The following is a 288,358-nucleotide window of genomic DNA, read 5'->3' as shown; positions in this document are numbered from 1 at the left end:
TGGGTGTCTGAATTTTGGCAGATTCCGAACTTTGGGTCATAATAGCTGTGGTGGAATTCCGCTTCCGCGGCAGTGTGGTGGCCGTCTTCTGCACGGCGGTAAGCGGCTTTTACCGCCAATGTCATAATGAGGGCCAAAGTGTTCCCAGCAAAATTACAGTATTGTCAGACAGAAGTTAAATACTTGGGACACCTGATTGAGAAGGGAGCTAGAAAAATTTCCTGAGAAAGGGTTACTGCTATATTACAGATGAATCCCCCAGCTACACAAAGAAATGTCAGAATGTTTTTGGGAATGGTGAGCTATTGTCCACAATGGATTCCCAACTTTTCAATCATTTCAAAGCCATTGCAGAAGTTGAAAAAGGTACTGATCCCCTAGAGTTAGACCAAGCTTGTATGAAAGCCTTTGCCGAGCTGACAGAAAGTCTGTGCAAAGCACCGGCTTTGGGAATGCCCAACTAAACAAAACCTTTCATGTTGTTTTGTCATGAGCATGATGCATGTTCCTTGTCTGTTTTGACCCAGCTACATGGTGGTGTAAACAGCCCAGTAGCATATTTTTCAGCTACTTTGGACCCAGTTGCAGCAGCTTTACCTGACTGTGAACTGTAGCAGCAGTTGGATTGAGCCTCACTCAGAGTGAGAGCATTGTGATGGGACATCCTTTAACTGTTTTGGTCCCTCACTCCATTGATGTTTTGCTTACCCAACCCAAGACCCAACATCTGACTAATGCGAGATTGACTAGATAGGAAACCATAATTTTGGGATCTCCGAATGTTGTTCTGAAAAGGTGTACAGTGCTTAACTCAGCAACTTTGCTTCCAAAAGAAAATATTGATATTGACAAATTAAAAGATTTCGAGCATGACTGTCTAGAGGTTACTGATTTGTGCAAAAAACCTAGGCCTGTCATACAAGATATGCGATTGGAAGAAAATGACCGAATTATTTTTGTCGATGGTTCCTGTTTAAGAGATAACATGGGAACATTAAAGGCAGGATATGCTGTGTGCACAATTTCTGGCATACTTGAAGCTTCTTGGCTTCAAGAAGTATTTTCTGCACAAGTGGCTGAATTTGGAGCCCTTACTAGAGCATGCCATGTATCTGCACAGCTTAAAGTTACCATCTATTCAGACAGTCAGTATGGATTTGGAATAGTTCATAACTTTGACCAGTTATGGTCACAGAGAGGTTTCCCGACCTCTTCTGGTTCACCAGTTAGAAATAGTTACAGAATCCATGATGTGCTACAAGCTTTACAAATGCCCGACAAGATTGTTGTGGTGAAATGCAGTGCCCACCATAGATCAGAAATTTTGTTTCAATGGGAAATGGATATGCAGATCAAGTTGCAAGGTTTTGCACATTGAACTATATATCTTTCAAATACCAATGGGAACTGTTACCTGAATAAGAATTATGTACCAGTTATGCATTACATATCATAGAAACCTGGGATGAATTGAAGGTTTTGCAGGAAAATGTTAACAGAGTCGAAGTCTCTGGAAGAAGTGGGCTACATTTGTACAGAGGGAGAATGATGTTTGGGTGTCCGGGGAGGGACAAGTGGTTTCCCAAACTGTCTGTTGACACAAATAGCCAGATACTATCATGGACAAGCACATGTTGCGAGGCATGCCATGATTCATACCTTTAAACAACCGTGGTTTAATCCAAAATCTAGACAGGTTGCCAAAGCAATTTGCCACCATTGTGTCATCTGTCAGCAGATGAACATGGGTAAAAGAACTTTGGTTAATATGAGCCACATTGGAAGAGCAGGAGTTCCATTTAGTATGATGCAGATGGATTTTATTGAGATGTCTGTGTATGGAGGATTGAGATGTGTGCTGGTGATAGTGTTTTTAGTCACTGGATTGAAGCTTCCCCCACACAAAGGAATGACAGATAGAGGAAGCCACTTCAACAATGAAGTGATTAAATTACTATGTTCATCATTAAACATTGAGCAAAAGTTGCACTGTAGTTACAGACCTGAAGCCTCGGGACTTGTGGAGCAAATAAACGGTACCCCGAAATCAACAATTGTAAAGATGCAGTTAGTTCTGATGAGTATGAGAAACACACCAGACAGAAAGACTGGACTGTCGCCGCATGAAATCCTCATGGGCAGAGCAATGAGGTTGCCAGCGGTTCCTGCTGATGCTCTTGTGAACTTACAGATTATATGGTATTGGACTACTGCAAGGGTCTGGCTGATGTGGTTCGCTCTTTCTCTCATCAGGTGGAGGCCACAACTGTGCAGCAATCACAAGACAAGAGTCACAACTTGAGAGCTGGAGACAGGGTTGTGATCAGAAAACATGTGAGGAAGATTTGCCTGGAACCCAGGTGGAAGGGACCTCACTAAGTAGTGCTAGTCAATACCATGGCTGAGAAGTGGGCTGGAGTTCCAAACGGGATTCATGCCAGCCACACTCGGAAAGTACCCTGTCCTTTGAACAATGAAGAAGAGTTGTTGAGACTACCAATAACGTCCCGACACACACCAGAAGCGGAAAGAGAAACTGGAGAGGCAGAAACAGACTCTGACCAGACAGAAGAAAATCCAGAGACACCTGTAAGTGATGAAATGAAGGACACACAGGAGGTTGACATTGGACAAGTCTCAACTGAGACCACAGTAGAGTCTGATCAGAGGAGGCCTCTCCCAGAAGTAGACGATATTGAGCCCCAGACAGAGCAGCCCATAGACCCAGCCTAAGGGGTTGAGTTAGATCAGAATCAAAGCGATCTGACTCTTCCTGAGCCAGTTGCAGGTACATCAAGTCAAAATTCTGCAGAACAAGGAGAAGTATAAGTCCAGCACTGAAAAGAACACTGATTAAAGAAACATGGAAAGAAGATAAGTGGCCAAAATCACAAAAGAAGGGAAAAGATTCAAGTACTCTGACAATAATTGAAGAAGAAGTAGACACTACTAGAAAGGAAGATTTGAGTGATGGAGAATTAAGTAGAGGTCGAAGACCAAAGAGAAAGCGAATAGAAGATAGGCAGGTCCTAAATGGGCGCATGCGAAGACTAGTGATTGGAAAAATGAATTTTTATCATTTTGTTTTGATCGAAAGATTCCAGGTCAATACTTCGGCACATGAAGTGATCAGTGAACTGAACTTTGAGAATGATTATGGGCCACTGAAAGAGAAAAGAGACTTTTGAGATAATCTGATTTTGACAAGCTGCTAAACTGATTTCGACAAATTATCAATTTTGACAAAGCGTGGAAGAAAGACTGAAAGCTGTAAATAACTGCTAAGAAGAGTGAAGATTTTTTTGTTTTGTTTGTTTTGCTGCATAGTTATATTTTTCTCTTCTACTTTCTGATTCTTTACAGATCATGAGTAGCCATAACCAGCAGGTTAGGAAAAATAAGTGCTGTGAATACATAGGTATTGGTGTAGCCATTGTGTGCATGATATTATGCTTGATTTTGATTGTGGGTATCCGCTTTCTTGATAAGGTTGTAGCAAACCATACCTCTGTCTTAGAAACTGCTACTACACTAACAGAATTAGACAAGTTTAGAAAGGATGAGAGATACTTAAACATAGACCGTTTATAAGATCTTTCCTCTAACATTTTCTATCGCTTATTGCATAATATGTGGAGACAATGATTGTGAGAAATTGTTGTTTGCACACACTCTACTGACGAAGGAATTACTTACCATAGTCTGCCCCTTATCTATAGAATCAGTTGTAGACTTTTACTAACAACATTCTATAACCAAGAATACATACAGTATTATTATTCAAACAATGATGTAGTGTTTCCATTTGTTCCTATAATTAAATACATGAGTAGAGTAGCTAAGGAAAACAATATAGAATTAGTGAGAGCTTTCTTTGAACCTACATTGACATTTGGTACTGCTTACGCACATAGGAACAATTTGACATGCTTGCTTCCACCGGTAGAAAACAGCTTCTTAGATCAAACCGATGACAGGAGAAAGGCATTAGAGGAGAAAATAGAGAAAGGCTTAGTGAAAATATCATTTAGAAATGACCATGCTTTTAGTGAAATAAAGACACAAGGAAAGTTAGCTTTAGACGCACAACAAATAGAGAAGCTTTGTATATATAGGCTGCAATCTAGAACAGACACATTGTTTGTGGGAATGAGTGAATGCAGACGCGTTTTTATTCCAGAGTAAATGGACATTCATGTTAAATGGACAAGACCCAGCAATTCCAGGGGTTTATTACATATGTGGACCAATTGCTTACTACTGTCTTTCCAAGAGGATGGCATGGCACATGTTACTCTGGGATAGTTTTCCCAAAGATTTATCAACTTGAAAACTAGAACGAGATACCTAAACTGAATGATTTACATCTTGCTAGACCAAAGAGAGATTCTTACTCTGGTATAATTGGAGATATTTTCAGGGCTATAATTCCCATCAATGCTTTAGCTAAATTGAGATTCTTTAGACGCTTTGGTCAACCCGTGTTGTTTCTATCTGTTTATCACTTGGTTTTGAGATTGATTTACGTGATATTAGCATTTTTTAATATAGGGAAATTAACATTCTAACTTTACTAAAAGGTGTGGTTATTCATTGTCAAATGGGTCATGGTGTGTAAAGATTACTGACTCCTAGATATTGATGGTGTTTATTATTTATGTCTTGTATTTTGCTGATTGAGGTTATGAGCTATGGTGGAACCAATCTTAGGCCCATATTTATACTTTTTTGGCGCTGCATTTGCATCATTTTATTACGCAAAAGTGGCACAAACGTACAAAATACAACTGTATTTTGTAAGTTTTCACCGCTCTTGCCTTAAAAAGCGGCGCAAATGCAGTGCTATAAAAGTATAAATATGGGCCTTAGTGTAGTCCAAAGGTCCACCGAACCTCTAAAGTGTTCCCTTACCAACTAATTATAAAGGACCAAATAAGGTCAGACTCGCTCACACTATTCATTCTATGCGACTGACCTCCCTCCATTGGTTGCCTATTGCAACTATGAAGATACGGATATCCTATCTTTGAAGCTAATCACTTGAGCTACAGAATATAATTGTGGCAGGGGTAGGAAATGAGAAATCTCACATTGGAGCTGCTGATCTCATAATCACAGGGTTGCATGACTTTTTTTCCTTTGTTTCTTTTTTAGTATTCTTTTGTTGCTGACAGAATATTTAGGATATATTCACATTAAACTTTTAGGTGAGGGTATGTTTGCCTTATTGCTTCTTGGTATTTCCACATGGTTTTATATCGGAGTTTATGCACTGATTGTAGTTTGTGGTGCTAGATGTGGGAGGACACTATTATAACCATAGGACGCTCCTCACACACACACCCAGCCCTCAGAGCCCACATTTAGGGTTGAACAAAGTCTTTCACCATCTTGAATATGCCCAATACATGGCCCAGGGAAATTTGACCCCATTGGTTGGGGCTTGACCAGGAGTCATTCCCAATGACCAGCTAATGGCAGATATAAATGGAGGCAACCACTTGAGAACACTCTTGGACCTGAGGAAGAACAGCAGAGAGCTGAATCTGCTGTCTGTGACCTGAAAGCCACCCTGAAGAACTAGGGCTGTTCCCACCTGTTACCAGGACAAAGAAATTGACTCCAGTGTTCAGTTGACTGATCTCCTGTGTGGCTACAGGGAGACACACTCTTCAAGTGGCCTTTCCTGCAACTGCCTGGCTGGCCAGTGACAAAGGAACCTAGACTGGACTCTGCTGTTACCCTTTGCTGTACATCCTGTGAGTCTCTAAGTGTCTCCCCTTAGTTCCTGGAAAGACATTATAAGTGTAAGCCTGCGGTGAATTAAGACTCAAAGAACAAAAGTCAGAAAGTAAAATCTTTGACCAGGATCAACCTGGTTGGTGCATCCAACAATCATGGTCAGCATCAAATTGCAGGTAGGTCCCAGTCTACGAAGCCATTGCCTGCCATTTGAACTTTATGCTTCATGGTGCTAATAGGACTCAAAACTATGAAAAATCACATCTCTGGTTCCTCTTACTGAATTATTGCCATGTTGGTGTCATTTTGTTTATTAAATGTTACTTGATTCTTCTAATTCGGCTTGGGGTGTTAATTGTTCTGCATTTTACTATTTTGGCACTGCAGAAATGCCTCACACATTGCCAATAGGTTAAGCCTGTCTGATCTGTGCCATAGATACCAGGGGGTTATATGTATTCAGTGACAAGGACTGTGGTTATTACTTGAGGTGATTTGTCACCCACCACAATTAATAATCCCATTTCTTACACAGGGATATTACTTTTTACTGAAACAAACTCCTGCATGGGAGTTTTTTTTTAGCAAACCAAAAGAGTGTGCTGTGCAGGGTAAAAATCATGCCTCCCACTTTGCACAAAACTTTGCATACAATGCACCCCCCCCCCCCCACACTGACTGATATATAGTAGGCAGTAAGATCCCTGCTAGGAGGACAAATATTAAATAGTAAATGCACCTAAACCAAGGGACAATTTAGAGCACTTTACTTGGCAAACAGTCAACCAGGAGGGACAACTGCACCATGGGGTCTGCCAAATAGCACTGCTACCTCTGCTAAAGTAGGAGGCAGTTTACCCATCTCATCTCCAGTGGTAGATCCATCACCATGTTGGTGTAGATAATACTGTGAAGGACCGCCATGGGAGGAGTGATGGACAATAACTAAGAGGTGAATATTGTGAGGTGAGAAACCAATCCCAACTTGTTAGAAAAACAAGATATGTAGTTTCACCACTTTGAATGTAGATTTCCAGGGCCAACATTAGGAAGAAGAATTTCAACCATCCATCACTGGCTTTTTTAGAACTTCTGCCATACATTGTTCTCTTACCTACCACCACTCAAGGCAGATACTGGCAATATGAAAGAAAAACACCACTGCTACAACAAATTGTCTACTACTAGTGTGGTGGACAACAAATCTGGCACACTGGTAGACACTACTTCCGCAAGCAGAATTAGCGGGGTTGACTTAACTAAACTTAACGTGTTTGACTTAATTAAGCTCTTGCACTGCATTCACATGGGCATGTACATGTGATCAGGCAAAATGCTGTCAGGGCAGTGAAGGGCTGCCAATGAAGGAAGTAGGCTTCCCCCTTTCCCTACAATGCATGCTGTAGTGAGTGGAAGCAAAATGTAAATAGTGGATGAGAAGGAATGACCAAAAGCCCCTCTGTGTATGTAACCATGCGTGTATCTTTTAATTTTGTTATTATTGTTTGAGGTTGGAGAACTACTAAAACTATCTCTATCTAGACCAAAAACATGAGGCTCTCCTCCATCCCAAGGTAACGGAAGCATAATACATTGCAGAGAACTTACTCTGTGCAAATATAATACTGTAAGAGTAGGTATGGTAATAATGTACATTCCAGCAGGACTGACAAATTATTACTCACACCTTTTTCAAATATGACTTGTAAAGGTGGGAAGGACTGACCTATTTAAATGAAACAAATGAAGGTGGACTGAGATTTCAGCCCTCAGTGGAGATCACAACTGAGGTACAGAACAAAATAAAGTATTTGGACTGGTAGGATGAATGAGAGACATTGGGTTGTTGGTTGAGTGGGGTGTTAACTCTGCTCGGGCAACAGCCACAACCTGACAGGGTGTACCATTAAAGTCACTAAATTAACCTTCATTTGACCTTCTGGGAGCTTTGCACAAAAGTATCTTAACTTGGGGGCAATGTGTGGAGTGTTTATGAGCACACAACCAGTAATAAAGTGAAAACACAGCACAAGAAAAATCTGAAACCAATTTAGAAAAATAGAGTAAATGATAGTAAATAAAATGATACCAGAATGTCAAAAATCCAATCAGTAGAACTGTGGATATTGACTTTTAACATTTTTAGTCAAAATAGCACCAAAAGTACAAAGTGACAACTGTGTTTATTTGCCCTTGCCAGACCAGCACAAAGTCACAATTTCAGGCCAAGTGCAATGGGAGTGTGGTCTAAATTCAGGGACTGGGTTAGTCCTGTTCACAGTTGCACCTCTTGTCCTTGATGAGCAGCTATGCTCGGCTTCGGTTCTGATGAGGGGCTGTTCGGTGCTGCAATGTGAAGTGTGCGCTGAGTTGCATCATACTGCAGCAGTTTTATTGAGGCCACCAATCAAGAACTGCAAGGGACTACCATGGAGTTGCATCATGCTGCTTCAGTTCTGACAAGGCTGCCAATCTGGAGCTGCAAGGAGCTGTGGCGAAAGGTCCTGCATCAAGCAGCATCAGTTCTGATGAGGCTGCCGATCGGAAGCTGCAAGGGGATGTGCTGGAAGGTCCTATTCAGAGCTGCATTGTGCTGATTTGAGGGGGCCCACAGTTAAAAAGGGAGGAGTACACTCTAAAACCAGCCACGGGTCCACGATCTGGGAGCACCTCTTCGAGACCAGCACTCACTCAAAGCAGAGGCCAGCAGCAGGGCTCAGGTAGGTCCAGTGCAGCAAGTCAACTTGGCAGTTGCAGGCCACAAATCGGAGGTCACATAGGAGGTCAGCTATCTGACCCTTGGAGTCACTCTGATTATCTTGGGATGAAGACAAGCAGGTCCAATCTTCCTTCAAAGGTACCAAGGCAGTCCTTGAAGCAGAAGAGAAATCCTGTGGCAGCAAGGCAGTCCTCCTTCTTCTGTAACTGCCACAGGTCCAGGAGTATTCTGAAGAGGCATTCTCAGGGTCCAATATAAATATCTGCTGCCAGCATTCATGTTGTTTGGGACACCTTGTCCTACCCTCACATCTAGTTATGTAACATTTTTCCTTTTCCCTGTCAGAGCTCCTGTTAAACCTGTCAGCCTTAGGGTGGTTTCCCCCGACGTTTTTACCTACCGCCTCTATTTTCGGACCCGTTTTTGCTGGTGTTAAACTTTGTGCACTTTACCAGTGCTAATTAGTGCTAAAGTGCGTGTGCTCTCGCCCCTAAAACATGGTAATATTGGCTTATCCCCAGTTGGTATTTTGTAAGCCCCTACTAAAGTGCACCACACATGCCCAGGGCCTGTAAATTAAATGCTACTTCTGGGACTGCAGCACTGATTGTGCCATTGACTTAATCAGCACTTTAACTATGTCTCTGGCCTGCCATTGCAGAGCCCCTGAGTGCACTTCTACACCATCATGTTGACCTAGAAAATTAACCCTTTGGCCAGGTCCAAACCTTCCCTTTTTCTGACTTTAGCCATTTGGTGCCTGGAAGCCTGTCTCCGATCACTTGTCTGGGGTGGGTGACAGCTGGGCTTTGTGTATTCCCTCTAGATAGCCAAACACAATTGGAGCCTAGATGTGACTTGATGGGCCATCCTGGGAGTGTGGAAGGGTGGAGCTGGACCCTGCCAAACATTCACCTGAATAGGCTGTTTCCTAACCCCATACAAAAGGTGCACACCTCCTGTAGTGTGTCTGTGGTCAGGGCAGGAAGGCCTCTGTACACCTGAAAGGCCTGTCTTTGAAGTGTACGCCAAACTGGGTATAAGTACTGGACCTCTGACACCACCAATGCAGTACACATCTGGACCTGCGAAGACTCTGCCAGGAAGAACTGCTGTGCTGTTGAAGGACTGCCACTCTGCTGGACTGCTGCTTTGCTGGACTCCTGCCTTGCTGTGCTGACCTGCTGCCTGCTGTTCCCTTGCCTCAATGAGAACGACTGCACCAGCATCACTTGAACCCATAGTGGCTACAAGGGCTAATTGGCTAGCCTCCTGACCTGAAGTCTCAGGGACATAAAATACTTCCAACCACCTTATTCTTAACCCTTGACTCTGCCATCTATGTGTCTGCCCGTCCAAGTGGTACCACCCATCTTGGACTCTTGGGCCTAAGGTGCTTGCTCCAGCTGAACTGACACATCCTCTGCTGCGACAGCAGAACTGACTCATCATCGCTGCTCCGTTGATCAGAACCTGTGCATCACTACTGCTGCATGGGTTGGAACTGATGCAACATACCCACATCGCCACATCTTGGGACTGGCATATTGCCTTCAGAACCGCCTCTGCACAATGCTTTCTGTGGCACCATCTCCTTGTATTTGTATCCCTCATCAACAGCAGCCTCAACAACAATGTTACAGCTTTGCATGTCAGCCTCTGCACTCATCAGAATCAACGCATTGCCCAGCTGCTCAACGTATCCCTGACACCGGCCTTCGCATCAGAAGCCCCATCGATGGGGTCCTTGATAACGATGCAACAGGACCTCACACCTTAGCCTGGCCGCATCTTGGAACCAGCGCATCACCCCAGCTGCATGGCACATCTGTGCTTCGCACCCACACAACGCTCCAAAGCCTAGATTTAAGATCCTTTGGTTCAGCAGGCTTAACTGGGACCCATCGCATTCGGCCTGAACTCTCTACTTTTTTCCTGGTTTGGCATGACTACATTTGCCTGATTGGCGCTTATTGCTTATCAGTGTTATTTTACCGTTTTTATCTTTAAAAATTCATAACTCAAGTTCTAATTGGTAGATTTTTGTCATTCCGGACTTGTTTTATTTATGAAATGCAGATCTATTTTCTAACCTCATGTGTAATCTTTTTGTGCTGTGTTTTTCACTCTTACTGTATGAAGTGTTGCACAGAAACTTTACACATTGCCTTTAAGTTATGCCTAACTGGTCTGTGCCAAGCTACCAGAGGGTGAGTAAAGGTTATTTTAGGGTTGTATGACACTTACTCTGACTAGGATTGTGGCTGCTGTTTGATTAAGGTTTACACCCCAGTCAACCAACCACCCAACTTCTAACACTGGTGAGAATAGGACTTGTGTTTCTGCCGTGCAATACAGTAACTTAGGGCCAGATGTAGAAAGCATTTTGCATGGTGCAAACTGCGAAAATCAGAGTTTGCGCCAAGCAAAATGCCGAATGCAATGCACATTCACAATTGGCGAGTCGGTACCGACTCGCACATTGTGAATGCAACTCGCAAATAGGAAGGGGTGTCCCCTTCCTATTTGCGACTCGCATCGCTATGCTAAATTGCTTTGTGACCGCGAATGCGGTCGCAAAACAATTCGCAGTTACCACCAGTGTCACACTGGTGGTAACCCATTCACAAAAGGTAAGGGGTCCCCATGGGACCCCTTCCCCTTTGTGAATGTTGCCAAAAAGGGTTTTTCAGAGCAGGCAGTGGTCTAATGGACCACTTCCTATTCTGAAAAACCGAAACCAAATGGTTTTGTTATTTTTTTTATTTTGCAACTCGTTTTCCTTTAAGGAAAACGGGCTGCAAAATAAAAATAAAAACTGCTTTATTTAAAAAGCAGTCACAGGCATGGAGGTCTGCTGTCTTCAGCAGGCCACCATCCCTGTGAGTGCAAGGACTCGCTTTGCGACCCCATGGAGAACCCGTTCTGCATCAGAATTTGCGATTCGGAAATTGCGAGTCGCACCGACTCATAATTTCCGAATCACAAATTCAGATAATGCTACATCTGGCCCTAAGTGTACACAACCAATCCACATCCAAGACCAATTTGGATTTTAAATTTCCCCTAATTGGCATTTGCTACTTTTTCCTAAATCACATCCCTGTCTTGTGGATCTACATCTGCACCTACAAAAATGGAATATGGGCTGGTCAACGTGGAGGTTTACACTGTAGTGTGGTTAGTTTTACGTATCCTTTGCACGTTAAGCTTCAGGCTTTAGGCCTTTGTGCACTTTGCCCTGGATGTATTTTATTCATTTGCTTTCAGCTTAGAGCCTCTGTGCACTTTGCTCTAAATGCTTTTTATTAGGCTTCGTACTGTTATTTTTCAAATAGCCAGTTCTACGGTTTTGTTTTTTATTCATATCACACTGTTTAGCCTATTTCAGCACTGGAGTTCTCACTCTGTGCTTCAGTCAAGGATACAGTCTGGTACATTGCCGATAGACGTGGTAGGAGTTTAGACTTGGCATTCCTGCGTTGGGACATTTTGTGATCATGCTAACATATTAGTTATAAAATCACTTCCTTGTCCCAATACACGCAAGAGGGAGATTCCGACCAGGGAACCACAACTAGACGCTGACTGCCTCGTTGCAGATGCTGAACCAAGATCACAGGCCTTTGCTCAGGTATGAGGGCTGATGTCTCCCCAGTGATTCAGAACAGCAAGCTAGAAGCTTAACATGCTGTGCCCGAAATAGATCAAGCAGAGGGAGAGTAGAAACTAATAGACACAATGATAGCTTTGTTCTTATGTTTTCCTCTCCTGGTGACTATTTCAATCCTACTGTGTTGTATGGTTCTGGTTATTGCGGCTCACGCCTTATTATCTAAAATACAGTCGTTTTATTAAAACATTATATAAAACTTATACTGCCTTTGTCATTTGTATATGAGATCATACTGTAAATGAGAGAGTTGGTTTGGATCTGAGTGACCGCGACTTCCCTGAGAAGTTCCAAAGATGTCATGCGCTCGGCTGCCCAATCATCTCTTCCCCGTGGGAGAAATGAGGCACTGCTAGTTAGCCGGAGCAAAAACCGGATTTAGGGTGACAGAGTTCCTTACACGTGGGTCAGACTCAGTCCCCCATACTGTTATCGATCCTGCTGCCTATAAATCCAGTAGTCTCATTTAGGATAATGAGAGCCACGCGACATGGCGCCGCCAACGATTGGTCTGGCTCTAATATTTAGGTCCGACTGACTCTCTCGGTCTCATATATATTTTGACTTCTCGGTTCCGTAAGCGGAGACGTCCGTGGGGCTGAGGATTTCCGCCACCACGGGACAGGTACATCCTATTACTTAGTGGTTGGTTGTTCAAGTTTGAACTTTAAAAGGAAAAACCCCGATATTGGTGTGCCTTCTCTGACCTAGTGCTATTTTTTACAAATGGCAAATCCTAATGTAGTGAATATAGCAATCAATATGCGACAACCGCTCACAGGACATCTGTTAGCACATGGCCTGACGGTCCAGGGGGGTCCAGTCACTTTTGTGGTGGACGCCCATGCAGCCTATAGAACAGAACTTTTTTATTCTTGGGTCATATTTCCAGCAGTTGATGGGGGTACAAATACTTTTCACGAGTACACTGTTGCGAATGTCCCTGGACAATACAGGGCTTATGCATATTTAGAGATACCTTTATCTTATCAAGAACACCATAATTGGCTTGATGGCGCCCTCCCACACACAGTAGCACAGGTAAGGTTAGGTCCACTGAGTAATGATGGTCCGACCTGGCCTTTATTGGCTACTTACACACCATATCCTGCGGTTGCTAACTTGGCGGTGGCTGACGTGCGTCGTTTATAATAGACTTAGCAACTACATACAGAAGACTGGTTAAGTTTGTAATGCAGGCATTAAATACTAATGCAGCGCGTGCTGCTCCGGCGCACCCACAAGCAGTGGTTCCGGGTATTAATCCGGCCACTGTACACTCAGTTATGGGTAAAATACGCAGAACTCAACGCCCTCTTAAAGAAACCTACAGCAGACCCCACCGAACTCAAAAACTTCCGGCCTATCTCCCTCCTACCGTTCCCCGCCAAAGTGATTGAGAAAATCGTCAACGCTCAACTCACCGCCGCCCTGGAAACCTCCGACTCCCTCGACTCCACTCAGTTCGGATTCAGGGCCAACCACAGCACCGAAACCGCCCTCATCGCAGCCACGGACGACATCCGAGCCCTGACCGACAAGGGTGAAACCGTGGCCCTCATTCTCCTGGATCTCTCTGCAGCCTTCGACACGGTCTGCCACCGCACCCTGATAGACCGCCTCTGCAGCGCCGGCATCAGAGGCAAGGCCCTGGAATGGGTCATCTCCTTCCTCTCCGGAAGGACCCAGAGAGTCCGCCTCCCCCCCTTCTGATCCGCAGCCACGGAGATCATCTGCGGCGTACCCCAAGGATCCTCCCTCAGCCCCACCCTATTCAACGTCTACATGACCCCCCTGGCAAACATCGCACGCAAACACGGACTCGACATCATATCCTACGCCGACGACACCCAGCTCATCTTATCCCTCACCAACAACCCCACATCAGCAAGGACCAGACTGCACGACGGCATGAAGGAAGTAGCGACCTGGATGACAGACAGCCGACTGAAACTGAACACAGATAAAACGGAGGTCCTCATCCTCGGCCCTACCCCCTCCGCATGGGACGACTCCTGGTGGCCCCCCGCCCTAGGCAGCACTCCCCAACCGACCAACCACGCACGCAACCTCGGCTTCATCCTGGACTCCTCCCTCTCGATGACCAGACAGGTCAACTCGGTGACCTCAGCGTGCTTCAACACCCTCCGCATGCTCCGCAAGATCTTCCGCTGGATCCCCATCGACACCAGGAAGACCGTCACCCACGCCCTCGTCACCAGCCGCCTGGACTACGGGAACACTCTGTACGCCGGCATCACCACCAAGCTGCAGAGGAAACTTCAACGGATCCAGAACGCCGCAGCACGACTCATCCTGGACATACCTCGCCACCACCACATCTCCGGACACCTGAGAAAACTCCACTGGCTCCCGGTCAACAAGAGGATCACCTTCAGACTCCTCACCCACGCACACAAAGCCCTCTACAACCTCGGACCCAAACTCATCAACTCCCGCGTCTCCTTCTACACCCCTCCGCGCACTCTGCGCTCCACCGGTCAGGCCTTGGCAGCCGTTCCCCGCATCCGCAAAACCACCGCCGGAGGAAAATCCTTCTCTTTTCTGGCAGCGAAGACCTGGAACTCCCTGCCCAGTCACCTTCGCGCCATACCCGAACACCTCCCCTTCAGAAGGCAGCTCAAGACCTGGCTCTTCGAGCACTGACCCCCTCCCCCCCAGCGCCTTGAGACCCTTATGGGTGAGTAGCGCGCTTTATAAATGTGATTGATTGATTGATTGATTGATTGTAAAATACCGGCTAAACGTGAGGAAACTCCATTTTGGCTGGCGCAAAAAATTAATACGCTGGAAGCAGTATTTGCCCATACGGGACCTCAGGATAAACATAGAATTTTGACGATGTGTTTGCCGTACGGGATGGTTCCTCCGGGGGACTTTTGTAATACCTGGGGCACGGTGTTTGCCGCGCTCTACACTATGGCACACGGTACACCGACGTTAGCAAATTTACCGGAAGTGCTTAAGCAAATTCAAGATGAATATGGGGCTGCCCCTGCCTTAGATTTGGGGATGCAGTTAATGGGCAATTTTGCCGCAGTTTCTTCTATTATTTTGAGTAATCTCAAGGGAGAGGCAGTAGCACTAGCAGTGCGAATGCGTCTTCGGGAAATTCCGCAGATTAATCAAGAGCGGGAACTCCTCAGAATAATAGCGGAAACATATTCTAGTATTGGTCGCGATAGCCTAGGGGCTAGACCACAAAAACCCCAATTACAGGGTAAAACTAATAAAGATAATGCTAAACAACAGCAACCTGAGGGTACTAAAAAGCACTGGGAAAAGAAACAGCAAACAACTAAGAAAGATGGGGGACAGTCTCCGCAACCGGAGACCCCGCAGACTAGGTATAATCTCAGGAATAGGGATTATTTGAAGACGCCTGAAAGATATCAATATACTGATACACGCCAATCTCGTTCCTTTCAGGACTCCTCAGAGAAGAGAAGTGAGAGAGGTGGGCGGTCAGAGTGGAGAACGGAGTACGTGAAACCAAGACAGGATTCACAATGCTCAACGGAGGTTTCTGTTAAACAGGAAGAGAAACCGCTCCAACAAAAGCAACAATTTAAAAAGAAGAAAGTGGCAGCAGTCTCAGTTAGACATGCCGCTCAAGAAGAGAGTTCTCTTGACGAACAAGACATGGGCGTTGGCACTGTTAGACAGCGCGGCAGAGGTCACAATAGTTCGCCAGAGTCTTCTAGAGCATCTGGAGGTGAAAGCAACTGATGACTTCATACAAGTCGAAACGGCGGATATGCGAGTCTCTGATCCTGATAGAGTATATAACGTGACTCTGCGATTAGAAGGGGACATTGACCGCATCATACACGCCATCTTTTGGGACCATGTGGTAAAATCATATGACGTTCTGCTGGCCGAACAAGATTGCCCGCCTGACTTTGTTTGCGACTGTCCGGTAGGGGAAGAGGTTATTACACCTTCCTTCTCACCACTTGTTCCGAGAGAACTAGTGGAGTCCTATAGTAAAATATGGGCTCTAGCACAGGCCCCCGCTCTATATAGAAATAATGTGGGGTGGGATAGACAATCACCTTATCATGTAATTCCAATAAAGGGCGAACCTCAGCCGCAGCCGCAGTATCTTATCAAATTTGAAGCAAGGGCATCGGTTAGGAAAATTCTTACACAATTGGAGTACCAGGGTGTGATTGAGCCCTGCGTCTCGCCGATGAATAATCCCTTATTTCTGGTTGCTAAACCGGACCATTCCTATAGGATAGTGGTGGATTACAGACATTTAAATAGTCATGCACGCACATATGCAATACAGAATTCACATAGCGCTGTCGCGTGGGCTCTCATTATTCTAAATGAGACTACTGGATTTCTGGGTAGCAGGATCTATAACGGTGTGGGGGACTGAGTCTGACCCACGTGTAAAGAACTCTGTCACCCTAAATCCGGTTTTTGCTCCGGCAAACTAGCAGTGCCTCATTTCTCCCATGTGGAAGGAATGATTTGGCAGCCGAGCGCATGACATCTTTGGAACTTCTCAGGGAAGTCGTGGTTACTCAGATCCAAACCAACTCTCTTATTTCCAATATGATCTCATATACAAATGACAAAGACAGTATAAGTTTTATATAATGTTTTAATAAAACGACTGTATTTTAGATATTAAGGCGTGAGCCGCAATAACCAGAACGATACAACACAGTAGGATTGAAATAGTCACCAGGAGAGTCAAACATAAGAACAAAGCTATCATATTGTCTAACAGTTTCTTCTCTACCTCTGCTTGTTCTATTTAGAGCACAGCATGTTAAGCTTCTAGCTTGCCTATTAGAATCACTGTGGAGACATCAGCCCTCATACCTGAGCAAAGACCTGTGATCTTGGTTCAGCATCTGCAACGAGGCAGTCAGCGTCTAGTTGTGGTTCCCTGGTCGGAATCTCCCTCTTGCGTGTATTGGGACAAGGAAGTGATTTTATAACTAACATGTCATCGTGATCACAAAATGTCCCTACGCAGGAATGCCAAGTCTAAACTCTTACCACGTCTATCGGCAATGTACCAGACTGTATCCTTGACTGAAGCACAGAGTAAATATGTTATGGAGAACTCCAGTGCTGAAGTAGGCAAAACAGTGTGATATGAATAAAAAAACAACACCGTAGAACTGGCTATTTGAAAAATAACAGTACGAAGCCTAATAAAAAGCATGTAGAGCAAAGTGCACAGAGGCTCTAAGCTGTCAGCAAATGAATAAAATATATTCAGGGCAAAGTGCACAAAGGCCTAAAGCCTGAAGCTAAAGCGCAATGAATGCGTAAAACTAACCACACTACACCCTCCCCTTGTCGGTAGCAAGTGGTTCCAAAAATATAAAAGGATGCCCCAAATATAAACAATACCTAAAACCATTATTTCGACAAAGTGAGAAGACAACAAAGTCATAAATTTAGGTAACATGTGACCATAAAGCCAAATTCAATATAGTGTCAATTTCGTAAAACTCCAATCGTCAGATAGAAGCAATAGAACGCAGGAGTTCCTCCACTTCGATATATGTCAATATCGGAAGATCCACGCCACAAAGTACCATGGAGCAGGTGTGATCCAAAGCCCCAAAACCATTCAGGGCGGCACCCCGTGCAGGGCCTATGAAAGAGACAATACCATCTTCCTCCAGGAAGGGAATCTCAGAAACTGCCTCACGAAGCAAGCGCATCCGTAGTGCACAAGTCTGGGAATGAGCCCTAATCGGGAACATCAACAGATCAGTATCGACCATTGGAGGGCGCTGCAATGAGAGACAGAGAGCCAGTGCATGTTCAAACGAGCACCAAAGGCACCGAAATACAGGTTGCACACAATCCAAAACCGGTCTGAATGACAGAGACCAGTCACACTCCAAATGTCCCAGGAGTGTTGCTCCAAAATGCTGCATCATGCGTTCACGACACAGCTGCGCTGACGGGAGCAGCAATACAGGATCTCGTCGTGACGGGACAGCCATTGCGAAAAAATAGCAACAACAGCAAGACTCCAGCCAATAAAGCCAAAGTAATCGGGAAACCCCAAAAAATGCTTCCGAAAATAGAATGTATAGCCGAAGGTATCAAACCGAATATGGAAGAGAAGGTGTGAGCGAAACCAATACCAACAACTTTGAAAAAATGTGCAATACCAGCAGTGCTGGATGCATTAAATATACGTCCCACAAGTTCACCGAAGTGATTCGGAAAGTTAGTATTCAAAAGGGACTGTATCTCCGCCGATGACCTCGCCACCTGAAGTGCGTAGGTCTCGCTAGCAGATGTAAGGGCCACATGCTTTTGAAACAATAAAGCTTTTAGCCGACTCAATTTGTCAAAATCAACCTTGGAAGTAGCAATATGAGGCCAGATGTCCGCTACCTCCCTAATTTGAGTGGGGGGAAACAACACATTCCCGCAGCACGTAACGGCCTTGTTGACAACGACGATGTAAACTATTCCGGCACGCATGCCACAGCAGCGTTCGCTGTTAAGAACAATGTAACTGCCGTTAGAAAGCACCTGGAAAGTGTTTTTAATAACCGGGACTGGAACTGCCTTCAGATAACAAGCTAAGTTAGCAATCGAAGCGTTACACGCCCCGTGCAAGGACAGCTGTTTAGAAACCATTGAATGGCTGACAGAAGCTTCGCATTCGCTGCCGCTAAGAAAAACCTCCTTCAAACCATTAACACATCTCTACTGAAAGGGAAGGTCCCACACCTCGTGTATGTAACTGTCTCCCAATAGTTCATATCTTCCCACCGGAATGTGCTTCAAACACGAAGTAAATTGCAAAGTAGAGATAGGCAAATTAATAACCCCATGAATCAACCATTCAGCTGACGGAATCTCAGCTACCGTGAAAGGCAGTTTCTCTAATTTCTCAATATGTAACATAACATATGTCGCTTCCTTTTTAGCCATCAGTTGTTGTTGACGAGTCAAATTAAAAGAGATAAAGATCTCTCTGGCACGAACGTGCTGCCATCGAACGCGACCCGCCTTCAAGGTCTGAAGAGTCCAACCCAGCTGCATGATGGACCGCGTCTGACTCTGCCCATGATATAAAGAAGACATGTCTGATTTAATAATGTCAATGGCAGAGGAAACAATGCTGTCAATCGTGTAAACACGGTCAGAAAGGGTATGCATGCCATTATCAACAACAGACAAAGTCTGCATCAGATTTTCTTGATCAATCTGCCTCAACCGGGCTGCAGTCTCCTGTTGTGAAAGCTTCCAAATCTCATTATAAACCTTGTATAAGAACCTTTTCTTTCGTGGTACTTTGGGTCCTGACAAAAAATCTTGTAAATCAGTATCATTAGACAGTAACGTGAGATGTGACTTAACTGCATCCAGCGTGGATGACTTCAACCATTGCTGACAAAGCTTCCCCACACTGTATGTAGTTATAATATCAGCATGTTCTGGTGAAACGTAACGAGGGTCTGCCCTACTAGTCCTGAACCCCCCTGAAGAGGTGACAAAACGTTGATGACACATATTAGTGTCCACAGGCCATAATAACCACCCGCCAGGATGTAACGATGAAGTGTTAAGCGTACCATTCTGGACCCAATGTGTAAAGTCACTAAAAGTAGCATTCACATAGTGCTGCCAATTTTTTAATTTAGAAGGGACAGGTATACTAGGCAAAGTAAACTCCCTAATTGTCGCTAAGCCCAAACAGCTAGTCTGTTGTACTGTGTCATTGAGGAAAATCATCTGCACAGGGATAATGCATGCTCTAAATAGCCTGTCCCTGCCTTGCATGTGCCAATTTTTCAAACCCCAAACACTTTTCAAGTCAACAGTTTTAAACCAGTATTCATATCCCTCGACCAAAAGTTTAGATACAAACAAATTGGAATACAGTAATTTAGTATCGGTCAATAACATTTGCTTATTAGAATACGGTGCAACTTTAAAATAGTAGGACTTAGCATTTCGTTGATCATGCCCAGAAAAATATGCAAATTTATCATAATACGTTTTCGAACTCCCTTGTGGAGGAGTCGAGCAATGTTCCCATTGCACATAATTAAACATGGGCTTAGGGCTACTAGTTTTATGTATAAAGTGGTGTCCATAATAGTTATAGCAAAACATGTCACCATGATTATCTCTAAACTGGTAAGCATCTTCATCGTCATAGACAGTATAGTATTGCAAATCCGTTAGCATAGAATCTACTGTCTTCACATCCCAATCATCAGAAACAATGCCAGGTATAACAATATCATTCATTGATAATTTGAGGACATACGGTATTTGAATCAATTCAGTGGGACCATATATATCAAACATTACTTTATCCCACACAATTCCATCCGGAACTGGTATAGCAGAAATGTTTACTGTGGACAAGTCTCTTCGAACCATATGAGACGAAAAATGCGGTTTTAACACAGTCTCCACGTGATCAATGTCTGATCGATCAGGAAGAAAATGACCATGTATGATCAAAAAAAAAGTAACCACAAATCCCAACCATAATAAAATAGTCATCACGGCCAAAAACAGCCAAAAATAGTTCCAAGGAAAAACAAAATTTGTGCGTTTAAGCCAACCTAGCAGCCGTCGTGGACCGTGGACAGAAGACATCGAGGACGAGGAGCAGGACCCATCATTATCAGCGTCGTTGAAGCAGCCAGAAGCAGTTCTAGCAAAAGGTGCAACTGTGAACGAAGAAGCAGATGGAGGCTCTCGCCGTGGCACGCTATAAACCACATGTTCAGAAACGTCAGTAGAACGTACAGCAATTTGATCACAAGATTCCATATTAATCGCCGTCGGTGGAACAATCGCAAGATCATCATCCACCCTCCCCAAGCTCGGAGAGGAAACAGTGTCGGTGGAAATCACCTGCAGCGGGACTTCTTCCCCAGTAGTGAGAGGGATTCCGGAACTACTGGGTGTCCCTCTTGGTCTGCTGTGCAGAATCGGCCACATTTTGTAACTTGACATTATCAATGGAAACAAAGCGATTTCCTTTGGCTCCTCGCAGCGGCGGTAAAATCACAGTTCTCGTGCCGCTCACCCCTAACACAGGGACAGGTTCTCGATAAGAAGGACCAAATTATTTTTTAACTGCGACCTTTTCACGCACTAGATCTCCAATCCTGGGTATCCAACCAGTAGGTGTTACTGGCTCATCCTTAATTCCTGAGGAGGCAGCAATGGCAGAAGAGTTATCTTCACGGAATTGTTGTAAATCCTGCAAAACAGTGACACGATCATTTATGTCAAAGGGCGTATCTGCCGCCTCCACACCAGGACCATCTAGATCAGGAACATACATTCGTGTTCCAAACAGGCACTCATATGAAGTACGACCCCCCAGTGACCTTCTAGGCAAGTTATTAAGTGCTCTCTGTACTCCATATAGGTGGGCTAGCCAACCACGACCCGTACCTATAACTCTGGCCGTTAAGGACTGCTTTAAATCACGATTTAAACGCTCCACGACAGAATTTCCCTCGGGATGAAATGGAGACGAGAATTGGAGTTGGACCCCCAACGAAGCCATGGTGTCCCTGAATGTCTTAGAGGCAAAAGCAGGGCCCTGGTCTGAATGAAAAGCCACAACTGCAAATATATCGACAAAGATGCGCAAATCTTTAATAACAGTTCGAGCGTCAGCCGAGCGTTGTGGCCATACCCATACAAATTTGGAGCACGAAACTACAGCAACCAAAATATATTTGTATGCACTATCTGGTGTCAGCGGACCACAATGATCCAAGTACACACACTGTAATGGTTTATTTGAAATCAGAAGGGGCGTCTGCTGCGGGCGTCTATCCGACGATGCTTTAATTTGTTGACAAACGTCACAACAAAGGACATATTGCTTCGTCTCTTTATAGAGACCAGGCCACCAGTAACGAGCCTGTAAAAGTGAAATCTTGGCAGCCACCCCAGCATGTGCAGAAGCCACCCCCTCATGTGCTGCAGAAATCAATCGAGGTCTCTCAATTTTATTGGGAATTTCACGTACACCAATGCCTGGAATTGTAACAGCAGCATTCAGCGCACCATTCAAGCAGTAACTATATTTTGAAGGAAATCCTTTTGGAAAGGGCGTGCCAGCAGCCGTAGCCTTTATGGCAGCCGAAATTTCTGTGTCTGGTTTGGAACTCGAACGAGTCACTGCGGCCACAGTGGCGACAGCCACTGCCGATTTCGCGGCTTCATCAGCCAAAGTATTCCCAGCAACGTGTATTCCAACGCGCTGGTGTCCAAGTGTATGCACAACATGGACGTTAGGAAGCGTTTCCTTCAGAACCGCAACCTTACCCCACAACATTTTATGTTTAATGGTGTTGCCTTTAGAATCTCTGAACCCATTCATCTTCCAATAGTGTAGATATTCGTTGAAAGACTGCACACAGTAGTAGGAGTCACAGACCAGCAAGGTTAAAAGCGCCGGATCCGCGTGCTCCAACGCTAACAATAGAGCTTTGAGCTCAGCCAGCTGTGCTGTGCAATCTCCCAAGGTTTTAGTATAAGTATGTCGGGGCAGAACACTTCCCCCTCCATAGTGCCGCTCACCACCGCACATGCAGCAGAATACTGTTGTTTAGTTCCAACCGCTGGTTGCGCAGAGCCATCGGTATACATGACCACTTGATATTGGTCAATAGGCAACGTACCAGCAGGAACAGGGTATTCCATTTCATATTGAAGAAATTCTTGAGTCTGCAGTTTAGGGTCAAATATATAATCTACATCAGTGGCTGTCAAAGACGTAGTACATTGTATCCATCGCGGGTGTAAAGCTTTCGAATTAGGAACACTCGCTTTTGTAACAGCCTCTAAGGCTGGAATCGGGGAAACGACAACGATGCGTTGACCCTGGGCCAGTGGTCTTTCTTTAATAACAACCATCTGTACTGCAGTGAGAATTTTCTCAGTTTGTGCAAAACGTTGCTCTGCAGCAGAATACAAGTGAGACTTGTATGCTATCGGGACTGTCTCCCCTTCATTAAAGGGGACATAAGTAAACCCAACAGCCCCAGGTATCACCCTGATGACTAAATGTGTCTTATTGTCCCGTGTGTGTAAGTGTTTAACTGCTAAGAGATCACTCTGTAACTCTCGCAGTATGTGTGTGTATTCAATCGTCCCAAATCTACTTGAAAAATTTGGGCGAATCAACTCGTATAAGGGCTTTATACCCGTCGCATATTCAGGAATGTAAGTTCTGCCAAAATTCAGAAACCCCAACAATGACTGAAGCTTCCGAACCGTATTAGGAGGCTGCAATAAAGCACATTTCTCCAAAAAATGTGGCGCTAAGCTCTTGCCCTCACTCGACAACTCATATCCCAGGAAAATGACGCTGAGGAAGGCAATCTTTGATTTCTTAAAATTAAACTTATAGCCAATATCAGCAAACCCCACAACAATGCGCGATACACGCCTCAGATGTTGCAGAATCTCATCATCTGTCAGATATATGTCATCAACATATGATAATGCTTCAGGGTCGAACTCATGCAGCATTTCAGTTACACAAGCCGAAAACAGTCCTGGGCTATTCTTATACCCCTGAGGCAAACGAAAAAAAAAATTCTGAGAGCCAAACGCACTAAAACAGGTATAGTCCCGACTCTCGGGCGCTATATTCTGGCAGAAAAATCCATTCGAGATATCCAATGTTGTCTTGTATTTTTTACGCACTATATTATTCATAAGCGCTGCGCTGTGTGAATTTTGTATTGCATATGTGCGTGTATGACTATTCAAATGTCGGTAATCCACCACTATCCTATAGGAATGGTCCGGTTTAGCAACCGGAAACAAGGGATTATTCATCGGCGAGACACAGGGCTCAATTACACCCTGGTACTCCAATTGAGTAAGAATTTTCCTAACCGATGCCCTTGCTTCAAATTTGATAGGATACTGCGGTTGTGGCTGAGGTTCGCCCTTTATCGGAATAACATGATAAGGTGATTGTCTGTCCCACCCCACATTATTTCTATACAAGGCGGGAGCCTGTGCTAGAGCCCAATATTTACTATAGGACTCCGCTAGTTCTCTCGGAACAAGTGGTGAGAAGGAAGGTGTAATAACCACCTCCCCAACCGGACAGTCGCGAACAAAGTCAGGTGGCCAATCTTGTTTGGCCAGCAGAACATCATATGATTTTACCACATGGTCCCAAAAAATGGCGTTTATAATACGGTCAATGTCCCCTTCCAATCGCAGAGTCACTTCATATACTCTATCAGGATCAGAGACTCGCATATCCGCCATCTCGACTTGTATGAAGTCATCAGTTGCTTTCACCTCCAGATGCTCTAGAAGACTCCGGCGAACTATTGTGACCTCTGCCGCGCTGTCTAACAGTGCTAACGCCCATGTCTTGTTCATCAAGAGAACTCTCTTCTTGAGCGGCATGTCTGACTGAGACAGCTGCCACTTTCTTCTTTTTAAATTGCTGTTTCTGTTGCAGCGGTTTCTCTTCTTGTTTAATAGAAACCTCCGCTGAGCGTTCTGAATCCTGTCTCGGTTTCACGTACTCCGTCCTCCGCTCTGACCGCCCACCTCTCTCACTTCTCTTTTCCGAGGAGTCCTGAAAGGAACGAGATTGGCGTGTATCAGTATATTGATCTATCAGGCGTCTTCAAAGTATCCCTATTCCTGAGATTATACTTATTCTGTGGGGTCTCCGGTTGCGGAGACTGCCCACCATCTTTCTTAGGTGTTTGCTGTTTCTTTTCCCAGCGCTTTTTCGAACCCTCAGGTTGTTGCTGTTTAGCATTGTCTTTATTATTTTTACCCTGTAACTGGGGTTTTTGTGGTCTAGCCCCTAGGCTATCACGACCAATACTAGAATATGTTTCCGCTATTATTCTCGGAAGCTCCCGCTCCTGATTAAGCAGCGGAACATCCCGAAGACGCATTCGCACTGCTAGTGCTACTGCCTCTCCTTTGAGATTACTCAAAATAATAGAAGAAACTGTGGCAAAATTGCCCAGCAACTGCATGCCCAAATCCAAGGCAGGGGCAGCCCCATATTCATCAGGAATCTGTTTAAGTACGTCCGGTAAATTAGCTAATGTCGGTGTACCATGTACCGTAGTGTAGAGCGCGGCAAATACCGTGCCCCAGGTATTACAAAGGTCCACCGGAGGAACCATCCCGTACGGCAAACACATCGTCAAAATTCTATGTTTATCCTGAGGTCCCGTATGGGGAAATACTGCTTCCAGCGTATTAATTTTTTTGCGCCAGCCAAAATGGAGTCTCCTCTCGTTTAGCCGGTACCTTACCCATAACTGAGTGTACAGTGGCCGGATTAATACCCGTAACCACAGCCTGTGGGTGCGCTGGAGCAGCACGAGCTGCATTCGTATTTAGTGTCTGCATGACAAACTGAACTAATCGTCTATATGTAGCTGTTAATTCCGTATATAAACGACAAACTTCAACCACTGCCAATTGAGCAACCGCAGGATTTGGTGTATATGTAGCCAATAAAGGCCAGGTAGGACCATCATTACTCAGTGGACCTAACCTAACTTGTGCTACTGTGTGTGGGAGGGCGCCATCAAGCCAATTATGGTGTTCTTGATAAGATAGAGGTATTTCTAAATAAGCGTAAGCCCTGTATTGTCCAGGGACATTCGCAACTGTGTATTCGTGAAAAGTACTTGTTCCCCCATCCACTGCTGGAAACCCGACCCAAGAATAAAAAAGTTCCGTTCTATAGGCTGCATGGGCGTCCACCACAAAAGTGACTGGACCCCCCTGGACTGTCAGTCCATGTGTCAACAGATGTCCCGTGAGCGGGTGACGCATATTAATTGCTACATTCACTACATTAGGATTCGCCATTTTTATAAAAAAATAGCTTCAGGTCAGAGAAGGCACACCAATATCGGGGTTTTTCCTTTTCAAAGTTCAAGCTTGAACAACCAACCACTAAGCAACAGGAAGCACCTATGCCGTGGCAGCGGAAACCCTCAGCCCCACGGACGTCTCCGTATACGGAACCGAGGAGTCACAATATATATGAGACCAAGAGAGTCAGTCGTACCTAATCATTAGAGCCAGACCAAACGTTGGCGACGCCATGTCGCGTGGGCTCTCATTATTCTAAATGAGACTACTGGATTTCTGGGTAGCAGGATCTATAACGGTGTGGGGGACTGAGTCTGACCCACGTGTAAAGAACTCTGTCACCCTAAATCCGGTTTTTGCTCCGGCTAACTAGCAGTGCCTCATTTCTCCCATGTGGAAGGAATGATTTGGCAGCCGAGCGCATGACATCTTTGGAACTTCTCAGGGAAGTCGTGGTTACTCAGATCCAAACCAACTCTCTTATTTCCAATATGATCTCATATACAAATGACAAAGACAGTATAAGTTTTATATAATGTTTTAATAAAACAACTGTATTTTAGATATTAAGGCGTGAGCCGCAATAACCAGAACGATACAACACAGTAGGATTGAAATAGTCACCAGGAGAGTAAAACATAAGAACAAAGCTATCATATTGTCTAACAGTTTCTACTCTCCCTCTGCTTGTTCTATTTAGAGCACAGCATGTTAAGCTTCTAGCTTGCCTATTAGAATCACTGTGGAGACATCAGCCCTCATACCTGAGCAAAGACCTGTGATCTTGGTTCAGCATCTGCAACAAGGCAGTCAGCGTCTAGTTGTGGTTCCCTGGTCGGAATCTCCCTCTTGCGTGTATTGGGACAAGGAAGTGATTTTATAACTAACATGTCATCGTGATCACAAAATGTCCCTACGCAGGAATGCCAAGTCTAAACTCTTACCACGTCTATCGGCAATGTACCAGACTGTATCCTTGACTGAAGCACAGAGTAAATATGTTATGGAGAACTCCAGTGCTGAAGTAGGCAAAACAGTGTGATATGAATAAAAAAACAACACAGTAGAACTGGCTATTTGAAAAATAACAGTACGAAGCCTAATAAAAAGCATGTAGAGCAAAGTGCACAGAGGCTCTAAGCTGTCAGCAAATGAATAAAATATATTCAGGGCAAAGTGCACAAAGGCCTAAAGCCTGAAGCTAAAGCGCAATGAATACGTAAAACTAACCACACTACAGCGCAGCGCTTATGAATAATATAGTGCATAAAAAATACAAAACAACGTTGGATATCTCGAATGGATTTTTCTGCCAAAATATAGCGCCCGAAAGTCGGGACTATACCAGTTTAAGTGCTTTTGGCTCTCAGAATTCTTTTTGTTGTTTGCCTCAGGGGTATACGAATAGCCCAGGACTGTTTTCGGCTCGTGTAACTGAAATTCTGCACGAGTTGGACCCTGAAGCGTTATCATATGTTGATGATATATATCTGATTCTGCAATATCTAAGGCATGTATCCCGCATTGTTGTGGGGTTTGCTGAAATTGGCTATAAGTTTAATTTTAAGAAATCGAAGATTGCCTTCCTCAGCGTCATTTTCCTGGGATATGAGTTGTCGAGTGAGGGCAAAAGCTTAGCGCCTAATTTTTGGGAGAAATGTGCTTTATTGCAGCCTCCTAATACGGTTCGGAAGCTCCAGTCATTGTTGGGGTTTCTGAATTTTGGCAGAACCTACATTCCTGATTATGCTACACGTATAAAACCCTCATACGAGTTGATTCGCCCGAATTTTTTGAGTAGATTTTGGACGATTGAGCATACACATATACTGCGAGATTTGCAAACTGATCTCTTAGCAGTTAGACACTTACACACACGGGACAATAAGACACATTTGGTCATCAGGGTGATACCTAGGGCTGTTGGGTTTACATATGTCACCTTTAATGAAGGTGAGACAGTCCTGATTGCATACAAATCTCATTTGTATTCAGCTGCAGAACAACGATTTGCACAAACTGAGAAAATACTCACTGCAGTACAGATGGCTGTGATTAAAGAAAGACCGTTTGCCCAGGGCCAACGCATCTTTGTCGTTTCCCCGATTCCGGCCTTAGAGGCTGTTAGAAAAGCGAGTGTTCCTAATTCAAAAGCTTTACACCCGCGGTGGATACAATGGGCTACGTCTTTGACAGTCACTGATGTAGATTACATATTTGACCCTAAACTGCAGACTCAAGAATTTCTTCAATATGAAATGGAGTACCCAGTTCCTGCTGGTACATTGCCTATTGACCAATATCAGGTGGTCATGTATACCGATGGCTCTGCGCAACCAGCGTTTAGGACTAAACAACAGTATTCTGCTGCATGTGCGGTGGTGAGCGGCACTATGGAGGGGGAAATGTTCTGCCCCGACATACTTATAGTAAAAGCTTGGGAGATTGCACTGCACAGCTGGCTGAGCTCAAAGCTCTATTGTTAGCGTTGGAGCACGCGGATCCGGCGATTTTGACCTTGCTGGTCTGTGACTCCTTCTACTGTGTTCAGTCTTTCAATGAATATCTGCACTATTGGAACTTGAATGGGTTCAGAGATTCTAAAGGCAACACCATTAAACATAAATTGTTGTTGGAAAAGGTTGCGGATCTGAAAGGGACGCTTCCTAAGGTCCATGTTGTGCATACACTTGGACACCAGCGCGTTGGAATACACGTTGCTGGGAATACTTTGGCTGATGAAGCCGCAAAGTCGGCAGTGGCTGTCGCCACTGTGGCCGCAGTGACTCGTTCGAGTTCCAAACCAGACACAGAGATTTCGGCTGCCTTCAAAGCTAAGGCTGATGGCAAGCCATTTCCTAGAGGATTTCCTTCTAAATATAGTTACTGCTTGAGTAGTGCATTAAATGCTGTTGTTAATATTCCAGGCATTGGTGTACGTGAAATACCCAATAAAATTGAGAGACCTCGATTAATTTCTGCAGCACATGAGGGGGCGGCATTTGCACATGCTGGTGTGGCTGCCACTATTTTGCTTTTACAGGCTCGTTATTGGTGGCCTGGTCTCTATAAAGAGATGAAGCAATATGTCCTTTGTTGTAACGTTTGTCAACAAATTAAGGCTTTGTCGGCTAGACGCCCGCAGCAGACGCCCCTTCTGATTTCAAATAAACCTTTACAGTGTGTGTACTTGGATCATTGCGGTCCACTGACCCCAGACAGTGCATACAAATATATTTTGGTTGCTGTAGATTCGTGCTCCAGATTTGTGTGGGTATGGCCACAACGCTCGGCTGACGCTCGAACTGTTATTAAAGATTTGCGCATCTTTGTCGATACATTTGCAGTTGCGGCTTTTCATTCGGACCAGGGCCCTGCTTTCGCCTCTAAGGCATTCAGGCACTCCATGGCTTCGTTGGGGGTCCAACTCCAATTCTCGTCTCCATTTCATCCCGAGGGAAATTCTGTCGTGGAGTGTTTAAATCGTGATTTAAAGCAATCCTTAACGGCCAGAGTTATAGGTACGGGTCGTGGTTGGCTAGCCCACCTGTATGGAGTACAGAGAGCACTTAATAACTTGCCTAGAAGGTCACTGGGGGGTCGTACTTCATATGAGTGCCTGTTTGGAACACAAATGTATGTTCCTGATCTAGATGGTCCTGGTGTGGAGGCGGCATATACGCCCTTTGACATAAATGATCGTGTCACTGTTTTGCAGGATTTACAACAATTCCGTGAAGATAACTCTTCTGCAAGTGCTGCCTCCTCAGGAATTAAGGATGAGCCAGTAACTCCTACTGGTTCGATACCCAGGATTGGGGATCTAGTGCGTGAAAAGGTCGCAGTAAAGAAAGAATTTGGTCCTTCTTATCGAGCACCTGTCCCTGTGTTAGAGGTTAGCGGCACGAGAACTGTGACTTTACCGCCGCTGCAAGGGGCCAAAGGAAATCGCTTTGTTTCCATTGATAATGTCAAGTTACAACATGTGGCCGATTCTGCACAGCAGACCAAGAGGGACACCCAGTAGTTCCGGAATCCCTCTCACTACTGGGGAAGAAGTCCTGCTGCAGGTGATTTACACTGACGCTGTTTCCTCTCCGAGCTTGGGGAGGGTGGAAGATCATCTTGCGATTGTTCCACAAACGACGATTAATTTGGAATCTTTTGATCAAGTTGCTGTACGTTCTACTGATGTTTCTGAACATGTGGTTTACAGTGTGCCAAGGCGAGAGCCTCCATCTGCTTCTTTGTTCACGGTTGCACCTTTTGCAAGAACTGCCTCTGGCTGCTTCAACGACACTGATGATGCAGTGTCCAGCTCCTCGTCCTCGATGTCTTCAATCCGAGGTCCACGTAAGCTGCTGAGATGGTTTAAACGCACATATTTTGTTTTTCCTTTGAACTATTTGTGGCTTTTTATGGCTGTAATGACTGTTTTTTTGTGGTTGGGATTTGTGGTTACTTTTTTTCTAGTAATACATGGTCATTTTCTTCCTGATCGGTCAGACATTGAGCACGTGGAGACTGTGTTAAAACCACATTTTTCGTCTCATATGGTTCGAAGAGACTTGTCCAATGTAAACATTTCTGCAATACCGATTCCGGATGGGATTGTGTGGGATAAAGTAATGTTTGATATATATGGTCCCACTGAATTGATTCAAATACCGTATGTCCTCAAGTTATCAATGAATGATATTGTTATACCAGGCATTGTTTCTGATGATTGGGATGTGAAGACAGTAGATTCTATGCTGACAGATTTGCAATATTATACTGTCTATTACGATGAAGATGCTTACCAATTTAGAGATAATCATGGTGACATGTTTTTCTACAACTATTATGGACACCACTTTATTCATAAAGCTAGTAGCCCTAAGTCCATGTTTAATTATGTGCAATGGGAACATTGCTCAACTCCTCCACAAGGGAGTTCGAAAACGTATTCTGATAAATTTGCATATTTTTCTGGGCATGATCAACGAAATACTAAGTCTTACTATTTTAAAGTTGCTCCGTATTCTAATAAGCAAATGTTATTGACCGATACTAAATTACTGTATTCAAATTTGTTTGTATCTAAACTTTCGGTCGAGGGGTATGATTTCTGGTTTAAGACTGTTGACTTGAAAAGTGTTTGGGGTACGAAAAATTGGCAGATGCAAGGCAGGGACACATTATTTAGAGCATGTATTATCCCTGTGCAGATGATTTTCCTCAATGACACAGTACAACAGACTAGCTGTTTGGGCTTGGCAACAAATAGAGAGTTAAATTTGCCTAGTATACCTGTCCCTTCCAAATTAAACAACTGGCAGCACTATGTGAATGCTACTTTTAGTGAATTTACACATTGGGTCCAGAATGGTACGCTTAAAACTTCATCGATACATCCGGGCGGGTGGTTATTATGGCCTGTAGACACTAATAAGTGTCATCAACGTTTTGTCACCTCTTCAGGGGGGTTCAGGACTAGTAGGGCAGACCCTCGTTATATTTCACCAGAACATGCTGATATTATAACTACATACAGCGTGGGGAAGCTTTGTCAGCAATGGTTGAAGTCATCCACGCTGGATGCAGTTAAGTCACATCTCACGTTACTGTCTAATGATACTGATTTACAAGATTTTTTGTCAGGTCCCAAGGTACCACTGAAGAAAAGATTTTTATACGAAGTTTATAATGAGATTTGGAAGCTTTCACAACAGGAGGCTGCAGCCCGGTTGAGGCAGATTGATCAGGAAAACCTGATGCAGACTTTGTCTGTTGTTGATAATGGCATGCATACCCTTTCTGACCGTGTTTACACGATTGACAGCATTGTTTCCTCTGCTATTGACATTATTAAATCAGACATGTCTTCTTTATATCATGGGCAGAGTCAGACGCGGTCCATCATGCAGCTGGGTTGGACTCTTCAGACCTTGAAGGCAGGTCGCGTTCCATGGCAGCACATTCGTGCCAGAGAGATCTTTGTCTCCTTTAATTTGACTCTTCAACAACAGCTGATGGCTAAAAAGGAAGCGACGTATGTCATGTTGAATAATGAAAAATTGGAGAAACTGCCTTTCACGGTTGCTGAGATTCCCTCAGCTGAGTGGTTGATTCATGGGGTTATTAATCTGCCTATCTCCACTCTGCAATTTACTTCTTGTTTGAAGCACATTCCGGTGGGTAGATATGAACTATTGGGAGACAGTTACATACACGAGGTGTGGGAGCTTCCCTTTCAATACAGATGTATTAATGGTTTGAGGGAGGTTTTTCTTAGCGGTAGTGAATGCGAAACTTCTGTCAGCCATTCTATGGTTTGTAAACAGCTGTCCTTGCACGGAGCGTGTAACGCTTCGATTGCTAACTTAGCTTGTTATCTGAAGGGAGTTCCAGTCCCGGTTATTAAAAACACTTTCCAGGTGCTTTCTAACAGCAGTTACGTTGTTCTTAACAGCGAACGCTGCTGTGGTATGCATGCCGGAATAGTTTACGTTGTCGTTGTCAACAAGGCCGTTACATGCTGCGGGAATGTGTTGTTTCCCCCCACTCAAATTAGGGAGGTAGCGGACATCTGGCCTCATATTGCTACTTCCAAGGTTAATTTCGACAACTTGAGTCGACTAAAGGCTTTATTGTTTCAAAAGCATGTGGCCCTTACATCTGCGAGCGAGCCCTATGCACTTCAGGTGGCAAGGTCATCGGCGGAAATACAGTCCCTTTTGAATACTAACTTTCCGAGTCACTTCAGTGAACTTGTGGGACGTATATTTAATGCATCCAGCACTGCTGGTATTGCTAATTTTTTCAAAGCCGTTTGGTGTTGGTTTTGCTCACACCTTCTCTTCCATATTCGGTTTGATACCTTCGGCTATACACTCTATTTTCGGAAGCATTTTTGGGGGTTTCCCGATTACTTTGGCTTTATTGGCTGGAGTCTTGCTGTTGTTGCAATTTTTTCGCAATGGCTGTCCCGCCACGACGAGATCCTATATTGCTGCTCCCGTCAGCGCAGCTGTGTCGTGAATGCATGATGCAGCATTTTGGAACAACACTCCTGGGCCATTTGGAGTGTGACTGGTCTCTGTCATTCCGACCGGTTTTGGATTGTGTGCAACCCGTGTTTCGGTGCCTTTGGTGCTCGTTTGAACATGCACTGGCTCTCTGTCTCTCACTGCAGCGCCCTCCAGTGGTCGATCCTGATCTGTTGATGTTCCCGATTAGGGCTCATTCCCAGACTTGTGCACTACGGTTGCGTTTGCTTCGTGAGGCAGTTTATGAGATTCCCTTCCTGGAGGAAGATGGTTTTGTCTCATTTATGGGCCCTGCACGGGGTGCCGCCCTGAATGGTTTTGGGGCTTTGGAACACACCTGCTCCATGGTACTTTGTGGCGTGGATCTTCCGATATTGACATATATCGAAGTGGAGGAGCTCCTACTTTCTATTGCTTCTGTTTAACAATTGGATTTTTTCCTCTCTTGCAAAATTGACTTTATATTGAATTTGGCTTTTTCGTCACATGTTTCCTAAATTTATGACTTTGTTGTCTTCTGACCTTGTCGAAATATGTATATAATTTTAGGTATTATTTATATCTGGGGCATCTTTTTATATTATTGGAACCACTTGCTACCGACAAGGGGAGCGTGTAGTGTGGTTAGTTTTACGTATCCTTTGCGCGTTAGCTTCAGGCTTTCGGCCTTTGTGCACTTTGCCCTGAATGTATTTTATTCATTGGCTTGCAGCTTAGAGCCTCTGTGCACTTTGCTCTAAATTCTTTTTATTAGGCTTCGTAGTGTTATTTTTCAAATAGCCAGTTCTACGGTTTTGTTTTTTATTCATATCACACTGTTTAGCCTACTTCAGCACTGGAGTTCTCACACTGTGCTTCAGTCAAGGATACAGTCTGGTACATTGCCGATAGACGTGGTAGGAGTTTAGACTTGGCATTCCTGCGTAGGGACATTTTGTGATCACGCTGACATATTAGTTATAAAATCACTTCCTTGTCCCAATACACGCAAGAGGGAGATTCCGACCAGGGAACCACAACTAGACGCTGACTGCCTCGTTGCAGATGCTGAACCAAGATCACAGGCCTTTGCTCAGGTCTGAGGGCTGATGTCTCCCTAGTGATTCAGAAAAGCTAGCTAGAAGCTTAACATGCTGTGCTCGAAATAGATCAAGCAGAGGGAGATTAGAAACTAATAGACACGATGATAGCTTTTTTCTTATGTTTTACTCTCCTGGTGACTATTTCAATCCTACTGTGTTGTATGGTTCTGGTTATTGCGGCTCACGCCTTATTATCTAAAATACAGTTGTTTTATTAAAACATTATATAAAACTTATACTGCCTTTGTCATTTGTATATGAGATCATACTGTAAATGAGAGAGTTGGTTTGGATCTGAGTGACCACGACTTCCCTGAGAGGTTCCAAAGATGTCATGCGCTCGGCTGCCCAATCATCTCTTCCCCTTGGGAGAAATGAGGCACTGCTAGTTAGCCGGAGCAAAAACCGGATTTAGGGTGACAGAGTTCCTTACACGTGGGTCAGACTCAGTCCCCCACACTGTTATCGATCCTGCTGCCTATAAATCCAGTAGTCTCATTTAGGATAATGAGAGCCACGCGACAACACCATAGCCCAGCTCAAAGATTTCTGCAAAGGATTTGGACTTCTTGCCAAGAGCATTCCAGGAAGGTGGGGTTGCAAAAGGGTCTGAACAGAAGTTCACTAGGCACTGGGTGTAACCACAGGAAAGGATGAGGAGGTGGAGGAGCATGTGGAGGGCCCTTGAGAGGAATCACCTGCAGCAGAGAAGGAAGAAATGAACCCTGAATTGGAGCTTCCTGCCAGGGTGGGGACCAGTGTCTCTTCCCATGGCCTCTCCCCAGAGGAAGGAGGACAGGGAACTCAAGTTACAGATGGCAAAATTTAAAATGAAGGCAGATGAGAAGAAAAGAGTCTTTGAGGAAAGGAACATTTTACTGGCTCATGAACTGAGCATGAAGGAGCTGCAATCAGAGCTATGGAGGTGTATTCCAGCAGTGATGGTGGCAGCATACCTAGAGTACCTGAGGTAGTCAAACAGGGTTGCATACCCAAGGACTTGATGCCCAGCTATGTGGTGGAAGACAACATTGACATATTATTTTCTACTTATGAGGATGCACAGAAGGTTCACAGGGTTCCTGAGGTTCACTGGGAGGGGTAGGTCTTTGGAAACACATGACTGACACTAGAGATTGGGTATCAAACCAAAAACACCCCTATGAAGCCCATTCTGCTTTTTTTTTTGACTGACCTTTGAAAAGTATCACCAAAGGTTCAGGGACAGCCAGAAGCTCCTCAATCTGTCCTGGGTAGATTTTGTGCATTACTACAGTAAGGCACTGAATGGTTGCGTGTGGGAGAGCAAAGTAATGCTTATGTTGGGTTGTACATTTCAGTCATTAGAGACCACATGCTCAGTGTTGCACTGGGTTCTGGCCCAGCATTATGCCTGTATTTTTTGCTTTTTTGATTTGATCACCTGGATTTTTGACTTTTTTACTGTGAGTGACCCACTCTATTGGTGTCTCTCCCACGGTAATCAGACTGTAAACAGACTGCCCTTGTTTACCGTCAGTGGGTGTCTGCCTTTTAAGATAGGGTAGCTGCAACAAGGCAAAGATACAGGGCACTGGATACATGTGTGCACATGTGTGTGCACACATGTGGGCTGCATGTGAGAGACTACTGTTGTGCTCAGCCCGTTAACAGTGCACAGGTAGCTTGGCAATGAAGACTCTGCAGGTATAGGTATTTACATGGGATAGGCTTCATGAGGGTAGAGTACACTATTAGCGAAAGTCAGTGTGGTTTACTGTTTTAACCATAGTGACACTCCATTATACACAAAGGGAGGACACTGCCTTAGAATATAGTTTCCCTTCTCCTTGACTTAGAAATGCCATAGATGCCATGAATTAGAGAGTAACATGTGCAAGAAAAGCAAATTTGCCACTTCCAAAATAATACCTGTGAATCTTGTGGGTCATTCAGAGTTTTCATATTCCTCTGGCTCTGCTCAGGATCAGAGCCCAGGATTATTCTCACCCTGCTGTGCACAGTAATTACATTTTCTTCAGCAGTAAGAACAAAGGCAGCCCGACACAAAAGAAGCAATTAGCACTACTTCTCCGTGCTCCTGAGGAGGAAAGGGCATGGGGTGAAATGCTCTGTATCAATCATCCACCTTACACAGCACCAGGAGTGTGCCTGTCCAAGCCCCCTGAACAAAAGAGAGTGCCCAGACACTGGAGCCAAACCACCAGGCGCCCACCTTTGAAATTCTAGCATGCAAGTCTCAGGCAGTGATGTCAGCGAGGGGTGGAGCTGAGACCCCAGGAGCTGATGTGAACAATGGCTCCTTGATGATGCCATTTTGGATTGTCCCAAGATGCTGTGCAGGAGAGTTTGGACAGGGGTGAAGAAGTGATGTGGCACCCCAGGATTGGTTAGGGGTGCCTGTCTTCTGGAACCTTCCTCTCCCCTTTATAAACTCTTGTACAAAGGGAAGACTCTCTCTTGCCTGTGGATTTTCCACCCACTGTGCTGCTGGATCCTGGGACTGCCATGGAGAACTTGAAGGACGAACCCCTACAATGCTTTTTTAATGTGTTATTGTTACCCTGGAGCCCCCTGGGGCCTGTTCTGACCATTGCAGTCTAATGCCAAGGTGTATGAAAGAATGCACCAACAGAAAGTTTATTTGTGATAAAAGGTTTTATTGGGTTTACATGATGATTGCATTTGTTTTATGGATCCATCATTATTGTAATTTTGACAATGATTCATTCAAAAGTAATACCCTTATTAAACTATGACTGTTTGAACACTCTTGATATGTTTGGGTGACCACTCTAGGGGGTCTCCAGGTGTCGCACAATGTCAGCTATGGTATGTTTCATCGGACAATATATATTTGTAAATTATTGCGTAGTATTTAATAATGTATGTAATAAATGTACTTCCACTTTTCCAAAGAAAATGTACTGACTGTTTAATAATTTATTGAGTGCTGTTATTGTGTGCCAGTGATTGGTGATTCTAGTCCCACACCACCTCCCTTAAGTAGGCCTAAAACTGCTCCACCTCACTACCCTCTGAGAGTCAAGCATTACAATGGGGTGTTTGGTTCCCACTGAGGACAATTGAGAAAGTATTACTTGTGCCAACGCCAATTTCCAACACTCAGGCCCTCATTACAACCATGGCAGTAAATGCCGCTCACCGCCATGCCGACGGCCGCCAAGATACCGTGACCACGGCGGAAATCCGCCACGGGTATTATGACCCACACAGAGAATACCACCACAATACAGACACCCACACAAGTCGCCCACACCAAAGGTCAGCGATAAACTGGCAATAGCAAAAACCCACACCATCACACCAACAGAAATACGTCCACAGTATCATGACCCACAAATCAACGCAACGGTCTTTCAACCGCGGTAAACCATTGGCGGTATACACTGCTGCGCTCAAAATACACACACATACAAAACCATACCACATTGGACAATTCAAACTACACAAACCTGACACCAATACACACACCACACCCTCACACTTATACCACTATGAAACACACCCCCGCATTACCCACAACCCCTTACAACAACAAAAAAGAGACCAAGTACAGAGAGACAAGCAAAGAGTACACACTTGAGGCACAGAACACCATCACCCATACACCATGCACGCACATCACAGTATACACCCCAATACATCACCCCACACATCACCTCACACATCCTCACACATATCACTCACACCACATCCATGGCACCCCAAAGACACCCCAGGTTTTCTAAGGAGGAGCTAAGGGTCATGGTTGAGGAAATCATCCGGGTAGAGCCACAGCTATTCAGATCACAGGTACAGCAGACATCCACTGAAAGGAAGATGGAGCTATGGCAAAGAATCGTGGACAGGGTCAACGCCGTGGGACAGCACCCATGAACAAGGGATGACATCAGGAAGAGGTGGAATGACCAACGGGGAAGGTGCGTTCTATGGTTTCAAGATACCAGATTGCTGTATAGAGGACTGGCGGTGGATCCCCACCTCCTCCCCCACAACTAACAACATGGGAGGAGCAAGTCTTGGCGATCATGCATCCCGAGAGCCTCGCAGGAGGAGGAGGAGGACTGGATTCTGGTAAGTCAAATCTTAACTACTTTATCCTCCCACCCTACCTGCATGCCATCACATACCCCCACCCTTTCCCTCACATCTATCACTCCACCAACTCACATATATTCCATTATCACAACCCACCCATCCCACTACCAAGCACTGCATGCAACACCAATGCATGGACACCCATCACAGACCTGCATGGACACACATCACCACAGAATCCCCAGTAGAGAGGCTCACCAAGCCCACATAACCAGCACTCACACAGGGCCAAGGCGACATGGAAAGCACAATTATACAGGGAAACAAACCCATTGCACAAGATGTGACACACAGATACAATAACAATGCATTTGCATCCCAACAGGACCCCTACCCAACATCATTGGAGAGGAGGTGCCACCAACATCCAGTCCCCCCCCCCCCAGAAGAGGCCCACAGTGATGATAGCAGCTGACCAACCTGGCCCATCAGGGACCTCTGGACAGTCGATTACCCTGCCACAGTCCCAAACCACCACAGAGCCTCCCCCTCAGGAAACACCACCACAGCACCCACCCAGCGGGCCCATACCTCTGCTCCCAGGACATGTCAATCAGCAGTGTGTCCACCACTACAGGGACCCCAGGCAACCCCACGAACACAGGACGATCAGGACCTGGGGTCAGTGGTAGTGGGCACACGGTTCAGGGGACAGAGGCACTGGACAACAGGTAAGCTGGGAGGACTGACCCTCCACAAGGCACCCTCAAACATCATGGGAGCACGCCACCATTCCCAGGAGACCATGAGCACGGTATTGGCCAAGTTACAGGAGACCCAGCGGCTGCAGGAGGGACAGTAGCTGGGGATCAGGGAGGACCTCACAAAAATCTACACCATCCTGGTCACCATAGCAGGGGTGCTGGCTGACATAGGCAAGACCATGAGGGAGGAAGTGGCACAACAAAGGGCCCCTGACACTAGCCAAAATGAGGAACAGCCTTCCACCTCCGCCGGCGCTAGAGGACAGGAGGCCCCGCCACAGGAACAGCAGGCCACCAGCACCCTACCCCCTGCAGAAGGAGAACCACCCCGCAAACGGTCCCTGAGATCCAGGAACAAGACAGAGAACATTGCCAAGACCCCCGCCAGGAAATAAGACTCTCCTGATTGTCACCCTTTTGTCCCACTTTGTCACCCTGACAACTTTGACCTGCCATCACTCCACTTCCTATGCCCCCTTGGACAGTGCACCTGTGAGACCAAGAGACTGAACACTGCCATTGACATTCCTCCACCATCACCCCAGCCCATTGCACCCCCACTCCCCTTATTAGCACAGAAATAAACACCTTTGAATCACAAATCAATCTGGAGTCAGTCTGTACTTTCACAAATGTGTAATTGCAACGTCTCAGAAATATATAAATGCGAATGTTACACAGTTGTTGGGCAGCAGTAAACATAGCAGATGAACAGCCTTCCACGTCTGCCGGCCCTAGTGGACAGGAGGCCCCGCCACAGGAACAACAGGCCACCAGCACCCCACGCCCTGCAGAAGGAGAACTACCCCACAAACGGTCCCTGCGATCCAGGCTGAAGACAGAGAACATTGCCAAGACCCCCGCCAGGAAATAGGACTCTCCTGATTGTCACCCTTCTGTCCCACTCAGTCACCCTGTCCACCTTGAACTGCCATTGCTCCACTTCCTATGCCCCCTTGCACAATGCACCTGTGATCCACATAGACTGGACTCTACCCTGGACCTTCCTCCACCATCACCCCACCCGCTTGCACTTACCCCCATAATATTTAGCACAGAAAATAAACACCTTTGAAATATAAACCATACTGGAGTCAGTGTAATGATTGGAAAGATGTATTCTTACAACATTCTCAAAGCATTGCAATGTCTATGTTCATTGAATTATACCACAGGATGACAGTTGGTGGCGAGCAGTACATACAGCAGGAACCATAATGGGGTACACAGATCCAACAAAAGGGAATCCAAAGGTAACAGTCAGTGTCCATAGACAGAGGGTAAGAGGCTGCCATGTACAATGTCCAAAAGTATACTGAAATGTGAAGTTGAGTTACAGTCTCTTACCTGTGTGTCATGGAAGTACTGCTGGATAATGTTGTTCTGTTGTCCACATCTTCTTCATCAGCCTCCTCTTCCTCACTGTCTACAGGCTTCACTGCTGCCACAAGACCATCACCAGGCTCATCCTCCAGCAGAAAAGGCACCTGGCGTCTCAAGGCCAGGTTTTGCAACATAAAGCATGCCACGATGATCTGGCACACCTTCTTGGGTTAGTAGTACATGGATCCATCTGTCAGATGGAGGCACCGGAACCTGGCCTTCCTGAGGCTGAAGATCCTTTCAATAATTCTCCTTGTACACCCATGTGCTCATTGTAACGTTCCTCTGCCCTTGTCCTGGGATTCCTCATTGGGGTCAGTAGCCATGAGAGGTTGGGATAACCAGAGTCACCTGTAAATATTGAGGGACAACTGTTAGACACACACTAACCCTTAGGGACAACCCCATACTCAGACCCCAACTTATACTGTGTGGGGACCTTGGCCTCACCTAATAGCCACACCCGGTGCCTCTGGAGTTGCCCCATCACATAAGGGATGCTGATATTCCTCAAGACATAGGCGTCATGCACTGAGCCAGGATATTTGGCATTCACATGGGAGATGTACTGGTCTGCCAAGCCCACCATTTGCACATTCATCGAATGATAGCTTTTTCTCTTCCTGCAGACCTGTTCATTTCTGCGGGGGGGGACAAATGCGACAAGTGTACCATCAATGGCACTAATGATGTTGGGGATATGTCTCAGGGCATAGAAGTCAGCTTTCAATGTGGCCAAATCCTCCACATGGGGGAACACGATGTAGCTGCGCATGTGTTTCAGCAGGGCAGACAACACGTTGGAGAACATTGGCTGAGACATCCATGATGTCATGGCCACCGTTGTTCGAAAGGAACCACTTTCCAGGAAATAGAGCACTGACAGGACCTGCACTAAAGGGGGTATTCCTGTGGGCTGGTGGATAGCTGACATCAGGTCTGGCTTCAATTGGGCACACAGTTCTTGGATTGTGGCACGATCAAGTCTGTATGTGATGATAATGTGTCTATCCTCCATTGTCGACAGGTCCACCAGGGGTCTGTACACCGGAGGATGCTGCTATCTCATCATCTGCCTCAGCGGTTGTAGCCTATGGAGGAGAACGGTGAGCAGAAGGTCATTTTCCACATAGATGGCACAACTGTTTTTGAATTAATGTCACAGAAGCAGTGTGTGAATTTGAGAGTCAGTAGATGTGCCAATATGTGCTGTGACGCTGCTAGGTGCCATGCCATGTGCCCCCCTGAAATGGCGGCTGCCTGACCTGTGAGGAGGGACAAGGGGAAATTAGATAACTGTGCTGGTGTTGTACTGCGTCGCAGTAGGTGGTAGATGACAGCCGCGCAACTCCACATTCGTTATCATTGGGCCCTATGGGTCCCAGGAGCCAATGGTGATGTACGCCGGCGGTGATGGTACGCACCTCCGTGGGCATCACCGCTATTTTCTAGCTATTCACTCACTTGCTACCTGACCTTCAACAGGAGAGGACCTACACTACAAGTGCTGCTGTGACCTGAGTCTGGAAGCGACAATGGCTAGAGTGTGTGGGGAAAGGGCCCCTGCCTTCACTGCGGAGGAGTTGGAGAAACTGGTGGATGGGGTCCTCCCCCAGTACAAGTTACTCTACGGTCCTCCAGACAAACAGGTGAGTACACTGTGAGCATGAGGTGTGGACAATGCCTGTTTGGAGTGGTGTGGATGTAAGCCACATTTTGGGGGGTGCTAAGGCATCCTGGCCTGAATGTTGCATGAGAGGTGGTCAGTGTATGTGCATCAGGGCATGGGTGGGAACTGGTGGGCAATGATTATGATGGTCCAGACGGGTGAGTAATTTCCTTTTCTGCTGTCTTTTCCCTCTAGGTCAGCGCCCACCAGAAAAAGGGTATTTGGCGTGCCATCGCCAAGGAGGTGGCAGCCAAAGCTTGGAACAACCTTCTCCTGCACCTCAGGACCACCCCATCACTCTGGCAATTCAGGAAGGGACTTAAGATCTGGCTGTTCAAATGAACAGATCACCACAAAGCGGCTAGCAGCCAGTGCTTTGAGACCCTGACAAGAGATATGCCACACTTTCTAAATCATTAATTGATTGATTGACAAGAACAGGAGGCAAGCCAGCAAGCCCGTGGAGTCACTGTGGATATGGGCTCAAGTGTTGTGGATCCGGTCCTTCTTACCCAGGCAACAAGGGCAGCTGGACAGCACAGCTAAAAAGCAGCTCTTCCAGAGTAACAATCCAAAAAAGTAGCAGTCCTTGCAGCAGCACATCCTGGCAAAATGTTCACAGGTCCAGAAATGTACTCAGTTGGTAGGGTCAGAGGTCCAATGCTTATACCCAGTGTTCTTTGATGTGGGGGAGAATTGAAAGAAGGGCTTTGAAGTGCAGAGAGGTCCTCCCTTTTTGCCGAGGCTCCAGATGCACTACAGGGGTTAAGCAATCCTTTGTGGGGGGCAGGACACAGCCTGTTCAGGTGTAAGTGTGAGGCTGTGCCTAGCTCCTCCCTCCCACCCTGTCTAGGAGGGCCTATCAGTCACACCGAACCTCGATTTGTTTGTGACTGTCTGGAAGAATGCACAATTCCAGCTGTCGCCCCACCCAGACACCTATTGGAGACAGGCTGCAGGCACACGGGGCTAAGAGCAGGAGGATGCCAACTTTCTAAATGTGGGATTTTCTAAATTATAACAATACATCCATATTTACCATTAAAGAGGATTCATCACAACAATCCCATACGCAGTAAACACAACAGGTCTACCCCTTCCCAATCAGGAATCGCAAATTATTAAATGCAATGAGAAATCTCCAATGTGATCCTATGGGAAGGGTAAGCCTCAAAGTAGTGAAAAACGATTTTGAGAGTTTTTCACTACCAGGACATGTAAAACTTAAAAGTATATGTCCTGCCTTTTAAGTACATAGAATCCTGCTCTATGGGCTTCCTATGGCTCAACTTAAGGGTGACGTATTTGTAATAAAAGGGGAGTTTAAGGCGAAGCAAGGGTTATTAAATGCCAAGTCACCATGACAGTGTAACACTGCATTCAGGCTGCAATGGCAGGCCTGGGACATGTTTTAAAGTGCTACTTAAATGGGTGGCAAAAGCAGTGCTGCAAGCCCACTAGCAGCATTTAATTTACAGGCACTGGGCACATGTGCATTTTACTGGAGACGTATACGTAAATTAAATAGGCAAGTTTGGTATATACCAATAAGACCACTTTTAGAGAGAGAGTACATGCGCTTTAGCACTGGTCAGCGTCAGAGTCCTCGGGTCAACAAAAATAAATCAGCAAAAATGCGAGGCAATCAGGCAGAAGGTTTCAGGGAAGACTACCCTACTACTGTCAGGTCTAGCACCCCTCCTCTAAATTTCTTCTTGGAAATCCTTGTACTGGCTCAGAGGTCTACCTCCTCAGCAATCTTCCTGGGGTCAGACAGCTTACTATCAAGTAGGTGCTGGCTCAACTCTGCAAAACAAATGCTGAGGCCCTCATTACAACCCTGGCAGTCGGTGACAAAGCAGTGGTAATACCGCCAACAGGCCGGCGGTAAGAAAATGGGATCATGACCACGGCGGAAACCACCAAACATAGACAGCCACTTTAACACTCCGACCGCCACGGCGGTAGCAACAAACACTGCGGCGGTCACCGCCAACAGACAGGCGGAAGACAATGTACCGCCCACCGTATTACAAGGCACCAATCCGCCAGCTTTTCTGGGGCGGTACCAACAACATCAAAAGCACAGACAAAACAGTACAATGAAGGGGAATCACTCACATTTCGACACTCAACGGAGAACTAGGACGCCATGGAGCCCGAACTGCAGGTCCTCCCCATGCTGGTGTATGTGCTAATACACCAGGAATTTCAAAGAAGGCGGCGGCGACGACCACAGTGAGTGACACACACACACAACGCTCAACACCCCCACCCTCACCAACAACACCATACACACCAACATATCCAACAACATTACAGATACACCCCGTATCCTCCTGGAAGAATGCAAGGACAAAAGGAATTGAGTCAAATCTGTGATATTTAGAAAATGCATATAAAGTTAACGAACGTAAACAACAGTTTATACAAATATTTACAATATGTACAGAGAGCCGTACACTGTCTATTGCAAATATCCATGGCCCACTGGGCCAAAAAATCATGGGCGAAGCCCACACTTGACTCCTGCCTCAAAAAGGAGTGAACACTGCAGGGGCATCAGGTTGAAAAAACACAGGCACCTCTGGGGGAATGGGAAGAGGGGCACCTCAGCCGGAAGATGATACTACGCCACTGCTCCTGGAGGGGGCAACATGCCCATTGCTTGGTCCTGGAGAGTGCAAATCCACAGGCTCTCAAGTCTCTGAAGTGGGTGGTGTGCCCACTGCTTGGTCCTGGGGAGTGCAGAGCCACAGTCTCTCAAGTCTCTGAAGTGGGTGGTGTGCCCACTGCTTGGTCCTGCGGAGTTCAAAGCCACAGTATGTCAAGTGGGTGGTTTGCCCACTGCTTGGTCCTGGGGAGTTCAAAAACACAGTCTTTCAAGTGGGTGGTGTGCCCACTGCTTGGTCCTGGGGAGTGCAAAGCAACAGTCTCTCAAGTGGGTGGTTTGCCCACTGCTTGCTCCTGGGAAGTGCAAAGCCACAGACTCTCAAGGTGGTGGTTTGCCCACTGCTTGCTCCTGGGGAGTGCAAAGCCACAGTCTCTCAAGTGGGTGACATGTTCCACTGGTTCCGGAGGGGTCTTTGTGCCCAGTGATGCTGCTGGCAGTTGACATTCCCTCACCTGGGTGTCTGAGGCACGAGATGTGCAGGGAACAGATAGCATGATACCCAAAGGAGGCAGAGCCAGACTCCATCCTGCGGCGACTTAGACTGCAAACTGCTGGTAGTGCCAGTGGTGGTGGTGCTTCAAGTAGTGGGTGCAGGGTCCAGGAGATCTCCTGCAGTCTCGGACGGCTGCCCACTGGGGATGCTGCTGATGTCCGATGTAGCGGCATTGGCTGGGCATGTGGCGGTGCAGGTGGCGGTGCCTGCGGCGGTGTCTGCGGCGGAGATGCTGCCGGTGCTGCCTGTGGTGCAGGTGCTGGTAGTAGCGAAGGGAGACACCAGGCCATCTCCAGCAGCCTCGGACGGCTGCCCACTGGGGATGATGCTGGTGATTGTCATTGTGGCAGCAGCGGTGCAGGTGGCAGTGCAGATGTCGGTGCAGGTGGTGGTGCAGGTGGCTGTGCAGGTGGCTGTGCAGGTGGCGGTGCTTACCGTGGTCCCCAAGGACGGGGGGAGGCGTAGGGAAGAGGTCAATATTAGCCAGGAAACATTTTTTGACACACTGGGATGGGAAGATGGATGGGGTGTGGGAGTGGAGGAAGAGGTAATGGTTGTAGGAGGTGTACGTCTGCTGAGTTTGGGTGAAGGTGCATGGGCTGGAGACTGTGGTGAGGTGGACGGCTGTTTAGTGGGTGTGTGCCTGTCTTTGTGTACTTTGGGAGGAGGGCTCCCAGACACACTGGGAGAGGACACAGGAGACGTGTGCATGGTTGTGGGGGTGGTGATTGCTCATGAGGGGTGTGTTGTGTTGTGGGCGTGCTTGTGATGGAGGTAGTGGGTGAAGATGTAGTGCATGCAGGAGAGTGAGTGCAGACGCTACTGGGAGGGAAGTGGTCGAGGAGGAGGAGGGGGACACAGTGGAGGAAGTGGATGTTGTTATGTGTGCATGGGTATGGTGCTTGTGTGAGTGCTTGTGTGATGATGTGTGGTGCTTATGTTTTCCTGAGCCACTTTTGTGTGTTGATGTGTGTGCATGCTGGTCTGAAGGTGTGCTGCTTGGGATAGACTGAGGTAGAGGGGATTGGGTCTGGGTAGTGGAAGTTCGAGGGGGGAGGCTGGACTGAGGCACAATGGCTGCCATCAGTGCTGAGGCCAGAGCCTGAAATGCTCTCTGTTGGGCCGCCACACCAGAATGAATGCCCTCCAGGTATGTATTTGTTTGTTGCAAATGCCTCTCGACACCATGGATGGCATTCAGAATGGTTGACTGCCCAACAGTGAGGGATCTCAGGAGATCAATAGCCTCCTCACTGAGGGCAGCAGGGCTGACTGGGGCAGGGCCTGGGGCGAAGGAGATGCCCACCCTCCTGGGTGAGCGAGCACGGGAAACACGCTTAGGGGCTGCTGGGAGGGCGGTGCTGGTAGGGGGTTGGGGGCTGTACCTGTTGTTGGGGTGGGCACAGAGGTGTCCGCCACCGCCAGGGAGTTCCCATCTGAGGAGGAATCGCTGTCCCTGGTATCTCCTCTTGTCCCCATTGTGGAACTCCCCTCTTCATCCGTCCCACTGGTGCCTTCACCCTCAGTGGATTCGCCCTCATGGGTCATGTGGGATGCAGCTCCCTCCGTCGCCGGTGCCTCTGCTCCTCCGCCAGATGATGCTAATGCACACAAGGACAGGGTGACAAAACAAAAAGGGAGGGGAGAGACAGAGGATACACTTGGTCAATGCCAGCAACACCACTATCATTGGCTTACACAACACACACTGAGCTACCCTATGCACTAGGCCATTCCCAACCAGTAACTAAGGTAGTCACCAGCCCATGAGGTACAATGCCTAACACCAGCATCTGCACACCTGACACCCACGACCCAGCTCAGTAGTAGTTGGCCACTTGTACCATTGGAGTAGGAGTGCTTCAGAGCCTGCACACCAGGGACCTACCCTGCCATGATCAGCCTGGCCTACGGGCACCCACAGCCCACATCCCCCACCCAGCTAGTTCCTAAAGCGGCAAAGCCAGCTTTCTGAATCTGTACTCACCCCCTTGTGGCTGCTGTGATGCCCTCAAGCGCCCATCCAACTCCGGATAGGCCACCGCCAGGATGCGGAACATCAGGGGGGTCATGGTGGGACGGGCACCCTTTCCACATTGGGAGGCCAGTCCCAGCTGGGCCTCCGCAGTCTTCTTGGTCCAGAGGTGCAGGTACTCCCATCTCTTGCGGCAGTGGGTGCTCCGCCTGTGAGCGGAGGATGTTCCCAGAAGGAACATCCTCCACTGTTTCCCTGGCAGATCCGGGGGGTATATGCGAGGAAGAGGGAAGCAGATCCTAGGTGTCAGGTCGGTTGGTGGAAGGTCATGCGTTTGTTGATGTATGCTGGTGCTTTGTTGTGCATGGCTTTGTATGCCTGTGTCAGCATCTTGAACTGGCATCACTCCTGGATCAGGAGCCAGTGTAGCTTCTTGAGGTGGGGTGTAATGTGGGTTCATCTGGGGAGGTCAAGGATGAGTCTTGACATTGAGTTTTGTATTGTCTTCAGCCTCTTCAGGAGGCATGGGGTGGCTCCTACACAGAATGTGTTCCCATAGTCCAGTCTGCTGGTGACGAGTCCTGTGTGATGGTCCTTCTAGTGTGGACTGGAAGCCACCTGAATATCTTGCTGAGCATGCATAGGGTGTAGAAGCAGATGGATGAGACTGTGTTTACCTGTTTCTTCATAGATAGCTTACTGTCCAAGATGCTGCTGATGTTGTGAGCATGATCTGTTTGGGCAGGGGATGGGCCAAATTGAGTTGGCCACTGTGCATCATTCCATGGCAAGGTGTTGTTACCAAAGATGCAGACTTTTGTGTTGTCTGTGTTGAGCTTGAGTCAGTTGTTCCTCATCCATTCAGCAATATTCTTCATACATCTGTGGATATTGGCTCTAGTGGTGGAGGGAACTTCTCAAAGCAAGAGGTTGAGCTGGGTGTCGTCGCGGTAGGAGATGATGTTGAGTTTGTGTGATCTGATGGTTTTGGCCAGAGGGTCATGTACATGTTGAAGAGGGTGGGGCTTAGTTATGATCCTAAGGGGTTGCTGCAGATGATCACCTTGGGTTCTGAGGTGAAAGGTGGGAGACGGATTCTCTGGTTTCTTTGTGTGAGGTACGAGTGATGCATTTGAGGTCATCTCCTTGGATTCCTATGTGGTGGAGTCTGTTGATCAAGATGTGATGGTAGACGGTGGTGAAGACGGATGACAGGTCCAGAAGAATGAGGGCTGCTGTTTTGCCACAGGTCCAGGAGGATGAGGGCTGGTGTTTTGCAAGTCCAGGCTGCAATGGTGGCTGAAATCAGGGCTGTCTTGGAGCTGTCGTTGGCTCAGAATCCAGACTGAGAGGGGTCCAAGAGGTTGTTGTGTCCCACATGCTTGGTGAGTTGCTTGTTGATTGCCTTCTTGAGAACTTTCACTAAAAGGGGAGCAGGGAGATGGGCAAGTAGTTCTTCGATTCTGCTGGGTAGGTGGATGGTTTCTTCAGGAGGGGCCTCACTTGGGGGTGTTTCCAGTCTTCCAGGAAGGAGGCAGAGGTGATGGAAGTGTTCAGGACTTGCTTGAGCTTGTCGACAATTGTCTTGCTCCTGCTCCTGTTGAAGATATGGTGGGAACAGGGGTCCGTGGGTGCCATTGAGTACACAGAGTTCATGATTGAGATTGTGGCTTGAGTTGTGAGACGGTCTGAGTGGGTGAGCACGTGTTCAGGGTTTGTGTTCGTGGGTGTGAGCAGGCTGATGCGGTGGGGAGGTTGGGGTTTGAAGTTTTTGTGAATGATTGAGATCTTGTCATAGAAGAAGTCCACCAGGGTGAGAAATAGTTCTTGGGAGAAGGTAATGTCGTTCTCGGCGGCTGCAGGGTTGGAGAACTCCTTCGCAATGGTGAAGAGCTCAATGCTGCGGTTTGTGCTGGCTTCTATGTGGTTTACTAGGGAGTTCTTCTTTGTTTCTTTCAGAAGGCAGTGATACTGGTTGAGTGCTGTCTTGAAGGATTTATAGTTGTCTGACTCTTGCTGGTGTGCCACTTCCTGTCTTGGTGCCGCCAGTTGCATTCAGGAGATTTCAGCTCTGCAGTAAACCAGCTGGCTCTTACAGCAAGTCCTTTGAATTTGTGTTGGTTCATTCTGTGATCCACTTGGAGAATGTTCTTCACAGTCTGATCTGGGTTGGATGCATTGTCTAGAAGGTGGGAGTGGAGAGCATTGTTCCACTGGCCTTCTGATATCTTTTTCCAGGTTCTGCGCGTGGAGCTGGGGGGCAAGGTACCAGTGTGGGTAGGTCCTGAGATTTTGATTTGGACGCTGTAGTGGTCGGCCCAGATGAGCTGTGAGAAGTGGTTGTACTTCACTCTGTTGCTGGACATGTAAATGGGATCATGCATGTGTCCTGCAATGTGGGTAGGGTTGGTGACAACTTGTTTGAGACAGATGTGGCTCATGCTTTCCAAGAGGTTGGTGATGTTGGTATTGCTGGGGTCATCAAGGTGGAAGTTAAGATCTCCTGGGAAGAGGTAGTGCTTGAAGCCGATGGCAATTGGGGCAATGAGGTGAGGGATGGTGTAGCAGAATCTGGGGCATGGTCCTGGTGGTCCATAGGCAAGGGTACCTCTCATGATGCTTTTTCTGTCAGTGTGGAGTTGGAAGTTGAGATGCTCAATTATCGGGGTTGAGTAATTTGAGGAGGTCGTGCAGCGGATGGTGCCCTTGTAGATGATGGAAATTCCACCTCCACATTTTTTGGTTCAGTCCCAGTGTGTTATCTTGTAGCCTTTGGGATGGTAATGGTGATGCCTGGTGCACAGGCGGGGTTCAGACAGGTTTCTGTAAGGAATATGTAATCTTGGGTGAGGGATGAGATCGTTTCCCAGGTCTGCGTGGTGTGTTTGCAAAGCGAGCATGCATTGAGTAGAATGCACTGGAGTTGTGCCTTGGAGGTCTCAATTGGCGCAGTGGACTCAGGTGTGTTTGCGGTGTCTCCGGAGTTGTTGGTTGCTTTAGCATTTCAGGTGAAGAGGGAGCGCTGTCAGGAGAATGGTCTTCTGATGGTGCATGGAGATGTATGGCAACAGTTGTTGATGCACCCGGGATTGGAGGTTTGTGGTGCTGTAGCTGCGTGGGGTAGGAGAACCAGGGTTCCTGCCGCTGAGGGTGGTTCAGTTGTGGACAGGTGCAGAGGGACTTGCCTTCGGGGTGCCTGTTGTGCAGGTCCACTGCACTGCCATGCTGTAGCATCCATTAAGTAGGTCCTCGGAGGAGGGAGGGAAACTGGGAGGCAGAAAGCAGGGGAAAATTATTGCAATTACTGTGAGAAAAACAAGTGAGAGGGAGAAACTAAAAAATACAGCAGAGGACAAAAACAGACAGGTGCTGAGGCAAAAGTTAACAGGTTTTGGCAAAGGGCTAGTGAGGTAACAGTTGTTAAATATATAAATGGCATTACAGTGCAGGCTGGAGACAATGTTAGGTCTGAGGGAATACAATGTAGCAGTAAAGGCTGAACAAGCAATCTTCTGAAATCTCAGGGGTGCAAAAGACTTCCAACTCATCACCTACAGCACCTGGACTCTGCTATCTGTGAGTCTTGCCTGCCAAGTGGTGCCAATCCAGTCATGGACCCTTGAATGTTGGTATAAACTGCTGCTCCAGTCCAAAATCCACGCATCAAAGCTGTTACACTGCTCAAAACCTGCACAACTCTGTTAAAGCTAACACATCTCTGCTGCTGTAAAGATCAAGGACACTGCATCACCGTTGATGTCAGCACATTGCTGCGAGCCAGAAACACTGCATTGCCAACTCCATTATGCATTGCCTCTATTCCCAACGCATCTTCAACTTTGTGCAGCTCAGAGCCGATATATCACCTACATCTTCGAGATCAATCCCAATCCATCTTCTTCTTTGCTCCTCTTAGCTTGTTCTTAACGTCAATGCAACTCTGAACCAAGACACTGTTTCAGCAGGCCAAGGCTGGCCTCTGTGTCCCACCCGCACTCATTCTCGGTCGGCCTGACTTTTCCAATTTGACCCGGTCTAGCGCAACCAGCCCCGGTTGGACCGTTATGCTTTTAAGCACTGCAACTAAGTTTCTTCTTTAAAAGTTCAAACCTCAACTTCAACTTATTGAATGTTTGTCGTTTTGGTCTTGTTTTGTTCAGACAAAAATAAAATCTATATTTCTAACCTGGTGTGGAACTTTTTTGTTGTGTTTTTACTGTGTTGTTGTTTGAAGTGTTACACAAATACTTTACACATTGCCTCTAAAGTTTAGTATGCTTGTTTGTGCCAATCTACCAGAGGGTAAGCACAGGTTAATTTATGGTGTGTATCTGACTTACTCTGACTAGAATTGGAGTTCCTGCTTGGACAGGGTGCATACCTATGCTAAGCAGAAACCCAGTTTCTAACATTGGTGATTAGCGGTGAGGATAGGACTTGCGTTTGAGCAGTGCCATACAGTCACTTGGTGTACACTAATATTCAACATCTAAAGACCATTACGAATTTTTATACATTTTCCCATTACCTTTCAATTGTCTAGTTTCCTTTTTCCTAAATTTAAGAGTGCTAACTTCCTTTTTGTACCATTAAAATGGATGCCTTCAACTTTGGCACCCTCAGCAGGGCTGAGCTGCTGAACCTCTGCAAGCAGAATGGGATGAAAGCAGACAAAAGTGCTGCCAAGATAGATCTCCAGGTAGCCTTGAGGGCTTTTTAAGAAGTGCAGACATGGTAGGCCACCTCATAGGAGGATGAGGTAAATGACAATGTTGGGGAAAGAGCACTGTTAGAGGTGGAGAGGGAGACCCCAGATCAGGGTCCTGTGTTCCCAGGAGAGGACAACTCAACCCCAGCAGATGATATGGATAGCCATGATTCTCAGGATAGAGTAGGGAGCAATGTATCTGCCAGAGGCCTGTTACCACAGGAGAAGGAGAACAGGAAGGAGGAGAAGAAGCTCAAGAGGGAGCTGGAGTTAGCCAAATTGAGACTGGTTTGAGAAAAGGATGGCACTGAGCTTAAACTAAAGGAGCTGGACATCCAAGCCAAACAGGTAGAGTCCAGCAGCAATGGTGGCAGCATACCTGCAGTTTCTACTGGAGAAAGATGTGCCCACGTACCAAAGGAGTTATGCCCAACTATCTGGTAGGTGAAGACACTGACAAATGATTCTTATCTTATTAAGTGGCTCTAAGGGTGCACAGGGTTCCTCAGGAGTACTGGGGGTAGCTTGTAGAGGAACATGCTCACGGTGAGGTGAGATACACTCCTTACACTAAAGGTGGAGGACTATTCACAGTACACCCCTATGAAGGCCATTCATGTCAAGAAAGTTGGGTTGACCCCTGAGAGATATAGCCGGAAGTTCAGAGGTAGCCACAAACTCCCTATACAGACCTGGGTGATTTCTTGGACTACTTCAGCAAGGCACTCAAGCATTGGTTGGGGGGCAGCAAGGTAGATGGTTTCACTGGGCTGTACAACCTCATTCTGAGGGAGCACATGTTTGAAATTTGTTTCCCAGAGCTGTGCCAACACCTAGTAGATAGCAAGCTGACTGACCCTAGGAAGAGGCATACCTTTGGGTCAGCACCAGAGTGTCGAAGAAGGAGGGGAGAGATAAAATGAAGGCGTTCTATTCAGGCTCCTAAAACAACTCTCAAGGGAAAGGGTCCCATTCCCAATCTGGGCACCAGAAAAAGAGTTTCCCTGACAACAGTCAGAACAAGACTCCCTAGTGGTACGATTGCTACGAGTATGGGTATTACAAGGGTGATGCCAAGTGCCCTCAGAGGGCACAGGCTCCTACTGGAGGAAGGACAGCAGGAATGGCAAGTGTAGTGCTTGGGGAGGAGTTTGTCCCGGTCAGTTGGGAAAGTCAGTGAGGTCAGCCTAGTGCCCCTGGGTAATGCAGAGAAAGCCCATATGCCTTCTAATACTGCAAAGTATAAGCAGTGGCTCACAATTACTAGGCAGGGTGTTGAGGCTCTGAGGGACACAGGGGTCAGCATGACCATGGTAAGGAGTGAACTGGTGGCTCCAGAACCAATTCTACCAAATACTTTCCACCAGGTTTTGGTAGCTGACAACAATAGGGTCACTACAGTGGCCTTTGTTCCTTTTCCTCCTTTTGAGTGGGTGGGGATCTCAGCTCTTCTGAAAGTTGCTGTGAGCCCTGTGTGTTGGTGGACCGTTTGTTAGGGAATGACCTGGAGCACCAAGGAAGTGGAGCTGAGGTCACACCTGGAAGTGTTGGGATGGCCTGAGTGGGTCTGTGCAACCACCAGGTCTATGGCTACCTGGAAAGGTAGTCAAAGCAATCTGAAGCTTGCAAACATTGCCCAGACAACCGTCCAGAGAGAGTAGGGCAATGGATGCAGGAAAACAGCCCCTAAATGTCTCCCAGCTGAGGTGGATGGGGCACCTGAGGAGGTTGCCCAGCAGCCCACTGTGGAGGGCATTGTCTCCCTTGGTGACCTGCCTGAATGTGCGGGATGGCAAGAGAGAGGAGGACCCACCAGGGAGTGTTCTGTCTTCACCGAAAGAGTGCCCAACCCTGGAGGGACTGAGGCAACAGGCCAAAGTCCAGGCAGCTGGTGATGCCTCATGGAATCACTGCATTTATTGAGAGGATGAATTCCTATTTAGTGAGGCTAAGGCACCCGTGCATGGGACAACAAAGGCCCTGGTGGTCCCCCAGTGCTACAGGGCCTTTCTACTGGGGCTGGCTCATGAGATGCCCCTGGCAAGACATCTGGGCTAGGACAATACTCGCTTGACATGCCACGCCAGTGAGAAGACAGGGCAGTAGCTAAGAGCTCCTCTTAGTCCCTTACTTGTCATTGACACCCCCTTTGAAAAGGGTGAGCATTGGCATTTCTGGGCCATGGATCCCCAGACCACCTTTGGCACAGGTTTATCCTGGTTCTGGTGGACCATGCCACAAGGTACCCAGAAGCTATCTCTCTGAGGACCACAACTGCACCTTCAGTGACTAAGGCCCTAATGGGAATATTTAGCAGAGTGGGTTTCCCAAAAAAAGTGGTGTCTGACAGGGGAACCAACTTTATGTCTTATTATATGCAGTCAGTGTGGAAGGAGTGTAGAGCTATTTATAGGTTTTCCATACCGAATCATTCACCAACCAATAGGCTTGTTGAGAGATTCAAAAAGACAAGGGCATGATCAAGGGCCTGCCAGGGCACATGAAGTTTAAGTGGGATGTCCTGTTACCATGCCTGCTCTATGCTTACAGGGAGGTTCCACAGAAGGGGGTTGATTTTAGCCCCTATGAATTGCTGTGTGAGCACCCTGTAAGGGGATCTCTTAGTCCGGGTTAGGGAGGAGTGGGAGCAAGCTCTCAGGAAACCTCCCCAGGTTGTGGTTAGCTACATGCTAGCACTCCAAAGTCAGATGGCCAAGTTTTGGAAGCAAGTTTCTGAAAACGTGGAGGCAAGTCAGGAGGTAATGATGCAGTGGTACGACCAGACGGCTGCCCTTGTGGAATTCCAGCCTGGATAAAAAGTGTGGGTTATCAAGCCAGTGGGGCCCAGGGCCCTCCAAGATTAAACAGGAACCTATGAGGTGATTGAGAGGAAGGAGGGGGCACCTACTTGGTAGACCTCAAGACCCCCAAGAACCACTTTTGGGTTCTCTATATCAACCACCTCAAAGCTCACTATGAGAGGTCTGAGGTCACCATGTTGCTGGTGAAAGACAGTGGGGAAGAGGAGGAGAGTGAACCTCTCTCTGACATCCTAGCCTCCAAAGAGAAGGATGGATCAGTGGAAGGTGTAAACTTCTCCCCTACTTTGACTTCAGAACAGCAAAGGGAGTGTTAACAATTGCTGGGACAGTTTTCTTCTCTGTTTCCCTCATTCTGGAGTTACACATTTGTGTACCCATGATATTGACACAGGAGACAGCCCCCCTGTCAAAAAACAAAACATACAGACTGTCGGGCAAAGTGAGGGCCAGCATTAACGATGAAGTATCCAAGATGTTGGAGTTGGAGTGATTGACCCATCCAGTAGACCCTGATCCAGCCCTGTGGTACTGGTACCAAACGTTGACCCACTGGGTACTAAAACAGAATTTAAGTTCTGTGTAGATTTCAGGGGGCTTAATTCAGTTACCAACACTAATGCTCATCCCATTCCCCGGGATGATGAGCGTATTGACACGTTAGGGGCTGCCCAGCTCCTGAGTATGTTTGACATTACTTTGGGATGCTGGCAGATTGCCCTAATGGAAGGAGCCAAGAAGAGGCCAGCCTTCTCCACTCCAGTGGGCCACTACAAATGTAAAGTGATGCCCTTCGGAGTCAGGAATGTCCCTGCCATCTTCCAGTGGTCGATGAACCAAGTCTTGGCTGGCATGGAAGCCTTCAGTGCTGCTTATTTGGATGACATAGCTGTCTTCAGTAACAGCTGGAAGGACCATCAGTTTCACCTGCAGGAAGTGCTTCAGACTCTTAAAAATGCAGGCCTGACTATCAAGGCCATTACATGCCAGATTGGGCAGGGGTCTGTAGTGTAGTTGTGAGACCTGGTGGGGGTGGGATCCAGCCTCTCCAGACCAAGATAGAGACTATCATGGCCTGGAAGCCCCCCAAAACTCAAGCTGAGGTGAGGGCCTATAGGAGGTTTGTCAAGGGATATGGTACCATTGTTGTCCACTTGCCAGAAAGCCGTTGATACCCTCAAAGAGGCCATGTGTACAGCACCTGTACTCAAGGCTCCTGACAATTCCAAGGCATTAATTGTGAAGATGGAAGCTTCAGAACATGGCGGAGGGGCGGTCTTAGCACAGTTGAATGAAGAGGGCCTAGACCAACCAGTAGCCTTTTATTAGCAGAAGGCAAATTTCATGGGAACAGAGGTGGAATGTGATTGAAAGAGAAGCTTTTGCTGTGGTATGGGCAGAAATAGTTGATACTATACCTGTTTGGGACTCACTTCTGGGTTCACACAGAGCACATGCCCCTAAGATGGCCCAATCAGATGAGGGGTGAAAATCCCAAACTGTTAAAGTGGTTTATCTCCCTGGAGGAAATGGACTTTATGGTGTAGCACCATCTAGGGTCAGACCATGCCTCTGCTGATGGTCTCTACCCTGGTTCTACCGCCATAGTGACAAGAACTCCTAGGGGGATGGGTTGGTCTCCCCCCTTTCAGATGGGGAGACATGTGTTAGACCTGACAGCCTAAGGGTGATCTTCCCCCCAAACTTTTTCCTAACACCTTCACTTTTCAGACCTGTTTTTGCTGATATTAGGAGTCTCTGCATGATATCACTGTTAACCAGTGCTAAAGTGCACACACTCACTCCCCAAAACATGGTAATATTGGCTTATCCCCTGTTTACATATTTAATTTGCTTATAAGTCCCTAGTAAAGTGCACTTCATGTGCACAGGGCCTGTAAATTAACTACTACTTGTGGACCTGCAGGACTGATTGTGCCACCCACTTAAATAGAACTCCTCCCATGTCTCAGGCCTGCCATTGCAGAACATGTACAGTTCTACATTACCATGTTGACCTGGCAAAATAACCCTTTTTCCAGGCCCTAAACTTCCCTTTTTATGCATGTACGTCACCACTAACTTAGGTCCTGGACAACCCAGAGGGCAGAGTGCAATGGATTTTAAAGGCAGGACATGTACTCTTAATTGTTACGTATCCTGGTAGTGAAAATCTCCCAATGCTGTTTTTCTGTACCCTGTCGCTCCCATAGGATAATATTGGGATTACCTTATTATATCTTATAAGTGTAATCAATCTGGAAGAGATAAACGTTTAAAGTTTGGCGTCTCTGGAATCACAATTTAAAATCACAACTTGTAAATATTATATCCATATCTGCTCACAATCCAAAGTTATCACTGGTTAAATGTAATAAGGTCACCCAGTGTTAGTCAATGGAAGAGACAGGCCTTAGAGCAGTGAAAATTACTGTAGGACCTTTTCACTACCAGGCATGTAAAATTTAAACCGACATGTCCTACCTCTTAAATGCAATGCACCCTTCCTGATGAGCCTTTAGGGCCTAACTTAGGGGTGATTTATGTGTAATAAAAAGGAAGGTTTAGGCCTGCCAAAAGGTTTTTTCTAGGTCAAAATGGCAGTTGAAAACTGCACTAACAGATGCGGCTGCAGGCCTGAGACAAGTTTTGGAGCATTTATATTACTGACCTTGAGTACACAAAAGTTTGAGGGAACACCACGCCAAGGATGCCACGTCTAACAAAGGATGAATGTGATTGATGAAAACAAGGAGAAGACTGATGAGTAGACTGACTGAAAGGTATGACTCTCTATTTGTTAAGATAGTTTAATACAGTTTTGGTCAATGCATGCAGTGTGTAGCTCTACTTAAACACTTTGGCACTCATTGTGAGTTTTTTGCCCCAATCGGAATTATAAAATCTGTGGTATAATCGCACCATTTGGTTTTTCATTGGACACACCCTGAGAACGGGAGACCCCACAATTTTGACACCTCATAATTTACCTCAATGGAAGACCCGTTCTTCGATTAATTATAGATGGTGGTAATCCTCAATTTCATGAGGCTCTGTGTTCCCACAAATCAAAAATATGAAAATACAGGCAATTAAGGTAAAGGCCAACTCATTAACTGAGTTCTAGACCAGCAGAATAGTTAACGGTTTTATTACAATATGCAGAAATAAGGCGATACAGAGTCAATGTCATGAACGCTCTCAGTAAGTAGGCCAATCCAGAGAAATGCAAAACCAAAAATTAGACTAAGTCCGAAATGGGCAGCAAAACAAGGAAAGCAATGGACAGCACCCCTAGTAGTACAGGAAAGATTCTGGCTCACCCCCAGGGTTGTAATACATTAATATCACATATGAATCATCATGGTGCGGCAAATGAAACAATTTGGCTGCCTACACACGTAGCTGAATGAAGCTTGCAGTTTGGAGCTGGTCCCGGGGATTCTCCATCAGTGGTTAGTATAGTTAATCTGCAATTCTTGCAAAATTGCTATGAATCAATAGCAAACAATTTCATAATCTCTCGTGCTCCCACTAACACATTTTCATTGCCTGGCATGCATTTTAATGTTTAATAAAAGTAGTACCTCACAGTACAGCACGGTAGTTTATTTATAATCATTTGTGTTTATAAAATGTGCTCTATTAACTACGTCAAATGTACTGCTACAAAAGCCCTCAATAAAAGATCTACTTAAAACTGATACAGTAAAAGCACATCTGGAATTACTGAAACTGACATGGTATTACTGCACCATTATGAGCTTTCACCCTCAGACCGAGAAATAACATTAGAATCAATGTTTATACATTTATTTCCACACGTCTTTTGCAGATCTGGAGTGGCTACAGGGCAATCTGACAGTGCCTAAAGTTCTCATCAGTCCATGGGCTGGTTTCTTGGTTGCTCATGGTCCCTTTTTATGGTCGGATGGGCCAATTTCTACCATTGATTTCTCCGATTTTAGCACAAACCTCGTTTGCAGCAAGCACGGTTGCATGCACCCGCCCACACCTTACAAAACCCTCATGCTGCTTGCCTTTACAAGTTCAAATTGTCCCGGTTTGCTAATGAGAGCCACTTTTAAGTTGGCATATTTTATCTCTCAGTCCCACCTTGGTCTTTCCTTCATTTGATGCATCTCTGTCGGGATAAACTGTGCCCGCATGTCACTGAAGAAGTGTTTTTAAACATTTGTATGTGCTCTTATGTTTTTGTGCCACATTAATAATGAGCAACATATATTTCCACTCTTGATTACACGAGCACACATTAAAAAGTACTGTTGCCTTTGAAAAAAAAATTCTATGATGTGTAGAAGTGTGTTATTCTGAATCTTGCAAACTAGGCCTTAATTGAGGCCCAAGCGCCATGATTTTCATGATAGATGTCATCCCTATCACTCTTGTTCTCCCTCTGCATATGGCACTACCTGTTGTTTCTACAGCATCTAGCCAAGTAGAATATTATTTTACTTCAATTGTAATTGTTCATGGCTCAGTCACACAAGTACAACTATTTATTCAAAGTCTCACTGTTTGATCTATGTGCCCTATTCATTCATATACCACATAGTTGTTTATGAATTTAGTTTATGCTAGCATCTCGGAATGGTATTGGAATAGATAGGGCAGAATAATTATACATGTAGTGGGACAGTGCTTAAGTCCTAAGGTAATATGACGTTAAATATTTCTGTGTTCTGATTTGATAATGAAATGATGCAATACTCTCTAGGTGGAGTACAAAGTACACTCAGTGGGTGACACTTCAATAAGGTCACATTGGCACAACAAGCACAGAGATGCATGAGTCCACCCCTGAAGTAATGTTTTACAATTGCTGCAGTAATCTAACTCCCACACATTGGCAATGACGTAGTTTGAATCTGTGAATATCAACATTGTTTAGGTTTACTCACCAAATTGATATGCATGTTGAAGTTGTGATTTACAACTAGCCCAGTGAGCAGCAATTCAGTGTCACCTGTCACACACTGAACAATGTTACCCAATGTGTTCAGAGCCAGTGGTGGTCCACAGAGTGGGTAGTTCACATTCTAGAGTGTATGAAAAGTCAATATGGCCAACCATAAGCTGGATGCTATGCAAAGAGTACTCAATGCCACCTTAATATGACACACCCCAAAAAACACTAACTATGACAGGGTTATTGGTATTGCCCTGAAAAGGGCTACCCCAAATGAACAAAATCGTTCCTATGTTATGTAGCCAGAATAAACTTTTGGTATGACTCCACATTGTGGCTTGTACACTCTGATGACATACTAGGAAACTGTGGTGACACAGGCAATGTCGGTTAAAAAAAGAAGCAAAGCCTGTTATAGATATACATTATTGTGCTATTGGCTATTTAAAAGTGCATCACTGTGAGAAAATGCAGCTTGATGCGTAGCCCTTTTATGCTGACTTTTATTGCTGGTTTTTATAATCTCTGTCCTGGGCACGACTGGACAGTGCTGAGTGTAAGTATTCTGACTCATAAAATATGTAGAAATTAGCCAATCCCTGATTAGCCCATTTAACTCTCCTGTAAGGCTACAGTATATGGTGCAGAAACTGCATCCATGGCATGCAAAGTTAAATGTCACCTGTGGACTGCAACTCATATTGTGCCATCCACTAGTGTAACTCGGAAAACATGACATCAAGCCTACATTTGTAACCTGGCTGCTTCAATATTAAATCTGCAATGCAACCTATGAAAAGATCTCCTTTTAACAGAGGAAACAGGTAAAAGCTGTCCATTTAAATACTAGTAAGTCACTTCTCCACAAGGGAACATGCATGGTATTTTAAAGTAGACCAAGTAGAAAAAATAATGTTATTGTGTACTCACAGTGACAAGACCCTAAAAACAATTTGTATTATGACAGGCTGGCTGTCCTATGAAGAAAACCAGTGTACATATTAAAATGCTAATACAGTGTAGGAAAGTCCTCCTTTTTGCCTGGTCACCCCCAAACATTTTGGACAGAAACTGGTAGTTACTGACTCTAGGCTGTGCCCTGGGTACTGCCAACCAGTCCCAGTGCTAGTGCTCTGTGTAAAGTGGATATGCAAATTAGGCTAATTATAATTTGCTATGACAACCTACCTATAAGTCCCTAGTATACGGTAGGGCATGTGGGTTTAGGGACCCCAGCATACGTAATGCAGCCATAGGTGTACTGAAGTCGTGCCCAGAGTCATTTAAATGCAGGGCTGCATTGCTGGCTGCTTTTAAATTAAAGTTACTTTCAAATTCGACTTTGGAATCAAAAGTACTTTCAAAGCCTTAAACTACCTTATTTTTACAAATAAGTCACCCCTAAGGTGTGACTTAAGTGCCCCTAGGGCTGGGTGCTATGTCACAATAAGCAGGGACCTTATAAAATATGTTTTGTAAACATTGGTGAGGGAAAAATAGCCAAATTTGTTTTTCACTGCAGTGAATGGGCCTCATAGGCTAACATGGGAGACTTTATTTTTAATTAATAAAGTCTCAAAGGGAGCTAAATACTTCAAGTTTGGCATGAAACTTATTGTTACAATAAATCCAACAACTTGCCATTGTTGAATTTAACATAACTAGTTCAGGGAAAGAGTCTTAGAACTCTACCTGAAAGGTGCCAACTTCAGCTCTGTAGTGCCCTTTTCTGACTGGCCGGCCTCTGGCAGCCTGGCCAGACTGCCTTGATGAGGTGTGAAATGGCCTGGGCTGAGGACAAAGGAAGTGCTTGGGGGAGGAGATCTGCCTCAGCAGATGATGAAACAGTATGGGGAGAGCAACCAACTGGATTTTACAGGAGGGAAGGCCATTTGGAGCAGCCCAGGGCCTCCACCATTTCCTGCAAACCGAGACAACCAGGTGCCCCCCCTGCTTACATTAGGAGAGGGCAGGAAAGGGGTGTGCTATGGGATTTTAGCCACACCAGTGGGTTGGCTCAGCTAGACATAACCTCCAAGATTGAATTTCTGCCATGTTGGATTTTTGAGGAATGTTGCTCCCAGGGATTGATTTTCGCCACACTTCCCAGGAAGTGGGTATCCAATAGGGTCGTGGCCTGCCTGTGATTGGACAACTGGCCCCCCTGCTTTCCACCCCAGGAACAAGGATAAATATGGCAGAGCTGCACCCACACTTCAGATCCCTACCAGGAACAAGACAAGAGGAAGAAGGACTGCCCTGCTAGACCCCGACCTGCACCTGGACACTGCACTCTAAAGGACTGCACCAGCTGCACACTTGGGCTTCACCACAAAAAGGACTTTGCCTGGCTTCAACTGGTTCAAGGAGGGACTCCCTGTTTGCTACAGGTATAAAATAGCTAACCAGAGTCCCCTGCATCAAAGCCTGAAGAAACTGACCAGCTGACCACTGTCCAGTGGTCATTTTTGAGTTTGAGCCAAGTGCATTCTGGGAGTTGGAGTCCTCACCCTCAAGGAGCAACTCAGAGCTTCTGGAACCTTGGGGTGAGTTGTGGACTCCTAAAGGACCTTCAAAGATCTTCTGGGAGAAGATCCAGAAGTTTGGAGAAGATTGGAGAACTTTTGGTAAAAAGCTCCATAAACTGGCAGACCCGGCGTTGTAAGTCAAGCCAGCTTATGTCAACAGCGACCCGGTCTGACTTACAGATCCGTCCCACTGTAAAGTTCCTTATCCCCAGACTTCCAGGATTTCACTGGGAGCTCCTGAAAAGGTAATCCAATGATGCCGACTTTAAATCGGCTTGCTGTGGAGGGTCGTCTGACGTCAGAAAAAGCTCCAAAAAGTGATAAAGTCTGCACGTAAAAAGTTGACTGAGGCTTCCAGCACAGTGTATCAGAAGAAGGCTCCAAGGACATCAGATCCCAGTTCAAGTGTGGCCCGAACACAGATTTCTGTCACGAAAAAACATCTAAGTCCAAAGGTAGAATTCTTCACCGAGGTTTCCTGTGACACATATCCAAAGGGGGCTCCAGTGAGGTCAGATCCAAGCTGCGACTTCATCCCGGTGAAGAAAATCTTCAAGAAAAAGACTAAGTCCAAAGGTAAACTTTTGACTGAGGCCTGCCGCTTGCTGTAGCTGGGCATGGCTACATCACGGTCTGCCTCAAGTTTTGACTTTGACCCCGTCGAGGTGCAACCAGATATAATGAGTGGCACTTTCAGTTTCTATGCACCAAAAAACATTTATTCTCTAAAAATTCATATCTCCGGTTTTCCTTATCCGATTTTAATTGTTTTGTTGTCATAAGAAAGATAAACATATTTGCCATTTTTATACATTGATTTTGGATTTTAAACTGTTTCCTGTGCTTTCTTTAAATTACTGTTTTGTGATATTAAATGCTTTACACACTTTTGTCTCCTAAGTTAAGCCTTGTTGCTCGTTGCTAAGCTACCAAGGGTTGAGCTGGGGTTAATTTATTGAGACCTAACTGGACCTAGTGGGGGGTTAATGGCCCATTGCTAAGTGTAGGTACCTACCTGCCCTAACCAATAATCCACTTTCCAACATACTGTACTTCAGGAACTTTTATAAAGTTACCTTTTACCTGTCTTAGCTGTCATTTGGCTAATTAGCATTACCCTCTGCCAACTCACAGCCTTTGGTAGACCCAGGAAGTGGTCTGAAACAGGTGTGAGACAGGTTTGCTGAGTCACATGTAATACTTTGGCACACTTGAAAGGGAGAGAACCAGATGCCAGGGCAATTTTTGTGTATTGCCTCTCTGGTTGGTGTGAGACCCTGAGTTCGTCCTACCAGACTTCTGTCTCTGAGCTTGTTGTGGGTACAGTGGCTGCTTCAAACTGGATTTTAGTGTTAGATGTGGAAGGACTCTGGCATTATCATTCTACACTCTCTACCCTCCCTCCAGCCCCAGAGCCCAGATTTTGTTTAAACCTTTGCCATCTTGGATGTGACCTGACACATTGCATGTTGGTCCCGCTTGCAGTAAAGCAAACCAGAGCTACTGCAAAAGTGGGTTGATCAGGGCCTGGGGACCTTTACTCCATCTCCATTAGTCAGAGAGCACCAAGAAGTGCCTTAAGGACCCCCCGCCCCAACCACAGGCTGGTGAATCCTGCAATGCTGGTCCATCTCCCAGCATTCTTCACTGTTGTCTTGCAAAAGGATGCCTTGCAGACTTAACCTGCTGCACTTAGTATCTGTGACCTGCAAGAAGAACCTGAGGAAATTAGACTCTCTTCCACTTGAATTCCAAGTACAGAAAGCTTTCAAAGGATCATAAGTCTGATCCTCTGTGTGACTCCAGGAACATACAAAATTATAAGAGGACATTCCTGCAAGAATCCCAGTTAACTAGCGGCAACAGGATCTGGACTGAGCTTTGCTGTTGCCCTGACAACATGAGAGTCTGTAAGCATTCTCTGTGGCTTCCCGGGGGCCTTGAAAGTACACTGATGTGGTTGTTTGGGCACCAAAAAAGTTTTAGAACATTTTTTAAAAAAAATCCCCAGAGCTTCAAGTGGACCGATTGTGAAAAGTATTGGAAAGGCACTTCCCCAGCATCAGATTTAATTTTAGGTTTGTCTCATATAAAGAGCGTTTCATCAGAAAAACCACATACTCCCTTTCCAAATTGGGACATAGAAACCTTTTTGAACATCCAGAACCTACTGGGTTCAATCTACTTGGCCTGTGCTTCATAGCGGCCTCTAACTGTATTTAGGTGTCACTCTACCATGACTATTAACTACCATTGGTGCTTTACGCTTTTGGGTGCTATTTTCACTCAAATCCTTTACAAAACATCATATTCACGTTTCCCCTTATTGGACTTGTATCATTTTGGTGCAATTCTGCCTATCACCTTGTTCTCTATGTTATTAAATCACAGTGGTATTTTTATTGGGTTATTTTGTTACTTCTTACCACACATCTTCTCTGTGTTAAGCCTGTCAGTTGTGTGCCATAGCTACCGGGTGCTGGGCTCAGGTTTAAATTATTGAAAACTTTGACTGGACCTAGCAGGATAATGTTCTTATTCTACCTTTTACTGGACCTAACAAGATAGTGACTTTATTCTTTGTGGTGGACTTCCATTCACCCCATCTAATAAACCACTTGTTCATAATCATTGCCCCAGAATCAAAGGATTTCACTTTTAAATGGGCACATTGGGAGTGGCCTGCCCTTTCACTGAAGCCACAACTGAGTTGTACTGTTAACTACTTTTGCAATATGGTTATCAATATAGAAAGTGGTACCCTGTAAATAAGACACTACATCCTACTATTCAACGTGAACAACCTACAACTTCCATTAATGTTTTTTTGGAAAGCAGTAGACTCTGAGGGATAGCAAATCAACTAAATCATATTGGGCCCAATTACAATTGAGCTGAATTTAGATGCAGGGATACTGTGCGACTGTTTCCATTTCTGGCGGATACACTAAATCCAGTTGTACAGTCCAGAATGGGAAATTACATATAGGCTCAGGTTTATTGGGTTTAGATCTGGATTTTGTTTCCCTTCCCAAGTCGAATACTAGACCAGGCTCGTGGTTGTGGTGAGGAAGGTGGTGGCAGAAGCATATGGGAAGATGCAGACCAAAGGCTCAGATGGGAAGGAGTTTTGTAGTGGAGGAAATCTCTACATTATGTGAGAATGCTGACAATTTAGTTGTGGTCCCTTTGAACATGTCAACAGTCCTCAACACAATTGTTCATGGTATCTGACTCAACTGCTTTCAGGTTGCGCTAGAGATTTTACATATAGGTGGTCATTATGACCCTGGCGGTCTTCTGAACGCCATGGCAAAGGTGGCAGTTTCACCGCCAACAGGCTGGTGGTCAAGACCGCCACGTTATGAGTGTGGCAGGTTGGCCTCTGCCAACCCGCCACATCTCCAATCAACCCGCCAGGGCGGTCGGACCCGTTGGGCCGGAGGTGAGCATCTCTGACCCTGCGGTCCACAGAAGACCGCCGGCGGTATTAGGAACCGCCTTTCCACCAGGGTTTCCACAGCGGTAGCACAGCCACAAAAACCCTGGCGGAAAGGCTACAGGTGACAGGAATTTCTTCCTTGTCACTGGCAGATGACTCCCCCACCCCCTGCAAACACAATCCTCCCCCCACTCACCTCTGCCGCCCCCACCCTCTCTCCAGGTAGATTGCCCCCACCCCCTCCAGGTTGATCGCCCCCTCTCTGCAAACATGCACACGCACACAGACACCCGCATGCACCACGCATACACTCATTCACCAGCACTGATATACTCACATTCACCACAACACTCATACTCGCGTAGACACACACATACACACATTCATGTACACACGCATACACACGTACATGCATACACGCATACACACTTTCATGCATACATGCAGACAACACATACTCACACACACAACACCCCCAACCCTCCCAACCCCTCCCCTGTCAGATGATCAACTTACCTGGTCTGGGGAGGAGGTAGTCCGGCAGAGAACGGGAATGGGCGCTTCCACCTCTGGCTGTGCCTGCCAGCAGGACACTGCCAGGCTGTATTATTGCACATAATACGGCAGGTGGAGTCCTTATGGCGGGGGCGGTGGTTGAACCGCCCCCGGGCCTCCGACCGCCACCACAACTACTGCTGGATTTACACCCAAAATGCGGCAGAAATCCACAGTACCTGTAATATGGTCGTCGGAAGACTGCCAGCACTGGTGGCCTTCTGGTGCCCATGGCTTTGGCAGTCTTGCTCAAAGACTACCAAAGTCATAATGACCACCATAGTGTCTTCAGTAAAGACCCAAATGGTCTGAGCATGCTCACTTCCAAAATACTGGTTGTATAGGAACATCTTTGCACTGAACTCAAGGGCTTCAAAGTAGTCGAGTAAGATGTCATAATAAATGGTGCTGAATAGTGGGTGTATTCAGTCTATCATTCTTCTAAGGAGGATATACTGACTACTTTTGATTCATGTAACAATGATAACCTGTCTAAACGTGACCCTTTATTATAAAAAGGTGCTCTAGAACTATCAAACACACACAAACACACACAAAAGGTGATGTGAGGAATGTTTGCAATAAGGCTAACCACTAGCAATCATTCAGGGTAGCATTCCAAACCATCATTCTTTGGCCCACTATGCCACCTCAGATGAGACCAAACCATATGCAGATCAGTATTGGGCCTGCTCCAACAGGAACAGTCCAGCTTGAACTGTGAAGCTAGGTCCTGTCTGAACTGGAACACAAGCAACTCAAGATGAGTTTCTGCATTACTGGACATCTTCAGTGGGGTGTGGCTTTTTTACAGTGGCACAGTGAGAAAGGGGCCCTCATCTTGGCCACTAAGGTGTTACAGCAACCACGCAAAAGTTGGGGGAAGGAATGATTGGAATAGGTTTAACCACTGGCAGTCACTCATGTAGCATTCCAACCCAACACATTGTTCTTTTGCCCCCATGCCATCTCAGATTAGACTCCCCAGCCATTGGCAAATCAGTCTTGGTCCTGTTCCAATAGCTCCAGTAGGAATAGTCCAGCCTGAAATGTCAAGCCCCAGGTTCTCTCTGAACTGGAAAAAAAAGACCAAAGACCTGGTTTGGCCTGATTGTGCCTCTTCAGTCTGGAGAAGCTTGGCTCCAGGGCACAGTGAGCAAGGGACCTATGGCTGAATATACCCTTGGCCACTAAGGATGTTACATCAGACACACAAAAGGTTATTGTAATTGTAATTGTATTTATATAGTTCTTACTACCCCTGACGAGGCATTGAAGTGCTTTTCGGCACCCAAAAGGATTAGTGGTAGATTAGTACAGGGAAGTACGAGTAAAGTATTAGTAATAGTATTTGAGCAGAGTATATGTGAGTTTGTTAGTAGGTTTGAATAGAATAATGAAGGGAGAAAGGAGGGAAAAATCCAGAAGTGTTAATTGGGAATTGTTAGAAATGGGGTCTTTGGTTGGCAGACAGGTTACCCCCTGTCCAAGCAAGGACCCTCACTCTAGTGAGGGTAAGTCACACACAATCCAAATTATCCTGTTCCCACCCTCTGGTAGCTTGGCACTGAGCAGTCAGGCTTAACTTAGAAGGCAATGTGTAAAGTACCTGTGCAATAGTTTATGCAATAACACAGTATAACACCACAAAAATACACCACACAGTGTTCAGAAAAATATATAATATTTATCTGGTTAAATGCAGGTCAAAACGATCCAGATTTGAGTACACGTTAAAATATCACTTTAGAGAATGATAAAAGGAGTCTTTAGTCTTTAAAAAGCAACAAGTGTCTTTTGCAAGCACAAAATACCTGGTTTGTGTTCCAATTCTCTGCAAGGGACTGCAGAGGAGGAGATGTGTGGAAAACGGGGAGGTGTGCGTCGGTTTCTCCAGGTACACACAGACGATGCATCTATAATTTTCTATGCAGGTAAGGCTTTGGATCAATTTCCGTTGCGCTGTCTTGGATCCTCTTTTGGTTGCAGGGTTTTCGGACGTCCCAGGGACGATGCGGAGAACTCCTGGGCATGCAGGACGAAGTCACAGGAGCTACATCAATCCGGTGAGCGATGCAGGGAAATTTCTGTGCTGCGTCGATTCTTCTTGTATGAAGTCGGGCTGCGACGCTCAGGCTCGGCTATGCATCAATCCAGTGGGCCATGCATCGAAGTTCCGGTCGCAACGCGTCATCTGGCACTGCGCCATCTCCTCTCAGGGAGTCAGGCTGAATCGTTCCGATTCGGCCTGCGATGATTTTCTCACCGCGATGCAGTCTGTGCGTGATTTCTGGCAGGCTGCGCATCTAATGTTCACCGCACAAGAGTTCTTTGCATGAGGAAGTCTTTTTGGTCCTGAGACTTCAGGGAACAGGAGGCAAGCTGTATCCAAACCCTTGGTGAGCACTTCTCAGTAGAGCCAGAGGGCAGCAAGGGAGCAGGGCAACAGCACGGCAGCAGTCCTTTGCAGAAAAGCAGTCAGGTGAGCCCTTTGGGAAGCCAGGCAGTTCCTCTTGGCAGGTTGCAGGGTCTGGTTCAGAGTTTCTTCACCAGTGGTATCTTGTCCAGAAGTGTTTGAGTTGGTAGGGTCAGGGACCCTGTTTAAATACCCAAATGTGCCTTTGAAGTGGGGGAGACTTCAAAGAGTGGCTTAGAAGTGCACAAGGTCCCCTTTAAGTTCCATCCTGTCTGCCAGGGTTCCACTAGGGGGTTTGGCAGTCCATTGTGTGAGGGCAGGCCACTGTCCTTCCAAATGTAAGTGTCAGGCCCTCCACCCTCCCAGCCCAGGAAGACCCATTCAGTATACAGATGTGTGCAGGTGTGACTAAGCATCCTGTGTTTGGGGTTGTCTTAGTGAAATGCACAAGGGAGTTGTCAAGTAACCTAGCCAGACGTGGATTGTAAGTCACAGAAGGATTTAAGTGCAGAGAAATGCTCACTTTCTAAAAGTAGCATTTCTAAAATAGTAATATTAAATCCAACTTCACCAGTCAGCAGGATTTTGTATTACTATTCTGGCCATACTAAATATGATCCTGTTACTCCTTTCAGATCAGAATCTACCACTCAAACAGTATAAGAGGGTAGCCCTAATGTTAGCCTATGAAAGGAGCAGGCCTCAAAGCAGTGTAAAACAAATGTAGGGGTTCTACACTATCAGGACATATAAACTATACAGGTATATGTCCTGCCTTTTACCTACATAGCACCCTGCCCTACGGGTTACCTAGGGCCTACCTTGCGGGTGACTTATATGTAGAAAAAGGGGAGTTTAAGGTTTGGCAAGTACTTTTAAATGCCAGGTCGAAATGGCAGTGAAACTGCCCACACAGGCCTTGCAATGGCAGGCTTGAGGCATGATTAAGGGGCTACTTATGGGGGTGGCACAATCATTGCTGCAGGCCCACTAGTAGCATTTAATCTACAGGCCCTAGGCACATGTAGTGCACTTTACTGGAGACTTACAAATAGATTAAATAAGCCAATTAGGTATGAACCAATGTCACCATCTTTTAAGGGAGAGAACATATGCACTTTGGAACTGGTTAGCAGTGGTAAAGTGGCAAGGGTCCTAAAACCAGCAAAAACAGTGTCCAAAAAGTAGAGGGAGGCAGGCAAAACGTGTCAGGTCTAATATGAGCTTATAGTAATTGGGAGGAGTAAAGGGGAGATGGAGGAAGGAAGAGTCTGTAGAAAGGGGTTAGGGAAATCATTGTAGTAAAAAGGGTTTTGGATGAATCGAAGGTGGGGTAAGTGAGGGAGAATTTAAATTTAGCATAAGCAGAAAAAACACACCTCAGTATGGTGAGACATGACATAATATGGCTGGATTAATAAAGATCGATTTATTTAAAACAATCACTTTTCAAATACACAAGATACATCAAATGTGAAGCATCTAGTTAATAAAGAGGTGTGCAGAGGAAATGAAGGTGATGGCAGTATATTTATGTAACTTAACAAACAAGACACATTCGGCAAATTAAGGGCTCTTTCGTTCAAGCCTAGGAAAAAAGGGCTTTGAAAATTGCAAAATAGAGGAACATCCTGGACATGGCTTCCTCGTGAGATAGGCACATTAATACCATTTATCAATACAGTAAACTACACCACAAACCAGCCTTCTTTTTTGTTGATTTTCTGAAATGGAAAAGCACACAGAGAAACGCAGGTGGAGAATGTTTATCCACATAAAATAAAAGTGTGATTTTTCTGCAAATGTGAAATGATTTCGGTGGGGTAAGTGAGGGAGAATTTAAATTTAGCATAAGCAGAAAAAACACACCTCAGTATGGTGAGACATGACATAATATGGCTGGATTAATAAAGATCGATTTATTTAAAACAATCACTTTTCAAATACACAAGATACATCAAATATGAAGCATCTTGTTAAAAAAGAGGTGTGCAGAGGAAATGAAGGTGATGGCAGTATATTTATGTAACTTAACAAACAAGACACATTCGGCAAATTAAGGGCTCTTTCGTTCAAGCCTAGGAAAAAAAGAGTTGAATTTTGCAAATAAAGGAACATCCTGGACATGGCTTCCTTGTGAGATAGGCACATTGATACCATTTATCAATACAGTAAACTACACCACAAACCAGCCGTCTTTTTTGTTGATTTTCTGAAATGGAAAAGCACACAGAGAAATGCAGGTGGAGAATGTTTATCCACATAATTTTTTTTGTTGATTTTTCTGAAAATGTGAAATGATTTCAAAGCAAGCTGGTTGAGGCCTAGACAGGTTAACTTAAACACATCTAAATTAACCAGTATTTTCTGGTTACTTAAAATACTCAACAGACCAAATGAACCAAGCTTTCACAGAGACAGCATGGCCTAGTATCAGCTGCTGACACCTGTGAAATAAGTGAACCAGGTACATACCCAAGCCATGGCTCAGCAGCCTGTGAATCCTGGCAAATTTCCTTCTGACGCAGAAAAACGCATCTGATGTAGTCTGTGTCTGCTATGAAGGGCTCTTGTGTCCTTGGGCAAGACATGCACTACTTAAAACGGCAAAAAATAAAATTGGGCCGTTGCTGTCACCCAGGTTCTAATGTCATCATCCGAGAATTCATAACGTAGTATTAACTTTTGATGTTAAAAACATACCATTCTAGTGGCTGAATTGCACAGTGAAACTGGAAAATCTGAAATCAATATCGACTTTCCTGCTTGACCAAATTGTGCGAGCCGTAAGTACTTTATTTCACCAAGCCTCCTTTTTTGTTCATTATAACATATGAGAGTTTAAAGTGTGTGCCTACATAAACCTCTCTTTTATTTAATAGATTAAAATTATGCTTCATCTATAATAATATATGCCACGTTTAGGGTACACCTGACAACTGACTTGCTTCTTAGTTCATTAAAAGCGTCATTAAAGCGGGGAAGGAATATTTCTCAGTTTATATTTTAAAATTAGGAGTTTTAATAAAAGCTCTCAACAAAGTGATATCCTTTAAAGTGCCAAGGTGAAACGCTTCGTGTGCTAAAGGCATACACTTTATCGAATTTTGTATGCAGTTTATCCATACATGCCAACATACCTAACTCAGATGGGAGACTGCTGATCCTTGAAGACAAATATGGCTCCATCTGATCTGCCTCCCGATCAAAATTGCTCAACAGAATTCAATGGAGAAAATACACTCTCCAAACCTTGTTCTCAAACTTCCCACTTTTCTGTTCTAAAATGTTTTGCTGATCATACTCTAACATGTTGCTTGTTGCATGATTTAGATGCCAAATATTTTCAAGGCTTGGCTACTGCATGGGCTCTTAGAGTCAGAGCCTACCCTCACTATGTTAGTTTGCTGGACTCCTCAGAGGGTGTGGTATTACAACCAAATTTTAGAATTGGGAAACCAGGGCCCATATTTACAAGTAGGAATGTGTGCAATACTTCTGCCCACTGGCAGTTGTTTATGGTAGCATTCCAACCATTTGGTCTTTTGCCCACAATGCCACCTCAGATTAGACCGAAACATACAAATCAATCTTGGTCCTGCTCCTCTGGAAACATGCATGTTATTGTTATGTCCATTACATAAAGGACCAAAGAAGAAAACAGAAAGAGAATATGGTGGGGATGAATTATAGGTTGGTGGACAAGGAACTGCAATCAAAAAAGACAAGGTACCCTTTTGCCAAATGACAGTCCATTTACCCTATTTAGGGTCACGAGGACCTTCAGTTATCCGGCAACAAAAAGCTTTCTCTGATGGCCCGAATAGGGTGGATGGTGTGATGCCTTTTTTCCGTCTGTCACTGTGAGGTACAGAAAAGAAATATTGACCAATTCACCCCTTCACCGCTAGGTGTGGGGGTCATCAGTTTTTTATTTTAAATAGAAAACTCCCACTTTGGGATAAAGATGTGTTAAAGTTTTGTGGATAGCTTTTAAAACTGGGAGTGGCCATTCACAAAGGTTTTTGTACCTTGATAGGATGGAGGGCCACCAATGATCTCTAAATTTGGCAGACAGTAGTCCATCACAGCAATGGACGTAATGTCCTCCTTCATCCAAGTTGATGGAGTACCACCTGCCAAACTGTAGAACTGGCCCATAGTTTAACCATTTTCTCTAGTTTTACTTTACTTTGTAGTTATTTCAAGACTAAAAGAGATGGTCCACATAGCAATAAAACAAACATTCAAAAACCTCTCTCCCCCACTGAACCATTGTGAGGTTCCAGGTTATGTCAGGCTCAGAGCTTGCTAGCAGCAACAGGACTAATCAGTCATGAGGAACGGCACCTGAAAAGGTGGCCTTCTCTCAGTCACTCCTCTTGTCAACTGCTATTTCTATTTCAGGAGAACGTGACTATCAGGCCCTCGTGTGTTCTGTCTCTTCTCTTCAGCACCTTCTGCTAGGAGTGACTGGTGAAGTTCCTTATTTAAAATGGTATTGCGCAGCAAGTTATATATTCACTATGGACCTGAATTCATTAGGAAAACAGAAGTAATATTACTCAGCTCTGATCCTAGCCTAAGTTGGTTATTGATCTTCATTTCCATTATGCTCCAGAAGTGAAGATACTACAGAAACCCGTGGATGCCATTTGGAGTCGCCAGAGCTAGCAGCTGCTACCCCTGGCTTGTTCATTGTGAATCCTGGCACTGCCTTTGCAACTTATGGTCTCAAAGGTAGCAAAAAAAGCGTCAATGAAAGAATACATGCAAAGTCCTTCTAAGCACTTGTTTACTTTGTGCTGTGTCCGATGGGATTTGGGACAGTATCTTCTCAGTTCTGTACAAAAAAACATAAATTCAGCAGTATATTGTAAACTCCTATGGCTCACTAAAAATAAAAATAATACAGTGGTAGAGTTCGTAGTCAATATATGGCCCATATCAATTAATAAAAGTATTCATAACCATGAATGGTTTTTATTCTCTTTTTTGCACGCATTTTAATACACTTATCAATACACCTCTCTTTCAGGTACACGCTGTGGAACAATAACATCATGATATTTTGTGGTATAAATAATTTCGTCTGTGTCATGAGATAAAATCATGATATTTTGTTGTATAAGTAATTCCGTTCTGTGTGTTATTGAACTTTATACTCCTGTTGGAAGAAACACATATGTTTTTATGTAATAAAAATATCAATGAGTAATGTCAGCTCCCCTGGCATATCATGCCAGCACCCTAGTTAAGCTACAAGTGGTATCTAAAACAACCATTTAACTGTACTAGTTACTTTTGTGTTATTATATTAATCCTGCACTTATCATGGGTTTATTAAATTCAACGATGCCAATTATTGTTGTGTCATCATGGTCAAGGAGATGTGACTCACTTCTTGTGAAGATTCAGGATCAAATGTCAGATGATGTCACTTCCTGTGATATCATGAAAGTCAAAGGATATGTGATGTCATTTCCATTACCCCTTGCTTTGTTGGTGAATCACAGTCAATGCAAAAGGTTTTATCCTTTGACCCACTGTCTGGAATTAACAGTTCTCTGTTTGCTGCTGAGAGGGCAAGGACTCCTATACATCTGTTGTTTACACTTTGTTGCTGAAACTGTCTTTAGTATCCCCAAAACCCAGTATATCAAGGGCAGTGCCCAGGGAAACGAAGGTCAAGTCAGGGGTAGCAACTGCTACACATGACTACCCGTGACGGACATCCATGATCATCCGAAATCTGTTGTCTGAAGATGTTATGGGCAGGGAGAATACAGCACCATCTGTACGATTTATTATCTCAAACAAGAAACTGAGAGCACAACAGGAAGATTTTAATGAAGACACTGCGCATCCATAGCTTATAAGTCAAATTTCACGTACCGTGATGCCTGAATGTGCACATTAGTTCTACACAGTGACATTTACAGTGTTGAAACTCCACCACTGTTAATGACAATCCAATTACCTACGCAGCGCATGCAGTATAAATAAAAGATGCTCTTTATGTAGGAAGAAGGCACGAGTCATTATTTCTTATATTCCCATCAGACCCAACGATTGTTTTAGGAAATGTTTAGTTTATCCATTTTTAAATTACTTTTACATTTTTCTTATTCTTATCAACTGTAAGTGCTATCCAGACATTTCGGGCTCGATCACACACATTTTTGCCTGGAGTTATTTATGTGCTTGTTGGTAAGTAAGATAATGCTCAATACAAACACCTTTGACCACAATATATACAAAGCAGTTTTGAGGATGTAGCAATGTGTGTTTTTGAGTCGTGTTTGTAGGTCCTCCTGATGGGTTCTGATGTATTATTATTCTGTGTTATTCGCTTGCATTGTGTTGTAGTGGTAATGTTTGAGGTTTTGTGCGTTTATGCTTTTGTATTGCATTTTTGCATTATTTTCTTGCATTGTGCTGTGGCCAGTTGTGTTTCATTTCAGTTGTTTTGTTGCACTTTGTTGTATTGTGTTGTGCCTTGTTATAATTTTGTATTTTGTTATTTTGTATTGTGGTATTTAGCTTTGCTGTGCTATGTAGTTAAGCTTTGACATTTCCAGACAAAATCAGCACATTTTTTTCCAGTTCCAGTGACAAGCAACCATTTATCTCTATGAGAGGTACTAGCCTAATGTTGCTATAGTCCTTCACCTACTTTAGAAATCAGTCAGCCAATACTATTGCAGAAACCATGACTCATAAACAAAAAGGGCCAGATTTGAGAAAAGTGACACTGCACCCAGTGCAGCGCCACTTTTCTTGCTCCCCTTAGCGCCCTCCTAACGCCACCATGATCCTGTGCCGTATCTTCGAAGATACGGCACACCATGGAGGCAATTAGGGAACTAGCGGCAGAACGTTTGACGCTAGTTCGGCCTTTGCAGAATTAGCATGACGCTAATCCTGCAAAGCCTATTGAGGATAATGTTTCTGACCGCCGCCAAGCTGCCTGAAGGAGGAAGCCTGGCGGTGAGTGAGGGCTGCCGATGGTGGCTCTCATGGGGTACATTATGTGGCGGTGTGGCCCGCCATGTTCATAATGACCGCCTATATGTCCTACCTTAACCATACACTGCACCCTGCCCTTGGGGATACCTAGGGCCTATCTTAGGGGTGTGCCCACCGGCCCACAGGACTGTTCCTAATACGGCCAGCGGGGATCCGGGGATGCTGGCGGTCAGCGTTTTGACCGCCAGCATGAACACGATGGTTTTTACCATCGTGTTCATAATGAGGGCCATAGTAATGTGTTTTATAAGTCCTAACAGTGAAATATTACTACATTCGTTTTTCACTGTTGCAAGGCATGTCCCTCTCATAGGTTAACATGGGGGCTACCTTTAAATATGATTAAAGTGTGGATTCCCTTTGGGAGCGGATGGACGTGTGGAGTTTGGGGTCTCTGAGCTCACAATTTAAAAATACATCTTTTAGTAAAGTTAATTTTGAGATTGTGTGTTTGAAAATGCCACTTTTATAAAGTGAGCATGTTCTTGCCTATACCATTTCTGTGACTCTGCCTGTTTGGGGATTCCCTGTCTGGGTCAGTTTTGACAGTTGGGCTGGTTCCACCTCACACTACACAGTGACACAAAGGGAGCTGGGGGTGTAGTCTGCATATCATGATGAGCCATCTGTGCTAGGAGGGAGGGGAGGAGTGGTCACTTACACCTGAAGGGGCTGTGTCTGTCCTCACATAATGCAGTCTCCAACCCCCTGGTGAGTGTCTGAGGACTGGCCTGGGCAAGGCAGGATTTCATATTCAAAAGAGACTTTACTTTGAAGTAGGCCCTCTTCCAAGGAGAAATCGGGTAAAAGAAGGGCACCCAAAACCACAGACTTTAGAACACTTCTGGAAACCAAGAGGGACCTCTGCCTGGAGAAGAGCTGAAGAGCTGAGAAAGAAGAGCTGCCCTTTCTGTGACTGTGCTTTGTGGAGCTGTCCTGCAGTTGCGGCTTCTGTCAGAGTAAGAGAGCAAAGACTGGACTTTGTGGGCCTTCCATCTTGAGAAGAACTCTCCAAGGGCTTGATTTAGAGCTTGCCTCCTGTTATTTGAAGTCTCAGGGACAGCAAAGACTTCTCTCTTCCAGCACCTGGAGTCTCTGGAGAGACTCCTACTCTGCCTTGTGGTGCCCATCCAGTTCCTGGGACCCTCAAAGGAGAAGCCTAAGAGGAGGAAATCGATGCACAGAGTGCAGTGCGGGAAAAAGATTGACGCGACTCCGATCTGCGGTTGAAAAAACTACGCGCCGCCGGCTCCGCAGCTGAATATTGACGCTCGCCAGAAACGCGACCGAAGAATCAATGAACGCAGCTAGAGAAACAATGCGCAGCATCGCTGACAGAGGTTGGGAGGTCACAACCTGCACTGTGTGGTTTTCGGATCATCGTGCAGCTGGATTTCTGACGCAAGCGCTGCTGGGCATGTAAAAACAACGCAAGGCCTGCCCGGACCCGAGAGTGCTGACCGGATTGACGCATTGCTCGCCTGCCGAGAGAAGAAATGACGCGCCCGACCCGACAAATGGAGAAACTACGCAAGGTCTCACTTGTGAGTGAAGTCGACGCATCGCAAGCCCTTTTTGACGTACACTCACTGTGCTGGGTTATTTTTGACGCACCCAAGGTACATTTTCATGCTAACAGTGTTAGTGTGTGTTTTAAACTACATAAAGACTCTTTTTGCTTTTTAATTGATACCTTGACTTGTGTGTGGTGTTTTTTTTGTCGTTTTGGTATTGTTTTGTTTAGATAAATATTTCCTATTTTTCTAAACCTGTGTTGTGTCATTTTGTAGTCTTTTCATTAAGTTACTGTGTGTGTTGGTACAAATACTTTACACCTAACACTCTGAAGTTAAGCCTACTGTCTGCCAGGCTATCAAGGGGGTAAGCAGGGGTTAGCTGAGGGTGATTCTCTTTTACCCTGACTAGAGTGAGGGTCCTTGTTTGAACAGGGGGTAACCTGACTGTCAACCAAAGACCCCATTTCTAACACTTTGTGCTACATTAGCGTGATATGTTCTGTTGCTTAGTTCAGAAACATCAACAAATTGCTGCAATTCCAGCCAAAAGTAGTACATTTCTTTAAATTACCAATGACAAATACCATCTTACGACTGTCTAAGAAGTTAAAATACCAGTTCTCTTGATCTTCATGTATTTAAGAAATATTTTGTCTAAAACTGTGGCAGATACCAGTCTTAAATCAACAATTCCAGTTCTTACTTTCGGTGGTAAAGATCTTCATGTTTACATTGCATGATCTGGCCCTTCACCTATTGGATTGAGATGGGATTTTTGCAAAATCGGTAGGCAATATAATATCAGTGAGGATGCCTTCATTAATTAATTACAATTTATACAATTTTGACCAGATAAAATCCGATGCACACCAGCAGTGCATCGCAGTGTGTCAGGAAAATGGAAACCCACTCAGCATATCACCACTGTTAGGAAATCGTAAACTGGATATGTCCTTTCTTTTCATGGCACTATCTCAATCACAAAGATCAAAGAAAAACACTCTTCTTTCTCTTGATCATGGCCTTTGCTCTACTTTTGGTAAGCAACATCACAGAATATGGAAATTAGTTTATTACACACGTGTTGTGCAAAATTTAACTGCTACAGTTAGAGTTGTTTAAAGTACCATGTCATAACTGGAGATTTTCAGGTGTTTAAAATGGAACCAAAACATCACTTTAATTGTGCTTTTTCAGTGAATGTCTTCGGTTCCCAGGTCCCCAGTGCCAGACATCTTTCTCCCAATTGGCAAACCCTTTAGTTGCCATTGTAGGTCTGTGGTAAATGTTACCTATGGTACCTAGAGCATGGGGCACTAAATAAGGCCCCTGAGGGCTGCAGCACAGATTGTGCCACCCTCAAGCACCCTCTCACCAAATGCACACAGTGCTGCCATTGCAGACTGCGTGTCTTGGTGCAGAGACAAAATAAAACATGACATGGCCCTCAGCCTGTGTATTAACCCCCTTTAACACTGCATGCAATGTATGTTCCCCCCTCTGGAAGGCCTTAAAGCCTTAAGGCGGGGTGCATTATATTACATGTGTGGACACAGGTGCATGTGCAGCTATGTCCCTGTTATGTTCCTGTTGATTCTCAGACATAGCAAGTGACCAGTGAAGCCATTTTAAGTACATGGGGTGTACACTGGTCTTCTCCAGTTCCCCAGCTACATGATGGCTTCAATGAAGATAAGGATGTTTGGTATCAAACATCTCATATTAATAAACCCTCGCTGAATGCAGTGATGGATTTATTAATACATGCACATAGAGAGCACCTTAGAGGTGCCCCCTGAAAACCTGAGCGTGGTCACTAACTTGTGTAAACCAGTGCAGCCACCTTAGCCAGTGTTCGCCCCCCCTGAAGTGAGAACCAATGCTCTTGAGTGCTCAGAACAAAGGCCTTCTCTGGGTGAAGGTGATAACACCTTGTCTAGGCAGGATAGACATTCCAGGTCGGGGAGCTTCAAAGGCCTTGCCTACTTTGGAATGTGATCCAGGCCTCTCCAAATGGTAGAGAAGGCCGACTCCCAGTTCCTGACCATACTTTTGGCTGCAAGACTGTTGTGAAAATTAGGCAGATTAGAGGGAGTGCCCACTTCATGCCAGTCCCACCTCTAAAGTGGACGAGCTGAAGTGGACACCACCTTTCAAATTCCTCCATCTTGTGTGGAAGGAATTTGGCCAAGAGGGTTAGGGCTAAGGCCACTTCCAAAAGGTGGTCATAAGAAGGGTGCAGTCACCCTAAAGGTGAGTAGCCAATTTGCTACTACCTGGCCCCCTGCAATGCCCCTAGATTCAGTATTTATGTGGCAGCCCTGAACACTAAAACTCAGATTCCTGACTAACTAAGAAGAGCCAGACACTACAACGTTGCACCAGCAGAGAAAACTGCAGGCACCAACTGGTTTGGCTCCAACCCTGCCAGCCTGTCTGCTGCCCTCTTTGATCCTGTGCCAAAAAACGACGTGCCCTGCAGCCAGCAACCTCCAATGCTTTGGGAGGAGTGACCATGTTAAAAAAAGACCAAGATTTCCAGAGAATAGCGGACCGGTTTCATTAAGAAACCAACTTTAAAGAAAAATAACTCTGCCCTGAGGAACCATGAAACCACACCGGGACACACCACTGCACCCGACACCCATGGTCTGAGTCTGAGTGGCCCACTGATCCTGTGAAGGTTCCCCAGCAATTATGAGCCCGAATCCACCATGGGTAGACCCCTACGGGACTCTGCCTTGAAGCCTGCAGCTTCAATCTGAAGACTCCCCCTGACCACGACTGCCCAGTAAGCTGTTTTCCAATGTCAGAGGATACCCCTTCATTTGGAGCCCCTGGAACTTGCAGAACTGGACCAATGGTGTCTCTGAGTCCTTCACTATCCAAACTTACTTGGGCAGCTGTGGCTTTTTTTCATTCATCCTCCCGGCCTGAGTCTGCAGCCTTTTTCCAAAACTAATCTCCCCCATTGATTTGTATTGGGCACCCGATGCTGTATTGGCACTCTGCACCAAACCTCCACTGTGCCACTGAGTGTGTAAATTTGGTGCTGCCTTGTTGCCCCCGGTGCTTGCCTCAGCCCCAGGAGATCAACCCCTGACACCACTTTACTCACCTGTGAGCAGCACATTTTTGGTCACGCCTAGTCTCAGCACATCTTTGGTCACGCCTAGTCTCAATTGGCTAACATTGGGCCCCCAATACTGTGTTGGTACTCTGCACCCGGCTGCCCCTGTGCTGCTGAGGGTGTAAGTTTGGGGCTGCCTCATGGCCCCCCTTGTACTTGCCGACACGTCAGAGTGAGCACACAAGCTCTGCATAAGGGGAGAAGAAATTCAACAACGTAGATTTAGACAGAGAGGGGCACTGTGGGATTATTTGCAATAGGGCAGACAGAAACTGCAGCAAAAGTGGCAGGGTTATCCCTGGGAGCGTTTACCCATTGGCCAAGGTGGGGCTAGGAGTCACTCCCAAACAAAAAGTTAGTGTCATGCATAATTGTGGTATTCACTGGCACCCTCCACTGAACACTTTCTGGATTTGAGGAACAACAGAAGAATATTAACTGGATCTGCAGTCTGTGACCTGAAAAGATCCTTGAAGGACTAGGCCTTTTCCTTCCTTTACCCAGGAAAAAGTAGTGGATTGCAAGGGTCATAAGGCTCATCTGTTCAAGCTACAGGATCCAACAACCTACAAGAGGCCTTTCCTGCAACTGCCAGGCTGACCAGTTTCAACCTTGCTATTGGCCTGTGATGGAGCGTCCTGACACCCAAGTGCTGATCCTGAGGTCCTGGAACACTTGTCTGGTTGGACTTCTACTACATCTTAAAACCAGGCACTTAGAAACAATTTCAATTTCAAGACATCTAAAGGGCAAGGACAAACTTCATGAAGCCTTCCTCAGCTACATCCAGCTGACTTGCCCAGCTGCAGATTTTGGACTTTTATTTTTGAGACTAATTGCAAGGTAAATCTTCCAACCGGGGCAAACTTGGTTCCTCTATCCTACCCACACTCCATTGCAGTCAGCTTCAAATCACATCTAGGTCCTAGTCTACTTTGACCAGTTGACTGTGTTTAGCATGTAAAGCTCTTTGGCAACATTTTTATTTAAACCTTTAACATGTTTCCGGTTACCCTCATTGAATTTTTAGTGTTTTGGTGTCATTTTGTTTGTTTAAATTTATCTGTTTATTGTGTTGTGTTTTTACTTCATTACGGTTTTGGTAATGCATGAATACTCTGCCCATTGCCCTAAGTTAAGGATGTCTGCTGTGTGGCATAGCTATCAGGGAGTTGAGCTCAGGATAATTTAATGACCTTGACAGGTCACAGTGACAGGGATTGTGACTGTTACTTGAGGTGGGTAGTCACCCCCCTCAAATAACAACCCAATTTCTTATATACAGATGTCACAAATGTAGGCTTTAGGTGATCACATGAACGTCACAATTGTATGTCCCCCGTTGTCCATGTAGGCCATCTTTGATTGGGTCATGTGGTCTAGACAATGCTACATGCCTCATTATTCATTTAATTGCAAACAATAAAAGCAATTAAGGACTAAGGCACACTCATTTTCGGTTATACATTTCTCTATATTATTTTTAAGGTGAATTAATTGTTTTATATGATATCACAGCAGTTTCTAAATAGTTTTGGTCCTTCAGTAGTTCTCTTTTGCATTTTTCACTGCTTCCATTTTCACCTTTTCTCTAATAACTCATTGTTTGTTAAATGCAGTTGCATGTTCAGAAAGCCTAACCTATCATCTGTTTTGCTCTGTTTCACACACTCCAAGTACATATTTATTTCCTTACCAAGCTTAGCATATACATGCCCAGTGTTTGCTTTAGCAGAAAGCAGAATTGTCTATGGGAGCTAAAATAGGACTTTTCATCTGAAATGATATGCACGAAACATGGCTTGTCAAAATTTAGTAGAGTCATCAAATTCTGCGAAAGTTATTAGCAAACTAAAAAATGCCTTTTCAACACAAATTGCATCTGAACAATATCCAACAAGGTATTCTGTCACTCTGGCCTTCAGTGGAGGCTGGTAATTTTAGGAGGGAGGGGACAAAGCAGGGATGAGGGGCCACACACACACATATACACTCACACCCATGCATTCACATACCTTTGTTCAGCCTGACAGACGGTCTTCTTGTTGGGGGAAAAAGATGAGGTGGGGTGTGGCATTTCTGCTTTTATGGAAGGACCGTGCCTTTCGGTGTTGGGCTGCAAACCAGTAGACTGCTTTCAGAGCTGGATGGTTTGCACATAAGCCAACCTTGAAAGCCAGCATAGCTCCATTTTAATTTCGATCAATGAAGAGTGGAGCAGGTTTGAATATTTGTGCCAGGGCTGGTGTTGCTTTTCAGTCCAACCCTGCATCTGAGTCATAACTACAGAGTCATTGTAACAACCTTATTTGCCATCTCAGCTTTTTGATTCGAAAGTGTTTTTTTGTATGTCAATTGTCCATTTTTGAAGATGGAAACATTATTTTTAAAATAATAATTAAAAAATAATAATTGTGATCTCTGTTTATTGGGTAGGTCCTGAGAGAAGAAGCAAGACATTTTGGCAGTGACATAGACCATGCATATTTTGCAAGGTACAGACAGCCTCACACCAATGAATCTCTGGCAGTTCATTACTATGACACTCCCACATGACCTGCTGGCAGTGAACTTCATGCTGTGTAGGAAATTGTTTATTAAAAAATAAAAGGCAAATTGAACAGCTAATTTTGGATGCACTGAGGCCCAGATTCATGCTAAAGTGGCGCAACACGGTGCTGCGCCAAAAAGAGCAGAGCCGTGCTGCGCCACTTTTGAAGCACAGGCATGCACCGTATTTAGAGGAATACGCCCCCCCCCCTCCATTTCCCCTTGCACTGGTGCTAACTTAAGCTGCCTAGTGCCAACACAGGCATCCTTGCACCATAGTGCAAGGGTGCCTGCGTTGAGGGGAAAGAATGTTTATGTGCAGGAAGGTGCACCTTCCTGCACATAAAAAATCTATAATGGTGATTTGGCACTTCTATGTGTGCTGCAAAATGCATTCCTCCTCTTATTACGATGCTAATGATACTCCTGGGGTGGCGTTAGCTTTTGATGCTGCCTTAGGTTTACGACAACTTGTAAATCTGAGGCAGCATCAAAAGCAATGGGTGTTGCGGTGGAACACCCACAGCAACTCCTATTGCACGCCCCTCTGATGCAGAAGACTGGGCCGGAGGGGCCCATATTTACAAGGTGGCGTAACCCAATAAAAAGTGGCATTAAACCTCCTTGTAAATATGGAGCAGTACATAGCACCACCAGAGCGTCACGAAAAGTGACGATCTGGTGATGCTAGGAGCTCTCAAATATGCCCCGGAATATGTTAAATTTAAACAGGTTGACACATTTTAAACAATGAAGGAAAGGTGCCAATCGTGGAACGAGCATCTCCCAAAATATGTTACCCTATTATTGTATTTATGAAAGGTCACACAATGTGTTGAGGCATTTAAGAAATAGAGAATCAAGTTGTTTTGATATGTGTTGTCATGTCATAATAGTTTTTAACCCCCTGGGTGCTCTGGACGAGCTGTGGCCGAGGACAAGACCAGCTCATCCTGCACCCGGCCCAGGGGGGAGCGCTCCCCTCCTGAGCCTCCCACCCACACCCCCAGGGCAGGGATGGAAGGGGAATCGCTTCCCCTTCCACCCTCTGCCGCCCCACCCCACCCCACCAGTGATGTCTGATGACATCAGTGCGCAAATCGCGCATTGACCTCATCAGAGGTCACCGCCGATCGTGCTGGACGCTGTGCTTCCAGCCTGATCCAAAAGAGAAATGCAAAAGCATTTCTTTTCTGACCAGGAGTTGGGGTGGGAGAGCATCAAAGGAAAGGAAAGGCCTTTCCTTTCCTTTGATGTCTCTCCCAGCATTTCTGCTGCCTGATCGACTAGACACCAGGGAGTTTATTTTTTTCATTATATATGAATAAGGGGAGCGGCCCCTTGGGCAAGGGTCGCTCCCTAGGAGGGCAATTGTTTCCCTTTGGGGCAGATCGGCCTACTGTAATTAGGCCGATCTGCCCCTGGGGGGTGGAGGGGCAGAAACCATTAGATTTCAGGGATTGTTTATTTATTTATTGTTTTTGCAGGAGGGGAGCGATCCTTAAGGCAAAAGTCACTCCCCTGGGGAGCAAATTATTGTGAGGCCATTTCTGACCCCCTAGGGGGCAGATCAGCCTATTTTTATTAGGCCGATCAGAAACCACTTAGGCACCAGGGAATGGTCTGTGTGCATATGTCTTTTGCTTGGGGGGGCAGCCCCTTGGGCAAGGATCGCTTCCCATTGGGGCACATTACTGTTGGCCATATCTGCCCCTTCTGGGGGCAGATCAGCCTATTTCTGGAAGGGCCATCTGCCCCCAAGGGGGGTATAAGGCCCACCAGAGACCAAATAAATGGGGCCAAAGCTGTTCTGCGCACCGGTGGGCAGATGGGGTAATTACTTCTGATCCACTCCCCATGGGGGCAGAAAGCCTACTAGATGCCAGGGAATTAAAACAAAAATAAAATATATTGGGGTGCTGGCTACCAACCAGTATGAGCATGGTTATGCCTCCACCCCAACTGAAGGGGGTAACAGTCTTTCACCTCTCCCCCGCACACTAAAACATCTTATCCCACAGTAAGCAAGAGAACATTTAATCATTTTGGGTTTTGGTTTTACATTTGGGCCATGAGAGCTTGTCTAACTCTCAAAATCATCCCACTTAAAATGGCGAGTGCTGCACTTTTTGGACTTTGGGACACTGCCATGTAGAAAAATTCACAAGACCTAGACACATCTGAAAACTAAACATCTGGGTGAGTCCAGGGTGGTGTGCTTCACATGCACCCTGCACCATTTTCTTACCCACAATGCCCTACAACCTTGCTGGAAATCACACATTTTTCCCACATTTTTGTGATGGAACCTTCCGGAATCTGCAGAAATCCATATAATTCCTACCACCCAGCATTGTCGCATCTATACCAATAGAAGTTCTGCCTCACTTGTAAGTCTAAAAATGTTTTTTTTCAAACTGCCTTTTTGGACACGCTTTGGTTCCCCTTCAATTTCTACATGTTTTTGGCTCTTACCTGTCACAAGCACTTGGGCCACCTACACAAATGAGGTATAATTTTTTCCGGGAGACTGAGGGGAACATTGGGTGGTAGGAAATTTGTCAAGGGCAGTGATCCCACACAGAAATGTGGGAAAAATGTGATTTTCCAGCTAAATGTGAGGTTTGCTGAGGATTCTGGGTAAGAAAACACTGGGGGATCCATGCAAGTCACACCTTCTTGGACTCCCTCAGGTGTCTAGTTTTCAGAAATCTTTGGGTTTGTAGGTTTCCCTATATGGCTGCTGAGCCCAGGGCCAAAAACGTAGGTGTCCCCGCAAAAACAGGTAGTTTTGTTTTTGATCACTTTGATGCGTCCACATAGAGTTTTGGGGCATTTCCTGGTGCGGGCGCTAGACCTACCCACACAAGTGAGGTACCATTTTTATCGGGAGACTTGGGGGAAAGCTTGGTGGAAGGAAATTTGTGGCTTCTCTCAGATTCCAGAACTTTCTGTCACCGAAATGTGAGGAAAAAGTGTTTTTTTGGGTTGCAAAGGATTCTGGGTAACATAACCTGGTGAGAGCCCCACAATTCCACTAGGTGTCTAGTTTTCAAAAATGCACAGGTTTGGTAGGTTTCCCTAGGTGCCGGCTGAGCTAGAGATCAACATCCACAGCTAGGCACTTTCCAAAAAACACGTCAGTTTTCAATGTAAAAATGTGATGTGTCCATGTTGTATTTCCTGTTGCGGCATTAGGCCTGCCCACGCAAGTGAGGTACCGTTTTTATCGGGAGACTGGGGGAGCTCAGAATAGCAGACAAGTGTAATTGCCCCTTGTCTTTCTCTAATTTTTTTTCCTTCCAAATGTAAGACAGTGTATAAAAAAGACGTCTATTTGAGAAATGCCCTGTAATTCACATGCTAGTATGGGCACCCTGGAATTCAGAGATGTGCAAATAACCACTTCTTCTCAACACCTTATCTTCTGCCCATTTTGGAATAGAAAGGTTTCTTTGATACCTATTTTTCACTCTTTATTTTTCACCAAATAAATTGCTGTATACCAGCTCTGGGAACCTAGGATTCTTGATGAACCTACAGGCCCAATATATGCCCGCAACCAGAAGAGTCCTGCAGACGTAATGGTGTATTACTTCTGAAAATCTGACATCGCAGGAAAAAGTTACAGTAAAACATGAAGAAAATGTGCTTTTTTTAACTCAATTTCAATATTTTTTTATTTCAGCTGTTATTTTCTGTAGGAAAACCATGTAGGATCTCCAAAAATAACCACTTGGTGAATTGAAAGTTTTGTCTGCTTTTCAGAAATGTTTAGCTGTCCAGGATCCAGCATTGTTTTCACACCCATTTCTGTCACTAACTGGAAGGAGGCTTAAAGCAAAAAAAATAGTTAAAATGGGGCATGTCCCAGTAAAATGCCAAAATTGTGTTGAAAAATGTGGTTTTCTGATTCAAGTCTGCCTGTTCCTGAAAGCTGGGAAGACGGTGATTTTAGCACCATAAATGCTTTGTTTATGCCATTTTCAGGGGAAAAAACACAAGCCTTCTTCTGCAGCCCTTGTTCCCATTTTTAAAGAAAAAAAATATTCACTGTATTTTGTCTAATTTCCTGGTCTTCTCCAGGGGAACCCACATACTCTGGGTACCTCTAGATTGGCTAGGATGTAAAAAGAAAAAGGACACAAATTTGGCATGGGTAGCTTATGTGGACAAAAAGTTATCAGGGCCTAAGCGCAAACTGCCCCAAATAGCCAAAAAACAGGCCTGGCACCTGAGGGGGAAAAGGCCTGGCAGCAAAGGGGTTAACAAGCCTCGAGCTCTGAAATGAGGAAACCATTTGACCTTGGGATGTAAAGAACATTGTTTGTGATTTTCCTTCTTCCGAAGCAGCTTCTGCAGAGCAGGAGGCTGTGAATTTGTGTCACAATTGAAAAATAGCAGGTAATCTTTGCTCTGGGAATTACTTTAGTACTTGATACACTAAAATCAGCGCAGCCTCTTTCACTCAAGGAGCTTTGTTATTTCCTTGTCAGCAGCAAGTCATTTTCAGGTACCTTGGACAAAGTTGTCAGACTCAACTGTCTTCTCTCATTTCCAATAAATGCTGTTTGGAAAAAGCCTGTGCGGCAGCTGCCACGGCAGTGTGTGCAGCCAGAATATGACTGCAAATCCCTGACTTAACAGGCAATCTATCATTTAAGTGAACATGCTGACATGATGTGTAACCGAGTCACCGATGACTAGCAGAAGTGGTTTAGCAGTTGCAGCTTTCCTACATTCACCATCCAAACCGTTTGAAGAATTGAGAACAACGAAACGAAAAATAAATTATCTGGAAGGCGCTGTGCATGTTTTACGGATGCCATGGTTAGGGGCTAACAGAAGATATTATAGGGAGGCACGCCAACATTTAGGGAAAGTGATATGTTTCTTTGCAACTTGCCCAGACTCCAAAACACTTTTCACACGTTTAGGCCCAGATTTACTAAGATTTTATGTCAAGTTATATCACTTTTTGGCGCAGCCACTAGGCAAATCATTTTTGTGATTTACAAAGCCTGGCAAAGCCAGATTTCCTCAGCTTGGAAAAAAAAAGGTAACGATCTGTCTTGCATTACCTTGCATCAGCTAGGTGTATTTACAAACACTTGTAAGCATGGGTTTGTGCTAAAATTGTGCACCTACCCGAGACTTGCCAAATAAGGAGAAAAATCTTTATTTATTATTGCTTCCTCTATTTCTGTGAACTAAATCCGGCAGCACACATGTACAGAGGAATAAGCCTCAAATGATAATTTTTTATGCAGGAAGGTATTCTTCCACAAAACAGTCCTCACCATAACATAGGCAACCTGCACTATGGCGCAAGGGTGACTGTATTGGTGTTAGGCAGACAAAAGAGTGTTAACGCAAGGAGGGAGCTGAACTGTGCTATTTCTTTGTAAATAATGAACAGATGAAAAATTTGTGCCTAGGGGCGATGCTTGGAAAATCCAGACAGGCTGTGCTGATAGGACCTCTGTGAAACAGGCGCTGCGTCGATTCTGCAGCTGTATGACAGGCCCTGCATTGATATTTCAGCCCCAAGACAGGCACTGTGCCAATTCTTCTGGCACAATGCGTTGCTGCATGGAATTTCTATTTCAGATCACCAGCTTGCACTTCCAAGGTCCCAGAGACTGGAGCTGGCACCACTTGGCAACTTAGGACTCCCAGCAGAACAGCCCAGGCTCTGGCAGATGACATCTTTGTTGTCCCTGACACTTCTCAACAGGAGGCAAGCTCAGTCCAAGCCTTTGGATAACCTTTGGAATCAGGTTGCAGAAAGCCAAGTCCAGTCCTTTTACTCTGAGGAAAGAAGCAGCCAGCAGCAGGCCAGAATAACAAAGCAACAGGCACAGTGTCAGTTTCTTCTAACTGCTCTTCTGCCTGGCAGAATTCCCTTAGTCTAGAAAGATTCTAACTATGCGGGGGTCAGAGGGCTAATACTTACACCCATTTCCGTCCTTGAAGTAGGCAACTTCAAAGAAAAGTCTTTGTAGTGCACTAGACCCTGCAATTCCCTGCCCTGGTCCCAGACACACTCTAGGGGTTGGAGACTACTTTGTGTGAGGACAGGCACAGCCCTATTGAGGTGCAAGTGTCAGCTCCTTCCACCACTCTAGCTCAGGAAGAGCCATCAGGATATGCAGGGCACACCTCAGCTCCTTTTGTGTGACTGTCTAGAGTGAATGCACAAATAGTCCAACTGTCATCCTGACTGAGATGTGTATTCAGCAGACAGTCAGAGGCACAGAATGGTTAAGCAAGAAAATGCCCACTTTCTAAAAGTGGCATTTTCAAACTCACAATTCAAAAACCAACTTCACCAAAATATGTATTTTTAAATAGTTCAGAGACCTCAAACTCCATATCTCTATGTGCTTCTAATGGGAAATTACACTTAAAAAATATTTCAAGGCAATGCCAATCTTACCCTTTTGGAGAGATAGGCCTTGTAATAGTGAAAAACAAATTTAGTAGTATTTTACTATCAGGACATGTAAAGCACACCAGTACATGTCATACCTTTTAAATACACAGCACCCTGCCCATGGAGCTGCCTTGGGCCTACTCTACGGGTGACTTACATGTAGTAAGAGGGAAGGTTTGGGCCTGGCAAGTGGGTGCACTTGCCGGGTCGAAATGGCAGTTTAAAACTGCATATACAGACACTGCAGTGACAGGCCTGAGACATGTTTGCAGGGCTACTCATGTGGGTGGTACAATCGGTGCTGCAGGCCTACTAGTAGCATTTAATTTACAGGCCATAGGCACACCTGGTGCACTGTACTAAATACTGCACTGGTCAGCAGTGGTAAAGTGCATAGAGCCCTAAAGAGAGCAAAAACGAAATACAGCACATAGTCAAAAACAGGAGGTCAGAGGTTAAAAGTCTGGGGATAACCCTGCAAAAAGGGACATTTTCAACACAACCCCATCCCAGCCTAAAGCCAGGGTAGGCCAATCAATACCTTGCTGGACATCCCTGCTTAGGTTGATAGAACCTGAACAATGGCCCACTACAGCAGGGGCTCATGCCAGTTCTACGCCTCTCTGAACCCAGGTGGATCCCTAAGTCTGCACTCTCAGGACCCACTGAACTAACCCAGGGGAACCCTTCTCCTCATATGTGGAGTCCATCTTTGTAGCACTTAACTTTACCTTGCTTACAGATGCATCCCCGTAGACAGACAGCACCACCATGGTCAACAGTGTGATGTAGCCCATTTCACCCCTTGGGTCTGACTTCGATCCCCAACCCACGGAACACTCTGACTACAAGTAAACTAACAACAGAGGCCTCTAGCTGCTGTGGTTTTGAAAAGTGGGGGACAGTAGCCCCAGGTGCCTTGCCCCTTTTTCCACTTCACATCCCACCCGTTCAGGGGTGGTATCCTGAGACTGGTCACTCAACTTAGTTGATCTACCTCACGCTGAGCAGATGACAGGGGTGGGATCTCCCACCTCCTGTCCCTCTCACTGGGATCCTGTACCTTCTGCTTTGCAGTGGTACCTCAGAAAAATGAACTGTTAGAGTGGCTTTGGCAGCCACCCCTCCCAGTTCTTGCGACACCCGGGGCAACTCATTCCCCAGAATGCAGTCTATGGGCTTCTGGGGACTAGCTATGACCCTTTTCTGGGTCACACTCCACCCCACTCTAGGGACACTAGAGCTATAGGGCAGAAAAATACCTACCCATGGGCTGGAGTCACTCCACACACCTGGCTGGTGTACTGCTCTGAGGAAACGAGTCTTTCCACAACCATGGTCCGCTTAGCCCCGGTGTCCCTCATAGCAGTGACTCCCACCCTATCCACTTAAATCTGGTGGAAGTGACGACTCCCACCCTCAGGGATCACCAACTCACTCTCTGAGTTCACCTTCCAATAAGGGAGATTATGGCATGGTCTATGACCTGCCCCTGATGCCATATTGGCCACATCTTTAGAGGAGCTACCACTGGGGGATTTCTTAGGACAGACAGAGTCCCCTTTCGTGTGTATTAGCTGTATTAGAACACTCAAAGCAACAGGGTTGAAAATGAGGTGCCCTGGGCCACCGCCCATTAGAACCTCCCTCCTATCTATCAGAAGTGACACTATAACTCCTCCCCCTTATACTGGGACCTGTCTGCGTCTCCCTTGACCTCCCACTCCTTCTTCTGTTGGGGACCCTGCCCACCCTTGGCTGAGTCTCTCACATGTAGAAAGCCAAGTACAGTCCTTTCACTCCCAGTACAGAAGCAGGAAGCAGCAGGCCAGTACAACAAAGTAACAGGAAGAGTGGCAGTCCCTCCTGCAGCATCTTCCTCTTCTTCCTGGCAGAAGTTCCTTAGTCCAGAGGGACTCCAACTATGTGGGGTGAGATGTCCAGTACTTATACCCATTTCTGTCTTTGAAGTAGGCATCTTCAAAGAAAAGTCCCTGGGACACCAGCACATGCTCCCCACTCAATCCTGATGCTGCTCTCATGCTATACCAAGCATGAGAGCAGTGCCAGGATTGCTCTGAGCGGCTTGGTCTGCCACTCAGACAGTGCATTGGAGTCTATGTAGGTTCTCCAACACAGCCGGGTTGGAGAAACCTAAGTGTGCATGCCAGTTTGGCCGGCTTTAGATGGCCGGCCAAAGTAACATGCGCACTTAGGTGCACTCCAGTCCCCCTCCCCTCTCCTCCTTGCATGGCCCAGCCTGGCCCCTCCATGCACATGCTGGCTGAGCCAGCAGCTTAAAAATAAAACAATAATGAAATATATTTTTCTATTCCACCTGCTGGCTCCTAGTTTGGGGATAACCCTGCAAAAAGGGACATTTCCAATACATCTGAATGTAGATTCTGTGAGATAAAGGGGTGAGGAGGGGGCTACATGCAGTGGCTTATATGGGGAAATTGGCACATTTTTTACCTAGTAAGATTTCCACTGTCACTGCCATTTACTGTATTTCAATTATTAATTTAGTGATTTCAAGAATGTACAAAGTGGAAACAGAATGCTGTGTCAGTATAGATCCGTCCTCAAGAGTACATCTGTTCTTGTGCAGGAGTTGAGGATGTTTTCTTCATTTTAAGGACATAAGTCTGGAGTTCTAGGCAGCTCTGCATTCCCAGACCCACTCTCCCTGAGCCAGATACCCCTGGAGCTGGAGAACCCCACTTTGAGGTGTAGGAGGTGAGGAGTCACACTACTGGAATCTTTGTAGCATCTGGGTGCTCTACTTGGAGCCACCATACAGAGAACCTCGCATACAATGAAGAGTGGATGTTGGATGCTGAATATAGAGGAGTCAGAATTGGCAAGCTTGTTTTTTCCTCCTGGCCTTGGGAAGCAGAGTAATGCTAAAGTGAGGGCTCTGCTGTGATACAGGAGAAGGAGCAGCTTCTGTGATAGGAACCTTGTATTCCTGGGGCCACAATAATAATAATAATAATAAATCAATTTCTAGAGAGCATGGTTACTTCAAAGGAGTGTCCCAGCGCAAACAAGTAGATGGTCCCTCACTGAAAGCAGTGAGATGTTCCTACTACCCAGTGCTAAAGTGCTTGTGCTCTTTCCATTAAACCTGGTGAAATTGACTTGCACCCATGTGGCATATTTAATTTACTTGTACGTCTCTAGTAAAGAGGTATTGCATATACCCAGGGTCTGTAAAATAAATGCTACTAGTAGGCTTGGAGCACTTATTGTATGACCCACTTAAGTAGCCTCTTTAAACATTTCTCAGGCATGCCACTGTAGCCTGTGTGTGTAGTTTTAAACTGCCATTTGACCTGGCAAAAGAAACCTTTTACTGGTCCTAAACCTAATTCTTTTTTTTAATACATACAAGCCACCCCTAGAGTAGGCCCAAGACAGCCCACAGGGCAGGGTTCTGTGTATTTAAAATGTTTGATGTGTACTTTTACATGTCCTGGTAGTGAAAAAGTCATATTTTTCTATTGCAAGGCCTACCACTCCCATAATATAACATTGGGTTACAGTGTTACGAGTAATAGATGCTAACATTCAAATGGAAGCAGGTTGGAATGTCGACTTTGGTGTCCAAAGATATGTAATTTAAAATTCTCTTTAATGGTTTGGTTGGATTTTAAATCACAGTTCTGAAAATGCTACATTTAGAAAGGTAGCATTTTCTTGCCCTTACCATTTTGTGTCTGCAGCCTATATCTTGGGTCACATGACTAGGTGTAGCAGGCAGCTGTTTTTTGTGTATTGCTCCCAGACAGAGAGACAAAGGGGGATGACTTGGTGAGGCGGAGGAGCTGTCACCTACCACACTTGGATATCATAAAGGTTCTGCCTCAGCAGACTCACAAAGGGTTTCACTCTAGTCTTTTGTGCCCTCAGACAAGCTGGGGGCCTGGGTGGGGAGGAAGGAAATTCCAAATAGCTCTGGCAATGGAAACCACTAGAAATCTATCATACTTCAAGGCAGGCACCAAGGATAAATAGTGGACCCTCAAAGCCAACACTTCAGTACACATCTGGACCCGTGAAAGACTCAGAAGAAAGACTGCTGTGCTGCTCTGCTGCAAGAAAGAATGCTACTCTGACCACTGTTACTCAGCTGCCCTGTTGCCTGCCTAAGAAGGACTGGGCCTGTATCTTAAACCCAGGACCACAACAGTGACACAGGACCTTACAGCTCCTCAGAACCACTGCTATGCAACCCATTCTGAAAGCAGACTTAACATCACAGCCTAGCAGCTCACTAGAACTACTGCTGTGTAGTGCATCTTTGGCACAGGACCTAGCATCGCCGCCCTGCATCTCCTCGGGACTGCCCCTGTATAATCCATCTTCGTCCCAAGACCTTGTATCACAGCCCAAATCACTGGTGCATGACCCATCTTCCACATTGCCTCTAGGTTAAGCCTGAAAACCTTTGTGCCAAATTACTAGAGGGTTAAGTACAGAATAATTTGAGTTTGTGTTGTGTTTCACTCTGACAAGAATTGTGATTGTTGCTTCAGTAGGGTTTCAACCCCTCAGCCAGTAACCCAATTTCATACATTCCTCCTGTAACCAAAGTGCTGTGCTGTCTATGCTTTATAAATACCCCATTGGTTAGCAGGTGTCTCCAATGTAGGCAGGGCACATCTTGCTTTGTGGTTGGTGGGGGGTTAAAAGAAAACCTTGGAAAAGGCCTGAAAAACAGTTGGCATGACAATCAAGAGAAAAGGGCATAGAGCACTATGAAAATCACATCTGAATGTTTTGCCATGTATCTAAGAGTAATCTCTGCTGCATGACATATGGTTAAACAGTATATGATATCATTAGGCAAATGAGGCACCATCTGGGCCTTCTTGAAAGGTTCTAGTGTAAAATCAGTCATCTTGGAGTGGGAAACACAAATAAATAGAATTGATGTTTTTCCAGTTAGGCTGTGTGAGGAAGAAAAAAGTTGAAATTGAAGATAACGCTATTCCTGAAGCATGTCTGTAGCACCTCGTAATGTTTGGAGTTTTCATGAAACCTGGTCGGGTTTAGGCTGGTAACTGTCAACATAGTAATGTCTATCTCTGCTGGTGCTTTGGTGTGGAATTCAACAGCCAAGGAAGATGTGCCTTGCAGGTCCCTGGCTTCATGATGCTGCTACGAGATAAAACTGGCTCTTGCCACTTGTTTGTTAGCTGACCTGTCCCAGAGAATGCTTATGCCACTGGTAAGGTCACAATGAGTTCATCTGCACGTCTCACTCGCCCTACAATTTTAAGTGGACTCCAGTGAAGTGGGGGCAAAGAAGCTAACTCTGTACAACTGACTGCCTGTTAGTAACTGGGCACCTCTAACATGAACAGTAGAGATGCTGACTCCTTATGGGGAAAGTCTCTGTCAGCAGGTGCACTCTGGTGTAGTGGGTGCACAAGGTATTGGCTTTTTTTCTGTGACTGTCAGTACTTAAAAGACCAGTGTAGCATGCTGATTCAGCATTTATTTTCAGTTTCTGACTCCCCAGCCTAAGCCATTTGAAGGCCCTGTGGACTACTGTGAATGGTATCTCTTTTTATGAGTAGACGTGTCCATTATGCAGTCTGATTGAGATGAATGTACCTGCACTGTCTACATTGGTCCACCCCATTACTTGGTCTGTAGCAGCAGCAGTAGTTATGGCACAGAGCAGACAGGCATAACTTAAGAAACTCTGTAACATTTTTAGAAGTATCAAAACAGTTAAAAGTCAAGTTCCAACACAATAAAAATCCTACCCAATGTATGAAAATAGAGAATAAATAAATTAAATAACACCAAAATGACAAACATCCAATAAGGGAACCATAAATATTTATTATTTAAGCTTAGATTTAAAAATAGTACCAGAAGCCTTAATCACCAACCGTGGTCATCTTGTTGTGCTTGACCAGTATCTAGGTGTGATTAAGGCTGCCTACAATGGAGCAAGGGTCAGATGCAAAAACCTGGGTCATCTGAATATTTACCTTCTGACTTTGCATCTGAAATGGAAGTTTAAAAAGTCCTCAGCTGGTCAATGCAGCAGACCGAGATGGGCTCAATGATGCTGGACAGACATCAGAAGAGTTCACAGTGAAGCCGCTGGCTTTTAGTGGGAAAGCTCAGAGCAGGAGAAATTAAAAATGCATGCCTGATGAAGGTCCTTTGCAGGCCAGATGTTTTTGGGGCCTTTGCCCGGGGAAGATTTCTACATTCAGACTTAGTAATTCTTTTGGAGCTTGGATGCCTTGGAGTTTTTGGGAGGCAAAGTTGCAAGCTGTAGATGAGCAGGGCTCTACGTGGCAGAGTATCTTCTCCATGACATCCGGCTGAAATAGATTTGTTGCTGCAGAAAAGCTCAGAGTGGGGGCAACCTGAATCTTTGGGCCAGCAGCAACATATTTTCTTCAGGTTGGCTTACCAGGATTATCACCAGTCCTCCAGAGGTCTTTGGAGCCAAAAAATTCAGGGTTTCATGATGTTAGGAGGAGGGCACTTTGACACAACCAAGGGTCCCACAAGCTTAGGAACAGCACTAAGATGTCAAGACTCACTCCAGCAGAAACTACCAACAGGGTCCAGTGCAGATCCATATGGGACTGGTAAGCTGGGCCCTTCCGAAAAAGGGCTGCTGTCCCTGTAGCTTAACAGTTCAGCCAACTGATCCTTGGAGCCCAATTTGTCAATGGTAGATGTGGGAGCAGGTCCAGCCTTTCAGGTTTCCCAGCAGACCTCAATAATGGGTGCAGGCCTTCTGTCTTGCAGGGGTCCAGTAGTGTTTCGGAAGACAGTGCACATTTATGCTTGGTACTAACGTGTGGGTCGGGGTGACTCCTGTCCCTTCCCTATCTAATAGGGTGAACGTTCCCAGGAGTAACTCTACCTTCTTTTACAGCGGTTCCTGTGTGTCCTACACCAGACTTTCTCACAGTGCCCTTCTCTACCTAAAATCATGATTGCAGAACCTTCCTTCCCATGTGCAGAGTTCCTGTGCCCACCCCAGAGATGTGGCCAGGGAAATGAGCAACCCCTCTCCTATGGTCTCTCCAAACCAATCCTTCCAATGTGGGCATTTTCATTCAGTTCTGGGGACAGCTCCTCTCCATCTGTGGTTGGTGCCTGCCTAGTTAAGGGGGCAAAAGAGGGACCTGCACAGGTGTCAGCTAACATGTACCTGTGACAGGGTAGGGTGTTTTGAAGTTAATGAAGTTCCAGTGCACAGCCCAGACGGTCATTGTGTCACAGGAACAGAACACCTGCCCACACTTAAGGCCTGTATCTGTGCTCTGAGAGCCAGTTCATACCTCATCAAGGAGACTATTCAGTACCTGGTTAGTTGTTAGAGCTCATGGAAATGAGCATTTAGAGTCTTTAGGCCTAAAAGTACCTTTTCCAAAATATTATTTCAAAACCAACTTTACCAGTGAATATGACTCATAATAAATTTTTAAACAGTTCAAAAATGAATTTTATAGTTGTTACCTAGCCAGAGATCTTGATATATTTAATATTGTATCCCAATGCTATCCTAATGAACAGTTCACTCTGCTACATTGAAAATAGTTTTTGGGGCCTTGCCTCTATAAGGACATTTTTATCATTACATTTTTACATGTCCTACTTTCAGACTCCAGGCACCCTTCCTAACGGCCAATAATGCCTCTTTAGGGGTGAATTATTAATATTTAAAAGGAGGGTTTAGGACTTTCAGCAGGTTGAATTTGCAGTTTAAAAAAAGCACAGACAGACTACAGTGGCATGCCTGCAGTCACATCTGCACTGTAACTGTGGTGAGTGGCACATTGGATGCTGCAGGCCAGTTGTGACATTTAACCTACAGGCCCTTTGTGAGCTTTGGGCCAGATTTACAAGAAAGTGGCATTGCGTCCCCCTACTGGCACCTAACAAAACCATGGGTGTGCCGTATTTACAATACGGCGCACCATGGCGCATGTTAGGACAATAATGTCAACATTTTTGACACTATTGTGGCACCTTGCTGCACTAGCGTCAAAAGTGTTGATGCTACTGCTGCAAAGTGCAAGGAGGCCCATTAAGTTCCATGGGTGCGTCCAGAGCAGGCATTAAAAATTATGCCAAAAATGGCACAGTGAAATCTTGTAGATTTCACTGTGCCATTTTTGCGGACCTCTTAATGCCGGAATGCCCCACCTTGCATACATTATGCCTGGCATAGGCATAATGTGGCACAAGGAGGGGGCAAAGTGGCCCAATGCATGCATTGCATCATGTTGTAAATCTGGCCTGACGGAAATTGCCTCGTTGAGCCACATTAGCGTAAAAAACAATGACACTAATGTGGTACAAGGTGGCACTAGGGCCTTGTAAATGTGGCCCCTTATACTAGGGATTTATAATGAGACAAATATGGAAGTATGACGTAGTGTCAATTTCTACTTATTTTATGGCCCACAGCACATGCACTGGTGCATGGTTAGTAGAGACCAAGTGCACAGAGCAGGAAAAACAGGAACATCAGTAAAACAAAATTGAGAGTGATGATTCAAAAAGAGACATTTTGCTACATATATATACTGAACTGAACTGTATAAAAATGCATAAATGTATGACTAATCAAATAAGTCTGAAAGTGAATGAAGCTAAGTTAAAACTAGGTTAAAGAGACCCCCTCAGACAGTAAGAGATTTGACGTAAAATAAAAGACAATAAATATGAAAGAAGGCAGGGTGTGAGTGAGCGTATGACATTGCGAGAGAACACAAGAATGAAGGGCCCCGTGGAGAGCAAAGACACAGTCTAGTCTCTCCACGGGATCCGTTGTGACAGAAAGGACGTCATGGGGGACAGGGGATTGGTGGGGAGTGAGGCAGGGGAGGGTTCTAGGGCAGGGTTTAAGAAGGTAGGCAGAGGAGAGGTTGGCCTCTTCCGTGCAAATCGATTGCGCTGTTGAAGTTGGCCAGGTAGGATAGGGTGTTCTGCGGTGGCAGGAGGCCATGACGCAGAGACAATTTACCCAGCATTGAGTGTTCTGCGGGAGGCTAGCCGTGTGGACCTGCTCAGGCCTGGCGTGTTGGACCAGGCCTGGGTAGGCACAGAGCTCCCAGAGCACGCAGCGACAGTCGCCAGGGAAGGGGAAAGGGGAAAAGCGAAGCAGAAGTCAGCAGGGGCAGAGGCGCAGCGCATCCACCCCCCTTCCGCTCAGGGAAGCACAAGGACTGTGGGGAGTGGAGGGCCAGGGAGAGAAAAGGGAGGGGCTTCAGATCCCAGGCCCCAGGCAAGAAGCCAGTAGCGAGGCAAAGTAGGCCCCAGGGGTTTGTGAGACTACACCCCAGGGGCTGGCCAGCAAGGCCCACAGAGGGAGGCATCCCCATGGATTTGTCCTCAGGGAGGACTAGGGGGGCCATTATTGCTACTGGCCAGGCTGGGGCCCCCAAGAAGGTGAAGAAAGGCAGACAAGGGACAGGGCAAGGCACTGGGTAGGTGAGTCCAGCAAAGGTGGCCCCCAGCACAGGGGTGGTGTGCAAGGTAGGCGAGGCAGTAGATAGGGAGGTGGCTGGCACCAGTGGGGGCAAAGCACAGGAGGGCAGAGCAGGCAATGAGGTGGCCGTAGACTGGGTGGCAGTGGACATTGAGACACGGATCAGGGAGCAGCGCAGCCTGGTAGCAGAGACAGAAGACAGATGGGCCAAGCTGTGTAGGGACAGAGATGAGTCATTATGGAGATAGGGGCAGCATAAGAGGAAGACAGGCACGGAGAGCATTGAAGGGCCAGCAGACCTAGATTAACACAATCAGGAGCAGGACAGTTGGGTATTGGTGCCAAAAGATGCCATAGGAAGGCAGCAGGAGGCGAGTGCGGCTGGTGGTTCAGCAGTGCAAGAGGCGAATGTGCCAGCAGCAGTCAAGTGGAGCAGAGATGCCAGCAGGTGAGGCTGGCAGAAAGTTGGCACACTGGGGCACAAAACGGCCCCTGGACGTTGGTCAGAAGAACTATGGGGGCCTTTGGCGGCCTTCCCTACAGTGGGGGATCACACAAGGTGGATTCATGGCAGACGCCATGGGGGGGACAGCACAGCAGAACACCCAAGGGTCTTGGATGCTGAAGATGAAGGAGTGAGAGATGACATGTATGTGGAAGATGTGTTATAGCTTGACTATGAGGAAGACAGTGATGAGTGTGAAGCCGGGGAGATTCGAGACACAGAGGTGAGCAAGGGGAAAGGAAGGGACAAGGGGTGCAGGAGCGGTGCAAACCCCTTTTCATTTGATGTATTGAAGGAACCCAAGTTGGGATCGAAGGTGCACATGGAGGCACGGAAAGATGATCGTGGTTGTGACGGCAAGAAGGTTAAGGTGGCAGATACCTACTAACTAGGGCTACAAGGTAAAGGGGAGTGGTGGTCGGCGTGGGGTCCAATTCAGGGCACGGCAAGTGCGCCTTAGTTCAAGTCCATCGGGATGGTGAATGAGCCCATTCATGCTGCACCTGCTGTGGAAGCGGCAATTAATGCATAGACAGGTGCTCCCACGGCACAAAAGGATGTGCTAGCGGATGCGGAGGGGACGAAGGACACTGGGGTAGACGTACATAGTGAAACGAAGGAAGGGAGTGGACACAAAAAGTGCCTCCCTTATATGGGATTGGCGATGTCGTTGGGGTCACATGTGGGGGAGAAGACCAAAACCGTATATTGAAACATGAATATGTTGATGTGTTCAAGCTTCTCCGCAGGGAAATACAGGCGAAAGAGGGGTCAAAGGAAGAAGAGTGGTAGTTGGCTCGCAGGCCGAGGGTTCCTATAACAATGGAGAACTGGACATTGGCGTTTCTTATCTATGCAAGCATTTATTGCGACAAATTTCCTGACAAGGCCATTGCGATGTTTAAAGTAGCCCATATTCTTGGGGTTAACAATTCCATTGTGGATTCCCAGTCTCGTTCACCGTGGCAACAATTCTTCACATTGGCACCTGGCACGGACGAACACAAGACAGCGGTCCTGGCAGACATTTAGGAGTAGGGGCATGATGGTCATTAGGCTTGTGGAGCAGTCCCTAGCAGAATCCACTCAGCGGAGCTATCAGATGGCATGGTTGGAGTTTCTGTCTTTTGAAAGGATGGAAGGGAAGTGGTGGATACAGGAGCGAGACGCACTTAAGACAAAAGCGATAAGTTTTGTGTTGTTTTTGATTTAAAAGGGTCTGGCACCGGCAACAATTGGGGGCATGTTAGCTGGAGTGTCATTTTTATGGGAAGTTATTTTTCAGTTATCACCCAGCAAAGGATGACATATTGGGTAAAATGTTAAAAGTGTGGGGAAAAGAAAAGGGAACAAGTTTGACGGTAAGGGAGGTTACATGTGTCACCGGTCTGTTGCACAGATAGCTATGAGGTGGCGCTGTTTCGGTTATGCATGTATGGATGTTCTTTGAGCCGTTTCGGGTCTCTGAGTTGTTGGGGGTGTGTAAGGCTGTGGGGGTGAAGCATGGGGAAGTGTGCCCGGAAGGCGACCATTTGGGCATATGGCTGCGGCGTCTAAGACAGATCAGCTTGGAAGCGGTAAATGGGTGTTTGCACAAGGAAGGGGAAGTGGCAGAGTGCCCGGTTGGTGAATGGGGTGGTTTTTTGATGCAGGAGGTGCATGGGTATGAGGGTGTTTTTTGTCATGTGAATGGTGCAAAGCTTACGGCTTTTCAGTTGTTGGCTGTGTTGCGTATGGCGCTGTGAAGGCTAGGGCGTCAGGCGGGTAATATTATTACTTACTCGTTCCGGATTGGGGTAGCAACTGAGGCTGCATGCCTGAGGTGGGATTGGTCACAGATTAGGCAAATTGGATGGTGGCGTTCGCAATGTTGCGAGTGGTAAGTGAGAGCATGAGCGGCCTTGGCAGGGAGTGTTTTTTTTTCAAGAAGAATGAGAGGGGGTATTTTTTCCCCGTTCTGATATCTTTTCTCTCCTAACAGGATGTGTACGGGGCCCTGGGTGGTCAAAGGTGGTTACGTGGCGGGTCAGCCACTCCTACATTCAGCAAAATATGCAGAGACACAGATTTATGGATGCTCTCTTGGACTGCCGAGCAGCCATCATGAGATTTTGTGGTGGGGGAAGAGCAGAATAAAGTGGGGGAATTTGCTGCCTTTTATGACGTCCATGTTGCCTAATTGGGGTTGTCCAGATGCATTACTGCTTCACTTGGGGAGAATGATTTGGTAAGAGACTCTGGGCTCATCCTACTGCAACACATGCAACATGACTTAGAGATGCTTCAGAGGAAGATGGCGGAAACCTGTTTGGTGTGGACAGAGTTTGTGCCAAGGCATAAATGAAGGGGGGGGGCAATGAAACATGAGGTGATTGAGAGGTCAATGAGGAAACTCAATAGAGCCATGAGGGTTTTTTGTTGGGCAACCGGCATAAAGGTTTTGACACATGAAGAGATCAAGGAAGAGGAAGTGGCACTCTTCCGGGATGATGGAATACATCTGTCAGTTTTGGGTAATGAATACTACAGTGTGGCCTGGCCACCCTTCCGGGGGGGGGAGAAGAAAGTGAAGAATGGCAGTGTGAGGGATGCCCAAATGAAGCAGGGTATGAAAGGAAGGTGTGGAGAATAGGAGAATGAAGGTGGAGGATGGATGAATGAGGCAAATTGGGGGAATGAAATCAAAGACTAAAAGGTGGGGCTTTTCAAAAGGGATGGTGCGGAAAAGAAACTGGGAAGCTGGAATGTTTAAAAATTGTTCTTATGTTTTGTTATTAATTGCAACCATGTCCTAATGAATTCCCTTTTACACCAGGAGACAAAACAACCTCAATACATGACAGTTTGGGTGAACCCACAGCTGGGCAGGCGGATAGCGCAGCAGTGTTGCCATGCGGGAATCAGATCTTTAGTATTTGTAACTAATTTTTGCACGGGGCTAAATTGTGAATATACCTTTACCAGCGGCCACAGACATCGCACGACTCTGGAGGAAGGGGTCCCTTCTCGAAAGTCATTTGGGGTATAGGCCATTTATTTTTCAGAAAGAATATTGTTACCAATATTATACAACCTCTTGAAGCTGTGTTGTGGAACAAGATGTTCACAGCGCTCTAGCATAAACGGAGCAGTCTGCGTTCTCGTTTTTCCGATGACAACGAAAGACCGAATATTAATGACATGATCCGGGAAAACCTGTACCGGATTGTCACAACCAGTGAAAAATGGAAGGAATCTTCATGATAGATTTCAAGTAGTAAATTCAGTGTAATCTACACTGCAGGTTTTTTTCTATCACAAATACCTTCATGCCAATATAAAAAGGTATAATAAACGAGGCCTGCTTAATAGAGCTCCTGTGGCAAGGAACACTGTGCCTTTTGTGTTTGATTTAATAGACATTGACATTTGTGACATTCAGTGAGGGAGTGTCGTTGAAGGAGCGGATTCTTCCCTAAATGTATGAAAAAAAACCTGTGTGTGTTGCCTTCCCATTTTATGTTTTGCTCCCCTTTAGTGGCTGGCAAGACAAATAGAATTACATACTGTGAGTGACTATGAAGGTAGCCTCGCTATCAATCATCCATCTGGCTCAGCACAAAATCTGTAGGGCATTCAGGACATTTTGCTGTCTATGAATATTTTAGACAAGAAATATCCCTGAAAGCTTCCTGATGGATTAATACTGGAAAAGGGGACTTTTTCGACTTGTGTAGCTGTTTGCAAAGGCAAGATTGTCATTTAGGGCTCTTCGAAGAGAGACTGCCTATTTCAACATAAAAACGGAGCCCGGCGGAATATCTTTAGTTCCCTTTATTACAAACTCGTTTGAAAGTAATGATATTTATTGTATGAATATTGCATGAAGAAAGACAGTGGAAAATGAAATGCCTTATTAAGTTTCTGAACTTTTAAACTTTCCGATAATTAGGGAAAGGGAATAAAGCCGGTGCTTTATGGGAAATCTTATCTATTTTATTATCCAGTTGAAATGGACGTCACACTTTCTCAGTTTTTATCGTCGTGAAATATATTTCAATATTTGTGGACTTTTCAAAATGAAGAATGCTGCGTTCGCTCCTATTGTTTGGGTGGAATCTTCAAAAACTACTCCTGTAAACATATTTATCTAACTTGCATTCCTAAAATTATATATAAAATAAAATAAACATGCCTGGGCAGACCCCGCACTGGGGTGTGCCACGCTTTTATTACAAAAGCACAGTTTTGCTAAGTTCTCTACTGCTGTTTGACATAGTTTGTGAAGTTTCAATCTTTCTAGTCATATGTGACCCAGAAGAGATCTCCCCACGCTTGGCACTACAGAAGGTAACCCACAAGCGTTTCCTGCATGGCTACATCCTCGCAGGTGACTCCACACTCAGAAGTTATGGTAAACCAAATAGAAAAAAGATGGGAATGAGGAGTGTGAGATAAAAGTGATATGAAAGCCCTGATTTTGACATGAAAGCACACTCGAACTCTGCATATTTTTAATAATTGTTGGGATAAATTCACCTGGGATTCCAAGTAAAACAAAATTGCACCTTAGTACCTATCTCTTCTGTATGCATCACTGTGCATATAAAAATGCAGGTCAGACCTGAGCGCCAAATACCGGGATCTAAGGTAACAAATCGAACTTTTTCAACATTTGCAAAGTGGTATAATGAGTGTTCGAGCTACAACTATGTGGGCATAAATTCATTCATATTTGCTAAAGGTCTATTCCACTATGTAAATCGAGGGTGAGACTATAGGCAGACAGAAGCCATTAAAAAGTACGGAATAAATGATCTCACTCTATCATATTCAATGGGATTGATGGAATGTGAAATGAGTTCTTTGGCAGGAGAGCTTCCTCGAACTGCAACACTTTATCAACAGTATATGAGGTTCCTAGGAATTTACTTGAGCTGTGTGTTGTATGTGCACGAAGAGCTGTCCTACTTTCTGCACTAAACTGGGAAGCATCATAGAAACAAAACTTATAAAATAAATGATGCAATTTTTTGCCATTACATTAAGAGAATGGTAGAAAAGGCAATGAAACACAGCACGCTGGACGAGCTCAGCTTCTGACGTCTGATCTTAACCCATCACTTTTTACTCTCTTTCTGGACCGGACTCACCGTGGGACCCAACACCCTCATGTCTCAAACTTGTTTCAAAAGCTCAATTTCCTGAAACTACTGAGCCCCTTCATAAAAATGGCCTGGCCTATTTGTATCCAGCACGATAATAGACGGCAAACCCCACACCTCTCTCTACCACCATGTTCATACACCCATATTTGGGCAAAGAAGGGCAAATCCTCATCAGCTGAAAACTAACATTCTCCAGAAATATTTTTGCATCTTTTGGCAGTGTCATAGCTCTCAAGAACCTGGTCGTGGTGTACAGTGTGTATGAAACAAGAGGAGTTCAGATGAGAGATGACAATGGTGTTAAAACCAGTGTACTAGGGGACGAGATGGGAAAAAGAATGGTGCAGAGTGTGGTAATAAAGTATGGTGATCATTTGATTCCAGCCCCCTGTGCTTCCTACACAATCCACATATGGTATCACAAATATAGTGTCATCGCTACAACTCTAGAAGTTGACTGTTTGATGAAAACCAAGGGGCTAGACCTTAAACCAGCCTCTCTTCAACATTCAAATCCAGCGATGACCTCAGAGTCTTTTATCTAACTTCTCATTATGCAAAGTCATAAGAGTTGTGTTGAAAAAAAAAAAACACCTAAGGGCCCATACTATGCTCATTACATCATAATTTTTAAAATATATTACCTAAGTGTTTTCAGGAACCTAAAAGCAGACGCTTACCTTGCAGCTCACCTAGACAGCCTGAATGACCGCTATTCCTCAGCAGAATGAAAAACATATGTGAAAGGCTTTATAGACAACGCATGTAACATTATCAGTGATGGTAGAGAGCTTGTAAACACATGGACCAACAATTTTATCCAACACACTGTTATGAAGTAGCTTTCAATTGTGCAAACACTATAGAAGAACAATGAAGTCACGCCTATTTTGTAGAGGATTCCATCATTTCGGATTCTGTGACTCTAGCTAGAGGAGCGTAGAAAAGGTTTTGTACATCTGTTGGAGGGCACATTGTTAAGTTATTATCAGTACACCTTGAAGGATGAAAACTATAGAATGTGGGATTTCTTTATTACTAAAAAAATAACGAAGTTATGGCTGAAGTGCTATGCCTCAATCCAACGAACCCATGAACTTCAATGAGCCTTGACAAGTCCCTCTTTCTCCGAACACACTGACTTTCCTAGCCAAAAACTAAAAGTCAAGGACTCTCAGGACTCAGATATGAAATTCACCTCGAAAATAGGTACCGAATAGTCCCCAGACTGCTATTACTAACCTCTCCTGTCTCATATTTTCTCTCTGAAAAAGAAAAGTCATCAATGGCAGACGGTCTCCATTTAAGAGAAGTTGAATTCCCCTTAACTGGGTCTCCACAAGGTCTAAATAAGTCAGCATTGGGCAACGTATACCACACTAGCGTAGGACTGAACCCCAAAAGCCATCTGAAGTTTGCCAGCACGTTCCCGTTGTTTTCCCATTCATTTAAGGGTAATCTAAACAGTGTAAAGTGTGAATTTCTGTTTTCATGGCAGCATCCTTGAATCCCTCTATGTCAAGGACACTCAATACCCAAAAAACTCCAGTGCCCATACAACCAAAGCAAAATACATCAGCATCCAAGCCTTTCTCGCTGCAGCTTCATCATTTCCAAAGCACTCCAAAGACCCCTGCATCCCTGGAAACTAAGGTCAGAATCTCTGCGGGTATCCAAAGTCTTTGAAGCAGCATGATTGTCAGAAAAGAAACAGAAGTGTGCCGAGCAGGAGTAAACAAGTTATCTCGGGCTGCATCCCAAGAATCAGAATCCACGAAGACAGCTGACATTCTCTCCTCCACCTCTGTAAGCAAATGAAGAAACGTCTCTGTGCACAGCATCTCAAGACACTCTAATATCCCTATCCGCTGATCCCTCTCTTCTCAAAAATCTTCTAGAATCTCCCTTTCAAGTGCAATCACTTCTTTTCTTAAGGCAACCTCCCTTGTAGCCCTCACTTTCCACTACAGGTGGTGTGTGATACATAAGCATCCGCAGGTTTGCCTTAATACCGACATGTGTGATGATCTCATATCCTCTAATCAATATACTGTACGTACGGCACATATAATGGTCTAAGAACTTCATTTACAAAATTGAAGAAGGAATGTCTGTTTCAGATTTGTCTCTTTTTTTGGAATTCTTCGAGAATCCCAGGTGCACTCAAGGAAAAATACAACAAAAGCTGTATAAAGAAATGGAACAAACAACATGCATTAGCATTTGCAAATTGTTTTGTTTCTCCAGTGGGAAAATATTTTCACCCTAGGGAAACCCCTTCACCTGCACTGCTACTGGAGGACATTTGTGTGCATTTCTAGACTAAGAACATATCTGTAAACTCTTATGCAAACTGTTGGTGAATACCCACAAACGTACACCTTTAAGGGTGATCACCAACTTTCAAAAGTTGAGTCACCATGGAATGCTCACAAATGCATCTCTACTACTCAGTTTTCAAATAGGGAAATTCCACCGTATAAAAAATGGAATTCATCACATTTGAAATACTTTACTAATCCCAATTCTGCAAACGTAGATTTGGAATTTCTGGACGACAACAGTGTTTTCAGGCAACTATTTGCAATTTAGGAGTGCAGAGGAATCTAAACTACCCAGATGTAAATTCCAGGGCCCATTCTTACTTGAAAATATTCAAAATTGTAAATCCAACGCTAAATCAGCATATTTTTGATTCCACTAAGGGTTGGACTGTTTTAAACGATATCGCATTAATTTTTAACTTTGCAACTAGCTCCTTGTTAAATTGAATTCAATGATCTTCAGTATGATTCATTTAAAAAACACTGTGTTTTGTCTCTTGTAGACACCTTAGTTTTCTCTACGTTTCGAGACACTTTCTGCCCCTTTAGTAAGAGAGTGCATATAATGATACATATGATACTCTAGAACAAATCAAACAAAATAGCTTCTACTATTCATCTCTAAACCATATTCCCATCAATCACAAAAGTTCAGACAGTGAAGGAGAGGTCCTCTATTACTGGGCTAGTCCTATCTCTGGGACGTTACGTAACAGTGGGTAAGACCTATGCAAATCAATATAACTGATGCTGTTTAGATAATCACCCATAGTCATCATCCCCTGGGCCAATGAGCCTATTTGACTTGACTATTGAGCATAGGTACGTGTTAGTATAACATCTTTACCAGTCTCTCATGTACAATAATATAACAACCCTGCCTTCCTTGTGTCCAGACAGCAAGGTCAGAGTAAAAGGCATGTTAGGTCTAATCCAAATCAGCACCCCCTCACATAAAATGAGTAATCGGTATAAAACAGCAGACCTGTCCACCTTTTCTGTAGTTCTTCTTGGGTTAAGTAGGCTTCTTGAAGAAATACTGCATGTGGTTTGTGCACGAAGCTTCTTTGTACATTTTGACGGCATTTTCAAACCTTGACAGCCCATTTAGGAACTTATAAGACACTAGGGACCCCAGCGTTGTTATCATCGTTCATTACAAATGCCTGCTTGCATTGTGCCTCAGTGGTTTGAGCAATTTCCATTTCCACCCAGCAAGTCATTTCCGTGATATCGCCAAGCCATGCACTGCACACCTCTGATATACCATGCTGTAACTCAAAAACAATTGAACATCAAACATTACTTACAAATATCCAGATATTCCTAATCTCATGATGTGGCACCTGCCATGATAAAGGCAAAAGTGTTGGTCTCGAGCATGAGATAGGAGGTCAACACACTGAGATTACCTGAAGGCCTCAATAGTTTTGTTTCTAACTACTGCATTAGTATCCCCTTAGTATCTGGATAGTATCTTAATGGGTCATTTAGAGCTTTGTGGGATGTAAGAACTGGTGAAAATTAGTGGTTCTCCATCCAGTCGCAGCTGGTGACTGGGCAAAGTGGTGGGGCCGGGGCGGGGGGGAATAAAACAATAATCAAAAACATTTTTTTTAAACTTACCTTAATGGCACCACTGCTCTCAGCCCCAATCAGGACGATGCTCAGAGCACCTTTATGATTGGCTGGAGTGCCCTGGCTTGGGGCTCCAAGGCAGACTGGGAGTCTGGGCCTGCTGTCTCCAACCAGGCAACACAGTGCCGGGTTGGACAGAGACCTGTGCACATGTGTGTTTGGCCATCCCAAGACGGCCAGCCAAACATACATGTGCACTGACGGGCATGCTCTGTGCACTCCCCTCAGTGCTTGTCACCCCCACGGCCTCACCCATTTAAAAATAAAATTATATTAAACATTGCTTATTATCGCTTTATTTTTAAAGGTTTGCAGCTGCTGTTGAAGGGGAGCAACGCTCATCCGCAATAGTAAATGAGCTGCTCCTGTCTCCATCCACACTGTGAAAAATCTCACCCAGAGGCCAACGCGCCTTTTTAGCACCTTAACCTTCTGGTAGAGAGACAGAACAGCCCAAGGCTAACTCAGGGTAGGTGCAGCGGGCCAGATACTCAGAACTCCACAAGCCCAACAAACAGCGCTCAATAAATTGAAGTCCAACTAGTACTTTTGCTTATAAAAAACAAAACGCACCTACTAGATACGACTCACCAGTTAACAAAATGGCACATGAAAATACCTCTGTTGACATCCTCTACAGAGCTTCACAAGATATAGGGATGCACACTAAAGAAATATCACATAGGTCAAGTAAACTATTAACTGGACCATGGGGCCTTTTCACTCGAGCCACCACAAGCTTACAGCAGCAAATTCTACGCCTAAAATCACAATACATCCGACATACCTCCCACAACATAAGAAGTGCATTAGTGAAAAGGAAAGTCTCTTGGCCTTGATAGGATGTCATCATCACAGTTAAAAACAATACCTCCAACCACAATATCCTTCAACACAAAAAACCTGTTAAGCTGGTACCAACTTTTATTAACATAAAAGGTTGTGCAATAATCTTAACTACCAAAATGTACATATCAAAAAAAATCACACTGCTGCCTTGTGTAAATCTTTCTTCCATGCCTAACACAAAATTGACAAATGACCACATGATGACATTATCAGTCCATACACCTAAGAAACTGTGGACAAAAATGCCAAATACATGAGTACTGGAATCAAGGGAGATCTACTGTGATCACTCTTCATCCCAGGAGACAGTGTGGAACATCTGAAGTTTCAGCAGAATATTTGGTGGGATTCTGCCAGTCTGTTAGCAGCTTACTGGTGAAAACATTCAGTGGTGCCCCTACTCTACAGTGTGCCACCTCGCCAAAGATGCAAGATGTTGATAGCAGTCTTGGTGCCTTCTGCAGTGCATTTTTAGCTCACAGTTGTTTCTTTTCTACCTATTTGGGGGATCTCTTTGCTTTCTTTGTTCTTTTTGCAAACACTTAAGCTCACGCTGGCCAATTCTTTTTAAAAACGAGTGCCTCTGCCACCAGATGTGGGACATCCATGTAATTTCTGTGGGGCTTTGTGGAAGCTCAGGTTCATCCAACCAGGGCAGCCCAATGCTTGGTCACTACATTCCTCTCAACTCAGGTAGGTAAGCCCACAGCTACTGCTTCCATCTCCCGCCTGCCTCTCCCTTGTGCAGCTCCTCTAGTCTGCATGGGGAGAGATACACGTAACCGTTCTGTGCCCTGTGGAGCCCCCACCTCACAGTTTCACTGGCTGCCTCAATCAGAGCCCATTGAGAAGAATTGTTTGTTCCTCCCTAATGTGCTGGACAAGCACACTGACATTTACTATTGCCCCGTTGGTGCAGGGCACATTTTCTTGTCCCAGCAGCCTCGCAACCCACCTTGATGGGGGCTGAGGAAATGCTTATTTCTCCAGGCCTTGTGGGCATTTTTGTAAATGGTTTTTCACTGTTGTGCTCCTGGTGGCATTTTCAAGACTCCAGGATAGTTAGTGGGTCTCCTGGCCTCTACAATTTTAGTACTTTTTGAGAGCTTAATTTAAACTGCTCTTCCTTCGATGAGGCAAAGCTCGTGGACCTACCATTCTGTCACTTCAGCTCCTAATAGCATGGCCTTGTGTTTCGCAGGAGCAGTACCTGCTTCCATTCCCCAGGACCCATAGATTTCTGGATACATGTATGACACCTAGACTTCTTGCAGACGTCTGAGATACCTTTTTCCAGGGCTTTTCCAGTGAGAACTGGTCCACAGAATTCTAAGGGACCCCTCTATCAGGATTTAGGCTTAACATGGAAGAGGTTGGAAACTGTTGAGAATTGATCACTGGAAAATGAATAATTTAGGATCACTAAATGTCTAAGTGACAGACTTTTCAATATACTCACTTCCTGGTTTTGGTACATATCAGAGTCATTAGTGGCAGTGCAATATTTAAGATCATTCATGACATACCACCTTTGTCTTGCAGCATGCCATGAGCTGTTGTAGATCTCAGCTTTCATACCAGTTTCCACTTTTCTCCATCCCTCACATTTCTTGTTTTTCCCATCTTGGTGATGGATCTCATATTAGGGTTTGTACTCTTTGTACTAGTGGAAAGGGAACACCCAGGCTTGTCAGTGAAGTGTTAGTTAGTCAGACTTTCCACCCTCTTTCTCAGCTCAGGAAAAGTCTAAACCCATGAAATATGCGTACTCTCTTGGTAAGACCATTAGCTACATGTTAGAAAGCAAAATAATTAACTTGGCATAGCAGGTTGGTTTAATACCCAAATCATATCATTGACTGACTCTAGGAAATATGCGAAGGCGTGCAAATATGGCAAAATTAATATTTTATTTGCATTCTGAATACTTATGAACATAGAGAACATTATGTAATCATATGCGTTGTGCCACTTGAAAAATTGATACATTGGCAAAACTTTTAAACATAGAATGTAATAAAGCACCACAGGCTTACAGCAGTACAGGCTCACATTGTAGTCAAAAACAAAGCGGAGCATTTAAAAATAATTTGCTATGTTTTTAGTATTGAAAAAATATTCATTTTTGTTATATAGTTTTAAATATTATTATAAATAATGGTTGATTAAAGTTAAATATTTTTTTTTTTTTTTTTTTACTGATTAATAACTCTCTTGTTGTGCGGCGAGACAAGGTATTGCAGCACGCTCTTTTGATTCTGCTGATCATGGCATTCTTCTGCAACATGGTAGCAGATCGCATATTTTTGCCATTAGTGAAGATTACTACAGGGTGGTTGATGCTTAAAATTCGCACATCTGAGACAAAAAGTAAACAAAGTTCATGTAGAAGGCGTAGAGTCATGAGGAGGGTGTCACCTGGTGTAAATACCCAACCACCATGGGTATTGAAATGCACAGAACACAGAGGGATATCCAAACACCTCCTATGTTTCGTGCTGTAAATACAAAGTGGAGACAAAAAACACAACCAGGGCACTCCGAGTAATAAGTCCACGATGAAGAAAGATGCAGATTTCTTTATTTCCTTATGTTGAGAAATACCAAATCAAAGTTCTGAGAAAAGTCGAATCAATGTTCAAAGAACAGCCAACACGTGTTTCGTCCACACAGACTTTTTCTAGGCTGAAACAAGGGAAAGTTGGAATTTCTTACCAATTACAAGACTACCATCCGGTAGATGTAAAATATGACACAAAGCAAAAAGGTTGGTTGACAGTAAAACAAAGGAAACTATTTTCCATACATTGTATAACCATTAGGAGTGACGAGAAATCTGAAAAAGAGATACTCCCATGCTGGAAAATGTTTAAACATTGATCGTGGATAACCACCCAACTGTGCCAGTGAAAAATAGAAAAGAAAAGTGGAAAAGATCAATACACTGGTTGGTGAAAGTATACAGAACCACCAAGTGAATATTAAGTCAAAATTAGGTGAGGTTTCCAAGGAGTGAAACTAGATTACATTAATGCCAAAAAAAGCGCTTTTCAAAAAGAGTTTCAGTATCCCCCGCACCACCATGAGCAAAAACTTGGTGTTCAGAAAGGCCATCAGAAAGGGTCCCAATAAAATCTCCCAAGGATAGTCACATGAAGGACAGAAGCCCGTAGTATGTGTATGATATATTGTGTGAACCCTGCTGGAGAACATTTTGTGCAGAATGAGAAAAAAAAGAGACTGACTCAGTCCTACCATAAAGATGGTTGAAAACAAAAGTGTCCAAAGTTGTTCCTAATTACGCAGGAAAGCGACGGTCCTTGAAGGTGTAAGGACTGCATAAATCAAAGGCATCCGAAAATTAGAGGGATGGTACGTGTTAGGGCCCTGATAAGCCCACACCTGTAGGGCAGAAAAACAATGAGGACAAAAAGTGAATGAAAAGAGCCCGCCAAAAAACAGGCATAGAAAGAAGCTAGCAGACTAAAACAAGGTGAATGTCTAATCAAATAAGGACAATCTTAAAATTACAAAATTCAAGATTGTGCTAACACGTATCCGCGTGTGGCCCGGTCCCAGCCCTAGACTCGTGTGTGAAAAAAACATGTCTACTGCAAGTTTAACAAAGTAGCAAGAAAAAGAATCAAAAACAAAACTAAAATTACACTAAGTGAATGAAAAAAAGCCTCTTTCGACGGTATCTGTAACCGTAATTAGTAGTTCCCGGAGAAAAGGAAAAATTGTTGTCATTTATCTTAATGAATAACTGAAAAACTGAGAGTAAAAACGGGGACTGGGGAAGGACTACAAAACTATAGTTACACACGGAGTACTGACGATTTGAAAAAAGTATCCCCTAATATTAAGTAAGCGCCCACATGTCTTAAAAGACCAAGATAAACATAGAAAAAATAACCTGGAAAAAACAAGCTAAGGGCATGTCTACGTATCGGCAACAACCCCGTAAATATGCACATATGGAAACCCGGGATAAATCTGCCCAGCTCCCTATCAGTAAACGCTCCTTCGTGACAATCACGGCAGAGCAGAAACCCCTTACCTGACCTCTCACCGGTCCTGAGAGGCAGGGAGGAATGAAAGTAATGGCGTGCGCGTGATAACGCAGTCGAGTTGAAACAACGCGCCAAGGTTTAGTTTAGTGTTTAATATAAGCATGCTAAACATGGAAGACGGACTGTGTTAGAAGCAAGAACAGGAAGTAAAGCAAGGCTTATTCGGCAACCAAGAAGCGCCATGTTGAGTGTAATGTAGAATCGCTAGAGACGAGGTTCAGTGGGAAAGAGAAGATATACCAAGAAAAATGCCCAAACAGGCTACGTCGTCGGAGACATACCAATGACAGCCAGCTGTATAAAACAGTTGGATCGTAATTACAAAATACAAAATGAAACAAGTGTGTAAAGGGGTTTAGAGAACCAACCCCTACCTATGAATGTGTAGAGAAGTCAAAAAGAAAGGGGGAAGGGGAGAGGGGTTTAGGGACCAAGTGACACTTATAGGCACATAGAAAGAGGTGTGTGATATACAGAAGAAAAATAAAAAGAAGAAGAAAAAAGAGAAGAATCCAACATGCACATATAGGAAACCCCAACTAAAAACAAGCATGAGAAATAAAAAGGAAACAGGAAAGGATAGACAAATAAGGATATCATGTCTGCAGGTGGTGGTAATGTTAACCTAAAGAGAGGGAGATGCATGCAAGAAAAATGCAAACACATCATATTCCCTTAATCTTAGTGTCAAACACATAGAGACGGGTGGCCCGAACAGCCAGCCATTGTTTAAATATTGTTTGTAACAACGAAACGCACATGTATGCAAACTCAAAAGAGAATACAATAAAAGTACAATCAAAGTATAATACATGGGGGAAGCCCTTTCAACAGTCCTATGTGTACTAATACGCTTCACAAACTCTACATAGAGTTCCATCAAACAACGGAGTACATATTTCAAGCATGTAAATGCATAAGTCAAATGGGGCACAAAAAGGAAGGGGGAAACAGATGATAAAAGCACAACATTTAGAGAAACACATGTAAGTCCTTGTGGATGTTAAGGCCCATTTCCACAGCCCGTAGTTTGATAATCCACCTGCTTTCAAGGCGTCTTAAGGCCAAAGTCCTGTTACCACCTCACGGTGTTCTATTTAGTAAGTCAATACCGTGAATAGCAATGTCCATGACTTCTCTGTGTCCATGTGCCTCATTGTAGTGTATTGCAAAAGGGTAGTTAATATTGGATGACCGAATAGCTCTCAAGTGTTCTTGTATTCTCTCTTTTAACGGTCGAATAGTGCTTCTAGCATGTATAAGCCCACATGTGCAAACAATACAGTACACCACATAACTTGTATTACAGTTGATGAAATGTTTGATTTTATGTGTAACATGTGTGTTGTATTGAAAACTCACTATTTTGTCCTTGATGTACCCACAGATGTTGCAATGGCCACATTTAAATGTTCCAGGTGGAGGTTTAGGCAGCCAGGTGTCTTTGCTGTCAGGTGGCATGAAGCTATGGCATAGATGGTCACGTAAGGTGGTCCCTCTCTTGTACGTGATACTAGGTCTTGTGGCCAAGCCGCTCCTCATGATATTATCTGTTAGTAATAACGCCCAATGTTTGCGTATAGTTAAAAAAATCTGGGAGCTTAATGCACTATGGTTAATCACAAGAGAGAGTTGTTTATGTGTCTTATCTTCCTTAGAGTTAGTGAGGAGGTCAGGGTGTTTAGTTTTCTTGATCATGTTACAGGCCTTTTTTTCAGAGTATGAGAATGATAACCCCTATGTCTGAAACGTAGTTCCATGTTATGTAGTTCCTCCTGAAATACCCGGTCCTCACTACAGTTGCGACGAATCCTAGTGCTTTCCCCATAAGGGATAGCTTCAATCTGAGATTTCGGGCAAGATCGCATTACATGCTGTGGGTTTCCTGAAGAGTTTGGTACATATTGTACCATGGTCTGTATAGATTTTGAGATCAAGAAAATTAATAGAGGACTGACTGGCTTCATGTGTAAAACTGATGTTCAAAGTGTTCCTGTTGAGATGTTTTATGAAGAGCGTTAAAGAACATGCATCCCCTGACCAGAATACTAGGATGTCATCAATGTATCTTCCCCAATACAGAATGTGTTGTGTAAAAGGAGGAGGGCAAGACTGCCACACATGCATTTTCTCAAGGTACCCCATATACAAATTAGCATAAGATGGAGAGAACTTAGCCCCCATAGCCACTCCTTGTATTTGGCGATACCAGCACCCATTGTGAAAAAATATGTTATTTTCAAGGACCATGGCAATGAGGTCAAGCAGCATGTTGGTATGTTCAAGTAGAGAGGCATCTCTGGTGTCAAGGTAGTGTTGGATGGCTAATAAACCCTCTACTCTGGGGATGCTGGTATATAGAGAAGTAACATCCAAGGTTACTAGGTAGTGGCCTTCGGTCCAATCAAAATCTGCAATCTTACAAAATAAATCTTTAGTGTCCCTGATATATGAGGGTAGGTTATGAACAAAAGGCTGAAGAAAAATGTCAATATATTCTGACAATTTCTCCGTAGGAGAGCCAATGCCAGAAATTATGGGTCTACCCGGGGGGAAGGTACCCGATTTATGTATCTTTGGTAAGATATATATACATGGCGAGGTGGGTGTACTATTGTAAAGGTATTTAAACTCCATGTCCGAAATGAGATCGAGATTCAGAAATGTTTGAAGTTTTTGTTGAATGCATCTATTTCACCCCGAAATGGGGTTGGAAACGAGTTTTTGATAGGCTATGCTATCCGATAGTTGGCGATCCAATTCTGAGATATAGTCTGCTCTGTCCATAATAACAATGTTCCCTCCGTTATCGGCCTCCTTGATCACAATGTCCTTCAAGACCCAAGACCCTTTCAGATGGCCGTTCTGAACACGAAGTTTTTGCTCATGGTGGTGCGGGGGAAACTGAAACTCTTTTTGAAAAGCGCTTTTTTTTTGGCATTCATGTAATCTAGTTTCACTCCTTGAAAACCTCACCTAATTTTGACTTAATATTCACTTGGTGGTTCTGTATACTTTCACCAACCAGTGTATTGATCTTTTCCACTTTTCTTTTCTATTTTTCACTGGCACCGTTGGGTGGTTATCCACGATCAATGTTTAAACATTTTCCAGCATGGGAGTATCTCTTTTTTAGATTTCTCGTCACTCCTAATGGTTATACAATATATGGAAAATAGTTTCCTTTGTTCTACGGTGAACCAACCTTTTTGCTTTGTGACGTATTTTACATCTACCAGATGGTAGTCTTGTAATTTGTAAGAAATTCCATCTTTCCCTTGTTTCAGCCTTGAAAAAGTCCATGTGGACGAAACACGTGTTGGCTGTTCTTTGAACATTGATTCGGCTTTTCTCAGAACTTTGATTTGGTATTTCTCAACATAAGGAAATAAATAAATCTGCATCTTTCTTCATCGTGGACTTATTACTCGGAGTGCCCTGGTTGTGTTTTTGTCTCTACTTTTGCCATTAGTTGAGCTGCATTTTGGGAGACAATTTACTAAATTTCCCAGTCTCCAAGCTACATCTACATTTGTTTTCTCAACCTCCCATCTGGGGTGCCCGTTGTGGGTCCCCGTACATATCGATGAGTGATAGTGGAGGTGCACCAATAGTTTTGTTTTGTTTTTTCTGGCATTCATCAGTGTCCCCTATTAATCTTAGTCCTGATGAGAAGACGATGTATCTGATGGAGGGTCGACACATATGTCAAAACAAACCTCATAGACTCAACCCTTTATTTCCTAAGAAGGTTTGATGTATAATGTTGCATGCATTTAATGTCATTTTGTTGAATGCTAGAAACATATGGGTGTTTTTGGTATTTTTTCTGTGTTTTTTTAAAAAAAGATATACCAATTCAGCACCTTTTTGTGGTGGGTTTCATCCTTTTTGGGACACTTTGTACTCCTGTAAAATTATATACTTCAATATACTGAGATTTCAACAATTGTGTTTGGACTTATTTGCTCTTTTCATACTCGTTGTTGTGTCTCATCGGGTATCCTACCACTGTATGATTTATGCAATTGTGCTTATTTTTAATTGAATACACATATAATCTAATAAGAACTGCTGTGTTTTTTAGAATATTCCAGTGTTAAGCAACACATACAAAAAAGCCGGCAGAAATTGCAGATACATTTTTATCTTGACTTCAAACAAATGGATTGGGAGGTGTTAGTTATGTCTATCCTATTGGATTACAATGCTGTTTAAGAAATCAAATACATTTTATGGATTCAATGCTCAATTTTTCTGGCTTACTTTGATGCTTCTCCAAATCTACTATGCACACCAAAATAAAAAATAATTACACCCATTCAGAAAAGTAATTCTTCGGTTAGCAATTCTAAAAAGGTACAGATTAAGATGCTAGGACAATCTGTAAACCGTTTTAGAAGTATAAAAAGTTCTCTGTGCATTTACAGTATTATCACCAAATGCTAGTGACCTTCTGGATTGGAGATTAAAAGAAGCATTGGCAGTTGGTCTGTGTGAGAAAGGAACAAACAGCTGATAGCAGTGGAGTCTCTGAAAAAATAACTTTCTGCTGGGAAGAACTCATAACTGACATATGCTCATTTATTTGAGAACGATTTTGAACAAATTGTCCTGTTCCAATGCAGTGCTGCACATGTACCCCACATTGTGAGCACCTGCCCTGAAACCAATTTGCATGAGTAAATCCTTTCAAATACTCACTGTAGAACATGTTAATTTCAGAAAGCAAGGTCCTGAGTTAGTGGATGTACAAAAATGGGTCATTAGTTGGAAAGGATGTGAATCCTACCTAAGCAATATGTCTCAGAATCCTGTAAGGCAAACCGCACAGCTCAATTTAAATCTGGAATCAATCCCTGGTAGCCACGGCATACCAAAGATAGGCTTACTTTAGGAGAATGTGAAAAATATTTAGCAAAACTGACACCATCACAAAGTCAAAATGCAGCTCAATATAAATTCCACAACAATTTTCTAGAAATTAGGAAAATTCTAATAAGAAAAATGATGCCAAAATTACTACACTTCAACAAGCTGGACCAGAGATATGAATTTTTCAAGTTGTAAGGGAAAAAGCAGCAGGAAAAAATAAAGCGTCAATCAGAAATTATTGATCACCGGTTGATATCATGTAGGCATAATTTCATGCAAACTGCAATGGACAGTTGGTTGGATCACCAAGTGGGCCATCCTGGTGAAAGATTTACATCCTGACCTAGGGCCTGATTTAGAACTCAGCGGACGGTTTACTCTGTCACAACGGTGATAAATATCCCACCCACCGAAATCCAAATCCCATCTGATCCTATGGGATTTAGATTTCAACAGACAGGATACCCGGCACCATTGTGACAGGATAACCCACCGGCTGGGTTCTAAATCAGGTCCTCAGTCTTTTTTATGAAAGCTGAAATCCTCCAGTGAAGCAAGGTTGATGGCAATATCTCATAAAGTTGCAATTTCCGGGAGGTCCAGATGAAGCTCAAAGGTCTTGGAAATGAAAATGTTTTCAAGTCCCAACTTTTCAGGCTTTCTTTGGTAGTTTCTCTTAGCCACTTCTAAGGCTCCTAGGACTTCATAGACAGCACTTAGGGGCCAGGACCCACTCCAGCAGTGGCCAACAGCTAGGCCTAGTCCAATTCTAGCTGGTCCACTGGTATTTCCAGTATTTCCAGGAAAAAGGCCTCCTGCAGCTGATAATATCCATGTAGCCAAAAAGGTCAGCCAAGTGATCCCAGGAGTCCACATCTTAATCCTGGTTGCAAGTGGAAGCAGGGCCAAAACTTCAGTTGTACTCACAGACTACCTATGTAATACAACTGTCTACAAAACAGTGGTTGGACCAAATATAAAAATAAGCCCTCATGTATCATGTCACTTAACTGTTGGAAAGGTTCCGATTCATAAAATCAGAGCCTTTTTGACTGCAAAATGGCATGTTTAAATTCACCAAACCAAGTTAGCAATTTGATGATATGGTACTGAATATTACCAAACCGCTAATTGGGTTTGGGAATAGATACTGAACCGGTACTTGGAAGGGGTGTACCAATTCCAGCGGGGATGTACTAATGCTTTGCAACCAAACTCCTCAAAGAAAGTGGTAAACAGTTCCCAAATGGGAAGGGGTTCTCAAGTGACCCCTTCCCATTTTTTAATGTTCACAAAAACATAATTTATGAGCAGGCAGTGGCCCATAAGACAATTGCCTGCTTATAAAAAAAAGTCTGTGTATTTGTTTTTAAAGTGCAGCCTGTTTTCCTATAAGGAAAAAAGGCTGTGTTTTAAAAAAAGGTTACTCATCACAGACATTGGGGGTCATTCCAACCCTGGCGGTCGGTGTTAAAGCAGCGGCCAACCCGCCAACAGGCTGGCGGTTAAAAAAATGGAATTCCGACCCTCGCGGAAACCGCCAACAGAGACCGCCACTTCAACACTCCGACCACCACGGCGGGACAAACAAACAGCGCAGCAGTCACCGACAACAGACAGACGGGAGACAAAGTACCGCCCACCCTATCACAACCCACCAATCCGCCACCTTTTCCGGGGTGGTAGCCCCGCTGATAAAAACACGGCGGAAACAGCCATTTCGAACGGAAAACGCTCACCTCCATACACCCCATGAGGAATCTGGACAGCATGGAACCTGAACTCCACATCCTCCCAGCTATTGTCTTCCTGCTCCTCTACCAGGAGCACGAACGCCGGCGCAGAAGACAACGGTGAGTACTGCACCTACAGGGGGGAGGGAAAAAATTACGGGGACACACATACGCGACACAACCACCCCCACCCTCACCCACTACAACACACACATCAATGCATAGCAATACATCACAGTTACACCCCCAAACCCCCCGGAAGAATGCAAAGACAAAAGGAAATGGTCATCAACTGTCGAATATATTGTATCACTGGCTTATAAATATATCACACAGGATACCTGACACCAACGGAGAGAACACTGCAGGGGCATCAGATAGCAAAACTACAGGCACCTCAGGGGGAAGGGAAGGGGGGGAACCTCAGCCAGATGAGTCCACGACGCCAGATCCACAAGGGGCCTCCATGCCCACTGTTCCATCCTGGGGAGTGCAAAGCCACAGTCTCTCAAGTCTATACAGTGGGAGGTTTGCCCACTGTACCATCCTGGGGAGTGCAAAGCCACAGCCTCTCAAGTCTATACAGTGGGTGGGTTGCCCACTGTGCCATCCTGGGGAGTGCAAAGCCACAGTCTTTCAAGTCTCTGCAGTGGGTGGCTTGCCCACTGTACCATCCTGGGGAGTGCAAAGCCACAGTCTCACAAGTGGATGACAGTCTCCACTGGTTCTGGAGGGGGACTGGTGCCCAGAGGGCTTCGTGCAGCCCTGCCCGACACAGATGAGGGCCTTCCCCTTCTGCCAATGGGCCAGCGGTGCTTGAGATGAAGGGCCCAGTTCAGCGGTGCTTGAGACGGCGGTGCCCAGTGCAGCGGTGCTTGAGATGAAGGGCCCAGTTCAGCGGTGCATGAGATGAAGGGCCCAGTGCAGCGGTGCTTGAGATGAAGGGCCCAGTTCAGCGGTGCGTGAGATGAAGGGCCCAGTTCAGCGGTGCTTGAGACGGCGGTGCCCAGTTCAGCGGCGCTTGAGATGAAGGGCCCAGTTCAGCGGTGCTTGAGACGGCGGTGCCCGGTTCAGCGGTGCTTGAGACGGCGGTGCCCAGTGCAGCGGTGCTTGAGATGAAGGGCCCAGTTCAGCGGTGCTTGAGACGGCGGTGCCCAGTTCAGCAGTGCTTGAGATGAAGGGCCCAGTTCAGCGGTGCTTGAGACGGCGGTGCCCAGTGCAGCGGTGCTTGAGATGAAGGGCCCAGTTCAGCGGTGCTTGAGACGGCGGTGCCCAGTTCAGCGGTGCTTGAGATGAAGGGCCCAGTTCAGCGGTGCTTGAGATGAAGGGCCCTGTTCAGCGGTGCTTGAGACGGCGGTGCCCAGTTCAGAGGTGCTTGAGATGGCGGTGCCCAGTGCAGCGGTGCTTGAGATGAAGGGCCCAGTTCAGCGGTGCTTGAGACGGTGGTGCACAGTTCAGCGGTGCTTGAGATGAAGGGCCCAGTTCAGCAGTGCTTGAGACGGCGGTGCCCAGTGCAGCGGTGCTTGAGATGAAGGGCCCAGTTCAGCGGTGCTTGAGACGGCGGTGCCCAGTTCAGCGGTGCTTGAGATGAAGGGCCCAGTTCAGCGGTGCTTGAGACAGCGGTGCCCAGTTCAGCGGTGCTTGAGACGGCGGTGCCCAGTTCAGCGGTGCTTGAGATGAAGGGCCCAGTTCAGCGGTGCTTGAGACGGCGGTGCCCAGTTCAGCGGTGCTTGAGATGAAGGGCCCAGTTCAGCGGTGCTTGAAATGAAGGGCACAGTTCAGCGGTGCTTGAGATGAGTGTCCAGGTCAGCGGATCCGGCCATGGCATGGATGTCACTCACCACCTGACATGTCGCTGGCGGGGCCTTCCTGCCCATCTGTCTGTTGGCTTGCGGGGCCCTCGTGGGCTGTAGTACTGGGCCTGTGGGTGTCCTCCTGCACACCTGGGACATGGCTTGCGGGGCCCTCCTGGGCTGCAGTACCGGGCCTGTGGGTGTCCTCCTGCACACCTGGGATGGGGCTGGTGGGGCCCTCCTGAGCAGCTGGCCTGCTGCCGGACTTGTCGGCCGTGCTGCCCTTCCCTGTTCGCCTGTGGCCCTTTCCCACCTTTGGCGGTGTGCCAGGTGGCACCCCACTTCCTGCCGGAGCCATGGTAGGGATTTTGGTCCCTGGTGTCTTTGGCCTCTCGCGCCGGGCACTGGCAATCTTCGGATGCTTTTCCGGGGGTGGGCTGGCCGTGCCTTGGCTCCTAGCTGAACTGCCTGCCCTTGAGGGTGGGGGACTCCACAGTCCATGGCAAACAGTCTTTATAGGTCCCGGTTTTGTGGTGGCTGAGGTGCTGATTGGAGTCTTATGAGATGGACGGGGTGGGGGAGTTGTTGGAAAGAGGTTAAGGTTGGCAAGGAAAAGCAATTTCGAAAGAGAGGGACGAGTAGGTGTAGTGGGTATGGGAGTGGAGGAAGAGGATGTGGTTGTAGGAGTGTGAAGTCTGGTGTCTTTGGGTGCAGGTGCTTGGGCTGGAGGCTGTCTTGAGGTGGATGGCTGTTGGGTGGGTGGCTGCCTGCGTTTGTGTAGTTTGGAAGAGGGGGTGACAGACACACTGGGAGAGGACACAGGGGACGTGTAAATGGTAGTGGGGGTGGTGACTGCACGTGTGCGGAGTGTTCTGATGGGTGTGCTGGTGATGGACGTAGTGGCTGAAGATGTTGTGCATGCAAGTGTGAGTGGGGACGTCACAGGGAGGGAGGAGGGAGACGAGGAGGAGGGGGACTCAGTGGAGGCAGTGGGTGTTGTTATGTCTGCATGTGGATGTTGCTTGTGTGAATGCTTGTGTGATGTGTGGTGCTTATGTTTGGCTGAGCTTCCCTTGGGAGTTGAGGTGTGTGCAGGCTGGTCTGATGGTGTGTCCGGGATAGGCAGAGGTACAGGGGTTTGGGTCTGGGTGGAGGAAGTTGGATGGGGGAGGCTAGAGACAGGGACAATGGCTGCCGTCAGTGCTGAGGCCAGAGCGTTGAACGATCGCTGATGGGCAGCCTGACCAGAATAAATGCCCTCCAGGTATGCATTACTCTGGTGCACCTCCCTTTCTACACCCTGGATGGCATTCAAAAGGGTAGACTGCCCAACAATTATGGTCCTCAGGAGGTCAATGACCTCCTCACTGAGGGCAGCAGGGGTGACAGGGGCAGGACCTGAGGTGCCTGGGGCGAAGGAGATGCCCACCTTCCTGGGTGAGCGGGCACGGGGCAAACGCTGAGGGGCGACTGGGAGGGCGGTGCTGGTGCGCTGGGTGGCGGCTGTACCTGTTGTTGCGGGGGGCACGGATGTTGCCGCCACCACAAGGGAGCTCCCTTCAGAGGACGAGTCGCTGTCACTGACATCAGCACGAGTCCCCGCTGTGGAGCTCCCCTCGCCCTCCGTCCCTCTGGTGTATTCGGACTCCGTTGCATGGCCCTCCAGGGCCATGTGGGATGCAGCTCCCTCGTGCTCCGATGCCACTTCTCCTCCGCCTGATGATGCTAATGCACACATGAACAGGAAGACCACAAAAAAGGGGGGGGGAGAAATAAAGACATGTTGAGTGCATGCATTGGCGACACCGTTGGCGGAGAGGGCAGACACAGAAGCCCCCTGCACTACGCCGCGCACTTGGGGTCCACTACGCAATCTGTGGGACATGGCCTACAAGCCTATGTACGACAACTGCACACATAGATGACACAGGGCCATGGATACCTGTACTTGGCACCCTACAGAGGTGGGGGGCGGGGGCACAGGGCCATGCCTTATGGAGGGGCCTAGCCTACAGAAATCGCCCTGGCCGAGGGATACCCACAGCCCTCCTCCCCCACCCAGACACCTCCACTGCGCGCAAAGTCACCAGAGTGAGACTGTACTCACCCCCTTGTGTCTGCTGTGATGTCCTCACGCGCCCATCCAAATCGGGGTAGGCCACCGCCAGAATCCGGGACATCAGGAGGGTCAAAGTCCGACTGGCACCCCTCCCACGTTGGGAGGCCATCCCCAGCCGAGCCTCCGCCGTCTTCCTGCTCCAGCGGCAGATGTCCTCCCATCTCTTCCGGCAGTGGGTGCCTCGTCTGTTGTGGACCCCCAGGGTCCAGACGTCCTTGGGGTTGGCACGCCAAATGTCGATTTTCTGGTGGGCGCTGACCTATGTGACATGTACAGGGAGAGAAGTATAATCATCACCTTCTGCATGCTCCATGTGAGTGGCCCCCCATCCCCACCCTTGCCATGTGGCACATGCTCCCATCTGTCGTTTGATGCATGCCTCAATCGCTCCCCTCCCCACCATCTTTCATCTACCCCACTCAACAGAGGCATAGCCCACAAAGCATGGTCCCAGTGTACTTACCTGTTGGTCTGGAGGACCGTAGAGTAGCGCATACTGGGGGAGGACCCCATCCATAAGTTTCTCCAACTCCTCCACAGTGAAGGCAGGGGACCTTTCCCCAGTCGCATGAGCCATTGTCTCTTCCAGACCGAGGTCACAGCAGCACTTGCAGTGTAGGTCCTCTCCTGTGGAAGATCAGGTATCGAGTGATTAAGCTGATAGAAAATGGCGGTTACGCCCGCGGCGGTGCGTACCGCGGCGGTGCGTACCGTGACCGCCGGCGCACATCGTCATTGGCTCCTGAAACCCATAGGGTTCAATGTTAACCAATGCTGCTTTGCGCCGCGGTCTTCGACCGCCTACCGCCACGGTGTCCCACGCCAGCGCATTGACCTCACATCCCATTGTCGCACTTCACAGGTCAGGCAGCCGCCATTTCAAGGGCCCACATGGCTGAATTTGTACTGCGACACACATACCTAGGCCTTGCATCGACACTCATACAAGCCATACAATGCATAGGGATTCGTGTTATGTGCAAGCTGTGGGAACGTACCTGTGGTTTGATTGACTCTGTGCTCGCTGTTGTCCTTCATAGGCACCGTCCACTGGGACATGCAAGGAGAAGGAGGAATCTTCCCGTGTACAGACCGCTGGTGGACCTGTCGACAATGGAGGAAAGACATGTCATACTGACATACAGGCTTGACCGAGCCACTATACAGGAACTGTGTGCCCAGCTGGAGCCAGACCTGATGTCACCTATCCGCCAACCCACAGGGATCCCCCCTCTAGTGCAGGTTCTGTCAGTACTTCATTTCTTAGCAAGTGGGTCATTTCAAACAACTGTGGCCATTGCATCAAGGATGTCCCAGCCCATGTTTTCCAAGGTGTTGTCCAGAGTGTTGTCTGCCCTGCTCAAACACATACGGAGCTACATCGTCTTCCCTGAGGTGGGGGATTTGGCTACAGTGAAAGGTGATTTCTATGCCCTTGGACATATTTCCAACATCATTGGTGCCATTGATGGGACCCATGTTGCTTTGGTCCCCCCCAGCAGGAGTGAACAGGTGTACAGGAACAGGAAGAGTTATCATTCCATGAATGTCCAGATGGTCTGTTTGGCTGACCAGTACATCTCCCATGTTAATGCCAAGTTCCCTGGCTCAGTGCATGATGCGTACATCATGCGGAATAGCAGCATCCCTTACGTGATGGATCAACTCCAGAGGCACCGTGTATGGCTAGTTGGTGACTCTGGTTACCCCAACCTGTCATGGCTACTGACTCTAGTGAGGAATCCCAGGACAAGGGCAGAGGAACGGTACAATGAGGCCCATGGACGTACTAGGAGGGTGATAGAGCGGACCTTCGGCCTCCTAAAGGCCAGGTTTAGGTGCCTCCATATGACAGGTGGATCCCTAATGTACTCACCAAAGAAGGTGTGCCAGATCATCGTGGCCTGCTGTATGCTTCACAACCTGGCTTTGCGACGCCAGGTGCCTTTTCTGCAGGAGGATGGTCCAGATGGTGGTGTTGTAGCAGCTGTGGAGACTGTGGAAAAAGAAACAATAGCATGTAACTGGTAGTTATGCACAACACTCCAATACTGCCACTCAAGTTACAGCTAGGCAGTATTGGAGCGATTTGCATAATAACTACAAGTTACTTGTCATTGTTTCTCCTGTTTTTCATTCGAACTCATGGCGGAAATGGAGCTTTCAAGTTTTACACAGTGCAATGGACAGTATTGCAGCACTCTGCATTACTACCAGTTACTCCTCATTGTTTATTTTGTTTTTCCTATGCGCTCACGGTGGCCATAGCGCATTCAAGTTTGACACAGCGCAATGGGCAGTACTGGAGCGCTTTGCATGACTGCCAGATACTTCTCAATGTTTATTTTGTTTCTAATTTGTGCTCATTGTGCCAATGGTGCTTTCAAGTTTTACACAGTGCAATGGGCAGTATTGGAGCATTTGCATAACTATCAGTTGCTTGTCTTTGTTTGCTTTCTTTTTCCTTCACACTCATGGTGCTTTCAAGTCTTACACAGTGCAATAGGCAGTATTGGAGCATTTAGTATGACTACCAGTTATTTTACATTGTTTCTTAGTTACCTCATGTCACAGTTACAGAGAGGACAGTGTAACCAATTCACGCAAAGCTAACAAAATGTCAGCGCAAAGCTTCTTTACCTATAGTTAAGCACTTACATTTTGTTCATCATTGTATAGAGTTGTGATACTCTATCCTTCACAATCCCTGTTTCACTGTTTCTCATTAAACGTTCGCTTTTGTCACGCATGATCTTGTAGAGGTTCGTGCTCAGTGGTATTATGTGGCAGGAAAGGACCAAATCAAGAAGCAGGTTGACCAATTTAGGTGGCACAAAAAGTCCACTTATCCATTTACAATGCCAGTAGCTCTAACTCCCGCAAATGAAAAGCCTATTGCATTACAAATGCTTGTTTTAGTTGTAAATGAATTAGAGGTTTAAGTCCATAGGCATATAACAGACAAACAACATCAAGGTGTGACCTGTATGGTTGTGCCAGAGATGATTGCTGCAGAACTGATTCAGGAAACATCCATCAGAAAAGAGCTAATGGTTCACGAAAGCTATTTATCAACACTGGCCATCAGCCTATCCCTAAAATCCTAAATGATTCTCTTCCTACAGAAGGCGTTGTATGAATATCACTTGTCTTACTTAGCGATAATTTCTTTTATTCAAATCCATTGGATTTTAAAGTGTTGAGTCGTGTCATTACACTTTAGACGAGGTGCTCAAAGAAATGCTATTGATGAAAAATGACTTCAGATTAACTAAACCACTAACTGTATTAAATAACTGATTGATATTGTGCTGAATTGCATGCTGAAAGAAAAGGGCATGGCTATCATAAGAGAACGTGCTCTACTCAAGCACACATGTAAAAACCCAAGTAGAATATACAACATTTTCATAAAAGAGGAATGTCTTTAAAATATGTAAGTAAACCCTTAGATCCTAGTGAAATACGAATAAAATAATCCTATTGTGTAGATAAAAGGGTGTACAAAGTTGCTCAGTTCACGTATTTGGCAAGAGAACCACAGTAAATGTGCAGCGTGTTAGGAAGGGGTGCCTTTTCATGACATGTAGTGATCTCACATACCTTTTCCTGGGTTGGGTCTACTGTCCAGTTATGAACTCAAATAAAAATCACTTGCAAGATGCAGGTGCATCACGGTTTTGGAGAACTCACTAGGAAAAGGTAAACAAGGTCTACTCATGATACAAAATGCTTGCATGTTACAGTATCAAGTAGCACAAACCAAAGAACACTGTGCTTGTGAGTTTGCCCCAGAGGTTACATCAATTTTTTTTAAACAGTCCTGTTGTAACATCTATTTTGGGATTTCCGTTTTCATCATATGATAGTTTATAGATGTTAGGCTTGCTTTATTGACAGAACATAGAGTAATTTAAAATGAAAATGTTTAAGTTGTATGGCAGTTGAAAACAAAATTATTGACAAGTGTTTAGCAGTGTTACAAAAATAGTATGAACGTGTTTTGCACCATTTTAGTAACTTGTGTAATAGCGATTATCCTAAACATTATTTAGTCCAAAGTAAAGCTTTGCATTGGATACTAAAATGAAGCATGCTTATGTTGAACTAGTTTTGGTGTGCTTTCATAATATGAAATCAACAAATATGTTTGTGTCCACATAGACACTTTTTAAAGGCCTGTTGTACTAATATTCCATTCTCAAAAAGTTGTTGCAAATTGTGCGCCGCAGCATTTTGCAAACTGACCTATGTACCAATAAGTCAGTTCACAAAGAACCATACCGCGGATGTCAGAAAATGACCTGCATTATTAATGTTCATTAGGAAAGTCGCAATTTGGAACCCTCTGGATTTGGCTGCAATCAAAGGCATGGTGGCTGCAGGAGACAGCAGGCCTTCATCCCCATGTCTACATTCCAAAATGAAAAACGTTTTTTAAGAAGCCCAGCAAGTTTCCTTAAAAGAACGAGTGCTACTTTTTTAATAGCTTGGATGGTATGATCCACTGCATGGACGCATTAAAACAAGACCTATTTTCTGGATATTTAAATTTTTAAAAATAAATACAGGCAGAAAAATTGCATTTTTTCCATCTGAAATTAGGTGTAAAAAAATCAGTGAAAAAATATCATTTACAATACCATCCAAATGTGTGTTGGTGCATCACAGCTATGCTTAAAAATATAGTATGGTCATTTACAAATAACATCTCTTTGAAGCAGAGTTCACTTGTCAACTATTACTTGCTCAACACAGATCCAAACAAATGTCTCTCTATACATTAACTAAGGGTCTGGTTTAGATCTTGGCGGAAGGGAATTCTCTGTCACAAAAGTGATGGATATCCCGTCGGCTTTATTATGATCCCATCACATCCTATGGAGATCGTAATACGGCGGGCGGGATAGCCGTCACGTTTGAGAAGAACTATTCCATCTGCTGAGATCTAAATCAGACCCTTAGGGCTTACAATTTACTGGAAACTGTAATTTAAACACAATTGAAATCGATTGCAGCACATATATAATTCATTGGAGATAAATGTGCATGTTACATTTTGCCTTACATTACTATCTAATCTACTAAGAAACACCTGTAAAGCCCACACTTCCTCAATTGTGCTTTGCAGACAGACACTGCTCAGTTAAAGTAAAGATTGTTTCAGTATAATATAAGGTAGTCATTATTTACAAAAAGAGGCAGGGGCTGAACTGAAAACGTGCAGGAGAAACCAATTCCCATCAAGTGAAAAGAAACTCAAGATTACAAGAGGGAGTCACAGCATGTATCAGTAAAATGAAAAATCTGTCTCGGCCAACTAAGATAAGGGAGTCAATTAAGGATGTTCTAGTATAGATTAGTATTATGATTCTAATGTTTAAGGAAACCTCTCATTCCTTTCACTTCGCATATTCTTCCGTTCTTTTCGGACACGGGAAATGGCAGTGAAATTGTTCTTGAAACGTGAAAAATTGAGTCCCATATCTTTAAGAACAGGTTTTGATATTTTTTTGCATGGAAAAGGGAATAGAAACATTATAAGCAAACAAAACATAGGAAAGATTACACGTAAAGTTCAAATAATGAATAGAAAGGCTATGGGACCAGGTAACAAACTCATTTTGCAGTGCCTAAAATAATACTCCCATAATACTCTATTACATACTCTTACATGCCTTTGTGAATTTGCCCCAACATACAACTAGGGCAGATTGGGTCCTCTTTGTATTTTAATAATAGGAAGTTTGGGCCCGTATTTATACTTTTTGACGCTAAACTGCGCTAACACAGTTTAGCGTCAAAAAGTTTTGCGCCGGCTAACGCCATTCTGAAGCGCCATGCGGGCGCCGTATTTATTGAATGGCGTTAGCCTGCGCAAGCAGACCGGCGCTGCCTGGTGTGCGTGGAAAAAAACCACATACACCAGGCAGCGCCGGCGTTGGGAAAAATGGCGCTAGGGCGTCTTAAAAATGGTGCAAGTCAGGTTGACGCAAAAAATCGCCTCCACCCGATTTGCGCCATTTTTAACGACGCCCAGACGCCATTTACATGACTCCTGTCTTACTAAAGACAGGAGTCATGCCCCCTTGCCCAATGGCCATGCCCAGGGGACTTATGTCCCCTGGGCATGGTCATTGGGCATTGTGGCATGTAGGGGGGCACAAATCAGGCCCCCCTATGCCAAAAAAAAAAAAAAAAAAAATGATACTTACCTGAACTTACCTGAATGTCCCTGGGGTGGGTCCCTCCAGCCTTGGGTGTCCTCCTGGGTTGGGCAAGGGTGGCAGGGGGGGTCCCTGGGGGCATGGGAGGGCAGCTGTGGGCTCATTTTGAGCCCACAGGTCCCTTAACGCCTGCCCTGACCCAGGCGTTAAAAAGAGGCGCAAATGCGGGGTTTTTTGACCCGACCACTCCCGGGCGTGATTTTTGCCCGGGAGTATAAATACGACGCATTTGCGTCGCAGTCATTTTTTGGGACGGGAACGCCTACCTTGCATCTCATTAACGCAAGGAAGGCGTTCACGCAAAAAAATGACGCTCTTTACTCATACTTTGGCGCTAGACGCGTCTACCGCCAAAGTATAAATATGGCGTTAGTTTTGCGCCGATTTTGCGTCGAAAAAAACGACGCATATTTGGCGCAAACGGAGTATAAATATGCCCCTTGAAGTTTCATAGACGATTCACAAAGGAATACAAGAGTACCTAAAATCGTACTTTCCCTACTCATAAACGCTTCATTGAAACAGCCGTAAATGTAATTTACAATGTGCTGCACATATAATTTAATTATCACTTCATGTTTGTGCACATGAAATAAAAGCTTGTGAAAGAGGAAAAAAGACAAAAGAAGCCAGAACAAATGAGAACAAGCATTCATAAAGCCTGTTGATCTCAGCTTCAGAAGACATATTGGCTTTGCAAATAAGTTTTGTCGGTGCTGTTTAGCATCAACAATTGCAAAAACACAAATCTTTTTGCTGATGCAGCACAGTAAAAAAAGAAATAAAAGAGATGTGATGATGTGTGTAGGTGTGTCACGCATGCATGAGTATGCAGCATGGCACTGCGTCGCCCCACCCTCATGACGCATACATGCACATGCATCACCATAAATGAGACAGCGCATGCCACACTTCTCTAGTTTATTTATTTATTTACATTTTCCGTTTAAACCTTGAAGCAGTAAATTAAACACGTATTTGCAATGCAATAGGTCTCGCATTTGTGAGAGTTAGAGCTATTGGTGCTGTAAATGACAATGTTTTTTACCTAAGTGTTTTGGTTTGGAGTGCAGTGGATGGATGGATGTCAGATGCCACAGCAGCCCTCCCAGTACTGTCACAGTAGGAGAGAGGACACAACAAGGCCACCATCTTGGGAGTGTTTTTGCCTCATTCTTACATTCTGGCTGTGATACCCTAAAGATGCAACCCTTTATAGTGTGGTTACCTAAACCTTTATAGCACAAAACAAGCCAAAAGGGGGAACCTTTGTGGCATTTAACCCAGAGAATGATGGGGCCAAAAGAGTTAGGAGCAAAGAAAAGGAGCAGCCATATATTTCTGTGTGTTAAATGTTTAAAAGAATTACTCCTCTACATTGACAATACCAGCCTAAGTTTTAAAAACATTGGGGGTCAGTATGACCCCAGTGTTCGGAGATAATGTGGCAGTAGTACCGCCAACAGGCTGGCGGTACTTACCGCCACATTATAACATTGGCGGGTTGGCCCAAGCCAACCCGCCAATGTACCACTCCGACCACCATGACGGTAGCAGCCGCTGGGCTGGACATAAGAATTGGTGGTATCATGTCCCTGCCTACAGCCATGGTTTTCGTGGCATTACGAACGCCATGAAAACCATGACGGTAGGCACTATCAGTGACAGGGAATTTGTTCCCTGTCACTGATAGGAGGCCCCCTCCCACAGCACTCCCCAGACACCCCCCACCCCCTTCATCCACATTCCCCCTCCCTTCCAACCTCCCCCATACAAACACACACGCAGACACACCCTCACTCACAGACATACACGAATGCATCCATTCATTCACTCACACATCCATATACACATTCACACTGACACGCAGACATGCATTCAGATTTCCATGCATACACGCATTCTCACACATGCATACATGCACGTAAGCAACACTACACACACATTTGCATTCACGCACACACACACATACATGCACACACCCCCATACACACACACACAATACCCCTCTCCCCTGTTGGAAATGCAACTTACCTGAATCCAGGGGGTCTTCCAGCAGGGGATCGGGTGCTGCTACCGCCAGCAGAACACCGCCAGGCCGTTTAATTTTTCATAATACGGCTGCCAGTGGTCTACTGGTGTGGCACTGCTGATGGTAGCAGCACCACCTTAACGGCATATGCCAGCATGGCCACAGTTGGATTTCCGCCCTTCTTGTGGCAGAAGTCCGGCTGTGGTCATAATCTGGCAGACGGATGTTAGCCACGGCGACTGTCTTTTGGCGGCCTCCACCGCGGTGGTAGGCGGCACTTACCACCAAAGTCATTCCTCAGGCCATTGACTGTATAAAAAGAAAATAATAGACGAGGCAGCTTAACTGAACAGGAGGCTACAAATGTGTAACACCGCTTCAGTGGTAGATGGGTCAACAGGATAGGTTCCAGAGGTGCAACTTCTGTGACCTTGGGTCAGTGTTTTAAATGGAAATACAAAAAGGCTGGTCCTCAGTATTTATTTAAAGCACTGCCTTGGGTTAATAGTCTCATGACAGCCCTCAGCTCAGAACTGGACTCTGAAGAACCGATACGTGTACCTGAATCTCCTGGGCCTTGATGGTGCCTTTTCAGTGCATACATTTGTGCACTGGCTAATGGTTTTAAAGTGAGAATTATCTCTGATGGGGTGGTTACTCAAAATATTAAGTATTCGCAACACCATCTGGCCCACTCAGAGTACAGCAGGAAGCCTGAGATTGAACCATAAAGTGTTTTTTCACCCAGACCAGTGGTAGCCAGTGAGGCTCCTACAGGGCTGGTTCATTGTGATTTTTATGGGCAATGAAAATAATTCAAATGTAGGGTTTTCTTGGGAATCCAAGGTAGGTTCAGAACCATGTCAGAGTTTCTTGATACCCACATAAGGTAAATTATGTAAAAATAATTTATATGGAACTTATTTACACAGTGGTTACCCCACAAGCCTGTCCTGGATCCTGCCTTCCCATTGTTTCAATGGACATGCGTATTCTACGAGGACATGCAATAAAGTGTTCTAATAACCTCAACATATACCTATAATATGTATATAGTACATGAGAACTGCAGCATAAAAATGAAATAAAAAAGCTGCTGTGCAGGGCACTGCATCTTGTTTCACCTCGTGTTCTATAAATAGGCCACTCCCTCTATCAGCTCGTGAGGTCACTGAAGTCTCTCCTCTCTGAGTGAAGAGAATGACGACAGAGGCCCAAAGCAAACATTTCCAGCAAGTAGAAAAATCCAGTGTTCAAAATATTTGAAAAGAAAGTACTTTAGGCCCATTCAAATTATGAAGTGAAAAGTTACCCATCCCCAAGATGCTATGAAGCAGCTATGGTTGTGCAATCCTAACCGCAGATGACTGTTTCAGAATGCAAAGGCATGCAACTAGGCCAAAATTCTGTGTACAGAAGCAAGCAAAGACTGTTTTACCACAAATCCAATTACAATAACAGAAGCGAAACAGTAACATAAATATTCACAGGGAGGACGGGGCTGGCATGCCACCCGACCTGGAGCCATGGCTCCTCCAGTTATGTTCTAAGCTTGTATGTGTTTTTTTCAGGCACAAGGGGCCACATTCTCTAAGAACACCTATAGTCTTAAGTTTACTCCTGCATTAAGGGGGAGATTTTCGATTCTGATTTTGGAATTCTTGAAGATATCCAGCAGTAATCATGAGAGCCTGCAACAGTCACAACTTTTCAGATGTACTCACAACCATAAGTAGCTACACATACATAACTGCTCATGGAAACAATTTCATATGGGAATAAATTATTACTAAGACATTTACCTTTTTAACATTTTCCACTGGAAAAATGTTTTTCCCGGTGGAGAAGCCACATCTCCTACAACTTCATCAATTTTAGGGATGCTTCCCCTCATTCTGTTACTGAGAAATGATGTACTCCTGTCTGTAACAACAGTAAGGCCCTCATTATGACCCTGGCAGTAAATCCCGCTTACCACCACACTGACGGCCGCCAACATACCGCCGCGGTGGCAGATATCTGTTCACCATATTATGACACACACACACCAATCCGACAGAATACAGCCACATACACCAATCCGCCAGACCAAAGGTCAGTGATAAAGTGGCAGTCCCAAAACCCATACCGTTATGACAGCAAAACAACGCCCATCATATTATGATCCACGAATCAACACGAATCAACACGGCGGACATTCAATGGCGGTAAACCATTGGCAGAACATACCGCCGCACTCAGAATGGACACCCATATACAAAACAACACCACATTGGCCAATACCAAAGACACACACCTGACACACATACACACAGCACACCCACACACCCACACCACTATAAAACACACACCCACATTACCCACAACCCCTTACAAACAACAATTGCCAGCAGGAGACTGAGAAGACGAGCACTGAGACAACTAGACACGCACACCACTTACACCCATACACCCCTTACGCACTCCACATCACACACCCCACCACATCACCTAACACCCTCACCAACAAACATCACACAACACCCATGGCACCACAAAGGCAACCCCGTTTCACTGAGGAGGAGTTAGGGGTCATGGTGGAGGAAATCGTCAGGGTAGAGCTACAGCTCTTTGGAGCACAGGTACAGCAGATATCTATAGCAAGGAAGATGGAGCTATGGAGGAGAATCGTGGACAGGGTCAACGCAGTGGAACAGCACCCAAGAACAAGGGACGACATCATGAAGAGGTGGAATGACCTACGGGGGAAGGTACGTTCCATTGCAGCAACGCACCAGATCGCCATACAGAGGGCTGGCGGTGGGCCCCCATCTGCTCCCACACAGCTCACAGCATGGGAGGAGCAGGTACTGGTAATACTGCATCCTGAGGGACTCGCTGGTGTTGCCGGAGGACTGGACACTGGTAAGTCAACATTTACTACCTATCACCCCCCAAATACCTGCATGCCATCTCACACCCACACCCTCACTCCCATCACTCCACTACATCCCACACACTGCACCTACACATCTCACTAATCCCAATGCCAAGCACTGCATGCCATACCAATGCTTGGGCACCCCTCCCAGCCCTGCATGTACACCCATCACTAAAGCATGCACAGAATAGGGAAACTAACTTACCCACAATACATCACCATACACAAGCAAAAGCTGGCAGAGCAACACCAACCATAGAGGGGAAGCTAGGAAAGTACAAATGTCATATACTTGAAGCATAATACATCATTTACATCCCCACAGGTACCCCAGCCAATGTCAGTGGAGCGGAGGTGCCACCTCTATCCAGTCCCCCAACAGAAGAGGCCCCCAGGATGACAGTAACTCTGGACTTCTGGAACTGGAGGACCTACCTGGCCCATCAGGGACCACTGGACAGCTGGTCACCCAACCCCACTCAGAGACCACCACAGAGCCTCCCCCATCAGGAACCAACACTACAGCACCTACCCAGAGTACCCACACCTCTGTCCCCAGGACAGGTCAATCAGCAGTGTGCCCTCCTGTACAGGGACCCCAGGCCACACCTCACCCCCAAGACAATCAGGGAGCTGGGGTCAGTGCCAGTGGGCACACTGTTCAGGGGGCAGAGGCACAGGCCAGGAGGACTGCTATGCGCCAGGGGTAGGACAGGACCAGGGAACCGACTCTCCAGGAGGCACTCTCCGAGATCCTGACAGCCTACCAACATTCCAAGGACACGATGGGCCAGATCCTGGACAACGTTCAGGAGAACAGGGACAGTATCAGGGGATCAGGGAGGACTTGAAGGCCATTAACAACACCCTGCTCTCCATAGCAGGGGTGCTGGCAGATATGGGCAACATCTTGAGGGAGTCAACAGCACATCAGCGGGCCCCTACCACTAACCGGTCAACTGAACAACCCTCCACTTCTGCTGCCATTAGTGGCCAAGAGGCCCCGCCACAGGACCCAGAGACCACCAGTATCCCTTCCCGCAAAAGGTGAAGCACCCCACAAACGTTCCCTGTGGCCCAGACAGAAGCCAGAGACACTTCCCAAGACCACAGTTAGGAAATGAGACTCTCCTGATTGTCCCCCTTGTGTCTCACTCAGTCACCTTGTCCACCTTGAACTGCCATTGCTCCCCTTCCTATGTCCCCTTGGACACTGCACCTGTGCTACAAACAGACTGGAACAATACCCTGGACTTTCCTCCATCATCACCCCATTCCATTGCACTTTCTCCTCTATTTATTTAGTACTATAATAAACACCCTTGGATAAAACTCAACCACTAGTATTTCATTTATTGCAAATTTCTAGTGATTGAAACAGCTACATCCATTGCAAATGAACTGTACATAGTGAAAGCATAGAATGAATGGCCTGTTGCTGGCTGTTGTGATCACATAAGAACATTGTTGTCATATCACCAACATCTGTAAAATGATAATCCATAGGTGACAGTAAGTAGAGGTAACATTTGGTTTATGCCAGGATGCCACTGCCACACAGAATACAACAATAGGCATAGAAATGTGAAGATGCACTGTCTCACCTGTGTGTCATTGGAAGTACTGACTGATCACTAATGTTCTGTTGTCCACATCCTCATCCTCTTCCTCCTCATCCTCACTGTCCTCAGGGTCCATTGCTACCACAGGCGCATCTCCAGTCTCCTCCTGCTGCAGAAAAGGTACATGGTGTCTGACAGCCAGCTTGTGCAACATACAACATGCAGCATGCCGCTACTATCTGGAAGACCTTCTTGGGTGAGTAGCACAGGGATCCACCTGTCAGATAGAGGCACCTGAATCTGGCCTTCAGGAGAAGGTCCTCTCAATGATCCTTCTGGTTCGCCCATGTGCCTCATTATAACGTTCTTCAGCCCTTGTCCTGGCATTCCTCACAGGGACCAGCAGCCATGATAGGTTTGGGTAGCCAGAATCACCTGCAAGTATCAAGGGACAACATTTAGCCACACACTATCCTATTTGGCTAAAAGCAGAGGCATACACCAACATACACTGGGTGGGGACAAAGGCTCACCTATAAGCTACACCCTGTGCCTCTGTAGTAGGCCCATCACATTTAGGATGCTGCTATTCCTCAGAACAAAGCCGTCATGCACCAACCCTGGATATTTAGCATTGACATGGAGATGTACTGGTCCGCCAGGCACACCATCTGCACATTCAAGGAGTGTAAACTCTTACGATTTATGTACACCTGTTCATTATGCCGGGGGGGACAAACGCAATATGTGTTCTGTCAATCACCCCAATAATATTGGGCATATGTCCCATTGCATACAATTCGGCCTTCATGTGGCCAAATCTTCCACCTGGGGTAAAGCAATGTAGCTGCACAAGTGTTTTACCAGGGCATACAAGACTCTTACCAGAACAATTGAGAACATTGACTGTGCCATTCCTGCTGCCAAACCCACTGTCACTTGGAAAGAACCTGTTGCCAGGAAATGGAGCACTGATAGAACCTGCACAAGAGGGGGGATCGCAGTGAGATGACTGATAGTTATATCAAGTCAGGCTCCAACTGGGCACACAGCTCTGTGGTTGTGGCCCTGACCAGTCCATAGGTGAGTATTATGTGCCTGTCCTCCGGTGGTCTGTACACGGGGGTATGTCTCCATCTCCGATTCATCCGCAGTGGTAGGTTTCTAAGGGGCACAAGAGTGAGTAGGCTGTCACAATTTGAACAACTATACCACAACAGCAGTCCACATCGTGCAATCATGTTTCGCAACAGTATAATTTCAAAGTATGTGCCAATTTATCCTGTGATGCAGCAATTATCGATAGGCCTGTTCACCCCCCTGAAATGGCAACCGCATGTCCTGTGTGGAGGGACAGGTGGAAGTGAGGTAATTCCGCCGATGTTGTGTGCCATGGCAGTAGCCGGTCGTGAACCGCTGTGCAATTCCTCATTGGATAATATTGGGCCCTATGGGGTACAGTGGTCAATGGGGATCTACGCCGGAGGTGACGGTGAACACTGCCATAGGCGTGACTGCCATTTCCTATCTGATTCCTCACTTGTTTCCTGACCTCCACTGGAGAAGACCTACACTGCATGTGTTGCTGTGACCTGTATCTGGAACCTACCATGGCCCATGTGACCGGGGAAAGGGCCCCAGCCTTCACTTCGGAGGACTTGGAGCGACTGGTGGATGGGGTCCTACCCCAGTACGGACTGCTGTATGAGCCTCCAGACCAACAGGTGAGTACACTGTGGGCACGATGCATGTGGCATGGATGCATGTGACCCGGGAAAGGGCCCCAGCCTTCACTTCGGAACTTCGGAGGAATTGGAGCGACTGGTGGATGTGATCCTACCCCAGTACGGACTGCTGTATGAGCCTCTAGACCAACAGGTGAGTACACTGTGGGCACGATGCATGTGGCATGGATGCATGGGGATGTGTGAGAAGGCATTGTGCAAGGGGGATCATCTGTTGGTGGTGTACCTGTTGTGCGCTAGGCAATGTGTGTGCCAATGGTGATGGAAACGGGCATGGTGAGCCATGTGTGTGACAGCCTGGACTGTTAGTTTCATGATGTTTTTCAGTCTTCATTGCCTATGCAGGTCAGCGACCATCAAAATAAGGGAATGTGGTGTGCAAGGTGGTGCGGACCCTGGGGGTCTATGGCAGGCTGAGCACCCACTGTCGGAAACGGTGTGAGGACCTGAGACGCTGGGCACAGAAGTCCGTGGAGGCCCAGCTGGAGGTGGCCCCCCAACGAGGAAGGGGTGCATGTTGGACCCTGACCCTTCTGATGGCCCGCATACTGGCGGTGGCGTACCCTGAGCTGGATGGGCGCTTGAGGGAATCACAGCAGCCACAAGGGGATGAGTACAGTTGGAATCATTACAACTTATGGCTGGTGAGATGGTATCCGGGTTGTGGTTGTGTGTTAGTGGGTGCCCCCAAGACCAGGCCAGACATTGCAGCGTTTGTCCTCTGAAGGGTAATGATTGCATGGCAAATACAGGTAACATAACTTATTAGTATTTACTTCTAGGCAGGGCTGTGTGGGTCCCAGGTGTGATGCAGTTGGCTGTGTGTGCTCCTCCTCATGCCTTGGTGACTAGCCATTTCACTGGTAGTGCAATGCATAGTGCGTAGGCCTGTTCCCTGTGTGTGAAGGTGCTGTGTACGCCAACGGTGGTGTTGGTGCAGTCATTGACCCAGTGTATCCTTTGTCTCTCTCCCCACCTTTCTTGTTTTGTCATCCTGTCCTTGTGTGCATTAGCATCATCTGGTGGAGAAGCAGGGGCATCGACGACATATGGAGCTGCATCCCAGAGGACCCTGGAGGCAGAGTCCACTGACGCTGAGGGCACAAGTGAGACAGAAGGTGAGAGGTGCACCACGGCAGATACTAGAGGGGACAACACAGACTCTGATACCTCCTCTGATGGGAGCTCCCTGGTGGTGGCTGACACCTCTGTGACCACCACAGCTGCAGGTACAGCCGCAACCCCCGTACCAGCACAACCCTCCCAGTAGTCCCTCAGCGAGTTGCCTGTGCCCGTGCACATCTCCTTCGCCCCAGGCACCTCAGGCCCTGCCCCAGTGAGCCCTGCTGCCCTTAGTGAGGAGGCTGTTGACCTCCTGAGATCCTTCTCTGGAGGGCAGTCAACCAATGTGAATGCCATACAGGGGCTGGCATCACAGATGCAGCAATGCATTCCTGGAGGTCATTCATGGTGGTTTGGTGGCCCAACAGAGAGCAATTCAGGCTCTGGCCTCCTCACTGATGGGAGCCACTGCCCATGTTTGCACCGTCCCCCCTCCAACTTCCACTTCCCAGTCCATTCTCCTCAACCTCAACCCATCCCAAGCACACAGACAAACGAGCATGCACACAAGGCAACACACAAGAGTGGCACAGGCAAACACAAGCACCACACTTCATCCCACAGGCACTCACACAAACACCATACCGTTGCAAACATGACAACATCCACAGCCTCCACTGTCTCCTCCTCCTCCTCCACCTCCCTCCCAGTCACTTCCACACTCACACCTGCATGCACTATATCTACATCCTCTATCAGCATCACCAAACCAAGCAAAACACACACCTCACTGGCAGACACCTCCACAACAGCCATGCACGCGTCCGCTGTGTCCTCTCCCATTGTGTATGTCCCCCTCCTAAAGGACACAAACGCAAGCACTCAGACACCCAACAGCCATCCACCTAACATCAGCATACAGCTCATGCACCTGCACCCAAATCCACCAGACACACACCTCCAACAACCACTCCCTCATCCTCCACTCCCATTACTCCTCCCTCCTCCCACCCCAATGTCCCTAGAAAGCTTTTCCTTTCCCAACTTGACCTCTTCCCTACCCTCCCCCCGTCCTGCACGTATGGGCAGAGTACCAAGGACACAGCCCAGCACCTCAGCCAAACAGTCCATGGGGACAGTGGTAGCACCACCTACTCATGGTGGTAAGGATACCAGACCTACGACACTGAAGGGGAAGGAGCCAGCACCACCAGGGAAGAAAGGGAAGAGTCCTGCACCAGCTGTGAGGAAGGGTAAGGGGTCTGCACCAGCTGTGATGAAGGGGAAGGAGCCTGCACCAGCTGTGAAGAAGGGGAAGGAGCCTGCACCAGATGTGAAGAAGGGGAAGCAGCCTGCATCAGATGTGAAGAAGGGGAAGGAGTCTGCACCAGCTGTGAAGAGAGGGGAAGAGCCCATCCACCACTGCCAAGAAGGGTAAGGGATCCCCAACCCATAAACAGGAGGAGACGCGGCCCTCTATGCCAGCAGAAGCTGTCAGGCTAACAACCGCCACCACCAACAACTGTCACGGGGCCCCCACCACCAGCTGTGGATGTGCAGCCATCAGTGAGTGCAGGGGCTGCCCAGGAGCCTCCTCAAAAAAACACCACAATGCAGCCATCAGTGAGTGCAGGGGTTGGCCAGGAGCCTCCTCCAACCACCACCATAATGCAGCCATCAGTGAGTGCAGGGGCTGCCCAGGAACCTCCTCCAACCACCACCACAGTGCAGCCATCACTGCCGACGGACGCCATGTAGTCCACCCTCCAGGGGATACTGGGCGGGCTGCACCCTCCAGAACCCACTCCAGAGACTGTGGCCTTACACTCCCCAGGACAAAGCAATGGGCATGTAGCCCCCTCCAGAACCAGTGGGCAAGTCACCCACTTGAGAGATGGTGACCTTGCACTCCCCAAGATAAAGCAATGGGCATGTTGCCCCCTCCAGAACCAGTGGGCAAGTCACCCACTCCAGAGACTGTGGCCTTGCACTCCCCAGGACAAAGCAATGGGCATGTTGCCCCCTCCAGAACCAGTGGGCAAGTCACCCACTCCATAGACTGTGGCCTTGCACTCCCCAAGACAAAGCAATGGGCATGTTGCTCCCTCCAGAACCAGTGAGAACGTTCCTGTATGCGGCTGAGGTGCCTTCCCACTTGCAAAATGATGCACCTGCAGTGTTCTCTTCGGCTGTGTCAGGGAACATGTTGGGCCTTGAAATGAGCCCTGTGGCCTTGTGTGCTCTCATGACTTTGGACTGGGCATTGGCCCTTTATGGACATTTGCATATATTTGGTTCGTGGGGTGGATTTTGCTATGCTAATACATTGTTGTTACTCCAGTATTATGGTCCGTGTATTATTCTGCTGTGTGTCTTGTGCGATTGGTTTACGTGTGCAGCTGGTTGTGTGTGTCGGGTGTGCGTGTTTGTGTCACTGTCGTTTTCCTCCCTCCCTCCATTGTGTGCTAAGCGGCTGTACTCACCGTCGTCATCTTCATTGGCGTTGGTGTTCCAGGTGGAGCATAATGTAGAAGATCATCGGGAAAACCTGCAGTTCGGGTTCCATGGTGGCGTGGTTCTTCCCTGTGTCTCCAATGGTGAGTCCTTTCACTTCTGAGCTCTGTTTCCACCAGGCTTTTGTTGTTGTTGGTACCGGCCCGGAAAAGGTCACGGATTGCATTGTCATTATATGGTTGGTCGTATTTTCTCTTCAACCTGGCTGTTTGCGGCTACCGCTTTGGTGGCTGTTGTTTCCGCCGTGGCGGTTGGTATGGTACATTGGCTGTCTATGGGAGTTATCACTGCCATGGTCATAATTTGGCAGTACTTACCACCAGCCTGTTGGCGGTATTACTGCCACTTTAGCACCCACCGCCAGGGTCATAATGAGGGCCAAAGTCTCTAAGTTTTTACAGGCTGCGAATGTTTGCGATAGTTACAAATTCATTCATTTGTCAGTGTGCACAAACTGTCTATGGCATCCACTCTGTGGAATACCAGCTCCACACCCATGAGAGCAGATTTACTCCAACCTAATGTTACATATTACAGGTGTTATATTTTGTATGTGTAAATTGAGTTATAAGCTCAAATTCATATTCCAATTTTGTAAATCAAGCCATTTACACAAGTAAATTGAACCCATACATACAAATCACTGTGAATCAGACAATGATTGCTATGGGGCACATAATCCCAACTTCCTGCTTCCCAGATAATCATTTGACAAGTAAATCCCATGGTGCCCAATTAGGGCTGGGAAAAGGTTTATATTCCAAATATACCTGCAGATCAGGATGTGGACATTGATCTAGCCAATTGTGGCCACTGTCCACGTCACTGCTGTGGCACTGGATACTGCAGTGGTGGTGCCTTGTGCTATATCACGCTGATGCTTGGTCCCCTTTCCAGCTTGACACAGTTTGGTTGTGTGGCACAGCCATAAATGAGAAATCACACAGCCCTCTTCCAGCTGGCAAGCAGCTCTGCGTGAATTGTAATATCGAATACGATATTCTGAGACATGGTGAGGCACATTCTGCTCCATCATTTTTAGCTTGTCTGTGCCATTACAGGATGAGACAAACCATGTGAGAATTGATTTGGCCCAGCAATTCAATGTACGTTCTGTTTGAGCAGCTGGGCCAGGAAGCGGTGCGATTTTCAGTTCCTCTGGTAAAATAGAACTGTGCCAATAGTGCAGTCCCTATATAGGTTTTTAAGGTAAATTGGCAATAATTTCACCTAACCACTGGGTGACTCCATAAGGCACCTTCCTTACACCACAGGGTTCAGTTAGACCATATACCCTCTGAAGGGAAACTTGTGCATCCCCAAATGCGACAAATGTGTGACATACAGCATTAGTGTACTTTGGTGTGTAGTTGTAGAACACACAATGAGAATAAGCTAAGATAGTCATGTCCCTCTCAGGCAGTGACTCAGCTCTGATCTCCCTTAAAGTCAAAGAAGATGTCCAGAAATAGTCTGGTCACACAACAGGAATATTTTAATGTATTGAAGATGCTATGAACCACTGCTCTGAAATAGATCAATGTTGTGGTGATGCTGAGAGTGGATGTGTCCAAGTCTGTGAAACATAAATAGATGTTGCGTCAGCCACAAATTCTCATTGCCTCACAAGTCATAAATAGGAATTATGGATTACTTTCGAGAAAATATTTACTCCTGTTTCGGAAACCTTGACTGCATCATGTATACATAGTGCAGTCGTAAATAAGTATTCCTCTTCATAACCCAATCACACAACTAATGCAATAGCAATAAAATTATAATGATCAATTACATAGCCCACATTAAGCATGCAGTGTCTCCTCTTGGTGCATGTTAGTAAGAGGAAGGGCTACTGGTATGATGCAGTTCTGTGACTCTGGCATGTTCTGCAGAGAGGCAGATCCTTTGCAGAGTTCATCTGGTCGCTTTTTAGTTGCTGACTTTTGTGGTCATGCGTTAAACTGGTTCTAATAAGAAGAAACCTTTGCTTTTTCTGTATTAATGTGTGTTAAATGACAAAACAGCAAAACAACGTTGCCACTGAATGTGCAGCATTAGGCAGCATAATTTGTACTTTCAAGCCGCATAATTCAAGCAACTGTGCTACATACTGTTGCCCACCATTTACTGCATAATGTCAATAGCCCTGATAATAGGTGATCTGAAGAGAAGATACAGATGCACAGCACATGAGGCAGGTACATACACATGTTGAAGCATTTAGTACTGTGTAAATCAGTACAGAATTAGGTGACTAGTCATGTGTGTGGCATTGCCCCACCAGCAGTGTGATTTTATCACCTCATTCCCTGAGTAGCTTCTCCTGTTTCCAGCTGACATACAAAGTCCTGAGAAACCACATGGCTTCACACTCAAAACCATGACAAGACATGACTACAGGACAAGGAAAGGGCCAAGAGACAGACACAAGATAAAACATATATATCATCTTCCCACTGTTTGTTTTGCACACTTTTGCCTTCTGTAAGGCGTCATCTGAAGCTGTGGCACCCCTTCCCCTAGGTTCTGAAAGTTCTCACTAACTGGGATGGTGGTGGTCTGGGCTTAGTGCGTTAGTTCCGTGACAACCGGTCTCTTCCATGCAGTGTTGGTGTGATATACCATTCAAAGGCTCAGGTGGTATCACCCTGGATAATGAAAGCCCAAACTAGCCCCTCTGGGAATTAAACATTTAATCCTTGCTGCCACACAGATCTTTGCTGAGATCACATTATGCCTGTGGCCTACCTTAGCCCATATTCAGGCTACCATCACTTAAATGCTAGGTCTTCAAATTTCAAATATTTGTAATGCAAACACAATGTGTGATGCAATTATGTAAAAAAAAACACTTGATGTATACTATTTCAATTATCTTGGGTTTTTTCACTGTGGCTCTGTGTGAGCCATTTTCTAATAACCTTTCAGTGTTGTGCCAGCAACAAATCTGGACTTGTCAGAGTGTCTATTTGTAGTCTTTTTTTCTTGTCTTATACAAAAAAGACTTAAGTCACAGCAACACATTTGGGTTACATAAGTACAAGCAATGGCTGGTTCGGGTGGCCACAGTTTGTTAACCAACAGTTCTCCTGTTTAAAACATCTCCTGCCCAAGGACTCTTCATTGTTACTGTCCAGGATTGTTGTATGTTCCTATAGACACAGGGAAGCGTGGTGAAGCACTGAGAGACACACCAGTAGAAGCCAGAGTGAATAAAGGTCCACTTGATAGGGTCAGAAAGATATTTTCTTGCCATTGATTTTCCATGTACTTGTTAACCACGGCAATCAGAAATAATGCATAGAGTTTACATCAAATGATGCATGGGAACCTAGTGGAGTGGTTTCATGAAGCTTGGGGTTGAAGGAGAGGAAAGCAGGTTAAACATTACTGGACTGTGACAGACTGTGCATGGATCATTATACACAGGATTCCAGAGGTTGATGGGGAAGCTCTGCGCCTGCGACAGTGACTGTGGGGGGTATTCAAGGTAGGGCCTCAACAAACAGGAAGCAGTGCTATTTAAACACTGTTTTAGACATGTCATGATAGATTTAGACATGATACACTGTTCCTCTCACTGTGGCACCCTTGTGTTAGTTTCTTTGTGCTACAGGTTTAGTAAAATGGCTACCTCTACTAACGGAACTCTATTTGAAGAGGCCCAATTTACATTGAAATGCTAGATGTTTTTTGCTATCAAGCTTGAGGCCCTGAAATGCTTGGGTCTGGAGTCATAACTCCTTTCCACCATTTTGAAGACAACACCTTTCTCCATCTTCTTGCCTAGAACTAACTTATGTGCTTGGTTGGTGACCCTCCTGAGGTTATCAAGAGCACATACTATCACCTAGTGTTAAGCTCTACTCAAGTCAGTTGGTTAATGCACCCACTTCAGTGGTCTTGACAGAAGGAGAATGTCACAGATTACAATCCTGACATAGCTTTTTCACCTCTTCATCTCTGCAAGGTCGATGCAAATGAATTATAGCAATTTTGTTAAGAATGGCACCTGCTTTGCAGCGCTATGAAATGGCAGAACCTGTATTACCAAGCACTATATAAAAAAAAAACAAATTATTCCCAGACTGCCCCAACACGCACCAGACAAAGAACCCTAGGGGAGAGGATGTGATGTAAGAGTCAGAGCTTCTGACTTTAGAGCTCGAGATTACGGTTTGAGTTTCGGCACTAGCTCAATATCCTGTGACTCTGGGTAAATCACTTAATTTCCCCTTGCTACCAAAAATGAATGTGTAATGTAACCAGTGCTCACGTAAAGCGCTGTAGTACCTGTGTGCCGAATTTGAGCTATATAAAACTGCAAACAAAATAAATAAATAAAGCACTCCAATATCTTTGTGTCGAGTTCACACTACATAAAATTGCAAAAAAATAAATAAATAAAAAAGCCCCCGCATACATCACAAAGGAACACCGAAACCTGTAAGACGAAGAAACAACAGACAGCCATGAGCGAAGCTACAAGGTAAAAGAAAGAATAGTGTGCCACACCAAGATACATGCCCAATCATGCAATAATCCATATAACTAGGGTGACCACCTGGCATTGAGGCAAAGGGAGTCATTATGTCCCCGGAGGTCAGAGATAATGTGGTGGTAGGACCGCCAACAGGCTGGCGGTACTTACCGCCACATTATGACATTGGAGGATTGGCTGAAGCCAACCTGCCAATGTACCACTACGACCGCCATGGCGGTAGCAGCCGCCGGGCTGGAGGTGACATTCGTAACTCCATAAAAACCATGGCGGTATGCCCTATCAGTGACAGGGGAATTCCTTCCCTGTCACTGATCGGAGGCCCCCTCCCTCTCCAACATTCCCCAGCCACCCCCCACCCCTCCTTCATCCACGCTCCCCCTCCCTTCCAACCTCCTCCATACACAGACACACACTCATTCACACAGACATACACACATACATACACACATGCATCCATTCATTCAAACACACATCCGTACACACATTCACACTGACACACAGACATGCATTCACATTTCCATGCATGCACGCATTCTCACACATGCATACACGCATGCAAACAACACTACACACACACACTCCAATGTACGCATACACACACACACACATACATGCACACACACACCCACACACACACAACAATCCCCCTCCCCTAACGGAAACCCGATTTACCTGCATCCAAGGGGGTCTTCCGGGCAGTGGACGGGATGGGCACTGCTACCGCCAGCAGCGCCCGCCAGTAGAACACCGCAAGGCCATATTATTTTTCATAATACAGCTGGCGGATGTCTACTGGCGTGGCGCTGCTGGTGGTAGCAGCGCCACCTTACCACCATCCGCCAGTATGGCCACAGCCGGATTTCCGCCCTTACTGTGGCAGAAATCTGGTTTGGTACATATTATGGACGGTCTTTTGGTGGCCGTCGCCGTGGTGGTAGGCGGTTTTTATCACCAAAGACATAATGAGGGCCACATTTTGGACAGGACTGTACAAAATTGAGGACAAAGGATCAAAATTCAGGCCACAATTCAACAACAAACATCCGTTTTACAGACACATCCAAGAGAAGCCATACCCCATTATGTTATCAGTGCATTTATTTACTCTTTTTTAACAGATGTTGTCTTTTTGTGATTGCCTCCTGGTATGCTACATTCAGGTGTAACATTACATCCTTGCCCAGTAGTAAATTATTGCCCTTCACCAATGTGTCAAGGCCATCACCACTATCCAAATCTACCCAATGTTTCTTGGAGAGCAAGCAACAGTACTTTTGTAATTAAATTTCTAAACATTTTAAAACCCATGGCAAACTATTTGGAAAACATTAAGATAAGTAACCTTATGCTAGTTTAAACAAGTTGATCAAAAACATCTGGCTCACCTCAACCATTAATGGATTTTCAACTTAAAAATAAATTAAGGCAGAGCAGATCATGTGGGTGACAGTCTCACACCTAATGCCAGGATGTGAGGTGCCCACAACTTGTTTGTAGTCTCACAGCACTAGAGTGTACACAAGGGCTCCTGATTTATCCCAGAGCTGGGTGCCTGGACTATCAATCAAAGATAATAATAAAAGTGGAGGATGAAATTGAGATCAGATGGGTGATCCACAGAAACTGATTCAAAGGGTTGTTGCTAAGAACTGGATAAATAAGAAAGAAAAGAACACAGTGGAACAATATCTGAAATCAGACAAGATGGGTCCACCAAGAGTATCAGAAGTTCTTGCATACCAGGGGAGTTGTCTCTGCAGACAGGAGAGAAATAGAAGAGGCACAGTCAAGTAGGTGAATAAGCAGCACCAACCCACCATGGCCAACCCTTCTGGTGCAATGGTCCGCTGTTCGTGCTTGTGAAAGGTGAGCAGGGGGCAGGTTGTGCCAGGCAATTGCCCACTCTGTCCATGTCTTAAAATGGTTTTGCAATTGAGCAAAAGCCAAACCAGTGATCTGGCTTATCCCTAAGTGTCAAAGTACACATAGACTCTTCAAAATATTTGTTATGTAAATTGCACAAACAAAATGTAGGAACATCAGAAAGATTTTTAAATGCAATTAGTGGTTCTTTAACATATGGTAATGTTTTCCCCTTTATATACAATTAGACCTCAGATTGAGCTGGGAACCAGTTATCTTTCAATACCTAGGGAATAATATCTATCATTTCCCCACTGATTTGCAAGATGGAAATCTCAACAGAGCGACATGGGCCCTCCGAGCCCAGTCTGCTTTTTTGGTCTTCTCTTCTGCTCTCTGTAGTGGGCTACGTGGCACTAGTGAAGATGGTGTGCTACCCTGATTATTGTATTATTTTGCTAACCTTCCCCTGTTTGTCCCTCATTCCTTCTTCAGACATGCCACCCATCAGATTTGGTCACTGGGGCCCTGTCGGGTAGATCTTTCCACTCTAAAGCTACCTTTGACTGCGGGTGAATTAGGCCTTCTGGACTTATAAGGCTGTTATTTAGCTACACAGGTCCAATGGGTGGCTTGCTGGCTGTCTGCCAACCCTCTGCATGAGATGGGGTTCATCCGTAAAGACTTTAAAGAGGGCTTACTGCGCTACTCTTTGTTTCCTTCTGACCATTCAAAGGAACGCCATACGGGGTTATCGTTCATAGCTTTCTCTTGCCTTGATAGAACCTATAAATTCAATTACAGGAAGAAACCCTGTGCTCCTGCATTACCATTGCTAGGCCTTCCCACTCACACAGGATAGCTGTGCTCAGGGCAACACCGTCAGTGGCATGCTGCAGGCATCGTAAAATTGTGGTATTTGTTTCTGGACAGCGAGCTACTAGCTTTCCAAACCCTTGTGGTAGGCTACCATCTTCACCTGGGTCAACTCCTTACTTACAAACACCTTAAACAATCATTAAGGGCCCTGTTTCATGTCTGCCACCTAGCACTGTTGTAATTTAGCAGTGATTAGATTAAGCATTAGCAGAAGACATCTTGTATTTAGTAACTATTGTGAACATTTTGCGGAATCCATTTTGTATTCATGGCAGCCATTTTCTCTGCTACATGCTGCCATGTGCTCACCATGTGCTCTGTCCTACCTTTCTGTTAACTGCTCTTGAAATCTGCCTAGTGACAAGTTATATTTAGCATCTCTTACTTTCGCACATGTTCAGTAAGGTCTGCAGCTGTTAGTCCTTGGAAACTGTTAGTTCCTCCTACCTGTCGACTGTGCATTTTCCACATGACCTTACATGTATACAAGTCTTGTTTCCATAATTGTACCATCTCCTTTTAGCCCCTGTGTGGTTATAAAAGGACCATGCTCTCTCAGTTCAGTATGCTACTTCAGACATTACCCTAGGGTGCTGTTTGAACTGTAGTACCACCTCATGAGGTTAATAAACTTTTGTCTTTTATTCCAGTTTCTGTGCCAACTTCTTCCTACATGGTCTGAGGACTTTGTGCAGAGAAAGGTGAACCCCTTGCACTAGTCGGCCTTGCTGAGGCTTACTTCAACAAATTGGCACCCGAACAGGGACTCATCGGCGACTCGGATGCCCAACGGATTGGTCGCGACGAAGGATTGGAATCTCGCTGCGGACGATCAATGCCTGAGGAGACCCGAGTCTTGGCAACCACGCGTTTTTCCCTTCTTTCTGATTTGACCATCCAGGTGCCGCCGGTCCTCGACTGAGATCCTTTTTGTTCATTCGTCATGCAGTGACCATTTGGTCGATTTTAGAACTTGGCAGTTGGAACCTGGACATCCTGTGATTGGTAAGAGCCGTTTTACGGCACTTGCTGTGGGTTTTGATGCCTGTGTTTGGTAATGTAGTTTAGCACTACTTACTGTGGCTCTCGTGATTTGGGTGACTAGTCAATTTGTATTCTTTGGATTTGATATATAAATTGCAATTTATATAGGCAGGTAATGAGGAGAATTTTCTCCAATTTAATTTTGATTTGAACGGCACCTTAAGTGCTACTTTGATTATAATATTGCATATTCTGCACTATTTTTGGCATGCCTGTTTTTAGCGCACTTCGTAGGATGTGTTGCTTTTGTAATGGTACCAATTTGAGATTGGAAGAATCGCAACCGGCGCCCCCAGAGGGGACGCCAAATAGAGATATGTATGTTAAACATGGTCTTTCTTCTATAATGTACAGCACATTATGGAATAAATATACCCGCGCGGATCCTGAGTTACGTTGGCCTATGCATGGGTCATTTGATTTGCGAAAGATTGAGTATGTGGAACAATGTAGGTGTAAGCGAAAGTCTAGGCAAGATATGTTTGACTGTGTACGAATGTGGGAGAAAGAAGCGCGTGGACGAGTGAAGCGTGAGCAAGCCTTGCTTGAGAAAGAGCAGGGGAAGAATGTATATGTGAAAGCATTGGAAATGAGAAAGAAAGAAATAAATGACTTAAAGGAGCTAGAAGAGAAAGAACGTAAGCTACAGGTAACTGGCCAATACACTGTTAAACAACCTCTCTATCCTATCCTTAATAAACCACATGATGATTTATTCTTACTAGATCGCCCTCCACCTCCGTATGTCGTCCCTTCTGCCCCTCATGAGTTACCTAAAGTCTCCAGTTCGGAGCAACAGAAGATGCGGGACAGTCGCTCTATGCTGCCTGCTGACCGTGCGTCTGAGCTTAGATCTATTGCTCGTAAAACAATTCGTAGCGTTGTTTCTGCTTCTGAACTTTTAGACAACATGAAAGGGTGGACGGAAAAGGAGCAGCTATATTTTACTGAGGCATTTGGCTCAGAAGTTATTGAACTATATCGGAAATATTCTGATGAGTTAGAGCCCGATGATGTAGCAGCTGATCATAAGCAAATGCGTGATGGTCTTTTTGTTTTCTCCCAGGTGGCTGATGCAATCAGGCGTTTAATGAAATTACGTATTGTGGCAGTCCGTTTGCAAGAAGAGAAAAGGGCTGCGGACGCAGTTGCACGAGCATCTCAGACCGAAGGGGCGCAAGCTTCCATCTTTGAAACAGATAAGACTATGATAGTTCACGCGAAACCAATGCGGGAGGCCGCGCCTTTGTATGTTCCTCCTAAAGGATTGGGTACAAATGATGATAAAACTTCTGTTGATGCTAAGGGTTATTTTATTTATAATTGGGTGTATACTCCTTGGAGTAGGGCATATGTAATGGCACTTAAAACAGCATTACCTGACCCCTGGAAAAATCCAGCCGCCTTTTATGAGGAAGTTGAGGGAGCAATTAGTTCTTGTACTATGATTTGGCTGACATTGATTTATTTTTCGGATTGATATTACCACCAGATATGTGGAGAACTGTTCGTAAAATTAATGATCGTACAGTTTTTGGGGCATCATGGAAAGAAATAGAACAGATGGACGGGGATAGGGAACCTGCGAAAAAGCCATATCAGTTGATTCTAGATCTTCCTGCAGCCATATTAGTTAAGTTGAAAACGATTACTCCCCCTAAAAAGATAAATTGGACTGTTTTAGCGTCTTGTAAACAAAAGGCAGATGAATCGTCTCTGATTTCTTTACACGCTTTGAAGAAGGATTTCATGATTTTAGCGGTCAGTCAGATGATACGGGCAGGCATTTGTTCGTCGATAAATATGTTGCAAATCTGTTACCAGGAATAGCTAGTCATCTAAAAGCTAGTGAAAGTTCATGGACTACCTCTACTCCGGTTTCTCTTTTGACTATGGCTCAGTATTATGAACGACAGGAATTAGAAGCAAAAGGTAGCGAGGAGAAAAAGATTAAAGAATTAAAGACGAAGGTTATGTTGGCTCAAGCTTATGGTCCGCCTTTTAGAGGTAGTGATAGAGGTGGACGTGGATCTTATGGTTCTTCTTACACTCGTTCGAATTTGTCTGATGATCAGTGTGCGTATTGTAAGAAATTTGGACACTGGGCTGCCGATTGTCCAGCACTACGTGTTCAGCAGTGTTCACGTGGTCGGGGACAAATGAGAAATCGCTCAGGATATTCAGGACCTAGAAGAAGCACAAATTATCATGCTAGGGTTGATGCTAATACACGAGGGCAGGATGGGTTTAACACTTTTGATAGACGGAACCAATACCAGATGTCTGATCATGTGCAGCCTGATTTCCAAGATTCTGCTTATGCATAGGATTGCCTAGGATGGGGTAAGGAATCAGTTGAAGTTCCAGTAGATCAGAGGGGTCCCTATGTTACAGCACATGTTTTCGGTCTTACTGATCAGTTTCTGGTTGATACAGGAGCTACTCGTAGCGCCTTGTCTAAACAATTGATTCCAAGGGCTCCCCAGTCTGGCTTAACCATTACATTGATAGGTTTCGATGGAACACCTTCCTTTAGCCCATTGTCACAACCACTTGCATTCCATGTTGATAAATTTACTGCTCCATGTCAATTTTTGCTTTCTCCAAATACACCAGACAATATTGTGGGTCTTGATATGCTCAAGTATTTCAGGGCTACAATACGATGCTCTCCTGAAGGGGTGCGTGTTATTTTAAATGATAATCAACCTGTGATGGAAAGAGTTTGTCTTGTTAAAGAGGATGTTGCATTAGCTTCACTCCCTAGTACTTTGTGGGCTACTTCAGATACTGATGTGGGACAAATGATTATTCCACCGGTACATATTAGTGTCAAGGAGGGAGCTGTATTGCCACGTTTGCCTCAATACAAAATTTCACAGGAGGGCGAAGAAGCACTCACACAAATTGTGCATGATCTTATTGCAGTTGGAGTTGTCGAGGAAGTTCTGTATAATGTTTGTAACAGTCCGATTCTTCCTATTCTGAAAAAGGATACTGATACTAGGATTTACCGATTCATTATTGATTTACGAGAAGTCAATAAGATTATGATACCACAATATCCTGTGGTATCTGACATCACGACACTCCTTACTTTGGTTCCCCCGACAGCAACTACGTTCTCTGTGATAGACTTGAATAATGCTTTCTTTTCGATCCCTATTCATCCTGACAGCCGATATTTGTTTGGTTTTACTTTGAATAAACGATCATATAGATTTTGCAGAGTTCCTCAAGGCTATACGGAGAGTCCAAGTATTTATAGTCAGGCGTTAAAATGACAACTTGATTCTTTTGTTTTGCCTGAAGGTGTGGCTCTCATACAATATGTTGATGATATTTTGTTGGCAGCTGATACCCCGGAGCAATGTGAAAAGTGCACTTTGTCCTTACTTTCTTTTCTTGCTTCACACAATCATAAAGTGTCACGAAAGAAATTGCAATATTGTAGACCAAAGGTAACCTATTTAGGTCACCTTTTGTCTAAGGAGGGCCGTGCACTTACATCAGATCGTATTCAAGCAATTTTAGACACACCAGTACCCTCTACTCAGAAAGATGTTTGTGCATTCCTTGGTCTTACTTCTTTTTGTAGGCAATGGATATTAGGGTTTTCACACATTGCCAAACCTTTGCTAGCACTTTTGACTAAAGATACTCCAATGCCCCTCCCATGGACAGATGAATGTGAGACTGCTTTCCGGAAGCTGCGACAAGCCCTTTGTTCTGCACCAGTGTTAGGTACTCCAGATTACATGAAGCCTTTTGCACTTTACGTACACGAGAAAGATGGATGAGCATTGTCAGTTTTAGTACAGACACATGGCGATAAGCAGCGTCCCTGTGCATATTTTTCAGCAGTACTTGATACTGTCGCTCGAGCGTTCCCCGGGTGTTTTCGTTCAATTGCCGCAACAGCTGTCTCAATACGTCAGAGTGAAGGGATAGTTTTATCACATAAGCTGTTGCTGCTAGTACCCCATGCGGTTGATGCTCTTTTAAATCAAACAAAGACACAACATTTAACTAGCGCCCGTATGACAGGTTATGAGTTGACATTGTTGGCTCCTCACATTACACTGAAGAGATGTGCAACACTTAATCCAGCTACTTTGTTGCCATATCCGGTGACTCAGCCTCAGTCACAAGAAACACATGATTGTATATTCCTTACCGAAGAACAGACAAAGGGTCGTGTTGATTTACAAGATACGCCCCTTTTAGATGTAGACGGGGAACTGTGGGTGGATGGGTCTTGTTTGAAGTTGCCAGATGGTACGACCTCAGCTGCATATGCAATCACCACAATACACACAGTAGTGGAGACAGCTCGTATACCACAGAAGTCAGCTCAAGCAGCGGAACTAATAGCTTTGACACGAGCATGTGAGCTTAGTACTGATTTAAGTGTGAAAATTTACACTGAAAGCCGCTATTCTTTTGGAGTGGCTCATGATTTTGGTTTGCTTTGGAAGGAGAGAGGTTTTCTCACATCCCACGGGATGCAGATAATGCACGGAGAATTAGTGCATAACCTCTTGACTGCATTGACATATCCAAATAAACTAGCTATTGTGAAATGTAGTGCACATAAGAAAGTGACCGATAAGATAGGGCAAGGTAATGCTCTTGCAGACCGTGTAGCACGTAAGACTGCTATGCAGCGAAGTACTACTTCTATGTATGTAGTGAAGTCACAAGCTGAACGGTGGCAGAATGCTAGACAAGACGTATTAGATATACAGAAATCTGCTTCTGTGAAAGAACGTGAGCAATGATCTAAAGATGAATAATTGGATGATGAGGGCTGTTGGCAGAATAAGCAGATGGATAAATGGAAATTGCCTATAGCTTTTGTACAACCTATGGTTCAGATGGCACATGGGCTGGCACATGATGGAGCTTCAACAATAACGAAGTTGCTTACGCAAGTTTGGGAGCATCCAGAAATTTCCAGTACAGCTAAGAGAGTAGTACAGTCTTGTTTGATCTGCTTACAATACAATCCTGGAAAAGGGACACGTACTCCTGCAGGAGGGTTTGCTACACCAACTGCACCTTTTGAAGTTCTACAAATGGATTATATTCAGCTTGAACGCTGCAACAATTTAAAGTATGTCTTGGTGGTGGTTTGTGCCTTCAGTAAATGGATAGAGGCGTACCCCACAAAGGATAATACTGCTATTACCACAGCGAAGGTGCTTTTGAAAGAACTTTTCCCTAGGTTTGGTGTTTGCAGACTTTTATGGAGTGATAACGCACCTCATTTTGTTGGGGAAGTTATTAAGTATGTCCTGAAAGGATTAGGGATCAAACAGAAGTTCCATGCGGTTTTCCATCCACAATCAGCAGGGTTGGTGGAAAGGTATAATGCTACATTGAAGCTGAAATTAGCGAAGATACAGGCTTCCACATCCTTAACTTGGCCGGATGCATTACCATTGGCATTATTGTCTATTAGGTCAGTGCTACATTCCCGACTTGGCCTTAGCCCCTATGAAGTAGTATTTGGGAGACCAATGAATATTTGGGGAGTTCCTAAACCAAAATCTGTATATGATGTACCTTGTGTCCTGATGAATGATTATTTGGCACAGTTAACCGACAATTTGGTTTCTATTCATCAACAGGTTCGAGAAGCACTTCCTGACAGATCTACAGGTGAAGGCCATGAACTCCGACCTGGTGACCAGGTGATGATTAAGTCCTTTGAAAGATCAAGCAGCTTGGAACCAAGGCGGCGAGGCCCAGAACAGGTGCTCCTTGCGACAAGGACAGCAGTTCGAGTGACGAACCGAAAGAATTGGGTCCATAGTACTCACTGCAAGAGAGTGCTACCTACCTTGGTGGAACCTGCTGTGATGACCGATCATCGAGAGATTTTGACTACGGAGAAAGGCCGTGCTATATCACCTGACGAATCTTCAGAGGTCTTCCCGGACAATACGACTTCTGGAGTATCGCGATATAATTTGAGACCAAGGAAAGAATCTGAAAATTGTTTTGAAAAGACTGGTTGAGCTACCGCCCTGGGTTAGTGAAACGGAGAGCCAATGTGGCAAGGGGGGTGGATCAGCCGTGCATTAGAGTAGTGTCCCCCTTCTTGGCCCGTGGTGAAGAAATCAGCAGCTGCCCAGGGATAAGAGCTCCAACGATTGTTTTTAATTCATTTCTGAAAGGGTCGATTATCACTGTTGCTAAAATGAATAACAAATTGATCATTAGTATTATGGGGTTTGTTGTTGTTTTGGTGGTTACAGCAACAATCACCTGGTTTATTGAAAAGAAGTCTCCTGCTCGTGAGTTTTTTGTTGCCATTACTCCAGTACCAGAGGATCACTATTACTTTACGCTTCCCTATCAGGAGCAGAAGCACCGTCAATCGTACTTCAATAATACTTTCATTCAGATGTTGCATCATACTCATAATGCTACAAATACTACTAACTGTTGGGTATGTGGAATGATACCTGCGCATCAAAAGAAAGGAGGAACACCTTTCATTCCTCTTCCTTTTTCACACAATGGTTCTTGTCAAGCTTGGTACATGCTTTTGTTTGCATCTGGAAAACGTACAGAGGGCGGACTTCTTTTTCGCCTTAATAAAGTGTGCTACCAAGACAAAGATGGGTATCCCCAAGCTAAAGGAACTAAATGGGAATCGGAAGAGTATCAACCGGACAATGTTTCAATACCATATGTCTTCACAAATATACGAGACTCTGACAAGAAAGAACAATTTGTGATTTCTGTTACAAAAACTAAAGCAGATTTATGTATACGAAGCATTGGACGAATTCCAGTAGGGATAAGCAATTGTACCTTGATTTTAACTATTGAGAGTGTAAATAATAGTAGTTTTACAGCTTCACATAATACATATTTTGTTTGTGGTAACTATGGATATTACCAACTACCTGTTGGGTGGTCAGGTGTGTGTTATGTATCTTTTCTATTACCCCCTGTGTTTTTTGGCTCCTGCATCATATCACCGAGATTTAAAACTGTTCAATGACATCATTAATAATAGATATAAAAGGGAAATAAGTACAAATGAGGTAGACCAAACGGATACTAGCCTGCAACAATATGTTGATTTTAATTTAGGATTGGTCCCCTTTGTAGGTGTTGCGTTAAACAGTAGGAAAGTGAGACAATTGACTAGGGTTGTGGAAGCTGTTACCCATCAGGCAGCTCTGGCACTTGGGAATATTACTGAGGAGCTCCAAGTTGCGAGGATTGTAGCGCTCCAAAATCGTATGGTACTAGATGTGATATTAGCTGATCGAGGTGGTGCATGTCGTAGTAGTTGTTGTGTTTTTATCCCAGATCACTCACCTTCAGTATATGATGCAATATCTAAATTGCATAAAATTGCTGCAGAAATCCATACAGAGACTGGTACTTGGACTTTTTCTGGATGGTTTTGGGCTCTTGTTTCCGCCTGGGGCTGGAAACTACTGACTATCCTGTGTGTAATAATTACAATATTTTTTACATGCTGTATCTGTATTCAGTGTGGTCCAATGTTCTGCTCCATGTGTATTACTGCTTGTATGCCTACCAAAAGAAATATTACAGAAATGAAGGCACAACATATGTTAGATAAGGAAATAGCTGAAATGATGAGCATAAATATACAGGATGAATATTTAGATTATCCCAGAAAGACGAATGTCTTCAGCTAATGCTGAAAGGGTCGTCTGTTGTAATTTAGCAGTGAATAGATTAAGCATTAGCAGAAGACATCTTGTATTTAGTAACTATTGTGAACATTTTGCGGAATCCATTTTGTATTCATGGCAGCCATTTTCTCTGCTACATGCTGCCATGTGCTCACCATGTGCTCTGTCCTACCTTTCTGTTAACTGCTCTTGAAATCTGCCTAGTGACAAGTTATATTTAGCATCTCTTACTTTCGCACATGCTCAGTAAGGTCTGCAGCTGTTAGTCCTTGGAAACTGTTAGATCCTCCTACCTGTCGACTGTGCATTTTCCACATGACCTTACATGTATACAAGTCTTGTTTCCATAATTGAACCATCTCCTTTTAGCCCCTGTGTGGGTATAAAAGGACCATGCTCTCTCAGTTCAGTGTGCTACTTCAGACATTACCCTAGGGTGCTGTTTGAACTGTAGTACCACCTCATGAGGTTATTAAACTTTTGTCTTTTATTCCAGTTTCTGTGCCAACTTCTTCCTACATGGTCTGAGGACTTTGTGCAGAGAAAGGTGAACCCCTTGCACTAGTAGGCCTTGCTGAGGCTTCCTTCAACAGCACTAATCCTACATGAGGTGTGCCAGAAGCTCTACACCACAGGCACTGGTGGCAAACTGAAAAGGCTGGTGTACTGACCTTTCCTGCAATATGGAGACCACTCCAGGGCTTCTCGTCATACTACCTGTGAGATTGATATGGCCAAACCTCTACAAGATACCCAATGGGTTAAAATACTGGACTTTCCCCACAAAGAACCCTGCGTCTGCCACTTTAAGTATATTCGTAGAGCTTCCCTGGGAATGCATTCCGCCCGTTGCTTGCCATTGACATTTTGGTTTGTAACTCACATTTTGTTGCTTTCAATTTGCGAGCTTTATTTGTTTTATGCTGTCTAGCTTGAGTATGTCCCTTCCCTTGCCCAAACCCTATTTACAGTATCATTCCAAGTGCTCCTTTTCTGTAAACAGGCCTGTAAATCTTGTTCTCATCTCATCACAATTGTTGTGCATTCAAAGAACAAGGTCAAATGTCAAGCTCTGTCTTTGGAGTGAGCTTGGTGTTTACTTTTCTTTCTTTGATTTCAAAGTGAGTGGATTTATGTGACAATCTTGCTGGATACTGGGAATAGGAAATAGTTTTTCTATCACTTGACAACATTTAAATGAACTGTGTAAGGATTCAGAATATATCAGAATTAGAACTGTGCTGGAAACAAATACCTTAATATGATTAAAACAAATCATTATACTACGTGATGCAATTTCTATACATCGTCTGTGCATTGTATAGTTGTATTAGAAAAACAGAATGTCTGTGCAAATATAATAGTCATTAATAACAAAAATGTGTTGTCTGTAACAACGGTGCGCTACCACACCATGCATACTTCATTCCACTCTACTCTGCACCACTCCACACCACTGCACCCTACTCTGCACCACTCCATGCCACTGTACTCTGGGACACTGCACTCTATGCCAATACACTCTATGCTAATGTACTTCATTCTGTAACAATCAACTCTATGCCCCTGACCTCTACTCCAATACACTGAATATCACTCTAATCCATTCTGCCCCACGCACTCTATGCCACAGCACTCTACACCACTTTACTCTATGCCATTACATTCTATGACACTCTACGAAACTGCACCTCTCCACTCCACTCTACTGTGAACAAATCTACTTTATGCCATTGAACTCTGCGACACTGCACTCTATGCCACTGCACTCTACCCTGCACCTCTCCACTCTATGCCACTGCACTCTACCCTGCATCTCTCCACTTCACTCTACTGTGTTACAATTTACTCTATGCCACTGCACTCTACGCCACTCTGCCCCCACTGCAATCTACACTACTGCATTCTACTTCAGTGCACCATAAACAACTGCACTATATGCCACTGCACTCTACTCTGCACCACTGTACTCTATGCCACTTCTCTCTATGCAACTCTACTCCACGATACACCACTGCACTCTGTGGCACTCTACTCTGCAACACTGCACTCTACGCCCTGTACTCTACACCACTCCACTCTGTACTACTGCATTCTGCACCAATGCACTCTACACCATTGCACTCTATGCCACTCCACTCTGCATAACTCCACCCTATGCCACTGCACTCTACACCACTATACTCCACTCTGCACTGCACCACTCTACACTGCACTCTATGCCACTCAAGTCTACTCTGAACTCTACACCACTGCACTATACCCCACTCAACAGTACTGACTTCTCTGCTATTCTATTATACGCCACTCTACTCCACTGCACTCTAAACCACTGCACTCTACACAACTGCACTCTAAACAACTGCACTGTATGCCACTGCACTCTACTCTGTACCGCTGTACTCTACGCCTCTGACCTCTATGCAAGTGTACTCCACTATACACCACTGCACTCTGATACCCTACTCTGCAACACTGCACTTTCCGGCACTGTACTCTACAATACTCTACTCTGCACTACTGAATTCTATGCCAATACACTCTACACCACTGCATTCTATGCCACTCTACTCTGCATCACTCCACTCTATGGCACTGCACTCAACAGCCCTATACTCTACTCTGCACTGCATCACTCTACATGACTGCACTCTATGCCACTCAAGTCTACTCTGCACTCTACGCTACTGCACTATACAACACTCTACTCTACTGCACACTCTGCCACTCTATTGTACGCCAGTCTACTGTATGTCACTACACTCTATGTCACTAAGGGCCAGATGTAGGAAGGTCTGGATTTTCAATCCGGAAATTGCGAGTCGGTGAGACTCGCAATTTCCGAATCGCAAATCCGGATGCAGTACGGTGTCTCAGACACCGACTGCGACGCGCTATGGGTTCACAAGGACCCACCTCATTAATATTAATGAGGTGGGTCGCATTTTGCGACCCCATAGCGAGTCCCTGCACTCACAGGGATGGTGGCCAGCTGAAGTCAGCAGACCTCCATGTCTTTGACTGCTTTATAAATAAAGCAGTTTTTTTTCATTGTGCAGCCCGTTTTCCTTAAAGGAAAATGAGTTGCAAAATAAAAAAAATACCGAAACCATTTTGTTTCGTTTTTTTCAGAACAGGCAGTGGTCCATAGGACCACTGCCTGCTCTGATAAAATATTTTTGTCGACATTCACAAAGGGGAAGGGGTCCCATGGGGACCCCTTCCCTTTTGCGAATGAGTTACCACCAGTGTGACACTGGTGGTAACTGCGAGTTGCTTTCGCGGTCACAAAGCAAGTCTGAATTGTGATGCGAGTCGCAAATAGGAAGGGAACACCCCTTCCTATTTGCGAGTCGCATTCCCAAATTGCGAGTCGGTACCGACTCGCAATTTGGGAATGAGCATCGCGTTAGGCTGTTTGCATGGCTCAAACTGTGATTTTCGCAGTTTGCACCATGCAAACGGCTTCGTACATCTGGCCCTAAATTCTGCACCACTCTAATCTATGCCTCTGCATTCTATGACACTGCATTGTACGCTGCTGAATTCTATGCCTCTGCATTCAATGCCACTTCAATCTACACCACTATATACAGCAACTCCCTATGCTAATGCACTCTACATCAGTCAACTCTACTGCATACCACTCCACCATATGCCACTGTGCAAGACTTCACAATATGTCACTCCTAAACACAACACTCTATACCACTCCACTGTACAACATGCTAATCCATTCATCACCATTCCAATCTGCGACCCTCCATGCCACTCTCCTCTATGCCACTAACTTTGAGCCGTGCTGAGCAGAAGCCACTCTGGAGTATAACATGGCTGAAACACATTGGCAAAGCCAATAACTCTTGCACAGACAAGACCTATTGGCTTTACCAATGTTTGTTAGTACACAGCATAATATAGGCTACCACAAAATGTGCAAATACATTTAGGTTAAATAAAAAAGCCTTTCTAAAATACAGATTTAATCATATATATATATTATTGGCCGCCGGCCACCTAATCAGTCAATCTGATCCTTACAGGTTCAAGGCTCCAATTATGGCACTGGCCTTTGATGCCCCCTTTGGGGGCGGCCTCTGCAATAGCTTCCACACCTGGTCCACCCCAGTCCCCTTCCTGTATGCTTACATATGCAATAAAAATGATTACATCAGACATATTGCAACTGACTGTGGGAAACAAGGCCACAGTTATTTATTTGCTTGCATGATCAAAGGCTCAACCATCAACATGTCATAAATAATGGAGGCGTCATAAATCATCACCACATGGTCATAAATAAATCACGAGTGACAGCCCGTCATAAAGCATACATTATCGTTAGGTAATAAAGCAGGGTTGGCACATCTCAGTCCTGTACTGTCCTCTGCTTGGCCTCCTTTCTGGCTCTTTCCTTGTTAGGAAATCATACATGCCGATTTGGAGGTGTTCAGAATAATGTTGGTTTACCATGCTTGTGAGGGGGGTAGCCTCTTATTTCTGCTTAGGCCAAACTTGCTACCTTGTGTGTTTTTGTGCCCTGCCGTCCGTCAGGCGGGTCTGGGCTGCGAGTGCCATGCTCCGCTTACTCCACCGTCTGCTCCATTCACCATTTCATAAGGCATCCCCAGGTGAGTGGCCTTTTCTTGGCACACCACCATACTAGGTTGGCATGTCGCGTGCTGTCCCTCGTATTTTCAACAGTGACTAGATTGGGGGGACAGCATGCCTTAAAACCCCAGTTGTGTCTCTCGGTGGATGTGGATACTGTCCCCGTACTGGGGGTTTGAACCAACACTCAGCCCTCCATTGGCCCCTTCACCTTCGTGCCAAACCTGGCATGCTTTTGCCCTTAGCGAGGAAGCCCTTTGCTGTGACCGCCAGCTGTCCACCTAACTGGTCAATCCGGTCCTTATGGGTCCAAGGCTACCGGTATGCACCGGCCCTCGGTTACCCCTTTGGAGGCAGCCACAGCAACATCCTGCTTTTTGGGGGCTAGATTTTTCTCACACTGCAGGAGGCAAGCAAAGCACCATGGTTATTTAGAATTCAGTTCTGGCCGGATCCTGTGACAAAGAGGAGCACAGAATGCTCTTTTCAGACAGTGGCCCACTTACGTTTGCCCTGAGGGGCTTAGAAGCTAGTTTGTATTACTTTGGAAGGAGACAAATGTGCCCCCTCACAAACAGCTTTAATTCCCCAATGCATTCTGGCCTCGGGTGGGAGTCAATTTTCCAATTTTCTGGTATTAGGGTGGTGTGGCCTAGTGTCTTCCCTTGTGACCCAATTTTCTCTTTTAGGCCCTAGTCCATTAGTATCATCTTGGGTGGTCCCTTTCCTGAGGGTTGCACCATACCCCATAAAGCTAGCAAAAGAGCAGGCATCAGTAGCATTGACAGGGACATGGAGTTGGTAATGAGGAAATTTAACTAATTGGATGAGTTGATGGTGCTTCTGTGCCGGGCACTGTTGGGTAGGTGCAGCGGAAGACAGTGCAGAGGACCCAACATCTGTGGTGGTTCAGGAGCAGGTAAGCCAAGATTCCCCTGAAAGCAGTATTTCCCCCAGTTCCAAAGAGGCCAATAACAGGGTAGGCTAAGGCCAGTGCCTTTGTGACTGTTGCCACGTTGGCAGACCATGTTGGCATTTGGAAACCCCAGTGAGAAAGGAAGTGAAACAAGCAAGGAGCATTCATACGCATGGGATTGTGTGCATGCTTTATGCAGGCAAAAGGTGGATGAAACATTAGTGAATTTGGATAAGTTTCACAATTTTTAAAGGTGTGATGGTTGTGAAGTTCCCCAACCTAGAACTACAGTTGCCATGCTACCAAAATAGGATAGTGTATGCTCATGATGAGTGTGGTGGCAATTTGTGGCGTCCAGGAGGGAGAAAGCAATTTGTCAGATATCATATTGGGACCAGACTGATGTGAATGCCTGGCTCATCTCATGATGCCCAAAAAGCGGGAGGCGGACACTCACCAACCTTTTCAACAGGTCTCAGCAGATAGGGGGGATGTGAAAAGAGGGTTGCGAGCTGGAAATATAACAAAAAAGCTTGCACCTGATCAGCAGGGACTTGTAAATTTAAACACAATCATTCCGTCTGTGGCATGCCAGTACATGCATAATTCAAATGTTTTATATAGGAAAGGTAAAGGGTCAGCAAAAGTATTGATAGCCTCAGTCCTTCACCATTTAAGAAGGCTTAGGCCCATATTTATACTTTTTGACGCTAAACTGCGCTAACGCAGTTTAGCGTCAAAAAGTTTTGCGCCGTCTAACGCCATTCTGAAGCGCCATGCGGGCGCCGTATTTATGGAATGGCGTTAGACGGCGCAATCAGACCGGCGCTGCCTGGTTTGCGTGGGAAAAAAACACGTAGACCAGACAGCGCCGGCGTAGGGGGAAAATGGCGCATGGGCGTCTTAAAATGGGGCAAGTCAGGTTACGTCGAAAAAATCGTCTTAACCCGACTTGCGCCATTTTTTAACGACGCCCATCCCCCATCAACATGACTCCTATCATTGTAAAGATAGGAGTCATGCCCCCTTGCCCAATGGCCATGCCCAGGGGACTTATGTCCCCTGGGCATGGTCATTGGGCATAGTGGCATGTAGGGGGGCACAAATCAGGCCCCCCTATGCCACAAAATATTATTAAAAAAAAAAAAAAAAAAACTTACCTGAACTTACCTGAATGTCCCTGGGGTGGGTCCCTCCAGCCTTGGGTGTCCTCCTGGGGTGGGCAAGGGTGGCAGGGGGGGTCCCTGGGGGCAGGGGAGGGCACTCTGGGCTCATTTTGAGCCCACTTGTCCCTTAACGCCATGCCTGACCCAGGCGTTAAAAAGCGGCGCAAATGCACCGTTTTTAGCCACGCCCACTCCCGGGCGTCGCTTTTGCCCGGGAGTATAAATACCACGTAAAGGCCTGGGAGTCATTTTTTAGACGGGAACGCCTCCCTTGCATATCATTAACGCAAGGAAGGGGTTCACGCTAAAAAATGACGCACATTCCAGGAACTTTGGCGCTATTCGCCTCTAACGCCATAGTATAAATATGGCGTTAGTTGGCGTTAGTTTTGCGTCGAAATTGCGTCAAAAAAAACGACGCAATTTCGGCGCAAACGGAGTATAAATATGGCCCTTACTATCCTGTGAATATTCCAGCTTTGACCCTGTGGCTACATGTGTACAACAATCCAAAGGCTGCACAGATATTGTATGACTGCTTCATGTTTAGTTTTCGTTTACCTGCTGAAGGGGTAATTGGGGTCCCACTTTGCAGGAATCAACTGCCCCTCCACACCAAGAGAGCAGTGGCTAGTCAAAACATTCGTAAGGAGATCAATCTAGTACTGAGGCTGCTTAATGAACTGACCTTGTTGTGTTTATTGAAAAATATTATATTTAAAGCTAAGCTTGTCCCGGGGGATTTAATAACTGTTGATGCTTTATCTTGCTTAAAGCTCAAGGAATGAACCCACTACGGCTTAAAAGCAGCTGCACACTCTACTCTATTTCAAGACCATCTTTGGAAACTTGGTGCTCCTTCCTACCAGACCTTGTGGCAGCTAGCATAGCACCTAACATCAAAAAAGACCCCATGAGGGGGATTTCCCTAATATTTATCATTTTCGGGTCAAGGGTGCGGGGACATGCCTTCTCTCAATCTTCTTGATTGGTGTTCCTAGCTGGGCTTAGGCAGGAGGGTCAGTCTGTGACATACACAAAGAGGCAGATGGCTGCCCTTTCCTTATTTGCAAAACCTGGGGGGCGAAAAAGGACTAAGTTGAATCATTCCCCATCAGGAAGGCTTTGAAGGGTTGGTAAGGACTGCAGCGGTGGCACCAGGACTATAAGCAACCAACGGATGTGCAGATAATAACTACTGTTACTGCTAAGCTACCTGAAGTATTGCCACTCATATTTCGAGGATCAGTTGATCAAGAAGGCCTTCTGCTTCACCTTTTACAAGGCTTTGAGAGTAGGAGAGCTACTGATGTGATTCAAAAAAGACCTACAAGGCAGCCTCCTGTTAGAAGGTGTGAGCTGGTCTTGCGGATCACTAATGGTAACATTGCCCTTCTCCAAGGCAGACCAATAGGGTCAGGGAGAGCATATTATTGTGCAGAAGGCACCAGCCTCTCAATGTAGTCCAGTCCTGCCCCTCCTTGATTATATGGCCATTTTCCCCATTGGGCGTGCTAAGTCTCTGTTTGCATACGCAGACGGCGCCCCTCTCTCTAGGTTCCAGATGACAAATGTGTTGAGGTTGTTTCTGGCAGCTGGGGTGGTCGATCGATCGATTTAAATCAGTGGTATCCAAACTTCTTAATGCTGCGCCCCCCAGTTGATAAATAAAAATCTATGGGCCCCCCTCAGAATTTTTCACAAATATTTTATAAAGATGGCAATGTTCAAATATGTCTAGACCTATTTAAACATTGCAGTTAGGCACTGTTACATTTAAAAAAATGTAATAACATGCTTTCGCTTAAAACAAAGGCCTGTAATCTCTATAATGCTTCTTTTGGCCAGAGTCTGGTGCCCTCCCCCCCGGGACTACTTGATGCTCCCCCTAGGGGGGCCCGCCCCCCAGTTTGAAGACCTCTGATCTGAATTTAGCATCCCTTCATTTCATATGGGACGGCTATGCATGCAATGGAAGCGAGTTTAGATGGACATGTAAAAAAGATCAGGAGTTAGAAATCTGGGTGTTGTATGTAAACCGTGCACTTGCACGTGGTTTAAGGCCAGCTTTTTGAATATTGTGCTCTTCCTCCCTTTCCCATGCGCATCAGTTGCTATGCTCGCTCAGGAAGTGGTAAGTGTTCTGCCAGGTTTTCTAACCTAAAGGATGTCCCCGCCATTGCGTATCTTGCTATTGTGGTGGAGTCTCTCCCCATTTGAATAGTCAGGACGTGTCTACCACATCAAGTGATGGACAAGTGGTGGTGTAATGTAATCACGATGCACAGCGCTCAAGTGTATGCAATTGCCTGGGTGTAGGTGAAGTTTGCCATATCAAAACTTGGCTGCACTCAGTATTGTTGTAGTGTTTTTTTTCCCAGGAACATTCCCACACAATTTCAGAACAAAGCAAAATTTCAATGGAAATATGTACTCTCTACTTTTTAAGTTTACATTGTCACTGTACTGGAATTTCATTTCCTTCTCTCTTTGTCCTCTGTTTATTTTTTCTTTAAGATGGGGGTGTTCCCAGAACCAGGAGAAGCACAGGTTAGTAAGATGTTGTTTTTAGGTTTCTCTCATATACCTTCCTCCTAATTCTAGCTACTTATCGTATTCTGCTTTCTCTTTACGGTGGTTCTTTTTTATTCCTCGCTTCTTGTTTTTCGGTATAGCTGTCAGTCGAGGATGTATTTTTCTCTACAGAATTCACAAGCCTGTAATGACGCTTTCAGTTTAAGTAAATTGACAAACTAAAAAAAAACAAGAAAGAAAAAAAATCGCCCTTTGTTTCTTCATCCCACTTTCCTTCTTTTTTATCTTGCCTCTTTGACACCTGTCACTTTTTTGATAGAGTAGCCTTTAATTTTTTTATTCCAGTCTCACCATCTAATGATTTCCTGCCATGTGCCCTCCAATCCCTTACCAGTTCACTAACCTGGGAAAGCCACACTGGAGCACGTTGTGGACTGGGGCCTCTCTGGAGGGTTTCCTATACAGGAGCTGCTTCAGCGTATGGGTTAGCCTCTCGAGTTGACACTGCTAGCTTTGCTGTTTAAAGGTGTCTCTGGGTGGCACCTTTTTCCTGCTATCTTCATTCTGCATCTTGGCAAAAAAAATTCTAGCTAACAGCAACCAATAATTTTCAGTTATATTAAGGACACAGAGGTGAGGATTATGCTTCTTTCTTCTTTACTTCAAAATTACAGCAGCCAATTAAAATGTTTCAACATTATAGGAATGGAAAACATACTACATATCTCATAAACAGTGTATGACATCACATTCTTGCTCCAATCATGTCGCAATGCAACCTATATAACCTGCTGCCCCCATTTTTGTTCCTCCTTCTTTGCATTAGTTCATCAAAAGAAATCAAACTTCCGACCAAGCAGTCTAATTGAAAACCTTTCAGTAACTACATAAATCCTCTTAACAATTTACAGACTAGAGGGTGTTCACCCACTGATTTACCATTTATAGGATGATGGCCCCCTGAGATGGCTGATCTGGAGGGTCTAACGTACCCTGATCTGCTAAAGAAGAGAAGAAATTAACTATGAGTGGAAGGTCTGCGACCAAGGGATCCACACACCTCTTGTCACACCAACAAATCCATCGCCACCAGGCTGAGGCATAACATTTTTAAATGCCAGAGGCCCAGGAATCTACTGTCTGAAAGGTCCAGCATCTGCCAAAACCTCCTGAAACCCTCCAGGAAATCCAGACTAGTTGATTTGACAAAATTAGAGGATGAGGTTGGCCTATGGGATCTGTGAGAAGGTCCTGGAAGACTGGAATCCAAATCAGACTCTGACAAGATATCTCCTGTAACAAAGGGAGCTAAGGTTGAGTTGTTCACCAGAGAGTCACTAGTATCAATTAGGCTGATTGACGTCTCACCTTGACAATGACTCGTGAAATCATGAGAAAGGGTGGAAATTCATAATGGAGATTACCGTACCAATTCTGAAGGAAAGCTTCCAAGTTCCTTGCTAGATGATTTGGTCTCCAACTGGAGAAGGTCAGGAGTTGGGTATTCAGACGAGATGCAAACAGATCCATCACACAAGGACCCCACAGGATAATGAGTTGGTGAAAGACTGATGGATGTAACCTCCAGTCACTGGAGTCTTTCAGAAACTGGGAATTCCAGTCTGCGATCACATTCATTCTGTCTGGGAGATATTCCTCAGTCACCAAGATCTTGTTTTGAAGACAGAAATGAGAAAAATCTTTGGCAATCTCCTGCTACCAGAAGTGTTTTGATGCCCTCCAGTTTGTTGATATATTTTTCAATGGAGATATTGTCCATCCATAGAAGAATATAGCATTGGGTTTTGAGAGGAGACAAGGACTGAATCACAAAGGATCCCACCAGAAGCTGGAGACCACCGGCCTCTCATAGATATATGCCCAAATCTCACTCCCAAGCCCCACCAGCTGGCATCCAATTCAATCACTACATCTGGAGTACAACCAAAAATGGCCTTGCCACTGCAGGCCTCCATGTAGTCCAACTAGCAAGAAATCTCTGTCCAAAGACAGGGTTATTTGCTCCACAGAGGACAATCCCTTCTGAAGATGAAGAACTTTGAGACGATGAAGGGCCCAATAATGAAGTGGACCAGGAAAAATCCCCTGGATGGAGGAGGCTAAGAGTCCCACCAGCCAAGCCAGGGATCTCAAAGATACCATCGAAGGTGACGGAGCACGTCTCAATTCCCTCTTGATCTAAATGATCTTCTGAGATGGGAGTTGTAATATCGCTTGAACTGAGTCTGCTCTGAGCCCCAGAAATTCTGTAGTTTGAGTGGCAATCAAGCAAGACGTTGGGACATTGATTATGAATGTTTTATCTTTAAGCAATTTGATTGCCCAATGTAAATGAAGATTAACTTCAACTTGACTCTGAGCCATAATGATCATGCTGCCCGATAAATATTATGGTGCACGCCCCAAAGTCAAAAATCTTATACCACTGGTTTCATCAACTTAGGGAAACAACAGGGGGCTGAGGACAGTCCGATTGGAAGGGCAACAAATTCGTACCACTGGTTTATCCAGCAAAATTAGAGAAAACGTCTGTGCGGGGAAGAGATAGGAACCAAAAGGTAGACATCTTTAAGATCCAGGCTCACTGACCAATCATTGACCTGAAGAAGGTCCCTGACAAGGTGGATACCTTCCATTTTGAAATGATGATAAACTACCCAAGCATTGAAATTTTCTAGATTGAGAACCAGACGATAACCTCCCCCTTTTTTTCTGCACCAGAAAATTAGTGCTGACGAATCATTCGGGGTGAAGATAATATTGCATTATTGCTTCTTTCCACAGAAGTTCTAGAATTTGGTCATCGATAACAGAGATCTCTTGTTGGGAACAAGACAGGGGCATGGGAGACACCCTCTGGAGCCACATCTCCACCCACCTGAGAGACCTACGCTCCTTCATCTCCTTCAAAGTCCTGACACACGAATAGAAGGCCTTCCACAACATTGGACCTGTCTACCTCAACCACCGCCTCTCCTTCTATACCCCCTACAGAGAACCTCACTCAGCTCAACTCACTATCATCCCCAGGAAGAGCACGGCTGGAGGAATATCCATCATCTACCTCGCCATGCAGACCTGGAACACAACACCGCTCCACCTCCGGCAGTCCCCATTGCTGGCACAGTTCAGGAAGGACCTCATGACCTGGCTCTTTGACTGACCTGCACACCCCAGCTAGCACCTTGAGACCTCCTGGGTGATAAGCCGTGCTTTATAAATGTTGATAGATTGATTGATTGGTAGAACTCTATCCTGAAGCCCTGAACTGCATACAAGATCCAGGGATCAGTTGAAATCTAGCGCCACTGGTGAAGAATTTGATGGACCCTCCCCACCAAGGCCACTTGTAAGGGGGAAATCAGATTTACCTGTGGAACCTTTTGATATGGAGTAGCCACCTCAATAGCTAGGTCTAACTTAACTTCATTTTTGTTGTTTATTCTTGGTGGGGTACAAGGTTCCCTGACTCAGGACTTTGTTAGAACTTCCATGCCCTCTGGATTCGTATCTCCTAGAAGAGGCCTGATTGTATCTTCGGCCTGGTACTCGGCCTCTGTAGCGTCCAGCCCTGCCAAAAAGGGAACCATGGAAAACCTTCTTTAAAGATGATTGAGTTTTGTCTAGCTTTGAAAAAGTGGCATCGTATTTGCTCAGGTCCGTGACAAAACGTTTGCCAAACAACTGCCCACTGGCCAAGGGGCCAGCACATGCTGATGCCAACTCCGCGGGTTTAGGATCTATTTGAATGAGAATAGAACTCCACCTCTCCAAAGAGAGAGCACAGTTTGTGTTTCCTAATATGCAAATGGACCATTGGGTCCAGCGCAACAAAACACCTGGGTCCACAGGGACCTGAGTTTCTCAGGCAAGGATTGCCATGGCTAGAATGTTTGTGAAGGGACTTGCTAACTCCAAAACCTTATCTTGGCATCTCCTCCAAGCCCTATCTATGCCTCTTTTTTGTATCCTTGGCATACTTATGCATAAACACCACCATACTCTGGTCAATCTCTGCAGTTTCTGCTACTTTACCCTAAAGCGAAGGGCGAGGACATTCATTATGAGTTTCACTTAAATTTATTTTTCATTTTTTTAGGATGGTGCGACTGGATACAGTCTGCTACCTCTGTTGAAGGACACCATTCGGCTGATCTAGGATGAACAATGGAGTCTGGGTCAAAATCCTAGAGACGCTCTGGCTGAGGTTCGGGGTTTTCAAAATGAGTTTTGCAATAACATTTTGCAGGAAGAGGAGGAGATGTCTCCCTAGGCAAATTTGACAAAGCCAGAGCTTCTGCATCATCTTGCATCAGATCAGAGGGCTGGGAAGATGTAGAGGGAACCAGGGTTCCCAAAACCTCATAAGCATGGTCAACTAGGCTTCCTTAGCCCTGTTATGTAATGCTGAGGTATGTGGCCAAGTGTAGGAGGCTGGCCTGGCTTATAGTGGGTACCTTGAGGTACTTACACCTTGTGCCAGGTCCAGTTATCCCTTATTAGTAGATTAGAGGTGTTCTAGCTGCTTAGGCTGATAGAGGTAGCTATAGCAGAGCAGCTTAGGCTGAACTAGGAGACATGCAAAGCTCCTACTATACCACTTATATCACTTAGCACTATATCACAAGAAAACACAATACTCAGAGTTACTAAAAATAAAGGTACTTTATTTTAGTGACAATATGCCAAAAGTATCTAAGAGGATATACTCCCTTAGGAGGTAAGTAAAATACACAAAATATACACACAGACCAAATTCAGGCAAGTAAACAGTTAGCAAAGTAGTGCAAATACTGTAGAACACAATAGAATGCAATAGGAGACAATTGGTGCGCCGCGTCTGCGAGCACGGGCCGCTGCAGCGCAACTTGTGGAGACCGCGGTGGCCCGCGGGCGGGCCGCAGGAGAAGCCACGGCTCGGTTCAAGGGTCGCGGCACCCACCGCGGCCCTTTCCTCCGGCCGCGAGTTCCATGGCAAGCGCAGCAGGACCAGAGACCCCGAATCGGGTCACTGCCCTTACCGCGCTCAGCACGCAAGATATAAATAACGCACTTTGGATGCCCGGGACCTCCCTCCTTTTACCTACTTACCTGGCACACAGTCAAAAGCCGTCTGCCTGCATATGACTAGTTTTTATGCATGCCTTTCTTCTTCCCAGCATGCTGTTCACTTCCTCTCTTCCCTGCATGCATTGTTTCTCTTTTCTCAGGAGCATGTTTTCTATTTTAAGTAATGACCTTTTCCCAAACCAAGATGGTAGTATTACTACTTCCTGTTTCCCACTTCCTGTATAAGGGTATATAAGGGGAATCTATCTTCCTTCTCATTGCGTTGCAACACTCCTGCGGTGGTAGTCACGCTCCGGCTGGTTTCCTCTTGTGGCGCCAGTTGTTCTTGACCTGTCTTCAGTCTCCAGAAATCAAAAATTCCAGAATCTTAAATCCTAATTCCTTGTGTCCTCCATCTGTTTCAGGGAGTTCCTGTTGGAGGTTTTTTACCCTTTTGGGGTTTTATCTCTGGGACTCCTTCTGGAGGGCACGGACTGTAGTGGCTTACTATTGTCAAACAGCACCGTGGCTACCGGAAGGGGTCGCCCCTACCTCAGCCAGAGCAGGACTTGCAGGAACCGGGGCCGCTCACCACCTCTCTCCAACATCGACGGTAAGCTCAGGGTGAATCGTGACAACAATAGGCCTATGGGCGAACCACAAATGGACCCCAGGCCTAGTGTAGTGTGTAGAGGGTCACTGGGAGTGTAAGAAAACACTAATGGTGCCCAAGATACCCCACCCCAAGACCCTGAAAAGTAGGTGTAAAGTTACCCTACTACCCCAGAAAGATAGTAAAGTCGAGATAGGGGATTCAGCAAAGACAACAACTTACTGCAAAGCACTGAAGACTTATTCCTGGACCTGAGGACCTGTAAAGGAAGGGGACCAAGTCCAAGAGTCACGCAAGTGTCCAAGGGGGGCAGGAGCCCACTAAACCCCGGATGAAGGTGCAAAAGGGCTGCCTCCAGGTGGAAGAAGCCAAAGATTCTGCAACAACAGAAGGTGCCAGGAACTTCTCCTTTGGTCAGAAGATTTCACACAGCGTGCTGGAGGATGCAGAGTTGTTTACACGCAGAAAGACCGTAAACTAACCTTGCTAGCTGCAAGAGTCACGGTTGAATGTTTTGGGTGCAGCCAGGGCCCAGGAAGGACCAGGAGATCGCCCTTTGGAGGAGGAGACAGAGGGGGTGCTCAGCAATACAGAGAGCCCACACAGAAGCAGGCAGCACCCACAGAAGCACCTCAAATAGAATTCAGAAGATCTGAGCACGGCAGTCATCTCAGCACAACAAAAAGGAGTCCCACGAAGTCGGAGTCCAACTCAGCGAGTTGGGCAATGCAGGACAGAGTGCTGTAGACCTGGGCTAGGCTGTGCAGAAAGGAAGTCTTGCAAAAGTGCACAGAAGCCCTAGCAGCTGCAGTTCACACAGTACACAGAATTACTGTCTAGCGTGGGGAAGCAAGGACTTACCTCCACCAAATTTGGACAGATGGGCCACTGGACTGTCAGGGACACTTGGATCTAGCTCCTGTGTTTCAGGGACCACTCTCTTCAAGATGAGAGGGGACCCAGAGGACCGGTGATGCAGAAGTTTGGTGCCTGTCATGGCAGGGGGAAGATTCCGTCAACCCATGGGAGATTTCTTCTTGGCTTCCAGTGCAGGGTGAAGGCAGACAGCCCTTATAGCATGCACCACAAGAACCAGTTGAGGAAGCTGGCAGGATGAGGTGCTACAATGTTGCTGGTAGTCTTTTTGCTACTTTGTTGCGGTTTTGCAGGCGTCCTGGAGCAGTCAGCGCTCGATCCTTGGCAGAAGTCGAAGAGGGAAGTGAGAGGAACTCTTGCATTCGTTATCTGAAGAGAAACCCACAGGAGAGACCCTAAATAACCCTCAGAGGAGGACTGGCTACAGAGAAAGGTAAGCACCTACCAGGAGGGGTCTCTGACGTCCCCTTCTGGCACTGGCCACTCAGAGGTGTCCATTGTGCCCTCACACCTCTGCATCCAAGATGGCAGAGGTCTGGGACACACTGGAGGAAATCTGGGCACCTCCCCTTGGGAGGTGCTGGTCAGGGGAGTGGTCACTCCCCTTTCCTTTGTCCAGTTTCGCGCCAGAGCTGTGATGAGGGGATCCCTGAACCGGTGTAGACTGGCTTATGCAAGGAGGGCACCATCTGTGCCCTTCAAAGCATTTCCAGAGGCCAGGAGAGGCTACTCCTCTCAGGTCCTTAACACCTATTTCCAAAGGGATAGGGTGTAACACCCTCTCTCAGAGGAAAACCTTTTTTCTGCCATCCTGGGACTGGGCTGCCCAGGCCCCAGGGGGGCAGAAACCTCTATGAGGGTTGGCAGCAGCTGTAGCTGCAGAGAAAACCCCAGAGAGTTAGTTAGGCAGTACCCAGGCTATATGCTAGAGCCCCGGGGATGCCTGGAATTGTCCCCCCAATACCAGAATGGGGATTGGGGGGACAATTCCATGATCCTAGACATGTTATATGGCAATGTTCGGAGTTACCATTGTGACGCTACATATAGGTATTGACGTATAACTAGTGCACACGTGTAATGGCGTCCCCGCACTAAAAAAGTCTGGGGAATTTGCCCTGATCACTATGGGGGCACCTTGGCTCGTTCCAGGGTGTCCTCCCACTAAGTAACTTTGCACCTAACCTTAACTAAGTGAAGGTTAGACTTATAGGTGACTTATCAGTTACTTAAGTGCAGTGTAAAATGGCTGTGAAAAAACGTGGACGTTATTTCACTCAGGCTGCAGTTGCAGTCCTGTGGAAGAATTGTCTGAGCTTCCTATGGGTGGCAAAATAAATGCTGCAGCCCATAGGGATCTCCTAGAACCCCAATTCCCTGGGTACCTAGGTACCATATACTAGGAAATTATATGGGTGTTCCAGTGTGCCAATCAGAATTGGTAAAATTTGTCACTAGCCTGCAGTGACAATTTTAAAAACAGAGAGAGCATTAACACTGCGGTTCTGGTTAGCAGAGCCTCATTGATACAGTTAGGCACCACACAGGGAACACATACAGGGCACACTTTATGAGCACTGGGGTCCTAGCTAGCAGGATCCCAGTGACACAGGCAAAAACAAACATAAATACAAGTACAAATGGGGGTAACATGCCAGGCAAGATGGTACTTTCCTACACCCCCCACCAAATGAAGGACAATGAGGCTAACCTTGCCCAGATGAGTCTTCATTGTCTAAGTGGAAATATCTGGAGAGTCCATCTGCATTGGCGTGGGTACTCCCAGGTCTATGTTCCACTGTATAGTCCATTCCCTGTAGGGAGATGGACCAGCTCAACAATTTAGGGTTTTCACCTTTCATTTGTTTTAGCCAAAGTAGAGGTTTGTGGTCTGTCTGAACAATGAAGTGAGTACCAAACAGGTATGGTCTAAACTTTTTCAGTGCCCAGACCACAGCAAAGGCCTCCCTCTCTATGACAGACCAATGCTTTTCTCTAGGGGTCAACCTCCTGCTGATAAACGCAACAGGTTGATCCTGGCCCTCAGTATTAAGCTGTGATAGCACTGCCCCAACCCCCAATTCAGAAGCATCAGTCTAAAAATAAAGGTACTTTATGTTAGTGACAATATGCCAAAAGTTTCTCAGAGGATATACTCCCTTAGGAGGTGAGTAAAATACACAAAATATACACATAGACCAAAATCAGGTAAGTAAACAGTTAGCAAAGTAGTGCAAATACTGTAGAACACAATAGAATGCAATAGGAGACAATAGGCCTAGGGGCAACACAAACCATATACTCCAAAAGTGGAATGCGAACCACGAATGGACCCCAGGCCTAGTGTAGTATGGAGAGGGTTGCTGGGAGTGTAAGAAAACACTAAGGGTGTCCAAGATACCCCCCCCAAGACCCTGAAAAGTAGGAGTAAAGTTACCCTACTACCCAAGAAAGACAGTAAAGTCAAGATAGGGGATTCTGCAAAGACAACAACTGACTGCAAAGCACTGAAGATGGATTCCTGGACCTGAGGACAAGTAAAGGAAAGGGTCCAAGGCCAAGAGTCATGCAAGTGTCCGGGGGGGGGGTGCAGGAGCCCACTAAACCCTGGATGAAGGTGCAAAAGGGCTGACTCCGGGTGGAAGAAGCCAAAGATTCTGCAGCAAAGGAAGAAGCCAGGAACTTCTCCCTTAGTCAGAAGATGTCCCACTGCATGCTGGAGGATGCAGAGTTTCCACGCAGAAAGACCACAAACAAGCCTTGCTAGCTGCAAGAGTCACGGTTGAAGATTTTGGGTGCTGCCAGAGCGCAGGCAGGACCAGGAGGTCGCCCCTTGGAGGAGGAGACAGAGGGGCGCTCAGCAACACAGAGAGCCCACGCAGAAGCAGGCAGCACCCGCAGAAGCACCTCAACAGGCATTCAGAAGATCTGAGCATGGCGGTCATCTCATCACAACAAAAGGGAGTCCAACGAAGTCGGAGTCCAACTCAGTGAGTTGGGCAATGCAGGACAGAGTGCTGGGGACCTGTGCTAGGCTGTGCACAAAGGAAGTCTTGCAAAAGTGCACAGAAGCCCTAGCAGCTGCAGTTCACAGAGAACACAGGATTACTGTCTGGCGTGGGGAGGCAAAGACTTACCTCCACCAAATTTGGACAGAAGGGCCTCTGGACTGTCGGGATACTTGAATCCAGCTCCTGTGTTCCAGGGACCACGCGCGTCAAGATGAGAGGGGACCCAGAGGATCGGTGATGCAGAAGTTTGGTGCCTGTGTTGGCAGGGGGAAGATTCCGCCTACCAACAGGAGTTTTCTTCTTGGCTTCCAGTGCAGGGTGAAGGCAGACAGCCCTCAGATCATGCACCACCAAGTAACAGTTGAGAAAGCCGGCAGAATGAGGCGCTACAATGTTGCTGGTAGTCTTCTTGCTACTTTGTTGCGGTTTTGCAGGTTCCTGGAGCAGTCAGCGGTAGATCCTTGGCAGAAGTCGAAGAGGGAAATGCAGAGGAACTCTGGTGAGCTCTGGCATTTGTTATCTGAAGAGAAACCCACAGGAGAGACCCTAAATAGCCCTCAGAGGAGGATTGGCTACAGAGAAAGGTAAGCACCTATCAGGAGGAGTCTCTGACGTCTCCTGCTGGCACTGGCCACTCAGAGGTGTCCATTGTGCCCTCACACCTCTGCATCCAAGATGGCAGAGGTCTGGGACACATTGGAGGAGTTCTGGGCACCTCCCCTTGGGAGGTGCTGGTCAGGGGAGTGGTCACTCCCCTTTCCTTTGTCCAGTTTAGCACCAGAGCTGGGCTGGGGGGCTCCCTGAACGGGTGTAGCCTGGCTTATGCAAGGAGGGCACCATCTGTGCCCTTCAAAGCATTTCCAGAGGCCAGGAGAGGCTACTCCTCTCAGGCACTTAACACCTATTTCCAAAGGGAGAGGGTGTAACACCCTCTCTCAGAGGAAATCCTTTGTTCTGCCTTCCTGGGACTGGGCTGCCCAGGCCCCAGGGGGGCAGAAACCTGTCTGAGGGTTGGCAGCAGCGGTAACTGCAGAGAAAACCCCGGAGAGTTAGTTTGGCAGTACCCGGGCTCTATGCTGGAGCCCCAGGGATGCATGGAATTGTCCCACAATACCACAATGGTACTGGGGTGACAATTCCATGATCCTTGACATGTTACATGGCCATGTTCGTAGTTACCATTGTGACGCTACATATAGGTATTGACCTATATGTAGTGCACGTGTGTAATGGCGTCCCCGCACTCACAAAGTCCGGGGAATTTGCCCTGAACAATGTGGGGGCACCTTGGCTAGTGCCAGGGTGCCCTCCCACTAAGTAACTTTGCACCTAACCTTCACTGAGTGAAGGTTAGACATATAGGTGACTTGTAAGTTACTTAAGTGCAGTGTAAAATGGCTGTGAAATAACGTGGACATTATTTCACTCAGGCTGCAGTGGCAGTCCTTTGAAAGAATTTGTCTGAGCTCCCTGTGGGTGGCAAAAGAAATGCTGCAGCCCATAGGGATCTCCTGGAACCCCAATACCCTGGGTACCTAGGTACCACATACTAGGGAATAAAATGGGTGTTCCAATGTGCCATTCAGAATTGGTGAAATTAGTCACTAGCCTGCAGTGACAATTTTAAAAGCAGAGAGAGCATAAACACTGAGGTTCTGGTTAGCAGAGCCTCAGTGATACAGTTAGGCACCACACAGGGAACACATACAGGGCACACTTTATGAGCACTGGGGTCCTGGCTAGCAGGATCCCAGTGACACAGGCAAAAACAAGCATACATACAAGTAAAAATGGGGGTAACATGCCAGGCAAGATGGTACTTTCCTACACCAAGCTTGGTCCCCATCCGGAGATTCTTCAAGTTGAAGATTTAACGCAAAACTTTGAGCTCTCTGTCCACTCTCTCTGTCACTAAGAGCAAAATTTGTCAGTTGATGCCAAAAAGGTTGCAGTGCGGTCACCAAGGCTCTGTTGACTGAATCCTGAACAGAATTATCATTGCTAAATCCAGGGTTTTGGTGGAAGCTGTGAGATCACAGACGCTACATTGCCAGAGGGGAAATGGCCCACTATTCTTGGTGAGTGCCACAGGTTGGCTATGCTGCAATTCACTTCTAATCACTGACGGTTCCTAACGTGAAGCAGACTGTCTCTTCTATTTCAGAGAAAGTGATTGCCTATGTTGTACACTCATCTAGCCTTCACAAGTTCCCGGACCTGTGCAACAGGAGGAGCAGGGCAGGTGCCCCGATTTCATCTTTTGAAGGGTCCCAGTACAGCTTAAAATGGTACCCAAGCAGCATGAGGCACATTGGTGGAACACCACTGCACTCCCTATGGCGTGGGGAAAGTGTCTGATGGTTCCCAAGTTGTGGGTGGCTAGAAGGGCCTCTTGAAGTGGCAAACTCAGGAGTGCCTGCAGCTGAGGAGAATGCCCCCACGACACCACAGCCACCTGACCAGGGACCTTAATCAGTAGGCCCTGCCACCACAGCAGAAACAGGTGGGGCGACACAGAGGCACAGCATAGGTCCATCTGCGCCACAGCTAGAGGCAGGGGCTGTTGGCTCTTGGGGAGCAGCTCAAAAGACTCCCATGATAATAATATTTCTGATACACCTCCCCACCACCACCTAGGGCCTGACCTGCTCACTCATAATGCCAGGAAGGGACACAACAGCCCGAGGAGAGTGGCCTACACAGACCCTGTCAGCGGAGATGGACTTAGACACTTGGGACGCAGGTGGTGGGGGCAGTGGCCTCACATGGCCCCAGCACTTACTGATGAATGGCTGCCCCCCCTCGCAGGTGACCACCACCAGGACTCGGGTCTGTATAAGCCATACTTGACTCTCTTTTCCTTGCTCATCACCCCACCGCTGCCTAGGGGCCCATGCCTGGGTGGCAGAGAGTGCCCACATTGCATGTGCTAATTGAGCTCCTTCATCTCCATGCCTAGGCACGGCAGCTCCTGACCCAAGGTGGGCTGCCAGAGGCCATCTTCACCCAACCACAGCCAAAGCAAGCTGTGCCAGAGCATGCCCAGCCAACCCACTCCTGGGACCCTTCCGATAAACTGGATGTCATCCTGCATGCAAAAGAGACCTTTCAGTGTTCAGTGGAAACCAAGATTAGAGAACTTTGTGCTGAATTTACACAACCACATGTGGAAAACAGCAGTCAGAGTAGCGGACACAGAGCACGCCATCACAGATATCAAGCTACAACTGGACAGCCAGATGAAATGCACCTGAGACCTTGTTGAGCAGGTCCAGCGTCTGGAGAGTCAACTGGAGGACGCCGAGGGACAAACCTGGCATTATACCATATGAATTTTGGGAGTCTTAGAGGGGGCTGAAAAATCCTACACAATGACAGCCTTCCTGAAAGACTGAATAAAATCCTTCACCCCATCTCAGGTACTGTCCCCGAACATCTTCTTAGAACGGGCCCATTGAGTGCTTCCATGCCGTCAGCCCCTGGATTCAGTGCACCGTCCCATCACCGCGCTGCCCTTATATTACAAAGACAGATATAGCATCCTGCATGTCGCCCGATACAATTTGTTGAAAACTGCAGAGAATCAGTGTTGCCTAATTATACAATGATGGTACACCTGTGTTGGACCTGGCCCTTTTTGCAGGGTCACCCCCAAACTTTTTGCCTCCTTCCTCCTACTTTTTCTGACCAGTTTTTGTTGGCTTTAGACTCAGGGCACTTCACCTCTGCTAACCAGTGCTAAAGTGCATATGCTCTCTGTGTAAATTATACTGGTGATTGGCTTATCCATGATTGGCATATTCGATTTACTAGTAAGTCCCTCGTAATGTGCACTATAGGTGCCAAAGGCCCGTAAATCAAATGCTACTAGTGGGCCTGCAGCACTGATAGTGCCACCCACATGAGTAGCCCTGTAAACATGGCTCAGACCTGCCACTACAGTGTCTGTGTGTGCAGTTTTAAACTGCCAATTCGACCTGGCAAGTGTACCCACTTGCCAGGCACAAACCTTCCCTTTTTGTACATGTATGGCACCCCTGAGGTAGGCCCTAAGCAGCCCCATGGGCAGGGTACAATGTATGTTAAAGGTGGGACGTGTACTGATGTGTTTTACATGTCCTAACAGTGAAACACTGCCAAATTCGTCTTTCACTGTTGTAAAGCCTATCTTTCTCATCGGTTAACATGGGGGCTGCCTTTAAATATTCTTAAAGTGCAGTGTCCCTTTGAGAGCAGATAGAAATAAGGTGTTTGCTGTCCCTGAAATCACAATTTAAAAACAAACCTTTAGGTAAGTTGTTTTTTAGATTACTAGATTGAAAATGCCACTTTTAGAAAGTAGGCATTTTCTTGCTTTAACCATTCTGTGAATCTGCCTGTTTGTGGATTCCCTGTCTGGGTCATACTGACAGTTGGTCTGTTTGTGAATCTCCTCTAGACAGAGACACAAAGGGACCTGGGGTGTAGCCTGCATTTCCTGATGAGCCATCTCAGCTAGAGTGGAGGGAGGAGTGGTCACTAACACCTGAATGGGCTGTGCCTGCCCTTACACAATGCAGTCTCCAACCCCTCGGTGTGCGCCTGGAGCCAGGCCTTGGTAAGGCAGGATCCTGTAAATAACAGACACTTTTCATTGAAGTAAAGCAACTTCAAAGCCAGAAAGGGGTATAAGTAGTGGACCCAAAACCCCAGACTTTAGATTTTCTTCAAGGTCACTTTTGGATTCAAGAGGAACCTCTGCCAAGGAGAACAGCTAAAGAGCTGAGGATAAGTTCTGCCCCTGCCTGTCACTGTGCTTTGTTGGGCTATCCTGCAGTTGCTGCTTCTGCCTGTGAAAGGGGACAAAGACTGGACTTTGTTGTGCATTCCTGCTTTAGAAAAATCTCCAAGGGCCTGGACTGAGCTTGGCTCCTGTTTTGAAGTCTCAGGGCCATCAAAGACTTCCTCTACTAGCACCTGGACTCTTTGCTGAGACTCCTGCCCTGCCAAGTGGTACCGCATCCAGTCCCTGGACCCTTGAAAGGTGAAGTTGGCAGAACCAGGACTGAAATCCAAGCACAGAACACCGTGCGGCTAGATTTTTGACGCACCACCTGCAACGCGTCTGGGAGATCGACGTATCACGGCTGGAGAAATGTCACAACACCAGCTTGCGGCTGCTGATAACGACGCAAACCCAACACAGCGCAGTTTTCTAGCACTGTGTGACTGGATTTCTCATGCATCATCGCTGGGCATCACAGTCATCCGTGAACCTGCACGGATCCGATGTGCCCTGTCTAGAAATCGATGCATCGCTCTCTTGCGAGGGAGAAACATTACGCATCGCCTACCCGACCAGAGAACAAATGACGCAGGACCTCACTTGTGGGTAAGGAATCGACGCATCGCTGACTTTTCTGTCACACGCTCGCCTGTGCGGCTTTATTTTTTACAAAAACTATGTACTTTGTCTAACATCGACGTTTCCATTGTTTTCTATGGAGTAAGACTCTTAGGGCCAGATGTAGCAAAGCTTTAGCGACTCGCAAACGGCGAAAATCATCGTTTGCGAGTCGCTAAAGACACTTTGCTATGTGAAATGCATTTTGCGAGTCGGAACCGACTCGCAAAATGCATTTCCGAGTCGCAAATAGGAAGGGGTGTTCCCTTCCTATTTGCGAGTCGCACTGGTATGCAATTTGATTTGCGACCGCAATTGCGGTCGCAAATGAAAGCGCAGTTACCATCAACTTGAAGTGGATGGTAACCCAGTCGCAAACGGGAAGGGGTCCCCATGGGACCCCTTCCCCTTTGTGTCTGGACCAAGAAATAATTTTTCAGAGCAAAAGGTTTCGGTTTATTTTTCAAAGTGCAGCTCGTTTTCCTTTAAGGAAAACGGGTTGCAGTTTGAAAAAAAAAAACTGCTTTATTTAAAAGCAGTCACGGACATGGAGGTCTGCTGACTATAGCAGGCCTCCATCCCCGTGAGTGCCCTGAATCGCTATGGGGTCGCAAATTGCGACCCACCTCATTAATATTAATGAGGTGGGTCTTTGCGACCCCATAGCGACTCGCAGAAGGTGTCTGAGACACCTTTCTGCATCCCAAACTGCGACTTGCAATTTGCGAGTCGCAGGGACTCGCAAATTGCAAGTCGCAATTTGGGAATTTGCTACATCTGGCCCTTATTCTTTTAACAATTCATATCTTGAATTGTTCATGTTGGATTTTTGTTGTGTTGGTCTTGTTTGATTTAGATAAATATTACCTATTTTTCTAAACTGGTGTGGTGTCCATTTTGTAGTGTTGTCACTGTATTACTGTGAGTGTTGGTACAAATAATGTACACATTGTCTTTGAGATAAGCCTGACTGCTTGTGCCAAGCTACTAAGGGGGTGAGCAGGGGTTATCTAAGTGTGTATCTCCATTGCCCTGACTAGAGTGAGGGTCCCTGCTTGGACAGAGTGCAAACTGACTGCCAACCAGAGACCCCATTTCTAACAACCAGCAACACTCATCTTTCATCAGTGGGAATCAACAGCTCTGACCATTGCATATCCAAGAATTCCTGCTCTATGCGGTGAACCTGAAAGCTATCCACGACCAACATACTTACCTTTTTACAGAGCCTTCCTCAGCTTAGAACTAGATTGAGAACCACATCAGTGGGGGTACACATCCCTCTGTGAGTATGGACAATGTGCCACACACCAAACGCTGGCAGTGACCATGCGGCAGGCCCCCTGGCAGCGCTAGGATGCCCTCATGGCAGAAACTCTAAAAAGGGCAGTAGTCCACTATAGCGGCAGTGTTTGCAATCAGCGAAAACTCACTTCTGTGGGTCTTGAACACGGACTCCCGAACCAGCAAAGATGAAAGCACCTCTGAACAGTTGGGTCAGTCAGGGTCATTTTCCAGCCCCATGGTCACCCCGCAAACTGCTGACGACTTAATCTGATACCTCTTACTATCACAGTACACAGCCGGTGATGGAACACCCTAGCCCTGATGGCCGCTGCCTGGTTGGGTTGCTGCCTGGCAGTCGGGGGGGCTACGGTACCCTGATCCATGTAGCACCCCCCCAGACCTCACAGACCAACAAGACATCATTGTCCCACTCCAATGCTTACTGATAGTTCACAAAAAACCTGGACAATCAAGTATGTGGATCTCTTGCCCACCACCTGATATCGTCCTTCTTTTTTTACCACGGATACTGTTTACTATAACTCCCCACTTCATGACTTGTTCTTTCAGAGACTCTTTGGGCATGTAGCTGGTTACCGTAGGCTCTTGGCATTATGCAAGTTAGTTTCTATGTTTTAATTTACAGCATGTTCTGTTTAGCATTTGCTTTCGCGCTCTTGGGAGGAGTGAGTGGGAGCTCGAAAACCGCACAATTGAGTACAACTCCAATCCTCATCATCATGCTCTTACTACATGGTACCTTACCTACACACTAAGCTTTTATTACTCAATATCAGTGTGCCACCACTACTCTGTTTATTCTTACCTCAAGCGACAAAGTGCACACATTTACTTTCTACAAGAGATGCATCTCAATGTTGGGGAGCTTCAGCACCTGTCCAAGCATTGGAGGGGCACAATTCATGGCACCACATACTCAGCTGCTTATGCATGTGTGATATGACACCTCATGGACTGTGAGTGTGGGACTATAAGAGCTTCATCGTTCAGCATAGAGCAGTGTGTATTAAAGGCTCACTCACCTCTGCCAAGCATTGGGCTAGCAGCAGAAGAACTAGAAAAGCCTATCAACTATTGTAATCCGCATGAACCAGAGGATCCTGCAGCAAACAGACAGAATCAAGAGTAGTATATACCCCAGGGGCCAACTTGAATTACGCGAGAATATAACCACACCAGATGAGTATGTCCTTGCTTGCCAAACTTCCTGGTTTCCTGGAGATTGACGTGCATGAGCTACTGCTCAGCTTCTTGCCTTCTGCATCTGATCTTTCTTGGTTGTGCAGCCCTTTTCTTGCCCGAATTGAGAGGGGGTGTGTTGCGCCTGTTAGCCAGCTGCCGCTTACCTTCTTGGACTTCTCGGCTGGATGCTGGGTTAGCGTGCTCATTCCAGGGGCCCCACTGGGTCTTTGAACTGCTGGAAGAACGTCTTGCTGCTTTTTCATTTCTACTCATTGCGGTCGTTATTACGCAACCAGAGGAAGGTCTCCCCTCTTGCAGAGGAGCATTTCATCTAAGTGTACTGGCTGTTTATATGTGCAAACCTGACATGTATTCAGTTCCTTAGTGTTTCTGTGACTTTGGCCCTCATTACAACCCTGGCGGTTGGTGTTAAAGTGGCAGTAAAACCGCCAACAGGCTGGCAGTAACAACTGCCAAATTATGACCATGGCGGTGAGAACTCAGATATACAGCCACTTTACCACACCGAACGCCAGAGCGGAAACAACAGGCACCATGGCGGTAGCCGCCTACAACCAGGCGGAAGTCAATGTTCTGCCCACCGTATTAAGACCCTGCAATCCGCCACCTTTTCCGGGGCGGTACCAACGACAGCAAAAGCCTGGCGGAAACAGACCTCAGAAGGGAAAGGACTCACCTTTTGAGACACAGGAAACAACCAGGATGCCATGGAGACCGAGCTGCAAATCATTCCAGTGATATTTTACGTCCTGCTCCACCACAAACACCAACGACAGCAAAGACGACCACAGTGAGTACAGCCGCCTAGCACACAGGGGAGGGGGGAGGAAAAAGAGAGTGACACACACACGTACAACACACATCCCCACCCCCAACACCATACACACAATCAGATGCAGTAAGAAAACATATTGACCCTGTACCCCTCAGGAATAATGCAAGGACAACACAAATAAATGAAAGTGAGTGTAATAATATAGATACAGTAAAAATACGAACTTTCAATCTAAAAGTATATACACATGTACAGTTCAAGTCCTCAATGTGCGTGGGCCACAGGGCCACATGACAAAGTCCACGGCCCCACTTGTCTCCTGCACCAACACAGAGAGAACACTGCAGGGGCATCATTTGAAAAATAGGTAGACACCTCTGGGGGATGGGGAATGGGGGGGGCACCTCAGCCGGTAGAGGATAGAAGATCACTGGTTCTGGAGGGGGCAACATGCCGATGCTTGGTCCTGGGGAGCACAAGGCCACAGTCTCTCAAGTGGGTGACTTGCCCACATGCTCTGGAGGAGGCAACGTACCCTGTGCTTGGCCCTGGGGAGTACAAGGCCACAGTCTCTCAAGTGGGTGACTTGCCCACATGGTCTGGAGGGGGCATCGTGCCCTGTGCTTCAGATCCTGGGGAGGATGGGGTGAGTGGGTGTCATACCCACTGGTTCTGGAGGGGGCATCATGCCCTGTGCTTCAGATCCTGGGGAGTGCAAGGTCACAGTCTCTCAGCTGGTTGTCATACCCACAGGATTTGCAGGGAGCAGGCCGCACAACAGCCCATGGAGGCAGGTCTACAGAACGTCAGCTGGCAGTGACAGCTGCTCGGTTGTGGTAGTGGTGCTGCTGGTGGTGGTGACGGGAGTAAGCTCCAGCGCATCCCCTGCAGCCTTGGACGGCTGCCCACTGCTGGTGGTGGTACTGCTGATGCTGCTGCTGGTGGTGGTTGTGGGGGGAAGCTCCTGCCCAGCCCTTGCAGCCTTGGACAGCTGCTCACTGCTGGTGGTGGTGCTGCTGCTGCTGCTGCTGGTGGTTGGGGGGAAGCTCCTGCCCATCCACTGCAGCCTCGGATGGCTGCCCACTTCTGGTGGTGGTGCTGATGCTTCTGCTGGTGGTGGTGGTGGTGGTGGTTGTGGGGGGAAGCTCCTGCCCATTCCTGCAGCCTTGGATGGCTGCACAACCATGGTTGTTGTTGGGGGCTTCGACTGAGTCCCAGCACCAGGCCCCTTGTCCTTCCAGCCTACTGGTGCAGGCCCCTTGCCCTTCCTAGCAGCAGCTGGGGATGGCTCCTTGCTCTTCTTGACAGCAGGTGGGGATGGCTCCTTGCCCTTCAGGGAAGTACTTGGGCAGGCTCCTTGCCCTTCCTGGCAGCAGCTGGGGATGGCACCTTGCCCTTCAGAGCAGCACTTGGGGAGGGTTCCTTGCCCTTCCGGACAGCAGCTGGGGATGGCACCTTGCCCTTCAGGGCAGCAGCTGGGGAGGGCTCCTTGCCCTTCCGGGCTGCACTTGGGACAGGCACCCTTTCCTTGAGGCTGCCTGGTGCCGGGGTCCTTTACCACCACGAGTTGGTGTGGACACTACTGGGCCCGTAGACTGGGTGGCTGATGTGCTTGCCTGGGTCTTAACCACCCTGGCCAGACGTAATGGACGGGGGGAGGGGTAGGGAAGAGGTCAATGGTGGAGAGGAAAAGCTGCTAAGGGACATTGGGACAGGAAGAGGGAGAAGGTTTGGGAGTGGAGGAAGAGGGAGTGGTTGTAGGAGGTGTCTGTCTGCTGTGTTTGGGTGCAGGTGCATGCGCTGGATGCTGTTGTGAGGTGGATGGCTGTTGGGTGTCTGAGTGCTTGCATTTGTGTACCTTGGGAGTGGGGGACAGACACAGCGGGAGAGGACACAGGGGACGTGTGCATGGCTGATGTGGTGGTGTCTGCCAGTGTGGTGTGTGTTCTAATAGGTTTGCTGGTGATGGCGGTAGTGGATGAGGATGTAGTGCAGGCAGGTGTGAGTGTAGACGCCACTTGGAGGGAGGTGGAGGATGAGGAGGAGGGGGCCACAGTGGAGGCAGTGGATGTTGGTCTGTCTGCATCTGGATGGTGTTTGTGTGAGTGCCTGTGGGATGATGTGTGGTGCTTATGTTTGCCTGTGCCACTCTTGTGTGTTTTCCTGTGTGCATGCTCGTCTGCCTATGTGCTTGGGATAGCTTGGGGTTGAGGGGAATGGGATTGCGAAGAGGAAGAGGAAGTTGGAGAGGGGAGGGTGGAAACAGGGACATGGCTGCCATCAGAGAGGAGGCCAAAGCCTGGATGGATCTCTGTTGGGCAGCCAAGCCAGTGTGAATGCCCTCCAGAAATGCATTTGTCTGTTGCATTTGAGCTGCCAGTCCCCGGATGGCATTCACAATGGTTGACTGCCCCACAGAGATGGATCGCAGGAGGTCAATAGCCTCCTCACTGTCATGACCACACAAACTTGCCAAGTCAAATCAAAGAAGTGCATGAGAAAAGCAAAGAGATATCCTCAGTGGAGACAGCAAAGCCCAAACTGGAAGAAGATTTGCAGAGTAATCTTGCGCTTATTTCAAAGGAAGAATCAAGAAGAGAAGATCCAAGATGGCCGCTGTGAGTCCTGAAGGTTAGTTACAGTTCTAGTCTTGCAATCGGTTAGTTGCTAGGTTACGAGCTCTCCAGCTGGAAGCCTTGCACTTCAACTGAGGTCTGACAGGAATCAGCTGTGTGGAGAGAGAGCGCGCTTCAGAACAGAAACTCCTGTGAGGTAAAATTACATTTGAAGATTATGGGCCTCATTCGGACCCCGGCGGGCAGCGGTCATTCTGACTTTCCCGCTGGGCTGGCGGGCGACCGCCAGAAGGCCGCCCGCCGGCCCAGCGGGAAAGCCCCTTCAACAATGAAGCCAGCTCCGAATGGAGCCGGCGGAGTTGAAGGGGTGTGACGGGTGCAGTGGCACCCGTCGCGATTTTCAGTGTCTGCTAAGCAGACACTGAAAATCATTATGGGGCCCTGTTAGGGGGCCCCTGCACTGCCCATGCATGTGGCATGGGCAGTGCAGGGGCCCCCAGGGGCCCCACAACACCCGTTCCTGCCATCCTGTTCCTGACGGTTTTTACCGCCAGGACCAGGATGGCGGGAAGGGGGTCGGAATCCCCATGGCGGTGCTGCGAGCAGCGCCGCCATGGAGGATTCTTTGGGGCAGGGGTAAACCGGCGGGAAACCGCCGGTTGCCCTTTTCTGACCGCGGCTTTACCGCCGCCCATGAAGCACCGCCAGCCTGTTGGCGGTGCATCCGCGGCACTCTGCCCTGGCGGTTTTCAACCGCCAGGGTCAGAATGAGGCCCTATATTACAGAAAACTGATAAATATTGTCAAGGTTTATTCGAAGAGTTTGATAGTAGACCGTTCCCGTGGAAGTCAGCAAGGCTACAGAGTTAATGTATGAATTAACCTTATGTTTACAAGGTTCTTGTTTAAGATATTAAAGTCAAAGAAAAAACGAACTTTAAAAGAGCAAGTATCTACAAATGTCAAGGTTACAAACAAAGGCCAAGTTTAAAGGAGAAACGAACTGTTAACAAATAAGCATTTACAAATTCAATGGTAATAAACCAAAATAGAGTTTAAAAGAGAAACAAACTTAAATAAACAAGCATTTACAACTACAAGTTATCGACAGATGTCGAAGTAAGGAAGGAGAAACTAACTGTAATAAACAAGCATTTACAAATACAAGTTATCAACAAATGTCGAAGTAAGAAAGGAGAAACGAACTTTAATAAACAAGCATTTACAAATACAAGTATTGACAGAAGTCACAATAAGACAGGAGAAATTAAATAACATCAGCTGATTTGAAGAACGCATTATCACCAACTATATATATATATATATATAGCAACATAAAACCAATCTCTAACAAAGGTTGAGAAGTTCTTCCAGAATCAGTAATAAGCATTTTTTTAAGAAGAGCTATCATTTATAGAGAGAAGCAAGGCTACAGAGAACTCAGGGTGAGTGAAGAAATAATAGAATTAAAGAGAATTAAGTGTTGAGAGTAGAAAGTGAAAAACTGATGTTGTATGTCCCTAGTAATTGCGACTGTGACTCTTGCAGGTGCTGTATCCAATCTTAGATGTGAAGAGGCAGACTGAGTACTGGCGTTCATCATCTCTGTGGCAGTCTCTCTACCATCCCATTCCCCTTTCCCCCTCCGGGGTACTCAGCACGAAGGATTAATATTCATTGTGAGTAGCTCGGGTCGGGACTGAGGAGTTATCTTCTGCTTCTGAGGAAATCGAATTGAAGTATCCTGACAGATTGAAGTGCCATCACCCTAATTTTAGGGAAAAAACAGATTTCCTCCTGAGCAGAATGGCAGAAGGAATTGATATAAAAGCATTAGCCACCGTTTTGGAAGGGTTACAGAAACAATTAAATAACACCATAGAAGAAACAGTCCAAATAAAACAGCAAATAAATGAGTTAGGGAACACCGCTAAATCAAATGAATCTGTGTTTTCACAAATCCCTAGCCCTTCACAGTCTGCAGGTATATCTACTCAGGTAATTCATGCGGTTTCCCCTATTATTCCTTTGGCTCAACCCGAGCGCTTTGGTGGGGATCCAAATAAGGCGCAGATTTTTCTGACCCAATGCTCATTGCATTTTTTATGTAGACCAGTCATTTTTTCCGAAGACCAGTCCAAAGTGGCATTTATATTGTCTTATCTGACAGGAGATGCGGCCGCATGGTCCATGCCAATAATTTCCAGAAATGATCTTGTTTTATATAATTTCCAAAATTTCAAGGAAGAGTTCTTAAGAATATTTGATCGGCGAACTGCAGCTCAAGCCACTGACAATGAACTACTGGAAATCAGGCAAGGTAATAAAGATCTAGTAGCCTATCTGGCTCATTTCAATAAACTCATTGTAGAGACTGCCTGGCCGGAGTCAAAAAGAGCTGCCATATTTTATTGTGGACTGAGAGATGAATTGAAAGATGCCTTAGCACAAGTTCCAAATAGACCCACCGAAATTTCGGAGTTAATTGATCTTGTGTTACAGATTGACCACCGGTTAACTGAACGAAGAGCAGAAAAGAGAAGAGAGTATCGACCATTTCACCTGAGAATTGATCGTGTAAGAAATTATCATACTAGAGCCGGAGAAGGGATAACGATAGAAGAACCAATGCAAATTGGTTCCATCCGAGGTCCTTTATCTAAGGAACAAAAAGAGAAAAGAAGAGTGAATCAACTATGTTTATATTGCGGTGCATCTGGGCATTTTGTTATAAACTGTCCCAAGAAACCCAAAGCTCTTCAGTAGGGAAAAGGCCAGCTTCATCAGTAGAGGGAGTTGCCCTGATGAAAGCAGAACCCAAGAAAACTCCTTTAGATCAATGAGTGGCGAATACCTTACAAACCGCAGCACCACATTTGGTACAAACAGTATCAGTTAAGACCCTTGAGAAGGAAATTCAAGGGATCTCAGTTATGATAGACTCTGGAGCTACGGGCAACTTCTGTGATATCAAATACGCTCGTAAAATGGGTATTCGATTTATCAAGAAATCTACTTTGGAAGTAGTAAGAGCTGTGGATGGAACCAATCTTTCTTCAGGACCCATTTCCCATGAGACCGAACCAATTCAGATGCAAGGTTTTGGTGGACATCAGGAGCAGATAATCTTTAATTTGATAGATGCTCCACAATTTCAACTCATTTTGGGTCTGCCCTGGCTTACAGAACATAATCCACAAATTGATTGGAGCAAAAGAACGATCAAGATGAATTCCTCTTACTGCAAAGAGAATTGCTTTCATGATGGAGTGGAAGCGTCCACCAAGTCTCAAGCGGCCTGTTTATCATCACACTCTTCAATGATCTGTGCACTAAAGACAGCAGAAATCCCAAAAGAATATGAGGATTTAGTCGCTGTTTTTGATGAAAAGGAGGCTGAGAAATTGCCACCACATCGACCCTACGACTGCAAAATTGAACTGGAGCCAGGTGCGATATTGCCATGTAGCAGAATATACGCATTGACCGAAGCAGAGAATCAACATTTAAAGGAGTATTTGGATCAATATCTTGCTAATGGTTTTATTCGTCCTTCTGAATCTCCAGTGTCATCCCCACTTTTTTTCATACCAAAGAAGGATGGGAGTCTTCGAACTTGCATTGATTATCGAGCCCTCAATCAGGTTACCATCAAGAATCGATACCCACTGCCTTTAGTGTCAGTTTTATTAGATCAAGTAAAGAATGCTAGAATCTACACCAAATTGGACCTGCGAGGAGCATATCCTTTGATTCGAGTGGCTTCAGGGGATGAATGGAAAACCGCTTTTCGGACTCGATACGGATTATTTAAATATCAAGTGATGCCTTATGGGTTATGCAATGCTCCCGCTGCCTTCCAGCATTTCGTTAATGATATATTACGAGAATTCCTCGACCGGATTGCCATGGTTTATATAGATGACATTTTAATCTTTTCCGACAATCTACAGGAGCACATTTCCCATGTTCGATCCATCCTCACAAGGTTGCAAGAAAACCATCTCTATCTAAAATTGGAGAAGTGTGCATTTCATGTGGAACGAGTTGAGTTCTTAGGATTCATTTTGTCACCAGAAGGAGTTAGTATGGATCCTGCCAAGATAAAGACAGTGCAACATTGGCCTTCTCCTTGCAATGTCAAGGAGATCCAGAGTTTCTTGGGGTTCGCTAATTTTTATTGAAGATTCATATCCAATTTTTCTCAAACAGTTACACCCATTACTCGATTGTTGAAGAAAGGAGTGAAGTTTGAGTGGACAAAAGAAGATGAAAATGCTTTTAATTTTTTGAAGAATTCCTTCGTCTCAGCTCCAATCTTGCTCCACCCCAATCCAGATGAGCCATATTATGTGGAGGCAGATGCTTCAGATGTTGCCATAGGAGGTATCCTTTCCCAGCGTCATAAAGATACAGGTCAATTACATCCAGTGGCCTATTTCTCTCGAAAATTAACACCACCAGAGATAAATTATTCAATTGCGGATAAGGAGCTATTGGCAGTCAAAGAAACTTTTCGTGAGTGGAGGCATTACATTTTGGGAGCTAAGCATAAAGTGACCGTTTACATGGACCACCGAAATTTACAGTTTTTAAAATCAGCTCGAACTCTAACAGCTAGACAACTGCGTTGGTCCCTATATTTTGCAGACTTTGATTTTGTTATCACTTTCAGACCAGGAAAAGTAAATGGGAAGGCAGATGCTCTATCTCAAATTGATACCGGTGCAGTTAAAGAGCCTCCAGGAAAAGAATTGATTATTCCACAAGAGAAGTTAATATCTGCCATATTGTATGAAAATTTAACCAAAGAAATTCAAGAAAACCTAACATTCGAAGGAATGCTGAAGTGGTCCAAAGAAGGCCAAGGAAGAGAAATCAAAAAAGGTTTGCCATACTTTAAAGGTGCACTGTATGTTCCGACTGTGGAGCTGCAAGAAAAAAATCTTCAGGCTTATCATGACGATCAATTGGCTGGACACAAAGGAATTCAAAAGACTCAAAATCTAATACCACGAGAATTTTGGTGGCAAAAAATGAAAACTCAGATAAGACAATATGGCCCTCATTCTGACCCTGGCGGTCAAAGACCGCCAGGGCGGAGGACCGCGGGAGCACCGCCGACAGGCCGGCGGTGCTCCAATGGGGATTCCGACCGCGGCGGTAAAGCCGCGGTCGGACCGGCACCACTGGCGGGCTCCCGCCAGTGTACCGCCGCCCCATTGAATCCTCCACGGCGGCGCAGCTTGCTGCAACGCCGCGGGGATTCCGACCCCCCCTACCGCCATCCAGATCCCGGCGGTCCGACCGCCGGGATCCGGATGGCGGTAGGGGGGGTCGCGGGGCCCCTGGGGGCCCCTGCAGTGCCCATGCCACTGGCATGGGCATTGCAGGGGCCCCCGTAAGAGGGCCCCTACATGTATTTCACTGTCTGCTGCGCAGACAGTGAAATACGCGACGGGTGCAACTGCACCCGTCGCACAGCTTCCACTCCGCCGGCTCGATTCCGAGCCGGCTTCATCGTGGAAGCCTCTTTCCCGCTGGGCTGGCGGGCGGTCTGAAGGCGACCGCCCGCCAGCCCAGCGGGAAAGTCAGAATTACCGCCGCGGTCTTTCGACCGCGGAACGGTAACCTGACGGCAGGACTTTGGCGGGCGGCCTCCGCCGCCCGCCAAGGTCAGAATGAGGGCCTATGTGTCAACTTGTGACAAATGTCAAAGAGGGAAATCAAATAGAACAGCTTCACAAGGTCTGTTAAGACCTTTGCCCACTGCACCCCATGCCTGGCATACTGTTACTATGGATCTTATAGTGGACCTCCCTAGTAGCCAAGGTTTTAACACTATCCTAGTTTTTGTAGACACTTTCACTAAAATGGCGCATTTCATCCCTTTGAAAGAAATCCCTCGAGCCCCACAGGTTGCACAGTTGTTTACACAACACATAGTACGCGCCCATGGTATCCCAAAAATTCTAGTTTCAGACAGGGGGTCCCAATTTGTTTCTCGCTTTTGGAAGGCCTTTAGTAAAAGATTAGGAATTGATTCTCGTTACTCTACCAGTTACCATCCTGAAACCGATGGGCAAACAGAGAGAGTGAATCAAGAGTTAGAACAGTATTTAAGACTCCATTTTTTCGATAAAGAGAAGGAATGGCCCGAGTTGATGTGGGCAGCTGAATTTGCTTACAATAATGCTGTTCATTCCACCACTGGGTTCACCCCCTTTTATCTGAACCATGGTAGACATCCTAATGTAATGTTGGGTAAAGAAGATGATTCAGTGCCTGCAGTAGAAGAGATGGTGAGGGATTTGCAGACCACGTTAGTTAGGGCTAGAAAAAACATCATTCAAGCAAAAGACTCATATAAGACTCAGGCTGATAGAAAAAGAAGAGAGAGCCCCATTTATTCGAAAGGAGACAAAGTTTGGTTATCCACTCATCATTTACGTCTCAAAGGAAATCGCAAATTTCAGCCACGATTTATAGGCCCCTTCAAAGTTGACAAGATGATCAATCCAGTGGCAGTTAAATTGCAGTTGCCAGCTCATCTAAAGATACATCCTGTTTTCCATGTCTCCTTGTTAAAGAATAGTCCTCCAAATTTACGTCAAAACTCTCCTCCAATTCCTATCCAGATTAGCTCTGCAGAAGAGTATGAGGTCAATCAAATCTTAGATTCCAAAATCCGTAATGGCCAGCTTTATTATCTAATTGATTGGAAAGGTTATGGTCCAGAGGAACGATCCTGGGAGCCGCACGAGTATGTACTTGCTTCAAGATTAGTGAGAAACTTTCATAGAACCTACCCAAGCAAACCTAAATTGGAGAACTGTTCCTTGAGGGGGAGTACTGTCATGACCACACAAACTTGCCAAGTCAAATCAAAGAAGTGTATGAGAAAAGCAAAGAGATATCCTCAGTGGAGACAGCAAAGCCCAAACTGGAGGAAGGTTTGCAGAGTAATCTTGCGCTTATTTCAAAGGAAGAATCAAGAAGAGAAGATCCAAGATGGCCGCTGTGAGTCCTGAAGGTTATTTACAGTTCTAGTCTTGCAATCGGTTGGTTGCTAGGTTACGAGCTCTCCAGCTGGAAGCCTTGCACTTCAACTGAGGTCTGACAGGAATCAGCTGTGTGGAGAGAGAGTGCGCTTCAGAACAGAAACTCCTGTGAGGTAAAATTACATTTGAAGATTATATTACAGAAAACGGATAAATATTGTCAAGGTTTATTCGAAGAGTTTGATAGTAGACCGTTCCCGTGGAAGTCGGCAAGGCTACAGAGTTAATGTATGAATTAACCTTATGTTTACAAGCTTTGTGTTTAAGATATTAAAGTCAAAGAAAAAACGAACTTTAAAAGAGCAAGTATCTACAAATGTCAAGGTTATAAACAAAGGCCAAGTTTAAAGGAGAAACGAACTGTTAACAAATAAGCATTTACAAATTCAATGGTAATAAACCAAAATAGAGTTTAAAAGAGAAACTAACTGTAATAAACAAGCATTTACAAATACAAGTTATCAACAAATGTCGAAGTAAGAAAGGAGAAACAAACTTTAATAAAAAAGCATTTACAAATACAAGTATTGACAGAAGTCACAATAAGACAGGAGAAATTAAATAACATCAGCTGATTTGAAGAACGCATTATCACCAACTATATATATATATATATGTAGCAACATAAAACCAATCTCTAACAAAGGTTGAGAAGTTCTTCCAGAATCAGTAATAAGCAATTTTTTAAAAAGAGCTATCATTTGTAGAGAGAAGCAAGGCTACAGAGAACTCAGGGTGAGTGAAGAAATAATAGAATTATAGAGAATTAAGTGTTGAGAGTAGAAAGTGATAAACTGATGTTGTATGTCCCTAGTAATTGCGACTGTGACTCTTGCAGGTGCTGTATCCAATCTTAGATGTGAAGAGGCAGACTGAGTACTGGCGTTCATCATCTCTGTGGCAGTCTCTCTACCATCCCATTCCCCTTTCCCCCTCCGGGGTACTCAGCACGAAGGATTAATATTCGTTGTGAGTAGCTCGGGTCGGGACTGAGGAGTTATCTTCTGCTTCTGAGGAAATCGAATTGAAGTATCCTGACAGATTGAAGTGCCATCACCCTAATTTTAGGGAAAAAACAGATTTCCTCCTGAGCAGAATGGCAGAAGGAATTGATATAAAAGCATTAGCCACCGTTTTGGAAGGGTTACAGAAACAATTAAATAACACCATAGAAGAAACAGTCCAAATAAAACAGCAAATAAATGAGTTAGGGAACACCGCTAAATCAAATGAATCTGTGTTTTCACAAATCCCTAGCCCTTCACAGTCTGCAGGTATATCTACTCAGGTAATTCATGCGGTTTCCCCTATTATTCCTTTGGCTCAACCCGAGCGCTTCGGTGGGGATCCAAATAAGGCGCAGATTTTTCTGACCCAATGCTCATTGCATTTTTTATGTAGACCAGTCATTTTTTCCGAAGACCAGTCCAAAGTGGCATTTATATTGTCTTATCTGACAGGAGATGCGGCCGCATGGTCCATGCCAATAATTTCCAGAAATGATCCTGTTTTATATAATTTCCAAAATTTCAAGGAAGAGTTCTTAAGAATATTTGATCGGCGAACTGCAGCTCAAGCCACTGACAATGAACTACTGGAAATCAGGCAAGGTAATAAAGATCTAGTAGCCTATCTGGCTAATTTCAATAAACTCATTGTAGAGACTGCCTGGCCGGAGTCAAAAAGAGCTGCCATATTTTATTGTGGACTGAGAGATGAATTGAAAGATGCCTTAGCACAAGTTCCAAATAGACCCACCGAAATTTCGGAGTTAATTGATCTTGTGTTACAGATTGACCACCGGTTAACTGAACGAAGAGCAGAAAAGAGAAGAGAGTATCGACCATTTCACCTGAGAATTGATTGTGTAAGAAATGATCATACTAGAGCCGGAGAAGGGATAACGATAGAAGAACCAATGCAAATTGGTTCCATCCGAGGTCCTTTATCTAAGGAACAAAAAGAGAAAAGAAGAGTGAATCAACTATGTTTATATTGCGGTGCATCTGGGCATTTTGTTATAAACTGTCCCAAGAAACCCAAAGCTCTTCAGTCGGGAAAAGGCCAGCTTCATCAGTAGAGGGAGTTGCCCTGATGAAAGCAGAACCCAAGAAAACTCCTTTAGATCAATGAGTGGCGAATACCTTACAAACCGCAGCACCACATTTGGTACAAACAGTATCAGTTAAGACCCTTGAGAAGGAAATTCAAGGGATCTCAGTTATGATAGACTCTGGAGCTACGGGCAACTTCTGTGATATCAAATACGCTCGTAAAATGGGTATTCGATTTATCAAGAAATCTACTTTGGAAGTAGTAAGAGCTGTGGATGGAACCAATCTTTCTTCAGGACCCATTTCCCATGAGACCGAACTAATTCAGATGCAAGGTTTTGGTGGACATCAGGAGCAGATAATCTTTAATTTGATAGATGCTCCACAATTTCAACTCGTTTTGGGTCTGCCCTGGCTTACAGAACATAATCCACAAATTGATTGGAGCAAAAGAACGATCAAGATGAATTCCTCTTACTGCAAAGAGAATTGCTTTCATGATGGAGTGGAAGCGTCCACCAAGTCTCAAGCGGCCTGTTTATCATCACACTCTTCAATGATCTGTGCACTAAAGACAGCAGAAATCCCAAAAGAATATGAGGATTTAGTCGCTGTTTTTGATGAAAAGGAGGCTGAGAAATTGCCACCACATCGACCCTACGACTGCAAAATTGAACTGGAGCCAGGTGCGATATTGCCATGTAGCAGAATATACGCATTGACCGAAGCAGAGAATCAACATTTAAAGGAGTATTTGGATCAATATCTTGCTAATGGTTTTATTCGTCCTTCTGAATCTCCAGTGTCATCCCCACTTTTTTTCATACCAAAGAAGGATGGGAGTCTTCGAACTTGCATTGATTATCGAGCCCTCAATCAGGTTACCATCAAGAATCGATACCCACTGCCTTTAGTGTCAGTTTTATTAGATCAAGTAAAGAATGCTAGAATCTACACCAAATTGGACCTGCGAGGAGCATATCCTTTGATTCGAGTGGCTTCAGGGGATGAATGGAAAACCGCTTTTCGGACTCGATACGGATTATTTAAATATCAAGTGATGCCTTATGGGTTATGCAATGCTCCCGCTGCCTTCCAGCATTTCGTTAATGATATATTACGAGAATTCCTCGACCGGATTGCCGTGGTTTATATAGATGACATTTTAATCTTTTCCGACAATCTACAGGAGCACATTTCCCATGTTCGATCCATCCTCACAAGGTTGCAAGAAAACCATCTCTATGTAAAATTGGAGAAGTGTGCATTTCATGTGGAACGAGTTGAGTTCTTAGGATTCATTTTGTCACCAGAAGGAGTTAGTATGGATCCTGCCAAGATAAAGACAGTGCAACATTGGCCTTCTCCTTGCAATGTCAAGGAGATCCAGAGTTTCTTGGGGTTCGCTAATTTTTATCGAAGATTCATATCCAATTTTTCTCAAACAGTTACACCCATTACTCGATTGTTGAAGAAAGGAGTGAAGTTTGAGTGGACAAAAGAAGATGAAAATGCTTTTAATTTTTTGAAGAATTCCTTCGTCTCAGCTCCAATCTTGCTCCACCCCAATCCAGATGAGCCATATTATGTGGAGGCAGATGCTTCAGATGTTGCCATAGGAGGTATCCTTTCCCAGCGTCATAAAGATACAGGTCAATTACATCCAGTGGCCTATTTCTCTCGAAAATTAACACCACCAGAGATAAATTACTCACTTGCGGATAAGGAGCTATTGGCAGTCAAAGAAACTTTTCGTGAGTGGAGGCATTACATTTTGGGAGCTAAGCATAAAGTGACCGTTTACATGGACCACCGAAATTTACAGTTTTTAAAATCAGCTCGAACTCTAACAGCTAGACAACTGCGTTGGTCCCTATATTTTGCAGACTTTGATTTTGTTATCACTTTCAGACCAGGAAAAGTAAATGGGAAGGCAGATGCTCTATCTCAAATTGATACCGGTGCATTTAAAGAGCCTCCAGGAAAAGAATTGATTATTCCACAAGAGAAGTTAATATCTGCCATATTGTATGAAAATTTAACCAAAGAAATTCAAGAAAACCTAACATTCGAAGGAATGCTGAAGTGGTCCAAAGAAGGCCAAGGAAGAGAAATCAAAAAAGGTTTGCCATACTTTAAAGGTGCACTGTATGTTCCGACTGTGGAGCTGCAAGAAAAAAATCTTCAGGCTTATCATGACGATCAATTGGCTGGACACAAAGGAATTCAAAAGACTCAAAATCTAATACCACGAGAATTTTGGTGGCCAAAAATGAAAACTCAGATAAGACAATATGTGTCAACTTGTGACAAATGTCAAAGAGGGAAATCAAATAGAACAGCTTCACAAGGTCTGTTAAGACCTTTGCCCACTGCACCCCATGCCTGGCATACTGTTACTATGGATCTTATAGTGGACCTCCCTAGTAGCCAAGGTTTTAACACTATCCTAGTTTTTGTAGACACTTTCACTAAAATGGCGCATTTCATTCCTTTGAAAGAAATCCCTCGAGCCCCACAGGTTGCACAGTTGTTTACACAACACATAGTACGCGCCCATGGTATCCCAAAAATTCTAGTTTCAGACAGGGGGTGCCAATTTGTGTCTCGCTTTTGGAATGCCTTTAGTAAAAGATTAGGAATTGATTCTCGTTACTCTACCAGTTACCATCCTGAAACCGATGGGCAAACAGAGAGAGTGAATCAAGAGTTAGAACAGTATTTAAGACTCAATTTATTCGATAAAGAGAAGGAATGGCCCGAGTTGATGTGGGCAGCTGAATTTGCTTACAATAATGCTGTTCATTCCACCACTGTGTTCACCCCCTTTTATCTGAACCATGGTAGACATCCTAATGTAATGTTGGGTAAAGAAGATGATTCAGTGCCTGCAGTAGAAGAGATGGTGAGGGATTTGCAGACCACGTTAGTTAGGGCTAGAAAAAACATCATTCAAGCAAAAGACTCATATAAGACTCAGGCTGATAGAAAAAGAAGAGAGAGCCCCATTTATTCGAAAGGAGACAAAGTTTGGTTATCCACTCATCATTTACGTCTCAAAGGAAATCGCAAATTTCAGCCACGATTTATAGGCCCCTTCAAAGTTGACAAGATGATCAATCCAGTGGCAGTTAAATTGCAGTTGCCAGCTCATCTAAAGATACATCCTGTTTTCCATGTCTCCTTGTTAAAGAACAGTCCTCCAAATTTACGTCAAAACTCTCCTCCAATTCCTATCCAGATTAGCTCTGCAGAAGAGTATGAGGTCAATCAAATCTTAGATTCCAAAATCCGTAATGGCCAGCTTTATTATCTAATTGATTGGAAAGGTTATGGTCCAGAGGAACGATCCTGGGAGCCGCACGAGTATGTACTTGCTTCAAGATTAGTGAGAAACTTTCATAGAACCTACCCAAGCAAACCTAAATTGGAGAACTGTTCCTTGAGGGGGAGTACTGTCATGACCACACAAACTTGCCAAGTCAAATCAAAGAAGTGTATGAGAAAAGCAAAGAGATATCCTCAGTGGAGACAGCAAAGCCCAAACTGGAGGAAGGTTTGCAGAGTAATCTTGCGCTTATTTCAAAGGAAGAATCAAGAAGAGAAGATCCAAGATGGCCGCTGTGAGTCCTGAAGGTTAGTTACAGTTCTAGTCTTGCAATCGGTTGGTTGCTAGGTTACGAGCTCTCCAGCTGGAAGTCTTGCACTTCAACTGAGGTCTGACAGGAATCAGCTGTGTGGAGAGAGAGTGCGCTTCAGAACAGAAACTCCTGTGAGGTAAAATTACATTTGAAGATTATATTACAGAAAACGGATAAATATTGTCAAGGTTTATTCGAAGAGTTTGATAGTAGACCGTTCCCGTGGAAGTCGGCAAGGCTACAGAGTTAATGTATGAATTAACCTTATGTTTACAAGCTTTGTGTTTAAGATATTAAAGTCAAAGAAAAAACGAACTTTAAAAGAGCAAGTATCTACAAATGTCAAGGTTATAAACAAAGGCCAAGTTTAAAGGAGAAACGAACTGTTAACAAATAAGCATCTACAAATTCAATGGTAATAAACCAAAATAGAGTTTAAAAGAGAAACTAACTGTAATAAACAAGCATTTACAAATACAAGTTATCAACAAATGTCGAAGTAAGAAAGGAGAAACAAACTTTAATAAACAAGCATTTACAAATACAAGTATTGACACAAGTCACAATAAGACAGGAGAAATTAAATAACATCAGCTGATTTGAAGAACGCATTATCACCAACTATATATATATATATATGTAGCAACATAAAACCAATCTCTAACAAAGGTTGAGAAGTTCTTCCAGAATCAGTAATAAGCAATTTTTTAAAAAGAGCTATCATTTGTAGAGAGAAGCAAGGCTACAGAGAACTCAGGGTGAGTGAAGAAATAATAGAATTATAGAGAATTAAGGGGGTCATTCTAACTCTGGCGGGCGGCGGAGGCCGCCCGCCAGAGTTCCCCCCTCCAGAATACCGCACCGCGGTCAGAAGACCGCTGCGGTTATTCTGTGTTTCCCGCTGGGCTGGCGGGCGACCGCCAGGAGGCCGCCCGCCAGCCCAGCGGGAAACCCCTTCCCACGAGGAAGCCTGCTCCGAATGGAGCCGGCGGAGTGGGAAGGTGCGACGGGTGCAGTTGCACCCGTCGCGAATTTCAGTGTCTGCTGAGCAGACACTGAAATTCTTTGTGGGGCCCTCTTACGGGGGCCCCTGCAGTGCCCATGCCATTGGCATGGGCACTGCAGGGGCCCCCAGGGGCCCCACGACACCCCATACCGCCATCCTGTTTCTGGCGGGCGAACCGCCAGGAACAGGATGGCGGTATGGGGTGTCTGAATCCCCATGGCGGCGCAGCAAGCTGCGCCGCCATGGAGGATTCAGCAGGGCAGCGGAAAACCGGCGGGAGACCGCCGGTTTTCCTGTTCTGACCGTGGCCAAACGGCCGCGGTCAGAATGCCCTGCGGGGCACCGCCAGCCTGTTGGCGGTGCTCCCGCCGACCCTGGCCCCGGCGGTCAAGGACCGCCGGGGTCAGAATGACCCCCTAAGTGTTGAGAGTAGGAAGTGATAAACTGATGTTGTATGTCCCTAGTAATTGCGACTGTGACTCTTGCAGGTGCTGTATCCAATCTTAGATGTGAAGAGGCAGACTGAGTACTGGCGTTCATCATCTCTGTGGCAGTCTCTCTACCATCCCATTCCCCTTTCCCCCTCCGGGGTACTCAGCACGAAGGATTAATATTCGTTGTGAGTAGCTCGGGTCGGGACTGAGGAGTTATCTTCTGCTTCTGAGGAAATCGAATTGAAGTATCCTGACACTCACTCAGGGCAGCAGGGCTCACAGGGGCAGGGCCTGAGGTGCTTGGGGAGAAGGAGATGCCCACCTTCCCGGGTGGGCGGGCACAGGCAACACAATGAGGGGCTGCTGGGAGGGTGGTCCTGGTACAGGGGTGGCGGCTGTACCTGTAGCTGGGGTGATCACAGAAGTGTCCGCCACCACTAGGGAGCTTCCATCGGAGGAGGTATATTTGTCCAAACTGTCCCTTCCTGTCTCCGCAGTGGTGCTCCCGCTCAGCCTCCATCCCACTGATGCCCTTAGCGTTGGTGGACTCTGCCTCCGCCTCCTGGGTCCTGTGGGATGCAACTCCCTCCATCGCCGGTGCCTCTGCTCCTCCGCCAGATGATGCTAATGCACATAAGGACAGGATGACAAAACAAAAGGGGGGGAGAGACAAAGGATACACTTGGTCAGTGGCTGCACCAACACCACTGTTGGCGTACATACCAACCTCAAACACAGGGAACAGGCCTACGCACCATGCAATGCACTACCAGTAATAATTCCAGCCACCAGGGCATGGTGAGGGACACATACCACAAATTGCAGCATACCTGGGACCCACACAGCCCTGTCCAGTAGTGGATGCCTACAAGCTAGGTAGGAGGAATATCACATCAGAACTCTGTCCAACATGGGACCTACTCTGCAATGTCAGGCCTGTCCTAGGGGCACCCACTGACACACATCCTCCTCCTGGGTAGACCCTTACCATGCGTAAGTTAAAATGATGGCCACTGTACTCATCCCCTTGTGGCTGCTGTGATGCCCTCAAGCACCCATCCAGCTCTGGATAGGCCACTGCCAGTATGCGGGCCATGAGGGGGGTCAGGGTTCGACGGGCACCCCTTCCTCATTGGGAGGCCATCCCCAGCTGGGCCTCCACAGTCTTCCGTGCCCAGCATCTCAGATCCTCCCACCGTTTCTGACAGTGGGTGCTATGCCTGTCGTAGACCCCCAGGGTCTGTACGCCCTTAGCTATGGCACGCCATATACCCTTCTTTTGATGGGCGCTAATCTGCAGAGAAATACATACAGGAAAAGGTATTAGTCAGACCATCCTGCCTGTTAAACTTATGGCCCGCCATACACCTTCACATAGCCTTTTGCACACAAAGGGCCCAGCACACAGGCTGCATTCCGCCCAGGGGACATCCACCAACCCCCCCTACATGAGGCCTTCACACACCCCACTCTATGCATTCAGGCCACATGCATCGTGCTCACAGTGTACTCACCTGTTGGTCTGGAGGCCCATACAGCAGCCCGTACTGGGGTAGGACCCCATCTACCAGTTTCTCCAACTCCGCCGAGGTCAAGGCAGGGGCCCTTTCCCCAGTCACATGGGCCATGGTAGGTTCCAGACACATGTCACAGCAGCACATGCAGTGTAGGTAAAAAGTGAGTGAACAGATAGAAAATGGCGGTGACGTCCACGGCGGTGCATACCGTCACCGCTGCCGTACATCACATTTGCCACTGTACCCCATAGGGGCCAATATTATCCAATGAGGCGTTGCACGGTGGTTCCCGACCTCTTCCCGCAACAACGCACGTCAGCGGAATTACCTCACTTCCACCTGTCCCTCCACACAGTACAGGCGGATGCCATTTAAGGGGGGGGCAGGCCCTGGATTATAACTGCGTCACAGTTCACAACTGTACAATTTGGACAAATGCAAGAAATAAGTTTCACAATTCCATCATGCATTGTACTGTTGTGGCTACAATGTTCAGTTTGTGACCAGCTCCTCACTCTTTTGCCCCATAGATTGCTACCGCTGCGGATGATTAGGTGATGGAGACATACCCCCATGCAGAGACCCCTAGTGGACTTGGCAACAATGGAGGACAGGCACATTATCCTCACCTATAGACTTGACAGGGTCACAATCACGGAGCTGTGTGCCCAACTGGAGCCTGGCCTGATATCTTCTATCCGTCACCCCCTCCACTTCTTGGCAACTGGTTCTTTCCTAGTGACAGTGGTCTTGGCAGCAGGAATCCCTCAGCCAATGTTTTCAATAGTGCTGACCAGAGTGTTGTTTGCCATGACATGTACAGCTACATTGTTTTCCCCCAGGTGGAGGATTTGGCCACAGTGAAGGCTGACTTCTATGCAATGGGAAATATCCCCAACATAATTGGGGCAATTGATGGAACACATATTGCATTTGTTCCCTCCCAGCAAAATGAACAGGTGTTCAGAAATCAAAAGGGTTTTCATTCCATGAATGTCCAGATGGTGTACCTGGTGGACCAGTACATCTCCCATGTCAATGCTAAGTATCCTGGGTCGGTGCATGATGCCTTTATACCGAGGAATAGCAGCATCCCAATTGTGATGGCCCAACTACAGAGGCACAGGGTGTGGCTAATAGGTGAGCCCTGGTTCCCACACAGTGGATGTTGGTGTATGGGTATGGTGTGGGCCATATGGTATAGTGTGTGGCTAAATGTTGTCCCTCCATATTTGCAGGTCACTCAGGTTACCGCAACCTATCATGGCCACTGACCCCTGTGAGGAATGCCAGGACAAGGGCAGACAAAAGTTACAATGAGGCACATGGGCAGACAAGAAGGATACTAGAACGTACATTTGGCCTCCTGAAGGCCAGGTTTTGGTGCCTCTATCTAACAGGTGGGTCCCTGTGTTACTCACCCAAGAAGGTCTGCCAGATAATCATGGCATGCTGTGTATTGCACAACTTTGCCTTGAGATGCCATGTGCCTTTTCTGCAGAAGGAGGAGGTGGGAGATGGCTATGTGGCAGCAGTGGACCATGTGGACAGTGAGGATGAGGAGGCAGAGGATGAGGACAACAGATCTGCAGTGATCAGACAATAGTTCCAATGACACACAGGTAGGACAGTGTTACTTCATCTTTCATTGGCATTTTCTTGTTTATCTTTGTCACTGGCATGCTGTGATTTCCTACTTCTATGCCCACTCACTGTACCCTTTGGTAACTCATTTTGCAGATGTTGGTGCCCCACTATCGCTCCTGGTGTGATCACTGCAGCCAACTACAGGTCTTTCCAATGTGAACATTACTGTACAGTTGAATTGCAATGTTTGAACCTAGTTAAATGAATACATACTTAAATCATTTGACATACTCCATACTTGTATTTTTTCAAAGGGTGTTTATTTAAGTGGTAAGAAGTAGAGTGCATTGGGATGGGGTGATGATGGAGGAAAGTCCAGGGTATAGTTCCGGTCTATTGGTAGCACAGGTGCATTTTCCAAGGGGACCTAGGAAGGGGAGCAATGGCAGTTTAAGGTGGACAGGGTGACAGAGTGGGACACAAGGGTGACAATCAGGAGAGTCTCATTTCCTGGTGGGGGTCTTAGCAATAGTCTCTGGCTTCTTCCTGGATCGCAGGGAATATTTGCAGGGTGGTTCACCTTCGGCAGGGGGAGGGGTGTTGGTGTCCTGTTGGCCCTGTGGTGGGGCCTCCTGTCCACTAGCGGCAGCGGAGGTGGAAGGCAGTCCAGATGTCTGGCTAGTGGCAGGGGCCTGCTGTTGTGAGGCTGCCTCCCTCATAATGTTGGCCATGTCTGCCAGCACCCCTGTAAAGGAGACCAGGGTGGTGTTAAGGGCCTGCAAGTCCTCCCTGATCCCCTGCTACTGTCTCTCCTGCAGCCGCCTGTTCACCTGCACGTTGGCCAGGATCTGGCCCTCCGTATCCTGGGAATGTTGGTATGCTCCCAGGATCTCAGTGAGTGCCTCCTGGGGAGTTAGTTCCCTGGGCCTGTCCTCCCCCTGGCGCATAGCACTCCTCCCAGTTTCCCTGTTGTACTGTGGCTCAGTCCCCTGAACAGTGTGCCCACTACCACTGACCCCAGGTCCCTGATTGTCTTGTGTGCGAGGGGGGGCATGCGGTCCTGTAGTGATAGACACACTGCTGATTGACGTGTCCTGAGTACAGAGTAATAGCTTCGCTGGGTGGGTGCTGTGGTGATTGTTAGAAATGGGGTTCCTGGTTGGCTAGGGTATGCACCTCAGCCGGGCAGAACCTACCCACTCTAGTCAGGGCAAGGGAGTTACATGTCCAAGATAACCCCTGCTCACCCCCTTGGTAGCTTGGCACGAGCAGTCAGACCTATCCCAGAGGCAATGTGTAAAGCGTTTACACAACACACACAACACATGTAATGCAATATCCCCACCACAAAGGAAACACAACACCAGATTATATGAAAATATACTGTATTGTACACAATGCAATTATTAGACCAAACATCACATATCAGTAGTATCGTGTTGCCTTAGCTGTTGTCAGAACGTTACACATTAGTTACTCTGAAAACTAGCAGTGGTCACAGATACCACACAGGTTACTCAGTATTCTTCAACATAAGCAGTAGTCAGGAAACACGTTATTACACCAAAACACTTGTAATAAGAATATCATAAACGCCCATAGTAGGAACATTAGAGAACATATGGCAAGTCATCAAAACATATTAGTATGTTATGCCCATAATAGGAACATGTTCACACATATAGCAATACATCAAAGATAGGTAGGCAACATATAAATTCAAGTCTGTAGAAATAACTTTTAGCATATATATTATTCCTTGTAGAAATACCTGTTTGTCTGATGAGTCACCTCTAGTGCCTGGAAAATGAAAAATGGGCCCCCGGTGCCCCTCTGCGCAAAACGGGCGTCTCTCTTATCCTTTGGCCAGAGGAGGCTTGGCATGCACCTCCTCTCTACTGTGGACAGGCCCCTGCAGGGGCCCATGATCACTGGGGACCCCCCAGGCCTCAACCGGCCCTCATGAAGGGGGGGCACCGTCCTCTGGATAATGTAGGGGGAGGGGGCACCACGCACTCCCTCCGACTTTGTAACGGGCCCCTCTACCGCGATCTCCTGGGGTCTCCCCGGGCCTGTACTGGTCCTCCGTTGTGGGGGAGACACAAATACAGACACTGGCCCGCACGGGCCACACAAGGAAGCTGGCGGTGTGGGGTTCCCGCCCCACCCGCGGCCTCCACAAGCAAGTCCGGAATGTCGAGGGAACAGGGGGAGTCTCCGGTGAGGCTTCCCTTCCCCCTGCCCGGCAGAAGTATTCAAAAGGGGCCTGGTGGGGCGAGGGAGCCTCCGATGAGGCTTCCTTCCCTGCCCACCAGCTCCTGCAGTACTGGGCGGACCCCTCCAGCTGTCTGAAAGGGCAGGCACCAATGTAGGTGCCTGCCAGTGCCACGGGGGAGCTCCACAGAGTGCGCTTCACCCCAGGGGCACGACAGGAGCGCTCTTGCTCCAATTTTTCTGTCAGTTAAATCTTCTGGTGCTCCGGGGGCACGAAAGACAGCACAACTCCAGCACTGGAGACCACGCAGCCCTGGTTGGGGTGGTGATTTCCTTAGGCAGCAATGAATAAGCGCTTTTTGAGGCACTCAGCACCAGCAAGGTGAAGCGCTTTCAAGTGCTAAGGAAATCCCCAAAGGAGCGCTTTCCCAAGCGTTTAATTTCAGCCAAAAAGGTGAAGCACCCCTTGTGCTTCAAAAGTGGATGCAGGGGTCAGGGGGCACAGCACCCTGCTCCTGGGGGACAACAGTCCAGAAAAAGGGCTCACAGGTGGAGGGGCCCAGCACAAAGAGGATGCAGCAAGTGCCAAGCCCTTTACAGTGACCTGCAGGTCACAAGTCAACACAGCAGCAGCAGTCCATGGCGGTTCCTGGTGAGTCCTTCCAGCATTTCTGTGTCCAGTTCCAAGATGATTCAAAGTATCTCCAAATTGTGGGAAAAATTCCCCTGTACTTATACCCAGTCCTTACCATGGTTTGCAATGGTAGGGAGAGGAGGTCCCAACCAGTTACAACTGGTTCTTGGAGTGCCCCCTCTCTCCTTCAGCACAGGCTCCAAACATCAGTGGGGGGTAAACAACCCTATTGTGTGAGGCCAGGGCACAGCTTTTACAAATGTAGGTGTGCCCTGCCTCTCCCTTCTCTCAGCCCAGGAATACTATTCAGTATGCAGATGCACCTCTGTAACACCTCCACCCTCCCTGTGTACAGGCTGTCTGAAAAGTATGCACAGAGCCCCAACTGTCACTCTGCCCAGACGTGGATTGGAGTCAAGTTGCAAAACACCAGAGTCATAAGCACAGATATGGCATTTCTTTAATAGTAATACAAAATACACATACACCAATAAACAGCATTTATTATCACCATCACAACCATACCAAACATGCCAACGCCACCCCTCATAAATAAGACAATACCCCTTACACATAAGGCAGGGCATTTCTAATGCAATCCTATGAGAAGGCAGCACTCACAGCAGTGAGACACCAAGTTAGGCTGTTTGTCACTACCAGGACAGGCAACGCAACCTGGCACCTGTCCTGCCTTCTACATACATGGCACCCTGCCCATAGGGCTAGCTAGGGCGTACCTTAGGGGTGACTTACATGTAGTAAAAGGGGAGGTCTGGGCTGGCAAGTAAATGTAGATGCCAGGTCCCTGTGGCAGAAGACTGCGCACACAGGCCCTGCGCTAGCAGGCCTGAGACAGGTTTGAAAGTCGACTTTAGTGGGTGGTGCAAGCAGCGCTGCAGGCCCACTAGTAGTATTTAATTTACAGGCCCTGGGTATAGAGATACCACTTTACAAGGGACTTACAAGTAAATGAAATATACCAATCTTTAGATGGGAGAGCACCTGCACTTTAGCACTGGTCAGCAATGATAAAGTGCTCTGAGTCCTAGAGCCAACAGCGCGAGGTCAGAAAAAACAGGAGGAAGGAGGCAAAAAGACTGGGGATGACCCTGCGGAAGGAAAAAAGTCTAACAGTGATGTTTCCTGATGGCTGAGGTTCTGTGGTGGTGCGTGACTGTGGCTGGGTAACCGACTGTCCAGAGGTCCCTAATGGGCCAGGTTGGTCATCCAGATCCAAGCGACCAGAGTCACTGTCATCTCTGTAGGCCTCTTCTGTGGGGGGACTGGATAATGCTGGCACCTCTTCTCAGCTGACATTGGCTGGGGTACCTGTGGGGATGTAAATGCAGTGTTATTGTTTCTGTGTGTGACATAATGTGCATCAGGGGGTTGCCCTCTTTGGTTGTATTTGCCCTGGCAGCTTTCACTTGTGTGAGTTGGTATGTGGTGGGATAGCTGATTCCCTCTAGTGTGCATGCTTTAGTGATAGGTGGCCATGCAGGGCTGTGAGTGGTGTCCATGCATTGGTGGTGCATGCAGAGCTTGCCATTGGGATGGGTGAGATGTGATGGTGGGGTGTGTGGGAGGTGGTGGAGTGATGGGAGTGAGGGTGAGGGTGGGGGTATGTGATGGCATGCAGGTAGAGAGGTGATAGTAATAGAGTTGACTTACCAGAGTACAGTCTTCCTGCTATGTAGGAAAGTACCATCTTGCCTGGCATGTTACCCCCATATTTCACTGTATATATGTTGTTTTAGTTGTATGTGTCACTGGGACCCTGCCAGCCAGGGCCCCAGTGCTCATAAGTGTGCCCTGTATGTGTTCCCTGTGTGATGACTAACTGTCTCACTGAGGCTCTGCTAACCAGAACCTCAGTGGTTATGCTCTCTCATTGCTTTCCAAATTGTCACTAACAGGCTAGTGACCAATTTCACCAATTCACATTGGCATACTGGAACACCCTTATAATTCCCTAGTATATGGTACTGAGGTACCCAGGGTATTGGGGTTCCAGGAGATCCCTATGGGCTGCAGCATTTCTTTTGCCACCCATAGGGAGCTCTGACAATTCTTACACAGGCCTGCCACTGCAGCCTGAGTGAAATAACGTCCACGTTATTTCACAGCCATTTACCACTGAACTTAAGTAACTTATAAGTCACCTATATGTCTAACCTTTACCTGGTAAAGGTTGGGTGCTAAGTCACTTAGTGTGTGGGCACCCTGGCACTAGCCAAGGTGCCCCCACATTGTTCAGGGCAAATTCCCCGGACTTTGTGAGTGCGGGGACACCATTACACGCGTGCACTGTACATAGGTCACTACCTATGTACAGCGTCACAATGGTAACTCCGAACATGGCCATGTAACATGTCTAAGATCATGGAATTGTCACCCCAATGCCATTCTGGCATTGGGGAGACAATTCCATGATTCCCCGAGTCTCTAGCACAGACCCGGGTACTGCCAAACTACCTTTCCCGGGGTTTCACTGCAGCTGCTGCTGCTGCCAACCCCTCAGACAGGTTTCTGCTCTCCTGGGGTCCAGCCAGGCTTGGCCCAGGAAGGCAGAACAAAGGACTTCCTCAGAGAGAGGGTGTTACACCCTCTCCCTTTGGAAAAAGGTGTCAGGGCTGGGGAGGAGTAGCCTCCCCCAGCCTCTGGAAATGCTTTGATGGGCACAGATGGTGCCCATCTCTGCATAAGCCAGTCTACACTGGTTCAGGGATCCCCCAGCCCTTCTCTGGCGTGAAACTGGACAAAGGAAAGTGGAGTGACCACTCCCCTGACCTGCACCTCCCCTGGGAGGTGCCCAGAGCTCCTCCAGTGTGCTCCAGACCTCTCCCATCTTGGAAACAGAGGTGCTGCTGGCACACTGGACTGCTCTGAGTGGCCAGTGCCAGCAGGTGACGTCAGAGACGCCTTCTGATAGGCTCTTACCTGTGTTGCTAGCCTATCCTCCTTCCTAAGTAGCCAAACCTCCTTTTCTGGCTATTTAGCGTCTCTGCTTTGGGGAATTCTTTAGATAATTAATGCAAGAGCTCATCAGAGTTCCTCTGCATCTCTCTCTTCACCTTCTGCCAAGGAATCGACCGCTGACTGCTGTGGACGCCTGCAAAACCTCAACAAAGTAGCTAAGACGACTACTGCAACCTTGTATCGCTGATCCGGCCGCCTTCTCGACTGTTTTCCTGGTGGTGCATGCTGTGGGGGTAGTCTGCCTCCTCTCTGCACTAGAAGCTCAGATGAAATCTCCCGTGGGTCGACGGAATCTTCCCCTGCAACCGCAGGCACCAAAAGACTGCATCACCGGTCCTCTGGGTCCCCTCTCAGCACGACGAGCGTGGTCCCTGGAACTCAGCAACTCTGTCCAAGTGAGTCCCACAGTCCAGTGACTCTTCAGTCCAAGTTTGGTGGAGGTAAGTCCTTGCTTCACTACGCTAGACTGCATTGCTTGGTACCGCGTGATTTGCAGCTGCTCCGGCTCCTGTGCACTCTTCCAGGATTTCCTTTGTGCACAGCCAAGCCTGGGTCCCCGACACTCTAGCCTGCAGTGCACGACCTCCTGAGTTGTCCTCCAGCGTCGTGGGACCTTCTTTTGTGACTTTGGGTGAGCTCTGGTTCACTCCTCTTCGTAGTGCCTGTTCTGGCACTTCTGTGGGTGCTGCCTGCTTCTGAGAGGGCTCCTTGTCTTGCTGGGTGCCCCCTCTGTCTCCTCACGCAATTGGTGACATCCTGGTCCCTCCTGGGCCACAGCAGCATCCAAAAACCCTAACCGCGACCCTTGCAGCTAGCAAGGCTTGTTTGTGGTCTTTCTGCATAGGAATACCTCTGCAAGCTTCTTCTCGACGTGGGACATCCATCCTCCAAAGGGAAAGTTCATAGTCCTCTTCGTTCTTGCAGAATCCACAGCTTCTACCATCCAGTGGCAGCTTCTTTGCACCCTCAGCTGGCATTTCGTGGGCATCTGCCCAATCTCGACTTTGTCGCGACTCTTGGACTTGGTCCTCTTGTTTCACAGGTACTCTTGTCTGGAAATCCATCATTGTTGCATTGCTGGTGTTGGTCTTCCTTGCAGAATTCCTCTATCACGACTTCTGTGCTCTCTGGGGAACTTAGGTGCACTTTACACCTACTTTTCAGGGTCTTGGGGTGGGCTATTTTTCTAACCCTCACTGTTTTCTTACAGTCCCAGCGACCCTCTACAAGCTCACATAGGTTTGGGGTCCATTCGTGGTTCGCATTCCACTTCTACAGTATACGGTTTGTGTTGCCCCTATACCTATGTGCTCTCATCGCAATCTATTGTGACTGTACATTGCTTGCATTGCTTTCTATTGCTATTACTGCATATTTTTGGTATTGTGTACATATATCTTGTGTATATTTGCTATCCTCATACTGAGGGTACTCACTGAGATACTTTTGGCATATTGTCATAAAAATAAAGTACCTTTATTTTTAGTATATCTGTGTATTGTGTTTTCTTATGATATTGTGCATATGACACCAGTGGTATAGTGGGAGCTTTGCATGTCTCCTAGTTCAGCCTAAGCTGCTCTGCTAAGCTACCCTTTTTTACCAGCCTAAGCTGCTAGACATCTCTTCTACACTAATAAGGGATAACTGGACCTGGTGCAGAGTGTAAGTACCCCTTGGTACCACAACAAACCAGGCCAGCCTCCTACATTGGTTGTGCAGCGGTGGGATAAGTACTTGCAACTACTTACCACTTTGTCATTTTGTACTTTTCATAAGAGAAAAATATACAAAACAAGTTCAGTGTATGTACACCTAACCAAAAAGTTTTGCTTTTCTTCTCTTACTCTATTACTAAGTGCTGAAAAATACCTCTAAACTTTCAAAAAATTTCTTAAAAGTTGAAAAAGGTTTTTTTTTTTGTTTCCTTAAAAAGTTCTGGACCTTTTTCTTTCTTTTTCTGCCCCTTAAACCTTTTTCTATCATGTCTGGTACAGGTCAAACTCTTGATCTGGCCAGCACTGCTTATGACCACCTTAGCTGGAAAGGTGCAAGGAGTCTCTGCATTGATAGAGGTTTAGGGGTAGGGAAGAATCCCTCTAGAGAATTGTTGGTTAATATGCTCATTGAAAATGATAAGGCCTTAGGTGGCACATCAGGTGAGAAATTAGCAGATGGTTCACTCTCTGATTCTGGGGTAGCCCCAGTAAGAATGTTAGATAGTATTCTTCCCAACCTGCCCCTTAGCAGGCCACCTAGCATGGCTGGTACTAACGTGAGCTCTCATCACAGTAGGAGTGTCACTCCTGCAGGCCAGGTTGTTAGAGTGCCAACTATTAGGGACAGGTCTCCCTCTGTTCATTCACACCATTCTTCTGTGTCTAAGCATGCCCAACCCACCCACCCTGATGACAGAATGTTAGAAAGGGAGCTCAATAGATTGAGAGTGGAAGAGTCCAGACTGCAGCTTAAACAGCAACAGCTGGCTCTAGACAGGGACACTTTTGACTTAGAAAAAGAAAGGCAGAGGTTGGGGTTTGGACCCCATGGTGGCAGCAGCAGTTTTACAGATAGTAATCCTGTAAAAGAGCATGATTCTAGGAATCTGCCCAAGATAGTTCCCCCTTACAAGGAGGGGGATGACATTAACAAGTGGTTTGCTGCACTTGAGAGGGCCTGTGTTGTACAGGGGGTCCCTCAAAGGCAGTGGGCTGCTATCCTATGGCTATCTTTCAGTGGAAAGGGTAGGGATAGGCTCCTTACTGTGAAGGAAAGTGATGCCAATAATTTTACAGTTTTAAAGAATGCACTCCTAGATGGTTATGGCTTAACCACGGAACAGTACAGGATCAAGTTCAGAGAAACCAAAAAGGAGTCTTCACAAGACTGGGTAGACTTTGTTGACCATTCAGTGAAGGCCTTGGAGGGGTGGTTACATGGCAGTAAAGTTTCTGACTATGAAAGCCTGTATAACTTAATCCCGAGAGAGCATATTCTTAATAACTGTGTGTCTGATTTGTTACACCAATATCTAGTGGACTCAGATCTGACCTCTCCCCAAGAATTGGGAAAGAAGGCAGACAAATGGGTCAGAACAAGAGTGAACAGAAAAGTTCATACAGTGGGTGACAAGGATGGCAAGAAGAATGATGGTAAGTCTTCAGACAAGGGTGGGGACAAATCTAAAAATGAGTCTTCATCAGGCCCATAAAAACACTCTGGTGTGGGTGGTGGGCCCAAATCCTCTTCTAATCAAGTAAAGAAACCATGGTGCTATTTATGTAAAGTAAAAGGCCATTGGACAACTGATGCCAGTTGTCCAAAGAAAAGCACCAAGCCTCCCGCCACTACAACCCCTGCTGCTACACCTAGTGCCTCTAGTAATAGCAGTGGTGGTGGGAGCAAACCTACTAATAGCCAATCCAAGGGAGTAGCTGGGCTGACTTTTGGTAATTTAGTTGGGGTTGGTCTTGTTAGGGAGACCACAGAGGATGTGTTAGTCTCTGAATGTGCCATTGATTTGGCCACCTTGGTTGCTTGTCCCCTTAATATGGATAAGTACAAGCAACTTCCCCTAATAAATGGTGTTGAGGTTCAGACCTACAGGGACACGGGTGCCAGTGTTACCATGGTAATAGAGAAACTGGTCCACCCTGAACAACACCTACTTGGTCACCAGTACCAAGTGACTGATGCTCATAACAACACTCTTAGCCACCCCATGGCTCTTGTGAATCTCAACTGGGGGGGGGGGGCGGTTACTGGTTCAAAGAAAGTTGTGGTTGCCTCAGATTTACCTGTAGACTGTCTACTAGGGAACAATTTAGAGACATCAGCTTGGGCAGAAGTGGAGTTGGAGGCTCATGCGCAATGCTGGGCATTCCTGGGCATATATTTGATTTGACAAGGGCTCCGGCCAAAAAGCAAAAAGGACAGGGTGACTTGGATCCTGGAACAATGGACCAAGTGCTCCCTAAAGCTAGGGTTAGTAAAGGTAAATCGCTACCTACTATCCCTCCCTCTACAGTAGATTCAACTTCTGAGGAAGAAGAATTTCCCCCCTGTGCAGAACCTTCACCAGAAGAGCTGGAAGCAGACACTGCTGAGCTTTTGGGTGGAGGGGGGCCTGCCAGGGAGGAGCTGAGTGTGGCACAGCAGACCTGTCCCAAACTAGAGGGTCTAAGACAGCAAGCTGTCAAACAGCAAAATGGGGATGTCAGTGACTCTCACAGAGTTTACTGGGAGGACAACCTCTTGTATACAGAGGCAAGGGACCCAAAACCTGGAGCTGCCAGGAGATTGGTTCTTCCCATGCAATACAGAGAATTCCTCCTAACTCTAGCCCACGACATTCCCTTGGCTGGACATTTGGGGCAGATGAAAACATGGGATAGGGTTGCCCCCCTGTTTCATTGGCCTAGAATGTCGGAGGACACAAAGGAATTTTGTAAGTCCTGTGAAACCGGTCAAGCCAGTGGCAAAACAGGTGGCACTCCAAAGGGTCCCCTTATTCCACTACCTGTGGTTGGGGTCCCCTTTGAAAGGCTAGGGGTTGACATAGTTGGCCCCCTTGACCCTCCTACTGCTTCAGGCAATAGGTTTATTTTGGTGGTAGTGGACCATGCCACCAGATATCCTGAAGCAATTCCTCTAAGGACCACTACAGCTCCTGCAGTGGCAAAGGCCCTCCTGGGAATCTTTTCCAGGGTGGGCTTCCCAAAAGAGGTGGTATCAGACAGGGGTAGCAACTTTATGTCTGCTTACTTAAAGGCCATGTGGAAGGAATGTGGTGTAACATACAAATTCACCACACCCTATCATCCACAAATGGACTGGTTGAGAGATTTAACAAAACTCTCAAAGGAATGATAATGGGACTCCCTGAAAAACTCAGGAGGAGATGGGATGTCCTGTTACCTTGCCTCCTTTTTGCTTACATGGAGGTACCCCAGAAAGGAGTGGGCTTCAGCCCCTTTGAACTCCTATTTGGGCACCCTGTAAGAGGTCCTCTAACACTTGTAAAGGAGGGTTGGGAACAACCTTTAAAAGCTCCTAAGCAAGACATAGTGGACTATGTACTAGGCCTAAGATCCAGAACGGCTGAGTATATGAAAAAGGCCAGCAAAAACCTTCAGGCCAGCCAAGAGCTCCAAAAGCAATGGCATGACCAGAAGGCTGTTCTGATTCAGTACCAACCAGGACAGAAGGTGTGGGTCTTGGAGCCTGTGGCCCCAAGAGCACTCCAAGACAAATGGAGTGGTCCCCACATTATTGTTGAGATAAAGGGAGAAGTCACCTACTTGGTTGACTTAGGCACTGCCAGGAGTCCCCTTAGGGTGCTCCATGTCAATCGCCTGAAACCCTATTATGACAGGGCTGATCTCACCCTGCTCATGGCAACAGATGACGGACAGGAAGAAGAGAGTGACCCTCTCCCTGATCTCTTCTCTTCCACAGAACAAGATGCTCTAGTGGAAGGTGTAGTTTTGGCAGATTGTCTTACTGCTGAGCAGAAAGACCACTGCATAAATCTCCTTGGTCAGTTTTCGGAACTCTTTTCTACTGTGCCAGGCACCACTTCTTGGTGTGAGCACACTATAGATACTGGAGACAGCTTGCCTGTCAAAAGTAAGATCTATAGGCAGCCTGACCATGTCAGGGACTGCATAAAACAAGAGGTTCAGAAAATGCTTGAACTGGGAGTGGTTGAGCAGTCTGAAAGTCCATGGGCCTCTCCTGTGGTACTTGTACCAAAACCTCATTCCAAAGATGGAAAGAAGGTAATTAGATTTTGTGTAGATTACAGAGGGCTCAACCAGGTAACTAAAACTGATGCTCACCCTATACCCAGGGCAGATGAGCTAATAGATACACTGGCATCTGCCAAGTATCTAAGCACCTTTGATTTGACTGCAGGGTATTGGCAGATCAAGTTATCAGAGGATGCTAAAGCAAAAACTGCATTTTCGACTATTGGAGGGCACTACCAATTCACAGTAATGCCCTTTGGTTTGAAAAATGCACCTGCCACTTTTCAGAGGTTGGTGAATACAGTCCTGCAAGGGTTGGAAGCTTTTAGTGCAGCATATCTAGATGATATAGCTGTCTTTAGCTCCACCTGGGATGATCACCTGGTCCACCGGTGAAAAGTTTTGGAGGCCCTGCAAAAGGCAGGCCTCACTATCAAGGCTTCAAAGTGCCAGATAGGGCAGGGGAAAGTGGTTTATCTGGGACACCTGGTAGGTGGAGAACAGATTGCACCACTTCAGGGGAAAATCCAAACTATTATAGACTGGATTCCCCCTACAACTCAGACCCAGGTGAGAGCCTTCCTAGGCCTCACTGGGTATTACAGGAGGTTCATAAAGAACTATGGCTCCATAGCAGCCCCTCTTAATGACCTCACATCTAAGAAAATGCCTAAAAAGGTATTATGGACAGCTAGCTGTCAGAAAGCTTTTGAGGAGTTGAAACAGTCCATGTGCTCTGCACCTGTCCTAAAAAGCCCATGTTACTCCAAGAAATTCATTGTTCAAACTGATGCATCTGAATTAGGGGTAGGGGCAGTCTTATCACAACTCAATTCTGAGGGCCAGTTTCAACCTGTTGCTTTTATCAGCAGGAGGTTGACCCCTAGAGAAAAGCGTTGGTCTGCCATAGAGAGGGAGGCCTTTGCTGTGGTCTGGGCACTGAAGAAGTTGAGGCCATTCCTGTTTGGCACTCACTTCATTGTTCAGACAGACCACAAGCCTCTACTTTGGCTAAAACAAATGAAAGGTGAAAACCCTAAATTGTTGAGGTGGTCCATATCTCTACAGGGAATGGACTATACAGTGGAACATAGACCTGGGAGTACCCACTCCAATCCAGATGGACCCTCCAGATATTTCCACTTAGACAATGAAGACTCATCAGGTCATGGCTAGTCTTATTGTCCTTCGTTTGGGGGGGGGGGTTGTGTAGGAAAGTACCATCTTGCCTGGCATGTTACCCCCATATTTCACTGTATATATGTTGTTTTAGTTGTATGTGTCACTGGGACCCTGCCAGCCAGGGCCCTAGTGCTCATAAGTGTGCCCTGTATGTGTTCCCTGTGTGATGACTAACTGTCTCACTGAGGCTCTGCTAACCTGAACCTCAGTGGTTATGCTCTCTCTTTGCTTTCCAAATTGTCACTAACAGGCTAGTGACCAATTTCGCCAATTCACATTGGCATACTGGAACACCCTTATAATTCCCTAGTATATGGTACTAAGGTACCCAGGTTATTGGGGTTCCAGGAAATCCCTATGGGCTGCAGCATTTATTTTGCCACCCATAGGGAGCTCTGACAATTCTTACGCATGCCTGCCACTGCAGCCTGAGTGAAATAACGTCCACGTTATTTCACACCCATTTACCACTGCACTTAAGTAACTTATAAGTCACCTATATGTCTAACCTTTACCTGGTAAAAGTTGGGTGCTAAGTTACTTAGTGTGTGGGCACCCTGGCACTAGCCAAGGTGCCCCCACATTGTTCAGGGCAAATTCCCCGGACTTTGTGAGTGCGGGGACACCATCACACGCGTGCACTGTACATAGGTCACTACCTATGTACAGCGTCACAATGGTAACTCCGAACATGGCCATGTAACATGTCTAAGATCATGGAATTGTCACCCCAATGCCATTCTGGCATTGGAGAGAGAATTCCATGATTCCCCGAGTCTCTAGCACAGACCCGGATACTGCCAAACTACCTTTCCAGGGGTTTTACTGCAGCTGCTGCCAACCCCTCAGACAGGTTTCTGCCCTCCTGGGGTCCAGCCAGGCTTGGCCCAGGAAGGCAGAACAAAGGACTTCCTCAGAGAGAGGGTGTTACACCCTCTCCCTTTGGAAAAAGGTGTCAGGGCTGGGGAGGAGTAGCCTCCCCCAGCCTCTGGAAATGCTCTCTGCATAAGCCAGTCTACACTGGTTCAGGGATCCCCCAGCCCTGCTCTGGCGCAAAACTGGACAAAGGAAAGGGGAGTGACCACTCCCCTGACCTGCACCTCCCCTGGGAGGTGCCCAGAGCTCCTCCAGTGTGCTCCAGACCTCTGCCATCTTGGAAACAGAGGCGCTGCTGGCACACTGGACTGCTCTGAGTGGCCAGTGCCAGCAGGTGACATCAGAGACTCCTTCTGATAGGCTCTTACCTGTGTTGCTAGCCTATCCTCCTTCCTAAGTAGCCAAACCTCCTTTTCTGGCTATTTAGGGTCTCTGCTTTGGGGAATTCTTTAGATAACGAATGCAAGAGCTCATCAGAGTTCCTCTGCATCTCTCTCTTCACCTTCTGCCAAGGAATCGACCGCTGACTGCTCTGGACGCCTGCAAAACGCAACAAAGTAGATAAGACGACTCCTGCAACCTTGTATCGCTGATCCGGCCGCCTTCTCGACTGTTTTCCTGGTGGTGCATGCTGTGGGGGTAGTCTGCCTCCTCTCTGCACTAGAAGCTCCGAAGAAATCTCCTGTGGGTCAACGGAATCTTCCCCCTGCAACCGCAGTCACCAAAAGACTGCATCACCGGTCCTCTGGGTCCCCTCTCAGCACGACAAGCGTGGTCCCTGGAACTCAGCAACTCTGTCCAAGTGACTCCCACAGTCCAGTGACTCTTCAGTCCAAGTTTGATGGAGGTAAGTCCTTGCCTCACCACGCTAGACTGCATTGCTGGGTACCGCGTGATTTGCAGCTGCTCCGGCTCCTGTGCACTCTTCCAGGATTTCCTTTGTGCACAGCCAAGCCTGGGTCTCCGACACTCTAACCTGCAGTGCACGACCTCCTGAGTTGTCCTCCGGCGTCGTGGGACCTTCTTTTGTGACTTCGGGTGAGCTCTGGTTCACTCTTCTTCATAGTGCCTGTTCCGGCACTTCTGCGGGTGCTGCTTGCTTCTGAGTGGGCTCCTTGTCTTGCTGGGCGCCCCCTATGTCTCCTTACGCAATTGGCGACATCCTGGTCCCTTCTGGGCCACAGCAGCATCCAAAAACCCTAAACGTGACCCTTGCAGCTAGCAAGGCTTGTTTGCGGTCTTTCTGCACGGAAACACCTCTGCAAGCTTCTTCACGACGTAGGACATCCATCCTCCAAAGGGGAAGTTCCTAGTCCTCTTCGTTCTTGCAGAATCCACAGCTTCTACCATCCGGTGCCAGCTTCTTTGCACCCTCAGCTGGCATTTCGTGGGCATCTGCCCAATCTCAACTTTGTCACTACTCTTGGACTTGGTCCCCTTGTTTCACAGGTACTCTTGTCGGGAAATCCATCGTTGTTGCATTGCTGGTGTTGGTCTTCCTTGCAGAATTCCCCTATCACGACTTCTGTGCTCTCTGGGAACTTAGGTGCACTTTACACCTACTTTTCAGGGTCTTGGGTTGGGCTATTTTTCTAACCCTCACTGTTTTCTTACAGTCCCAGCGACCCTCTACAAGCTCACATAGGTTTGGGGTCCATTCGTGGTTCGCATTCCACTTCTAGAGTATATGGTTTTTGTTGCCCCTATACCTATGTGCTCTCATTGCAACCTATTGTGACTGTACATTGCTTGCATTGCTTTCTATTGCTATTACTGCATATTTTGGGTATTGTGTACATATATCTTGTGTATATTTGCTATCCTCATACTGAGGGTACTCACTGAGATACTTTTGGCATATTGTCATAAAAATAAAGTACCTTTATTTTTAGTATATCTGTGTATTGTGTTTTCTTATAATATTGTGCATATGACACCAGTGGTATAGTGGGAGCTTTGCATGTCTCCTAGTTCAGCCTAAGCTACTCTGCTAAACTACCCTTTTCTATCAGCCTAAGCTGCTAGACACCTCTTCTACACTAATAAGGAATAAGTGGACCTGGTGCAGAGTGTAAGTACCCCTTGGTACCACTACAAACCAGGCCAGCCTCCTACATGCTACTCCTGCCAGGCCCTCGGGATGCATGATTGCCAAGACTTGCTCCTCCCATGTTGTTAGTTGTGGGGGAGGAAGTGGGGAACCACTGCCAGTCCTCTGTACAGCGAGTTGGTGTCTTGCTGCATTGGAACGTAACTTCCCCCGTAGGTCGTTTCACCTCTTCCTGATGTCATCCCTGGTTCTTGGGTACTGAACCACGGCATTGACCCTGTCCACAATCCTCCGCCATAGCTCCATCTTCCTAGCAATGGATATCTGCTGCACCTGTGCTCCAAATAGCTGTGGCTCTACCCGGATGATTTCCTCCACCATGACCCTTAGCTCCTCCTCTGAGAATCGAGGGTGTCTTTGTGGTGCCATTGTTGTTGTGTGAGTAGTGTGGGTGAGGGTGTGTAGGGTGATGTATTGGGATGTGTGATGTAAGGTACGTGGGTGGTGTATAGGTGATGGTGGGGTGAGGCTGTGGTCTTGTCTGTGGTCATGGTGTCTGTCTCGTGCCAATGGTTTGTATTCGTAAAGGGTTGTGGGTAATGTGGGTGTGTGTTTTATAGTGGTGTGGATGTGTGGGCATGGTGTGTGTATGGTTGTCAGGTGTGTGTAGTTTGAATTGTCCAATATGGTGTTGTTTTGTATGTGTGTGTGTATTTTGAGCGTGGCGGTATGTACCGCCAATGGTTTACCACCGTTGAATGTCCGCCATGGTGATTTGTGTGTCATAATGTGGTGGACGGTGTTCTGTTGGCGTAACATTGTGGGTTTTGATATCGCCACTTTATCACTGACCTTTAGTGTGGTGGATTTGTGTATGTGGCTGAATAGTGACGGATTGGTCTGTGTGTGTCATAATATGGTGAGCGGATGTCTGCCGCGGCAGCGATAGGTTGGCGGCAGTCAGCGTGGTGGTAAGCGGGATTTACGGCCAGTGTCATAATGAGCGCCTTTGTGTTCAGAAAATAACTATGGCCCTCATTAGGACCCTGGCGGACGGCGGTATTTTGGAGAAAAGTACTGCCAACAGGCTGGCGGTACTCTTCCCCAAAATATGACATTGGTGGTTTGGCTCAAGCCATACCGCTAATGAACCACTCCGTCTGCCAGGGAGGTAACAGCCACCGGGCTGGAGACTCCAGTCCACAGCCAGGCGGCTGTCACTGTCCACCCGTTGGATTATGACCCCGCTTACCGCCATGGTTTTCGTGGCGTCCTTACCGCCACAAAAACCATGGCGGTAGGCACTATCAGTGACAGGGAATCCCATCCCTGTCACTGATAGGGTTCTCCCCACCCCCTCCCTCTCCAGACCCACCCCATGACATACACGCACATTCATGCACCATCATACACATGCATACATACACTCATACCCACTTTCACCCACGCATGCATACATCCATTCACACACGCATCCACACACACTGACATACATAGACGCACCCACACATTCAGACAACACAACATACATGCACACTCACAACCATGCATGCACACACGCATTCCACACGCCACACACCCGCATGCATCCACAAACCAACATACACCCACACACACAACACCTTGTACCCCCTTCCCCTGTCGGAGCACCCGACTTACCTGATTGCAGGGGGGTCCTCCGACAGGAGATGGGACGGGGCGCTGCTGCCAGCAGCAGCATCCGCCAGCAGAACACCGCAAGATCGTATCATGGGTCATGATACGGTCTGCGGCGGTCTACTGACGTGAGCCTGCTGCTGGCAGCAGCACCACCTTACCGACGTCTGCCTCCATGGCCGCAGCCGGAATTCAGCCATCCTTCTGACGGAATTCTGGCAATTGTCATAATATGGCGGATGGTAGGTAGCCGTGGCGACGGTGTTTTGGCGGCCGTCACCAGGACGGTAGGCGGTCAATACTGCCAGTGTTATAATGAGGGCTTATGTCTGTTAACAGAGAGTATGCGGTTGTACTTCTATTGTACTTCCTACTTGGATAATCAGACATACATGTTTTGGTTATTTCAGAGGAATGGATGAGAAGTATCATCCATGCCTTTTGCCTGGAACAAGGAGCGACTAATCCAACTGCTCATTTCACTCTGCAGATTGCTGGCTAGCTTGTATTGTGCATGTGAGTAATTCCTGGAGGTGCATGTTTATAGGTTATGGGGGTGAATTAGGGTACATTTAGTTAATCCTGTCCCTTGTCTTTTCTTGTTAACTTCAGGTAGCACTGCTTATTATTGGCTACATGCTTCTGAGATTATAGATAGACTCCTGAAAGCACAGCAAACAAGGCTCCTTATGGTCACAGCAGTAACCGAAGACTGCTGTTTATTGTTTTAGGCTTTCCCCCATTCCCTTAGGTGCACTTCCTAGGGGAGATATATATTTTGTACTCGTGGTAGAGCACCAGAGGGAGTGGTCAGACTGCCTTTGTGCCATTGCTCTTGCTGGGTGGGTATAAAAGGTTAGTGCTGTGGCTGGAGCATTTTTATCAGTGCTAACAGTACAGACAGTTCTGGCAACACGGAGTGTTACTTTGGATTCACCTAGGCACAGCCGTCCAGGCATGCAACTCTGTCATTGACAAAGGGGGCAGGTATGGCTTTGTAGCGGGCCATTTGGATGGCACCCTGTTCCAAACTCAGATCAATCCATCTGGGCTTCTCTATCCAGGGTCTTAGCCCATTTGGGAGGGCATCTTATGGATATTAGATGGGGGTTTAAATAGTATCCTTGACATTCCATCAGGCAGATCTCACTCATCACTCCCTTAGGCACCCATGAGGGAACTCTCAATGCAATTTGCCTGGTGGATCCAGCACTGGTCTATTTCAGATGCTTGGAGAGCACACAACACCTACACTAGACTTTACTTGCATTACAGTGCCCCCCATGACTTATACGTACGCCTGGGCCGCTTTTAATGCTCTACTTCTCTATTGTCATGGTTAAAACACTCAGGGGGTCATTCCGACCCCGGCGGGCGGCGGAAGCCGCCCGCCTGGCGGGAACCGCCAGAAGACCGTACCGCGGTCAAATGACCGCGGCGGTCATTCTGACTTTCCCGCTGGGCCGTCGGGCGACCGCCAGAAGGCCGCCCGCCGGCCCAGCGGGAAAGCCCCTTCAACAATGAAGCCGGCTCCGAATGGAGCAGGCGGAGTTGAATGGGGTGCGACGGGTGCAGTGGCACCCGTCGCGATTTTCAGTGTCTGCTAGGCAGACACTGAAAATCATTATGGGGCCCTGTTAGGGGGCCCCACGACACCCGTTCCCGCCATCCTGTTCCTGGCGGTTTTTACCGCCAGGACCAGGATGGCGGGAAGGGGGTCGGAATCCCCATGGCGGTGCTGCGAGCAGCGCCGCCATGGAGGATTCTTTGGGGCAGGGGTAAAACGGCGGGAAACCGCCGGTTGCCCTTTTCTGACCGCGGCTTTACCGCCGCGGTCAGAATTGCCCATGAAGCACCGCCAGCCTGTTGGCGGTGCTTCCGCGGCACTCTGCCCTGGCGGTTTTCAACCGCCAGGGTCAGAATGACCGCCTCAGACTATTTAGGACAAGTAGTTTTTGACCATGCTGCCCACATCGTAGATGTAGACTGGAATGCACCCCTTCCACCCATTTCAACATGGAGCCTGCCTAGAGATGTCAGACGCTGGTGTTAGCCAAAGGGAGCCATGTCATTCCCTTACAGCGACGTCCATGCTATAATCTCATGACCTAGACAGGCCCAAACCAAATGGCCATTTTACAGGCATTCCATGACTACTAATCGCGGTTGTATGATGCACCGTCAGCCCCACCCCCGGATGACATGGAAGTTTCAGACACCATGTCATTACCCATAATCAGCTCCATTGAACATGTAGAAATTGATGACATGATCATGGTGACTGAAATAAAGAAGGCAATCCACGACCTGGCTGGTAATAAAACTCCAGGTCTGGATGGTCTTCCTTTGGAATACTACAACATGTTCTCAGCCCACCTTGCCTCCAGGCTTGTTGACATGTACAGTGAGACACCTACTACCAGAGTGGTCCCCGCATCTCTTTGGGAATCCCTTCTCATTTCCCTTCTCAAACAGGATCTGGATCCTACCCACTTATCCTGCTATCAACCCATTGCTATTCTAGGTGCCTACTATAAAATGTTGGGGAATATCCTTGCAGACTGCTATCGCCAGATCCTACCCAGTATCTCACATCCCAACCAAAACAGGTTTGTCTGGGCTGCAGTATTTTGAATAACATCAGGAGGCTGTTCCAGGCCTCACTGCAGTTTCCCCATTCAGTGAGCTTGTGCAACTTGAGTGGGGAAACATAACAGTTCACTACTAAGGTACGCGCATATACCACTCAAAATAGGATCTATTTCAAAGGTAATCTAAGTGGGCACTTACATCTCCAAAGTCCCAGACTCAGTTCTAGAAGTGCCTACCCCCTTCCCTCACAGGCAAAATTGCTGTCTCTAAGATGATCATCCTTCACTTACTACTCTTATTATTTCGTTAATATACTGGTCTACCCACCACATAGTTTTTTTGAAGAGCTGGATTCTATACACGTGGAGTTGCTCTGGAATGACAGACAGTGGCAGATAGCCCTCCGTAAACTACAACTACTGGTGGGTCGATAGGGTTTGAGTGCTTTGTCCTTCGAGTTATACTATTTAGAAGTCGAACTTCATTGGGCTTCTTATTGGCTTGCCGGAAAAAATACCACTGAAACCAATGCCAATGATGGACTCTTATCTCCTAGTATCCTCTATCAACTCTTACTATCCAGTGTTAAACTATGCAGCTCTTGGTCCTTACATGTATGGGTGGCCCACAGATGCCTCGCACAAATCTTTCAGTTGACAGGCCGTGTGAAGTCATATGCTCCCATGATCCCCCTCCAGGAGTTGCCAAGATTCCCAGGTTCCTTCAGGTCAGAGGACCAGTCTCGCTGGCACGAAAAGTCAGCAGAAACGGTGGGTAATCTGTTCCAGGATCACCATCTCCTTACATTTGACCAGCTGTGTCAAGAGTATGATATACCTCCTCTTACATGGGTGGCTACTGATAATGTGTCGGCTTATGTGGCACACGATGAATGAAAAGTCCCTCACCAATGCTGTCATGCACACCATGTATACCATAGGTGCTGATCGCCATCTGGTTACATGGCTATATAAAGCCACCAGGGAAATTGTATGAGTTTCCCTGACACCACTCCGACAGATGTGAGAGGAGTACTTTGCACGTCCCCTGCATGATTTCAAATGGAACTTGGCACTAGAGTCCCCACAAAGCATTTTTTGCAACACCAAATTTAAAAACGTTCAATATATGGTGCTCCAGAGGGCCAACCTTACTCCATCCAGACTGAATCGCATATTCCCTATGTCGCACCTGACATGCCTAAATGTCAGTCCCCTGCAGCCAACCTTCAGCACAGGCTGTGGACATGCCCCACCCTAGCACCCTAGTCACACGCAGTGCATGATGCCCTGGCAACTATTACTGAGTTTACAGCATTGAATACATGGGAAGTAACCACCCTGGAATTTACACGAACAGGGAGAAACATAAAATGTGAGCGCAATTCGCAAACCTGACCCTGCCACTGGCCAAGTGCACTCTCACGTTGCACTGGAGAGACATGCAGCTCCCACTAATCTCACAATGCCACAATGCGCTGCTTAGCTGAGGTAATCAGAGAGCACTGTTCTCCATTATGGGGAGGCCCCTTTCCTGCGTGAATGGCCTGTAGCTGCAGCCTGGGACACCATGCTTACCCAGTTCTAGAACATGCGAAGATGCCCCTCCTATATGAATCACCCAGCTTGGCCTATGCTTCACTACGCACCTGACCTTTGGACTAGTTCACACACATATCATATGCTATGGTTTGGTCTCCCTGTTGCCCGACAATTGGTGATCTCCCTTCGCACACACGTAGCCCTTAGAATCATCCTGCTCACTTTTTGCCCATGCTGCTGTTTTGTTGTCCCCCCTCCCTACAGATTCCTTGTTGCTTGTTTCCCTTCCAATCCAATTGATCATCTCTCATTTTGTTGTCCAATACAGGGGACTCAAAACGCATTGGAAGTGTCCTGGTTGAACACAAGCACTGTTACCAAATATTGAGCCTCAGTATAGTCTGGGGCACAATGTCTAGAAATGTATCCTTGAATGTGGACCCAGGTATGACAAGTAGAAGGTATTGTTGTACGATTGAGCATCTATTATATGCTCGCTCTCTCTTTACAATGTCTGTTAGTATTGTTAAACTGTCATAAAAACATCAATAAACAGAGTTTCAAAACAAGCATTGGAAAAGCCAATAGGTCAAGGTGTTGCGAGAGCTATTGGCTTTGTTAATGTTAATGTCTTTCAGCCATTTATTTATTTATTTAATTATGATATTTATAAAGTGCTCTGCCACCAACTGGTATCCTGGTGCTAGCCATAAACAAAGACATATGGAAGTACTAGTCAAAAACAAACTGCTATTATACCCAGCCAATTTACTTAAGGAAGAGCCAGGTCTGAAGGGCTTTAATGAATTGTAGAAGGCCAGGAGCTCATTCTAGAGTCTGGCTGGCCTGAACATTCCAGAGTTTGACTGCCCTGACCATGAATGTCCAACCACCTTGTCTGGCTTCCCTGAACTTGGCCACACATGCCAAGTTAGCTGAGGAGGAACGGAGATCCCAATTTGGAGTATTTCTCCTCAGATTCCTTCATAAAGGGGCTGATCTTGACCCCTGCAAAGCTCGAAACACAATGCTGAGTGACTTAAACCAGATTATTTGCCTTAGCGGCAAATAATGTAAGTCCTTTAATGCTAAGGAAGCAGAGTCCATTCTTGGTCTGTTCAGGGTAAGTTTGACAGCCACGATTTGTACTCTTGACAGATGAAGTAACAAGTAATCTGGGGAGCCTAGCAGGAGGGCATTACAATAGTCAAGTCAACTAAGATAGACACTGTGTATCACAAGGGCTGTGACTGAGGATGGGAGCACAGGAAGAATCTTACCTAAAGCTCTCAAAAGCACAACAGATGCCCGCTGTTTATTCATGTAGCTCTCCATACTAAGCTTTTTGTAAAACATAACCCCAAGGTTCTGAACCGATTCAACGGGCACGATATTGCTATCTTATGGAAATGGGCAACAGTTAGGGCAAAGCACAGCTGGCTCTTTATTAGATCGAAAACAGAGTATTGAACTTGAGGCAGTTAGAATTGAGCCACAGCCTAATCTCTTTCATGCAGGCATGAAAAGTGGCCAGCTGCTGCTAGCCGTATAGAACCAGAGCACACAATTTAAGCAGGGAAGCCATGATTTATCACAGTTTTCTTGCTTTTCAGTGACAAAATTGTAAACGTTTCAAACCAAATTCTTTTCCTCCCTGCCCACCCTCAGGAGTGATCTCATTGCGAGCAGTAAGCACCTATGTATCAAATAATTTCAAATAATTTCATCTCCCAGACCCTAAAATAAAAATGGGTCTGATCTTCTGAAATGTAGCAGGTGCTCATGAGAAGCACTTCAATGCACTTGGGTCAAGTTTGTATGTACAGAGGAATCTTTATATAAAAACGTCAATTTTTTTAATGCAGCTTGTCTGCCTTTGGTTAGTTTAAGTACCAAAAGAGCCACTGGAATTATGTGGCAGAGGAGGCCCAAATTATGTGGAAGGTTTGAGTTAATTATGAGGCAACAAAAGGCAAATTATGCGCCAAAGAGCTGCACATTTTGTGGTAGTATTACTTTATTATTTTGTCATTTTTAAACTTGTTAACACGGCCTGGATATTGGTTGCACCTCATTAGTACCCATTTAACACACAAATATAGCAGTAAGCAACAGAAAGGTGACCAGTCTGTTGTATTTTAGCAGCGATTAGATTAAGCATTAGCAGAAGACATCTTGTATTTAGCAACTATTGTGAACATTTCGCGGAATCCATTTTGTATTCATGGCAGCCATTTTCTCTGCCACATGCTGCCATGTGCTCACCATGTGCTCTGTCCTACCTTTCTGTTAACTACTCTTGAAAATCTGCCTAGTGACAAGTTATATTTAGCATCTCCCACTTTCGCACATGCCCAGTAAGGTCTGCAGCTGTTAGTTCTTGAAAACTGTTAGCCCCTCCTACCTGTCGACTGTGCATTTCCACATGACCTTATATGTATAGAAGTCTTGCTTCTATAATTGTACCACCTCCTTTTAGCCCCTGCGTGGGTATAAAAGGACCATGCTCTCTCAGTTCAGTGTGCTACTTCAAACATTACCGAAGGGTGCTGTTTGAACTGTGGTACCACCGCATGAGGTTTAATAAACTTTGTCTTTTATTTCAGTTTCTGTGCCAACTTCTTCCTATATGGTCTGAGGACTTTGTGCAGAAAAGGGTGAACCCCTTGCATTAGTAGGCCTTGCTGATGCTTACTTCAACAAATTGGCGCCCGAACAGGGACTCATCGGCGACTCGGACGCCCAACGGATTGGTTGCGACGAAGGATTGGGATCTCGCTGTGGACGATCAATGCCTGAGGAGACCCGAGTCTTGGCAACCACTGCGTTTTTCCCTTCTTTCTGATTTGACCATCCAGGTGGCGCTGGTCCTCGACTGAGATCCTTTTTGTTCATTCGTCATGCAGTGACCATTTGGTTGATTTTAGAACTTGGCAGTTGGAACCTGGACACCCTGTGATTGGTAAGAGGCATTTTATGGCACTTGCTGTGGGTTTTGATGCCTTTGTTTGGTAATGAAGTTTAGCACTACTTACTGTGGCTCTCGTGTTTTGGGTGACTAGTCAATTTGTGTCCTTTGAATTGATATATAAATTGAAATTTATATAGGCAAGTAATGAGGAGAATTTTCTCCAATAAAATTTTGATTTGAACGGCACCTTAAGTGCTACTTTGATTATAATATTGCATATTCTGCACTATTTCTGGCATGCCTGTTTTTAGCGCACTTCGTAGGATGTGTTGCTTTTGTAATGGTACCAATTTGAGACTGGAAGAATCGCAACCGGCACCCCCAGAGGGGACGCCCAATAGAGATATGTATGTTAAACGTGATCTTTCTTCTATAATGTACCGCACATTATGGAATAAATACACTTGTGCGGATCCTGAGCTACGTTGGTCTATCCATGGGTTATTTGATTTGCGAAAGATTGAGTATGTGGAACAATGTATGTGGAAGCAAAAGTCTAGGCAAGATCTGTTTGACTGTGTACGAATGTGGGAGAAAGAAGTGCGTGGACGAGTGAAGCGGGAGCAAACCTTGCTTGAGAAAGAGCAGCGGAAGAATGTATATGTGAAAGCATTGGAAATGAGAAAGAAAGAAATAAATGACTTAAAAGAGCTAGAAGAGAAAGAACGTAAATTACAGGTAACTGGCCAATACAGTGTTAGGCAACCTCTCTATCCTATCCTTAGTAAACCACACGATTATTTTTTGTTACTAGATAGCCCTCCACCTCCGTATGTCGTTCCTTCTGCCCCTCATGAGTTAGCTAAGGTCTCCAGTTCGGAGCAACAGAAGATGCGAGACAGTCGCTCTATGTTGCCTGCTGACCGTGCGTCTGAGCAACTACTACCGATCCGTAGCGTTGTCTCTGCTTCTGAACTTTTAGGCAACATGAAAGGGTGGACGGAAAAGGAGCAGCTATATTTTACTCAGGCATTTGGCACACAAGTTATTGAACTATATCGGCAATATTCTGATGAGTTAGAGCCCGATTGTAATGGGTTCTTTATCCCCGAAGCACATAAAAGGGATATTGGAATAAGATAACAGGCGCAGAAGGTAGGTTTTAGTTATTTTATTCGTGTTTTGGTTTTTAAGGATGGCTTTTTATCCCTTGTTTTGTTCACACGGATAACGCACTTGCAATCCAGAAATAATTAACAAAAAAAGTTCCCCCTTTGTTTTTCTCTTTCAGGGTTTTGGTGGTAGTCCGTGAGTAACGCGGTCCAGCCTTGGGAAGGTCTCCGGTCCTCCTCTTCGTCAGGGGCCCGGCTCTCCAAAGAAAATAGAAAGGAGGATAACAAAATAGGTAAGTGGGATATATATATATAAAGTAAGTCTATAGGGTTAGTAGGGCGGTGAGGGGGGGGGGGTAGGTATAAGTGAAGGGAAGTGAGGGTTTAACTGTCCGTTGGTTTGTGATTCCCCCCTATGGGTGTTCTCAGACCTTCTCCTCCTTGTAGAAATCCTCTGGTGGTTGGTTTTTGTGGGGTTAGGTTTTATTTCAGGGGTCTTTGTTATATGGCCTCCCCTTCCCGGCAGGACCTCCCTTCCTTTCCCTTGGCTCCCCTTTTCCCTAACAACCACCCTCTAGCAAACCCCCAGCTGCGGTACGAACGTACCTGAGGTGACCACGCCCCTCCTGGAACGTGGCCGGCACTTTGGCAGCCTCCCGGCTTCTCTCCGACGGGGGCGGGAGAGCCCCGGGGCTCTCCTCTCTCTCTCGGGGTCTTGGTTCCTTCGGCGGGTTCCTTCTTCTCTGTCGTCGGCGTCCCGGTCTCCTTCTCCTCCGGTCGCGCACACCGAGACACCACTTCCGTCTCCTCTCTTCCTTCGTCCTCTTTTGGTCCGTCTTTTCTTTCGGTTGTCGTCCAGACGCCGAAGGCGTCTGACGTCACAGGCTCGCGTCCGTTCCGCACAATGTCCTGGAAACCGGCGTCCGGAGACGTCCGGTTACACATCCCCTCCCTTGAATGGGGCTGTTCGAGCCCCAAAGGTCCCGGGAACCGGGATAAATAGTCAGCCTGTCCCATAAGATCACCAGGGAGATGGCAAACCTGGAAGGAGAAAGGTTGAAGCTCCATAAACCATCTCAATATGCGACTGTTAGTATCTTTATACCTCGATAGCCAGGTGAGGGGAGCGTGGTCCGTATATAATAGAAAGGATCTTCCCAGGAGGTAATATTGGAGGCTCTCAAGTGCCCACTTGATGGCGAGACATTCTCGCTCAATAATGGGATAGTTTCGTTCCCTGGGAAACAGTTTACGGCTAATAAAGACCACGGGGTGACTAATACCTTTCCCATCTTTCTGAAAAAGCACGGCCCCCAGACCCACGTCTGAGGCATCCGTTTGGAGGTGAAAGGGGACAGTGAAGTCAGGACATTTTAAAATCGGTTGGGTAGTGAGGTATCTTTGGAGGGTACGGTAACTATGGGATTGTACGGGGTTTAAATTCGTGATATTTTTTTTTTGTCCTTTCCTCAGGAGATCGGTTAGGGGAGCGGCCACGGTGGAATAATGGGGTATAAATCTTCGGTAGTAGCCTACTAAGCCTAAGAATGAGCGGACCTCCTTTTTCGTTGTGGGTGCCTCTATCCGTAGGATGGCTTCAACTTTACTCATTTGTGGTCTAAGTATACCTTTCCCTATATGATATCCTAGATAAGAGATCTCATTGAACGCCAATCGGCTTTTGGAGGCATTGGCTGTTAACCCCGCCCCTCGCAACGCTGTAAAGATTTTGGTTAAATGTGTCAAGTGGTCCTCCCAAGTCTCGCTGTGGATAACGATATCATCCAGATACGCGGCAGCGTATCTGGTATGAGGTCGTAGAATGGTGTCGATGAGACGTTGGAAGGTGGCGGGTGCCCCATGTAACCCGAAAGGGAGAACCTTAAAATGGTATAACCCAGAGGGGGTAGAGAAGGCCGTTTTCTCTTTATCTTCTGGCGTCAAAGGAATCTGCCAATAGCCTTTGGTCAAGTCGAGTGTAGACATGTACCTAGCTTTTCCCAACTTCTCTAAGAGTTCGTCTACCCTTGGAAGGGGATAGGTATCAAACTGGGATATAGAATTGACTTGTCTAAAGTCAATACAGAAACGTATGGACCCATCTGGCTTTGGCACTAATACCACCGGGGAACACCAGGGACTCTGGGAAGGCTCTATAACGCCTAGGTCTAACATCTTTTCTATTTCGTTTTCTACCAGGATCTTTCTAGCTTCTGGGATACGATATGGTCGTAAGCGTATGACCTTGCCAGGTGGGGTTATGATTTGATGATGTACCAGCTTGGTCTTGCCTGGTATCGAGGAGAACACATGGGCATGAACATGGAGGAGCTGATTTAATTGCTCACTCTGTTGGATCGAGATTTCGCTATTTATGGGAGGCACCTCGTTTCCGCTAGGATGCTCAGTGGGACACCACCCTATCTCTAACTCCTTAACGGTGTTAACTAGGCATCCCCTGGTTGGTTCTCCCTGTGGCTCTTCCCATTTTTTCAATAGATTGACATGAAAGGTCTGGGACCGGTTGGAACTATCTGTGAGCTGGATCTTATAGGTCACGGGGGTTATTACCCCTATCACTTTATAAGGTCCCTGCCACTTTGCCAGCAACTTGTTGTCTGAGCTAGGGAGAAGTACTAACACCTTATCACCTATGGTAAAGGTCCTTAATTGGGTATTCCTGTCGTAATATCTTTTCTGCTTTTCTTGAGCCTTTTCCATATGCTCCCTTACATTTTCCCACACATTTTGGATGTTGGTTTTTAACTCCTGGGTATATTCTAAGAGGGATTTTTCTCCGTCCTCCTCCTCCCATAACTCGGCAGCCATATCTAACAAGGTCCTGGGCTGTCGTCCGAACAATAATTCAAATGGACTATGGCCCGTGGAAGCTTGTTCATGGGTCCTGATAGCGTATAACACTAAGGGGAGTTTTCTATCCCAGTCCTTACCTGTCTCTGAAATAGATTTCTTTAGTAGAGTTTTCAGAGTGCGGTTATACCTTTCTACCAAACCATCCGTTTGAGGATGATAAACCGCTGTCCGTAACTGTTTGATCCCCAGAAGTTGACATATTTGTGACATCAAGTTGGACATGAACTGGGTACCTTGGTCTGTTAAAATTTCTCGGGGAAAGCCTATTCGGGGATAAAGAACCCATTACAGTGGTGTCAGAAGTGGGATGGCTTCTGGATATCTGGTGGCATAATCCACTAATACCAGTATATAACGGTATCCTCTAGAAGAAGGTAGGAGAGGACCTACAATGTCCATTCCTATTCTTGAAAAAGGGATGTCTATAATGGGCAACGGTTGTAAGGGGGCTCTTCCTTTGGGACCAGGATCAATCATTTGGCATTTGGGACATTGCTGACAAAACCTCCTAATCTGTGAAAAGACCCCCGGCCAGTAAAACTTCCTCAACAGATATTCTTCCGTTTTTTCCCTGCCATAGTGACCCCCCCCTGGCTGGCTATGGGCTAGGTGTAGGACTTGTGGTCTATAAGGTTCGGGGACTAATAGCTGCTTCTTTTCTTCTCGGTTATTACCAGTGACACGGTACAACAGGTTTCTGATTATGGTAAAAGAGGGGCTTTTGTCTTGGGGTTCCCGTGGTCGGGCATTTTTCCAGGCATGGATCAAACTCGGATCTTCCCTTTGACAACTACGGAATGGGGGAAGGTCAGTAAGAGTAAGGACCTTTGTAATTACCCTATCTGGACTCATGTTTCCTTGGGCAAAGACTCTTCGGGTTTCTCTCTTTTCTTTTCGGGAGGGTCGGTATTTAAGCACCGGTGGTGTTATTGGTGTACTAGAAAAAGGAGCTCTTTTCCACCATGTGCTCATGTTTTCAGAGTCTTTTGTACTGTCAAGAAGTTCCGAAAAGTCAGGGAAGTCGGTTCCTATGATAGCTTCTTCGACTAATCGTTCCACCACCCCCATCCTTATGGGGACTTCTTTTCCATCCCAGGACAAAGTTGTCCAGATTAGGGGGTATTCTCTTGTATCTCCATGAATACAACATATGGATACTGTAAGCCCTGAAGCAAAAAGGGGTTTTTCCAATAAATCAGCACGAATTACAGATTGGCTGCACCCTGAGTCGATGAGCGCTACTGTGGTTCTTCCATTGATAACAAGTCTCTTCTTGTATCGGGTTTCCTTTCCCCCTGTATAGAAGACTCTCCCCCTGGTGACTCCTATTTCCATCGGCTCTGACTTTTCTGACTTCAGTGGGCAAACCCGGGCGATATGTCCCCACTCTCCACAGCTAAAACACTGTGGTTGTTGCATATAGGGTCTTTCTGGACCTCGTAATTTTCCCGGATCCTCGGTTGGTTTTCGCCCTAGGGATGGGGAGGGTCCGAGGTTCTGTCGGAGGGGGTTAAGTGTTGGCCGTACGGGAGGGATTTTGAACTCGAGGGAGCGATGAAAGGCACAGGCTAATTCAATAGTGGTGTTAGTATCTGGACTTGGGTGTTGCTTGATCCAATTACGGGTATTGGTAGGTAGAGCATCTAGATATTGTTCTAGGAGAACAACCTCAATGATATCCTCCCTATTGGTCCCAATGGGACCTAGCCACTTGAGACCTAAGTCCTTAATTCGAAAATATAGGGCCCGGGGATTCTCGGAGGGTCCCCACTTGGCTTTCCTAAACCGGACCCTATAATGTTCTGTATCAAACCCCACCCGCTCCAGGATACTCTTCTTAATATCCTGATAGGGTGTCGTTCCGCCGGGGTTTACCGCTTGATAAGCCGCTTGGAGAGTTCCTGTCAATAACGGGGCGATGTATTGGCCCCACCTATCCGGGGGCCAGGTGGCGGAAGTAGCAACCCGCTCGAAATTCGTGAAAAAGGCATCCGGGTCTTCGCCTTCCTGATATCGCTGCAGGACCGAACTGGGTACGTTCGGATGTACCCGGGTAGTGGCAATAGTGTCCGTGAGGTTTTTGATTGCAGTCTCATGGACCAACTGATTGTTGGCCATGATAGTGGCCTGACTTTTCAGAGCGCTTTGTAGGGCCTCCCTTTCCACTTTAGCCTCCTTCTGTTGCTCTTCCCATACTACTTGCAGATGCCTCTGCCCTGCGGCTAGCTGCTGCATCATCTCCGATAGGCTGGGTGTGCCCTCCATCGTCTTTGGTTACCTGTAGTTATTCCAATATCCCACTTCTGACACCACTGTAATGGGTTCTTTATCCCCGAAGCACATAAAAGGGATATTGGAATAAGATAACAGGCGCAGAAGGTAGGTTTTAGTTATTTTATTCGTGTTTTGGTTTTTAAGGATGGCTTTTTATCCCTTGTTTTGTTCACACGGATAACGCACTTGCAATCCAGAAATAATTAACAAAAAAAGTTCCCCCTTTGTTTTTCTCTTTCAGGGTTTTGGTGGTAGTCCGTGAGTAACGCGGTCCAGCCTTGGGAAGGTCTCCGGTCCTCCTCTTCGTCAGGGGCCCGGCTCTCCAAAGAAAATAGAAAGGAGGATAACAAAATAGGTAAGTGGGATATATATATATAAAGTAAGTCTATAGGGTTAGTAGGGCGGTGAGGGGGGGGGGGTAGGTATAAGTGAAGGGAAGTGAGGGTTTAACTGTCCGTTGGTTTGTGATTCCCCCCTATGGGTGTTCTCAGACCTTCTCCTCCTTGTAGAAATCCTCTGGTGGTTGGTTTTTGTGGGGTTAGGTTTTATTTCAGGGGTCTTTGTTATATGGCCTCCCCTTCCCGGCAGGACCTCCCTTCCTTTCCCTTGGCTCCCCTTTTCCCTAACAACCACCCTCTAGCAAACCCCCAGCTGCGGTACGAACGTACCTGAGGTGACCACGCCCCTCCTGGGACGTGGCCGGCACTTTGGCAGCCTCCCGGCTTCTCTCCGACGGGGGCGGGAGAGCCCCGGGGCTCTCCTCTCTCTCTCGGGGTCTTGGTTCCTTCGGCGGGTTCCTTCTTCTCTGTCGTCGGCGTCCCGGTCTCCTTCTCCTCCGGTCGCGCACACCGAGACACCACTTCCGTCTCCTCTCTTCCTTCGTCCTCTTTTGGTCCGTCTTTTCTTTCGGTTGTCGTCCAGACGCCGAAGGCGTCTGACGTCACAGGCTCGCGTCCGTTCCGCACAATGTCCTGGAAACCGGCGTCCGGAGACGTCCGGTTACACCGATGATGTAGCAGCTGATCATAAGCAAATGCGTGATGGTCTTTTTGTTTTCTCCCAGGTGGCTGATGCAATCAGGCGTTTGCTGAAATTATGTTTTGTGGCAGTCCGTTTGCAAGAGGAGAAAAGGGCTGTGGACGTAGTTGCACGGACATCTCAGACCGGCGGGGTGCAAGCTTCCATCTTCGGAACAGATAAGACTATGATAGTTCACGCGAAACCAATGCAGGAGGCCGCGCCTTTGTATGTTCCTCCTAAAGGATTGGGTACAAGTGATGATAAAACTTCTGTTGATGCTAAGGGTTATTTTATTTATAATTGGGTGTATACTCCTTGGAATAGGGCAGATGTAATGGCACTTAAAACAGCATTACCTGACCCACAGAAAAATCCAGCCGCCTTTTATGAGGAAGTTGAGGGAGCAATTAGTTCTTGTACTATGACTTTGGCTGACATTGATTTATTTTTCGGATTGATATTACCGCCAGATATGTGGAGAACTGTTCATAAAATTGGTGATCTTGTAGTTTTTGGGGCGTCATGGAAAGAATTAGAACAGATGGACGGGGATAGGGAACCTGCGAAAAAGCCATATCAGTTGATTCTAGATCTTCCCACAGCCATATTAGTTAAGTTAAAAACGATTATTCCCCCTAAAAAGATAGATTGGACTGTTTTAGCATCTTGTAAACAAAAGGCAGATAAATTGGTCTCTGATTTCTTTACACGCTTTGAAGAAGCATTTCATGATTTTAGTGGCCAGTTATTGTCAGAGATACGGGCAGACATTTGTTTGTCGATAAATATGTCGCAAATCTGTTACCAGGAATAGCTAGTCGTCTAAAAGCTAGTGAAAGTTCATGGACTACCTCTACTCCGGTTTCTCTTTTGACTATGGCTCAGTATTATGAACATCAGGAATTAGAAGCAAAAGGTAGTGAGGATAAAAAGATTAAAGAATTAAAGATGAAGGTTATGTTGGCTCAAGCTTATGGTCCACCTTTTAGAGGTAGTGCTAGAGGTGGACGTGGATCTTATGGTTCTTCTTACACTCGTTCGAATTTGTCTGTTGATCAGTGTGCGTATTGTAAGAAATTTGGGCATTGGGCTGCCGATTGTCCAGCACTACGTATTCAGCAGTGTTCACGTGGTCGGGGACAAATGAGAAATCGCTCAGGATATTCACGGCCTAGAAGAAGCACGAATGATCATGCTAGGGTTGATGCTAATGTAGGAGGGCAGGATGGGTTTAACACTTTTGATAGACGCAACCAATACCAGATGTCTAACTATGTGCAGCCTGATTTCCACAATTCTGCTTATGCATAGGATTGCCTAGGATGGGGTAAGGAATCAGTTGAAGTTCCAGTAGATCAGAGGGGTCCCTATGTTACAGCACATGTTTTAGGTTCTACTGATCAGTTTCTGGTTGATACAGGAGCTACTCGTAGCGCCTTGTCTAAACAATTGATTCCAAGGGCTCCCCTGTCTGGCTTAACCATTACATCGATAGGTTTCGATGGAACACCTTCCCCTAGCCCATTGTCACAACCACTTGCATTCCATGTTGATAAATTTACTGCTCCATGTCCATTTTTGCTTTCTCCAAATACACCAGACAATATTGTGGGTCTTGATATGCTCAAGTATTTCAGGGCTACAATACGATGCTCTCCTGAAGGGGTGCGTGTTATTTTGAATGATAATCATCCTGTGATGGAAAGAGTTTGTCTTGTTAAAGAGGATATTGCATTAGCTTCACTCCCTAGTACTTTGTGGGCTACTTCAGATACTGATGTGGGACAAATGATTATTCCACCGGTACATATTAGTGTCAAGGAGGGAGCTGTATTGCCACGTTTGCCTCAATACAAAATTTCACAGGAGGGCGAAGAAGCACTCACACGAATTGTGCATGATCTTATTGCAGTTGGAGTTGTTGAGGAAGTTCTGTATAATGTTTGTAACAGTCTGATTCTTCCTCTTCTGAAAAAGGATACTGATACTAGGATTGACCGATTCATTATTGATTTACGAGAAGTCAATAGGATTGTGATACCACAATATCCTGTGGTATCTGACATCACAACACTTCTTACTTTGGTTCCCCCGACAGCAACTACGTTCTCTGTGATAGACTTGAAGAATGCTTTCTTTTCGATCCCTATTCATCCTGACAGCCGATATTTGTTTTGTTTTACTTTGAATAAACAATCATATAGATTTTGCAGAGTTCCTCAAGGCTATACTGAGAGTCCAAGTATTTATAGTCAAGAGTTAAAACGGCAACTTGATTCTTTTGTTTTGCCTGAAGGTGTGGCTTTCGTACAATATGTTGATGATATTTTGTTGGCAGCTGATACCCCTGAGCAATGTGAAAAGTGCACTTTGTCCTTACTTTCTTTTCTTGCTTCACACCATCATAAAGTGTCACGAAAGAAATTGCAATATTGTAGACCAAAGGTAACCTATTTAGGTCACCTTTTGTCCAAGGAGGGCAGTGCACTTACATCAGATCATATTCAAGCAATTTTAGACACACCAGTACCCTCTACTCAGAAAGATGTTCGTGCATTCCTTGGTCTTACTTCTTTTTGTAGGCAATGGATATTAGGGTTTTCACACATTGTCAAACCTTTGCTAGCACTTTTGACTAAAGATACTCCAATGCCCCTCCCATGGACAGATGAATGTGAGACTGCTTTCCGGCAGCTACGACAAGCCCTTTGTTCAGCACCAGTGTTAGGTACTCCAGATGACATGAAGCCTTTTGCACTTTACATACATGAGAAAGATGGATGTGCATTGTCAGTTTTAGTACAGACACATGGCGATAAGCAGCGCCCCTGTGTATATTTTTCAGCAGTACTTGACCCTGTCGCTCGAGTGTTGCCTGGGTGTTTTCGTTCAGTTGCCGCAACAGCTGTGTCAATACGTCAGAGTGAAGGGATAGTTTTGTCACATAAGCTGTTGGTGTTAGTACCCCATGCGGTTGGTGCTCTTTTAAATCAAACAAAGACATAACATTTAACTAGCGCTCGCATGACAGGATATGAATTGACATTGCTGGCTCCTCACATTACACTGAAGAGATGTGCAACACTAAATCCAGCCACTTTGTTGCCATATCCGGTGACTCAGCCTCAGTCACAAGAAATACATGATTGTATATTCCTTACCGAAGAACAGACAAAGGGTCGTATTGATTTACAAGATACGCCCCTTCCAGATGTAGACAGGGAATTGTGGGTTGATGGGTCTTGTTTGAAGTTGCCAGATGGTACGACCTCAGCTGCATATGCAATCACCACAATACACACGGTAGTGGAGACAGCTCGTATACCACAGAAGTCAGCTCAAGCAGCTGAACTAATAGCTTTGACACAAGCATGTGAGCTTAGTACTGACTTATGTGTGAACATTTATACAGACAGCCGCTATGCTTTTGGAGTGGCTCATGATTTTGGTTTGCTTTGGAAGGAGAGAGGCTTTCTCACATCCCACGAGATGCAGATAATGCACAGAGAATTAGTGCATAACCTCTTGACTGCATTGACATATCCTAAGAAACTAGCTATTATGAAAAGTAGTGCACACAAGAAAGTGACCGACAAGATAGGGCAAGGTAATGCTCTTGCAGACCACGTAGCACGTGAGACTGCGATGCAGCAAAGTACTACTTCTATGTATGTAGTGAAGTCACAAGCTGAACGTTGGCATAATGCTAGACAAGACATATTAGATATACAGAAATCTGCTTCTGTGAAAGAACGTGAGCAATGGTCTAAAGAAGGAGAATTGGATGATGAGGGCTGTTGGCGGAATAAGCTAATGGATAAATGGAAATTGCCTATAGCTTTTGTACAACCTATGGTTCAGATGGCACATGGGCTGGCACATGTTGGAGCTTCAACAATAACGAAGTTGCTTACGCAAGTTTGGGAGCATCCAGAAATTTCCAGTACAGCTAAGAGAGTAGTACAGTCTTGTTTGATCTGTTTACAATACAATCCTGGAAAAGGGACACGTACTCCTGTGGGAGGGTTTACTACACCAACTGCACCTTTTGAAGTTCTACAAATGGATTATATTCAGCTTGAACGCTGCAACAATTTAAAGTATGTCTTAGTGGTGGTATGTGCCTTCAGTAAATGGACAGAGGCGTACCCCACAAAGGATAATACTGCCATTACCACAGAGAAGGTGCTTTTGAAAGAATTTTTCCCTAAGTTTGGTGTTTGCAGACTTTTATGGAATGATAACGGACCTCATTTTGTTGGGGAAGTTATTAAGTATGTCCTGAAAGGATTAGGGATCAAACAGAAGTTCCATGCGGTTTTCCACCGACAATCAGCAGGGTTGGTGGAATGGTATAATGCTACTTTGAAGCTGAAGTTAGCGAAGATACAGGCTTCCACATCCTTAACTTGGCTGGATGCATTACCGTTGGCATTATTGTCTATTAGGTCAGTGCCACACTCTCAAATCGGCCTTAGTCCTTATGAAGTGGTGTTTGGAAGGCCAATGAACATTTGGGGAGTTCCTAAGCCAAATTCTGTATATGACGTACCTTGTGCTCTGATGAATGATTATTTGGCACAGTTCACCGACAATTTGGTTTCTATTCATCAACAGGTTCGAGAAGCACTTCCTGACAGATCTACAGGTGAAGGCCATGAACTCCGACCTGGTGACCAGGTGATGATTAAGTCCTTTGAAAGATCAAGCAGCTTGGAACCAAGGTGGCGAGGACCAGAACAGGTGCTCCTTGCGACAAGGGCAGCAGTTCGAGTGACGAACCGAAAGAATTGGGTCCATAGTACTCACTGCAAGAGAGTGCTACCTACCTTGGTGGAACCTGCTGTGATGACCGATCATCGAGAGATTTTGACTACGGAGAAAGGCCGTGCTATATCACCTGACGAATCTGCGGAGTACTTCCCGGACCATACGATTTCTGGAGTGTCGCGATATAATTTGAGACCAAGGAAAGACCCTGTAGTGCTGGAGAAAACTGGTTGAGCTACCGCCCTGGGTTAGTGAAACGGAGAGCCAATGTGGCAAGGGGGGGGATCAGCCATGCATTAGAGTAGTGACACCCGTCTTGGCCCGTGGTGAAGAAATCAGCGGCTGCCCAGGGATAAGAGCTCCAACGATTGTTTTTAATTAATTTCTGAAAGGGTCGATTATCACTGTTGCTAAAATGAATAACAAACTGATCATTAGTACTATGGGGTTTGTTGTTGTTCTGGTGGTTATAGCAATAATCACCTGGTTTGTTGAAAAGAAGGTTCCTGCTCGTGAGTTTTTTGTTGCCACTACTCCAGTACCAGAGGATCACTATTACTTTAGGCTTCCCTATCATGAGCAGAAGCACCGTCAATCATACTTCAATAATACTTTCATTCAGATGTTGCATCATACTCATAATGCTACAAATACTACTAACTGTTGGGTATGTGGAATGATACCTGCGCATCAAAAGAATGGAGGAACACCTTTCATTCCTCTTCCTTTTTCACACAATGGTTCTTGTCAAGCTTGGTACACGCTTTTGTTTGCATCTGGAAAACGTACAGAGGGCGGACTTCTTTTTCGCCTTAGTAATGTATGCTACCAAGACAATGATGGGTGTCCCCAAGCCAAAGGAACTAAATGGGAATGGGAAGAGTATCAACCGGACAATGTTTCAATACCATATGTCTTCACAAATATAAGAGACTCTGACAAGAAAGAACAATTTGTGATTTCTGTTACAAAAACTAAAGCAGATTTATGTATACGTAGCATTGGACGAATTCTAGTAGGGATAAGCGATTGTACCTTGATTTTAACTATTGAGGGTGTAAATAATAGTAGTTTTACAGCTTCACATAATACATATTTTGTTTGTGGTAACTATGGATATTACCTACTACCTGTTGGGTGGTCAGGTGTGTGTTATGTATCTCTTCTATTACCCCCTGTGTTTTTGGCCCCTGCATCATATCACCGAGATTTTAAACTGTTCAATGACATCATTGAAAATAGATATAAAAGGGCAATAAGTACAAATGAGGTAGACCAAATGGATACTAGCCTGCAACAATATGTTGATTTTAATTTAGGGTTGTTCTCCTTTGTGGGTGCTGCGTTAAACAGTAGGAAAGTGAGACGATTGACTATGGTTGTGGAAGCTGTTACCAATCAGGCAGCTCTGGCACTTGGGAATATTACTGAGGAGCTCCAAATTGCGAGGATTGTAGCGCTCCAAAATCGTATGGTACTAGATGTGATATTAGCTGATCGAGGTGGTGCATGTCGCATCATCGGTAGTAGTTGCGGTGTTTTTATTCCAGATCACTCACCTTCAGTATATGATGCAATATCTAAATTGCATAAAATTGCTGCAGAAATCCACACAGAGACTGGTATTTGGATTTTTTCTGGATGGTTTTGGGCTCTTGTTTCCGCTTGGGCCTGGAAACTACTGACTATCCTGTGTGTAATGATTGCAATATTTTTCTCATGCTGTATCTGTATTCAGTGTGGTCCAATGTTCTGCTCCATGTGTATTACTGCTTGTATGCCTACCAAAATAAATATTACAGAAATGAAAGCACAACTCATGTTAGATAAGGAAATAGCTGAAATGATGAGCATAAATATACAAGATTAATACTTAGATTATCCCAGAAAGACAAATGTCTTCAGCTAATGCTGAAAGGGTTGTCTGTTGTAGTTTAGCAGCGATTAGATTAAGCATTAGCAGATGACATCTTGTATTTAGCAACTATTGTGAACATCTCGCGGAGTCCATTTTGTATTCATGGCAGCCATTTTCTCTGCCACATGCTGCCATGTGCTCTGTCCTACATTTCTGTTAACTACTCTTGAAAATCTGCCTAATGACAAGTTATATTTAGCATCTCCCACTTTCGCATATGCCCAGTAAGGTCTGCAGCTGTTAGTCACCAAAACTGTTAGCCCCTCCTTCCGGTCGACTGTGCATTTCCACATGACCTTATATGTATAGAAGTCTTGCTTCTATAATTGTACCACCTCCTTTTAGCCCCTGCATTGGTATAAAAGGACCATACTCTCTCAGTTCAGTGTGCTACTTCAAACATTACCGAAGGGTGCTGTTTGAACTGTGGTACCACCTCATGAGGTTTAATAAACTTTGTCTTTTATTTCAGTTTCTGTGCCAACTTCTTCCTATATGGTCTGAGGACTTTGTGCAGAGAAGGGTGAACCCCTTGCACTAATAGGCCTTGCTAGGGCTTACTTCAACAAGTCAACCTTAGCAAAGGGCCTTCCACTGCGCAGCAACACATGTTGCTGCATTTGTAGTATCCTTTGAACCTTTTGACCAAGAAACAAACATTTTTTGGGGGGTTGAAACCTGCAGATTATGCTGCTGATGATGGATTGTGTGGCAAATGTGACAAATGTATAACTATGTGAAAATTGCTGCCGCCACACAATCACAAAATTCCAGTGGGGTCTGGCTATCAGTCACAGATCACTAAGGCAGCTAGAACACATTTTAAAGTGCTTTCGTCATGTTTACTGTTCAAAGCATTTATTGATAAGAGGGAAAAAGAGTGGATTGGGTTCAATTTCGTTCATTTTCATTCCAGCCAGAGCATTAAAATAGCAGCAGTGGCAGTAACACACCGTCCAGGTGGCAAACCTAGCCAGATTAGTTGTTGTTGCCATTTCACCTCACCCACCTGGCCAAAAAGGTATTTAGGCCCGTATTTATACTCCGTTTGCGCCGAATTTGCGTCGTTTTTTTCGACGCAAATTCGGCGCAAAACTAACGCCATATTTATACTTTGGCGTTAGACGCGTCTAGCGCCAAAGTATTGGCAAATAGCGTCATTTTTTTGCGTGAACGCCTTCCTTGCGTTAATGAGATGCAAGGAAGGCGTTCCCGTCTAAAAAAATGACGGCGACGCAAATGCGTCGTATTTATACTCCCGGGCAAAAATCACGCCCGGGAGTTGGCGGGTCAAAAAACCCCGCATTTGCGCCACTATTTAACGCCTGGGTCAGGGTAGGCGTTAAGGGGCCTGTGGGCTCAAAATGAGCCCACAGGTGCCCTCCCCTGCCCCCAGGGACCCCCCCTGCCACCCCTGCCCACCCCAGGAGGACACCCAAGGATGGAGGGACCCACCCCAGGGACATTCAGGTAAGTTCAGGTAAGTATTATTTTTTATATTTTTTTACTTTTTTTTGGGTGGCATAGGGGGGCCTTATTTGTGCCCCCCTACATGCCACTATGCCCAATGACCATGCCCAGGGGACACAAGTCCCCTGGGTATGGCCATTGGGCAAGGGGGCATGACTCCTGTCTTTACTAAGACAGGAGTCATGAAATGGCGTCTGGGCGTCGTAAAAAAAGGGCGCAAATCGGGTTGAGGCGATTTTTTTGCCTCAACCTGACTTGCCCCATTTTAAGACGCCCTAACGTCATTTTTTCCCAACGCCGGCGCTGCCTGGTCTACGTGGTTTTTTTCCACGCAAACCAGGCAGCGCCGGTCTGCTTGCGCCGGCTAACGCCATTCCATAAATACGGCGCCCGCATGGCGCTTCAGAATGGCGTTAGACGGCGGTAAATTTTTTTACGCTAAACTGCGTTAGCGCAGTTTAGCGTCAAAAAGTATAAATATGGGCCTTAATGTCTCATTTTTCAGAGTGGGACAAATTAAGGGGCAGATTTAGGAAAAGTGGTGCTGCACCCAGTGCAGCACCACTTTCTTTATACCCCTTAGTGCCCCCTTACAGCCACCATGTGTGTGCCGTATTTTTTAAATACGGCACACCATGGCGCAAGGTAGGGGGCAATAGCGTAATTATTTTTGACGCTATTGATGTACTGTTCAGGGTTAGCGCCAACATTTTGCCCCTAACCCTGAACAGTACATAGGGGCCCATTGTAACCAATGGTGTGCCCCCTTTTAACCCCTGCTCTGGGCAGGCGTTCAAAATGTCGATAAAAGTGACGCATAGAAATCTTTTAGATTTATTTGTGCCATTTTTTAGGACCCTCTAATGGGGGAACGCCCCCTTGAGTATATTATGCCTGGCGCAGGCATAATGTGCCGCAAGGGGTTACAAAGTGGTGCAATGCATACATTGAGCCACTTTGTTATTCTGGGGCGGTGATTTTGGCCTCGCTGGGCCACATTAGAGTAAAAAAAATGACATTACATCAAAATGACATTACATCAATAGCATAAAAAAATAAGCTATTGCCCCCTACCCTGTGCCATGGTGCGCCGCAATTTAAATACTGTGTACACATGGTAGCGACAGAGGGGCACTAAGGGGCCCAAGAAAAGTGGCGCACTTTTCTGAAACCTGCCCCTAAGTTTCTAGAACTGCAGTGCTTGTAGTCTGGACCAATGTAACTGGCTCTATAAGCTTTAAAACTCTTAATAAGGATATATTTCTCTACAAATGAGTCCTCTGAGACCAATCTAATGGTGTCTCATGAAATGGCACACTCCAGAGAAATGGGCCACTTTTTGGGCAGGGCCTGGGCCGAATTGTGATCCCAATCCGACCTGGTCAAGGGAGATACCTTTAAACGTTGAACGAAGCCCAGTACTGGCGGCATCTTCAAGAATTCTGTTAATATTTGTATATCAAAACAAAAACAAAGCTGCAAAAAGAGCATCACTTATATAGAAGTGTGAAGCGTTGTTTATGCTGAGAGACATGTGGGTTCAGGTTACTTGTTATGAATCCATTTCTCTGCATTCACTCGTGTTTGGTCCCCCGCAGCAGTGCAGTTACCTTAGCCCATAAGCTTTATCATGCTCCTGCTTGAGGCACACACACCTTGCCAGCAATGCTACAGCGCAGCCTTCAAGTAGCGGTAACTCTAATAAAGAAAACCAATGCATAGAAACGGAGAAAATTCACTTTTGAAAGGCTGTCAAGGAATATCCTGTTTTGTTATCCGCAGAAACACGCACAGGGCGCTTCCCTCTTGAGAATGCAGCGCGCCGGCTTTCTCTCTGATGACAAACTGAGTTTATAGGGGGAGCTGAAGAGATTCCTTTGTAACGTTGCTAGTAAACATATTTCGTTATGCTCAATCAGAGTTCTTTTTTAGCTATCCTTTCTTCCCGCCATGAAACACATTCTGAAGCTGCATCGTGGCACTTGGGCGATGCTGACAGGACTCGGCTCTCCCTGCATTGAAGGCTGAAAACATCCAGTCAGTCTCTTCATACCACCCAGCGTGATTTAATTTCCAGTTTATGGAAATTTGCTCTATAGTCTTGCTTTCTAAAGTGCATTGCTTAAAGGCTCATTAAATGTGTTTAGTGGTGTGCTGGCATGGTGTTCTTCTGTTACAAAATGCAAATATTTTACTGTAATTTGTAAAAATGACAATGTCAGCTCTAAGCCAATTAACTAAGACAGTGTTCCTCCTAGGCCTCTTATAATTTTTTTTTTTTTATCTTTCAGATCAGTGAGATTCGAGTACTTAATAAAATATTTGGGTCTTGCAGATTTCTTTGGTTTTACATTACTTGTGTGAGGCTGTCATCCAGTCCTTTGCATTTCTATGACCTGAAGTCATTTTCATCCCATTAGAACTGAAGAACTAAAAATACCAGAATGCAAAGGAAAAATAGCAAGCCCTGAAGGAGCCACGGTGAGCACCGAGGGGGAAGCAAACAGCCCCAGTGTGCTGGTAACTGGGTGTGGGGAACCCCTCACACGCTTCTTTTGGCGCAACACAGGCGCAGTTGAAAGCTGTGGCTTAACCTGTATAATAGTAAGTAGTTCCCTGATAAAAAGGCCAAGTGAGGAGTGACCTAGCGCTGAGCGAATAACTAGTGAGGGAAGAGTAAAGGCCACCCCCAAAGGGGGCATAACAGGCCGGCGCTGTAACGGCCGCCTTGGACCCGGAAGGGACCGGTTAAACCGGTTTTGGGAAGGGTGCACCAGCTCAGCTGCGATGCCCTCCTTCCATCCTGGAACAGCAAGTCGGGGGAGAAGGTGCGAAATGCGTTAGGCCAATGTGGGGGGTTTTGAATCATTCAAGCCCCCCAATGGCGAAACAAGGGTATTCCTGTAAGGGGCCAAGGGGGGACATTTAAGGAGCACGCTGTCCTCTGGGGGGGTCAGTCAGATGACCAAGCACGGAGCGCTGGCTCGGACCCAGGGACCACGCAGGACCCAAACTCACCTGGAATGGGGGACCGCACTGCCAGGCGATGCGACCCCTCGTGAGCTGCTGTTCCTCTCCTTGCCCCAAGCGAGGGGCCCGACTGTTGCCGGATCTAGATGCCAAGCGGATCGAGGGACGCGACCTGGCTCCCAACAGGACCCTACCCTCCCGTCGGCCTTGAACGTGGGACCGCCCAACAGGGCGACGCGACCACGCGCAAGGAGGCAGCTAAGAAACACAACTCCTTTTGCTGTGTTTGCAAGGAATTAAATCCTTACTAAGGAATTTAAAGGCAATTACCCCAACAACGCGGGCCGCGTGCGCTTCTGGGTGAAGGGGCCCTAGCGCTTTGATTTGACTAAAGATTTGCTGTCAAGCACCACCGTAAACCCTCAGTCATTTTCGTTGGACGATATTTGAGTACAGAAACAGTCACCAGCAGCCTGTTGAGGGGCTAATTTTAAAAAAGAAAAAAAGAAGAAAAAAAAAAGTAAAGGAGGAAAGAGGTAACGAGTCTAAACTACCGGCTACAGCATGGAAGAAGACCAGGTAGTTGAGCAGCAAGATGACCTGGAGAGGATGCTAGTACAGATGAGGGCAGAAGCACTGAAGCGTGGCAAAGACTGGCAACGTGTGAAGGTGGTGGAGAAAGGCGATGAAAGACAAACACCAGACTTAACAGACCAAATCAGCCTGCCCACGGCAGAAGATGCCTACAACAAAGGGGACGATCGCTCCCCCTCCACTAAAAGCAAACAAACATCAGAGAACGCAGGGAAAACCAGAGAAGAAAGCAGCCAAAAGGTCAAGGGGAAAAGACCGGTCCACCACGGCGCCACCAACTCAGGAACCACCTGAGAGCAGCAGTTCTTGTGCACCAGCGGAGGGTGAGCATGTAAGCGTTATAATCAAAGAGTGTTTAAAGTCTTTTGCACCATTGTTACTAAAGGGAAGTGTCGCAGGGTTAAGCATAGAATGCGTAGGGAAGGGGAGAGCCAAGGGAACCCTAATAAAGGTGAAACGTCAGGGACACAGGCAGTTAGGAACGAGGAAACAACCCTGGGTGACGCCACGCCAGCTTGGGATCTACAGTATCAGGGAATGTAATAGATCCCCTCAGGTCTGTGGGGCACCCCCCCGAGACACACGCCAGACCATCACTAGGACCCCAGCCATGACAACAAGAGCTGCAGGCCTGGCATACGCCATCCCTTAAACGGTGAAGGAAAGAATATGGAGAAAAGAATTCATAGATATTTTCTACCTGCTAGAAATTCAGCTGGAAGGGCTGGATCTCACTATATGCGATAAGAAGTAGGAAGACAGAATGGAAAGAAAGAGAGCCAGGAAGGAGAGGGATGTTGAGAATTGGTTGGACGCTTTCAGAATAATGGCTTGCGTAATAGTAGAGAAGTTCCCATGCTGCGCAGCGGAAATCTGGTTATATGATTCAAAAATACACGAAGCGCACCGCCAATTCCCGGGGGATGCTTGGTTAGAATACGACAAATGTTTCAGGCTGAAAATACAAGTCCACCCAGAAATGGAATGGAACGAGGAAGACGTGTCTAGCTATATACACAAGATGATGGTGGCCAAAGAGGTTAGCTCCTGGGCTGGGAGGCGGAACCAGCCCTTTCGGAACACGCATTCCAAAGGGAAACACGAGAAATACAAATCATTCCATAGATACAAACCTTGGCACAGTGCTAAGGGGCAAGGCGACAAGGGAACACAGGCAATCTGCTGGTAATCTGAAACCAACGATTGCACCTGGGAACAGAGCTGTAAGTTCAGGCACAACTGCTCATCATGCAGGGAAGAGCACCCAGCGTCAGCGGGCAAGAAAAGCCGACACCGATCAGACAAAAAAGAAAAGAAAAAGAAACATTAAAATTCGACCACCAATGAGGGCGCAAGTCGGTAGCTCGAGGAATTGAAAACTAGCTAGTTCACCCATCAACACCCAATTCTTGAGAAAGCTAGCCAATGAGTATTACAACAAAAAGGAAGCAGAAATATTAGTAAAGGGATATGAGGAGGGTTTCAGAATCCCAGTGAGAGGACAAATAGTGGGGAGCAATGGCAAGAACCTGAAATCAGCCACAGAAAACCCACAGGTGGTTCAGCAAAAAATTGAAAAAAAGTTGAGGCTAGGGCGCATTGAAGGTCCCCTGCCTTTTCCTCCCCCCAAAGATTTGATTATTTCACCATTGGGCGTGGTGCCCAAGAAAGAGGCAGGCCAATACAGACTCATACACCATTTGTCGTTCCCAGAGGGATCAGTAAACGATAACATCCCAAAACGAATCATGTTCAGTAGGTTACGCCATTGATTTGATCAAGTCAGCAGGCAGAGGGGCCTTATTGGCAAAGGAGGACATTGAGTCAGCTTTCAGATTACTACCGGAACACCCAGACAGTTTCTACCTATTAGGCTTCCAACACAACAGGGAAGTGTATGTCGACAAAGCCATGCCCATGGGATGCTCCATCGCATACGCATACTTCGAACAGTTTAGTACATTCCTGGAATGGGCATTACATAAAAACATTAAGTGGGAGGGAAAATGCACTACCTGGATGATTTCCTATTCGTGGGTAAAGCAGGCACAGGAGAATGTGCCAGCCTACTGAGGGCTTTTAAAAAACTAGCAAAAGACATGGGAGTCCCCCTGGCGGCAGATAACATGGTAGGCCCAACAACATCACTAGATTTCCTGGGTATTGAGTTAGATTCAACTGTGGGAACTTCAAGGATTCCGGAGGATAAGGTGGCAGAGCTACCGGAGGAGATCAAGTCTCTGCAAGGTAAACAGAAAGCAACCCTCGGGGAGCTGCAAAGGATGGTCAGTAAACTTAATTTCGCGACCACGGTGACCCCAGCAGGGCGAGTTTTTGTGAGGCGTTTATGCAGCCTGACATCAGGTCTGCATGAGAAATACCACCATGTTAGGTTGGGAGCAGGAGTAAAAAGCGACCTCGCCATGTGGGACTCCTTTTTACTCCAATTTAACGGTCGGCCCATCTGGAGAGAAGGCTGGATATCGGCTAAGGAGATTTCACTGTTCACAGACGCCGCAGGCGGCTGTGGTTTCGGGGCGCTGCTGGGCAATGAGTGGTGCGCTGACAAATGGCCAGACAGGTTGGCGCGAGTTGGGGATCACCAAGAACATCACATTTCTAGAGCTATTCCCCATAGTGGGAGCCATGACCATCTGGAAGGATCAGCTGCAGAACATGAAGATAACGATGTGGTCAGACAACCTAGGTGTGGTCCTAGCAAATCAACGAGGGGTCCGCATCCTGCTCCAACACACTAGACTGTTGAGGTGTTTGGTGAGCATTCAACTCAAAGGTAACATGGACATCAGGGCAAGACACGTGCAGGGCATAAAAAATTCACGGGCAGAAGCTCTCTCTCGTTTCCAGATGGACAGATTCAGGAAGCTAGCGAGGCGAGCGATGACACCTTTTTCAGAAGGCCTGTGGGAGCTGGCGGAGCAAATTTATCAATATTAGTGAACAACATGCTCAAACCAGAGACACATAAGAGGTACGCCAAATACGCCAGGGCCCTCATGGAAATAGGGGGTCTTGGGTCGCTTAGGGATCCAGTGGCGACCAGACCGGCAGTAGAGCATTTCATCAAATGGGGCTACCAGCAGGGGAAAACGAAGTCCTGGGCCCAAGCCCACCTAGCAGCGGTGGCTCATTTCTCAAAATTACAGACAGGCATAGACCCCACAGCCTCACACTACATTAAAACTGCTATGAAAGGCTGGAAATGGCTCGAGGGACCTAAACAGGACAACATACACCCGATAGATTTCAACAAACTGACCCTACTAAAAGACACATTGGAAACAGTAGCAGACAACCGTTATGAACTGGTTTTATTCAGATCAGCCTTTTCCACATTCTTCTTCGGGACCTTTCGCGTAAGCGAGTTGGTAGCCTCAGCAAAGATATTGGGAGGTGGCATTTGCCTCCAGGCGGAAGATTGCAGACCAGAGTCAGACAGGGTGCGTTTTTTACTGAGAAAGTCAAAAACAGACAAGCACGGCAGCAGCACTTGGATTGAGTTTAAATGCATTAGACAAACAAAGTATTGCCCGGTCTGCAGTTTAAAAGACTACCTAACTATGCGCCCGGGGCGCCTGGCCCACTTTTCTTGCACAACAACTGGGACTGGTTGAACAGATTCCAGTTCGCTGCAGTCATGCGCAAAGCATTAAGGCAAGGAGGCCTGGCCCCAGCAGTTTTCGGATCCCACTCTTTCCACATAGGGGCAGCTACAACGGCAGCAGAATTAGGTTTAGGTGAAACGCCATCAAAGCAGTTGGCAGGTGGCGATCCAAAGCGTATAAAAGTTATATACGTCCGCATGTGATGTAGATGGAATTGTTTCTGATTGCATTGACAGGTACATCACCCAGGTCAATATGGGTGGTTGGGCACTCTTTCATATCCAGACTACAAGCATGGTGGAAGCAGAATGTCAATATTGGAAGGAGAGAAATATCAGCAAAGACAATCAGAAGGTGGGGTTTCTCAGGCATGAAGTGGGCACAGCTCTCCCAGACATTGCAAAGTTTATTAGAGACAGCACAGAGACATCCTGATGTTATAATTATACACCTGGGGGGGTAACGATTTGACCACAGTGGGGAGAAAGGTCCTCCTGAATGAGATCAGACAGCGTTTGTTGACAATTACATGACTATGTGGGAACTCCACCATCATTTGGTCAAAAATAATCCCCAGAATCATTTGGCGAGAGGCTGTCTCAAGCAAGGCAGTAGATAACTCCAGAAGAAAGCTGAACATTGTGGTCACCAAGTACTGCAAAGCAAACAGGCTGGAGAGCATACGCCACGGCTTGATCCACCCCAGACAACCAGAGTTATATGCGGCAGATGGTGTGCACCCATCAGCTGAAGGGATGGACATCTTTTGGTCAAACCTGGCAACAGGAATGGCATAACCAGGCTGCAAAAAAGAAAAAAAAAAAGGAGAACAAGGGGGGAGCTGCCCGGAGACGTAAGCCTCTCAGGCACGTGGCAGAAATAAAAGGAGGTTTTACCAAAATGGACCGTAAGCACACCTAGTAAGGCGGTGGACAAATGGAAGGCCACACACCTGGGGATGCCTTACGGCAGGGTGAAAGGAGGCCAACTAAGGGGAGTAAGCGGAACACAGCACTTGCAGCCCAGACCCGCCAGGTCAGATGGTAGGGCACAGGTACACGCCAAGTAGCGAGTTGGGCCTAATCCAAAGAATTTGAAGCTACCCCCTTCGAGAAACGTGGTAAAACAAACACTATAGATTGAGCCACCTCCAAAACGAAATGTGGGATGGCCTACAAACATAATGGCGCAAAGAGACATGACAAACAGAGGCCAGGACTCTAAGGCCGATCAGTCACTGCTAGTCGTGCATTTCTGATTTTTGAATTCATTGTAAATGTATTGATCTTGACCTATGACTAAGTGTGATGATTGTATTGACAGAAGTGTGATTTAAAAAGCAGTGAAATTAATGCTCGCCAAATCAAAGGAATGTAATAATTACAGTCAATTACACATTGGTCAATGTCAATAAAAGTGGCCAAGTTATATCCACTGTTAAACGTCGCACATTGCCTGGTTTGTTGCAGTACGCCGTTGGTGGGTCAATATTGGTAATACAAAATTCTAGAGTGAGACAAGTGCGGGTGTTAGGCCCTGAGCGAGCTGTTGGGAGCTAGTCACCAAAGCAAACTGTGCGAGGCACAGACTGAGATCCGTCCCAGCAGACAAACACTGAACAATTAGTTGGGGGAGTGCGAAGCTAGGGCAGGCGAGAAGAAAGGGGTGAGTGGCCAGAGACAGAGCCTGATCCGAAGCCTACAGACTCAGAGATTCTGCAGGCCATCACACAAGCATATCAAGTACTGGAGTAATAAATTGACACAATCTCAGCAGAGGTCACCTTGTTATGGGTAGATCTCTGCAAAATTAGTGAGCACACGCGCCATCTGAGACTATGGTGGCAACCCTGAATACAGATATGACTGACACGTGCAAGAATGCAGAATGTGACTGATACACTACAACAGCTAGAAGCCACAAATAGCAAATCACTCCACAATATTTTACACTTCATGGAGTTACCTCACAGTGACGGGTCCTCAGCAATGGCAGAGGAGGGTTGCCTGCCCACCAGCAGCAGCTGAAAATTGAAAAATAAAAACTATGATAAATGCTTATTATCGTTTTTCTTTTTCAATGGGGGGCCATGGGGATGACGAGCACGGAGGAGAAGTGGTGTGCACTCACCTCAGTGAGCTCCTGTGTGAGGAGGAACCTATTTAGTCTGCTGTATGTATTGTGTGTAGGCAAGTGAAAGGAGTACTTCTCGGCTTCTTGAAATGTATGTCGCCAGATGTCGAGACATCGTAATTCAGTCATCACCCTCTCCAGTGTTTCTGTCATATTGTACCTGGAACTGTGCCTAACCGAGTACCTGTCACGTTCCATATCCACCACACAGTTAAAGTCAACCCTCAAGACAGTGGCATGTCATTGCTGAGGTTGACTACATCCAATATGTTGGGAAATTATGCCTAGGGCAGTGGAATGGAATGCCATGAAAACTGTATTGAGGGGAGAATGCATGAGCACACAACCTGGATATAGATGACAGTTACAGCAGGACATTCACAGAGCAGAGGCACAGCTAACAGTGCTCCAAATGCATACCTGAGCCAACAGATGAGGGGGGAAGGGTTGGTGGAGGGTCAGTGGAGGGTGGGCAAAACACTGGAGTCACTAGATAAAGCAGTGCTACAGGATTACATGCAGAGGCTACATTGTGAGGGGGGCAGACCTGGGAGGATGTTAGCATGGCTTCTGAAAAGGGAGCAACCCTCCACCCCCATACTCTCTTTATCCGCTACGAATGGTGCAGCAGTTAACACCGAAGAGCCAATTAATTCTGAACTGTTTCAATACCTGAAGGTGTTCCATGCTAAAACAAATACAGTGTTGAAGGATGTGATATTCCACTATCTATCAGCAATAGATCTTCCTACATTCACTAGGGAGTGGCTGATGAGCTAGACCAGCAGCTCACTATTGAAGAGCAACAGACACCCTAGAGGATCTGCCGTTGGGTAAGACACCGGGACTGGATGATTCCCTCCTGGCTTTTTACCATCACTTTCGGTTTGACCTTATGGATAAACTACTGTAGGTGTTAGGTGAGGCATACAACAAAGGTAGACTCCCTGACTCAATGAAGGAGGTCCTGGTCCTGATGATACTCAAACCAGACAGGGACCCTGGGAATATAGGGTCATACTGGCCGCTCTTGCTATTAAATGCTCATGTTAAGGTGCTGGTGAATATACTGACCCAGGTGATGACTTCGCTGGTTCACCTGTACCAGTGTGGCTTCATATCCAGCCGCAGCACATAGATGAACCTCCCCAGACTACAACACGTCATGGACATGGTAGTAAACACAGACCTAGGAGCAGCATTGGTGGCATTACATGTTGAGAAAGCCATCATCGTTCTAGATTGGAATTGTATGCATTTGGTGTTACATCATATGGAATTTGGCCCCTTGTTCAGAGGGTGGATATGATTACTATAGACAGATCCAGTAGCAAGAGTGTGATCAGGCAGACATATTTCAGACTAATGGACAGAGAGCTACAAGACAGGATTGCCCCATTCCCCAACTGCTGTTTGCCTGGAAGTGGAACCAATTGCCATTAGACTCCAAGCTATCATGAAAGACTGGGGGTTTAAGGTGGGGTCCTATGACTATGTAGTGTTCACAGATGACACTTTAATATATGTATCCCGCCCTGTGTTGACGACTGAGCTGAGTCGGTTTGGTAGTATGTACGACTGAGACTCAATGAACGCAACACAGTTTTATTCCACTGACGGCATATGCCAGAGTGCCCAGAGAGCACCTCCCGAATGTGGGTCTGCAGTGGGAAATGGACAAGTTTGGATATTTAGGTAATCAGGTAATGCATGCACCAAAGCAGCAGTATGCAAACAATATAGGCAGGATACTCAAGGGATTAGAGGCATCTGTTAAATTTTGGTACAAAGATAAATTGGAGTGTCATTGGCAAACATGGTTTTCCTCCGTCGCTGTTTATATACCCTACAAAACTCGACATAATGTATTCCACCTCGACTTTTAAAAAGCTTGATACAATATAAATTTTGCTGGTTTGGCCCAGTAGATGGAGTTAGGAGCTCCTCCAATATATGAAGAGACAGGATGGAGAATGGCTTGATCCTACCAGACCTAGAATTATGTTACTTGGCATCACAGCTTCAGCACATAGCAATGTGGTGCGAAGAGGGTGGGAACTGGGAAAAGACCTTGCCGAATAGCTTGATGGAGATAAATATGTTGCCTAGGTATTTGATGTAGGGGAAACACCTGAATGCACACATACATATAGTTGTTAGAGCAGCAGCAGCATTCGGCACAACAGTTACTGGTGTACTGCAAAGGCCATGGTTCTCTAGAGCGTGGAAGTTGATTGGCTCAAGCCATTCCCAGATATGGAGCGTCCCATGTCCCTGACCCGATGGTGACAAGAGGGCTGTATTATGCTAGCTGACCTATGCCGCATAGTAGCATTCATAACATTCAGTATGGCATGTGAGTTATTTGGAGTTGGCCGAGTTGGAGGTATTTAGTTTCAGCAATGTGCGAAACTGATCTGTACGACCATGGAATCTAGACAGGGATTTCCAGACATGCCCCCTGTCTCACAAATGTTGGAGATGTTGATAGAGAGCAGTTGAGGCCAGCACCTGATTTCCAAATTTTACAAGACATTAAAGGAGGGCAAATTCAAACCCCCCATGATGGTCCAATTGCAATGACTGAAAGATCTAAGTAAGCCCTTGCAGAATAAGGAATAGGGTGATGCATGAGACACAAGAAGTATTTTCTTTAAACAGTAATCTAAAGGAATAGAACAATAGTGAATGCTTGGAATCAAGTGTTAGAATGTTTGTATGTCAAGTAGAGAGGAAAGTTAGTGCAAACTATTTTGGGAGTGAAACCTGCTGTTTTGAAAATATATGAACTCAATAGACAGCCACTGTAGAGTAGCCAAGACTGGGGTAATGTGATCAAAGAACAGGAACTAGTGATCAGATGGACAGCAGCAGGAAAGACTTCTTTGATGGATGAAGCTCTGATTGTAGTTGGTCCAGGTAATTAAGCATTCCCAAATCCGAGGGCCTCATTACGGTCTTAGCGGTCTTTAGGCAAGACTGCCGAGGTGGCAGCCACCAAAACACCACCAGGTTGGCTGCCATCTGATCACTGTATTACGACCCACACCTTGAAGACCAACAAAAACAACAACATTTCTTAAACCACCAGGACACTGGCAGATGGAAAATGGCGGTCCCATCACCAGCACCGCCAGCCTGACACAAATCCGCCCACCCGATTATGATCCACAAATCAGCACAGTGGTACTTCCATGGCAGAAAAACATTGGCGTGCGAGCCGCCGCAGAACAGAAACCAGCACGGACAGAACACAACATCACATTGGACAGTTTGAATACCACACGCCTGACACACATCCACACACCCAACACACCTACACACTGCACCATATAACACCCCCCCACACAACCCACAATTCTTTGCAACTAAAACACCATACAGGAACCCTGAGCTCTGGCACATACACACAGAGAGTACCCTGACACTATAGGCACACACACATCACACACATCACACATCTAATAAACAAACACAACACACACATAACCACCACAAACATTCAGCTACAACCGTCCATCCCTCACAACGCACCAGCCACACCCCATCATTCACCCAACACTGCACCCTTTCATACATAACACCCCCCTCAAACCGCCCAACAAAAACACCCAAGATTCACTGACGATGAGTTGAGGGTCATGGTGGATGAAATTGTCAGGGTAGAGCCACAACTGTTTGGAGCACTGATCCAGCTAACAGCAATTGCCAGGAAAATTAAGTGATGGCAAAGTCGACAAGGTCAACTCAGTGGGCAGCCATCCATGCACAAGGGACGACATCAGTAAGAGGTGGAACGACCTACGGGGGAAGGAGCGTTCCAAGGCATCGAGACACCAAATAGCCGTGCAGAAGACTGGCAGTGGGCCTTCACCTCCTCCACCACACTTCACATCTTGGGAGGAGAAGGTCTTGGAGATACTGCATCCTGAGGGCCTAAGTGGAACATCAATGTAACACAATTGTTGTGTCCTACATTCTTCCTCATCACCCAAATACCCCATCATTCACTGATTTATCCACTGCACCTACCTGCCAATCACCCAATGCCCCTCTCCTGTATGCCACCACCTCACACAACCCACAGCCTTTGGCATTGGCGGGGATACCACAGCCTAACCCATCACTACGACTCCCACAATGCACCAAACCATTAATGCTAAAAGCTGCAATGTGCACATCAGATCACATTTCATGCATGTATAACTGGTGTCCAACCTACACCATCTAGAATGTATGACTGTGGATCGTTACATGGCAATGATAGTAATGCAATGGCACCCCCAATCGCAAGTAAGGCAAAACACAGCAACAGCCCTGTAACTATTCAAAATGGACACTGATCGATATCCCCAAGCCTTTAAAGAACTGACCATGGGTTGGAAAGTAAGATGGCAGACTCCATGCACATAAACAGGATCCAGAGACAGGATTATGAGCCTTGCATGCCCACATACTGTGTTCCGAATGGAACATCATGGGGTAATGTTCAGCCATTATGTGACACTACTACCAAGCTTGACTACACACCAGGTACAAGATTCTATTTGTCATGTATCAGATAGTTACTGAAACCCATCCACAGTGCCCTATGTACCAAACATTGATGACAGCACACAACATGGAGTATGGCACTCCTATGTATCACCAAGCTATGCTGTGCAGCAACTGTCATTGTCATTGCTGGGAATCATGCTAAGCCATTGTCTGTATCACACAAAGAGGGTACCAAACATACTTTCCTAACTGTACTGTGTCTCACTCCATCCACAGGTAACCCTGCCATTACCACCATGGACAGAATACCATACACTGCCAGCCCTTCTCAGGATGAAGGCCCTAGTGAGGACAACTCACCTGGATGTCTGGACAGTGATGACTTACCTGGCCATTCCAGGCTATCTGGTCACTCGACGACTCCCATCCTCACCCTCCCCACATCATTCCTCCCCAACCCAGTTGTTCAGACATCACAGTTAGCAAGCGGCCCCAAACCGGTGTCCCAAGGACTGTTCAAACTATTGTTTGCCCCACAGTACAGGGTCCTGAGTCTGACCTTGAAACACCAGACAATTAGGGCCCTGCTAACACTGGGAGTGGGCACACCATGCCAGAGGCACAAACACCTGGGGCAGGGGGCATGGGAGGGATGCTGTGGGACAGAGGATGGGCCAGCCAAGGGACTCCACTGACCAGGATACCATCTCCCAAGTCCTGGGAGCATACCAATCTTCACAGGACAGGATAGGCCAGATCATCACCATGTTGGGGGAAAATCAAAGGCTACAGAGGGAATACCACCAAGAGGCCATGCAGCAGTGGCAGGCACACAATGCCACCATGGCCTCCATAGCAAGGGTGCTAAGGGACATCAACTCCACCCTGCGTGATATAGTTACCCACTATCAGGCCCCTTCCACTAGCAATGTTACATCTCTCCCCTCTACACCAGCGGGAGCTAGTCGAATCGAGGCCCTGCCAGGGGAGCACCAAGCCTCAGGCACCCCTCCCTCTGTAACAGAAGAACACCCCCGCAAACGTGGATGTCAGTCCAGACATCCGGCTGCAGCAGATGCCAAGACCAAATCCACTGCCAGGAAGTGAACCACTCCTGATTTCTCACTCTTGTGTGCCTCTGAGACACACTGTTGACTATTCTGAATCCTAACTCCATTTTCCCATGGGCCAAGGACACAGGACCTATGTGACCAAATATTGTAGCAGCTACTCTGATCAATCCATCTCCCATGACTCCACTCATCATCTGTTTATTATGTTATACACGTTGATTTGACTACTCACAAAACTGATGCACACAATAAATCACTTATGGACACAGCTACTGTACATGTGTGTTTATTAGTACAACAACATATGTCCTTCAACACAAATGTGGACTGGTAATGGCCCCCTGATTCCGACTGGCAATGTATTGGCCATCAGATGGAGGCACCCTCAGCAAAACACACATGACAACAGTAATGTCACTGGACAGATGTCACAGTATAATTTGAAATCCACAGTAGCACGAGGGTATAGGCTGACGAGGCATTTACAATTAGAGCAAGACAGAGAGTACCATCAGGATGGAAGGCATGAGTACACAGAAAGCACATGTACAGGTAATCAACTGTGTGCCTATTGTATGACTCAACATCAAGGGCATCTATATAGGACCTACACAGCACAAGGTTCAGGGCCTTCCTAATATCATGTTAACAAGCTATCTGTCCTGGACACCTCTCAGCACTGTACTCTTTAACCATTGACTACTGACTATGTATACCCAACGCCCTACTTAGCAGACCCATAGATGATATCCACATCCTGTGGGTGGGAGGAGCTGGCAATAGGAGAATACATGACATTCTGCTCAAACCTGGTCAGTCCATTAGAGAAGTGAATGTTTGAATCAGTTGCTATAACACATGTTAGGGCAGAACCAACATCCCTTCTGTCTACTACAGCAACTCACACACAGGCATTGGACATCATAATACCAACACATTTCCCAAAGGTCAGGAGTTGTAATGTCAGCTATCCACATAAAAGGGTCCACCTCACATACCTGTCTGTCACTGGAAGTACTGATTGATGAGCTCAGTCCTACAGTCAGCAGCTCCTCCTTCCTCTTTTTCTTCATCACTTTCCATAACACCATTTGCAGGAACAGGTGCCTCTGTCTCACCCTCATCAGCTAGCAATGGTATCCAGTGCCTCAGGGCTAGGTTGTGGAGCATGCAGCAGGCAACAATGATTTGGCAAACCTTATGGGGTGAGTAAAGGAGGGCACCTCCGGATAGGTCCAGGCTCCTGAATCTCGCTTCAGGAGGCCCAAAGTATGCTTTATTACATGCAGTGTCCTCCTGTGGGCCTCATCGAAATGAAGTTCCCCTGGTGTGGCTGGGTACCTCACAGGTGTCAACAGCCAAGAGAGGGTTGGATAGCCAGAGTCACCTGTGAACACAATGGTAGAACAAAACCAAGTGAGGTACTGTGATTGTGCAGATTGTGATGATAGGTCACATAACATTTATAAACATAAAAATGCATACTCACCAACCAGCCAGGCCCTCTCTGTGTGTAGTCTAGCCATCATGGTTGGGATCTTGCTGTTCCGCATAATGTAGGAGTCATGCACTGATCCAGGAAACTTGGCAATCACTTGGGAGATATACTGGTCTGCCAGACACACCACCTGCACTTTGATTGAGTGGTAGTTCTTCCTGTTCCTAAACACCTGTTCATTGATAGTGGGAGGTACCAGGGATAGATGCGTGGCATCAATGGCCCCTACCACATGAGGAATCAGTCCCATCTGATAAAAGCCACCCTTTACATCGGCCATATCCGCTCTTTTGGGGAAATCTGATGTAACTGTCCAGGTGTTGCAAGAAAGCACACAGTACATCCCTCAAAACCTGACTGAGCATGCGCAGAGATATCCCTGCTGTTAAGGCAAGAGTATGCTGGAATGAGCCAGTGGCCAGGAAGTGTAGCACTTGACAATATTTGAACAATGGGTGGTATGTAATAGGAATTGTGATTGCCTGGCATCAGATCTGGCTCCAATTGCCTTCATAGACCCACGATGGTCTGGCCATTCAGATGGCAGGTCTGGATGACATGCCTGTTCTGCATGGTTGCCAGGTCTATCAGTGGACTGTTCAATGGTGGTTGTCTCATTTCCCTCATGGCAGGATATCTAACTTGAGAGGCGAAAATGTACAATAAGTCATGCAGTTGGCACATGACAACAGCACATTGTATACTTGCAGACACCTACACATGTGTAGGGGATGCAGAGCAGTGCTTACATAAACAATACAGACCATAGAAATGCACATCAGACACTGTCATTGCAGCACATTGGCTAGAATGTCAGATAGGAAATGTGACACATATGTATGTGAACTTGTGTGGGTGACTATGAAGTCCTGCACTGATGTAACGTATATTACTTATTTCTGTCAGTCACCTATGTACCTCAGAGTAGCTACACAGACCTATCCACATATATACAGGCTCAACACATCATTATTTCATGTTTATCCCATTATATAGCAGTATCATGAACTCACTACATTGGGTGACATAGATGTTTGGCCGATCAATTGTATGATACACTCATTTAAGAACATGCATCAAGTACATGTGCCCAAAATGTCAGGTGCCTAACCTACTGTTCTGGACAGTTGGAAGTGACCTAAGTCCGCAGCAGAACTCGTCATGGCGGTAGGCGGTCGCAACCGCCATGTAACTTGTCGTAGGTTAACATTGCTGCCTATGGTGGACTTGGGCCAATGGCGATGATCACTGGAGGTAACGGTCCTGTGTGTGGTCGCACTGTTGCTAGCAAGACCTCCACTACATGTGCTGCTGTGTACTGCCTCTGGGAGCCATCATGCCACTTCCTGCAGGTGATAGTGCCCCTGCCTTCACACAGGAAGAGCTGGAAAAGCTGGAGGAGGAGGTCCTACCCCTGTCTGAACAGCTATATGGGGAACCAGAGGAACAGGTGAGTCCAATGCCCCAGTCATGTGTGATTGGTGTTGTGTGTGACGGTGAGTTGGCCATGTGTACTGTTGTTGGTGTAGATGCATTCATGTGGCATACCGTACAGGTGTGCCGGCATGGAAGATGTGTGTGTGTGCCCTCTTGCTGTTACAGTTGCGTTGCATCAACTACTGTTGGTATAGTGCATGTGTACATGACTTTCTCCTTTTATCTCTGTCATCCAGTCAGGTGAACGGCCATCAGAAGAAAGGGACCTGTTGGGCCATTGCCATGCAAGTGCGGACCCTGGGGGTCCACTGCCGGCAAAACACCCATTGCCGCAAGCAGTGGGAGGACCTGAGAGATCGCAGAGGTCCAGCTAGGGATGTCCTCCCAATGAGGGAGGGGTGCCCGTCGGACCCTGCCCCCCCAATGGCCCGCATTTTGGCACTGGCCTACCCTGAGGTGGATGGGCGTTTGAGGGCAGCACAGCAGCCACAAGGGGTAAGTATTGACTGTTACCTGGTACTTGGCTGTAGTTGAATGCTTTTTGCTGTCTCACTGTACCTTCAGTGATGATATAGTAGCTGGCAAATGTTTCTAGACTAGTGGTAATCAGTTGGTACCACCTTGCCAGTGTATGAGATGTGGAGCAGCCATTATGGTTTACTATGTGTCAGTTTTGGAATCATGTATCATGACATAATTCTGACTGCATGTAGCAATGGCCAATGTAAATGGCACATGTGTTGCACATCCTGCCCTTCCTACGCATGTGAGCCATGTGTTTCACCATACCCTTTTCCCTCTGCATAGGCCCATCAGTGGCTCTAAGGTGTCTGACCACTCCCATCTGTGCTGATCTCCATTCAATTGAGTTTGTGAAGTTAGAAATGAAGGGACATTCTAATTTGGGGGTATGCTTTGGGTATTCATAATATAATTGCCTTTCCATGTGATTGACATGTGGGCATTTCATCTCTGTCCCAAAGGGTCTGTAACAGAGAAAGTTAGTGGTTTGCCAGAACCAGCCTTATACAATATGTGATGTCAATGGTATGTGTGGAAAGGGCCTACAAATTCCTTTGTGGCCTAGGTATTATGTTGCCTACATCATGTCTCAATGGTTAATTGGGGGCACACCATGTAGGGTAGGACAGTCTATGTTACCCTTGGCCTAGCTGATGTGTCCCATCAGGTAAGGAATATGTATTGCATCACTTATGTAATCATGAAGTGATGGTCTGGTTGTACCACTATGTAGAAAGCAGGTATTTGTTGTAATGTAAGATGTACTTAATACACTGGAAAACATGTTGGGTAATGTGTAAATCATGTGCTCATGTAATTTCCGTGTGATATTTGTGTAGTCTGGAGTTAGGTACATGTAATCACATGTCAGGTATGGTGTGAGCGATGTAAGTGTACTCATGTTGCCAAGTCCAGGAACTTTGTATGTCAGGTGGAATAGTAGGTGGCCTATGATGTCTATAGTGGCTGCCTGTTGTGTAGTTGTTGTGACAATACACTCTGTGATTGGCTAAGAATGTGTAATGGGTGATATGTAGGGCATTGTAGCTGGACATGCAATAATAAAGTGATGTGGTGTATCTGTGTTAGGTGTGTGCTGATGTTCCTCTGTGATTGTGTAAATGTCATGCAATGGCTGTTCTCCAGGATTGTTTTCTATACATTAGTTGTCACCTGAATGGGAGTGCCAATTGTTGTGGCTTGATCAGTTCAGGTACCCCTGTTTGCATATATGTATTGGTGTCAGCCAGCAATGTGACATGTATGGCATGTGCTGTGTGGGATGTGAATCGGGTAGTCTACAAGGGACATTAGTATTTGAGATGGACTGGTCAGGTGTCGTTTCAGGACATGCATGATGTGTTGGGATCACTCACATGCTCTTCCAATTTGTGACAGGAGTATGGAGAGACAGGATCTGCGCTCTGCATGATATATCTACTTCTGTGAGGGCATGAGTAGCATGTAGATATGGCTTTACAGGTGTACAGATGGATTGATCCAGTTGTGCTAACTTACTCAAAATGTGATGTGGGTGAGAGGGATAACAAGAAGGGGTGGATAGTATAACATGATGTGACATGGGGTAGGATATCTGCAATGCCAACGGAGATAGCCTAGCCTGGACCTGTACACCTGCAGTACTGCATGTTTCTGTGTGTATATGTAAGGAATGTGATGACCTTTTCTCTCCCCCTCTGTCTCTCTCTCTCTCTCCCTCTCTCTCTATTTGTGTGCATCGGCATCAGCAGTCAAAGGAGACGGGACACAGGCAAGAGGGGCTGCTGCTGGCCAAGGGATCCGGAGTGCTGCGACCAGTGACAGCGAGGGACCCAGTGGCATGGAGGGCAATGGGAGCGCCACAGTTGAGACTGGATCATCATCAGAATCCTCTTCCAATGGACTTTCCCTGGTGGTTGTGGTTCCATCTGCAACCACCCCAGCACCATATTTGTTTACCACCCCCTTTTTGGCACCGCCCTCCCTGTAGCTCCCCACCCAGTTGTCCGTGCCCACTCACCCAGGAGGGTGGGTGTCTCCTTCGCTCCATGCACCTCTGCCCCTGCCCCAGTCAGCCCTGCTGCCCTCTGTGAGGAGGCTATTGACCTCCTGAGGTCAATCTCTGTGGGTCAGTCGACCATCGTGAATGCCATCTAGGGATTTTCAGCTCAAGTCCAACAGAGCAATGCGTTCCTGGAGGGCATTCACGGTGCACTGGCTGGTTTACAGAGATCCTTTCAGGCTCTGGCCTCATCACTGATGACAGCTAGTAACCCTTTGTCTTCCGTCCCCCCTCCATCCTCCTCTGCCTAATCCCACACACCCATTCCCGTCCCAGCCAGAGCACACAGAGAGACAAGCATGCATCCACCTCAACAGACAAGGATACTGCAGTCAAACACAAGTACCACAAGACCCAACACCAGCATGCACACAGACAACACCCACCTGCAGACACACAAACAGCCACTACCTGCACAGACTCCCCCACCACCCTCACCTTCCTAGACACTACACCTGACACAACAGCAAATACCACACCAACATTAACAGATCCAGCCACAGCTCCAATTCTACCTGCAGTCAGCACAACAGCAGACCTGCAAACACCCACCTCAGTCACTACAGCCACAATCCAAATCCAACATCCACAACCACCGACACACCCATATGCAGCACATCCACTATACCTGCCAAGACACATAACGCCCACACTCACACACCCAACAGATAAACAGCACACACAAGCATTCCTCACACACACATGCGCCCCAAACATCCACCAAAAACACCTCCTACAAGCGCTCTCTCTCTCTCTCTCTCTCTACTTCCAAACCCTTTTGCCATGGCCATCCCCGTGTGTCTACGAAGTTTTTTCCCTCAGAGGTAAACCTTTTCCCTACTCCTCTCCCACCCCGTGTGACCCCCAAAAGATCTTTTTCCTACAACCTCCAAGTCCTTCCCTGCCCCCCTGCAAGTACCCATGCCCCTCCCCTTCTGAGTGTTCCCAGCCCTCCCCTAAGACACGTCTCAAGCCCCCACCTCCCAAGCCCAAAGACCTCCCTTCCAAATCCCCACCACCACCCCCAATCCCTGAGGTGCCTGTCTGCCCCTTTTATGCCCCTACCCGGGTAGGTAATGTAGCAGTCAGGAGTCAAGTTGGGGCAGTCAGACATGCCAGCTGTGCATGTTGCACTTTGGACTTTGGGAATGGCCTATGGCCTTTTATATTTGTAAATAATGCTATCTAAAATAATTTTAACTTTACTTATATACATACATCTGGGCCAGCCAGTTGTTGGTTCTAACGTTATCTTCTTTGTCCTGCCTTTCATTCCTCATGGCTGTTATGGTCTTGCCTGCTTCATATTGTGTGTGAGTGTGTTATGTGTGTGTGGTAGTTGTGCTACTTGTGTCTGAGCTGCTTGGGTGGATGTGTGCTTTGCATTTCTCCCACAATTTTTGCTGGGTATGGTGTGTTGGGAAGTATGTGTGTGGGACATACAATTAGGTTGCTTTGAGTGGATTGATTGTGTTGGCTCTTGTGATTTGGAATGTGGTGTGCCCTTGTGTGGTTGTACTGTGTGTTTGAGTGTGTGTGGTGATTGGTATGTCAGAACCGCTGTGTGGTGTGTTTGCGTGTAGTGACGTATGCCTTGTTGTATGACTCTTTGATTGTATGTCTTGGTACAATGGTGTTATTACGTTGTGTTGTATACATGTATTGTGAGGTCAGGGTGTGAGATGTGGTGTCTTGATGGTGCGTTTCAGGTGTTGCGGTTGTTGTGTAGTTGTGTAGTTTGGTGGTGTTCTGTGGTGTTATGTGTGACAGTGCTGTGAGTCTGCGTCTCTGTATGTGTTTTGGTAGTGTGTGTTGGCCATGGTGTGTGTCCTGTGTCTGTGTGTGTGTGTGTACATGGCTGTGTACGAATGTGCATGTCAGTGTAGGAATACGTGTATGTGTTACCCTCGCTATCCATTCCTGATGTGTATGTTGTGTGTGCTTCGTGACCTTGCCATTATGCAACAGAGACAGGTAAGTGTGTGTACTCATTGTTGCTGCCGTTGTCGCTGGTTCCGGAGTCATTGGGTGAGCAGGAGCAGGGGGAAGACGTGTAGTTCAGGTTCCATGGTGGATCCAGATGGGTGTGGCTTCCTGAAGGTGGTGTCTCCATTTATACTGTTGGTTTCTGCCAGGGTTTCGACCAAGGGGGAAACTTTGGCGTTGTGTAACCGCATAATCTGTCCATCAGAAACATGTCTCCGCTGGCCTGAAAGTGCCTGCCACCGTCCATGATGGTCTGACCGCACTGGTGGTGCTGGAGGAGGATTGGCTGTATTCTGTTGTGTAGACCATCATGGTCATAATTTGTCGGTCTTCTCCGCCAACATGGTGGTAATGGAATCGCTAACATCGTAATGCCTCCCCTAATCTTGAAATGATCAGAGCTTGCACTGCTGATTTGATATCATCACCAGGGATAATTATTTTGTTCTCTCAGAGATCTGAGATGAAATTATTCATTTTTGGTGATTGCGTTTCAATCTTTCCACCAGGATGATTCGAAGAGCTATGCCTAAGTGAGCCCATGGTATTGAGCATGCAGCTGAAGTTCTTGTCTTTCACAAATGAGGATAATGGTGGCTGACTTACAGGAACGCTTTAGTAGACTGTCTGTATAATAAGATTTTTTGATTTGAGCAAGGGATGAGCTGATCACTAAACAAGGAAAATGTTTTCCTTTTCCCATGCTCTGTAGTGCAAAAGTAGGATATTAAACCTTGCCTTGGAAAAGTTAGGAACAGTCTCATAAGGTGTTTATGTGTCTAGGCAACTATGTGGACCTATGGCTTTGATTTAGGAACAACATAAATGGTAAGGTATGTCTGCAAGACGTGAAACAGTGTATATGGTAAATTATGGTTAGTAAATAAATCTGCATGTCTTAGTGTGCATGCAGCACCAATCCTGACGAAAGTCATACTGACCCAGTGGGCACTTAGTTGAAATGGCTGAAGCATGAAGATCATAACCTAGAGTGCATGAGATCACTGATACCTCACAACAACACCCACCACTAATTTTAAACTTTGTCCAGGGTCTCTATTATCAAAATGTACCTGAAGTGGTAGGCGCCCTTGAGGCAATTTTACATCACTTATTTGCACTTTCTAAACACAGTCCCACTCAGCTGTAACTGCAGCGTTGTAGCACATCCAGATCAGGCATCTAAAGTGGGAACACTATGATGAAGCATGCCAACAACTAATGTTGGTGGGTGAGGGTTCTTTTTATAACCTTTAGGGTTCCCCCAATGTGAGGGGACATCTCTTGAGTTTGCTCACTGTGCTAGTGAACTTGCTTTAGTTGTTTGATTTATTCTGATCAACCCTACTTCATTGGGCTGTCAGAGTTAACTTTCTGATAGTGGAGCCAGCAGTGGTACCACTGTCGGAAAGATGATCAAGTCCTTCTGCAAGTCTCAGTAGGCTGTAACCAGAGATGTGCTGTTTGCAACAGGCATGCATATACTCTCCGACCTCCATCGCAAGGTGCTGGTGGGAGAGAGCTCTTGCCCTGTAGTCCATGGTCAGATTGACAAAGTGGGAAATCGGGCACTGGGCCTGTGCTTCAGTGCCGTCTATGGGCCGTTTTTTTCTTCCCTCGCCACAGAGGGCACTTAATGGAAAGAGTAAAGCAGCCTTGCTGGGTTGCCAGGTGATGTTTTGCCTTTGGGACAACAGCAGCTGTGGCCTTTCCTTAACCCCCTCCCCTGCCATGGCATCACCCTGAAGCAATGGTGGGATGGGGAGGGTGTGTGTAAGAGAAGGAGCTATGCTGGGGTCAGGCGTTCCAATGGCTGTTGATCCATTATCACCTTTTACCATGTTTCTTTCCCCTGAATGATCCCCTCATCTATTCAGGGCCTGATGGAGGAGGTGTGTGCATTATCTACACAGAAAGTGGCCTGAAAGTCAGAGCTGCCCAAGACATGGGGAATCAAATCTGAATTATGGCATAGCTCAACATCCTTTGATTCTGGGCAAATCATTTCATCTCCCTGACACTAAAATAAAAATGAATTTGTTCTTGTGAAATGTAACTGGTTCTCATGAATAGTGCTCCAATGTACTTGGGCTGAATACATATGTAAAGACGGTTCTTTAAGTAAACACATACATTTTTTAATGCACCTTTTCGAACTTTGGTTAGTTGAACAATCAGCAGAACCACTGGAATTATGTGGCAGTGGAGGTCCAAATTATGTGGCAGGTTTGAGTTAATTATGAGGCAACAAAAGGCAAACTATGCGGCACAGAGTGGCACATTTTGTGATAGTATTGCTTTATTATTTTGACATTTTTAAACTTGTTAACACGGTCTGGGCATCGTTTGCACTTCATTAGTACCCACTTAACACACAAATATAGCAGTAAGTAACAGAAAGGTGAACAGCCAACCTTTGCAAAGGGCCTTCCACTGCACGGCAACACATGTTGCTGCATTTTAGTAACTTTTGAATTGTTTAACCAAGAAACAAACATTTTTGTAAAACCTGCAGATTATGCTACTGATGATGGATTGTGTGGCAAATGTGACAAGTCTATAACTATGGGACAATTGCTGCAGCCACGCAATCACAAAATTCCAATGGCACTGGCTATCAGTCATGGATCATTAAGGCAGGAAGAACACATTTTAAAGGGCTTTCCCTCGTGTTTACTGTTCAAAGCATTTATTGCTAAGAGGGAAAAAGGACATGAAAATGCCAGCAACAACTGTAACACATCTTTCAGTCAATATATATTACATATCAAGCCAAACTAGTGTAGAATAGATGCAGAATTATGGTACTAAGTATCACAATAAGTGTGGTGATAAACAATTGACAGAACCTAAATATCTATAGAGGCAATATGATATTCTATATAATTCCGTTTCCACGTGAGACTTTATCATTTATGATTTGCACCTAATACTCTATTGTTAGACCTGACAGCCTTAGGGTGGTTACCCCTAATGTTTTGCCTGCCTCCCTCCACTTTTTGGACACTGTTTTTGCTGGTTTTAGGATTCTGCACACTTTACCACTGCTAACCAGTGCTAAAGTGCATATGCTCTCTCCCTTAAAACATGGTGACATAGGATCATACTCAATTGGCTTAATTAATTTACTTATAAGTCCCTAGTAAAGTGTGCTATATGTGCCCAGGTCCTGCAGATTAAATGCTACTAGTGAGCCTGCAGCACTGATTGTGCCACCCACTTAAAAAGAACCCTCAACCAGGTCTCACGTCTGCCATTGCAAGGCCTGTGTGTGCAGTTTCACTGCCAATTTGACTTGGCATTTAAAAGTACTTGCCAAGCCTAAAACTGTGTAGTTTACATGTCCTGGTAGTGTAAAACTCCTAAATTCGTTTTGCACTGCTGTGAGGCCTGCTCCTTTCATAAGCTATCATTAGGGCTAGCCTCATATACTGTTTGAGTGGTAGCTTCTGATCTGAAAGGAGTAACAAGGTCATATTTAGTATGGCCAGAACAGTAATACAAAATCCTACTGACTGGTGAAGTTGGATTTAATATTGCTATTTTATAAATGCCACTTTTAGAAAGTGAGTATTTCTCTGCACTTAAATCCTTCTGTGCCCTACAACCCACATCTGGCTAGGTTTAGTTGACAGCTCCCTTGTGCATTCACTCAGACACACTCCAAACACAGGATGCTCAGTCACACTTGCATACATCTGCATGTTGAATGGGTCTTCCTGGGCTGGGAGGGTGGAGGGCCTGACACTTGCATGTCAAAGGACAATGGCCTGCCCTCACACAAAGGAGTGCCACACCCCCTACTGGGACCCTGGCAGACAGGATGGAACTGAAAGGGGACCTTGTGCACTTCTAAGCCACTCTTTGAAGTCTCCCCCACTTCAAAGGTACATTTGCGTATTTAAACAGGGCCTCTGACCCTACCAACTCAGACACTTCCTGGAGAAGAACCTGAACCAGAACCTGCAGCCTGCCAAGAAGAAGTGCCTGGCTGCCCAAAGGACTCACTTGACTGCTTTTCCGAGATGGACTGCTGCCTTGCTGTTGCCATGCTGCCTTTCTGCTCTCTGGCTGTGCTGAGAAGTGCTCTCCAAGGGCTTGGAAAGAACTTGTCTCCTGTTCCCTGAAGTCTCAGGACAAAAAAGACTTAATTCCGGCAAGAGGACTCACTGTGCAGTGAAAATCGATGCATAGCTTGCAAGAAACGACGCACAGCCTGCATCACAGTGAGAAAATCAGTGCACACCGAACCGGAATGACACAGCTGGACTTTGCAAGGAGAAGATCAACGCAGTGCCAGCGTAGCAACCGGAAATTCGACGCACAGTCCACTAGATCGACGCAACGGCGAGCCGGGACAACGCAGCCTGACTTCCTGAGCGGAATTGATGCAGCGCCTGCTGTGCGGTAAACATTTCCACGCTAACACCCACCAAATCGACGCAGTCCCTGTGACTTCGTCCTGCAAGCCTCGGATTTCAATGCATCCTCCCCGGGGCATCCGAAACCCTGCAACCCAAAGAGGATTCCATTCGACGTGCCAAAAATTGACTCAAAGTCTGCCCTGCATGAAAACTCAACGACGCATCATCTGTGTGTGCCGGAAAAATCAACGCCACCTCCCCGTTTTCCATCCATCTCCTCCTCTACATTTCATTGCGGAGAATTTGAACGCAAACCAGGTACTTTCTGCTTGCAAGAGACATTTGTTGCTTTTTAAGAAACGAAAGACACTTTGGTGGTCCTTACAACCCTGGCGGACTGTGTTAAAGCGGCGGTAAGACCGCCAACAGCCGGCGTCATTTTTTTTTTATTACGACCGTGGCGGAAACCGCCAACAAAGACAGCAACTTTAACACTCAGACCGCCACGGTGATACAAACAAACAGCTCGGCGGTCACCGCCAACACACAGGCGGAGGACAATGTACCACCCACACTATTATGACAGGCCAATCCGCCACCTTTTCCGGGGCGGATTCACCGCGGATAAAAACACGGCAGAAACAGGAATTTTGAAGGAAAAAAGCTCACCTCTACACACTCCACGAGGAACGAGGACACCATGGAGCCGGAACTCCATATTCTCCCTGCAATAGTCTTCCTGCTCCTGTACCAGGAGCACCAACGCCGGCGGCGAAGACCACAGTGAGTACTGCACCTACGACACAGGGGAGGGGGGAGGGAAAAAACAGGGACACACACGCAACACCCCCACCTTCACCCACTACAACACACACACCAATACATATCTATACATTACAGTTACACCCCCCAACTCCCCCGGAAGAATGCAAAGACAAACGGAAATGAGTGTAACCATTGTAATATATCAAAATTCAGTACGCAAAAATATACATATATACACTATTAACAAAATATACACAAAGAATAGTAGTCCAGGCATTGCACCATTTATAGTCCATGGACCACTGGGCCCAAAATGCATGGGCGAGGCCCACACACGATACCAGATCAAAACAGAGAGAACACTGCAGGGGCATCAGATAGAAATACAACAGGCACCTCAGGGGGAAGGGACGGGGGGCCGGATGAGTGCACAACGCCAGATCCACGAGGGGCCTCCATGCCCATTGATGTATCCTGGGGAGTGCAAAGCCACAGTCTCTCAAGTCTCTACAGTGGGTGTGTTGCCCACTGTTCAATCCTGGGGAGTGCAAAGCCACAGTCTCTCAAGTCTCTACAGTGGGTGGATTGCCCACTGTTCAATCCTGGGGAGTGCAAAGCCACAGTCTCTCAAGTCTCTACAGTGGGTGGTTTGCCCACTGCTGCATCCTGGGGAGTGCAAAGCCACAGTCTCTCAAGTGGATGACAGTCTCCACTGGTTCTGGAGGGGGCTTGGTGCCCAGAGTGCTTCATCCTGCCAAGGACAGACATAGTGGATGCATGTCTCCACTGGTTCTGGAGGGGGACTGGTGCCCAGAGTGCATCACTCACCCCGTGACGGTCTCTGTTGCGTCAGTGCCCCTGCCGCTCATGGGCTAGCGGTGTTTGAGTTGGCGGTGCCCTGTCCAGCGGTGCTTGACTTGGCGGTCCTTGCCCATTTCAGCGGTGCTTGCCCTGTTCAGCGGTGCTTGATTGGCAGTCCTTGCCCTGTTCAGCGGTGCTTGCCCTGTTCAGCGGTGCTTGACTTGGCGGTGCTTGTCCTGTTCAGCGGTGCTTGACTTGGCAGTCCTTGCGCTGTTCAGCGGTGCTTGACTTGGCGGTCCTTGCCCTGTTCAGCGGTGCTTGACTTGGCAGTCCTTCACTGCCCAGCTTGGCTGGGGCTGGCAGTCCTTCATTGGTTAGCTGGGCTGTGGCTGGCGGTGCCCTCCTGGGCAGCTGGGCTGTGGCTGGTGGGCCCCTCCTGGGCAGCTGGGCGGTGGCTGGCGGGGCCCTCCTGGGCAGCTGGGCTGTGGCTGGTGGGGCCCTCCTGGGCAGCTGGGCTGTGGCTGGCGGGGCCCTCCTGGGCAGTGACGATGGGGCTGTGGCTGGTGGGGCCCTCCTGGGCAGCTGGGCTGTGGCTGGCGGGGCCCTCCTGGGCAGCTTGGCTGTGGCTGGCGGGGCCCTCCTGGGCAGCTGGGCAGTGGCTGGCGGGGCCCTCCTGGGCAGCGACGATGGGGCTGGCGGTGGCCTCCTGGGCAGCGACGATGGGGCTGGCGGTGGCCTCCTGGGCAGCGACTATGGGGCTGGCAGGGCCCTCCTGGGCAGCGATGATGGGGCTGGCAGGGCCCTCCTGGCCAGCGGGGATGATAGCAGTCTTCTCCGCCGTGCTGCTCCTTCCAGACTTGCCGGGTTTCTTCTGGCCCTTCCCCACCTTGGGAGGAGTCACAGGTGAGTCCATACTCCCACCGGGACCCCTGGGAACATACATGTGACAACAGGCACCACTGGTCCCGGAGATTTTGTGGCTGAGTTGCTAGTACGGGACCTATGAGTTGGACGGGGGTGGTGGGAAATAGGTTAAGGGTGGACAGGAAAAGTTGTTTGGACACACTGGGACGGGTAGCTGGAGGGGGGTTGGGAGTGGAGGAAGAGGTGGTGATTGTAGGAGGTGTAAGTTTTGTTGGGTGCAGGTGCATGCACTGGAGGCTGTTGTGAGGTGGATGTATGTTGGGTGGGTGTGTGCCTTCGTTTGTGTATCTCTCGGAGGGGGCGTCACAGACACACTGGGAGAGGACACAGGGGACGTGTGAATGGTAGTGGGGGTGGTGAGTGCACGTGAGCGGGGTGTGCTGGTGGGTGTGCTGGTGCGGGACGTAGTGGCTGTAGAGGTATTGCATGCAGGTGGGAGTGTAGACGAGACTGGGAGGGAGGAGGGAGACGACGAGGAGGGGGACATAGTGGAGGCAGTGGATGTTGGTGTGTCTGTATGTGTGTGATGTTTGCGTGAGTGCCTGTGGGATGTGTGGTGCTTATGTTTGCCTGAGCTTCCCTTGTGTGGTGAGGTGTGTGCAGGCTGGTCTGATGGTGTGCTTGGGATAGGCAGAGGTACAGGGGATTGGGTCTAGGTGGAGGAAGTTGGAGGAGGAGGCTAGACACAGGGACAATGGCTGCCATCAGTGCTGAGGCCAGAGTTTGAAAGGTTCGGTGAAGGGCAGCCTGACCAGAATGAATGCCCTCCAGGAATGCATTGGTTTGTTGCAACTCCCTTTCTACACCCTGGATGGCATTCAAAATGGTAGACTGCCCAACAGTGAGGGACCTGAGGAGGTCAATGGCTTCCTCACTGAGGGCAGCAGAGGTGACAGGGGCAGGGGCTGAGGTGCCTGGGGCGAAGGTGATGCCCACCCTCCTGGGTGAGCGGGCACGGGGAGAAGGCTGAGGGGCTGCTGGGAGGGCGGTGCTGGTGGGGGGGTGGCGGCTGTACCTGTAGAAGTGGGGGGCACAGATGTTGCCACCACCACAAGGGAGCTCCCATCGGAGGATGAGTCCGTGTCACTGGTTTCAGCTCCTGTCACCGCAGTGGTGCTCCCCTCGCCCTCCGTCCCACTGGTGTATTCAGAGTCCGTAGTGTGGCCCTCCATGGCCATGTGGGATGCAGCTCCCTCGTGCTGCGGTGACACTGCTCCTCCGCCTGATGATGCTAATGCACACAAGAAAAGGGAGACCGCAAAAAAGGGGGGGGGGAGAACAGAAGAAAGACATGTTGAGTGCATGGCTTACCACTACTGTTGGCAGACAAGACAGACACAGAAGCTCCCTGCACTACGTCGCGCTGTTGGGCTCTACAGTGCAATTCCTGGGAAATGGCCTACAAGGCTATGGACGACATACGCACACATAGATGACACAGGGGGATGAATAGCTGTACTTGGCACTCTACAGAGGTGGGGTGGGGGGCCACAGGGCCATGCCTTACGAAGGGGCCTAACCTATGGAACTCGCCCTGGCCTAGGAAAACCCACAGCCCTCCTCCCCCACCCAGACCCCTCCACTGCGCGCAAAGTCAGCTGAATGAGAGTGTACTCACCCCCTTGTGTCTGCTGTGATGCCCTCAAGCGCCCATCCAACTCAGGGTAGGCCACCGCCAGGATCCTGAACATCAGGGGGGGTCATGGTTCGACGGGCACCCCTCCCACGTTGGGAGGCCATCCCCAGCTGAGCCTCCGCCGTCTTCTTGCTCCAGCGGCGAATGTCCTCCCATCTTTTCCGGCAGTGGGTGCTCCGTCTGTGGTGGACCACCAGGGTCCGGACGTCCTTGGCGATGGCATGCCAAATATCCTTCTTCTGGTGGGCGCTGACCTACATGAAATATACAGGGGAAGAAGAGAAGTCATTATCAACTGCGCCATCAAAGTGAGTGGCCCCCATCCCTACCCTTGCCATGTGGCACATGCACCCACCGTCTTTCATGCACGCATAACTCTGCCCCCTTCCTTCTTACAACCAGCCCTCTCCACACAGGCATAGCCCATACAACATGGTCCCTGTGTACTTACCTGTTGGTCTGGAGGACCGTAGAGTAGCGTGTACTGGGGAGGACCCCATCAATGAGCTTCTCCAACTCCTCCACAGTGAAGGCAGGGGCCCTTTCCCCAGACGCACGAGCCATTGTCTCTTCCAGATCGAGGTCACAGCAGCACTTGCAGTGTAGGTCCTCTCCTGTCGAAGATCAGGTATCGAGTGATTCAACAGATAGAAAATGGCGGTCACGTCCGCGGCGGTCACTTCCGTGGCGGTGCGTGCCATCACCACCGGCGTACATCGTCATTGGCTCCTGGGACCCATAGGGTCCAATGTTAACCAATGCAGCATTGCGCCGCTGGCTTAGACTGCCTACCGCGACGGTGTACAACGCCAGCGGAGTTACCTCACATCCCATTGTCCCACTTTAGAGGTCAGGCAGCGCCATTTCAGGGGCCCAAATGGCTTTATTTTTAACTGCGTCACACATACCTATGCCTTGGCTCAACACACATACAGGCCACATTTTGGGTATGAATGGTGTTCTGTGTGGACTGTGGGTACATACCTCTGAGTTGTTTGACTCTGTACTCGCTGTTGTCCTTCATAGGCACCGTCCTCTGGGACATGTGAGGAGATGGCGGAATCCTCTGGTGCACTGACCACTGGTGGACCTGTCGACAATCAAGGAAAGAAATTTGATTATCACATACAGGTTTGACTGTGCCACAATCCAGGAACTATGTACCCAGTTGGAGCCAGACCTGATGTCAGCAATCCGCCATCCCACAGGAATCCCCCTCAAGTGCAGGTGCTATCAGTGCTCCATTTCCTTACAAGTGGGTCTTTTCAAACAACTGTGGCCATGGCATCAGGGATGTCCCAGCCTATGTTTTCCAACGTATTCTCCAGAGTGTTGTCTGCCCTGCTGAAACACATGCGGAGCTACATCGTTTTCCCTCAGGTGGAGAATTTGCCTACAGTGAAAGGTGACTTCTATGCCCTTGGACATATCCCCAACATCATAGGTGCCATTGATGGGACCCATGTGGCTTTGCCCCCCCCCCCACAGGAGTGAACAGGTGTACAGGAACCGGAAGAATTATAATTCGATGAATGTACAGATGGTATGTTTGGCAGACCAGTACATCTCCCATGTGAATGCCATGTTCCCTGGCTCAGTGCATGACGCCTACATCATGCGGAATAGCAGCATCCCTTATGTGATGGGTCAACTCCAGAGGCACCGTGTGTGGTTATTAGGTGACTCTGGTTACCCCAACCTGTCATGGCTACTGACCCCAGTGAGGAATCCCAGGACAAGGGCAGAGGAACGCTACAATGAGGCCCATGGGCGAACTAGGAGGGTGATTGAGCGGACCTTCGGCCTCCTGAAGGCCAGGTTCATGTGCCTCCACATGACAGGTGGATCCCTATTCTACTCACCAAAGAAGGTGTGCCAGATCATCGTGGCCTGCTGTATGCTTCACAACTTGGCTTTGCGACTACAGCTGCCTTTTCTGCAGGAGGATGGTCCAGATGGCAGTGTTGTGGCAGCTGTGGAGCCTGTGGACAGTGATGAGGAGGAAGCAGAGGAAGAAGACATGCAGAACAGGGACTCAGTCATCCAGCAATATTTCCAGGTGTGGGTCCCAACGTGTGTCATCTGCTTAGATTCCTCAGGGACTAGAGCTGTGTGACATAGGTATGTTGACATTACTATTTCATGTGCATTTTGTCACTGTAATTGCAAATACACTATTTCAAAATCACAGACAGACTCCAGATTTTTGGGTGCTTTAGGTGTGTTTATTTAAATACAAAATATTGGAGGGGGAAGTTAAATGGTGAGGGGTGATGGCGAAGGAGTGTCCATGGCAGAGTCCAATCTTTTAGTCTTGCAGGTGCATTGCCCATATGAGCATAGGAAGTTGAGCTGGGGCAGTTTCAATAAGGACAGGGTGACAAAGTGGGACAGGGGAATGACAATCAGGGTGGTCTCATTTCTTGGCGGGGGTCTTGGCATCGTGCTCTGTCCTGTTCCTGGATCTCAGGGACCGTTTGCAGGGTGGTTCTCCCTCTGCAGGGGGTGGGGTGCTGGTATGCTGGTCCTGTGGCGGTGCCTCCTGTCCACTAGCGCCGGCGGAGGTGGTGGGCAGTTCATCGTCCATGCTAGTGTCAGGGACCCCTTGTAGTGCCACATTGTCCCTCCTGGTGTTGAGTACTTCCTTCAGCACCCCTACAATGGTGCCCAGGGCGGAGCTGATGGTTCTGAGTTCCTCCCTGAACCCCAAATACTGTTCCTCCTGCATGCGCTGGGTCTCCAGGAACTTTGCCAGTACCGTTGCCATCGTCTCCTGGGAGTGGTGGTATACCCCCATGATGGAGGAGAGGGCCTTGTGAAGCGTGGGTTCCCTTGGCCTGTCCGCCCCCTGTCGCACAGCAGCCCTCCCAATTCCCCTGTGTTCCTGGGCCTCCGTCCCCTGGACCGTGTGCCCACAGCCACTGCCCCCAGGTCCCTGTTGTTGTTGGGGTGGTGGGTTATCCTGGGTTCCCTGTAGTGGTGGACACACAGCTGATTGACGTGTCCTGGGGACGGAGGTATGGGCCCGCTGGGTGGGTGCTGTGCTGGTGTTTCCAGAGGGGGGAAGGTCTGTGGTGGCCTGTGCCTGTGTGAGGGGAACCGACTGTCCCGAAGCCCACGATGGTCCGGGCTGGTCATCTAGATCCAGGTGGACAGAGGTGCTGTCATCACTGTGGGCCTCTTCTGTGGGTGGAGTGGAGATGTCTGGACCCTCCTGTCTGGTGACTTTTGGTAGTGGTCCTGCAGGGGTGTAAAGGCATGATTATTGCATCTGTGTGTGTCATGGTGTGCAATGGGTGGGTGACCGTGTACCCCAGTGCTGGCATTCCTGTGTGCGGGCTTGTGTGATGATGGTTTAGGGGGGTGTATGGGTATGTGCAGTGGGCATGCTTTAGTGATGGGTGTCCATGCGTTGGTGTTGCATGCAGGGCTTGGTGTTGGGATGGGTGGTTTGTGATATTGGTGCATTTGTGAGGAGTTGGTGTGATAGGGGTGGGGGTATGTGATAGCATGCAGGTAGGGTGGGGGTTATGGTAGTTAAAGGTTTGACTTACCAGAGTCCATTCCTCCACCGACTCATGTGAGGCCCCTCAGGATGTAGAATTGCCAAGACCTGCTCCTCCCATGTTGTTAGTTGTGGGTTAGGGTCCGTCGCCAGTCCACTGAACCACCTGGTGGTGTCTTGAGACCACGGGACGCACCTTACCCCGTAGGTCGTTCCACCTTTTCCTGATGTCCTCCTGATTTCTTGGGTGTTGTCCCACTGCGTTGACCCAGTCCACTATTCTTTGCCATAGCTCCATCTTCCTTGCAATTGAGGTGTGCTGCACCTGTGATCCAAATAGCTGTGGCCCTACCCGGACGATTTCCTCCACCATGACCCTGAGCTCCTCCTCTGAGAACCTGGGGTGTCTTTGCCGTGCCATGGGGTGGTGTAGGTGATGTGTGGGGTGGTGTGTGTGGTGATACGTGTGGTGATATGTAGTGGTGTGTGGTGTTTTGTGTGTGGAAGTTGTGTGGTGTTGTGTGCCTGTGGATGCTAGTTTGTGGATGGTGGTGTCTCTCTCTGGCCTTCTCTCTGTAATAGTGGTCGTAGGGGTTTGTGGGTGATGTGGGTGTGTGTTTTATATTGTATTGGGTGTGTGGGAGTGGTGTGTGTATGTGTATCAGGTGTGTGTATTTCGAATTCTCCAATGTGGCTGTGTTTTGTAAATGTGTCTGTATTTTGAGCGCGGCGGTGTGTACTGCCAATGGAATACCGCGGTTGAAAGACCGCCGCGTGGATTCGTGTGTCGTGATAGTGTGGGCATATTTCTGTTGGCGTGACGGTGGAGTTTTTTTTTCCGCAAGTTTATCACTGACCTTTGGTGTGGCGGATATGTGTGGGTGTCTGAATTTTGTCGGATTCCGAGGTGTGGGTCATAATAGCTGTGGCGGAATTCCGCGGCCGCGGCGGTGTGTTGGCGGTCTTCTGCACGACGGTAAGCGGCTTTTACCGCCGATGTTGTAATGAGGGCCTTTATGTCATTTTTTACAGTGATATTTCAACATATACTGATTGCATCTTAATCGTTTTGACCTTCATCTTATGTTTTCTCAACACTGTGTGGTGTATTTATGTGGTGCTCTACTGTGTTATTGCATGATTTATTGCACAAATACTTTACACATTGATTTCTAAGTTAAGCCTGACTGGTCAGTGCCAAGCTACCATAGGGTGGGCACAGGATAATTTGGATTGTGTGTTACTTACCCTGACTAGAGTAAGGGTCCTTGCTTGGCAGGGGGTAATCTGACTGCCAGCCAAAGACCCCATTTCTAACATCTATCATTGGGAGATGTGTAATACATTATTGCTTATTGGTCTGGTACAGAAGCTACCCCGTGTCCAGGCTAAAATATAAACCCTCATCCTTTAAACAACTAAAATCACATTATAATGATATATAAAATGTAGGCAACATATTGTTATGTAACATCATCATCAGGTGATAACAATAATCAGCATTAGCAATATTTGATCGAGGGCAGGATGGGCAATTACATGGTGGGTAATGTGTAAACACTCAACAGCTTCAAACTTTGAAAAAAGACCACTCCTGGATTCCTGTGGCATCAATAATCAAATTCAAGGGTATCTGCACCATACACTGTTAAGTGGGCCTGGTTCATTTGTAGCAACTGACACACCACAAGATCCAGGCAGTGCGGCTCCTCCTCTATGGCGGAGGAGCTTCCCCCCTCACGCCAGCAGCAGCAGCTGCAAAACGTTTACAATAAAACCATAATAAACTGTGTTTCTTATGGTTTTATTGTAAAAGGAGGCGATGAAAGGGAGGATGACAGGCAATGACAGGGACGGAGGGGGAGTGCACAGCAGTCCCCCTCAGTGCGCATGTATGTTTGGCTGACCGTCTTGGGTGGGCCAAACACACATACGCATTGAGCTGTCTCCAACCCGGCACTGTGTTGCTAGGTTTGAGTGAGCAGGCAGAGGCTCCCACTCTGCCTCGTTGCACCAAGCCAGGGCGCTCTGTCCAATCCTAGCACTGCTTTCATGCTGCCAGGAGAATGAAAGCAGCATTAGGATTGGCTGGGAGCCTGTGCCTGCAGTGAGGCCAGCAGAGGGGCATGGCGAGGCGAGGAAGGTAAGTTTTGTTTTTTAAATTTATTTTTTTTCAGCCTCCCCCCGCCACGTGCAGCGCCGCTCCGCCCCTTTTCCTCTCTGCAAGCCGCAACTGGATCCAGGTCAGGATTCTTACGCCATTGGTGTTCAGACTCCCCTATGAAACTTTACACGGCAAGGAAACTGAACAAGTTCTTTATGAGTTTTGAGCTCAGACCCTAAAACTCTCTCACAGGTATTCTGAGTGTCAAAACTAATCTCTTGTAATTGAAAAAACTCTTTAAAATGGGATGGGTCTGCCTTAGGAAACAGGCTTCCATGGGCTGGCCTCTGATTTAGACTATAGGAAATCAAATTGGCTTTGCTCAGGGAGAGAGAAATCATAATCTTGATAAGACCTGTGACCAATCTCACAAATGGGCAAAAAATGCATTCTTGGCTCACCTATGGTAAATTGGCCTGAGGGGCAAGACAAACTTCTAGAGTAGTGTCAATGTGGTTGAAAAATAGAATATAGATCCTATAGGTCTGAACCAACTTGTAGTAAAAACAATGCAAATCATGTTAAAATCAAAAATCAGAATGCAGGACCACAATGGCCAATAATTGTGTAACATGTTCTTCTGGTAAGGATCAGACCCATGATATGAGATAGGGACACTAAGTGGAAACCCAAATACTCTTTCATAAATGAATGCTACATTTGTTACTTGGAAACATAATGCGCAGCACTAGGAAACAGAATGTGCATTGTAAAACATTTCATTTTAAAATGCCACTCAATTGCATATTACATGAACAGTAACCACATAAAATATAAACAATACATCAGCAAGAAAATGGACTAATACTGTAAAAAGTAGGAAATACACCTACACAAGCAACCTCTAGACGCTATTGTAGTTCTAGCATATTAGGAAATAACTAACCTATCTTGAGCTTCAAAAGCAGTGGCGACTCGTAATTAGAAAGGGGATTCCGGAGGACGTACCTTCCTAACTGCGACTCACAGGGGGATGTATGATTGTTTTCTGACTGTGAATGCAGTCACAAACCTATCACAGTTACCAGCAATTTCAAATTGGTGTTAACCCATTTGCAAATGACAACAGTCTCCATGGGACCTCTACCCTTTGTGAATGGTAGCAAAAAAAAATTGAGAGCAGGCAGTGGTCCCATGGACCACTGTCTACTCTGAAAAAATGAAAAGAAAACTTTTCTTTTTCATTTTTGAAATGCATCCTGTTTTTCATTAAGAAAAACGGGCTGCATTAAAAAATACTGTTTTATTGAAAGCAGTCACAGACATGGTGGTCTGCTTGCTCCCTCCCCAGCAGGCCACCATCCTTGTGAGGGCAACTATTCCCAAATGGGTTGCAAATTGTGACCTGCCTCATGAACATTCATTAGACAGGTCCCTTGCGACCCATTTGGGAGTGCAAAAAGTGTGGTTTACACTGTTGAACATTTTGTTTTACGACTCACAGTTTGTGATTCGTAATCGGTTTGCAAATTGCTTGTCGCAAATCAAAAGGTAGTACATCTGGCCCCAAACAACATACTAGGAATGTGCATTTCATGGGGTCACTGCTACGCATTTCTTGATTGTTTAACTTGCACACATTTCATGTTAAAATAAGAGTGCCTTAGAGGGAAAAAACAAGTAAAAGTGTTCACTGTAAGACAGTTATTTCTATCAAAAAAGTGTAATAGGGGCAGCAGAAAACCAAAAATATTCACTAGAGTACAATGCCTATCCTTGAGTCCAGTGGGGCTGGCTGAAGACAGTTAGCTTGGCTGTTGCGCTCTGCCTCTCTAGTGATATAGAGAAAATGCAGTATTTTCCTAACTGGCAAAAAGCATACGTCATCTACCACTGCCCTTACCTACACTCTACCAGCTTCCCATTAAAATAAAATATACATCTCCTCTGATAGTGTCAAGTTATTCATATTTCAATTCAAGTTCAAACTCATCAGACTCATTGGGCAATAGCATATAAATGGCCTTTAGTACGACCATTTCAGTTTGCAACTCACAATTTGCACTTTTTTTTGCAAGTCGCAATCTGGAATGTACAACAGTGTGAACCACACTGTTTGTGATTCTCAGTGGGGTTCCAAATGACCTACCTCATCAATATTCATGAGGTAGGTCACAATTGCAAATGGCCGCACTCACAGGGATAGTGGCCTGGTGGGGAATCTTCATGGGGAAGATTCATGGCTTGTAGAGCTGCTAAACTTTGGAACTCTCTCCCACTGAGCCTTCGCAAAATCAGTCATGAACTCTCTTTTTCTAAGAATCTGGAAACCTGGCTGTTCAGGCCTTAATTAGGTGTCCCTGCAGTCTGCTCTGCTCTGCTTTAGGCCTGGGAGGCCTTCGGGTAAATCCCGTAAACTAAACTAAACTCTTGGACTGACAAAACAAGTTAGTGTATCATGTACTGCGAGTAACAGCCTTGGACAAAGAGTACAGATTATATGTAGTGCAGCAGCTGATTAAACAAACAGAGCAGCCCTTGCCTTCCTAGAATGAAGCAGCTGATAAAATGTGTAAAAATCATTGCTAAAAGCAATCTCCCTAATTATGAATTTAAACGTGTATAAAATATTAATAAAAGTCAAACCATAAAACTAAGCAAAGTAGGGGAGCCCAACTTGTGTACTAATGGGACCTTATGACAAGTCATAAGAATAAGACATTGTTATGTTGCAGTTCCATTAATACGGATAACCAACTCTTCATTATCACTGTCAGTCTCAGGGACTGGAAGTAACGAACATTCCTTTCTGCTATATTTCTTAGAATGGTAAAATGGGAGACCCCATCTTGCCAGCCAGGGAGTACTTTCTTGTGAAGTTCGTGAGTGTTCCACAACACAGTGCCAGACTGCAAAAACTGCATTTTGGGTGCCTTTTTTAAATTTGTACCTGGTTATCATTGGATTGGATTTGATGGTAATAGCATTTCCAAATGCCAAAATGGCATTAATGAAATTCTATGTACATGAGGTTTGAAAACTGCAAATAGGAAAACCCTATTTGCGATTTTCTATTTTGGTAATCACAAAATGGAATTTCTATGGATAGAAAATGCAATTTGTGACCGTGGTTCTACCTTTTGTACATTAGGAAAGGCTACTTAGCATTTCTTAAAGGCCCAAAATAGCAATTCGGTCTGTTAGGAAATGCTAAATAGTTTTGTAGATATGGGCCTAAGTGCCCTTTCCTGAGGGCCTTAGATGAGTACAGCTATGGCTGCTTGGGCACTAGAAGAAACTTTGGAAACTTTAAAAAACATTTTCACCAAACCTTTAAGCTTCAGCAGGATCAATCTGCTTGTTGCATCCAACCAGGGTTCCATCGAGGTTGGCCTCAAATCACAACTAGGTCCTAGTCAAACTTCTCCATACACTATCAATGGCGTTTTTCATTTTGTTTTGTTTATGCTTGTTAGACTTGGCATCCTTGGCGTGGTCTCCCTTAACCTTTTGCCTCTGTTTCTCAAATTGTTGATGTGTGCTGGACTCTGTTTTGCTGTTTTTGCTGCTTTTGCGGTTTGTGCGGTTTTTGCTGTTTTTGTTACTCTGGGCACTTTACCACTGCTATCAAGTGCTAAAGTGCAAGTACTCCTATGTAAACTATATGTGGAATTGACTTTACATAATTGGCATATTTGATTTACTGGTAAGTCCCTTGTACAGTGCACTAGAGGTGTCCAGGGCATGTAAATCAAATGCTACTGGTGAGCCTGCAGCACTGATTGCACCACCCACATTAGTAGCCCTGTAAACATGGCTCAGACCTGCAACTGCAGTATCTGTGTGTGCAGTTTTAAACTGCCAATTCGACTTGGCAAGTGTACCCACTTGCCAGGCCTAAACCTTCCCTTTTTATATATATAAGACACCCCTATGCGCAGGGTGCGTGTATGTTAAAGGTGGGACATGTACTTATGTGTTTTACATGTCCTAACAGTGAAATACTGACAAATTTGTTTTTTTACTTTTGCAAGGCCTATCTCTCTCATAGGTTAACATGGGGACTGCCTTTAAATATTATCAAAGTGCAGATTTCCATTGGGAGCAGATGGACTTGTGGAGTTTAGGGTCTCTGAGCTAACAATTAAAAAATATATCTTTTAGTGAAGTTGGTTTTTAGATTGTGTGTTTGAAAATGCCACTTTTAGAAAGAAGACATTTTCTTGCTTAAACCATTCTGTGACTCTGCCTGTTTGTGGATTCCCTGTCTGGTTCAGTTTGACAGTTGGGCTGTTTGCACCTCACTCTAGATTGTGACATAAAGGGAGCTGGGGTGTACCCTGCATATCCTGATGAGCCATGTGTGCTGGGGGGGAGGAGTGGTCACTTACACCTGAAATGGCTATGCCTGCCCTCACACAGTGCAGTCTCCAACCCCCTGGTGTGTGTCTAGGGCCTGGCCTGGGCAGGCCAGGATCTCACAAACAAGAGAGACTTTCCTTTGAAGTATCCCTACTTCAAAGGGAGAAAGGAGTATAAAAAGAGTGCCCTAAACCCCTGAAAATTAGATCACTTCTGGAATCAAGAGGAACCTCTGCCAAGGAGAAAGTGAAGAGCTGAGAAGTGCTGCCCTACCTGTGACTGTGCTTTGTGGAGCTATCCTACAGTTGCTGCTTCTGCCTGTGAAAGGGGACAAAGACTGGACTTTGTGGTATATTCCTGCTTGAGAAGAATCTCCAAGGGCTTGGACTGAGCTTGCCCCCTGTTCTGAAATCTCAGGGCCATCAAAGACTTCCCCTACCAGCACCTGTACTCTCTGCTGAGACTCCTGCCCTGCCAAGTGGTGCCCTATCCAGTCCCTGGTCCCTTAAAATGAGAAGCTGGTGAAAATCCAAGAAATCAGACTTCGGACGACTCCGGACTGACACAGCTTCTGAAACCTGTGATGCCACCTGCAACCGACTCTGTTGTCCTTGCTGGAGTGCGATGATCCTCGCAGGCCCGACACCGCTGCAGCCCCACCAAAGTCCGCGACTCCATGGCAGTCGCCATACCACGTCATGACTGATGCCGCCTGAAGTGCAAGGATTCAGTGCTTTGCACCACCGCCGCTATCACCGCCGGGCTGTTGGGAACGACTCCGTCACTATGCCTTGTTATCCCCTCATCAAAGCATATTGTGTTTCTAAGCGCTATTTTTGAGTTTAATATTTATAAAATTCATAACTTGACTTGTGTATGTCGGATTTTTGTCGTTTTGGGCTTGTTTTGTTTAGATAAATATTGGCTATTTTTCTCAATGTTTGTTGAGTCATTTTGTGGTGTTTTTACTATATTACTGTGTGTGTTGGTACAAATACTTTACACCTGGTCTCTGAAGTTAAACCTACCTGCTCGTGCCGAGCTACCAAGGGGGTGAGCATGGGGTTAACTGAGTGGGATTCTCCTTTACCCTGACTAGAGTGAGGGTCCTTGCTTGGACAGGAGGTAGCCTAAATGCCAACCAAAGACCCTATTTCTAACATTACTATTTCTACTTAAAGGTTTACAAAATTCATATCTCCAGTTCCCCTTGCTAGATTTTTGAAGCTTAGGTGTAATTTTCATTATAACATTTTTCTCTACTTTTCTGAACTTGCTTGTTAATTTGACTTTATTTCTGTTTTAATACTACAGATATATATTACACATTACCCAAAATTAAGTCAGTCTGCTCTGTGCCAGTGCTACTAGGAAGTTGAGCTCAGGTTGACTTGGTGACTTGGGGCCAGATGTACAACCAACATTTTTGCGACTTGCAATTCACAAAATTAAATGTAAAACAGTATCAATGTCACTGTTTGCGATTCCCAACGGGGTCGCAAATGATCTATCTCATTATTATTCATAAGGTAGGTCGCAATTTGCGACCCCATTGGGAATGGCTCTACTCACATGGATGGTGGCCTGCTGGAGACAGCAGACTACCATGTCTGACTGCTTTTAAATAAAGCAGTTTTTTTTTTTCATGCAGCGGAACGGGATACATTTCAAAGAGAAAACTGTTTATTTTTTGGTTTTTTTTAGAGCACTGGCTGCCACTGCCTGCTCTGAAAAAATATTTTTGCATCCATTCACAATGCAGACCCCTTCCCGTTTGCAAATGGGTTACCACCCATTTGAAATTGGTGGTAACTGCAATTGTTTTGCGACTGCAATTGCAGTCACAAAACAATCATTCATCCCCCTGTAACTCGCAATTAGGATGGGACACCCTCAGGACGTCCTTGGACACCCCTTCCTAATTGCGAGTCGCAAATCCCTATCTTGTGAGTCGGTAATTGTGACCAACTCGCAAAATAGGGATGCTACATCATACCAGCCCATTTTGCAGTTGCAAATGGTGATTTTCACTGTTTGCGAATGCGTTAGGCCGTCCTACATCTGGCCCTTGGAGTATACACCCTGACAAGATTTGTGATTATTCCTGGAAGTGGGTAGTCACCTACCCCAAATCATAATCTAGTTTCTCATAGATAAATAGATGGATAGATAGATAGACAGATAGATAGATAGATAGATAGATAGATAGATAGATAGATAGATAGATAGATAGATAGATAGATAGATAGATAGATGGATAGATAGATAATATGTGACCATAATTTGGAATTCAGATTGTTAAACACCTCTTACCTCATGCTGTTAGCTGTTTGGTGTATCATTTTACATCTCAGATAGTGCTTCTGTTACAATCCAGGAATTGATTTCAGCATGTAGCCGGACCATTTGGTAGATCCAGAAGTCACCTTGAAAGATTTCCACTAAAAGAAACACATTCTGCACACTAAACAAATGATTACTTGAAACTGCGTGACAGTATTTGTAACATTTTACTTCTTCAGGATATATTTCCTTGTGTGCG

Source organism: Pleurodeles waltl, chromosome 10 (assembly GCF_031143425.1).
Source record: "Pleurodeles waltl isolate 20211129_DDA chromosome 10, aPleWal1.hap1.20221129, whole genome shotgun sequence".
NCBI lineage: Eukaryota > Metazoa > Chordata > Amphibia > Caudata > Salamandridae > Pleurodeles > Pleurodeles waltl.
The sequence above is the reverse complement of the archived record's forward strand: the minus strand, read 5'-3'. Positions refer to the sequence as shown.